Consider the following 283119-nt stretch of genomic DNA (forward strand, 5'->3'; position numbering starts at 1 on the left):
TCCATCTTGTGACTGCCATCATAGCAATATTTTCAGAAACGTGTACAGAAATGTGCACAAGGGTATCCTGCACTTCCAATTCTATTGAGGGAGTGAGAGGATCAAAGATAAAGGATGGGTGCAGGGCAAGAGTGACCCAGATTTCTCAAATGCAGAACGCAAGTGTGCTAGGAAGTTATTCACTGCACAGTTTGTGAACTTGCAGAGGTTCAGTCTCCTACATTTAATCTACAGTGCTGTGGTGGCACAGACCACAGGTTGGCTGAGTGGCTGGTTAAGGTAAACAAGCTCAAGAAGTTGTTTTGCAGACTTGGAAGTGCAGAGACAAGTGTGCAGGCAGATAAAATTATGATGTCGTTTGCCCTTCAGTTTAATTATGCCTGCTTCAACTCTCCATTGTTTTATATAAACACTGGGAGTTAAATTCTGTGGGCACAGAGCACTTTCACTGAGGCAGTTGAGTCTGGTTTCTTACAATCACTGATCTAGACAGGCTTGTGGGCAGTTCCACAGCAGTGGTAATTTCCATTTGCAGGCATGCATTAGAAAAGTAAAACTGTAATTGCTTTGGGAACAAACAATGTAGTAAATATATAGTGGAAATTAATTACCTCCATTTGAATGAATTAGGTAGTAAAGAGGAACCTTGTGCTTTCCACCAGCTCCTGAGGAGGTAATCATAAGCTTCTTAGATTCTCTGAAGTGTGTAATGGCCTGGAAAGGTCTGTGAACATTGAAGGATGCACAGTAAAGATGACTGATTACCCCACAAACATTTTTGTAATCTGTCTTTCCATTCATCCTTTGGAATGGCACTTAGCAAACCAGAGCATCCATTTGTCAAGAGTACTGCAAACCAGTGAACTGAGGCAGGAAATTGGGACTGTCAGTGTTTAGTAGGGATGGCAACAGTGGTGAAATTCTGTCTTTCATGTGTTCTAGAACAGGACAGAGCTCTTACCATTTTGATTCCTACCTGTCTGATTTTGCAGATCCCAGGAATGTCAGTCGTGACTTGCCACTGATGAATTGCCCTTCACAGCAGTTGATGATCTCACAGGAGTCAGTGCATTTCTGCACTTTTTGATGGACTTGTGCACAATGAGCTTCCAGGTAATGATCAAATGTTGGAAGCTAGGTTCATTTTATTGCCACAGAAGGGATGTAGAAGGAACCAGGAGCATTGTTCATGACTGATGCAAGGGACAAAAAAAAAGTTGAGATTAGTTTATTACCTTTTCTTTTTACCTTCTATCATGTGGCTTAACCCACATGAAATAAAATTTTCAGTAATGAAGACATAGACACACATATACACTATATTTAAATACAATTTGTATTAGCTAATTATGTAACAATAGAGCCTTGTTCAAATACACTGGATGGCACGTTGCATGTTTGTGGCCGTAATGGTTTGTTTGAAGACATATTTGATACCAGTCATTGTGGTGTCATGGGAAGTGTTGGCATGCTGGAGAAAGCCCTTTCAGAATTGAGAAGCACCGAAGAAAAACAGTTTGATGCTAAAAGCCTAATAGTAGACAGAATTTGAAACAATTCTGCATCTAGATACACAGGACTGATACAGGAGTTTAAAAAGCAGGGTATGAAAACCCTCTGTTTAAAAACATACCACTGTTACTGGCAGCTTCCTCAGAGGTACATCAATACTGGGCTTGTTAAGGGGTAAGTGTAGGTTGCTGCTAAAGTCTATGCTGATGCTGGAGAGCAAATCATTCAGTCTACTCTTTCATACTCTGAGAAAGAGAGAGGAAATCATGGAAATTTCCATTCTGTTCTTTGGAGTCTTTCCCACCCAACTGCAAATTGAAGCTTATCCCTTCTCACTCCCCCATCATTGCATTTTCTGTGTGAGCTCTCTGCCTCCTCTAGACAGCTAAAATTCTGTTCTTTGCAGAGAGAGAACAAAAACACACAAAACTTCCACAATGTTGCAGTCATCTGGTATGTTAACACAATAAAATGTAGTACACTTTGAAGTAACTTGTCATAAAATTTGTAATTATTTGAATCATTTATCCCCCCAAATGAAGGCTATTGCTATAAAAAATCAGGAAGGCCATTAATAATAATTTCAGGAGCAGAGCAGTTTGCTACGAAATGAAAGTCAGTCTCATTAGATCACTGTAGCAGGAACCCTAATAACATCCTGGCAGAAACAAGGTATCTCATTACAGAAGTTGTATTTTGTTTGAAATATTAGGTCATCATTAAATGAGCACTGAAATACACATAATATTGGATGACATAAATTATTCTCTTAAAAAACTGGCCTACAGAGATGTGTTAAATATTACAATGAGCTTAGTACACAAAGCTTAACATTTTCTGGTTTTTTCTAGATGGAAAAAACTTGATACTAGTTTGTTTTGCTGCTCCTTCTGGATACTGAGCCAGAGTGGCTTCCTAGAATTACAGAGAGTGCTGATTTCAGGTTGCAGCTCGGGAAACTACAGCTGGTAAGAGAGGTGTTTAATTTTCGTTGTAACATCTGAGGAAGGACTGAGTATCTGCCAGCTGGGACACACCAACATATTAGAAGGGAAAAGAGACGTTTCAAAGTACAGAAGTAAATATTGCTTTTATAGATACAGTAGTTGCTCTCCCTTTCCTTGTTGAGTTTGTAATGGGGAGAAGATAAATAACCTGCAATTGCGGGCACGGGGGGATGTTCCCAGCTCCTCCTCTTTCACCAAGTCCCCAACTCCTTGGAGTGCTGTGTGCTGCCATCTGCTGGACATTTCCAGGAGACCAGCAAATGTGTGGTCTGATACTTCAAGCTGTTTGACTTCTAAAAATGTATTTTAATTTTCTAAAGGGTGAAGGAAAATAAGAGGGATCAATGTCATAAATATTTGTGCTGAGTGTCTTAAAATTATTGATTAGTTGAAGCAGAGTTGTTATAGCATTTCACAGGGAAGATGAGTTGAGGATAGGTACCATTTGCAGTATATTAATACTAAATAAGAATACTTTGCTATTCTGATATTATTTTAGTCTGAAAACCCTAAGAGCCTTACCAGAATTATTTAATACTCACTACATCCTCAGAAGATTTCTTCTTTATGGTACCAGTTGTCACCCACTGTGAAGCAAAGGATTTTCAGCCTTTCCATATGTATTTGCCAAGGCAGGAAAAATAAGTGATTTCAAAATTGTATGTGTAAAAGTTTCCTTAATGTAGCTTATGCATTTCTTCCATATTTCTCATCCTTTCTGCAGACCTGTCTGCAGGTCATGCTTGTAAGTTCCTTTTAAAAACACCACTGCTGTGTGTTCTGAATAAATAGCTTAACCAAAATATGATTTGAGATGTAAAGATCAAGATGCAAATTAAATTCTAAAGGAAAAGCTTCACAAAAATAACAAGGTGTTTCCTCAAAGACTGTACATGTGCCCGTGTTCAGATAAAGAACTTTGAAGCCTGTATGTACAGCACCATCTGGTGACTTCTGCACAGCAGGATCCCACGCAGGGATTTATGCATCTTGCCACATCATAGACAGAGATATCCCCCAGGAGACCTACTCCTTATGGTCCCACTGGCAGATACAACATCCTCACAAAGGCAGAAACATGCTGCCATTCCTATTTCCAGGCTTTGGCAGCTGTGCAGAGGAGCAAGAGGATTTGCTGGTGCTTGTGGCCTCTGCCTCACCTCTTCCTCTGCAGGCATCCCCCCCTTCTGTCAGGGAAGGTTCCCCAGGTTCACAGTCCCAGTCTTGGTACTAGTCAGTAATGCCTGGAGAGCATTCACAGCCATACCACTGCCTTCTTTTGGCAGTTTGGAGATGTAGGAAAGATTGCAATCAGAAGTTTCTAGTTTAATTCAATCCCTTATTAATAAAATCTCTCTTTTCCTTCAAACTCAGCTTTGGGTTCTAAATCGTTTGTATTAAAAATCACATAGTGTCCATCCTTTGATTTAATTAATGTTGACTACTTTAGGCAGGTATTAGTGGATAATCTGATTACCAAACACACAGTGAGTTTAACAGGGAGTTTAACATCTAACAGGGAAAATTTGGAAGAGACCCAAAGGGGAAAAAAAAAAAAAGAATGCTGAAAAGGAGAGGAAGAAAGTTCCTTTCTTTTGAGAGGCTGTATAATCTTGTTATACTTGTTACTTTCTTGTTTAAGAAAATATTATGAAAATTAACAAAATGAATTTATAGTTCTATAAAAATCATTCTATGAGAGATTTAATTGATTGAGACTTACAAGTCATAGTTGGTAGTTGTGAGTCAGTGGTGAACAGCATTAAAGTAGAAATACTGTAGGAGATGGTTTAGTTGCATAGGTCATGGGTTCTTGCATACCTTCTCCTGTATCCTTGAACACATTCCTTTGCTGTACTGTCCTGTTCCTAAATCTGTGACAGAGAAATTATGCCATCCTTGTGAAGTGTTTTAGGATCAGGATAAATCTGACATTGTATTTTTACTTTACTTTTGGTGAGTGAAAAAAACCTTTTTAATTGTTGATAGATAACAAAAATTCTTTTACAAGTACAAATTCTTTAGATCAGACAGACAACTGTGTCCAAGAACTAGTCTTAGTTCATTATTTCCAAATGCTAATTTTCAGGAAGAAGTGATTAATCAGGAAGGGAAATGTGTTCAAGATTAGCATAAATTGTACAAGGTTGTAAAAGACTCCAGATGGATTGAATTATTTGAAAAAGCAGACAACAACAGCAAAGGAAATTCTGAGCTAGATAAGCACAGGCTAATTCCTAATAGAAAAATAAACTAAGCAGTCGAATGTGAAATCCAGAGTTTTCAAAAGTCAAGGCTCTAGGCATGGAGATGGCTGCCCAGGACAAGCCAATAGGCTGCTGATGGGCTGGAGATTAAGTATGTTCTGACATCTCTACAGCATCATGCCTCATTTCTAGTCCCTCAGTTTGTTGTCATATCACCTCAAACCCATGCAGACAAAAAATTGTATAACTCATGGTAATGAAGAGAGTAGTACAGGGTGCTGAAGTTTCTGTGGAAGACATTGAATCCTTCAAGGTGATGAGACACATGGGGAGAAATGCTTCATGCCACAGGGAAATTATCTGAGTGTTTACTGCTGCAAAGGAGTCAGTGATGATAGAGTCTGGGTTTTAAAAAGAAGTGGATGGCATTAAACCATTTATAACTACTTTATAACTAATGCCTTTTATAAGCAATACCATTAAAAACTTTCTCATCTGGTATCCTAGATCATCTGACATCCTGTTGTTGAGGTAGTGGCTGTGCATGGGCAGACTACTGGCCCATTTCTAAGAGTAACTTAATTTAAATTTAGTGCCCATGTAGGAACCAGGATAATTTTATTATCTTGATATAATTCTCCATTTTCTTTAGAAGAACACTTATGTACTTTTGCACTTTGGAGAGATGCAAAGTTAATAGCTTTGTTCTTGCAGATGAATTGCAGGGATTTTATGTTTTTTAAGGCTAATCTGCTGTTCACTGTAGTTAATCTGGACCTTTAAAGTGTCCAATGAAATCAGACAAAACCTAGCATCTGACACAAAATCAGTAACTGCTCTGCTGCTTGCAGGCACTGTTCCTGGGGCTGTCCTATGGTTCTGGACAGGGCACTATGGGCTCTCCCTCACCTAGGGTGCCAAGCCAGGTGCTTTGCATAATACCAGTGACATGGCACATCCCAGGACCATGCAATAGCTTGAGAAAGCAGCTTGCTATGGACTAGTGGCTGGTACCCAAAAGAACAGACATTGGTAAATACGTTTGCAATAAGCCTCCCCACCCCTATTCATTCCTCTTTTGGGGGAGATGTAATAGAGTTCTGTAGCATTACTTTAATGGCTGTCATTTAGATCCAGTGTCTGCTTCTGTGCACGTCCTGACTCTGCCAGCTGCAATGTGAGAAAATAACATCTTAATGACAGCAAAACAAGCAGGTGAGAGCAGGAGATTGCAATAGGAATTACACGTTCAGGAACTACAATTTTGAGATTTCTGACCCCACGGTCTCATTACCAGGCATTGACTTCAGTGCTCTTGTGAAAGTGTTGAACTGATAGCTAGAAGCCTTCATCCATCCTCCAAGTGGCTGGGCCAAGCACCAGGCTCTAGTGCTGCTTAGGGCCATCTACTGTAAGGTGAAAAACTTGATACAGACCTTCTTGCATCAGCTGAAACTTGACCTCACTGGTCTGACACGAGCTGAAATGAGAATGCCAGGCTGGCCTTTTAAGAACACCCACAAGCGAGTTGGCACGGACATAACTAAACTAATTTCAAACAGATTTTAGTTAAACGAGTATAATTAAAATGTCTTGATAATGTTTCAGTCTGGTTTTGCCTCTCTTTTCCCGCCAGAGTGGCAGGTACCACTGACAAATGGGATGCTCTGTTTAGCTAAGTCCATGCCACTTTATTGAAGTGAACAGGGATTATTCTGGCAAAGCCAAAGTTATCTGTCAGGCTGTTAACCCATGCTGCATATTTACAGAGACCTGTGATCAGTCAGCTTTGTATTTCTAAAAAAGATGAGGACAATAGCTTAAACTGGTTTTGACAGGCTTTGAAACAATGTCTGAGGAATAAATATGAAATGCCTTTGATGTAGACTAATTCTGATGACATTGAGGCTGATGACACCTGTGCAAGGCCACTGTAACTGTGGGATGAACTGAGCCTTGGGGTGCAGTGTGACTGTCATGCAGAAGCATAACGCTGCTTCCATGCACACAGTGTCCTCTGCTCTATGCTAATGTCTTCACATCTGCAGCTGCCATTGCTGAGTAGCAAATCTGTGTACGAAATGGAGCAGTTTGACCCCACTGCCACTGGGGTGGGTCTGCATGCCCACAGAAGATGGATGCTATCCCCATCTGCTGTTCACAGGTCTTCCTGCAGGCTCTGTGCCTCCGGGCAAAGGATCAGACAAAATGAATTCCACTGCAGATGACTGCCTTGGAGGCATCCTGCTTTGCCACAGCATATAAAAATCTGACTTAAGAGTCATCTTATTGCTGCACAGGCCATTGAAGCCCTGTCCACGCTCGGGAAGTTGTTAACTACCTCAGCTCCTTCAGGGGTAATGCTTGTCCCAGTGTGGCCATGTGGCTCTCTCCATTTTCATTAATGTGTCAAGCCCCTGATCTCCAAGAACACCTTACAAGGCCCTGGTTTAATCAACAGCAGCTGCTCGTGGACAGTTTAATTTTGGGCTGCTTCTGCCACTTGTCCAGATGGAGCTGAAATAGTGCCAGCCATGGTGAGACTTCTGGGGAAAACACCAGAGGGGGAGGTGGGGCAATGTCCCAAGCACTGGAATCTGGCAGCTGGGATTCCCCACCCCTGGTGGCATGGCTGGAGGTGCTGAGCATCAGTCTCATCAACTGAAGTTTCTATCTGCCACACTTCCACACTGCAAACCAGGCAGCTATTCTTGCAGCAAAACCTTTTGCTGGACATGCCACATGAATTTTCCTCAGGAGCACAGTTTCTCTAACTGCCTAGGGAAAGAGAAAAATGAGACAACTGCAAGTGTGATCCTTGAGTGTAATAAAACTACTTTATTTACACAGTAACATGAATGCCACAGAGTACACAGCAAAGTACCACAGCAAACCAGAGTGTAACTGCCCCTGATCACAAAGGAAGGCTTGAAGTTTATATATTTATTTATATAAAAATGTGTAAATATCAATATGAAGCACCAGATAAAACAATGCAACCAGGAATTCCAAATACAAATTACCCACAAGAATGGAGTTGAGATTAAAAAAAACCAAACAAACCCCTAGTCAAAGGACTTAAAGAAACCCCATTTATAAAAGTCCATCAATTCTGGAATCCTTAATTTAAAAAGAAGCTTACCCCTTTTATTAAAAACAACAACATATTCTTAAATGCTCAGCATAATTAGTTTTAAAAGAAAAAAACCCAAGGATTTCAACTGCAAAACCTTCTAATACCAACAAGCCCAAGGACAAAGAAACATAAGTTCTGAGTAACTTTTGAAGAGGTGTTATTTGTGAAATGACTATATTCAACTTTACACACTCTTAAATATATATTATATATACAATATATAATATATATATTTTCAAGCAAAAAGGGGCAAAAATACTTTCGATACAAAAATTAATATACATATATATTAAAACATGCCCACACGCCCTCATATATATATATATATATATGTGCATTTGTGTGTATATATATATATATATATATGAATGAATCTCTTCCATATAAAAAGGGTTTCAGCCTCTTCTAAATCCCCTAAATCTTCCCCTTGGATTCATGAAAAAAAAAATCTTTATAGTCTGAAGTACAAACCAAATTCTCAAAATCTGTAGAGTGGCAAAATGCTTGTGTCCAGATAAGATGGGCATTTAATTTTCCACTGGCAACTCTGTTTGATCTGAAAGCATTCTGTAGTTTCCAGCTAAATGCTAAGTGGAGCACCAATGCAAGAAGACTTACAGGAAAATTATTTAAATTACATTCTACATCTGTTCAAACTCTCCATCCTTCTAATACTACATCCAGGTGAATAATAAAACCCATAAAAATGTCTATTCTGCAATGCACCAGTGGGAAAAACTTGCTCTTCCTTTTGGAGTTGAAACCCTCCCCAGTATTTTTTTCTGAAAAGTAGTTTTTCTGTATTCCTCCCTTGAAGTCTTTGGAATTGAAATGATTGTTGACAATATTTCCACAGGTACCTTTTATAGAGATGGTTAAAATTTGGTTCTGCACTCCTTTGATGTTACCTTCCTGCATAACTGAATCATCATCACATCTCTCTCTAAAGGGCTGAAGGGCTCTAATTCTGCTCTAGGTTTTATGGGAGGTATGTTAGAACCAATACCACCTCTTCAAAATCAGAGTAAAATAGATGGCACAGTCCTGCAGGGAATAAGGGTCATGTAGTGTTTCCACAGAGAAGCAGCTCACTTCCTACTTGGGGCAAGGGGGGAAGGAAAGTGCATGAAAATATCTGATTCAGTTTCCATTACATCCCCCAGAAAAGTTAGTATTGAATTAAATAAAACCAGTACTATTTAACTTATATTTACAAATTAACTTAACTATTATAAAAAAAAAAAAAAAAAAATTAATTGGGGCATCTCAGCACAAGAACTGAGAAACAGATATATTTTATTTCAGCAGCAAAAGCTATTTCTACATGCTAAAGGACCTTCAATGTGAAGCTGCTGAATAAATTCTCCAAGTAGCTTAACCCTAACACATGTCATTATTTAAATAATGTATCTTTCTCTCTAGTGTGGGAATTCCCCTGTATGAAAATATCAGGGTGATCAGTTCATACCTTGTGGGTACTGCTGGGATGTGTGGAGCATAAAGGATTTAAGGAGGAACATCTTGTAAATGCTAAAGGCATTCTTGTCTGTAGGCCAGCAACACGATACATTACCTTACCTTAAGTTACTGATTTCATTGTGTCTGAATATTGAAGTGAGACCAGGCTTCTATATTTGACCATTCCAGAGGCTCTGGAATAAAATTCTGGATTCCCTCATTCTTAAAATTTTGTAGGCAAGTTTTCATTAGTAGGTTCTGTTTGTATACACCTGGTGATGTGTAGTGACTAGATCAGATCTCAGGTTTGAAAAATTTCCATTTAAGGAATAAAAAAAAAAAAAAAAAATTCTCCTTAACATCTCAGGAACAGTTCTTCAGAACTCCTGTCTTAGCAGAGGTTTGCAATTCACACTGTTGAGCACAGTGTGCAGCACATCCACTGCCCATGAGCAGCACATCTTAACCTTCCCTGCTTCTTCCAGACTAGTAAAATTCCTCATCTAGAAGCTGAGTGTCTGCAGTAGATTGTCAAAAGCAATAGGTTTCTTTTGATGCTGTGGTCTGTCTAGACCAAGTGACTTGTTAATCCACTATTAATCTCCCTGTGAAGATCCCAAATTTGAAAGCCCACGAGTTTGTTACTTCCTGTCTATGCTGGACTAGAAGCAACTTAAAGAAACTCATTCACATAAACTCCAAAAGCAAATCTAGACTCACTCAGTATCATACAAAGCACAACATTTGATTTTGTAGTCTTTTGCATCTCAGTGTGGGCAGTATTATTTCTAGGGCTATTTTGAAAAGAGTAAGGTTTCCACCAACTCACCAGCTACATTCTAGTTTTTTGACAAGGCACTAAACATTGTGAATCCAATCACTGTGCTCTCTCTGTAAGATTAGAGAGGGTTTTAATGGCTCTAACAGGATCAGAAACCACTCATCACAATTCTTCAAACAAGCATTCGATTTTTCCAGAAATTAGTTTCCACAGGAAAAATCTTTAATGTTAAAAATATTTGAATGACAGCTTTTTATTAATAGAAAAATATATATTTACAGTCAATACTGTTATCTTAGATTTGCAGCTCTTCCTAGGTCTTGAGCTCAACTGAAAGTGCGACATTGCTAAAAAAAAATAATTCAAGATATGTGCACGTATTGCAGTAGGTTATAACGTGCACAGCCAGGGGGTTTGCTCCTGTCATACACAGGATCCCAGTTACAGACAGAGCGGGTTTTTTTCCTTTTGCTTAGCAATTATGCTGTAGCATTCTTAGCAGTTGTTTACAATCAAGTTTAATGCATACATTCTCAGGTATTTATGTGGCACAATCTATTGCCAGGATGGAGAACCACCACAAACACAGTTACAATCATCAGTTATGGGCAAAAGTCAGCCTCAAGCTCCCCAAGGAATAGCTCAGGCCACCTTGTGTTCGACTATTTTTACCATTCATTCGTTTTCTAAAGAAAAGAAATACACAACATTACAAATTGCTAAAGTTTACCCAGTGCTGCACAAGAAAGAGATTGGTAATGAACATCCATGCTTGAGTACACTGCAGAACTAAAATGAGTTCATCACAGAAGATACAAACTGAAATGAAATAGCTAGAGATACAAAGGCTTTGGACCAGCTGCATTAAATACATATGGCTGTAAAACATTTAGAATTCAACTTTGCATGTGCATGTTGACATGAAAGTGACACTGAGAACACAAGTCCCTAAACACAGACACACCTACTGGCACCAGGAAACAACCCCCTGCAGCGGCCCAGGAGCTGCCTGTACAGCCCATGAGCTGGGTGAGAAGTTACCTGTGCACACGTGCAACAAAACAAACACAAAACCAGAGCACAGAGAACAAGAAGCCCTACCTGTACCTGTAGCTCAGCACACGGGGACTCACAGCTAGCAGGCAGCATGCCAGTGACTTGTCATGCTCGGTGGATTTAAGCAATGGGAGCTGTGCCCTCCTGTGTCCAGACAAAGCAGGGCTGCACTGAATGTGTGATTCTTGATAAGGGCTTCTCCTACGAGCTGGTCAGCAGTAGTGTAGACACTTTCTTTCCTGATGTAGTGGAAGTACCTCAACTACATACATTGCACTTGGGCTTTTAATGCACCATCCTATTTTTCTGCATCAATGCTGCCATCCTAACCTTTTTGCCAAAAAGAGAAAGAAAAAAATATATCACATTAAAATATATTATCCTTATCCTTGCCTGATCCTTCACTGATACAGGTGAATCAAACACAATAATAATAACCAGAATTTTTTAAAAAAAATCTTTAGAAAGGTCACAAAGACAGTCTATATACCATGGCACAATCACTGTAGGCTTCCACACACTGTTCAGCTTAGCTCTGATAGGTGCCAGCAAAGAATAATATAGACATTCCAACCCCTCCAAACATATGGTGTGGATCCAGAGCTGGTTTTGCTGACTTTAAGCCTGCAGGACTGTTTGTTATCTGGCCCAAGCATGCATATGCTGTATAAAGTGGCTATTTGTTTCAAGGCTGAAGTGAATTGATTCCTCACAGTTTTAACAATTAAACCAAAACATCAATCCATAAAAAGAACACATGGAAATCTGTGCATTTATGTGCCAGGAAAATAAAGGAAGGGGCTGCAGATCTAGCATCAGGTAAAGGCTGGTGTGTAAAGTGAACACTGTAATATACAGCTTTAAAAAATACATACAAGAATTGCACATAGATCCATAGAAGAGAAGCACAGGCTTGTAACTAGGGCTGTCTGCTTTCCATCACCCGGGTCAGAATCTCTGGTATCACATTTCCCTGCCTCCAGATCAATTCTTCCAAGTGATTCAGGAAACAAGTCAGAGCCCAGCAATATTGAGCAAAGATTCTGCCTGTACAACTGCAGAGGTTCCACTGGAAGGGAAAGAAGTCAGCAATGGCCTCCAAAAGTGAAAACCTCAAGTCCAAACCTCTGTCTGCGATGCTCTTCAAGCTGTTCTGACAACATTCCATCTGTAGGGTGTTGTCTATGGCAACATCAGAAAACATTCCTTACAGCAGACAAGATAAATGCAGCCAAGCACTGCTGTGGGAAAAAAGGATCATGATACTTTTAGTTATGGCTGCCAAACTTAACAGCTCCTTCAGTAATGAAACAACAGTGTTTTTGCCCCCTTGTTTTTATCCTTCAGAAAGCTGTGTCTGCAGTAAAACCATCTCCATGTGGCCTGTTAGCTACACACAGACAAGCTCTAAACATATCTGTCTCCTGCCAACAAAGCCAATTTCAGTCCCACTTTGCAATATGGCAGAAGTGACAAGAAAAACCAAAATAAAACAGATGGGGTGGCTGTTATTTTCTTCCCTGATTCAGAGCAGTGATTGTCAGCAAAGGTTATGAATGTCCTATCCATTTCAAATGGGGCTTAAGTTCCTTTTTTCAATGGAAGGGGAATTTCAATTGTCCACCATGTGTTGTATTGTCCTTGTATTTATGTCGTTGTAGCTACAGTGCATCAACAGTCCAGACTGCTGAATGCCATGTAGCAAATGGGATAGACAACGTGTGCATATTCTGCTTTTTAAGGCAGAGGTCTTAAATTAAGGGAAATGGCCTGATTAAGGCAGCACTGTTGACATTATGGATCTGTGGTGAGAAGGGATCTGGGCAGGCAGTGTGTCAGAGAAGCAGGGAAGAGGACTGAACACAGATGCTTACTGTCCACTGACACTTGGCACAGTCAGCAGCATAACCACATCTGGGGAAAGAAACAAGAACCCATAAAGAGTAACAGAAGGATCTGAATTGGTTTGGTTGACACCAAAGGAAACAGGAGCCCAGCTTGCCTCTGGGGGACTAAACTGAGAGAAAATTTTACTTGGTATGTAGAGTGTAAGCAAATGAATGTTTTGTGGCGTGGTGGATCATTCATCTCACGTTTACAAGTAATCCATCTCTGTTTGTGGTCACTGCTATTCACTAACCAATGCTACATTTGGAAATGACAGAAACTACCCAGAAGAGGAGGGCGATTTGTTTACTGCAGTGGTAGAAATAGTGGTATAAAGATTTGCTCTTCTTTTGAGCCAGATATTAATCAAGTTATATACTACTGTCTGACCCAAACGCAGTCATCCTGGTACAGGATGCAATTCCTCCTTTTAAATTTGCTCAGTGTTGCTGGCTTTGATATTTGTGCCACTTTCTAACACTTGTACAAAGTGTGAGCCCCAGGGCAGGCTGGGGGCAAGGGCTGAGGTGGAGGGTGCTTCATGAAAAGCAACAGGCTCTGCAAACTAGTGCTGCTGCATGATTCTCACAATGCGACGAAGTGAGTCTATAGTGGCAAAAGCCAGGTACTGACAACAAAGCCAGTCTTCCAGAAAAATCCCACAGTCCCTGTCGAAGGACTTCTCTGCAAACTTTATCATCAGCAGCGTCCTTTTTATATCCAGCCAGTTCTGAAGTACAGCATCTCTACGTGAAGGGTTGGAAGAGGTACTTAGAGCATGGAACAAGTCCTCACGTGGACCCCAAAGCAAACACTGAAGGACTCCCTTGGCTTCTGATATGAGGATCCTCTCTGAAGGATTGGGATTCAGCAGGCAGCTGGCAAGTTGTTGAAGCCCTTGAGAATAGAGGGAACGGCAAGGAATCTTGGGGAGATCAGCACGAGTGTACTCCTTCTCTTTCAGCTCTGGATTCTCATCAAAGGGATTGGGTAAGTGCAGCATTTCATAGATGAGGATACCAGTCTGGAACTCATCACACTTTTTGTACTGTGTTGCAGTGATGATTTCTGGAGCCAGGCGGGACTGATCACGCAGGACCTCAGGATCTACCATGTGACTCTTCTGCTTGGCCTGGGAGAAATTGCTCACTATTAATCTGGCTGGACAAGCACTGTTGGGACTGGGTTCCGTGGACTCGGAGCTCAGAGGGCTGCCTCCTGGTCTGGAATGGACCAGCAGCAGGTTCTCTAATCGCAGATCGCAGTGTGTGATATGATATGGTTTCAGGTGCTCCAGGCCCAAGCAGAGCTGTAAGAGGAGCAGACAGACCTGTCTCTCATACAGATCCGGGCTCTTTGCATGGCGGGGCACGGATTCTCGCACGAAATCGGCCACTGTTAAGTATGGGACCTCCCGTGTGATGACCACAACGCGGCTGCGTGGCTTGCTGATTGTCCCCTGGTTGCTTGAGCTGTCTTTCTGTGAAGCCTCTGTATTAGAAAGAGCATCTCTGTTCTTTTCTTCAGGCTCTTTCTCCTCATCTTCTTCCACCTCTGCTGCATCAGCATCCTCCCATGGAAGGAGACGAACAGGAACTTCAGCAAGGAAATGGCCACAGTCCTGCTGGATGTTAAAGTTGATAGCCAGACTCTGCCGGATGGAGAGGCTGTGATAATACTGCTGGGATTCCTTAGCTTTGCTCTTACAAATCTGGGGAAAAAAATTAAACAGATGAGGCATACTATAAATTTGTAAATTCTGTATTGTATTTTTAAAATGCTTTTTGTTGACAGATATCCACAGCCTAGCCCTGAACACAAGCACTGAATTTTTTTTTACTGAACTGAACTTGGCAGACTATCTTAAGACACAGGAACAGTTTCCACTAGACAGTAAGCAACTATGGGGCTGTTGGCTGGTGAGCAGCTCACCATGAGCCAACAATTTGCACTTGCATCCCAGAAAACCAACCACATCCTGGATGGATCAGAAGAAGTATCCAGCAGGTCGAGGGAGATGATTCTCCCCTTCTACTCCACTCTCATGAGCTCCACTCCCATGAGCTCCCACCTGAAGTACTGTGTCCATTTCTGGAGCCCCCAACACAAGAGGGATATGGAGCTGTTAGAGTGAGTCCAGAAGGGGCCATGAAGATGTGCTCCAGCCCTCTGATCTGATCCTCTGCCATGAAGACAGGCTGAGAAAGCTGGGGTTGCTCAGCCTGGAGAAGAGAAGGCTTTGGGGAGAGCTTGCAGTGGCCTTCCAGTACCTGAAGGGGCTACAGGAAAGCTGGGGAGGGATTTTTTTTCATGAGTGCACATAGCAATAGGACAAAGGGTGAGGGCTTTATAGATTTAGGTTAGACATTAGGAATAAATTCTTCAGTGTGAGGATGCTGAGACACTGGCACACGCTCTCGAGGGAAGTTGTGGCTGCCCTATCCCTGGAAGTGTTCAAGGCCCGGTTGGATGAGGCCTGGATCAACCTGGAGGTGTCCCTGGCCATGCAGGGGGGTGGAACTTGATGATCTTTAAGGTCCCAACCCAAACCATACTGTGATTCTGTGAAATGCAGCTCCCCTGCCATTATTCATTGGAAAATGAACGTTTCCAGTACTCAATGGAAAATGCAGTTCAGGCAGATTGCTTTTTAGTCAGAGGAGCAGCTGATATGTGCTAAACACACAGTGAGGCTTACTTTACAGTTAGCTGTTTATCAAAAAAAAAATTATTTTCTGTTTTCTTAGCTTTGTTATCAAGCTTAAACAAGATAAAAATAATCAATAGGAGATACAAAGAAATATGCATAAAATATTTGAGGATGTGATCAAATGCTTGCACACAACTGAGTAAGCATGACATAACAAGTTGCCATCTGTCAGCTGAGTTAAGTGATCAAATACATGGTCCTTGCCCCTGTCATTGGAAACTGCAATCTGAGCTGCTGCTGTCTCAAGTTCCACATCATGGCTGCAGTGAGAAGTGTCCACATGCAGGGCAGGGGCTGCTGGCAAGTGTACCTGCTGTGGCTTGTAATGAATGAAATGGAACATGATGAGGAATGGAAACTCATTAGAACATGGTACCTTAACTGCTTTCAGTCATTTCTCTGGATCATAATGATATGTTTTTATTTTCCCTTATAAAGCTGTCTTCAATTTCTGTCCAAAAATATCCTGTTGATAGGTACATTATCACCATAATAATTATCCTTATTAATTGTTTGCACTGCTGTAACAACTGGCAGCTCCAAGCCCCGTGCAACTGGACAACCTCTATTAGGCATCTAAGGCATTTACTGACTAAAATTACAGCCCTACAAAGACTGAGGTGCATTGACCTTTGCACAGTAACCTCAGTTCTGTTGGCTGCAGTCAGATGGTTCAAAGCATGTTTCAATCTTTATGAGATTAAAGCCTACGTGTTCAGTGGATATAATGCACCAACAGGTCTTAACTGCAAAGCTCAGAAAAAAAGGCATAGGAAGATATCTCTCTGCAGGTGAAATTACAGCTTCTCTTAGCTCATCTCCAAAAGCCAAGGAAAGCCAGATAACTAAGATTAGTAAAAGTCAGCACTAGTTCTACACAGTCATAACGACCAAGGATCCCAGCTCTCATACCTAGCCCTGAAGTTTTTTTATCTTTTATGTTCTTGTGGATAAGAAACATACAGTGTAACAGGAGAGTTTATCTTCTATGCTTGTGTCAGATACCCATGAGTAGACAGAAGCAGTAACAGCATTTTGATTGTCCTCCTGTCTCTGACACTATTTCCATACTTCATTAGCATTTCCATTTCCATATGTATCATGTAAGCTATAGCTTACACTGCCTGTTTTTAACTGCCATGCACACACAGAACTGATCTGAAAAATGCATTTTCTAGTCAATTTTATTTAAGAGAGGAAAGTTGTAATTTTCTGGAAATGTTTGTAGTTACCCTTTTTGTACCGTTGCTCTTGCCAATTTAAATCTTCAAATGTGTTTTATATTCTTAGAGGTGAAGTTAGTTATCAAAGGGACTAGCAGATCCTCTGCTTTTTTCAAGGGTTACAAACATGTAAACAAATACTATAAAAACGCAGCCTTAACCTTTGAACTCTATATGAAAAGAGAATGTCAGCTGATTGTCTTGAAGAATGCAGTCCTTAGATTTATTTAATTCTTTATACTGCACAGAAGACAGAAGTAGAAAAGGATTGTACAGAACCTACCAGTGTGTATTAAATTGAACAGCTATTAAGGAAAAAGAAAATAGTTTTGTCTTCTATGCCCTTCAAGCCTTTTTTCTAGTATGGCCAAGCCATGGGGATAATCAATTCCAACTGCAGGAAAGGTTCACTGTGTTGTAATCCAGTCTTCAGTCTTTAAAAACACCTAACTGACCCAACCCAAAATATACCCTCATTCTGAAAGAGTTTAATTTTCAGGTCAAGGTTACTTGCTGATAAGAAAAGTGCAAAAAAACACTTGCCTTTAACTATTGTACTGTTTGTCATGTTACCCACAGAGCATTTCTAATGCCACCTGCCAGCTAAGAATGCTGTTGTATTAGGAATATATAATTTACAAGAGTATTTGCTCTTAAAACAATAAACACTTCTCAGTTGGGGTGGATACAAAGCCTTTTAAAAAAGTTTATTGAAAGCATTTCTACTTATCAATAGAATAAGAATCTAGAATTATTCATAGTTTCTAATTTCAGTTCTTGGCAGCCTCTTTTTCCTACTTACTTCAGAAAAGGGCTCTCAAATCTATTGCTGGAATTTCAGCTAAAATAATAGGACATAGGCTTTGCACCTCTCAAAATCATCCTTGGTTCACTCATTCTAGAAAATACTGCAAATCCTAGAACTGTGATAGCAGAGCAGCACTTCCATGGGCCTCTGTGGATGTGGAAATGCTTCCTTCTGATTTAGAAATGCCTGGCTGTGCACCTCTGCATCGAAAGGCATTCAGCTACTAAGGCAGAGTATGCTGCCTCTTTTCCCTTTTCCTCAGAGCCAGCAGAACTGCTCTGCTGTATGATTCCAGCTGGACCACTTGTAAGAAAATGCCTTTCCAAACTACTAAAAACACTGCAAAAGAGACCTGTCCTCTGCTTTCTCCCTTCTCTTTCTTCTTGTTATTCAAACCTAAGTCTATTTAACTTTAAACTGACTGCCCTTCTCTTAGCTGGTATTAAAAAAAATATACTGATTTCCATCTATTCATATTACATCTTTACACCTGGAAAAATACAACTTTTCCCCTCTCCGTTGCTTTCCTTTAAAGAATAACAAGCCCTTGCTCCTCCTATCTTTATTCCTAAGGAACCTCCCTGGTTCTGTTTTTTTCTTCTTTTCTGAGTTATTCCCATTTATTCCATCTTTCTGAAGAGTGGCACCCTAAACTGATTACACTGAACAAGTCACATGGTTATCTCCATTGTTATGTGGTTCATTAAAACCTTCAGAGCAGTGTCTATTCTAAAGTCTAAAGCTGCAGCAGAGCCAAACTTTCCCCACTGTTGGCTCTTAAATACAGGTTTGTTTCAAACTCCTCTCTCCTAGCAACAAAACAGATGTTAAAGATGAAGTAGTATTATGATTAAAATAACTGCATTCTTGCCTCCTTATTCTGCATGCAGGATCTACAAAGACAAAATAACCAAGGTCTGATTAGAGATGTATTTTCTGCTTCTTGCCTTGCAAACAACATGAAGAGAGAAGTGGAAGAGGCAGCCTGGATATTTAAGGCTGATTAAATTGCTGACTTTACAAACACTAAAATTTGTACACTAGATGCTGTGCAATTGCCACAGGGAAAGCAGCACCCAAACCCTGGAGTGTGACGACAAAGCAGACACCAGTCTGAAGTCAGAAAACAGTTGCTGTAAGACAGAGCTGCAGAAATCTGATGCTTCTGCAAGCATTTGGCTCTTCTTCAGACTTTTGCTATGAAACACAGCTGCCTGAGTCAGACAAGTAGTGTGGTTTTACATGGCAGAGTTCACATTCTGATTTAGCAGTGTCTTATTAGAATGGGGACAATGTGTGGAAAGCAGTGGAGACAAACTAAGCTTAATAATGATCTTTTCAAAGGCAGTTTATAGAATTTTACTCACTTTTTGTATTATTTCATCATGTTCTGAGGTATTGCTTCAACTCAACTCTCTTTTATGTTGCCATTTTGAAACAGAGTAGTGAATGCTAGTGTTTAATGCTACTGATGGGTAACAATGCTCACTCTGTTGTTTTATATTGGAAATAACTCCATTATCACATAAAACAATCATCTGAATAACTCAGATTTAAGATTTTCCAAATTGCTTGAATTACAGTAAGTTACACCAAAGTCTACATTTGCATTGAATTTAGAGAATAAATAGTGAAATTACCAACTGTTTTGGACTGCTTCTGATGAACTGCTAAAGGAGTGGATAAGGAACTTTCTTTTGTGACAGTTAATGCTATGTCTAAACAGTGAGTAAATATACATCCCAGGGTTTTTTTGAAGCAAAAGCTATGAAAATTGTGCAGTTCTCTGTCCTTAAGAAAAAACATAAAAATCCTGTTGCCTTTTACATGCATAGTATGCTGAATTCCTGTTTGGGGCATAGGAAAGTAAAAAGGTGAAAATATTTTGTCTAGAACTATCAGAAAGCAAGATCAGTCATTTACCATTTGCTTTCATGAAATACAATCAGCTGAGCTATGAAGATATGGTATGTGATAACAGCTGAAAGAGGGGTGTTGATAAGGGCTTGGCAAAGCTTATTTCTAATGCTGATAAAGAGGTGGCTGTTCAAAAGATGAAGCACTGTTGGTAAAAAGCCCTTCCATATGATGCAAGAAAGCAATGAGAAAAAAAAAGAAAGATATGAGTAGGAAGGAAAAGCAAGTTTCCATCTTCCTTTTCCCTGGAATGCACTCCTATTTTTTATTCAATGCATCCACACCAATTACGTTTCCACCATATATATATATATATATATACACACACACATACATATATATATATATATATGGACAGGACAGATTTCTTTATATCCTCTCACTTCAATTTTCTCCATCCCTCCTGCCCCTATCCCCAAGAAGCAAGATTTTAATGTTTCAGAGCTTCTAAAATTTGTTCTGCATTAGCTTTTATTTTTCTTTTAATGGTCCAGTAGCCTACTGTGCCATCAGCTGAATTCCACTTTACCAGCAGGGAATCTAATTTCCACTCTGTCCTATGCATTTTACAGGGCATCAGTGAACTTAAAGCACGATGAGTATTATGGGAAATGAATTTACAAGTGCTGAAAATGAGAAACCCACAAGATCACAACGACTGCACCATCTGTGCTACTTTTTTGTGTTGCACAGAGGGACAACTGCAAATGAAATCCTCTGCAGAATGAAAGCTTGCTAATCCCAAACTGATAGCTTGTTCTTGGCACAACCTTGTTTTCCAAGGAGGCCAGTTTGATCTCTGATTGACCTCATTTCCTTGATCTAGCCTTAAAATAGAGCTTTGACTTTTTAACATTGCATCAAAATGCAGAATTCCATGGTGCTGTGACTGAACTCGGGGATGAAAGTTTATCATACATTGCTTTTTTCCTCATCTGTAGCATGAAGTTCTGGGATGACCTGTAATAACACTTCTGCCAGGAAATTCTACTAGAAAACTGAATTACCAAAAAACCCATCTCAGCATACTGTGACGAAATAAACATAACTAGAAATGATCAGCCACAACAAAACTTGTCAGCCAAAGTCAGCCCAATGCTATTAACATCTGCCTTGCTCGATTCATACCTGGGACAGGGATCTGAGCAAAAATCCCAAGTCTTTCCTGCTAGGGGAACTTCTGCTGCCCTGAAGCAATCAATGCAATAACTTGTGAGTGCTCTTTTTGAGCTGTTTGCACACCTGCAGGTCCTGTAATCCGAAGTGAACTGCATTGCTCCAGGTGCCTGTGGCCACAACAGCCACGCTGCTGCAGGCCAGAGCCCTGCTGGCTTTTCAGGTATGAACTGTGCTGTGCAGACCCTGAATCACAATTCTGTCTGTTGAGGACACTGAACAGTAATTTCCTTGAGAGTTTCATACTGAAAGTACAAGTAGTTTACGTCACTGCCACAGTAACTATCTTGTCTGACCAGTATTCACTTTATGAGTAACCTTTTCTTACAAGAAAAAACCCACCACTGTCACACGACTGCATTATTCAGTCTGTGTTAGGATACTAACAAATGGACTCATCCCATCCACTTTGTACAGAAAGCTGGTGCTCTCTGCTGCTTTTACTGCAGTGTAACCTTTCCACTACATACTTGGAATTACTGATAAGACTCTGGTTTCAGAGGAATGGTCATCCATATTTTCCCAGGTCTACCAGCTACTTAAAAGGTGGTATCTCACTTAGTAGAGTAAAAATACCTCAGGAACTGAAAATTTATGGAAACCTTTCTTGCAAGTGAATGCCTGTTTTTTTTCGTTTGGAAATGTAGTTTTCTGATCACATTTTTTTTACTGTTTTTATTTATAAAGTTTCAGTCAAAATAATTGCCACATGGCTTCCTGCAGTTTTTGCACAGGATGTTTACTAGCAGATTAGGTGAGTGAAGCAAGAAGCATAATAAAATGCTTTGGGACAACACATGCCTATAAAGAACATTTCCTCTAATACTGACACCAACAGAACGAGATGTACTTCCTCTCCACCAAACTTACCAGAGCATCTTTTGCTGGTGATGTCACCAGAATATAAAGGTGCATCATCTGCACAGAAGATTTATTATTCTAAATTTAATTCAGCAAGCAGTCAAATGGTTAAAGCTTAAGTTTTAACAGTTCTTTTCTAATTCTGCGTTTGGAGATGCAATATTAAAATGTAATTTTTTTTTTACTTATGCATTCAACTGCCCTTGGGGGGTGAATCTCTTGTTTTCTACAAAGAGAATAATAATTTAAAAACTCCTATTAACACATTTTTTCTCAAATGTAATAATATCACGGAATTTAAGAAGTGTTTGAATTGTTAACCAGTGTTACTTTGGTAGCTCTACAAAACACAAGAGAGCTACATAATTTACACGTTCCAATGATGTGACTCCATATACACTTTCAAAGTGTATTTCTAAGATGTAATAAAATATAACAGGAAGAATATATTATGTATTCAGTAGGCCCTCCAGTAATTCTCATCTCAAGATTTTTGCCATCTTGTTTTGGGGACAAGGGATTTCAAATGGGAGGAATAGCTTGTTTGTTGGAGGTAGACAATTTGGATCACACAAAAAAACCCCATGATAGTAAAGCTGGTGTATTTGTTGAAGTTAAATTCCCCAAATCTCTGTATAATGCAATAGCAATCTGTTACAAGATTTTGTACAAATCTGATCCTGGACTGATGACTTCTAAGTCAAAGATCAACTTGGGGCAATGTTAAGACTACACTGAAATTTACCATAACTGATTTTAGGATAAAGGAATTTAGTAACCACAGCTTAAACAATGCTGTAGAATTCAATATCTTAACATAGAGATTGCAGTAATAAAAATATGCACCAAAGGAAAAAAAAACTACTGAAGAGAAGCCAATGTAGCTAAATGGTTAGTACTTATGATATGTGGAAGGCAAAATGAAAAGACAGCTGTAGTCTCCTATGCTGGTCCTACCTGGCTGTTGAAGAAATCAGAGAATGTGTAGTGAGAGTATCTAGAAAACAACTGCACAGGTCTTGCCTGTCAGGGAATACTTGAAGGACATACCCATACTGTGCAAAGAGGAATCACATTAGTGATAACCCAAAACCTGTACAGGAAAATACCACTTTGGGTCACAGAGGCAACCATCTCTGTATCATTGTATGAACACCTGAAAGCCCCAAACTGAGTACTGCCAGGCTGGTTCCACTGGATGTGCCATCCACAAGACATCCATATTTCACTTCACATCTTTTCACAAAGAGGTCCTTGATAACTAACGAAATATAGTTATGCTTTAAGAAGACATCTTTTCATGTTTCAGAAGAACATATCAGGTTCATCAATCTAAACTTTTAATTTTTTCTGTCTTTCCTGCAAACAATCCTGTGGGAGTGGTAACAACATTTTGTTCCTGTAAAGCACCACTTTTCTGAGAATGTCAACATGTTCCATAATAAATAATCAATTATGCCTCATGCACCCGTGTCAGGTAATAAATACTTTTTTCCAGTTTCAGCAGGAGTCAGAAGTTCAGTGATTTATTCAAGTGAAGGTCACACAGGAAAACTGAAAGAGCTGTGAGTCTCAGCTGCCCTTTCTCACTATCATCCTACCAGGTAAGCACTGAGAACTGTAGAGACACAGGGCTCAGAAAGAGTAACCTACAGAAGTCCAGAAAATAACATCTAGTGTGTTAGCTGCCAAATATCAATACATCAGGCAGTTACACTGATATATCTTATTTTTTCATCTGTTAGTTTAATAAACTAGGCATGGATCAATTGTTTGGTAAAAGGCCACAAAATTAATACTGGCAAGTTCTACTTTTTTCACTTTTTTTTCTTTTTTTAGCATAGCTTACAAGGCACCTCTGGCACCCAGACAGCTTTTGAAAAGCTGGTAGTGAACTCTGGTGAAATGTAAGACCTTGTATGGGAGCAGAAAGATATATTAGCCTATAGCATGGCTCTGAAAATGGAGAACTTTAAAATCTTTCCTGACTAATAATGATGATACAGTTTCACATGCATCCAGAGGAACCAAGGGATTTTGTTATTTCAAGTTTCCAGAAAACTCCTGACAAACACTAAATATAACAAAATAAACAATCAGAAAAAAACCCCTAGCTTTTTCTTCAATATTTCATTAAACAATGACCAAGGTAAAGACTGAATGGCGATGATTGTTTTAATAATTTTGGAGCTGCAATAAAAACAGGTGAAACAGAAAAAACACAGGAATACCATCTGGGAAGAGCCCCTTTCCTGGGAATCTCACTTCTCCTACAGTGAAAAAGTGCCCTTATATTTGCAGGACCTATCACCACTGGGGGTGTTGCAGATTATGGTCACTGCCCCATGCTGTCACTCCTGTCTAAGGTTACCATTTTTCCATCCTCTTACCTTGACTGCATAATTGTTGAGAGGATCCTTAGCATAGGAAGCTGGGTAGTAGACTGCATCCCCTGCCTCGCAGCACGGCTTGTCACTGGTGAGTCGGAAATCTGACCAGCTGTCCACCCCGAATCGCAGCTGGTCCTTTTGCCCAGCCATGAACAAATCTTCACATTTAAGTGCCAGCTTCTTCAGAGAATCAGTGTGAAGGCTTCGGATTTTACCTACCACCTCTTCCCTGTTTTCAATTCCTCGATAAAGTGCTTGTCTCTGGGGCTTCTGGGCACCTTTGCCCTGCTTCGTTTGCAAGAGGCGTCTCCCTGTGAGTGACTCCATGCTGTTGGAGCAGCGATCCTTAATACTGATAGTGGTTAGGCTGGAAACACTGTTAGTTGCTGAGGTGGTTGCCCTTAGTTTTTCTGTAGGCCTGTCCAAGGAATCTCCCGACTCATTGTCCAGTATCTTGAGCTCCAGGCTGACGGAAGAGCAGGCACTGCTTGCTTCCCAGTTGGTGTCGATGTCGTAGGTGGGGTTGGCCACAATGCACAGGTTGCTCTCCAGAGCCTGCTTCTGGAGCTCTCTGGCAGTTGGCTCTGTGTTAGCTCTCAGAATAGTTTTCTTTGGCAGTGGAGGTGGTGTTGGCTGTAGGTTGCTCATTGTCTCCTGGTCTGCTAGTCCTCCAAAGGCAATGGCATCATCCAAAGCTCCCTTGGGTTGCCTTGGCTGTTTTGGAGGTATCATGGCTGCTCTAGACTGTCCTGTGTAACAAGAAGAGTAATGGAAGAGTAAAGAACTTTGCATCTGCTGCACATATTATCACTCTGAAAAGAAGTTTAAGGCATTAAAAAAAAAAAAAAAAAAAAAAAAAAGCCTAGGACCTTCCCCAACATTTAAAGAAAACCTAAATTCATATCTGAGAAGATGAACTAATTAGCAAACAGAATGATGAAATCAGCACCAAATACATATCTTTCCATTTAGCTTTCAGCCAATCTTTATTTAACTGGGGGGGCTTATACATTAAAACCAGTTTTCGTGCTAGCACTGCTGGCATTTTGCATCCCTTGGGATTAATGACAAAAAGTACAAGAAAACCTTAAAGTCAGCGGTGGCACTCAGGTCAAATTCCAGTTTCAGTAATTATACCTTGGCCTTCCATAATTCCTTCTGCTCTCAATCAATTATTATATTGGTCTTCATTACCTAATCAAATGTGCTAAAACTATGGGTGAGTGCTGGTAAGTGGCCTTCTGTACCATTTCTCTGAGATGTGCAGGTAAGGTGATCTTTTTTTGTATATCCTCATAATAGTCTGCAAAGCACTTGGGATCACTTGGATTTGGAATGTCCTAAAGAGGCTGAAATAATAATTTCAGAATGCAAACCAGAAAACTTCAGACACAAATAATGTAATTGTGGTACTTGGGCAGTCACATCAGAAAGTCAGGATTGCCCTAGAACCAGGTGAGAACAAGAAAGTAAAGCCTGTTTTCACTTAAGTTGACAAATGTTTCTTATTAAAACACGCCTTGTTTTCCACAGTTACTTTTACAAAATCTGTAACATTCTGTGTTAAAGATCACTTGCCTATTTTCTCATTCTTACCCTCTTCCCCACTACACTAAAGTAGTCTAACTGCTGGGATTTTGGGAAGGCTGCTGGTTCAGGAAGCAGTTTTCCAATGTGTTGCTTGTGTGACTTGCTAATCCAAGGAGTGCACAGATGCTGGAGGGAAACAGCAAGACAACAAATTAGAGCAAGATGCCCTCAAGCAGTAGCAGCAGAAGCCCTCTCAAAGAAAGGTAAGATTTATAGCAGAGTTTCTTCTTGAGTCTCTTATTTTTTGTCTATTTTTTGTCTGCTTTTATGGCCCTCTCCAAAAGCCATTCATACAGAAAAGAATGTTGCAACTGCAAGGGGTGGCTTTTGCTGGTCCTTGCTTTTGCAAAGCTGTTGAAACTGTGACATCATAACTGAAAACCTGTGACAATGGAACTGAAGGAAGTTCTCATAGCCAGAAGTTGTCTTTGCAGATGTTTGATGGGAGTGGCAGCATCCTGAAAAATGCATGAACAAGTCATGATATTGTTACTTTTACGTCTTCAAATATTCTCAGCTGAGGAAAACTGAGTTTGTAAAACATTACAATCTAGTTCCTCCCCACAAGAATACATTTTCCATACTGAAATCTGTTCTTTTGCATTGTGTGTTTATAACCTTTGTACCTGGACTGTCTTTATGCTGAGCTTTTAATGCTGTACATTTCTTCCAGGCCCACTGGGCCAGGTTTTCCAGCTCAGCTGTCCCCAAGCACGATGTGATACTGCATGTTCTACTTCTAAAATTCATTGCCTAGCAAGTAGAAGATTGTCTGAAATTTTGTCCCTGTCTTAGGTACAAGAATGTTTTGCATGAAAGTACTGGCAGAGCTTTTGTTTCTTTGTCTTGTCTATCATTTCCTTGTCCCTTTCCATGACTAAACCCCATCATTTCCTTACCTACTACACTCTCCACCATTACAAGGTTCAGCCTGAGTTACACTCTTAGAAGGCAAATGAAAAGGAGGAACAGACACAATAGTAGGTTAAACTCACAGAGATCTTTGAAGTGGCTTCCTGACTGCTCAAAGACAAAAGAAAAAAATTAATTCCTTATGGACAGCAGCTTTCTAGAGAGCTTTAAGAAACTCTGTAGTTTAATAACATCTTCCATTATGGATTCTGACTACACTATTTAAATACTCAAGTTTCTAGGCACCACGCAGAGGTCTGAAGCTCTAAATCAGCCCTAAAAAAAGCATTTAGTTTTTATTTTTCCAGATTATCAGTTTATCATCAGACTGCATCCTGCAACCTATTTATGTTAGTTCATGAAGCTATCATAAAAATATCAAATCTGAGCTCAGGTTTAATTCAAATTTGCATTTCATAAGAATGTTTTTCATAGAGTAATGATATGTTTAATTACTGTTGAGATTTCCTTACAGTCCATGTGTCCTTTTTGCTTAGACCCGATCAGTATACATTGTGAGGAACATCTCAGAACATGTGAAGGAAAATGCTTCTTCAATTGAGAAAACAGTTCATGGTGAATCAGGCAAACAAAGTGGGTGCCACGCTGTATGCTTCCATCCTTCCTTGAGCAGAACCATTCCTGAGATGCATATTGCTCTACAGTATGTAATGTATGTCAGTCCAGTGACAGCAGGCTGCTTCTGTACTTTTTCCTGACTCATTTCACTCTTGACATTCCCTTTTATTCTTCAAAGTGTTCTTCTGATTATATGTCTTTGCCAACTCTCATCCAAAGATAATATCCCTTGTGGGAAGATGTAAATTAGAAAACAGAGCTGTAAACAATACTCTGGTTTCACAGGAGTAACAAGGCTATTGCCAGGATCACTAACTCTGTTCTCAGGTTTAGTGACTGTTACAGCACTCCCTAATCCCTTAGTGCAAGGATTTAGATGAAATAACAGGACCAGTGGCTAAAATGGCCAAAATGAAACTGACCTCTGCCATGCAACAGCTTAACACAGCAGTTTGAAAAAAAATCACAATTTGAATTGCATTTTTAATACAGAGCCTAGAAAAGGTTTCTGTCTATAGGTGGCAGATCAATTATATTCATCTTTATTACCAGTGCAAAGGCCATCATTCCTTAAAGGTCCTGCCTCAACTGACAAAAATAAGGAAACCAGGAAAAAAAATCCACAGATTCATAAAAGTATCTCCCAGCCATTGCAAAAGCAACCAGCGTGCTTCACAGCCCCAGTTCTAACACATGCAGTACATGCAGAACACTCCTCTAAAATTTTTCAGTACAGATTTACACAAACATGATCATTAATCCTGTATTATTCTCAGCTGTTTACACATTTATCTCTACTTCAGTAGATAAAAATCTCACCAGAATGGTTACATCTACAGCAGAAAGAAAAGTTAAGCAACACTCATGAAGTAATTCCAATTTCTCACAATAGCTTGAGACTGTGCACTGCAGTACAGTAAGATGGGCTGCAAGTACCAGAGAAATGAAACTTCAGAACCAACAGCTTGTCTGCCTTGGTGACTTGTCAGGTCTTGTTACCTGCCCTCTATTACACCACAGTAAAGATATTACTTGTACTAATTACCTATATTATACAAAATGCAGACTGATCCTGTAATCACTGCCTGTTACTGGACTGTCAGTTTTAGTCAACACTGATTTCATTATCTTATTTTTAGCCTGGCAAAAGCACACTGCCCTGGTAATGACTGCTTACTGAGGCAACACTCCAGAGCAGATGCTGTGATTTGGGATTTTTTCCAATGTCAGCAATCATAAGATCTAGAAACTTAGTCTCCTTTTTTTCTTTTTTTAAGGGCAAAATAGCTGATAAAATAAACTTTTATTAATAATAGAAATACTATCCTGAGTATATTGAGAATATCTTAATCTCCTTATGGCACTGCACAAAGAAGTCAATTTCCCCAACAAATTCAGACAAAGACAGAAACATTTGTAAAGGAAGGGATTTTAATCTTCTCATCCATTGTCTTCCTTATCATAAGCTACAAGGCTTGCCTGAAGTAACTTCTGTTAGAATGAGTGCCTTAAAAAAAGACACATTCAGGCCTTACCTTACACTTTTGAACATTGGTTTCTGCATCTAGGTTGGACTGGCTGCTGGATCTTGTTAATCTGTGGTTTCTTGCTACCAAAGGTATGCCTCAGCACATGAGCATCCACACCATGATCTAGCCAGACTGTTTCTTTGATAAGCTAAACAGATTCAGCTGATTGAATTAGTCTGTATAAAGTGCCTGCCACAATACCAGGCATTCTCAAAGCTTTTCTTTGGAGCCTGTAGAATTTAATTTTTTAAAACATTGTTCTCCAATTGTGGGCATCAGGACTTTGTCCATGGAACTTGCAGGGTGAAAATGAGATATAACCCCCCTCTCTACTCCTACTGAAGCTTCTTTCTGTTTATACACCCAGGAACATAATGGGCTCTTCTATCCTATCATCATGGTAGGTCCTCATGTTCCTGAAAAGCCCCAAGCTTTGATGCGGAACCCAATTCCCAGAGGAGAATCCTCTACCTTGTAAAGCTTGCCTGCAATCTTTTTTTCAATTCCTAAGTGTATGATTTTCCATGTTAGATCAGTTAACAAATACAGCCTGTATTTTATACAGGAGCTAGTCTCAAATTTTGTCTTTTTGCCAAATTCACGAGCTTCGACAAGTACTTGACAAATACAACCTGGGGTTGTTCAGCCTGGAAGAGGTTCTGAGGTAATCCCATAGGAGCTTTCCCATATCTGAAAGGGGGCTACAAGAAAGCTGGGGAGGACTTTTTGCAGAGACATGTGAAATATGAGGACAAGAGGAAATGGTTTAAAACTCAAAGCAGGGAAATTTAGATTAGATATTAGGAGAAAAATTTTTACTATGAGGGTGGGTGAGACACTGCACAGGTTGCCCAGGGAAGCTGTGGCTGCCCCCTCCCTGGAAATGTTCAAGGCCAGGTTGGATGGGGCTTGGAGCAACCTGATCTAGTGGGAGGTGTCCCTGCCCATGGCAGGAGGGTTGGATCTTGGTGATATTTAAGGTCCCTTCCAACCCAAACCATTCTATGATTCTATGTGCTGGCACACTGCAGTTTTTGTGGGCAGGTTTGTAAACTGGTGATGGGACAATTCTTGTGGGAGCAGAAGACCAAAACAACATATATGTGAGGGGAGCACGTGATATAAACTACCAGACTGCAGATGGAAAGTTACCAAACTTGCCATTATTTCTGCTCATAAATTCACATGTCACTTGTCACAATGGAAGATGAGACAATTTTTAAAGTAATGATGTATTATTTGCTTTAAAAAAAAAACGACTATGTATTAGATTAGTACTTTAAAAATGCATTATGCTGCAAATAGCAATGTTCACATGATGCATTTTACAAACTACAAACTGCAGCACGCAGCTATAAAAAGGTAACTGCAGATACAATTGCAGCTGAGTCTAATGCAATGGAACTTCATTCTATTATATTACATATTCTTATATTACCTTTGATGTTACACACATCGTTCTACAAAATAATAAGTATTGCTGCTTAGGTGATGTAAGATGTGAAAACAAGCAAGAATTATTTTATATTCCTACTTAGTTCTCTCTCAATAACTGTCTGAATTAGAAAGTGAGGCTGCATAAGTAAACCAAAAAAAAGTTTGAGCATCAGCCAGAGAACTCAGTGCCATTTAGGGGAGAGTCTTTTAATAACAAGCAGCAAGCTTGCCAAGCCAGACCAAGTCTAGAAGTTAATTTAACTCTTTCAAGTTAATTTAACTCTTCAGATTTACTTTGGTGACAGCAAATCTGAAAATTAAGGAAGAATTAGAAGATTTTGAATGAAATGCTTACTTGCTCAGGCTTTTGATTGTTTAATCAAAACAAGGAGCATTAACATTAACATAGAGGAACAACACTGACAAAACCAGGGATGGATGGAAGTGATCAGAGAATCACATAAGCATTTAGGTTGGGAGGTATCTTGGGAGATAGTCAAGCCCAACCTTCCCTCTGTGGCAGTGTCAGGGGGAGCAGGTTATCCAGGATCATGTCCAAATGGGTTTTGTTCATCTCCAGAGATGGAGATTCTTCTGGGATTAAACAGTTCCAGTCTTTAATGGTATTTTATTACCTTTGCCATGAGTTTACTACTCCTAGTTTGTGAGATGTGGTGGGAAGGACAGATCTATGGACAGAAGCACAGATAACTATGATGAAGCAGCTATCATCAGATGTGACATCTTGTGTAAGAAAATTGAGCTGAATTGAGTAGACTTTAAGAGAAGATGCACAATATCATTACTTTGGCTATGAAATGCCAATAATCCCTGAACTGTATGAGCACACTGGCTAAAAAACAGTCTTACTATGAGGAGTAAGTGATACTTCATACATTAAATGATACCTCAGCTAGATCTTATGTCAGTCTGGTTAGGAACATCAATTAACTGTGCTAGAAATAGTTCTGATGTAGCTACATTTTCTGCCTGGATTCTGTGATGTAGCTATGTTCTAAATACAGAAAAGTTATAGGTACAGATATAAATGTGTATCTCCATGAACTTAAAATAATTCATTAGAACTTTAGTAATTCACCATAAAAATATCAATTTTAGTTTTCCCCCTTGAAGTTACAATTCCTTGGCAGATGGTAGTATCACATTTGGGCAGGATATTTTTCTTCTTTATGCTTTATAAATAATACCTAATTAATTTTTCATTACCAGAACACACTATTAAAAGTGTTTGGGTATTCTTGAACTATAGAGACTAATCTAGAAAACCTGGCTGTAGGTATTCCTAAATTTGCACTATTTAAATCAAAGTACTTTGGAAAATTAGAGTAATAATGTTGACACTATGTATTGGGATATGCTTGTTTGTCATGCTCACTTATCTTCCAAAGCAGCACTGCATACATTTATTTTTAATTTCAGTCACGATACAGAGAGCTAAACAGAAAACAGTTGAACAGACCACACAGCACCTTCTGGACATTCATATCTGAAACTATTCTGAAGCAGCAAAAGTAAACTTTCCAACTAAGATAAAGAAAGGTTTTAGTCAACAAAAAATGACTGCAAATATTTTAGCAATTAGTGATGATTTGAAATAAAATGTAATACGTTTTAAGTTTGGAAAAATATCCAGATCTTCTTATTGCTTCTAAAAAATAATAGGTAATTTACTCTGTAGTTTAAACCTCTGATTAAAAATTCCTCCAACTAGACAAAACAATTTCTTGTAAGTATTTGAGATGTTTATCACTAAGGGCAATTAAAAACTCTTCATTATCTCAGAATGAGACAAACTAAACTTATTTTCAATAAATTAATATTGAAAAAAACCTGGTCTTCAAAAAACTAACCTCATGGAAGAGCACTGAGCTGTTCAGAAGACAAGATTCTTCACAGCCTGGAAAGATATCCAAAATCTCATCTGATTTGAGTTTTCCTCTATGAGAAGGCACTTACCTAAATTGCTGTACGTAGCACTGCAAGGATTTAAGTCAGGAGAATTTGAAGCTTCTTCATTTTCTTCCTCCCCCTGTGGGACACGGACAGATGACACGGGGATGACAGAGGCACAGCCACCATTGTCCTGCTTCACAAACACAGCTCTGGGAACACGAGGGGACAACTCCTCCAGGGTGGTATCATCAGGCACTTGACTGAAACAAACAGAGCAAAGTTACCAGGAGAGCAAAGCTGGGTACTAGATCCTACTGGCAAAGTATCAGATTGGGTATTAAATATCTTCAGGAAAGGGAATGCACTGGTAAAACATCAAGCTCCTTTCACCCTTTATTTTTTAAGAACAAGTTTCTACTATTGATATTTTCCTTAAAAAGAAGACATAACTATTTGTCTGAAATAGTAACGTGCCTTCCATACAAAAGATTTTAAAAAATGTTCTACAGCTGATTACAATCAACATATGTAAACAAATAAATACGTAGACATGATTTTGCATCAAATGTGTAGGACTCGTAAGACAGCAGCAGAGTTTCAGGTGCTTTTTAACAATTAGAACAATTTTGTTTTAAGCAAAGATACCAAGGTATAGCATGGGGGCTGATAAGTCTTAATATATGCATAAAACTTTAATGGTACATTTTCAGATACTGGTAGGATTTTGGCAACTGACACTTTGGGAAACAAGCCAGTAGCTCATCTAAGCCAGTTTTCTATTTCCTATGTAAAATATGAGATTAAAACCCATCTACATTTGGCTAATTGCCAAGGCCATGAAGATATTCCTCTCTGCTTGCTCTTTGCTATTAAGTTTTAATCAAACTGTGATGACTTACAGCACGAAACTGCAAAAATAATGGATTCAGCTTGTTTCCATGGTTATATTTATTGCAGTATGATTGTAAAATTATGTGGTTTATATGTATATTTAAAAATTGTTCAGACTTATTAAAAAAACCCCAATCCTATAGAAAACACATCAGCAATTATCAATAATATGCCACACAAAAACATGTCAGCAAGAGTATTTCTGTGCCTTTCTGCCCTCTCACTCATGGAAACAAAACCATTACAGATCAAATCTCAGGAGCATATATTCTCATTTTTACAGTGTGATAAACAGAACAGTGGAATTTTAAGTACTTGTTACTTCCATAAGGGACAGCAGTAACACAGGTTTTTCAAAAGCTGATCACCATTTCATATATCTGTACAGATCCTTAATTTTTCTAGTAAAGATTTAAAAGTTCCTCAAGGAGTTAACATAAATTAGAGGCATAGGTCCCTCTATGCCAAAGCCAAAATACTGAAAATCGTGATACACAAGGTTCTAGCAATCCCAGACTACAAAGATTAAAACAAGCCAAGACTCCATGTATGGTGCAGAGCTAACATGCTGTTTCTGCTCAGACTCATGATCTTTTAACTGCAGGCTGCTACAAACAAAACTCATTAGAATTTGTTAGTAAAAGAGAAACAAATGCATAAAGTCAAAAAGTTGTACTCTTTAATCAGCATAACTTTTTTATTCATTTTTAGTACCATGCATAGGAGTGGTGTGAAGAAGATTTCATGTGCCATAAATATATCCACATTAAAGAGTTAACCTAATATAATTTTAAAGTAAAGCGTACGTGAAAATAAAAGCAGTAACACAGCTCTCAGGATGATGAGAAATCAAACTAAAGACTTGTGGTTGCAGTAAATCATATACATACCTGCATTCCTCAATAAGAATGTTTTCTTTGTGAAGAAATTGATTCTAATAGCATTATGCTTCTCACATTGCCACAAATCAGGAATTACCACAGCTCACAGTATTGTTTTTAGTATCGATTGGTGAGGTACAGAACATACTCATTCTCCAAACCAGACACATGCAAGCACATAACACTAAATAAACCTAAGCTCAGAAGCATTTTGCCAAAGTAAACCAGCAGCTAGAAAGGAAGAAAAGAAAAAAATACCAACTCACCCACTGTACTCACTCACACAATTCCCCATTAAAGGAAATTCTTTCAGGGCCTTCTTGAGTCTTTTAATCATGTCTTGAAACTCTGGCGAGCCATTGATTCCACAGTGTTCTGATGTGCTACAAGTTGTGCAAGCTGTAAGCAACAGGGCTGAACTCTGCACAGAGTGATACACCTACTGCACCTTAGTGTTTACCTTAGGGCGTTGGTCCCAAGGACTTGCCAAAGAGCCCCGGGAAACCAGTGAGTTACAGCCCTGCTGTCTTAACTCTTCCTCTGCCTTTGCAGATGAAAAACAGTTCGAGGTCTGCTACATCACTGTTTTGGTATGGCAACTATGGTCTTAGTCATGATAATTAGTTAAGGAAAAGCAGGTTCAAGTTTCATGAGGAGTTTTAAGAGCTTAAACTAACCTACTCTTAACACTAACATCTCCAACCTATTCTGACCAGTTTTAGTGTCTGAATTGGACACATTTTAAATCTCAGCAGTGTGACCTCAGGCTATCCGTGGGGAGCTGCTTCCCTATACCTTAACAGGAAAGCCGAGGGATCAGTGGCACATACCCACTGCAGGGACTGAACAAGCAAAGCACCAACCCCTAATCAGACCAAACAGAACTCAGGAGGAACAAAACAGGAAAACATCCTTATTCAGTAAGCTACAAGAACCAAATTCCCAATTACTTTTCTTCACAAAATAGTCTAAACAGTTAAAACCACTGCTTTTGTGAGGAAAGTTGAGCAGCTGAAAACAAGAAGTTCTCCGAGATGAGAGCCATTAGAGCCTGATTTTGTCTAACTTTGTATCTGCTGGTTGGTAGCAAGTGACACTAAAAGCTGTCTCCTTATTTGGGGTATTTATAGATACTTTGCCCGGATGGATTCTTTGATGCCTTTCATAAGAGCACATACTTAGCTTTTACCATAGTGGGTGCAGCCTCCTCTGTCCAAGCCTTTCTTTTTTCCGTTTTTTATTCCAAAACCAAACTTCAAAGAAAATTAATTACCTTGGATAATTCCACTCTTCAGGGACATGTGGCTGAAACTAAACAACTATTCAGTTAATGGAGCCTCCTGCACACAGAGAACGCGTTTGTTTCCATAAGAACCTGAGATGATGTGCAGCAAAAAAGCTTGCCAGAAAAATGATTGTCCTTCAGATAGCATCCCACTGAATTCACATCTTTGTCATTCACATGTGCCCGAGCTAAAAATGGTTTCAAAATTCTTTCTGTTCTGCAGGGCCAAATGCCTCTAACTCCTTCCCTCAGGGTCTCCTCCTTCAGAGTTTTTGAAGGGCAGACAAAAGATGATGTGGGCTAAAGTGCCTCAGTCTTTAGGGAATAGTGAGAATCTAGCAAGCAGCCTGTAGCATCTTAATTTTTGTAAGGACAGTGGCATCACAACTATTGTGTGATCTGTAGTTCCCCCTGTTCAGACCATGCCTTCTCAATTAGAGTGATTGATAAACACCAGGGAGATAAGTGAGGTATGTACAAGAAGTGGTTCTGAGAGCATCTTCCTGAAGGAAGGTCAGATCTAGATGTCAACCCAAGTAGCAAGAATTACTGACAGAAACACAGAGAAAAGCTGATGTAGCCTTGGACCCAGCAGACACTCTCATGTCCTCCTTGAGTGGACATCAGCAAATGGCAGTCACAGAGTTTGAGATGAGAGCCTGACATGGAAGATGACTTCAGTTTTACACCAATAAAAAAATCTGTGCAGTTTGTAGATACATTTAATTTCACAGAGATCCCTTTGAGATCCCCTCAGGCCCTACACTAAGCTAATAAAGCTAATATAAAGCCTAAATTGGCTGAACAATGCTCGAGGAAAAACACAGGAAGGTGAATGGCCAAAGGCCACCTTACACAGGAACTTCTACCCTGAACACAAACCACTTTATTTCTGCAAAAAACTGAGCAAAGATGATGGGTGCCCAGGCTGCAGAGTATATTGTGGGAACAGAAAACCCATTTTAATATCTCACACAGTTCAGTTCCTCATCACCACAATTAGCCAGAAACAGTCACTACAGAGGAAAGTAAAAGACACTTCTCAAATGACAATCTAAAGTAACTAAGCCATAACATTTATTCCTAGTTCCTACTACTTAGGAGTTGGCTTGGTCCTGAAGCACGAGATTTTATATATAAATATATATATTTATTTATTTTATATAATGTATAATGCAATGCTTGCATGGATAGAGGGAATAATTTGATAATCCAGAAAAGGCATCCTGCTAAGCTCTTTAGTGTCAGTGAAATGTAATAGCAATGAGTTCCACAGATTAACTTGGCATTACAAAAATGACATTTTTCTTTAACCTTTTTAAGTTCTCACTCTTTCCATTTTACAGACTGTATTGGAGGAGTTAAGAACAATACTACATGATGTACCATTTCTTGATTTCCAGTTCTTTTAGCATGGATATATTCTAGAGAAAAATCTCACAAAGGTTTTTCATTGAAGAAACAGGTTAAGATAGATGGGTAATTCTTTAAAAGCACAATTGCACACTAAGTAAAGTTAAATAAAACTTGCTGATATATAGGAAAAAAGCCTGAAACTAATCAAGATAGATTTCAGGAGAAAGAGTTGAGAGTTCCACCTGAACTGTACTGGTAAGAACTTCTCTCATTTCATTAGACTTGGTCAAGCAAGGATTTTCCTTTCAGCTGTAACATCCTTGAATTTTCCTCACCAGTTTATGCAAGCTGTGCTTCAGTTGCTTTGGATTCAGGTGAGAACCCTACCTTAAGACTTAGACAAGAGATCCTCTTTAGGGACTGGGAAGAACTTTGTTTTAAACAGTGCCCTGCTGTGATCTGAAAGATTTTGTTCCCTTCTCAAGTAGTTTCTGAAGCAGCTGTGGAATCTGCAAGATTGGATCAATGACAGGGAGAAAGTGGAATGTGGCAGTGGTGGTTATTCCTCCTGTCTCTGGATGTGATCCTGATGTGGCCACATTTTTGAAGAACAATGACTGCAGTTGTTTTCACTGAGTAATCTCTTACAACACTCATATTTCTCTAGACACACACAGCACTCAAGAGTAATTTCATGACTCCTGTCCCATTGAATCAAGAAAGCCTATGTGCAAGCTCCATTCCTTATTGCTGTTCAGGTTCTCCAGGTCCAGGCATGATGATGTGCACTGTGGCACACCCCTAGCCCCAGTCACATAATTTTTTTTCCCTAAATAAAAGTGGCAGAACAGAAATTACTAAAAAATCCACTGCAGAAATGACCCATTTGAGGCCTTCTAAGTCTTGGTGCTCTAAATCCCCTGGCTGGAACTGTCTTTCTCCATTGCCTGTACATGGAAATTGGATGCCCAACTCAAGTTTCTTCAAATCACATTTGACTTACTGTAATTTAAAGGAAAGAGTCATCAGCAACCTCAAGACAATGAGCACAGCAAAAGCATTTGAGAATCACTTCTACTACTGAGATGCATCTATGGCAAGCAGGAACTGTGCAAGTTTTTGGCCAATTTTCTAAGATTCTTACCCATCACTGACACTTAGGTTGTTTTTAGAGTAGCAATCTGTTGGAAGTTACTCAAGGTGGACTATCACCTCAAGGTACTGAGGCATAGCTCAAGGAACTGGAATAAGATTAGAAGGAGAACAAGAAAATTCCAAAAGCTTTGGTATCTATGACCTCTGATAAATGTAGGGCCCATGAAAGTGTCCAGCAAAATGCTCAGGGGCTCTTTTAACAAAAAACAGCCTTGAAAGGACACAAATTGGTGATGCAGTGTGTAACTGCTTTGGAAGAAAAATGTTTAATCCTCAGATTTAGAAGATGCACAAGTATTTCACTCCATTTGGAAACAAGACAGAACAACAGGATAGTGATCTTCTGTAGCTGTGGAACAACAGAACTCCTATCTATAGATAACAAGCTCAAATCCTTTTGATAAAATGAACATCATTTTAGGAATTAGTTTGGTAATCCCAACTTTAGCTGTGAAGAAATGCTTTCTTGTCTAAACCAGAATGGAATGAGTACACAGACCTCACTACTTAAAGAAAGTATTTCAGTAAACATAGTTTTATCTTTCGTTCATCCAAGTTGGGCCCAAAGATTATCTAAAGGAAACTTATGGCTGACATAGCTGTGGAAGGAAACTATGCAGTTTAATAAGTAACTTAAATGGAAATGGCTGTGCAGAAATCAGGTGTACCTTGGTTTACACAGCACTGCCATCTAAAACAGTGCTGAATGAGTTTTTGTTAGCTCTGATGTGGTTTGTGAAGAGCAAAGGAAGAATGAGAAGTCTGTGCTCCAGTTTTCTTTTAGGATAAGTCTCAATCTAAAAAGCTGCTATGGGGTATAAGCAGTGATTGCAATGAAGGAAAAGCAAAACCTTTACCTTGTGAAATTCCAAGAGCAACAGCCTGATCCACTAGATAAAATAGGACAGCTGCACCAATCAGTTTCTGGTAAACCCAAACTATGCTCACAAATCTACCTAAAAACTATTTTAACTAAAAACTACTTCCAGTTTTCTTGTATAGACAACTGAGAAAGAAAAACATACAGCACTGACATGATACATTTACAGACTCACACCTAGCTCAAACTTTACAGAATTTTTCATTTCCTACCACTAGGTTATTGTAGTAACTAATTAAATAATGCAACTTGGATGCTATTGTGGAATTGGTTTGTCCAGTAACGTTGGAAGACAAACTCTTAACACATTTGGATCTGTGGTCTGTACTCAGTGAAATGCATACACTGCTCACATGACTGCAACAAACATCTCCAGCCCTCTTAGCTTACACATTGCCATCAGCTGTAGGAACTCAGTGGCAGGTTGAAAATAATGCCTGTCTGGAAAGCACACAGCCCCCTGTGTTCAGAGACAAGTAAGAAGGCATGTGTGCCCTTGAAAAGGGACCAAACAGTCCTTGAAACTGATGGACAGACCTAAAATGTTCCACTACAATGAACTTACAGGAGTAAATAAATATCCAGACTGGCCAAATAATTCCAAAGGAATTGAAACCATGAATCATTTTAGTAAATTCTGATTGCAAATAATAATAAAAAAGTAATCACTGAACAAAGCTGTCAAGCAGAAGTGGAGCAACCAGCTCTACTGAATCCAATACTGTTTGAAGACAAAATATATTCATTGCCAAAGGCCTTGCAAAACTGAGACAGATTACTTATTGACAATATTCTATTAGTAGCTTTTTACATGGTTTATTTGGGGAATGCTGCAGTGATGTAGCAGCATAGCATCAACTTCATTAGCATCTCTTGTATTCCTGGGTATGTGAGATACAGTTAGTATACCACCTTCTATGAGTCAGGTCTTTTAATTTCTATTATACTCGTCAACAGTTGCTTTCTATTTCTGCAGAGAAATTCTTTAGTTTCCTATAGCATAAGAACACTTTCTTAAACTAGAAATTCAGGAAAATGCATCTGATTCAGTTAAACATGGCTAACGTGACATTAGTGAACCTGCAATACAAACTCCAAATACCAGGTTCTGTTTCTACTAAATTGTAAAAAATCATTTTCTGATGTCCAATGTAACACAAGGACGTTAAACATATATTTTAAATTACTTAAATAAATATACTTTTAGAAATGTATTTTAATGTAATAAAGCTCCTTAGTTCCTCTCCTTTTCAGCAGTACTTATATGACAGTTCACAACTGAGTAAGTACTAAAAAAGATGAGCAGGTTACCTGGGGATTTTCTTAGGCATCTGAGGTGGTGATGAATGGCTTGCTATTTTCTGCTCGGAGCTCTGTGGAGACTTTTCCTCTGTTTCTCCTTGGTCTTTTGCTAGTGCATCAGCAGCAGCAGCCTCTGCTCCACTCTTGTTTTGATAGTCAGCCTTTGGTTCATCTTGTGCCAGTTCACATCTGTACATGAAAACAATCGACGGCTTCTCACTGGAGTCTGACTTTGCCTCACTGAACCAGTGATGACGTTGAACCGGAGGAGGGGGGAGCATATGTATAACAGTTCCATCGAGACCCACCAATTTTCCTTTCTCTCTTTCTTTCTCTTTGTCTTCCTCATCATCAGCTTTCCTGCGACGGAAGAAGCTCTTAAAGGAGATCCAGCGCTTGGGTTTTGCATCAGCCGCTCGCCGACCTTCCGAGTGCAGGATGGACTCTGCCTCTGTTGACCTGGTGGGGCTGTTTGGTTTGGCCCAATTGCCAAAATGCCTTTGCAACAAGTTGCTGGCATGATAAGGGGAAGAAGTGGACCGTGGAGGAGGAAATGGCGGTGCTTGCTCTGTTTTGGGACTTGTGGTGTTTGGGGTGGCTCTCGCTGGCTTTGGAGAGGGAGTAGCAACTGGCTGGGAAAGTGACTCTTTCGGGATTTTAATAGCACAGTTTTCCACTGGCTTGGACGACTCCGTGTCAGACTGCGAGGTAAACAGAGATTTGGGTCGCACCAGGGTGTTGCTAGTAGAGTCTCCATCGGGGGGTAAGGAGTACAGTTCTTCTATGCTACAAGGCTTGGGTCCAGACTGAGGTGTTTCGGGAGGAGATTGTGGAGGCTGGATAGAAGCCACAATCTGGGAGAGCACAGTGCTTGCATTCTCCCGACCGCTGCTGCTGCCAACAGAAGCCTCTGGGGTTACATCTATTTTTGCTGCAGGCTCTTGTGTTGTCTTTTGAACTCTTGATGGGGAGCTGTGGTCTGAACTATGACTCCTCTGTGGAGATATCTGACTTTTACTGAGACAGCTATTAAACTCTTGGACCTTCTGAGCCACAGAACCCAGCCTGCATTCAGAGCTATTAGTCACCCCCTTCGCTTGGGAAAAATCTGTGGGTTGACTTCCTATGGCTTCAGCCATCTTGCTTTCTGTTTCTATTTCTTCATATGTGTGGCTTATTACACTTGTAGTCTTATCTTTGATGGAGAGCTCTCCGCTGGTCCCTAGAAAACTTTTATAGATAGCCAGGTTATCGTAAGCATTGGGGTTGATTACAATAGGAACTTTAATGGCGTTTTTGGAACTCTTAGCATAAGTGGGCTCATCATGAATGATAATTGGAAAAGGTGGCATGCCAGCATTGTTGTAGCTGTTGAATTTTATCTCTGATAAGTTGGGAGACTTAACTGGGATAGTTTTTGAAGAAACGTTGGTAGCTGTAGGTGAAGTCGGAGCTGATTTGTGGGTTGCCTTTCTGGGAGGAACAGAAGGTCCTGAGTTGCTGGAGATTAACTCCACCTTAGGTATCTTCTGTCTTGGACTAGTACTAGAAGTCCACACTTCTTGATATCTGATTGCACTGGATTTTTTCAGGTTTGCATTTACTCGTACAGGTGATGCTGCAGAGGTTGTAATAGGTGTGCCTGGAGTCACTGGTGAGCTTGGGTTAGATGATGTATTTTTGGTTTCTGAGGTTTCAGTCTGATTCTCCTTACATTCATTGGTCATGGCAGCTGATACATCTACTATGGTATATGGCTTGCAAACTGGTTGTTCCATGTTCACCACCCTGTAAGGTTTTGCTTGTTCTTCCACAGGCACCAAATTTATAGTTACAGCTTGACCCGCAACATCTGAAGAACTTTTATTCTCTTGCTTATCAGTCTGCACAGCAATTTTGCCATCCTTCTCTTCCAGTCGAAGTGCAAGGACTGTCTTGTGAGTTTCTAGACTTTTCGGAACATTTTTGGGAACTTTTGACACATCCTTCACTTCTTGGTTGTCACATAGGCTTTCATATTCTGGTTCAACCAATTTGAGGTCCTGAGGAGTACTGGGAGATAACCCTCCATTACAGAGCTTCTGTGAAGAACTGCTGGTTGTTCCAGAATGAGACTCTTCTGTCAAAGAAGAATCAGGTGACGTAGAATCAGAAGATACCATGCTCTGCATGCTCTCTTGCCCATAAAGAATCACAGCCTCTTCCCCATAACCATTTAAAATTTCATCGTAGCTGTCGTCATAATCCACTGCACAGATCCGCTGCAGAGACTTGTTGCGAAGGGGCACAGTGTTCCATTTTTTGTCGACGCAGAACTGAACAGGAGATAGGGTGTTAGCTCTAAAATTAGCAAAGCGAGGTTGGCCCCTCATACGAATTTCCATTGCTAGCAACTCTTCATCACTTTCGTCCCAGCTCTCATGCTCTTCTTGCATGCTGCCAAAAAACGTGTCATCCTCACTCTCATCTCCACTAGAGAACTCTGGATAACAGAAACGTCCACCTTCATTACTTATTACTTCAGTGCTTCCACTCAGAATAACATGCTTACCATGTGAATCCTTCATTCCACCCATCATGCAGCTTGGAGGGATCTTTCTCTCTAATGATCTTTTATAGCAATCGTTTATTCTGCCCAAGAAAGTTTCTCTTGAGTTCATTTCATTTCCAGTTAGCTGAGGTGTGGTATCCAAGCCCACAATCTCCTTCAAAACTTCTGTCAGTCCATTATTATTATTATTTGGTATCTTGCCTACACCATCCTTGTTGCCATAAGGCCTAGGAACATGGCTATAACCTTCAATCCCATCTTCATTATTATTATTATTGTTCAGTGGTTTTTTGTTCAAGACAGTTTTGTTTCGGTTCCAACCTGCAGGCACCGATTTATTCTCGAAACAATCCCGTGTGCTGATTTCTCCACACACAGCTTGCCCATCCACCACCATCATGGTGGGCTTCACAGCTATCGTGGGTTTCTTTGCCACAGGTGGTCGGAAATTCCCTGTATTTCTCCCCCGATGGCTGTTACTTTGGTTTGCATTGGATTTCAGCTCGCCATGTGCGAGGGGTTTTTTTTCAGACACTGGGTTTAACTGATGCAAGCTTTTGGGCTTGAAGCAGTTCTTACATTCACCAGGTTTCCAGACGTGTTCAGTGAAAGCGTTGCAAGCAGACATCTTCCCAGAGCTTTGCACTTGGTGCTGTGCTGTTCAGTGCATGGTAAAAATTTCATCCATATGTTTCTGCTCTGTTCACTTAGTGTGGCTGCTGGTTAGAGCAAGGATCATTCTGAAATGACAAAAGAGAATGAGGATAAGAACGGGGAAAAAACAAGTTGATCATTATATTTGTTTTCTACACTGGGAACAACTTGAATTAAGGAAGCAGTTTTTGGCTGATGCCTTAGCTCTTTTTACCTGAATTTATAAAACTATGTAACTGAGAGGCAAAAACAACAAAAAAAAAGCAATTATCATTCTTCTCATACATCAAGAACTAAAACCTCTGGCAGCTAAGCACTGTATTACTGAAAGCAGAGAAAGAGAGAGGGAGAAATGGCCATGACTGAAGATTTAGAATAATTTTCTTGGCTAGTGCAGGACCATTGACCTTTAATTTTCCCCAGTGAAATAAATGCCAGGAAGAGGATATAAAACCTAGGAGTAGTGCACTGCACTTTTCTTTCAACTTGACTACTTAAACATGAGACAGGAAAGTAAGAGCATGTTTACTGTCCTAAACGCAGAGATAAAGTGTTCTAGCTTCAAATGTGAATGAGCTGAGCTTAAGTGGCAAAATACACTCAAGCAATTCCCAGTTCTGCCAAAACTCTAAGATCCTGGTCTCCAAGACAGTAAAACATGGGTTTGATGGATGGATCACTCAGTGGATTAAGAACTGTCTTGATAGCAACAAAAAGGGGGTTGGACCTAGGTGATCTTTAAGGTCCCTCCCAACCCTAACAATTCTGATTTTAGCACTTTTTTCATCAGGGTAAAGTTACTGGAGACAGGTATTTTGTTTGAAGGGACAGGCTGGGCTGCTATCGTGTATCACATACAAATGCCAGAGAAAGTTTTCTAGAAAGCCACTATTTGTTCTCATGTAGCTTGCAATAGTGAAAATAAAGCATTTTCATATCACAGAATGCCTTAAAATATTCTCAAAAACCCCCCAAACCTATGGACTTCTAATTCCTGATCTGTTTCACATTTCTACTTAACCTCTCAAAAAAAAAAAAAAAAAATTGAAAAAGAACTGAAAATTAATTGAAAATCTCATTCAAAGAGAATATTTTTATTTCCTGAAGTGATTAGTTTTAAGTAAAAACCAAACACGAATCTGCTGTGTTTTATAGTCATCGGAGTATCCAGGATTTGAGTTTCATGAATTAATGCCTGAAGATTTTAAGCCTTCTAAGCCAAATCCACAAGTCTGTTCTCTTCATCACCATTGCATAACTCAAATCATTCGAGGCATTTTACTGAGGTGAAAGAATCTGTATGTTCACCACTAGTTCTGTAAACACAGGCATTGAAAATCAGTCATTTTATATTCTTACAGGCTTTGGGGAAAATACACTTGCTGATCACATAAGTAGAGTGAAAAGGTATTAATAAACCCATTCTGTAGCACTAATAAGCCCATTCAGGTAAAGATGCAGCTCTCGGTTAGTAGCAGCAGGACAGCTCTGCTGGAATTAACCATGGGCAGAAATGGTTTTCATCAGTGCAGCAAGCAAGAGAAACAATTGGTAAAACTGGCACGTGTATGAATTTGTCAGTCTTCTCATGTCCTGCTCTGCCTTTTGGCAAAGGGCTGTCCTGTATGCTGGAAAACTCCCACACAGCAAAGCTGTTCCAACACCAGATGGAGCTGAAGTCTAACTCTACTAGAGAATCCTCAGACACATTCACAGTACCAGTGCAATCATATTTCATATATTGACTAAATATATTTCCAGACAAAGCTTTTTGCCAAAACATCAATGCCAAAAGCTTTCTCCGTATGACCTAAGAGATAGAAAGTCTGCCAGAGAGTGGTCTGCTTAAACCTTCAGTCTTTTATACACACAGAGTAAAATGCCTTTTGTATCTTTTTTCTTTGCCAAGATTTGTTGCATCAACACTTTGTAAGCCCATATATTCTAAGCAGAAGAATTACATTAAGAAATAATTCTCTAAAATCAAAGAGACAGTGTGCACACAAACTACAATTTTATAGTCCTTCTTTTAATGTATTTAACAAACACCAATGGAAATCTAAACTTAATGTTTTATTGGAAAGCATATTTCTCCATTACATAAAGCCTCTGAACAAACAATTCATACAAAAGACTTAGTGTCTGTGTGTGCTCGTGTGGTTTTTAAGGCTAAACTGAGTGATACTATTTCTCTGAAAATGCATAAACTGCACTTGCTCTGAAATCCTATCAGAGACCAGACAGTTTTATGGCCTTCCAGGCTAAGCATTTTCTGCTTAGAAATGAGAAAGGACTCTGCACCCCTGTGACCAGTTTCATGGGTTACTACTGGCTGTTCTCACTCTCATTTGCTCAGATGCACTGGTGCTGTTACCAGCAGCTGTGACTTGGTAGAGGGCACCAGAGTCCACTGAAGGTGCCAAAAATGCACACAAATACCACAAGGGAAAAATACCCTGACATTGTTCATTTCTGGATTCTTACCCTACTGTCCAGTACAAAGAAGGTGAACAAGAGATCCAGGCAGTCACACGAGAGCCCTGCAGCTGATGGTGATTAGGTAGCTTTCATAACTTTCCTCCTCCCGTGTCAGCCAAGAAACAGGAGGGATCCTTCACTCAGCAGAGCTCCTGGCTCTCCTGAAATGATAGCTTGGATGAGAGAACTTATTTAAAGATGCTCAAAGTCTGCAAAATCGAGGCAGTAACAACCTCAGATGTTAAATACAAAACAGTATTACACTTCTGAGGAAACCATTTGCAGTAACTATGTAATACCAACGTTGTGTGTTTCACTCCTCTGTCTCTCAGGTTTCGTGTAAGCTGACAATCAGACCTATTCAAAATCTAACCAGGAAACACTGCAGTGCAGTGAGGTGAAGTAACAAGTGAGTCAATGACAGGAAGAAGGACAGACGGACAAGTTCTGCTCCTGATGTGGTGCTACAGCCACAGACAGCAGAGTGTGATAACTTCATTTACTGAACAGGCAAGTCAGCACACACAGATTATCAGTTTCAAAGGCCAAACCACTCTTTGTGCAAACGACAGTAGTGCTCCTCATTTCAGCAGATCCACAGCTGCACACAGGAGGGCTTGGTCTGACCCCGTTAAGCTGACTCTCAAACAAATGGAAACAAAAAGCTTTTTTCACTTTGCAGGTCAGAGGGAGAAGATCACAGAATCAAAGTTGCCATGCAAAGAGGACAAAGTTATCAGCTGAGATACCCTCATGTCAGGAAACTGAACCTTTAAGCATAGAAATGCTTAAATATTTTTGTAGCTCTTATTTCTTGACACCATTCTTTGTAGAATGCACAGAGGCAGTAATAAACATGCATTTCAGGAACTCTCCCTTTGTTCTAAGTAATTTCAGACTGGCAGGTCTCCTTTAGATGGATGCTGGCTGAATCACAATGAAGGTCTTCTCCAGCAATACTTTATACTAACATAATCCAACTAAAAGGAACTTAATTGGTGTGCAACATTCTCTACAATTTCAACATTTTAAAAATGAATAGTCTCAGTAAGTACCAGATGGTGACATGCACTAATTAATCAGGCCTGCTCTATGAATGAGCATATTAAAATGAATGCACCTATTAGACATGTGTTTTCAATGCTGCATGCTGCAAAAAGCTCCCCTTAAATGAATGCTTGCTATATTCCTGAGTAATGTGCACAACTGTGCATTTCATCATTTGTAATTGTAATGCTACCACTCTTTGATCTCTTCTTAGATCACTAGATGGTACAGATTCTCTTTTGTTTGTGCTCCTTCAGAGAAAAGGCATTTAGCTTCAGCGTTGCTATCCATGAAAAGTGGCCTGCAGTTCTTTATGCTGCAGAATAAATTGCATTGATCTGCCCACTTATCAGACAACAGTCCAATAAATTGCTGCTCAACAACCCCTGAACCTCTCACCATCGACAGGCACATCCTCAGACTGAACAGATCAGCAAGGGGAATCCAACCTGTGTGTCCTGTCTTAGAGTGCCCAAGCACCACAAAACCACCACGGCTTTGGTGGTTTTGTCAGAACCACTTACAGGGTCAGTCACTGAGCATCATAAATAAGTGTAAGTCTAACATAAGAATAAAATGATGGTTATTTTTTGCCAGTATTTGATTTCTGTCTCTTTTAAACTTTGACATAGTAGTAAACATTTTAAGAAACTTTTTGAGAAAGTGAAAGGCTTCACAGAGAGTCCTGCTGGGGTGGCTGTAGAGACACTCCATCTCCCGGAGAATGTCGAGACTTTGACTCAGGGCCATTGAGCCATCTGGCACAGGTAACTGGGACCACAAACAAATGTGACAATGGGCTAATTAGGGGCTTTTTTGTCCTTCATGCCATAAAAAATAAAATTCTTCTTAAATTTTACATCATTTGTTGAACTTCAAAAGAAAGCAAAACCCCAAGCGAAGCTAACTGACTTCTGTTAGATATATGAAGTGAAACACAAAGAGAGAGGAGCTTCACAGAGAAATTACAGTCCTGATTTGAAGGCACCTTAAGAAACACACTGGTATACATTCAGTACCTGGAAGCACCATGCTTTGAATAATCTTCCAGAGCTTAATAATGAAATACAAATAAAGCAAAAATACCCCACAATCAAACAAAACCCCAAAGCCCCAAAAGAAAAAGAAAAAAAGAAGAAAGAAAAAAAAAAAAAGGAAAAAATGCTCTATAGTAGAGCAGAGTGATTAAGAAACTTGAGTAGCATTCACATAGATCTTGCAGCACCTCACAGAGGTAAATGTGTTTTACAGTGCAGGTTTTTGTAGAGAGGAACAGCAACTCCCAGTCTGTGAGAGATCAAAGTTGACCTTGACTCCTGATGGCTCAGCTCAGTCCCAGCATTTATTTCACATTTATTTCACCAGCAAAAAAAGTGAACCTAAATAATGGCAAACTGCATCACAGACTGGCAAAATTTAATTTCTAAAGTGGAATAATATTCACCAAATACTAGATCAGTGTTTTCATGAGCCAGAACTGTGACTACAGCATTACCATTTCTCTTAAAAAGTTTTATCTCGGTGCAGCTAGTTGTTTGGGATTTTTTTGCTTCCAGTCAGAACCAATTGCCCTGGTAACTGTGTGAGGCTGCAGAGTGCCAGTTGTGCAGAAAACACAGAGAAGCTGCCATGGATACTGAGGAGGCAAAGCTCTAGATTAAGAACTTTCCAGCTTCCTTTAGAAGCCCTGTGCTGCTCAGATATAAGGGGTCTGCTGGATGTCCAGGACAACAGATTCCCTTCTACCTGAAGTACTGAAAAAAATCCTAGTTACACACTTGCTGCAAGGCACTATGAAACAATTAGGAGAACAACTTCAAACTATTTCTGTTTTTAACCTCTCACAATATATTTTCTCTCCTTTAAAAAGAGTTTAAATTACATAAATATTTCATAAAAGTATATGAGCAAAGGAAAACCTTGAGATTTTATGCTACCTGAAATCTATAATAATAAAACATGATAAAAATAACAAGTGAGCTGCAGCAAAAACCTGCCTAGGGCCAGACAATCTGCAATGCTTCAGAAGTAACCAGGCATTTCTTTACAGTTTACCCAACCCAAATAGATCATACCACAGAGCAGGGAAAAGGCAAGAAATATCCTCAGGATCTGCCCAGATAATCAGATTAGATTCTGCTCCATCACACTGAGAATGCAAAAAACAATAATGTCACATTAGGTGTTGATGCTCAGCAAACCAGCCAAGGCATGAGTTTGAACATAAACGAGTTCCAATAATAAGAGATTCTTAGCAGGAGAAAACTGTTAAAAAGATTTATCTTTCTTTTGGAAAAAATGATCATTCAGCATTACTAATAGCACTGTGCAGGCATACATAGGTCATCATAATGATCATTCAGACAGTGGTGCACAGTATATTCTTTAGGAATACTTTTCATTTGTAAAGAAAATTAGTTTTCTTTTTTTACTTACTAAAAAAACTCCACAATCCTGTAAGATAAACCAGACTTCCTGTTTGTTTGCCTTGCTTCCTAAAAAGGGCAGTGTGTAACATTCTACAGTCTAGCAGCAAATTAAGGGTAATCACATCAGTTGACAGAAACCAGCATGATAATGATAATTTTAAAAAGAAAATCAATGCATTTACGTTTGTCCCAGCCCTATTTAAGCAAAATTATGTGAATTAAGCCCTTCACAACATATTAAAAACACACTGGTATAACTGTACCTTGACCTAATCTAATTATCTTTGGCTTAACTTTCCTGGACTCCCTTGAAATCCATCCCTTTGACCTTTTTTGCCTGTTGCTTAAGCACATGAAAATATCTAGAAGAATAAACTTTACAAAACCTTTACTAAACCTCTCCAGAATCTATTAACAATAAACAAAATTGAATACCTGAAAAACATTCTACCTTTTCTATAAAACATTCATCACCTTTTCTATAGTTAGAAAACCCAATAATGGTTGGGGTTACCCTTCTGCTGAGCACAGCTTGAGAGTGAAACCAGTGTGCATCCTCCCTGTGTTATTGGATCTATCAATTCTGCAACTCCAATTTACTCAACACTCTCTCCCTTGGACTTACTGCAACCTCTGGCTCCAAAGATCTTTACACAGAAACCCTGATGCAGCAGAAACCACAACTGCCAGAAGGATTTCAATTTAAGTTTAGCAAAGTAGCTTGTGGCCAGCAAAATACAAAATAGTATTAGAAAGGATATGATTAAAAAGTTTCCCAAGACAAATAAAACACCGTAGTGTGAGGAGCAGGTAACTCTTGTGAGAATCAGGGGATTGCAGCCAGTGTGAGAGGACAGCTGCAAAAAAAAGAAGATAAAACAGATCATGGAGAAGCCAGATGATTACTCTCAATCAGTCTCAGCTCCCTCCTCAAGATCTTTACATTAAATAGACCTGAGAGAATTAAGTTTAAAGATAAATGGCTGATAAAGATATCAGCCATTGCTGATTTTATGAAATTATTAAAGATGAGATAAATATTAACAGCAACAGGACAGTGGGGCTGGGCTGTGAAAAGCCAAGAATTGCAGAGAAGTTTTGAAAAAGTTGCTGCCAATTAATCACTGTAGGACATGCAAATAGTGTAACACGTCACACAAGGAAACCAACAGAGTCTTTCAGTGTAAGAAAATCAATGACATGATTTACTGAATATTGTGTTCAGTTCTAGTTATGATATCTTGGGAAGAGACAAATAAAATATTATATTAAAAGATGCATCACAGAAAGAAGATAGCATGGGTGTTCCCATTTGGAGCCTATCTCAAACAGTATATTTAACTCAGTAAAAAGAAAATTATTCAATACAAAATGCTTTCTGAAAGCAGCTGGCACCAGGATCAAGAGGTCAACTGGATTCAGAGAAGGATTAGGTATTTACACAGATTATGAGACCACGACAGTTGTATTAGGTGCAGTAAACCCAAAGGTTCCAGTTACAGTGCTTAAACAGAGGATTAACTATTTGACTTGAGTAGAAAATTTGCTCATTAGCAGACGATTCCTTTCCTGTCTATTTAAGAAGCTTGGGCAGTGTGAAGGACAGAGTGGCTGCTGATGTCCAGCTGCCAGCTCACAGCCAGCCCCATCTCAGTGCACAGAGCTTCCCAGGGGAGGTGAGGAACCATCAGGCACCTCTTGGCAGTCTCCTCATGCTCACAGGTCCCCCTCTCCCTCTTCAGCAGATCTGGTGCATCAAAGCACCACAGAATACAAGACACTGTGCTAAAGATGCCTGTTCTGTAACTTGTCCATCCAACCTCCACTACACATACCTTCCACTGCATGGCACATCCCTTTGTTTAGGATTTTAACTACTTAACCCTTCCTTTGGCAAGGCCCTTCTCCAAATGAATCTCCATGAGAACATGATTCTGCTTTTTCCATTTTATTAGCTTCTCCTCTTTCTTTCAGTAGTTTTAATTTAAAAATGAAGCAAAATACCTAAATGGTAAAATAACACATTAACTCTCAATGTTAATGCCTTTCTCTTCTCCCACACTTAATTTTGTATCTCAGCCCTGGAAACTTTTTTTTTTTTTGAGTTTATATTGGGCAACTGGGTCTTCAGCCTATAATCTACTGGGACCAAGTGAGTGTATTACACTATGTATTACACATGTACTGCAACAAATCCATAGCAATGGGTAAGTAAGGTGGTGGTAATTACAAAGGTAGGGAAGCCACATGGGAGTATGGCTACAAAAGATTAGAAAAAGTCAGGGTAAGATGACAAAAGAATGATCTAACAGGGACTTTTCTTTACAACTAACCTAAACAATTTAACTTTGAGTCACAGATATTACTAAGTTAGAGTGGAAAACAGATAAAGATAAGTCACATATTGATATCTCTTTAATTACTTGGTGGAGCAAGTGAAAACTCCTTTGGCTTCCCATTCCACAGCAACCATCTCCACCCACTGCTTTGTACCCTGTGCCTTGTTCCTTGCATCTATGATCAAAGACATTCTAATGTGAGGATCTCTCTGATAATCTTGAGAAAGTAGCTACAGGTAATTTTTTGGCCATCAAAGCAAGTTCAAGCAGATTATTCTCACCCAAACTACTCTTCTAATTAGAACATCATTTTTTCATCATAATACACTACTTTACCAGGCATGATGAACACAAGCAATTCTGTAAATCTGTAGTCATAAGCCACAGCAATGAGATGAGTGATGAGATGGAGGTCAGAAAGTCAGAGCTACCATTGTTTATGAGTGGTGAAGTTAAAAAGAAAACAATGATGCTTTACAGCAAATATTCTTAGGTGCTCCATACGCCCTGCCTGGAATCCATCCCCACTCAAACAGGAAGCCACCACTGGTGAAAATGCTGTTAGGAATAAGAAGCACCATCACAGGTGAAATTTTGTTCAGAAAAGCAACTAGCAAATGCCCAAACTGCATGTTTCCAGCATTCATAATGAACAAGAATTGATTCCTTACTTATCCTGATGATGAAAGTGCTGTGTCTGACTGTCTTCTGGGATAGCACACCCCAAAAACCAGCTACTGTGCTATTACTGTGCTCACTGTAGGTTCTGTGTGCTACCCTGCACTGCTGCTTGTGTAGTGCCTCAGTAACTCAAAGAGAAACCAAGGCTTCCAGCTTCTTTCTGCTGCCCTGATGGAGTGTATCCACATGTTCTGAGAGTTTATTTTACTCCATCAAATCTGATTCCATACTTAAAAAGAATCCACACGTGGAGGAAGCTAGACAAGTGAAGGCATCATGAAATAAAATCAAGGACAGAATCAGAAAGGAAATGAAATATAAATCCCGTGTTAGTTTTATCTTTACATTTCAGTGACTGTTTTTTTCAGCTACAGAATTCCCTCCATTTATTTCTTAAAAGATTAAATAGTCTTAATTTTCAAAGACAGATATTTAAACCTGTCAAGCATGTAAACCACTATGATTTTTACCCCAGTGCTGTAAGAAGAAGAAATGCAAAGAAGGAAATGCTTCTGAGCAGACTGACTTCATGCAGGCAAAACCTACCCAAAGAACCAGGCTGCTCTATGGGCAGCAGGAGCATTCAGGCCCTGCTGGCCCTTCAACAACAGAGGCAGCTTATCTATCACCAAGAGCAACAGCATCCAGAGTTGAGCCTGGCACCCCCTACCAGCCCTCCTGCCAGCCCAGGAAGCTGCTCCTTCCACCTGTGCTGTCAGAGCACTTAGATACTAATTAAGAGGCTGCTGATCATACTTGAAAATAACAAGCTTGAAATCCAGCCAGTGCTGATTCCTGGGTCAGAACACAGTATGAAACAACACAGCTGAAGCAGTCCAAACATGGTCTAGCAAAGGAAGGAGAAAGAAAAATCAACAGGAAGGATTGTTTTCAGAACTGGTACTCTAAGCCTTTTAATTCTTCTTTATGGATGTAAATGTTTTCCTAATGGAGTTCACAGGCAAGCATAAATTTTGCTACATGTGCTTGGCAGAGTCCTAAAAATGCAAATCTTATTTTTATTCAGAAAAGCACAATGGGAATTTTCTATCCCTGTACTGCTAAGATGACTGAACACTAACCTACAGGGGTCTGCTGGTAAAAGCAGAATCACACTCATCTGAATTCCTTACCTGTCAAACCAGGTTTTTAGTGCAGTGTCCCTGGCAGCACACAGGACTGCTCTGAGTCCACCAGTGTACAGGAATGGATTTCACAGAAACACCCTAAGCCCAGTGCAATTACATTTGGTCTCTGCCAACAAGAACAAAAAATGAAAGGCTTCTATTACCTGCCTTCTTGGAGGGAAGTTCTACCCCTGCCATTCATAACATTTTAAACTAAACCATTTTAAACTAAACTGTTACCAATACTAAGAACCAGTGTAAGAGAAGTTGAGACCATGACCTACAAACTTTTCTTTCTGCTTTTTTCTGTAGAGAGTAAAATAATTTCCTGACTTTCATATGGATTGCAGGGAGAGAAAGGCTAAAGAGAAGAGTGGAAAGCCACACAAAAAGCTGCATTTTGCCAACTGCAACTGGGTACCAACTTCCTGTACTTCTGTTCCTGCAGAGAATCCTTCCAAGTCCAATATAATTTAATATGATTAAGAAAAAGAACAGTTTCACAATGTTAATTAGCATTGTGTAGCCAGAGGACAGACTGTAGGCCTGTATCTCTAATGTCCTATGTTAAATTTGTTCTCTAGACATAAAAGACTGGTACATTAACCATGTCTTATTTTCACACATTTGTCTTCTCTGAGAAGCCTGGATGAATTGTACTGCACACAGTCTGAAATACTCAGCAGATGATTTAGCTTAAATCTCAAGTAAGACAAATTAGAGAAGATCTTCACTCACTGCCTTGGGAGGTGTGGGCGATGTATTACATTTGGCAAGTAACAGCATTTGGAAAAATTCAGTTTTTGCTCTTCAGCCACTGTACTCTTTAATTACCTGCTAAAGGATGGAGAAACAAGAACTGGGAAGGAGAAGCTTCACAGAAATAATGAGCAGGCTGCTTGCTGAAGGTAGGCAACATCATCAATAATGTCTGCAGTGCTGACCTAAAGAAGGGAAAAAAGCAGAGTCCTCCTCCTGCCCATGTGTTCCCTGTGAGCAAAGGAGCAGTTCTGTAGGAACCAGATTTAAGTAAAATGTGATGCTCAAGCAGGAAGTTCACCACTCAACTGAGAGGTTTCATTTTGTAGGGAAGAATTAGTTGAAGCTATATAGAAAATAATGCAATAAATTCTGCCTTCAATCTCTATGAACCTTTAATATGCCAGGATCCACAGACAAACGGAAATCTCAGGAATCATGCTGCTTGGCATGGCTAGGCAGTTCCTGATGCACACTTTATTTTTACACTTCAAAAATAAAGCAGTAAGACATAAATTCAGAAGAGCTGTCAAATTATTTTTTCTAAAAGTCCGAATTCAATTTTTCCTGTGAAGAGCAGGATTCAAAAACTCTTATGGTTATTATTGTCCAAGGACTGTAATTTTTTTAAGCTGTGTGGCTGGGTTTGGTAAGTTAGCCCACAAGAACGTGCAGGATACCTTTGTTTTCTTGCAGATGCAAACATTGGGTTGCTATGCTAAGATTCAGCATTACTCCTGCTGCTCAATATACTGAAACAGAGCTCAGGCAAGTACAAGAGTTTCTTCCAGTGCTAACTGTAACTAAACATTTAATTGCACATGCCATTTATGACAGTTTCTTTATTTTAAGGATAAGAAGGAGAGAGGTTAGAATACAATGAAGTTATGAGCAAGGACTTCCAAACCCAGTCTAAAATTATCTGCAGCTTTGATAGATCAACAAACTCTATTCTATCCTCCCCTTCACTTCTGTATCTTTAGAAAGTCTTTCTTCTTTCTCCTCTCCTCAGACTGCTCATGTGCTTAATCTGATAAAAATTCTTTAAGGATGTCAAGGGGATAAATACTGCTATTAACAGCTGCAAGTTTCCATTTGCCTTTTAGAAATGAGGGGACTACACTTTGAGGCATTAGATTCACTGTTAGGTATTTGCAGGATGTGCTGTTATCAGGGCCAATAGCAGAGGAAGAAGTGGATCCTAAACCATTTTGGTACTAACAGAAGGACCCTCCAAATGGTTTGCAGAGTGTGTTCCAGAGGCATTGCTCAACAGTGTTCATATTTGACACAAAAGACATTCAACTCTGTTCCAAAACCAAAGCATAAAAGCAGGAAGTCCTATTTATCCACTCAAGGTAACTGATTTTAACCCACTAACTTTCTGCAACTTAACTCAAAATGATGCATGAAAAGAAGTATTCTTACCAAATATTAAACTGAAGCATTTTAACAGGAAAGAAGGGAACATACCAAGATTCTCAGTGTTTCCTTGTCACCAACAAGTGCAGCCTTAGAGCCCCAAGGAGCCTACAGTCCCTACCAAGCTGCAATCAAATTAATAAAGAGCAAGTACTGCTTCAAAGAAATGATGGGTACTTTATTATGAGCATTGATAAAGAGACAGCCATCAAACCCTGCCCTGCTTTATGTTATAAAAGTTCATATATTTATGTGCAGCACTTGTACTCTAAACATTTTTTCCCCCACAAAAAAGGAATGTGGAGAAGGGAGGAGGAAAAAAATTGTTTCTTCCGTCCCAAGGAGGTCAATGTACCAGGAAAGCCAAACTTGTGCACAAACAGGCCATAAAACAGACAACACCAAACCCAGAACTTTTAAGAGGGAACTTTTTCAGATAAGTTTTTTCTTTGAAAATTTCATCTGAAGTCTAAAAATAGTTTGCAGGTACTACTGATTTTTTGATCATTTGAATGACTTGAATTTGAATTATGATAATTTGAAGTCATTAGCTTTTAAAGATCAGGATGGATCTGTTGCTTCTGACATTGGTATGAAGGCAGGCTCAAAAGGCTGCACACTTTCAGCATTTTCAGAATCTTATAGTCACAGCACCAGAAAGCCATGGCTGCTTTGCCATGGTGAGGCATTGTGCAGCTTGGAAACTCAATCCATCTGTGCACAGCTGCTCTGAGCTAAAATACCAGGACTGAAAATCCTGCCATCACCCCTTGCAAGCACTGCATTTCTAGCTGTATTCTATGGCATGCAGCCTCTTGATTAAGCCTTTTTGACTTAGTCTATCAATACAACTGTGAATTAAAATAGATTATTGTAATGCAGGCTGACAATACAAAAGCCTGTTCACAAGCCTTAAAGAGAAATGATAGTGCAGAACAGCTTTGACATAAAATTACAAGCCTAATATAAAAGCTAAAAGATGTAGAGTAATAACAGCTGAACTCCTCAGAAATCACACAAGCAGAGACAGAAGTGAGGGCAGAGCAAACCTCCTGCCAAGGTAACTGACCCTCTGCCTCTGACATTTTTCACCCACCTTTTTGTACCAGGAATGCCACATCTTGTCTGAGAAAGACTCTGCACTATAGCTTTGGTTTGAAGATACCCAAAAGATACTTTGCAGTATGTATCTCTTCAAATAGTATGCTCTGGACATACTTCACCATTCAGATGCTATAGTTAGAGGGAAGAACAAAAATAATCTAAGGAAATGCTTATTAATATAGACCCAGCTCCTTCCCACATGCCTTAGCTGGCAAGTAGACCTAGTGCTGGCTGAACAGGGTGCTGAAGCAACATTAATAGTAAAAGAAGCTTATTGTTCTGGTTCCCTCTAGTACCAGTCAGGTCAGACTGCTGTCAGATGTACCTGACTGCTCTCAGGTGTATGGGACAAGTCTCAGTGGAGTCACTCCAAGCACACACCATGCTTTGAAATACAAGGCAAAATGAGAAGTGGTGCTGCCTTTCACTTCCCTCAGGAAAACTGCCTCTTGCAAACAGTTCTATAATTTTCATTATATCCTGCTTGATTTGCTTTACCATCTAGACTCCAACAATAGCTGACACATAATGGAAAAAGATTTTTCCACAGGCTGGTTCTAATTACATGAAATCTCATGTGAGATAGGACATTTAAATAAGGAACAACTGCAGAGTCCAAGATAATCACTACCAAGACACGAGGCTTTCTGAGAGCACTGGGAAAATGATGCAGTAAGCATTACAGAGCACTCCAGTCACGTTTCAACATGAAAGTAATTTCTTCTGTGGCAGAAGGAGGATTAGCAGCTATTGCAATCAATGTTCAACTCTGAACAATTATGAAATATTATCCCTTCAACTGGAAGTTTCCTAGATCTTTGTTAACTGCAAGATACATGCTTTAACTTCTGCACAGGGTTACTTGTCTGTTTACAGCTGGGGTTACTTATGTGTTCAGCTGTTTTTCCATGCTTGTCATAGTAAAGTCTGAAGAAAAAATTATTTAGATGCTAGGGATTAAGAGACTTTCAGTCACTAAACAGAATCTGTGATTCTAATTGCTAAAGTAGACAAGTAAAACATTGTTAAATAGTAAAGCATACATTAATTCTCTATTACAAATGTACTTGAGTACACCAGCAAATATTCAAAAATTTTATTTCAGCACAAAAAAAAATAGAATTTCTTTTCCCATGTGTGTATTCCAGACTCCACACTTGCTGCAATACAATGCACTAATTACCTGTGCTAGTCTAGTGAACAGTGCCACGACACTGTAGAATGATTGCTCACATACAGAAGTTGAGAAGTAGCAGCTACATGACCATGCTGCAAAAACATTTTCTAAATGCAGCTCAAGTTATCTGTGCAGCCACCTTGAAGAACCCTGTCTGAATAGATCTAAATCAGAAAAGAAAATGCTGAGAGATATGAAGGCTGTTGGTAAGAGAGCAATGCAATTATTACTACCTGTGAAAATATTTAATTTACATTTATTAAAGAAGAAGGAATTGAACTTGTACATCTTCATCAGTGATTGGTTTTGTTAGCTGTATTTAGGCCCTTATAACACAGTTGCAGGCTAAAACTGGTTGAAGATCCTCACCTTTATGTCCTCTCACCACTTCTTGTGGACTGGCTCTGCTGTTCTCCTGACACCTCTGAACAGACTCAGCTTGCAAACTCCAGGTAATCAACCTGTGGATGGGGAGGAAGAGTAGTTTTCTGCCAGTTCAGCAGGTCAAATGGGCTCATGAAGATAAGCAATGAGCACCAGATGTTCAGCCCCAGAGGGGACGATGCTGCATGGCTACGAGCAGCAGTGAGGCAGTTGTAGCTGTTATCCTCCACACCCCAAGAAGTGGTGGTCAGCAGAGATGTCAGCAGATGAAAAGTTTGCATCCTGGCATGACATACACTGTTCTGGAGCTTTGGCCTCATACTGACTTACTGTGCTGCACAAATTGTTCCATTCTGCTCAAGTAACTAGTAAGTGCAGCAGGAGTGGATCAAGGGTTGGACTTGATGATCTCTGAGGTCCCTTCCAACCCAGTCAATTCTGTAAGTATACTGTCAAAAGAATTCTTCAGTCATTTCAAATTACAGGAGGAACATGTTACAAACTCTACAGCAAGGGCCACGATGGCACCAGCAGATTCCCTATGGCCTCTTTGCCTTGGGAAGTATCAGTGGCTCAGACAGAAGACATGAACTGGTTTTACTGCTTCTTAGGATACTGACCAGTGTTCTTCACGTGGGGCTCTGGACTGGCATTATCCATTTGCAGATGCTCTTAAAATAACCATGTTAATTGCTTCCCTCCCCCCCCCCCTTTTTTTTTCCTCCTCCTTCCTTTTTTTCCACAATTCCTAACATATACCTTCTACATTGGATACTTCTGAAATACTAAGGTATAATTTTACATACAAACTAAACAAAAGACTGTTTCTTCCCCAAAGAGAGTAATATTTGAGAACTTGCTAGTCTTGATCATGAGCTGAAATAAAGGCTGATAACAACAGAGGCTGCACAGCACATAGGTCACAATGACTTCAGTACTGATAAGAGAAAGCAAGATGAGGAGTGGTTCCTGAAGCTAGGGCATCCATAAAAGCAAATGCCAGTACTGCAGTGCCAGTAATTCAGCAGTATAAGGACAGAAAAAAACAGGAGACTTCAACAAATTGGATGTGATAGCTCCCACTTCTAGTGCTGTATCCCATGGCTACTGAATTACTGAATCATCAGTGACTGTTTTATGTAACACTCCTGATTTGTTATCGAAGTTTCTTCCTACAGAGCCTGGTGGTCTCATTAAGACCAACATTTACAGAGCAAAGGTTTCAGATGTTACAGAACCCACTGTGCTTTCTAAGATCCACCTTTTCTTCTTATCAACTGAAATAACACTCCTTGGCCATGAATCCTCCCCCCTTTAATTTTTTTTTGAAATGTGCTTATTTCTCAGTCAGCTGTCTAAGGATTTTGGTAAGATTTATCCACAGTTTCTCTGAGTAGTTTTCCTGCCTTTAATTCTTTGAGATACAAGTACTTTTATGTTACAGGAAATGAGGACAACAGAAAGCTACAGATCCCATGAATGTAAAAGTTGTCTTGAAGGCATGAAACAATTCAGCCCTAATTACAGCCAGCTGGAGCCTGCTCTCTTTGCAGAGATATTTAGATAATTAACCAAATACTGATGGATGCAAGACTCAAGTATGACACTACCACTAAGACATTCGACACTAATTTTTGTATCCATCACCAAAAACAAGCTCACTGCATATTATCAGCCTAAGTTTTGAAAATCAGCAACTAAGATAATGATGATTTTTTCCTTCTTTAAGCCTGGTGCTATCTTTCTTTAGCTGCAGAAGAAATGTCTTTTCCATTAGAAATGCAAACTAACACATTTTTATTAATTTAATTTCCCTTTCAGACCTGTGGATTCACCCAGTCTGAAGCTTAAATATGCTGAAGCCTCAACACTGCTGTAATAGAACCAAAAATGTTCTGATTGGCGTTATTATAGTGACACACATCTATTTCTCACATTATGCCATCTTCATAGCTGAGGGTTCATTTCTTCCTAAGCAAGAGCCAAACAGTACCATGCCAGAAGTCCAATATCCTGCCAGTGCATATACTGTGAAACTATTGCAAAAGAGGATGGCAGACACAGTGCTGAAGAAATCTGAAGTATTTGGAAGGTGGAATCACAGATGTGTTCTCTCCTGCTTACAACAAAAGACATTTTTTAGCTGTTTCACAAGCCTGAAAGAGGAAGTCAATACAACAAGAGAAAGTTGCCCTCCCCAATTCTGTTTTAAGTAATCCTTTCCCTGAAAATATGAATTTACAGACAGACACAATCCCTATGACTGACAGCTAGTCAGTATTGCACAGATGAGGAGAAAACATCTTGTCTCTTTTTATCTCATGGCAGCAACTGTGACTTTTATTTCTAGTTAGCAACTCAGGAACTCTACTGTGAAAAATGTGAAATATTTAAGTCTGGTAAAGACGTTGTTATAAAAACAAATACACCCCTAGAAGTTGTTGGTAGAGACACAGTGCAATGAGAAACATAACTAATCAATAATTCTTAGATCTTGGGTAGGGTTACAAAGAAGACAAACTTCACGCCTCTCGGTAGCATACTTGCAGTGTTCTTAAAAAATCAGGGTGGGGAGGCAAGAATCTGAAGAATCTGGAATATTCTTTTAATTTTTTACTTTATTTGTTCCCACACTGTCTTATCTAGCACTGAAAAAGAAACAATCCCAGTTATGTTTGCACCCTGCCTAACGTACTCCTTCAGAAGGGAAAGCCAGAACTTTGCTCAGTATCTTTGGAATGCCACTGTAACACAAATCACAAAACATCACCACAACAATGCCACCAAGTTATACTTCAGCTGGCACTTTTTCTCTGGAAAATATACAGACTTGGAAAGCACAGAATAATAATAAAATCAAAGAAAAGAAACTTAGGAAAAAAATAGGTTTACTCATATAAAGAATGACATACATGATAGCTGACAAAGAAAGCAAGCCAGGTATTTTTGGAATATTTTTGAAGCCTATTAAAAACCCTACCTATTCACCTATGAGGCATTAAAAAAATAAATATATATATATATGCTCATGTTTGTATTTAAGATAATGATGATTGGCCTAAAAAAAAAATAAAAAAAATTCATGCTTTGTATAGAACAAATGAAGAAAGACTTCATCTTGTTTCATCTTGTTTCTGAAGGTGATTCAGAGAATTACACTGAAGAGAGTTAAGGAAATGCTGCATTGTGGATAAATTGCTAAGAAATCCTTTGCATCTGAGAAGCTTACAGATATTTCTGTTATTTAACTTTGACAGGCAAGAGATGTTGCAGAAGCAACCTCCTGCACGAGGTGGATGCTGCAGTGTAGAGGGGGAAGCTCTCTCTGCCCAGAACCTGGGGCACCGGGACCCTCTGAGCCAGCACCAGCACCTTCCAGAGTTTCAGATCCACAGCTCAGCGACTGCTGAAGGAACTGGCAGAGGTGCAGACATCCTCAGCAGGCACAGTGTGCAGCACTGCCATCTCGATTCTCTTGCTCAGGGTATTTTTAGATGTGGCTGCTCTCTGTTCTCTCCTTCCCTCACTCTGCCCTTAATACTACCCAACAGTCAGACCTGGGATATTTACATCATCACCAATATGCCGTTTCCTAACAGGGACAGAGCTAATGGAACAACTTTGATTTACAGGTTGCAGTCTACAGTATTAGTACTATTTTTTCTGCTATAACCCTTGAGTGTCTGGGCAGCACTTTAGAAAAATTAACTTTTTTATGGCAACTGCACAGGTAATCTTTTCCAGAGCAATAAAAAGTGATTCTGATTCACACAACAATTCTCCTTGCTTGCAGCAGGTTCAAATGTGTTGATTATCGTTTTCAACCCCAGAAGTTTATGATTTTCTTAATTAGGAGGATCTGAGATTTGTTCAGTTTTGGGTTTCTTTTTTTTTTTTTCCTTGAAGAATGAGCAGGTGTTTCTTTCCAAGACCACATCACATAACAAGCTAGAGAAGAATGAAAGGACCCAGCATGAACAACACAAATCTAATTATCACCAACCAAAAGGCTGATAAATGAAGTGACAGAAGTAAAATACACTATTTTTACATGATGGAGATTAAAGCAGGGTGAACTTGTTATGAAGACTGAACAAACGAAACTTGGAGACCTCACCATAAAAAAGTCTTTTGCCTCCCTTGCACTGAAAATTCACAACTCCCACAAAAAGCAATGCCACCACCACAAAAAGAGCCAGGAGATCTGATACCCAGCACTGGAGTTGTTTTGATGTAAAATACAGGAGCCTTTTGCAAATGAAGAGCAGTGCTGGTTTGGAGCTTTGCAAATTTATGAGATGATTTTTCCATTTTCCTTGTCCTGCTTATTTGAACTTTCCAGGGAGAGGCATCAAACAGCACGAATTTAACAAAAACAAGCATCACTCTCCCTTTATCAAATGAACTGACAAGAAAAATATTTTTAACATACCTGTGATGGAACAGGTTTCAATTATAAGCAAAAGTGAAAATGGAGCCTAATGCAAGCTGGTGAAAAATCAGAATAGCCCTTTTGTGCGTAGGGACTTTTAAGAAATACTTTAATGTTACTGTTGCTTACTTTGTCAGTGTTTCCATTTTGAATCATCGGCTTCAGACATTTAAACCTCAACTGAAAAAGCCTGGTTGGAACCTGAAAAACTAGCAAGTCAGGTCTCAGGGGAAGAAAAAAGCCCTTTCTTAAATCCCCCAACCCAAACACAGCCTGAATACAGTATCCTTAGCTAACTTTGAGACAAAGCTAAAAATCCTAGGGTAACATTTTCCTTTGAATTACATATATTTAAAAAATAAAAAATAAAAACTTCAAACCCCATCTCCCTGGTTTAGCTGTAGAATTCTGCAGTTCTCACAGTACTGATGGGGAAGGCAGCTGGCAGTACACAGAACACTGTGTCTCTGCTCCCACAGCTTTTTCAAACTGCAAGTACAGAGTAATTGATACAGCAGTTTAAGTTTGGCAAACTGCTCAGGAAAGCACTAAGAAAATGCAAAGAAATGTAAAATCATTACAATAATACTTCTGTGGTCATTGTCTTAAAAATATATTTAAGCTAACAGCCCCTCCCTGTCTTCTGCAGGCACCTGGCTTTACCTACAGGTATACATCAATCACACCAGACTCTACTTCAGTGCCAGGATGTTATGTTCCTTCCTTGCTCTATGTGCCAAACCAAAGCGAAGAAACAAAGGCTTGTGTTGTTCCTTGGGGGAAAAAACAAAAGTGTTCTGCAGGAATTGGTGGCCAGTTTCCTTTCATGCACACATAGGGCTGCACTCTATAAGAGGAGTTAACCTATGCAAACACATTGGGAGTGTATTGTCCCTTCAATGGGAACTGTCCCTACAGAAATGTGTGTGGGTACTGCATGAGGGAGAGGAGGCTCATAATGGTTTCAGAGAAGTTCTGATGGTAAATGACTGTGTGGCTGGAGAATGCAGCAGGCTGGTGGGCAGAGGTGTGTTCAGCTGCCCATAACCTTCCATTGTTATTGAGAAGGTGGTGACTTCCTTGTCATTGAATCTTTCCCACTATTTTGCTCTTCCTTCCTGATGATAAATGCACTTTTTATTATTCTAACCAATTCAACACTGCTTTTAGAAGTTTTATCACTCATTTAGATTTCACTTGGTGAGTCAAGTGGAAAAAATGTGTTCTCAAGCTGAGAGAAAACCCTCCCATTTGAAATCCCTGAGCCAAGAACACCTCCCATACAGCATCCTCCAGCTGTTCTCAGAGGCAGAAAGAATCTGTTCACGTGGCAGCCTCTGTCACTTCCCACTGAGGCCACTCCAGAGCTTCTCAGGCAGGAAAGAGATCTGCCCAAAAACCAACACCTGCCTCCTCCCAGGCCTCCTGCCCAGCTCACCCAGCACTTGCTCAAACTACACAAACCTCTTAATGTTCAGACTATTAATATCTTCCTGTGCAAGCAGAGAATCTGTCACATAGCACAGCTACGTGATAGCGCTGTTCAAGGGCCTCCAATTGTCACTTTTATCAGCTAAATAACAGTACTTTAAATATAGCTACAATTATGTGAACCTGGAGCCATTATTGCTGGAAGATTTACAGTTACTGCTGTTTTGACAGAGGCTGGATGCATAAAGAAAGTTGCTTTGCCAGGCAGCACTTTACAAGGTAACAAACAAAACATCACATTTCAGTTTTCTAAGAGTTTTTCCTCTAAAATGATGATATGATGTATCTTCTCCTAACCTGCTGAATAAAGACCTGCCAAGATGCTACATTATCTTTAGTAAGAATGAGTAAGAGTGTGTGATTTACCTCATGCTGCTAATATTTCTGAGATCTTAAGTGCCTTACAGAAATCTAAATGCATATTGAAGTGCCCCAGGTCCTCAGCTTTTGCAAAATAAAGACATGAGAACCATTTTCTTCTCCTGTTCCCATTAGACACATCAATGAATTAGGAAATATATGTGCAAGCATTCAAAGAGAAAAAGATCACAGAGGTAAGGAGAAGAACAAGGTAAAAAAACCTTAGAAAGAGTAAAGTGAATTTGAAATCTTGCAGGAAAAGCATCTTTCTCATAAGCAATGTTTGAGCTTCCATCCCCATTCAGATGACAGGAACCTGCAAGTCCTCCCTTCGTGGCAATATGATGGGAGAAATTGACACTATACAAACAACTCTGGTTACAAACCAGGAAGTAAAGATGGGAAACCAAGTAAGCCAGCAGATACTAAAATACCAACTTCTTGCTAAGAAATGAAATTCATATCCAATTGGATTCATCCAGTGTTTGGCTCTTTTAAGATTACACTATTTAAACTCAGGTAGAAGTAAACTGACACTCTCTATAACCCATGCAAATTATTTTACAATACGGTACTGAGGAAATAAAAAGATGTCAGAAAACTCAGTTACCACTTAAGTTTGAGGCTTTTCATCCATTCCAATGCCAATGGTTGACTTTGCAAAACTTTCCGCAGCCACTGGCAATAAATCTCACTGAAAAGTTGAGAAGTTCCTACTTTTCCAGACAAATTTGCTTCCTCCTCTCTTCATGACTTCAGGACAGCAACATTTTCTGTAAAAAGCAGACAGTTATGTTATTTTAAACAATTCCAGATGTGATTTATTGCTAATTTTTCTTCTTTAGTGATCATCTGATCTCTTAAATGCTTCAAGAGCCACATAGAAAGACACCTGAAATCCTGTCAGGATTCTGGCTGCATAGCTGGCGTGCCTCCTTAGCATTTAAATTCCTTTTCTGAACCCCAGGAGCATACTGCTGCAGTATCCTTTTAATCTTATCTGCCATATAGCCACACAACCAGCTTTGCAGTAAAAGCATGGGTTGGAGCACACACTGTGAAGAAGGGCCTGCAGAGCTAGCTAGGGTAACTGAGGACTTTTCCTAGGAAAAGGATCAATCTCAGCTATTTTCATGTTTTTAATTACAGTTTCCAGACAATACATAGAGAATGACCTAGGAAAAAAGAATGAACTAGACTAGCTGCATGTATTACATGTGTTAACAGAACAAAAGCACACAGGTTTGTGTCACTTATGTTTGCATATAAGCAGTTCATGGTGTTTAGACCTTCATACCAATAAGTTACTCACCTTAGCCCAGTGTAACTGAGCATTCTAGGCATGCTCATCTCCTAACAGAGGAGCAGAAAACATTTGTATTCTAACAGTGTCCAGGCTGTGCCTTTAACATTCTCAGAGGTCCCTTGAGTCACTCTAGGAGACAGCGCTGCCTGGTTCATTGTGGGTTTTGTTTGTGGGTTCATTTCTTTAGACCCTCCCTGCCCCTTCCCCCCAATTATTTGGCTACCATGACTTCAAATATGAACACACTGATGGATTACAAAGTTGCTAGGAAGAAAGTAAACATGAAGGTCCCCCCAAATTATTTGTATTATGAAAGCCAGAAGTAACATGGAGCAAAGTGCTTTATAACTTCTGGGAAAAGAAGTTACAGTCTGGTGGTGGTGATGAGCAGCACAAGCTAAACCATCAACTGCTGAGCAGCATCAGCAAAGCACCCTGACAGCTGTTATCACATCAAAATCATTGGGTTTGATATCTGAAAGGAAGACTTTGTAATAGCTTTGCAGAGGTGAGAACCAACAGGTGAGAAGATTAAGAGACATCATAACAGAAATCACAAGATGTGCTTAAAAATATAATTAATGAGCAAAGTAAATACTCTCCCAGTGAAGGCAGATAAAGGACTAGTCACTCATTTAGTCTTCAACTTCTGGCTCATCATCTAAGAAGATATTTGACATAAGTCTGGAGAGGATTTAATGTTTTGCTCCCAAGATGTCCAAGAGTTACCAACCCATTTGCTTCTGCAGGTGGGATTAGCCAGAAATGTGGCACAGGGGAGGAACAGAAAAGAGAACAGAGCTCTGCAAAATGGTAGAAAATAGTGAACATTGCAGCCTCATGGTTCCCAGGTCTGTTATTCCAGAAACTTATCCCAACTAAAACCAAAACTAACAAAATCTTACCAAGCCAGCCACACTCATATTTATAACTTGTGTTACTTCTTTAAATGTAGAGAAACTCGAATCCTACAATAAAATATCAACATCCATTTTCTAATTTCAGTGCACAAAGGCATTTTTACTTCTAAAATTCTGCAGATTTCACACAGCAGTAGTGAAGGAGTTTGCTTTGCCATTTGTACCTGAAGCAGGGAGGGAACTTCTATGAGGGCACACAGTGATATGATAAGGGGCAATGGCTTTAAACTGGAAGAGTTTAAACTGGGTTTAGGTTAGACATGAGGAAGAAATTCTTTTCTGTGGGGGTGTTAAGACACTGGCACAGGCTGGCCACAGAAACTGTGGATGCCCCATCCCTGGAAGTGTTCAAAGCCAGGCTGGATGGGGCTTGGAGCAACAACCTGGTCTAGAGGGAGGTATCCCTGCCCATGCAGGGGGGCTGGAACTGGATGGGCTTTCAGGTGTCTTCTAACACAACCCATTCTATGAATCTATGAACTGCAGAGCAGTATGTGCAGGCAGCAACCCTATGCACAGATCATTAAATGGAAAACACAGTTCAGGAGGTTGTCTTTTTAGTTAGAGTAGCAGCTGACACATGGTAAACACACAGTGAGGTTTACTAAATGATATCTAAGGTTCCTTCCAACCTAAACCATCCTTTATTCTAAGATTTGCTCTTTCTTGCAGAATTATACTCCAAGAGCTCTGGCACACCTGGAGATAATCTCTTGTGGTTCGTGAGGAACACTTAGGAGCTTTTTAAAAGCATGTTGCATATTAAAAGGTAGCGAAGTGAATGGGTGATATGGAAATCATATATACAAGTTATTATTGTACTTGCAAACAACACATTGACTTAAAAATGCAATTTAGTACTCAAAAAGAAGAATCAAATCATGGCACAAACCCTGACCACACTATATTTACTTCTAGTTCAGTACTATTCATTAATTTACAGCACTGTAAGTTAACTGACAAAGATTACATTAAATCCTTCCTTTTAGCTGTGGCTCTGTATTTATTGGACAATAAACATGGACAGAATAAATGAAGATGTAGATAAATCCCTCTCTCAATCTTTTCCCCTTGGCTTTTGACAGAGGCTGCAGGCAGTAGAAAAGAGCTGCCATGTGACTCAGTCCCACACAAGCTGTCCTCACAAAACAAAGAGTGAGGAATGCTAAACAAATGAATCACAAGCCATTTCTGCAAAACACCCATCCCTTCCTTTCTAGCAACTGCCAACGCTGGGAGCTATCGGCCCTGTCAATCTGAGTGACAGCCCATGAATAAAAGGGCATCTATTTGAAGCCCAGGGAACTATGGCTAACTGTGTAAAGAGGCAAAAACTGAAGCAAATCCACAAGGAAACAAAGCCCCGACTTGGGAAATATTTTTCCTATTGATGCTGACTGCAAGTGAACCCTTCAAGGGCTATGAATGAGTGGTGATACTTTGGCATTCTGTGCACTGCCTCATTTTTAGCATCAGAGCTACTCTTAGCTTTCAGCTGGCTATCAGATTTGCCAAGCTAGTAGGATTCTGGCAACATTGATGCTGTTTAGTAGATCAGCATATTGATATCTTGGACACAAACCCCTGTAAAAACACAATTATAAATCTGCATGTAATGTTATTCTCTTTGCATGATACAGCAGAGAGAAGGGAACCAGTTTTCTTCCACGCTGACTGCATGAGCACGGGGGTCAGTGAGCAGCTGCATGAGCACAGGGTCAATATCAACAACTCAAACATTTCAGCAGACCATGGGACTTCCATCAAGAAACCATCAGGGTCAATCTTGAAGGAGATGGAGAGAGGGAGTGAATCAGTAGAGGGAATGTGCTTTCCTTTACAGATATGCTTTTCATATAAATTCATAGATGTACAGGAGAGGAGACACGGGAAAAAAGGAGTCTAAAAGTAAAAATGTTGTTACTTTTAAAAACGTTAAATATAGAATTAATAGATTGTTTAAAATAGAACTTATTCATGGAGACAAAGGAAGTATTTAATGACTTGCTCATGCTTAAGAACTCTTAAAACCAAGTATCTGTTAGTCATGCATCTGAAGGATTTGCTGCTCCTGAGCTACTGATTTGAAAAGGTTTTAGCACTGCAAAATGAAGACACATCCCAGAGGGCTACTGCTCTGGCCAGTGTGCTATCAGAACACTATTCCTTTCATTGAAGAAAGGAAAAATTTCAAAAAGGAGGAAAAAAACCCCAGGGATTCATGGCTTTGGTTCTGGAAATGAGGTGGAAATAATGTCCTCTGCACCCAAGGACCACCAGCTATCTGTCTTGTAGGCTTCATCATCCATGATGTCAAAGCCCAACTCTGAACACACATCTACCATTCTGTGACCACATCCTGCTGACTCAGAAATACTAAATCTTAAAGCTGTAGTAGCCATTGGAAAAAGGTGGAAACTGAGTCTGCACAACACAAACCTAGCAATTGTGTCACAGGTATGTGCACTGGGAACATATTTTCTTTTACCAAGTAAAATATCTTGCTATGAGCTACCAAGACGAAAAATCAAGATCAAGATACTGGACAGGGCACATATGAACTGAAATGCTTAAAACTAAAAACCAGTTACCCTCATCCTTCCTCAAAAGAGCTACCAAGGACTATACAGCTGCAGCTGCAGCTTTCCTACTGCCATTTTTATTCATTAATTTTTGGCCTAATATTACAGATGTAACAGAGGGAAAAGTCAGCAAAAAAGACAGAAGGTACTACTAGCCATGAATCCTTATGAATTAATTATGTAGTTCAAACTTCTTACAGGTTAAAGAAACACATGGTTTATTAAAGCTTGGAAGAGAGTTTCAAGCTTAGCAGAAGGAATTAGTAACTTCACAAGGAGCTATGCACTGCTGTGAGGGAAGCTATGGGATAAAAGACAGGAAAAGGAGCAGCAACTGCCAACAAAGCAACACAAGTCTTTGTGTTTACTGCTCTTTGTTGTGACAGCAAGAAAAATTTCTACAGAAAACTTAGGCTCTTGCTGATATTTCACAGTCACAAAAATCTTAGGAATATCTTCATGTGGCCTCCTAGAGGAGGTCTCTTGGGACAGTGATAGAAGCTTCAGGTAGCAATATAGAATCATAGAATTGGCTGGGTTGGAAGGGACCTCAGAGATCATCAAGTCCAACCCTTGATCCACTCCCCCCGTGGTTCCCAGCCCATGGCACTCAGTGCCACATCCAGGCTCTTTGGAAAGATCTCCAGACACAGAGAATCCACTACTTCCCTGGGCAGCCCATTCCAATGCCTGATCACCCTCTCCAGAAAGAAATTCTTTCTCATCTCCAACCTAAACCTCCCCTATGGACACAGGGACACAGGAAAAAGAACAATCAGCAGCACTACAGCAACAGGAAGAAATGAAAGCAACAATTAAAACCCCACCCAACCCCAAGCACTCAAATGGCTGTTTATTCACAAACTAAACCCAAAACTTGCACTGGGATTACATTTTGACTCTCAATTCACTCCCCCCCCCCCCTCCACCACCACACTCCTTTGCTGTTTGCCGAGTTTTATTAGAACCATCTGTGAGATCCTCCTCTTCCAGTTTCTGATGTCTGGTAATCTGGCAGCTGCACTTCCTCATCCACTTAAAAAAATATCTTTGTTTCATAGTTGTCGAGACAGAAGGCCTTTGACAGGCTAAAAATTATCTCTAAAATCAACAAAGAAACCACATCCTATGCTGTGCTTTACAGATTAAAGGGAAAGAATGGAAGTTGGAGAACATACATATTTTTAATGGGAAAATAAATGAAGGTTTTAGGGATCAAGAAATTTTTTAACAATGCAATTTATCTGACAAAAATTACAATCTGCTGAAGTACAGCAAGATGCCAGTGCAGAACCAAGATTGTCATTATCATAGACTGATAGAAGCAAAAGAGATGCAGACAATTATTTCCCTACAGCATCTCACCTCATAAAATCCTTCTGCATAATGCTCCTAAAACATATTTATGCACTTGTAGGTAGAGATACACATATTGCAGCCAGGCAATTCTTCCTGACAAGGTAAGTTCTGCCCATAGTGTATGATTGGGCACGTTGGCACTGATGGAAAATGGCAAAAGTTGCTGTGGTTTAAGGTTGTCCTGGTATTTTTCTCCTTCAGAATGTTTCTGCAGAAGCACGTGCCTACCTGCACAAGAACTGCATAACCTTAACTTCTGGAGGAAGAGAATGGCTGAAAGACTTTTCCAGGTTTCACCAAATCATCTCAGACAACTTGGTTAAAAATAAAAATATGCACTTCAAGTGTGAACAAAAAACACTGCTTGAGATTTGGGGAACTTCTTGATATGAACATTTATGAACATTTACTTTGCTCTTCCCATGCTGTTGCTATTTGAAAGGTAACTAACAAATACAGGCAACATTAAACTGCTGTCAAATAATGTTTGTACCAGAGTAAATATGAAGCACATGAGAAATTAACTGGGCTGCTCAAAACTTCCCCTGAGCTACTTCATTACTGGAAATAACTTTCTCCACACATGGGAAAAAAAAAAAAAAAAGATTGCATACAACTATAAATCATGTCTATGAGCCTTGTTGTCTTTAGTCATGACCTTTCTGTTTTCCAGAGACTAGAGCCCATGCCTTCCCTGACGAAATTCTTAATTCCATGCTTAAATAAACAAGACCATTTGAAGTTTCTCAAGTATTCAGAGTTTGAGAAGACTTCTACAGCTTCATACATCAGCATTTGCCTATTTTCTTCCCACTCTTTCCTTTCAATCATAAAAGAACTCTCTTTGACTTTAAATAAATGTATTAAACAGTATTTCAAAATTGTCACGAAGAAATTGGCTCATCTCCTCCATAAAACACCAGACAAAGGAAAGATATTTTACTCACAACAAGCTCTGCAAAAAGGATGCAAACGTAATAATTTGAGCTGGAAGATGATGCAAGGGAGACTTTAAAGGTGGCTTCAGAAGCTCTAGAAACAGTACTGTTCATCTAACTTTATAGACCTCATATGCAATTAAAAATCAAGTACACATAAAAAGATCTACATTAAAAGTCATACATACATCTCAAATAATAATATCAAAAACTGTCCTAGAATCTCCCAGAACTAATGAAAACCACAGAGTGAGTGGATGATTAAGAGTTGCATATGTGTGTGATCAACTATGAGACATTTTGAATAAAATACTGAGCATTACTTCTGCTAGTAACAACATGTCACATTACTTCTGTTAGTACAGAAGTAACGTTCTTCACTGGCTTAGTATTTATGGTTAAAAAAAAAAAAAAAAAGTACCTTCCTAAAGTTGGAATTTAAACAGAACAGAAGTTTGAAAGAAAAAACTTTAAAGTTCTGTTCACTCCATCTTTTGTATTTGAAAAATATCATTTGGTTTAAATCACTCTTACAAACCTCTTCCCAGGTCACCTTTGATCTTTACAGAATACATGTATTTATATAAGCTAGCAATAACAACAACAAAAATGCAATTTTAAAAAAAGAACATTCGTCTTTCAAGGTATTATGAATATATTTATCCAAAATTGCAAACAAAAGAATGCTTGCAGCCATAAAAATAAAATTACCTTGGTCCAAATGCCATTTTTCTTGCTCTTGTATACATAATGTTGATTCCCTGGTTCCAATTCAACAAAGATAGCCATGAAATGCCCCTCTATTGCCTGATACAACTCCAGGGCTGCATCTCAACCAGAGTACCATCAACACCCAACCTCAGCCCATGGCTGCCAACACCCCCCCCACAGGGCCAAACACTCACAGATGTATCACAAACTTAACCAAAAATCTTCTGAACTGCGACATGGAGAGAAACTGGCAGGCTGAGCATGTCTGGCCTTCTCCTTATAAACTCCACTCATATAAAATGTCACAGAATGGATTTCCTGAGAGGAGGGATCTGTTTTAAGCCTGAACAGGTCATATCACATACAAAAAGCAAATGGTCAGTCCCCATCACCAGTGTGCTTGCAAAAATGTTCTGTACAGCTGCAACCTGAGCAGCAAAATCAACACAGTCTGAACTCCAACACCTCTTTCTTTCTTGGGCATATCACTTCCAAAAGGACAGGAGGTTAACACACAGTTTCCACATCCACTTGCACTCAAACTACCCCTCTCAGTGTGGGTTGCCACAGAGAGATTCAGCCCAGAAAACTGACTCAGCTTTAACACAAAACATCACTTGAGCCCAGAAAGCCAGAGCACCCTGGGAGAGAAGGGCTTGTGGCTGCAAGCAGCATCCTGGACAAAGCTGGAACATTCCAGAGATGTGTTGTACTCAGCTCTTCCCACAGCTATGGCCAGACAAAGGAAACTTAATTCAGCAGGAAGCTCTAGAGAAGAGCTTTAGCTGAATTTTTGCAATCACTGAAGTCAGGCACTCCATCTTTTACTTAAATGTTAAGCTGCAGACACGGGCCATTACTCAAAATTCCTTCTCTTTCTAATAGTTTTACCAGCATTGACATTTCAGAGCACTATTATTTAAAGTCTGGTCTGGACAAGACTTCACACTAATCTTCAAGAAAATTATTTTTGGAAGACTATGGTAAAATACCTCCCAGATATTGCTATCATTTGTCAAAGCTTTACCTAAAAGCAGGTATTAAGATAAATGAAATTGATCAGAAATGGAGTACTTCCAGGAACATAAATGATGGTTAAATTAAGTTTGTGACAAGGGCCAATGCACACATTTTGACTTCTCAAGGGATACTATCTGATCTTGCATCAAAAAAGGCACTAATATAATACATCAAAGCTAAAGCAAGAAACTACAGCAGAAAAGCAAATGGATTTGGTTGGAATAGACAGAAGAGAAAGAAATGCATCAAGTGCTCCTGGCATTGAATTATGAAGAATGTCAGAAAATGAACATCAGCTCAGTTAAAACGAGCACAACTTAAGGGTCAATCAAGAGTATAATTTACAGTGCTCTGAACAGAAAATCTAAATGAACACAGACAAATGTTCACAGAACTAGTAGTAGTGTTTGCTGAAAAGGCACCTTAAGACAAAACATTACTGGAAGTGAGAGTAAAACATACAGCAGACATCTGAGGGCATAAGAAAGAGGCTTTACAAGTTCTTGCTGTGCTATTTCTCTCCCCTCAAGTATTTTAAGGCACTTACTCTAGTTGTGACTGCAGTTTAAAATAATGCTGGAAATAAACCAGAGCTGTAAGAGGGAGCTGCAAGGACTACTCAGCCCTGAAATACGTTAAGATGTGCACTGGGCATTCAGGTAACACAGAATTCAACAAGTGTTCAATAGCTCAAGGTTTTTCCTTCAGAGTTATCTGACTGTTTCTTGCCTGTGATCTGCACTGTTCTGCCATGCTATTTGTGCAGTGTAAGATAACATTCCACTGTTTAAAACCAACTTTGCCACAGCATTTGAACCGAGCCCAACAGGGAAATTTAGAAGCATAATCCCTCCATCATCTCCATCTTTTCAAACACTGAAAAAAAGGCAAATAATTTCTTTTAACTCTTAAGAGAGTCAGGTTGGGCATAAAGTGGTTTTGGCAGCTACACAGACTAAAGTGTGTAAAACATTTGGGAGCACTTGGTACTGTGCAATATGGAAACAGTGGAAAGAGGCAAGGTCAGCAGACAACACACTGCCAGGATTGTTCTGGTTTGCCCTTAGACTAAACACAGCTTAGCAGCAGCATCACTCCATGCTTCTAAATAGGACATCATTTTCTCAAAAAAAAAGTATTAAAAGGATAATACTGAAGACTCATATCAAACAATGTTTAAGATTTATACATGTGTTGTTACAGAACTTGAATGAAAAGGAAGAATCTGAGAAGCTTTAATTCTAAATTCTATTGCCAAAGAAATTTTATTCTTTTCCTGAAGGTTTCAAATAAAAAAAAGATAAAATAAGGTTAAAAAAGTACTAAAAATCGAGTATGAATAAATATAAAAACATAGCTGAAAAGCCACACCTGAGAAGCAGCTCAGTGAGTATACACAAATGGGTAATAGTGATAAGGAAGGAATTCTGGGTCAAAAATAAGAACTGCTGCTGCACAGGAGCAGTTTGAGAGATTGGTGCAGAACACAGGGCCAAAGTGACATGGCAAAAATTAGCTAAAGAAATTACCCAGGCTGAAATGACCTCAGTGAATGTCATGCTTCCATAAAACAGTTAATAAAGCTGCAAAAAAAGCTGTTAAATTATCCTCTAGAAAATTATTTTATGTTATTTCAGCATACAGTTCCAAATTGGAAAAGCTGAAGTAACATGTTACTTTTTCAAACATTTATTTCTAAGCACAGATTTTGGGACAGAGAAGTGAATTGTCATGAATAAGTAAGAGTGCTCCACCTGGGCAGTGGAGTAAGTAAGTCTTACCTGACCATAACAGACTTCACCTAAGAAGGGATGATGTGATACAGGAGATGACATTTGGAATAACAGAGAAACTGCAGATTAAGCAAAGCTGTGAAATACCAAAGAGGTTGAAAGGAAGACCATTAGGGTCATAAATACCCCAAGAAAAGCCCCAGGGAGGAAAAAATTATTTACAAGATGGTAGCAGCCTAGCAGATCAGACCAAAAGTCCAATCTGCACATTAATCTGCTTCTGGCAGCAGCCCAGAGCATAAAGGCATCAACACCAACAACTTCTCCAAGCCCTTTTCCAATCTCCAGCAATTTGCAGTTCAGAGACTTCCTGAGAAAGTATCTTTGCACTTGATAGCCTCTCATGCAATTCTCCTTCATATATTCATCCACTCACCTTTTGGACCCATTTATAATTTCATATTCACAACATCCTGTGGAAGGACATTCCACAGCTGAACAGCTTTGTCTGATGTACCTTTGTGCCTTTGGTATGAGCTGCCAGGTTCTTGGGGGGAGGGGGGGGAAGGGCAGGAACAAATAAACTTCCTTTGTATCACCTCTATTTACTTCTTCCCGTGCCATTTGGTTTGTGATTCTTTTCCAGGCTTCCTTCAACTTGATTTCCAGTTTTAAGAACCCTTCTGTATGTGATCAGTCTGAGTGGATTCTGCTCCATGCCTCCAACTCTCCATCCTATGTTCTTTTTTTGTGTTCAAGTTAGACTGTATGTCACACTTAGATGCCTTTCAGAGGAAGGTAAAAGAATTTTAGAGTAATGAGAACAGAGGGGCATGTCTAAAGCTGGAGCAAGTATTTCAGTGGAAAACACACAGAGAAAACAAATGAAGGCTTAGTGTGATGCTAAGCAAGCAACAGAAAAGTCCAAGCACTATTGGAAGAAAATTTAAAATAGGGAAAAATCTTTTAAGTTTTGTATCTTTTAAGTCTTTTAATCTTTTAAGTTTTTGTATTCAAATAGTTTTTCTGTGCCTTCATGCTTTACAGATCTGAAGTAACTTGTGTGCTCTGTTTTCCCCTCAGATGAGCACTTCCCTGTGTTTTGTAAAGTTCTTCCCCATTCATAAAGAAATAACCATGCTCAGGGCAGTGCACTAATGATACTCTGGATTCTAATTCTATTCTTATTTATCAAGGGAGGAAATAAAATAATGGAAGTGAAATAGATTGCAAATAAATGGACAGTGGTAAAGAAGGATGAAGAAAGATAACTGGTCATCTTAGACAGTTTCAAGTGTAGTATCTGGAACTTACTTTTATTTTCCTGTATTACAACCCAACTGGGTTCTTAATCATTCACTTCCAAAAGTACAAGCTATTCAGAAAACACTGGAAAATTCATTTGCATCTAATACACTGGTCAGATTCTACAAACTGGCTCCCCATAGACCTGGAATGCCCCAAGGTCACCATTGCCTGCACCAAAATGACACTGAGCAACCTGACAAAGTTGCTTTTCTCAGCTTACTCTGACCTGATTGTACACTGGTGGTCCAGTAGGAACCAGCTTGTTGCATCTGGTTTTTAGCAAGAGTATTTAATGGATTCCAGCTGAGGTCAGGTAAGGTCACTTCAAGTACAGTCCTCCTAGGGTAAACATCTTGTATTAAGAAAATGCTTCAAAATATACTCACTGCAGGCTCTGCACATACATATTTAGTTTTCCTCTCTTTTGTAAGCTTCTGCAGAGGGTCAAGTGTAAGGGCAAGAGGCTTGGTGTTCCAGTGATTCAGATTGTTCATTTGCTGCTACAAAATGTGTTCTATTAGCATTTTTGAAGGAACTGCCCCCCTTTGAATCTCCAGTATCTCAGATGCCAAAGTCAACTATTAAAAAAAAAAAAAATCCCACAGGAGAGACGCATGGAACGGATTCCCTTCTATTGTATCCCTGGGTTATAGAACCTCACACAATCATTTTAGAGTGAATTTCTTCAAATCAAAAATATGCTCATAAATGTAAGCTGCATTAAAAATGCTGGTTCCTGTTATTTCATTAAAAAATACCTGCAGGTGTCATTCATAAAAGTATTTTATAATTCTTGTTGTCTGCCCAAGCAACATCTATTTGTTTGTTAAATCTCAGCAAGTATATTTCAGATTTTCCCAAGAACAAGACAGAGGGGGGGAAATAACTTTTTCCAGAGCTACCACATCACAATTGAGATTTCCTGGTAAGGATTTCACTTTAAAATCTAATTTTTGTGCTTGCAGAATTTTTTCCCACTTTCATAAAGCTCCTCTACTTTGACAGAGTTATATGGGTTTGAAAAATAATGCCCTTTTTTGCCTTTGCAGCAGACCATATGAAGTGTTGATAAAAATCCATCATTTACTAAATACACTTCAGGATGCTTGGAACTAGGGAAGGGGAATTTGCCCTAGAGCCAAGCAGGACAAAGCTGGAAGAAGCACTAGGTTTTCCACATATAACTGCAGTTGAAAATATGCACATAAATTGGAGAAAACCCAGTGATATTTGCAGACTATGTAGCACTTTAGGTGTGTTAAAACTTTTCATTGTTTGACTTCATAAGCTTAATACTGCTCTGAACAGCTACACTAGATTAGCAGGCAGTAGAAATAAAATGAGTGTATTGTGCTGGTGCTCAGCAACGTTTGCAGTGGGGAATTGTTCACATCTCTCTGCTCCCACTCTGCATAAATGTATCAAACATCTGAACTGCTGCTCTGCCACAATTTTCCTACTGTAATCTGCCACCTATTATTCTCTCAAACCCCATCTGCAGGTCATTTTTCTCCCAAATGAGCTGGTTAAAATTCCTTATGCTTTTTTCTTTTAAGCTTTTCAAATAGTCCAGCATTAACTGACATGAATTTATTTTAACCATTTATTTAAAATAACAATATTTCTGTATTGCTGCAGCTTATCAGCTCTGATTGACTGATTTCATGCAGTCTCCCATCACTTTATCTTTTTCAGATACATGTATTAACTTGCTGGGTGCTGAGAAGAATGGCTGGAAGAGTAATTTTCATTATTTTCTTTTAGACTCAGACCTGTTTCCACAATTTTGAGCATTACACAAAATGTATACAGACAGGAAAGCATGCACCAGTGTGAAAGTAACTACTTAGCAAGTAAAAATATTTAGAAATTTATCTGGAGGGAACTGTAATTTCTCCTTGTAATTTAAGAAATTTGGAGGTGATTTTCCCCTTTGTAAGGGAAGCAAACTGCTTATTCCTAATCTTTGAGGAAGACAGCTGTTAGGAGTTAAAACTCTGTATATCCATATTGAGCTGAAGTTCTTTTTTCCTCCAGAAGGTATCACTGAATAAAAGCATGACAATTGTCAGCATTTTCCTCCATGCCAAACGGTTGAGAGGGTCCTTGACCCAGACAGGATTGTTTCCTAAACTTTTCTTTTTACAATGCTCTAACAAGCCACTTGGTTTCATGTAGACTGCCTGGTTTCATACAAATGGCCTCACGTACTCAAGTTTTGAATTTATAAGAAGCTATTTAATCGATTTTTGTTGACTGCAGTCCAAGAACCTCTTTTGTAGGAAATTAACATCATAAAAACCAATGGAAAATTGTTGGATGTAACAAGACTTGCATCACATCTGCGTGTTATAGAACAGCACAAGACAGAAGCCACGACAGCTAACGCTGTCACAACATGCTCCCCAAAAGCACAGACCTCAGGAGCACAGTGCCAAGGCTACTTAATCAGAAGCACCAGGAATCTGTACTTCATCACCCACCAGAAACATTTATCTGTGAGTTTAAATTACAGTTAAACTAAAGGTTCATGCTTCACCATGAAAATCAACTCTGGAAAGTAACTGGAACATGCATTAGGGTCTTTCCTCCTTTTAACAAAAAGTCCTTCAGTTTTGTAAGCTAAAGGGAAATGATTTCTTCCTCTTTCAATTATGAAGTATGTAGTAGCTTAAAGTTCTGTTTCAGCCTGGCTACGCACCACGTACTTCTTGGGTAAACTGTGACAGGGAAAAACAAGGAGGAGGAAGACAACTAGGAATTACATTCAGCTCATTTGAAATCACAGCAGGAGTTCCCGGGCTGAGATCTGAGCACTAATAACATGGCTGGAAGCAAGGAGAGGCAGATGCATGAAGACCACTCCTGCACACAGAACAGTGAAAGATGCCAGACAATGGAGAAATCTCTGTCATGAATATTCTCTCATTGGTTTTATAGATATTTTAAACCAGACCCAGTTTCTTGATCTGTTTTACCACACAGTGAGAGCATCACCTGCTGTTCAGCAATTTGGACACTAATCATCTAATCCAAGAGTGCCTTGGAAGCCCTGTGAACCACCCAGACAGAAGGGCACCCTACCTAACATCCCTCCTGGGATGAGGCCTGGAACTCAGAAGTTACCTTGCTCTCCTTTCAAGCAGACACCAGTACCTATAAGGAACCTTCCTCCTCTCCTATACCTACTGAACAGTGAACTGAATTCTCCAACATGCACAATGAAGGTAAAAAACACCCTGCATAATCCCTCCTTACTAGATTCAGCTATTGAACAGAAACTTAAATTGAGCATCTGTGTTTTGGGTTTCACCAGTTATTCTGGATCAGAGTTTGCTAACATAACAGTATGCATCTTGGCTTGCTTTCTCCCTTCAGAAAAGTTGACTGCAACCTTAACTGAGTTCCTCCTTAGTGTAATGTATTTTCTAATAACACTTGAAAAGAAAAAAAATCACCATTAATTAAATTGCTTATTTCCATTAACTTTAGGACAGCTATCGGAATCTTTGTTGGTTTCAGTGTCATGGGTGGCACAGCACAGGAAACAGCTTTTGCAACACAAGATTTGTAGTTAGGTACCTTACAGGTCTGCAGTGTTAGGGGTATAAGCAATGCTATTTGCTGCCCTACCTGCACCATTCATGCTAGATCTGGGCAGTGTTGCTGTTACAGAGCTGGAAGATTAATTCTTTTCCCTACCTTTGCTGTCCAACACACCATTCTGCTGCTGCTTCTGTGCCCATTAACTCACACAGCAGAAAACTCTCTACTTTTGCCAGGTTCATGTTCTGCCGAGTGAGTTAAACCAGATGACCATGACCTGGGGTGGTAGCATCAGATGGGGGAAGAAGGGCAAGCATAACTTCTTTTTGACAGAGCTGCTGCATCTGTCTTAACTGTATCACTATTATCTGCAAGCCATGCAGCAGTACAGACAAACTGTGTGGTTGCAAGTTTTTTCTCTAGCATTAAATGGAAAATAAGTGGAAAAGTGAATACCTGAACCACAAGGAATCATTTTCCTGCTCTTTTACCCAGATGGACCCCACGCTGAGTCAGTGGAGCAATGTGCTCAAAAATACAGACACTGAAAGCCTGCTGGTGTGGTTCAGCTGGCTGTCCCTGGGATGCAAGGGCTGCACAGTGTTCAGCCTGTGCCTGACTGTCCTGGATTTCAAACACCAACTCCTGGACTGCTCCTGACAGAGGCTGCAACCTGCAAACCTGCTGGCTTACAGAAATCACATTAGAAAACCTTGCTGCAGTAAACTTCAGAAATCAAGTAGCTGGCCTGAGCCTCACCATCATGGCTCAGTATCATGGGTATGCTTTCTTTACTCAAAACCACTTTATTGATTTAACTTTGTAACTGACCTGGGCTAAATCAACACAAGGATTTGAAGCAAACAAGAATATGCAAAAATAAATGGCAACCATTTACAAATAAACCTGTTTATGTTTGTCTGGGGTTTTTTTTTCTGCCCTGAATTTACATATCACTTATTTTTAGGTAACACCTTAGTTGTCAGACTGTGGCTCAATTATGATTTTTTCCACCAGCACAGCAAACTTAAACAACTCCTACCTTTTCTCTCCCAGCTGATTGTTCCTATGCCATCCTAAACAACCAAAAAACCATTACTTCTATGCTGACAATTGGTCTTTTTGGCAGGGTTTTCCTTCTCCAGCTGAATCACTTCCCTGCTCTGGTTCACCAGATGGCTGCACAAAGAAGTGTGCTGGCACAGCACAGGAGACAGAGCTGAAGTGGAAATGAATGCCCAGGCAAGGATGGGAAGTCATCCTTTCCCCAGCTGCCCTGACACCATAGCTGTAATCCTACTTCTGGTTTGCTTTCTGTCCTCCACACAAGATAAACTAAAGAAACTAAAAATGGGTAAGACTCACATAGAACATATCAAGGATATGGCAATCATGAGTAGGAAGCAGATTTAGAGTAGAACTATTTAAATGGTTAAATATTAAGATGATAGCTTTTAAGCACTCCAAAAATCACTAAATTCTCAGGTCCAGAGGAAATTTAAATACATTTAACTTGCCAGTGCAAATATACTATTTGATATCAAAGTACTATTTGATATCCCAGCACCATGTAAACTTGCCCTAACTAATGTTTTACTGCTCAGTGTGAAAAACCCCAAACATTTCTGACCTTCAGCTCCCAAGTTTGGCTACATTCTCCTCTAAAATGTACAAAGAGAAAAATACCTTCTGTGCATCATATCTTTGCTGAGTGGCCTTATTCAGAAAATTTATAATAAGAAATATCAATATATTTAAACATTAGAGCTTAAGAAAATATATTAATTTAGATTAAAAAGTGGTTTTGGAAGAGGATGGAGATGGGTGTGGAATTCAGTATATTGCTTCTGAAGGCAATATGCTTTGTTGTTTGCAAGTAGGTTCCCAAGGATGCCAAACACCCTCCTTGATGAGTTCAGAAGAGCTCATCTGTCATCTGATGCTGTTACAGACCAGCAGGCAAAAAACTCTCATGAATGGAAGAAGGTGTTTCCAAGTCTCCAACAACTGCTGCAGTCCAGCAGGCAGGATGATGGGGACAACAAGCTTCCTGGGAGCCGACCTGTAGGATAACCCTTTCCACTCCTCAAAAGCCAGTTCAGAAGGTCAGGTTGGATGGAAGGCTGACACATCCATTCCCTGCTTCTGAGAAAGTCTGGGTGGCCAATTGCCACAGACCTTCACATGCATATACTTCAGTCAGCTAAAAAGCATTTTTTCTCCAGATTCTGATTTTATTTTAACTGTATCTGTGACAGTTCCACGCTCCACATTTTTACTGTTATTATTACACAGTGGATATAGAAAATCTATTTGATATAGCACATCATCTAAGCTATGCTGTTCAAAAAAGTGGTCCTAAACTATGGAGCTTCATACTAAATTTGATGACTAAACAAGGTCTTTTATTGCAACTAATTGGAAGTACAATGGACACAGTAGCTGATTACATGCTGGAAACTACAGTTATTCTGTTAACTAATCCACAGGATTTCAGCAGTTCTAATTTACCATGGAGGAAGGTCCCATGCTTATGACTCATGCTACAATTTTTCTCTCTCCTTTTGTTTTGCAAACTCTCTGCTTAATCTGAAATCCATTTCAGTTAGAAACTTCCAGGCTCAGCAGAAACTTGAAGGCAATATATTCCAAATGAGTGATGTTTCAACAGGGTGTGTATCTACATCATCTTAAATCAATCTAAATCTGGGCTGGCACAGCCCTGCCCATCTCCCTGGCTTCTGAGCTCCTGCCCCTTCCTGAATACCTACAGGGCTGCCTGCATGACCAACAAGAGCATGTTCAGGGACTGACTGACCTGGAAACCACCCAAGTGCCACCACAAGCAGCCAGATGGAGTGGGAACATGGCAGCAGGATGGAGAGCTGTGGCACTCCAGATTTAGATAGGCAAAAGTAGAGATAAAACTCCAAGAGCCATTAATCATCCCACATAAGCCACGTCTTGGCATTCAGAGGTCTGGGTTTCATTTTAAGGTATTGATTTCCTTTCATAAAACATTTTAAATCTGTACATTAGCAGAAAAGTTATCCAACATATATGAGTAATACATTATCTTAATGGGATACTTAATAATGGAATTCTGTCTCAATAGATCTTTAGGAACAGATTTAAACTTCAGGGATTATGAGTCAGAATAATGTCTGCTCTCTCTGCCTTGTGGCTGGCAAGAATACTTTGAAACTGGTTTTTAATAACATCTGGGATACTACAGCAGCCATGCTGAAATCTAGGACTCCTGCCTCACTGCTTTAGCTTTGCCTAGCAGCACATTTTTGTATGGTAAAACAGTGACAGAAATTACAATACATTGATAAGGAAATACTAAATAAAATTGTTTTGCTTTTACTGGAATATCCTTCAGATCATATCAGTGTTAAAATACCAACGCCATGGATTTGTAAGAAGGGTAAGACAGGTACAAGACTCAATCCACTTCCTAGTAATAACTATTCATGCAGAGTACCCCACAGCTGAGACTATCAAACAAACTCAGCTTCAGAAATAAATGCAAAAATGGGAAATCTTTTACCATCACCTTTTCATACAAAGTATTTCTATCAGTCTACCACCCTTTTTCAGAAGGGGAAATCCCCACCAAGTCATCAAAAACACCTACTAATAGGTAGATTTTAGATATTCAGAGAAATCTGGCTCAGCATTGCCTTTAATAATTTAAAAGGATCATTAATATTATCCCTAAGGACAAACAAACAGCATTGGATGACTACTCAGATTTCCAGACCAAATTAAGATACAGCATTTCAGAAGCCATTAGCTTCAGCCATATTGCTTCAGCAGCAATATCTATCAGTTAATAGACATTCTCAAAATTTTCTTCTGTGCAGCAACTTGTCAGCTGAAGAATTCTCCATCTTAAAAAGCCCATATTAGAGACAAAACATCAGGATCCTTAAGAAACTTCCATTATTAAAAATAAGAAAAAGGTTTGAAAATCATTCCATATGACAGATGCTAAAGACCTTTAAAATCTGTTATTTTAAGTAGACAACATGTAAGTCTACCTGGGTTGTGCAGAGATTAAAACACCATGACCTACAAATGTTGAGTGTGCCCAGATGTAGAATTCACATTCAGCATCACTATACACTGTGACAGTAAAACAGAAGCTAGGGATGGGAAGATAACAGCCCTACAGACTCAGCCTGGGACTAAAGGCTCAAGCTCTGTACTTGGCCATATGGATGATCCATTTTCCCATTAGGGATTAGTTACAAAGGGCAACACCAGCACAGTGAGTGGCTAATGTGGCACAGAAGAATTATTAACAACAGCTACTAGGCCTACTTGTTATGGCCAGAACTGCAGTGTATGTCTAAAAACCAACAAAACCAACCCTAGCACAAGCTGCTTTGGTTATTTTGGTGTCTCCTGCTACAAAAATACACCTTACTTTTAGGAAACTGCTTATTGCCCTGCATAGTCCTTAGTAATGCTAAGGTTTTATTTACACAGAAAAGTTAACTAGTTACACCTCTACTTGTATCTGGTTCCCATACTACTTTACAATATTGGTGTTTTTATGCTTTGAAGCCCTCCTAAATGAGGTGATCTCAGTGTTGGAGCAGCTGGCTGGAACACCCACTGGGAAAGGAGTGAGGTCCTTTGTTCTTCCACTGGTTTTAATCAGGCACAGGAACAAGAGATAGGGAGCTTTAGGTGCTCCACTTCATTTCTCACTCCATTTATATTTATCACATGCTCCAGATTCTGTGGGACTCAGGGAATTTTACCAAGTGTTGTATTTGAAATATTGCAACTTCCCTTCCTGATTTACATAACCAGCAAAGCTTCCCTTTCACCTGCAAAATCAATGGGCAGAATTACTATATGATATAGGAGAAAACCATTTTTTAAAAGATGTCTCTTACTGCCCATGCCTATTATATCCCTACAAAAAGCAGGATATTAGAACACCATCTTACTGTAGATCATTCTGAAATAGCAGCAATTATGGAACGTGCAATTTTCTTAATTGCAATTTCCTTTTTAAACAACACCCCTTTACAAGGATCAGTTGATATTACAAGCAGTGAACCACAGCACCCCACTGCCTTTTCAAAGCTAAATGTGTACGACACTTCTTTTACCACACTAACATTTACCTTCCACTTAAGGCTTATGAACAGTATGTCATAACACAAGGAGTGTTCAGCTGATCAGTCTATTTGATAACATTTTGGAGCTCCAAGGAAAAAAATGTCACAAAAAATTAGAAAAGAGAACATAAAGAACATGAAATAAAACAAGGAAGGGATGACTAAAAGCTCTTTATAATACCCAGTACTGATACAAATTATCATAAGAATAATGGTTATCTTCATACAAATAGACAGTTTTCACTGAGGTTTTGTATTGCATATCCTTCTGAAACAGGACACAAGTAATGAATAGGTAGCAACTTTGCAGATTTTCTTTTGCAAATAGAGTGTATCCACTTAAACCTAATTAAACTCTGACCAACTGATTCAAGGAAGGAAACTAAAAAGAGATTAAGAACAGTTTTTCCTTCTGGTTTCCATGAGGTTGTATCAAATTCACTATGTACACAGTCTTAAATGCTTCAAAATAAAAATCTGTATATAGTAATTTCTCTGTTTAACAAAACAATGTCTCACCATACAAATACCACTCCTTGACCAATGCAATTCTGGCCTTAAAAAATAGTTATTTTTACTGAAATTCCAATTATCAAGGGTTTCACCTAGAAATGCTCCTTTTTGTTTAGGCTACTCAGATGAGAGATGAGCTGCCTTTACCCATTTGTTTTTTCTACAGGTTGTTATATTTAAAGACCTGCAATGTGCAACTTAGAGATCACCTGTGTTAGCACTTTATTGATTCATATTTACACATATGAGAATCAAGCCATGTGCAAGCTATCCTGGGTTTTCTAGATAACTGTTTCCCAAAGTTTTAGGGATTTTCTACCTCAAAGTCTCAGTCTTCAGTAGTTTGGATGTGCACATGCTATTATAAAATTTCTGATTTAAAATCTCAATGACAACGTGGTCCTGACAGGCCATTCCTAACACAGTAATGGGCCATGTACATCAGCTTTTTACTGCTATGTGTGGTCAAGAAATACACTGTTCCATGTATATACATATGGCATGTGTATTTCTTGAGTACATATAGCACAGAATACCTGGTGTGTGTACCAGAGGATCTAACTTTCCATCTTCCCAGCCTGCATATTACTCAGAAGGGATTTGTGAAGTTACAAACTTTGTTTTCAGGTGTGTACCTCTCCTCATCTCAGATGATAAAAGCTGCAGAGTAACTTTCCTTCTACTCATAAAAGGTCAGAACATTTTAATTACAGACAAATAAACAGCTTGGGTATTTCAAAGGCTACTGTGATGCTGCTAAGTTACTTGAAAGTTAGAACACTAAGGCATTTAACTTGTGTTCCTAGAATACAAGTTACAGGCTATCTCCAGCTGGAGGAGTCCCATGGTTTCTTGTAGACAAGTGAGAAAGATTACACATACAAATTACTTTTTCAGCTGTCTTTCAGACCAGTACTTACTAACATTTCATTGGCTATTTCCAGCATTAGATTGTTGACAATCTTTATTTTCGTTTCCAACACTACATGGCTTTTTAGGCATCTTTTTTCCTTTTTTTTTTTTGTTTTAAACAAGGTAAGTACCTCCTGAGGGTCTTAAGTTACTTCATTACTACAGCTTGGTTTTATCTCGTTTTCCTCCACTATAACTCATTCCTCTGTCCAAGGAGAATTTCTCTGCCTCTGGTGAAAAACTGTAACAACAAAGTTAGAATGCTACACTTCCCTCAGTAGAACAGAGTAATATGTGAGATACTGGATCTTTTACACTGGAATTTTGAAGAGCATTTTGTGATATAATTTATGGCACAAAATCTTTAAAAAAGACACTTTCTACTTTTTATGATTTGAAGTTACTGTATGACACAAAGTCATTAAATGCAACATATTAAGAAAAGATTATGAAGTTCTCAATTTTAAAAATAACACAATGTAAAATCTACTGCAAGTACCAGTGTTCCTATTTATAGACACACAAACTGCTCTTTGTAGTGCTGCCTCTTCCTTCTGTTGAAGAAAGCCTTGATATCAAATAAGAAATGCTCTGAGGAACAACTGTTGAGGTGCTCTTGAGGGACATTTACAGTTTCTTTCTTATCACTGCAGCTTTCTATTTTGTTAATGAGGCAGCTGAATAAAAAGGATCTGGTACTACTTGTACATTTCATTTAAATGAGTCCCTGGAAAGAAATGCCTGGAGCCAAGAACATCCCTGTCTCCTGAATAAGCAAGAAAATCTCTGCACAAAGCTTAGAAACATCTTCCTTTTATAATGTCTTTAAGATCCTGAATCCCTGTTCTGCTCCAAAACAAGAACAAATATGAAGTTTTACAGAAAGTTTCCTAGTTAAATATGAAAACTAGTGCCTGAACTAAAAAAATTCTCCAGTCTCAGCTTCCCCTTCCAAGTCCCAGTATATTCATCTTCTCTCATTTTAGCTGTTCCAGTTCTTAACAATGTCTTTTCCTGAATTCAGATCTCCACAGATAAACCATAAAGCTAAATATCCCCTTAAGCAGGACATGCTTTTAAAACTGAGGTACACTGTCAGAATTCAGGATCATTTTCTTGGCACTTTCAGAATAAGAATCAAAAGCATTGCACCAGTCAACAACCAAAAGATCTTTGGAAACAAAACTACTGCCCTCTGCAGAGGACACTCTCCTGACAGCAGCCACTTATACATTATAAATGTATTTAATCTATGAAAGATGCTCAGTGTTGATCTTCCTGCTAGGTAGTTCCTTTCATGACTGGTATTCCTAATGAAGATGCTCGCTGGAGGCTAAGACCAAATGTGTAATGATTGAACCCATGCTCCTCTCTAGACATAGGCTGGAGTTTTTGTGTTAGATATTATCTAAAATGTGGTACCTGAAGTGTGACTTGCAGGATGTGGAAGATGGAAGTTGATAGCAATGAAGACTGTAGATGAGCATGGCCCAGATGGGACTTTTGACTAGAAGTGTCTCATAAATAGGGAAAAAATAAATCAACTTCAAGAGAAACTACTATGGGGAAAAATATATTAGACTTCTGAGGGAAAAATTTATTTCTCAATTACGTTCATGAAAACAAAATAATCACTATCACAGCTTTATAATCTACTTGAGACCCAGAAGATCTTTTTTTATTCTCCAGCCCCTTGAGAAAAAAGTATTATTAAATAAAGATGATTTACCAGTTGTAGGCTTAATATTAAAGAAATGTCTGTAGTAATCCCAAGTGAAAAACACTGAATGACATACAACAGGACAAGACAGTGGTTTTGTACACTGAAACTATGAAAGTTTTCATTGCACGTATGCAAGGAATTAAACAAGAAAGAAAATGACAAATTCTTTCAATGTTCTTTGTTTACTTTCTAAATCAGCCACATAGCAGCATTCATCCTGGTCTGCCCCAAAACATACCACTTGCTTGATGGAGCAAAGAGTCAGTAATCTCAATTACTTAGCAGAGCATGTCAGTCCTGAGAGCAGTGCCATCTAGCCAATGCAGCTCCTTCCTAAGGAATGAGCAACAGAAAGTAATGCAGTTAAAAAAAAATAACTTGAGAATATATAAACCAGGAAACATTATGGATCTTGGAATGGTGACACCAAAATCAGCATTTCATCACCTCTCTCCCCATGCCTGCTTTAATGTAAGTGCTTCAAGATGAACCTGAAAAATCAGCTGAAATGGAAGTGAAGAATCCAGAAATAAACTGGATCTTAAGACAGGATCTGACTTTAAAAACCTATGGAAGACTGAAATGAAAATGAGCTCAATCCACCATATCTCAGCTACTGTGTCACAGACATCTCAAATTCCTATTATCTTAGAAGCCAATGGGTTACAAACCAAAAATTGAGTGAAATTCAAGTAGTACAAACACAGCAGTGTAAAAACTCTTATGGGCTAGAGAGCCTTTTTTTAGCTCACAAAGTACAGAACACATTTACAGGGTTTTCTGCTCTAAAACAACCAAATTTATTCAGTTATTAAACTTACTTTCAGAATGGTCTGTTACTGCATGCTCCAGTATGTTTAAAGCAATGAGCTTTTCAATCTTTGTTTTTCTCTTCAAACAGAATGCAAGCAGCTGAGCCTGAGACCATCAACTTGCTAATAAAACGTTTCTTAAGGTGCAGATTTACAACCTGAGAAGACAAAGATCTGCACTTCTGGTCACAGGGACCATCCTGACCCTTCCACTTCTTTGACCTTGTGTTCCCAGCTGTAGCTGATGAAAGTGCTTGTGAGTTGTGTTCTCAGCTAGATAGATGTGGTTCCTAATCCAGCTGCAAACTCATCCTCCACACAAGAGAATTTCCTGGCAGATTAGGAATTCGACTCAGCTGCTCACATCTGCACAAGTGCTAATATAACCAAGACATCCCTTTCTTTAGCAACTGCTGAAGATCAGCTTAACACAGTCAAGAAACTCCATCTGCTGAACCACTGTTCATGCTTTTAATATCACATTTTTAATATTCACATCGTCATGATTTTAATATTACTCCACTTCAAGATTATGCAGAAGAGGCAACTCTAATTTGCCAGCATGTCATTTCATCTTTTCAGTAAGCTATTTCAAAGTTAAAAGAGTCAACAAAATAAATTTCACATCTTTGGGGGAAAAATATAATTGTGTAAAGCAGCTCAGGAAAAATAATGCAGTTTTGTGAATAATTTTGGTCATAAAACTGACATCTTTCACTGCAAAAACATCTACCCATCTTTTTCAAACATGAACAAATAGATATGTATTTCTACCCTAAGTCTTCTTTCCACCCCAACACTTATAATTTTCCAATGACCTTAAGTGCTTCCATTTCCCCACAAATCCCAAAAGGATAATCAACAACATAACAGCTCCATCTGACCAGATACCAGATCCATTACTGTATTGGGTATCTATATAATCCATTTGCCATCTGGTCCGTAACTATCGAATATTTATTTATATTTGGCACATGGAAATCAAACACAATCAAGTTCATGAGGCAATGTGGTGCAAGGACATGTCCTGCAAGAGTTACTCCAAGCTCTGTCAAGAAGCCAAGGAATGTTTTGAATCATCCCAGTTCACTTTAGAAAACCTGTTAAATTTACAGATCACACAGAATCACAGAAGGGATAGGAGAGACCTTAAAGATCATCAAGATCCAACTCCCCTGCATAGGCAGAGCTACCTCTCACTAGACCAGGTTGCTCAAGACCATTTGCAAGGATGGAGCAGCCACAAACCTTCCTGGGCAACCTCTGCCAGAGTTTCACCACCCTAAAAGTAAATAATTTTTTCCTAATGTCTAACCTAAATCTAGCCTTAAAATCATTGCCCCTTGTCCTACCACTACACACCCTTGGGAAAAGTCCCTCCACAGCTCTCTTCTAGGCCCCTTCTGATAGTGGAAGGCTGCTTAATAAGGTCTCCCCAAAGCTTTCTCCAGGCAGAACAAGCCCAACTATCTCAGTCTGTCTTCACACCAGAGATGCTCCAGCCCTCTGATCACTCCATCCTCTGTCCAACTCACTCCATGTCCTTCCTGTGTTGGAGATGCCAGAGCTGGACACAGTACTCCAGGTGGGGTCTCAAGAGCAGGAGGGGGGGAGAATCACCTCACTTAACCTGCTGGCCATGCAGCTTCTGATGCAGCCCAGGACATGGTTGGCTTTCTGGGCTGCAAGCACACATTCCCAGCTTACATTGAGCTTCTCATCAGCCAACACCCCCAAGTCCTCCTCAGGGCTGCTCTCAATCCATTCTCTGCCCAGCCTCTATTTCTGCTTGGGATTGCCTTGACCCAGGTGCCCACCTTTCAAGCCTGTTCAGGTCCCTCTGGGTGGCATGGCTTCCCTCCTGAGTGCCAACCACACTCCTCAGCTTGCTGTTGTCAGCAAACTTGCTGAGGGTGGACTCACACATACCCATGTCTCCAACAAAGATGTTAAACAGCACAGTCCCAGAACTAACCCTTGAGGAACTCAGCTTGTCACTGGTCTCCATTTGGGTATTGTTGACCTTTGAATGCAACTGCCCAGCCAATTCCTTATCCACCAAGTGGTCCATCCATCAAATCCATCTTCCCAATTTAGTAACCAGAATGTCATCAAATGCTTTTAACAAGTCCAGGTAGATGACATCAATTACTCTCCCCTTGTCCATCAGTGCTGTGACACCATCATAAAAGAACACCAAACTGGTGAGGTATTATTTTCCTTGTTGAAGCTGTGTTGGTTGCCACCAGCTACTTCCAAGTTTTCCATGCTCAATAAATACTTGCAGAAACACCTCATTAATTACCCCCTCCCACATACACAGAGGGAAAGTCAGAGAAGAGAATGTACATACTGTTTCAAAATTGGTCATTTCAGTTTTTGCTTTTTATCTTTTCAAAGTCATTTTCTCATCCTGGCAACAGCTTGTTTCTTGAACACACATTAATAGCTGGCTTTCAGTTTTGAAGATTGGGTTTGAGTAGTTATCCAAACAAAACCAAATAATCATCAGCTAGTACCCTAGTACCTGAACAAATTCTTTTCTTTTGGGGAGCTTTTTCTTGTTTTGTTTTTTGGTTTTTTTTAAGACTTTCATAAATAGGATGTAGTCATTGCAAGACAGAATTTCAGGCTGGTCATTTTTTATGTAGCTCTGTGTATGGACTGAGTCAATAGGATAACAAACACACAGAGCTCATCTTCCATATGAGTTAAGCTAAACTTGTGGGAAATGGCATGTAATTTAGCATCTGGAAAGAGGCAGTAACTAGAATTATCAATATATGGAGACAGGTAATCCAGTTTATTTTGTGCATATATTATAACCAAGAAGGAAAGAAAAATAATTGAAACTCCAAACACAACTGCTGCAATGCATTATGTCAACAGATACTTATTGTCAAGGCCGAGTTTATTTGGCAATATGTAGTTAACAGATTTGGCACACCAGAATGAAATCACTAAACAATTCTGCCAAAATGGGCTAGAGACAAAACTTCTACAAACCTAATGGTAAGCAAACAGCCTTTTTATTCTGATTTCCATGTATATTACAAAACTACAAACACTACCCATCAATGGCAACAAGTTACAACCCAGCTTGTGAAAAACAAACCATTCCAAATACTGTAAAGACAATAAAAATTATCTGAAGGACAATGCAGCCTAGAAAACAGGCTTTGAAGATAGGGATTTCAGTTTGACAAGTTGCACTTCTATTTCTATGAGGAAGATGACAAGTGAGAAGGTATCCCAACAACCAATTTTTCTGTTTATTAAAAAAAAAAATCTACAAATACTTTGTTATAATTCCATGAAGATGAAACTTCTAAAGTTTTGAATAACCAAAAGCAAAATAATTTCTCCAGAACTGCACCACCACTTGCAATATACTCAGAAGACAAATTTTGAGCATTATAAGCAGATGTTTTTTCTTGCATTAACAATGTGGTTAGAAAAAAAATTTAGCCTCTGTGAACATAATGGCTCCCTGAAGGCATAACTTTGAGGTATGAGGGATCTTAGTTTAACTTCTTTTTCAAATGCTGTGGAGAAGGATGACAGAAAGAAACAGCTTCCAGTTGTCATGCTCCTAATCAGTCTACTCTACAGATGGCTTTGCTCCAGACTTCTCTAATAAGTCCTATTAGATCACAACTCTTCACTGTCCTTATAATATGCACACTGCCATATGCATACTAGACTGTGTGGTCTAGTTAGACTAGATCAGGGAAAGCTTTCAGTTTTTACTTAAAAGGAAACAAAAAAAACCCCCAAAACTTGTCATTTAAAGTACCCACAGAAATCTCTTATTTCAAGTATTTTTATTATGCAGTGAAGGTATGCAGGATGTGGTGGGGAAATTTTGGGTTTGCATATCAGTTTATTTTGGGTAGAAGAAGAAGTTGCTAGTTTCCCACCAGTGTTTTTGATAGATTGTTTTACAAAACTGCCTATTGTATTGATAGCCCATTAAGATTTGTAATATTTAATCTGGAATTCATGGAGCAGAAATAAGACATAAGTGCAATTGGTCAACAGTGAAAATTACCCCAAGGAGGAACAAGTCTGTTGTTCAGGGTTGGAAAAATAATAAGTACCAAAGGTACATTTCAATAGAAAAACTACATTTGGGGAAAGGGACTGCATTCAAGTACATACAGGAGGAAAACCAGGGAGAGGCATAAAGGGGAGAGGAATGAACAGAATGAAGGCTGACTGGGTAACAAAACCCATGCTAAGTGGACCATCCTGATGAGAGCTGATCTAGCATGCTAGGAATTCTTTAGCAAAGCACAGATAACATTCAAAACAGTACACAGAACTTAAAATTCAATGCATGGTGTTTCACTGAGCCCAAGTCCTGCAAATAACCTTATTTTAACCATATCCTAGACTTCTTCATAAATGTTAAATGTATAAATGTTTCATTGCATTTTTAAACAACAAATTAGTCACTATATCTCCAGCTTTAAACTTTAGTTCAAATAAAAGCATCAGAAATGTACACAAACTGAGAATACAGATAAATAATATTTGTTTGTGGCAAACTCATCTTGGGAAAATCATCTCCCCACCCAGCTTTCTGAAATCCTGTTACTGCCATTTTGTAGACCTCCTGCTGTTACCATTCTTTAGTCCTGCCACTCCCTTGGGTCCACTGACACAAGCTGTAGTGAGGGGAAGCTGTAAAACAGGGTGATTGCACCCTTTGAACTGATCCCATCCCTACCTCTGACTTCCCATCCCAGCCACTATGCCCACAACATTTCCATGGCCTGCTTTCCAGTTTAATCCTTTAAATCTGTTTTCAGACTCAGATGAGGGGGCAAAAGTTAGTGATAAGCAGAAGGGAATGCCAAGACAGCTAAGCAGATGAACAAAACATGTAACAATTGACTCTTGGAGATGCTGACAGCCTTCTGCATGACCATGAGTTGAACTGATTAGGGTAAATAATATCTCTGCTAAATAAGCATCACTCATCTCATTCCCAGTTTTTCTGAGATCCATTTCTTGGATCTATAGCAGCTCATGTGCTAGCACAGCACAAAAGCAAGAGCCACAGGGCAGGAAGAATAGGGTAAACTTTAAAATGGCTCATGGACTATGACAACCAAAACAACCAGAGACTGAGAGAGTGGCTTTAAGTAACAATCAATGGATTACATGGCTAGTGACAACCAGAAACAATAGTGCCATTTTCTTCTCTTCTAACCCTGAAGGATGTTCTACTCCCTTTTCCTATGCTTCAGTCATACGTTCATCTTACTCAGATGAGCACTTTCAGGGATGCAAAGCAACAAATGTTTTAACAGAAGTTATGCTAGAGCAAAATTAACAGCTTGCTGTTATTGACAGAAATATTGCAAAGGTTTCTCTCCTTTACCAGGCTCCTGGTGCCATTCTGACTCTTTGCGTCTGTTCTGATGTTTATGAGCCAGTTTGAATAACAAATCTGCTACTAAAACCATGTTTTCTTCACTGGATTCATTTTGTTGCTTTAACAAGTAGAATCTAGTTCAGTGGAGGGCCCACAGGTGTGGGTGACAGGGGAAGAAGCAGAAGCATACAGCTGGGGAGAGGATGGAAGATGGAAGGAAGAACCAGGCTGCTATCTTTGGATTAATTTAGGTGCTGTTTCATCCTACAGCTGAGAGAAGGAAAAGAAATAAGATCTATAAAGAGAGAAGTAATGCTGCAGGGTAATTAAGACCCAAGAGTAAACATGCCAAATGGTGTTTGCCCCCTGACAACAAACAAATGTGAATCAGAATGTGAATCACTACTTGAGCAGAGGAAGGAATGTTTTTTCTACTATTCAGAAAGCACTTCATTTGTTTGGAAAGATGTGAGTCATTAACTCCCTCGAGTTCAAGTGAGACATCCAGAGCTATAGATACCTGACATACTTTAAGGACTCTTTGGAATGGATCTCTATATATACTTTTTCAAAACTACAGAAGCATGAAGCCATGCATCATTTCACATATTTTGCTTTGTTGTGTTTAGGCTCTTCTGAATGGCATTATCCAAGCATGACAAGCTATAACCCTGAAAGGGCACATTTTCTTGCTTCTCATCCTTTAGGCAGCAAAACAGTTATTTGGGATAAAAGATGAGAGGTGCACGACACTTGATGTGTGCTATTTTAATATGTCTGAATTTTCAGCCTCTCATAGCAACTGAAGGGAATTACCTTTCTGATGGCAACCATATCATACTGGCAACAGTATGTGTTGTCATGAAAACAAACTCCTTCCACCTCGTTTTCCTTGATTTTATGTCTGCTTGTAGGAGCTCAGCATCAAGGCTGTAAGAAAGCCTGACTGCAATTCTGCAACATTGATTCTTATGGTACCTGTAGGATTCTTTGGACTAAAACTCAAAGTCTTAATCTATTTACAATAGTTTTAAAATCTATTTTACTACCTTTTAAACATAGGTTAAAAGGCTGGTTGGACTTCAGAGGTTTTCATTCTCAGGTGAAACCCCCCACAGCATAACAGAACAGAGCATTAGGATTGTTGAGCACTGATACAGGGCTTGGCCAGTCTGGCTGCTTAGAGTCAAATATTGTTATAATAATCAAAGTATAGATTCTCTTCCTTCAGATATGCAGCTTAAAAAATTTTCCCTGCAAAAGTCATCAAATTGAAATGGTATTTTACTCCTACACAATCCTTTTAGAGAAAAATGTTTCCTCCATATGATATGCTCTCCCTAAAATTATTCTTGCAATGCCTTCTACCTTGGATAAGAGACTTAAAAAAAATACTGAGGCTATACAAGATCATGCTACAGGCACCTTCCAGAAGGGTATCATAGAATACACCAAGAGTTAGAGTTAACCCAGGTTCAGGGAGTAAAAGCACTGTGACTAAAACTCCTGGGAAAACTGACTGTGTAACAGGAAGAGGGCAAAACAGGGCTTAAGAGCTCGGATGCATGTGAGACACATTCATTTGCCCCTGTACCTAAATCTCACAATAGAAATACACAAGAGGAAGACAATAAATATGCTTGGCTTTGTGTAAGCACATGCAAAATAGGATTTTACAATTTCATAAGTATGTAATGACAGTACTATATCACTAGTGATATCCTTTCTCAATTAAATCTCCTTTAAAAATTCCTATTAAAAAAAAATCTCCTTAGTACAATACCTCTACTTCCCTTACTTCAATAAACAGACTTATGAAAGAAATATTTTATGAAGACAGCCCCCCACACTCTATTTAAGTTACTTTGTCTTTACAGGGATTGATCAGGTATCATTGCAAGCTACATAAAGTGATCTGTAAAATCTTCTGTTCCTTTCATGAAGAGGTTTTTGGAATGCAAAAGTCTCCTTGCCCAGAGTTTGGAACATTGCAGTCTGCATTTAACTACTGCTTCACCACACTTTTGAGATCAGTAGAATGTAAGTGGTATCCCTTCCTTTTTTTTGGTTATGCTCCAAATGTTGCATTACATCACTCAATGCAGGCTTTTAGCTCTTGCACTTCATGCTGCAGTCTTTTGAGAAAGTAACTTGCTATACATTCAACAAAAAATAAGGCTGTTTTAAAACCTAGGAGTCAGACAAACAGTCACACATATTGCTTCTGACCAAGTAAAGCAAGAAACACTTAGGAGCTCATCATCAAAAGTTTCAGCATGCCAGAGCCACCCAGACTGTAATGTGATAATGCAGAGAACCTCCTGACAACAGCTGAATTATCAGACTGATGTATTTGTACATACTCACTAGGGTAATGCTAACAACTTCTGTAATATAAGACCTTTAAAGAAGATTTAATTAGCTTGTACTGCACCACATATGAATCTTATCTCTCCTATAATCAAGCACAAGCAAACTGCTCCTGTATTGAGACCCGATGCAGTTGCCTCTGTGTAAGAAAGGCTTTAACAGAGTCCTGAGCTAAATCTGCAGCACATTTCATGCAGCAGCTCTCTAACATGGCAGCAATAAGAAAAATTACTTTGTCTCACTTTTCAGAAGCCTAAGGTAGTGATAGGGCTTTTCAATCTGGAATCACAAATCACTTAACACTGTGCAATTTAAAAAGAATTTAGAGGATGCAGGTTTTCCACAGCAGGGCCTCACCAGGCTTCTAAGCCAGCCAGCAATCTTCCATGATCTTCTTGAATGCACATTCTTGGACTAGAAGGCACCAAGTGGGAAAAAACTAAATACACAATGAAACACACATACATGTATAAACTCATCTAAATGTTCAAGAGAAATGCCTCTTAAGAAGTCCCAAATCAAATGATGGCAACAGACTTCAATGATTCTTAAAACAAACAACTGTAGGAAACCTACCAGTTCAGTGCATTTCTGGGTTTTGGCAGCAGAGGTACACTGCCAAACAAAGCAGGCACAGCCAGCTGCTGTTTGCTCAACCAAACAACTTTTGTCTTAAAGAAAGGGGTTGATGGATTTTCCTGCTGCATCCATGTATTGTTTTTTTTTCCACATAACCAGCCTTGGAAAGAATGGAAAAAATACATCATTTGAGAGTGGGCTGAAAGTATCAGTCAAGACATTAAAACTTTCTCTTGTGATTTACCAAGCTACTGTCTGTAATAATACAGTGAATGGCCATGCAAGCTCATTTCAGTGCAAAACAAAGCAAGTTAGGTTTAAGATGCTTAAAGCCTTAGCATCGATGTAGACTGATCTGCTTCACCCTGTACTGAAATCTATCAAGTGGTATTGCAGCACCACTCTGCATCTCACATGCAGAGGGAGTAAACCTGTAGTTGAGGGATGACTGACAGGTAAGGGACAAAAACCCTTTCATGGGTTCCAACTTGGTCTAGAAAGAATTTATCCATGTGCACCAACAGAGAGCAGAACTAAGCTGAGGGATAGTGGCTGTCAGGAGTAAGAACTTCACAAATATCTGAATTTAAAAAGTCTGAATGTATTTAATGTTTTTAAAATACTGATGATTATTTTTATGTCATTATGTACGAAATGGCCACAGTTTTAGAAATAGTAGTAATGAGGCACACACAATGGTCAGCATCCACAAGACTAGTTTTGGGAACACATCAGTGCTTCAGACTGCCAGCTTAGCCTCATTTTCTCTTTGATGTCAATAAGTTATTATTCTTCTTACTTCAAGCTTTATCTTTCAATCCAACTTTTGCAATATGTAATTTGGAAATTAGTTTCTTAGAGGGACTAGAGCTGTCAGATAGTAACCCACATCAGATCAACCCCAAACTGGTAACAGTTTAGGACAAGACAGAGCCAAAGCTGGAATTTCATAGTATATGTGCAAATTTTTTTTTTAAAAACTACAGTGTTGACATTACAAGCGAAGAAAAGAGAGGCAAGATTGTATCTTCCCAGCCCTTGATCAAATTACTTCATAATTCACCAACTAAACCTATCCCCTGTTGCCATAAGAGACAGCAATCTGAGACAGAACCAGCATGCAGCTTTTAGAGCATTAAGATTGAAAAGGGAACAAACTAAAATGTTGGGACTAAATCTCCAGAGGATATAGAAGCATTCAGTGGTACTTTAAATAACGAAGTAATTTTATTGATTTTTTTCCTGGTATAAAACAGAAGGTCAAATTGAAATTATCCACAGTCTATGTGCAAGATACACAAACTAGGAGCACAGAATTACACACTGTCTGAGATTTGCTATGGCTTCTCTCAGCAAAGTTTTTTGACAGCAATTGTCAGAGATATTAGATTCCAGTATTTCAAAGATGGTATCAGGTAGTTCTTAATTTATCCTGGCCTCACATCTCTGAAGCAATTCAGTTGCCTAACATGCTATAATTGTGTTTGTCCTTTTGTCCTTTAACGCTGATTTCTAAAAGATTCCCATCATTAACACATCTACAAAGAACAAACAACTTGCTGCCTTTCTGGGTCTTTTAGCTGAGATAATTATTAAAATTATTTTTCCTTTTATATTAAAAAAAGCTGAAAAACTGCTTTCAAATGCTCTTTTACAGAGAATTGTAGGCATGTACGTTTCTTTTGTCTGTAAGGGAGATATGCTTGCAAACTAATATGGTGCATAAGTTACTATTCACATTTTCTGCTACCAAAACCTGGCTATTTTTGGTCATATTTAAATTCTTATAGCTCCCTTTGTATATTTAGGAACTGCTACTCTTAGCTCAGAAATGTTACGCAGGGTTTCTAGAACTACTTACTAAGATTTTTAAACATTTTACTTGAGTTCACTTACCTTCCCTCTCTGTTCTTGAATAGAGTGTTCTTATTTTCTTATTGGGTAATGCATGATCTTTTCCTCCTTGGGGTATGGACATGCTAACACGTTTTTATTTGTAAAATGAAAAGCTGGCAAGTCCTCATCAAGATTAAAAAAACCCATGAAAACAAACTCACATCATTGAGCTATGCTTATTTCATGATACAGACTTCCTTCTAGCTCTGAAATTCTAAATAGTGTCCACAGCTGTGCAATTTATCCTTAGCTATTAAATGTCTCCACAATCTTACAACTTTTACAAGTGTCTGCATTGCCTACGAATGAGCTGCATTAATGTAAACAGCACATGAACAAAAGTCCTAGCTACACAACTTAGAAGTGTCACCTTCAGATTTTAAAAATAAAGAGCCTGTAGCTATTTTTGCCAAGAAAAGTTTCCAATATTTTTGATCCCACAATTTTGAACTTACACTAGTTTATACTCCTTGATTAAAAAAATTATACTGGTTTAAATTCCTTGTGAAAAGCAAGAGCTTGTTTGAAAGCATCCAGCCAACCACCTCCTCTGTATTCTGACTCAGTGTGCTTACATACTGGAAATACTTTGCATCCTGCTTCAAGTTTAAAAACTATCTGTTTTGATTGAAACACAAACACCCTTCTGATAAAAGAGATTATGAAAGGACCTGAAAAGTCTGACAGATTAAAACAAAGGATGTCTGACAACTAACACAATAATAAACTGAAGGGGTTCATTGTCTCAAGTTCTAAATAAACAGTTATTCAGATTATACTATTAAAAACCCCAACACACTTTACTTACAGCACTTTGCAGAGGAATAAGTGAGACTAAAATAAAATGGAGAGAAGATACAATGTACAGTTTAAGAATATGCAAGTTTCTTAACCTCTTTGTCTCAGTTTCCAAGGCTACAAGTGAGGCATGACAAAGGCAGGAAGAAAACCCAGATATTTTTTGGCTCCCAGACTGGTTGCTTTTCTTTTCCTTTCTACTGTTCAGTCATCTTCATAAAATGTTTTTTTATTATTATTTAAGCATATATTCATCTATGTGCAGTCTCTTTTAGGGGGATTCTAATTAGCTTTCTTTTGCAAACCTGGCCCAACAGTTGAGTGGTTCGAGTTGATCAACCCTTGCTTACATGCACTTGGAAATAATCAAGGAAACAATATCCTGACACAGTACTATCTGAGGAAAGGACACATTCCTACAAAATAAAGTTAAACAAAACTATTTTTAAGAATATGCAAATTATGTGAGAGAAGACAGGAAACCACATTTAAAGTGCAAATCAAATCCATTGTTTTGTAAAATTTCCAGAAAACCTTTGAAATATGAGTTTTTCTACTTTTCTCCCTCAAATTTTCTTTGCTCACTACAAAAGCATAAACAAAGCAAGAGGAAAATGAAGTGATGTCCCTCCTCCCAAGAAAAATAATTAAAGTCTCCTTCCCCTTCCAGTGGGGATCACAGTTTGCCAGCTTTGGCAGCCACCGTAGTATTTAAAATAGACATGAATCCCAAAATGTGATTTGGCAAACAAATGCTGAAATAATCAGTATGGCTGTTTTCCCTTCCCTCTTTTCCACTTCCTCTCTACCTTCCTAATAATACCTACAGAAGCTTTCAAACACCTTCAACACACATGTAGCTAACATCTAGACAAAGAGGCCCATGAACTTTAACACACAAGTCATGTATGAATCAGACAGACCTGTCTTTGTTAGGAGTGTGCTCCTTGTCTGGCCACTTCCCAGACTGCTGTGACATTTTTAACAGCTGTTCTTATTCTTATATCCAGCCCGAGTTTTAAGGGAGGCAGCCTGTGTACCTTCTGAACCCTGAAATTACCAGTTGTTTCCTCTCAGCTGATTTGGCATTAGTAAAAAGCCAACATTATCAAATTCTGTAACTGGTTTCATCCATTTTCCAGCACTCATAGGCAGGACTAAGATATCCACAGCACAAAAAGCTTTCACCTATACCAAGGTGAATCTGGCAGTCCAGAACACACGATATTTCATAGCTATTTCAGAAAAAGCATGCAGTGCCATGCTGAAAGAAAATATATGGGCAAAAGATGGTAGAGATCAGGAAGATCTGAACCCTTCACAGGGATATCCAAACACACTGCCAGATTTAAGCACGCTAGCTGGAGTAAGTTTGCAAGAAACTCCTCCCCTGACAACTGTTATTAAAAAAATTACTTAATATGAAACACAACTTGGCACAGGGTGGGGACAATAAGCCAGTTGTCACAGATGTTTGAAGCAACAACAGAAAGCTTACTTTACTAGAGGAGGTTAGAAAACAGACGTGAAGAAAACACAAGAGCTCAGCTTTAAACAAGCATTTCCAACATGAGGAACAAAGTATATGGCAAGTATAACCACTGTTTCATTGGCACTAAATCTTTAAATCCACCAACTTTTCACTAATTAAGAAGCACTGCATATAAATATCCCATTTTATGTTTTCACAGAATAAAAGCAGTATCTCCAAATCCACAAAACATTAGTTCTAATATGTAACTAGCCAGCCTGCAGATTGTTTGTATAGTAGGTTCTGTTTCTAGTATGGGCAAAGTGTCTTCAATATATTTATGCAATATTACATTACCAAAACATTCCTGTCCAGTATCTTGCAACATGCCTCCAGAATATTTCTCATTCAAAGAGCAGAGAAACTTTCCAAGCATTTTTAACCAATGTTTTTGTCTTCTATGTATTTAAAGTTTTAGAATGGGTATAATGCAATCCTGAGGCCTGGCAGCCACTTCTACTTTGCCATCCATGAAACTGCTCAAAGGCAGCACCAGGAAGACTCAAAGACTGATTTCACAGATCATTGGTCCAGGCAGTGTTTGTGAACCACTGACCCAAAACCAGGGAATGTTGCTAGGCTGTTATGGATCAAGAGAAGACTTGCTGCTTGCTAGACAATTTTAAATTATTTGAATCCTCAGGTTAGCCTGTCAGGTTGTCCTTAAAAAAACCCCAGACTTCTAAGAGAGTTGATTCTAAATGAGTCACATAGGCCCACACAAGCAAATCAGCACATTGTTCTGATTTCCACTCCCTCAAAACTATGTTCTCTCAGTACAACACTACTGCACAAATAATTCAGGACTTGGCAAAAGCTACCACCAAGCTCTAGTTACAGTAGTCCTATTCTGTAGATCCTTAAATCAAACAAAAAATAAATCAACCCACTAAAAACCAGCCAGCATTTCAAAATCTCCAATGCAGATTAACAAGTAAGTCTCTCATTAACCCAGTCAGACTGCTTCAGAACCTCAGTGCAGAAAGAGCCTCATTGTCTTGCTGCAAGATAAGACTGTGGGTCACTCATTAAACTGCTATGCAAAAGAAATGACAAAAAGCATCGATTAATTTCAGGAAGTTATTTTAGTGCAGATCATTATGGTTCAGACAATTTAATGGTATTTCCAGTTTGCCTTTTTGGCTGCTGTTTCCATGCTTAGAACTGAAATTTTTTAAAAACAAGCTGAAAAGTAAGCAACAAGCTAAGCATCACCAAATTTCCAAGTTTTTCTGGTTGCCAAATAACACAGAAATTAATTCCAAATATTTCTCGCAAATCAATCACATGCTAACAAAGTATTCACCCATGAGAAAAGTCAGTGCTCATCAGCAGGTCTGACTGCAAGCTTCTGATATGCAATGCACCTCTTCCAACTCAGAAATATTTAACTAGCAAAACATTCAGTTGTTTTTAACAGACCATAACACATGACCTGGCATGTGCTTTGACAGCAAGTTATACAAGAAAGATGACAATGCTAAGGAGTTACAAACCCAGAATATAACAGTGCCAGGATAAGCCTCCAGAAATACACTTTGTGATCATCTAAAGTCACAGTTCTTTACTCTGTGAACTAAAGAATTAAAGCTCTGGGAAGAGGTAGCCTAATTCAGCCTATCAGATGAGGTCAAAAGACAGACACATATTGTATTTTATTAACATACATATATAATTATATATGTAAAAATATATAAATATATATATGTATATTACTGCATATTGTTTTCAAAAGGCAGAGTAAGCAAAGTGATAAGACTATGAGAACATTCTGGGTTCCTTTTCAAAAACTGGAATAATTGATTTCAAACAAGTTTCTGTTAAATTAGTGAACTAGTTTTGGGTTTTGATTGGAAATTTATTACAAAAATGATTTCACCCTACTGCCTAACTACTTCCAACACAGAAGTATAAAAAGTATGAAGAGCACAAAAAGCCTACTTTTCAGTATGAATAGCAGAAAAAAGTTTCCTCTTTAAATGAAAGTTTGCAGGGTATATTTCTTCCCAGTAACACCAAAACAGTTGATTTTGGGATAGAATTCTTCACCTGGGGATTTCAGCACTACATAACGTAGAGCCACCATTTCTGACCACAATTTTAAGGGCCAAAATGGATTATCAATCTATTATCAATGGATATTATATACCTGAACTTTCACAAAAACTGATGAATTAACTGAAAATGGATGTTGTTTTCTACAAAACTGTAAATATTGGAATACAAGCAAGATATGAATTAGCAGAAGTTACTGCATGAAACTGCCAAAACTGACTAGCTTGCAGAGCCAAAAAACAAAAAAATTGTTTGTTCAGCTCAAGGAATTTCTTTCCCTGCCACAAGGCATATTAACCTTCCTAAGTCATCACCTTTTTGCCAGATTCCAAAGTAGGTCCTTCAGCCCCACATCTGCTTTGTCCACTTGCCTCTATCAAGCAAAAGAAGAAATAAAGGATAGAAAATTACTAATTTGAACAAAAATTTCAAAAACTAACATCTTCCACAGTTGGTGCCAATATTTTCTCTGGAAGTTGTAATTTCATACAGAGCAAGTTCCAATAATTTTGATTTGTGCAAGTACTAAATAGATTATTTTCTACTTAAAAGACAGCATGTCTAAGCCTCCATAGGAACTGTGCAGAACTACAGATGTACAAGATGAAAATAAAAACTTGAGGTCATACTTAGAATTGTAAAAACATTAACATTATGTAACAAAAAGTACAAAGACCAAGAGATGCTCATCTGAAAAATATGCAAACCCCCCAGCTTTCAAAAAGAAACATTTATTCCAACACATCTCAAGAGGCAGAAGACATTACATTCCCTGTTTTTCACTTTGTGTGTAGCTTTTCCAAAAGGAAATGCTCATCCCAGGTCCTAGTGAAGGTAGCTTAGGGTTACTCCAACTAGAAAAGCAGTATTTCAAGGGTTATCTTAATAATGAGAAGCCTTCAATTTCTCTCTCATGGGAAAAATAAAGAAGGCACACTTATATTAAATTTCCCTCCCCTTATAGTAAAGGCTAGATTTCTGATTTTACAGGTGTTGCTCAATTAGTTTCACGAATCTTATCCTTTTTGCTCTCTGCATATTTTCTGGCCTTAATTGGCACTGTCATGCATACCCAAGGATATGAAAGTCATGAGTTAATGTGATGAATAGTGTGTTTCTTATCAGCCTGAGAAAGGCGCCTTGTGAAGATACGATTGTCCATTCTCCTTGTACTTTTCAAGCTCTCAGAATACAAATTGAGATTTAGCTCATCTCTCAAACTACTAAGTACAGCTTCTTTTTTCTGGTATGACAGTCCTCCCTTCTAAGCTAGACCATAAAACCAGTGCCAAGAAGAAAAACAAAAAACCACAACTGTTAGAGGTACAAATTGATGACATCAAACATCCCCAAGAGACTGATCCATACTGATCAGTCCTGGAAGGATACAGAAGTTGTCCAGGCTTTTAACTTTTTAGAAATCTTAAGCTGATTAGGCAGACAGGGCAAATATTTCACCATGTATCATCCAATGAATGTCTACCCATCTACTCCATACACATTTATCTTCCCTAAAAAACAATTACTCCTGAAACTTCTGGGAGAGCTCATGGGAAAACAGTAATGAAAAAGCAGCCTTGAACCATGAGGCAAAACCAACTAAGTTAGAAGTAGCTGGGATCTACAAATTTAAAATATCTAACTCACAGACATTTCTAAACTGGCAGGAGAAAGTCAAATAAAAATTAGAACACTGTTGCCTTTTGTTCATAAAACAGAGAGAAATAAAGTTTGTAAATAATAAAAACTGTCCCCAAAGCACTTGAAATACAGGTTTGAATGGACAAGCATCTCACTCATAACAAGCAAGAGACAAAACTAAGAAGCCATTCTGCAGCAGAGGAACTTACTGACATACAACTGTGCTGATCAATGTTCTTCTAGAGAGTATACACTAAAACCACAACAATGCTATGATTTTTGGAAATGCAGAGCATACATCTGTTTAGAAACTGTTATGGATTTTCAATTATTTAATTTATTCAATAATTTACTTTTTTCCACAGCTCAGCTATTTGCATCCAGCATGATCCCTGCAACAACTGTAAACAAACATCAACTTTTTATATGTTTTCAATATATTTTCAAGCTTCTTTTGGTGACTGTTAATTGATGGAAGAAGTACACCAACTCCCTTAGCCAGCACAATATATAGATAACACACTGAATTTTTTTTTCACGGTACAAGTTCAGGAAGTCCTGGCTGAACTTACAAACTCCTCTCAGTAAGCAGTACGTGCCCTTGAATGCAACCTTATTCATTATATAGATTCCTATTCCCTTCTGCATTCTACAGATTTCATTTTGCTTGGATGTTCAACAACTTTTATACAAAGGCATCCAAAGTCAGCTTTCTGTGTACTAGACCATGGCTTAATATGCAAAGAAATACAGGCTCTCAACTCTAGAGGAAAAAAACCAAAAGCAGACCACACCACAATTACATAACACTTGTAACCCTAAGAAATCTAATGCCCACTTAACTTTAAATGCTGTTGCTTTGGTATTTTGCCTTTTTACCATTATTTCCCAAAGGAATTATTCACGTATGCATAAACCTTCCATCAAGTCCCCTGCCAGTTGTGTAGGAATGTTTCAGAACATACCATGACACAGCCTCTTCCATCATCTTCTCCAGGGGGTTGAGCAGAACCCCCGATAACCTGTGCTGGTTATCTTTTCAACATGTTTCCATACAACACTGTTTCTCAGTCTGCAAATCTGGCTTCAAAAGGTCTGCCTGCTGCTATCGGTGTTGTTGAGGAACAGCTCTGTTAATTTACACTGATAAACAAAGATAATGTACAACTATAAGCAATGAAGCCAACCTGCACAGGAAAGAGAAGGACAAAAAGCCTGCAATGTTATCACCATTATGTACTACAAAGAAAAATTATAGTCTTGGGGGAAAAAAAAAAAACAAAAAAACAAAAAAAGGGGGGGGGGGCAAAGGGGGCAAGAACTGGGATTTTCTTGCTATTTACATATCATGCAATCTAGGGTGATTCTGAATACTGTATTTAAGTAATGGATTTATTGAATACCATACTGATGCTGAGTGGCAATACCAATCAGAACAGAACCTGACTCAGCTGTTCTCTTTGAAAGCAACTGCACGAACAAGCAAAATAATCAAACATTTCTCACATTCCAACAAGCAGAAAAAGAGATAATTACAGGGAACGCAGGAGAACTCACCATGACTAAAACTCCAGTGCAGCAGAAGAATCTCGGTCTAACTGCTTTGCAACATCACCTTAAACCTGCAAAGCTGTTGCAGGAGGTTTTTCATGGCAACTGTTACTAACACTATTTTTCTATCAACTGCTAAAAACAGGTACTTGACATACCAGTGCAACATTCTCTCTGATGTAACAGTTCATGAACAACTTTACTGAAAGAGCCACCTTCGGAAGAGAATTGTTCCAGCTCTAGGAAAGGTAAGTGGATTAACTTGTGGGTTAACCATGAACCAGCACCTTACCTGCCAACAGGGTCATGAAGCAAGACGAGAATTCTGATAAGGCACCCAGAACCAACAGAGACTACAGTGTAAATAAAATGTACATTAAGCTCAGCTTGTCCTGACATTGTAGGCACGGGAGCACTCCAGGCTCCATCAAGCTTTGTTCTAACATGCCTTCATTTTCTGCACTTCCAAACAATCTTTTCTGGCCAGAGATAGTGACCTTTAAATACGAGTCTGCTTCATTTTAGAAGGCCTGCCATACTACTTGCAAAATTTTGTTCATATAATCGAAAGATACATTCCTGACAGCTTCACTAGCAGCAGAGCAGGTTTGGGTCTTTCTTGCCAGTCATAGAATCATAGAATTGGCTGGGTTGGAAGGGACCTCTCAGATCATCAAGTCCAACCCTTGATCCACTCCCCCTGTGGTTCCCAGCCCATGGCACTCAGTGCCACATCCAGGCTCTTTGGAAACATCTCCAGACACGGAGAATCCACTACTTCCCTGGGCAGCCCATTCCAATGCCTGATGACAGTCACCTGATACTGCATCCCTTTAAAGAACCAAATTTAAAATGAAAGCACCACAAGTAGAGAAAACACAATCTTACAGATATTAAGCTCTAAACTACTCAGCATTTATGCCCTGGATGCCGTTTAACACCAAGTTCAGTGTGTTGTTCCACAGACTACAACTGCCAGCTGTTCATCATCAAAGAAGATGTAGCTGATCATATTGAGAGTTTTCATGTGCTCTGCATTATCTGCATCACCACCATGAGCTTTCTCCCTGCTTCTAAAAATTGGCGATGTCTACGGTTTGCAGTACAAAAGTCACAAAATAAAATACCTACTCCAAGGATCACTCCAAACAGCAGGAGTCACACTCCCTAATCACCTAGCTACAGACTGTTACAAGCTGTTTTTAAGCAAAACCACCCTTTCTAGATGAGAGAGGCAGAGAAAGACAATTTTCAAGGCTTAAAGCAAATGGAAAACCAATTACACGACATGACTTACTCCTCCATGGAAAACCTCTATACTAAAATTTATTCTATCTGAGCTCGTATAAATTTGTGTTAAACTTCAAAGTTTATTAATGCAATTTTGATGTAATTCTAAGTGTTTACAGAGAAAATCAGTTATTTTAATGGGGCTCCAAACAGGCTCAGGTGTTACGCTGCAGGGAACTACTAGGGGTTAATACAAGGTAGAACCTGCCTGAGGAACAGAAGTCCTAAAAGACTTACACAAGGATGGTTTAAACTCACCAGCTATAGGAATTTGAGGTGTCCCCACTACTGTCAGACATGCATGGTTTTGAATTTGCTGACCAATTGAAAGGAGGGTGAGGGGGGGAATGAGGTTTATAATACTTTTTTAAACTCATCCTTCCTCTTGCCACATTAAAAGAACAGAGAGGACACCAACAAGTCTAAAAAGGGAAAACAATGTTTCTCACCAAGAGGCTATTTGGCAGCTGAGACAACAGCAAGTGCTACTGTGATATGTACAGACTCCTAGGAAAAATGACAATGCATGAAGTCAGCATAGCTGGATGTCTAGATTTGTTCATGTTTATGGTGTACATTTAAATGTCTTTTAACTGTATGAAGGTTTTCCTGACAGTGAGGGTCTGGATATAAATACACACATGCAGAATTAACAACTTCTGTATTATACACTGTCTTTCTCCTTTGGTGAGCTTTGTAGTAAGGCCTGTATAAACACAGGCATCTATCCAAGAAAGAAGAACACTTTAGGATTCAGATATGCACTTATTCAATGGTTTTACAAAAACATATAAGGATGAACAATGAATTAATTGCTAAATAGTTTCCTATAGAACCTCTATCAAATAATATAATAATGCAAATCTGCTTATATGCCAACGAGGTCGTGTTTGGCAAATGATGTACTAGCAGCAGTATTTTCTGCAATAGCACTAACTTCATGAAGTCCATGACCTTACTTTAGAGCACCACACACAACTGGTGTCTCAGACAACAGGTTACTAGCACTAGTATTGCTAGAAGGCTACAATGTTTAGCTTGGCAAGATTTTTATCCATATTTTAACTGTGATTTCAAAACCTTCACTAAAATTGTCTCCTTGGCAGCTGAGCATTTTTCAGCATCTATATGCTTTGTAGTGCATGTAAAACTTTTAAACTGAAACATTACTTTAAAGTAAAATATGACACAAAGTCAACAAACGGAAAGGTTTAAAAATGTCTCTCATAGGTAATATTTATTTTTTCACTTTGAAATTATAAAGTAATTTTTTCCCCATGTTGAGCGTTTTTTTTTATGGAGAAATTAAACATGCCTTTCTCTAAAAGCTGACAACTAAAAAGAATCCTAAGCGAGACCAACCATTAATTCTGAAGGCATTCTGAAGTATGGATAACAACTAATGCTATTAAATACTTTTTACACACCATATCAACACATATTTTAAACAAAGCCATAAGTAGGTATGAGTAGCAAGCCTACTATCAAGAGATTTTTTTAAGTACTCAAACAAAAAGGAAATTACTCAGGGAGATGAATCAAAGAAAAAAATAATCAGTTACAGACTGATAAATTACTTCTCCAAGTGGTGTGGTTTAACACTGATTCTGTTCAGTTTCTGCACAGAGATGTGATTACAGTGAGGAGAGCAGTAGTGCACTAGGCTCCAGAAGAGTTCTGAAATTGTTCTGTGTCAACTAAACAGACAAACCCAAAAACATTCGTGGTAAAGCTGTTTTGTAACTCAGTGAGTTAACATGGTAACTTTTGTAATAATAGCTGATGGGTCCCATAAGAAAACCAAGTTAAAGAGAGTAGAGTGAGCTCAGAACTACACCCACTGCATATTTTTCCTCTATCCATATTTTCAACAACCAGGCCATCCAACAACTCAGTCCACTTAAGAGATGTGGAGAAAGAACTTGCTTTACTGATGCAGCTGGTTATCTGTCTTAGGAAAAATGAAGACTGACAATTTCTCACATGGCTAATAATTCCTATTTATGATTTGGAAACCCCAAAAGGAAATACACTGCCTACAATACTAAACCACAATTTATTGAAGCTGCAGCTCAAATATTGGACAACTAATTAGAGTTGCTATCAAGTAAAACCAAGTAATTTATCCTTGTCACTAGCACTGTAGAAATACTAAAGCTCTCATGCATTCTTCTGTGGGTATACCATCTACTTGCTCTACTTTTCTTCAAAAAAGTGAAAGTCAACTAGCAAGTCTTACTCCACTTTGCAGTCTGTTTTTCCATTCTAAATTTAAAACTGTGTAGTAGTGTCAATTCTACATTATTGTGCTGATACATAAGAAACAATGAGAGCATTTCAGCCTTGGGAAATGTAAATCCCACTGCAATGCTTAGTCCTTAAACAGAGGTCACGTGTGGGAGCACAGAAGGGTGGGAGAACTGGTAATACCAACAAAAACTCTGCCTAAAAACCTCTGCAACAGCCTATCACTGGGAATGGAATCACAGAAAGCAGAACTGTGCTCCATCAACCCTTGCTGCTATAGGCCTGGAGAAGCCAAAGTCTCTTTCCCTTGGCTGTGCACCACATCCTCCAAAACCCATGTTACATTACACACAGAGTGGATTTTACCCCACTAGTGGTTTTTGGCTGCCACTCGCAGGCAATAAGCACTACATATTGCTTGCCAATAACTTGATGTTACTTTCCTGAACATTTTTAACAAATAAACCAACACATTTTGTGATTTTTGTATTGTAAGCTGGTCAAAACAAATTTGTCACACACTAATAGCAGAAAGGTAAAAAAATAGTTTGTTGTGGTTTTGTTTTTTTTTTCTTTTTCCTTTGTCAGGTATTTTCCTTACAAACTCTTTTCATGTTACAGGTACTCAATCCACAAGGCTCACATTACCAGCACTTTTCCCAAGTGCAACACCATCTCCTCATTACACCCATGCCATTTGCATTTCGATATTCTGCCCACACCCGACTGTCAGCTATGACACACTGACTACACGGGAGGGAGCAGCTCAGCAGGATTCCTTGGGAGCTGCAGCAGCACAGGAAGTGGGAACAGTGTGGAAGCTGGCAGAAGACAGACACCATCTCTGATCCGTACCTAGAAATCCTCAGTTTAGAAGTTTTGGGCTCTCTTTTCCAGAAAAAAAAGAGTCTAGCAAGACATATGTGTTAAAAAAAAAAAAAAAAAAAAAAAAAAAAAGAGTTAACACCATCTGAAATGCAATCTCACCAAAATGCCACTAGAACAAGAAAAGCAGTGACAGGAGTAAAGGCACAGATCCCTGCAGAGAAAAGGGGAAAGAAAACACAGGCAACTGGCAGGGATGGGAGGGTCTAGTTCTAAACTGGGATGAGGGGCAGCTCTGGGAAAAAGGGAAACCTAAAAGCAAAGACTAAACAGGAAAAATGAAAGTAGATAAATGGGAGTGCAAATTCAGGAAGGGATAGAGAAAACATGTTACAACTTGTTAACTCACAGTAGGCTTTTCACATATATACTTTTCCTAGCACAATACAGAAGGCTAACCGTGATTACCAATGTCTGTGACCCTAATAAAAAATTTAAAGAAGTTATCTTAATAGTTTTACTGTTTAGGCAAAAAAACATTTAGGAGCAACTCAGTCAAACGGCATCCCTCTCTCACTTCAGATGACTGGTTGCAACCCATTCCTTTGTTTGGCAAATAAATAGAAAAGAATCCATATTTAGGTAAACATGCTTGCAAGTAGAGTTTCTAAAGAACTAAGAGTCTGGAACACAAAAGACCTCAGAAGCTGAAATGGTATTTTTGCACATTTGCTTTCTCTTTCACTGAGCAACCTTGCTGATACGTAGGGAATAACTGTATATTTATTTACACAATTAGTGTATGTTCTAAAATAGAAGTAAATGTAAACCTGACACCCCTGAGTGAAGCTGGTTCCCTTATCACTTGCTCATTTCCACACGCATGCAGCTGGGTGGAAGTGCCTACTGGCAGGAAGGCCAGGCAGGAAAAGCTACTGAAAGAGAAATGCTCCTGGCTCTACAGCCAACACCTCCTGCCCAGAAGCAGGGGAATCACACCCTACCTGCTGATATGGTTCAGCTGAGGAACAGGCAACCAGAACAATCCAAGAAGGTCATTTAGGAAGTCTGTCAGCTGAGCTGTCTACAGGAGGTATTTTAACAATAAGGTAAGTCCATCACAGACTGAATACATAAGATTAATCATGGAAAGTTACTCATGGAAAAAATGGTAATTCACTTCTTGCATACTTCTACATTTTAGAGAAAATGAAGTTTTCCTAAAAACATACTGGAGCAGTACCTCTGCCAGGAAGATGCTTTATCTGGATAAATTATTTTAGCTCTTTCACAGGCTGAAATTTTTATGTAAGTGTGAAACTAGATGAGATCTACCTGGTCAAAATGACCAAATAAAATATCCAGAACTATTTTCTGCTTTGCTGTACCACTGGTATCAAACTGTCTTGGTGAAGTTTTAAGTCAGACAGAATTAAAACTCTCTACTTTTGTAACTTTCAACTGACCATTTTGTATAAGTTTAAGTAAACTTTCTAACTACAGAACCTAGTTATTGGAATTCCACAGTCTTGGCTCCTAAAACAACTGTGTGTTCTTTCCTTCCTGCCCATATATCTTGTGTATTATTTTTTCCCCAAGCATCCAAGAATAAAGTGCTTTATGCAGACAATGGACAGCCCTTAAGCCACAGCAAGTATGGCGAAAAACCTGGGAGCTCCTTAAGTGATTAAAGAAGAATGAAAGTCAAGCTCTACAAAATGAAATGGCAGAGATCTGAAGTAACAAAAAACTCTGTTTTCTGAGATGGGGCCCCCATTAAATTTGAGATCAGAGATCCACCAGGCAATAGTCCTTCTGGTGTTCACCTCTGAACAGCCTGGCCGTTCTGCTATTAAGTATCAGCTGATAAGGAGCAAACCACTGCAATGCATTTATCGTCCCGGTGCAAATCCCAGCCTTTCCAGTCCAGTCTCACCCTCAATAAAACAGGCAAACGGACCGACCCACCTAAACGCCCAAAATAACCTTCAAGAGAACAGGAAGTACCAAAGCCTTGAGAGGATGGAATGTAGCCGCACGCGTTTATAACTATCACGTAAAGCCTTTTATTAAAGGAATACAGAGTAATAAAGGGCAGAGCCCAGGCAGGGACAGCATCCACCTGGCACCTACAGCGGCTTTACCGTCGTGAAATTCCTAGAAGGTGTCCGCTCCGAAGGCGCCCAGCGCTCCCCAGCAAGCTCGGGCACGGTATATTTAGCGCAGGATCACAGCGCTAAACTTCCAGCCGAGGGGCAGCCAGAGGCACGGGCCCGGGGGCTGTCGGCGGCCACCCGGGGGACCCGGCGCTGCGGACGCGGACCCGGGAGCCGCACAGCCCAGCGGGGGGCCCCGAGGCAGCTGCCGGCACCAGCCAAGACCCCTACGGGCGCAGCGCCGACGGTCAGGGCCGGGGTGGGGCGGCGCCGACGGGACCCCCGGGGAGGAGCGGGCAGGCGGCAGCTGCCCCGGGCGCTCCCCCCGCACCGCCCCGGGCCCCCGCTCCCCCCGCCGGGGCCTCGCTGAGGAGACGCGAGACGACGGCGCGGGCAGCGCGCGAGACGGCGCTGGGGCACAGGACCGCCACCCCCCCCCCCACTCCACTCCGCCCCTCGGCCTCCCCTCACAGCCAGAGGGGCCGCCACCCCCCCTCACCTGGCAGGGGCTCCCCGGCACAGCGGCGCCTCCGGCGGGAAGGCAGCGAGGAAAAGGAGGCGGGCGTGACGAGGAAGCTCCGTCAGGGCCAGGGCCGGCGCCGGCTCCCGCACCCGCCGGGCCCCGCGGAGGAACGGACCGGCGGGACACGGGGCTGGGGCTGCCGCTGCCACCGCCGCGCCGCGCGCAACAACAACTCCCTCACGAGCCGCCAGCCGGGACACGGCACCGCCCCGCGCGCCGCCCCACACGCGCCCCAAGGGAGAGGGGCCCCGCCCAGCCCCGCAGCGAGGCCGCCGATTGGCTGAGGAGATGCGAGGGGGCGGAGCCCGGCCATGGGCGGCGCGAGGCCCGGTGGCGGCCGTGGAAGTCGCCGCGAGGCGGGAAGAGGGGGAGGGGCGAAGGGAGGGGGCAGGCTGCGGCGCGCGGCGCGCCTCGCGCCCGGCCCTTTAAACTCTGTCTCAGTGTCTGCGCGCGCAGCGAGATGGTGTGCTTCCGCCGGCGGGGTGAAAGTAGTCCCGGTGTGCTGCTTGAACTTCCCGCTCCGCGCCGGGTTCCGGGGTGAAGGTGAGCGTTGAGGAGAGGAGAAGGGGGGGGGATGCTCCTAGCTTGGCAGCAGCTTCTTCGTGGCGGGGAACGGGACGGGGAGGGGGACGCCGAAAGGATTCTCTGAGGGGACGCCCTGAGCTGAGAGGCGGAGAGATACGAGCGGGCTGAAGGCGCGGTGAGGAGGCCTGGAGCGTGAAGGAGGCGGCAGCGTTGAGGGGCGCGCGCTCCGCCGGCGCTGAGGGCGGGAGGGGGGAAGGAGCGCGCGGCAGCCGCGTCCTCAGGTCAGTGGCAGCGCCCGGGGCCCTCCCGTCCTCCCATCACCGCCCTTCTCATCTCCCTTCTTCTCGCCCGCGGCGGGGGAAGAGGATCGGCGGTCGCCTCGTTCGCGGCGAGTCGGGGAGCGGGTCCCCTGGGCTGCTGGCGGCGGCTCGGGGCCGGCCTTCCCCGGGGCTGGGCCTGCCAGGCTCTGCTGCCGCTCTGCCGCCCTGCCCGAGCCAGCCCCCGGGCTGCCCCTCTGCTGTGGCCCGGCCGGTGAGGGAGGAAGGGGCCGGGGATCCGCCAGAGCTCCCATTGGGCGAGGGGAAGAGCCCGGGAGGGTCTAAGCACTTGGCTCTCTGTATTCTTCCTTATAACCCTCATCTCTTCCCTCAGCTTCTGCAAAGGGGGAAGAGATGGTAACGTTAGAAGGGTCCTTAATCCTGTTTATTTGTTGTTTCATTACGTCCACTCGTGTCCTTGTCCAGCAGGTCATCTCTCACGGTACAGCTTTATGATACTTATTCTCATTAATAGGTTTTTCACATTCAGTTGCCTGTTCCTAAGGAACTTTAGGTTCTTGGGTTTTATTTTTCTTTTCCGTTGTGGTGGGGAAAAAAAAAAAAAAAAAAAAAAAAAAAAAAAAAAAAAGAAAAAGCCCCAAGCCTTGAATTGAAAACACTGGAGCCCCGTGCCTGGTGAGGTGCCATGCGTTCAGATCCTCTGAAATAGCCCGAGAGTGGAACTGGCCTGGTCCTGACTTCCTGGAGCAAAGTGGAACTCGTGTGTGTTGTTAGAAGAGAGCTAGGGAGTAGATCTGGACCTGGCTGTTGGAGATCTTCAAAGGAAGGAACCCCAAAATGGTCTTATTGGTGAGATTTGGTGCTCTCTTAGTGGCATCTATAAAGATGAGGGAAGGCAGGACAAATTCTGTTTTCACTCAGCAGGAAAAAAGGGGAATCCTGTTCACAAAAATGAGTTTCTGATTTCTGGAGGAGTAGCCTCCAGTGTTTCTGGGCTGCACATTCTTAAAATTTAAAAAAACCCAAATTTACAGCATGCACCCACAATATGCATTGACTTACCAGTTGTATACAGGTACTACTGTCCTATTATATACAAGATATATTCAAAAGTAGAACATAACACAGGACATAAACCCTATTTTAAATTAACATTCATCAGTGTTACAAAAAACATTTTCTTCCCCACATCTCACTGAGTTGTCTTGCATCTGTGACTCAATTTATAGATGATTGTTCAAGGACAGTTAGGTATAAAAATCTGTCTAAGCCTCCTCTGTTCCAGCCAAATAGTGGTGTACAGTCAGAATGAGGTACTCTGCATTCCTGTTTACCACTTGCTGACAAATGCTTTTTACTGACATTGCTTTTGAGTGCAGGGCATAGAGGGGAAGTGGTTAATTTTCTTTTGTTGTCCTTAGAACCTGGTGTCTCAAAATAGAAGTTGAGTTTGTGTATTTTAAGGTGATCTAGGCTTAGAAATGGTGGCTAATGCAGAGTATTCAGATTGGACTTAAAGTCCCTAAGTTAGCTTTTATATAGGGTACTAGCAACTTTCAGATTAGAAAAACAAGAGAATGTGAACTCAGTCCGTGGTCTTGGTTGTAAATGGGATTTATTGGTTTTTTCCTTTGGTTGCTCACACTGTTGGCACCAAGAAGAATTTGCACCTTTTATGGCTCAAAAAAGGGAGAAGAAAACCATGTTTCTTACAGTGATGTTTCTTGAGTACCTGAGAAAAGGGTAAAACTCCTCTCTGTACCTGATGTTAGGAGATGACTTTAACAAATTCTAGTACTTTGCAATAAGGTAACCAGGAGAAAAGAGATTCTTACTGCCTTCCATCTTCTGTTCTTGCAGGACACCTTCCCTCAGCAAGCCCAGGCTCCCTGTGTCTGATGGCCAGGGGTTTCACAGAAAACTGAGAAGATGTGCTGATTTCCCCATGCTCCTGCACTTCTGAATGCAAGTAGTGAGGGTGAGCTGTGTTTTCTCATGGGTGTGCAGTGAGAGGACAAGGGGAAGTGGTTTACAACTTGAAGAGGGGACATTTAGGTTGGACATTAGGAAAAAAATCCTTCCTGTCAGGGTGGTGAGGCCTTGGAACAAGTTGCCCAGGGAAGTTGTGGCTGCCCCTTTCTGTGGAAGTGCTGAAGGCCAGGCTGAGTGGGGCCTGCAGCAGCCTGGTCTAGTGGAAAATGTCACTGCCCATGCAGGAGGGTTGGAACTGGGGTATCTCTAAGGTTGAAAACTAAACAGTTTCTATGAACACCAGTGCATGTGTGGGATGGGCAAGTGTGGCTGGTTGTGAAGATGATTGGAAGCAACAAGATGTGGGCCTCTCAGGAGGGATATTGAGGTCCTGGAGTGGGTCTAAAGGAGGCAACCAGGCTGGTGAAGGGACTCGAGCACAGATCCTGTGAGGAGAGGCTGAGGGAGCTGGGGGTGTTGAGGCTGGAGAAGAGGAGGCTCAGGGGAGACCTCATCACTCTCTACAACTCCCTGAAAGGAGGTTGGAGCCAGGGGGGGGTTGGGCTCTTTTCCCAGGCAACTCTCAGCAAGACAAGAGGGCAGGGTCTCAAGTTGTGCCAGGGGAGGTTTAGGTTGGAGATGAGAAAGAATTTCTTTCTGGAGAGGGTGATCAGGCATTGGAATGGGCTGCCCAGGGAAGTAGTGGATTCTCCGTGTCTGGAGATATTTCCAAAGAGCCTGGATGTGGCACTGAGTGCCATGGGCTGGGAACCACGGGGGGAGTGGATCAAGGGTTGGACTTGATGATCTCTGAGGTCCCTTCCAACCCAGCCCATTCTATGATTCTGTAAGTGTAACCTAGAACCACTATGTACAAAATCAAGGGGATACTCAACCTTAGTTGTCTGGATCCACACTGATACAATAAAGGGTTACTGAAAGGACAGTTCTGTTCTTTTGCTGGCACTTACCTGATTATGCAGTTCAGGGGGTGTTACTGTCAGGAGAGGACATGACTTGGCTTCCCCTTTAGCCCCCTCAACCAGGGTGCTGCATTTGGTGCACAACTTCTGGCTCCTGGGAAGCAGACCTGTTTGTGGGAGGAGTGGGACAATCTCTTTAGGTGCCACTGGCTGTGGTAAGTTAAGTTCCACTGGATAAATGTGGAGCAACTGTTACCTGGTTTGTCCCCTTGAAGTGATAGATGTCCCAGTAAGTGAAGGGAATGATAGAGATCTGGGGATTTAAAAAAAAAATCCTACCAGCAAGCTTAATGGATGACCATGGAAGACTTTGTTATTATTGTGATGGAACCTAAAGATGGACATAAGCCTGCAGTACGTTTGCTTCCTTTACTTGGATGGGTTCTCACTCGTTACCAAATGGTGGTTAAAGCAGGTCTGACTTGGCTATGTTCTGTAGTTTCTTTTATTTCAGTTAAGTGGTATGACATGAATTAGCTGCTTTTTTTTGACTTGTTATTTAAGAAAGAAGCAACTGGTATCTCTTGGAATTCCCTTGACTGCTGTTTCAAAACCATGTAAGATGGTGGGTTGTTTTGGAATACTTTGCTGAAAACAAGTAGTTGACAGAACAAAAGTAATGCAAGTGGACTTTTTATTGGAAGAGTGGACTTTGTCGTTTGTGTAGGAATAGGCTAAATAATATTCTCAGTCTTATGACTCATAATTATGTATTGATCAAAGATGGAATTTCTGTTCCAGTGGAGTTTAGTGTCCTATACTTGTGTTCAAAATACATTATGTCTCCCAGTGTATGAAAAGTGTCAGTCTTCAGAGTTGGAAAAGCAGTGCAAAGCTGTGGCAAAACAAGTTCTGGTAATAGTATGAAAGTATACAACAGATCAACATCAAGTGAAGTACTGAAACAGTAAACTGTGAATCTTCTTTCACACTTTTAAATTTAGAGTTTTCTAACACCCTAAAACAGAGGGGTGGGGAGGAGTATTCCTAGTACAGGATAAATGGTGCACAAAGGTAATGAAGAAAACTTGGAGTATGCTTGAGTTTTAAAGGTTTTTTTACTAGCATGCTTAACCTTATCCCTTGTTGTGTTTTCACTTACCCAGTGGATTGACCAAGACATCTGATAAACTAAAGGATGTGTAGAAAGATACTAAATTTAAAGCTAACTTATCTTTAAATACACATGCATCTTGTTGGAATATCTCATTAATCACAAGTTTTATAGGATTTTTAGAGCAGATGAGCTGACCTGCAGGGTCTCCAATATGCAGGCATATTAGAATGCTCTTATTTCTCCATCAGGGTGTATTCCTTAATGAACAGGTTTTACAGTAGTTCTTGCTGCTCAGATCTGAATGTTTGTCTCAACAAAGGGGGGCTCTGTTAGCAGAATGAGTCCAACAGGTTATCTTTGGTGATTTGGGGTGGCTCATGTATCTTAATGTGACTCTGCTACGCCTGGAAGTGAGAAATACTCTGCTTTTTTTGCTTTGTTTTGATTAGTAAGCTCTAGTACTTGTTTGAGTCCTTGCAACTGTGTGAGCTGGTTGGAGATACAAAGCTTCCCCTGTTCCCTTGCGCTCAACCAAAAGGATGAGTTAGGGAGTTATAGCACGACTGTAGAAATCCAGTAAGTTGTGGACAGTGCTGTAGCTGGGAAAGGAGAAAGGGAAAAGACCTTTCCCTGTGTGCAGCAGCAATCTACTACTCTGTAACCTGTTCTTAAATGTAGATTCTATCAAAATATGCAGAATTTGAGGAAGAGACCTGAAAGCTGCATTACCTCTAAGGTAACCAAATCTGACTGTCAACACGCTCCACATCCCCCTGCAAAACAGAAGGAAAAAAAAAAAGTCATATTTGATTGTTGATCTGTTTATAATTTGGGTATAAAAAGCCATAGACTTAATAACTCCTTGTTAAATTCGGACTGTGAGACTTCATGTGAATTGTTTTGGTTGAGTAGTGATGTGAAAATCATCCTAATACAAAAAATACTTTCCTTTCTTGAGAAGCTTTTTCTATTAATATTAGTCTTTCTATTAATAGTCTTAACTGTATAAAACCTTAAGCTTCATTACAAGTATGGAAAAATGTGAACTCTGTTACAGATGGCTTAGTTGCATTTTCTTTAGAGAAAAATGCTTAAATGTTTGGGGTGTTGTTTAGGTAAGTTACTTCCATAATTTTAATGCCAGTTGTAAAAACATCTTCTGTTCCAATGTCATTTCAACATAGTATTTCTCAAGGAGGTCACAGGAAAGACTGTTTATCAGACCCTATTTATCAGAAGGGTTTGCAGAGCATGCAGAAAATAAGAGTACAAGAAATTTCCAAGCACTGTTTGTAAAACTTAAGTTATCACATTGCTGTTATGTTGAAGAGTATTGTTAACTACTGATATATTAATCACAAAGAGATAATATTTTTATTGTGGGGAAGAATGAGAAGACAGAAGCTTCCAATATTATTAAGAAAAAAAAGAACTTCAGCTTTCACCAGTGTTTATAGATCTCTGTTTAAGTTTAGGACAATATTTTTTTCTGTATTGATGCACAGTTCTTCATTCTCAAATCTGGGGTCAGTAATGTTTGTCAGATAAGGGTCTATAATTGACCTTTTATGGAAACATTTAAATGATGCTTTTTAAATGTAGGAACTTAATGGTCTGTATCTCTATTGCATGGTTGGGTTTCCTTCAGCTTCTGTGATGTGGATCAGTGTCTGAACTATAGGAGACTGGGCAGTGATGAGGCAGTATTGTGATGCAGCTTTGCAGTAATATATTAAGTGGAAGTTGTCATGATGAAGGTATACTAGTCTGTCATAAGCAGATAAAATTTACTCAGGTAAATTCAGTTTACAACAGGAAATGCTTCTGTCATAGCTCTGTTTTTGTCTCTGGTTCTGAACTTCTTGGTGGGCTCTCACTGCTGCAGGTGTATTTGTGTAACTTTGGGAATAGACATCTGAGTAATTGGAGGTTTTGCACACTGGGGAAACAAGTTTTCTGACATTTGCTGTGACTTTCTACTGCTAGATAAGTACTTAAAAGATAAATGAAGGCATTAGAATGGCAATTGATTTATGAATAAATGGGGAAGAAATGACAAATCAGTGAAGTAGTTGACAAATCAGCTGCTTTTTACATGTTTAATGTGTAGGAGGTGTTGCAAGTGTATTGTGCTAAATACTGCAGTGACAAACCATGATTTGTAAATGTCTAAAGAGATCCAGAGAGTAAGGGAGGCTTTTGGTAACCCATAAGGAGATGGTGCCACGTGGGAAAAAGGTGAGGGAGTTGAAAGAAATCGTATAGATGAAAGGATGCAGAGAGGTTGGTAAGAGGTAATTTATAAAGCCCTAATGAGAAAATAAGGCATCAGGTGTCACTTCTTAGAGTAAAAATGAATTTGTCTCTCTGTGATGTTCTCTTTACAATCACTAGCTGAAGCTAATGTGTCTCTAACCTTCCTTTTGGAATTAAGTGACCTCCTTCATGCTACATTATGGTCAAGCAGCTGATTCTTGAAGGAATCAAGAGACTTTAATATTCCCTGGGCTCTTTTATCCAGTGAGCTCTCTGGCAATTTTTTTTCACTTGTCTCTGCCTCTGATTTTTGTGACCCTTCTCTCATGCAGATAGACCTAACTTCAAACATAATAGCTCTCAGCCTCAGTGGTGGCAGCAGTCACCCTTAAGTCTGAACTGCTGTACTTGTAATGATGAGGAAATACTTGGTTATTCAGGTAGGGCACGCAGATCATTGTGAAGATGCTTGCGTGCTCCTGCTGCCATGAGTGTCAAGTTTGAGAATCTTAATATAGCTTTGGCACAGAATGTCTTTTCAATTTTTAATGTAGTGCAAATTCCATTTCTTTTCAGATTTAAACCCCTATTGTCATACAGATAATGGTATATCCTCTGTCAGGCCAGAAATGAGAACTTAGCTTTTTGCTTATGCACAAAGAAGGATTGATGTTCTAGTATCTTCTTGGTCTCTCAGCTGTCTGTCCCTATAATCCTTGTGGAAGTGTATGCAGTTCATTGTGCTGTGTCCTCCACTTGAAGGACAGAATATATTGAACAAGTGACTAATAAGTGGAGTGACAAGCAAAGCCCTCAAAGCTAAGCTTCTCATTTGAAGAAAAGAAAAAAAACCCGACTTGAAATGCTATTTAATAAAACCTACTTGAAATCATAGAAAGCTGGGTTCTGTGCAGTGAACCTAACACTTAAGTCCTCTCTGAAATGACAGCTTTGCATTGTTTTTTAAAATGCTGAAATGGCAGCCAGGCAAGGATTACTTTAAGGTTTACTTAAAGGTTCCTTCTGGAGTGGATATTTTATCATGAAAAACAAAGCTCACGTTAGTTATGAACTGAACCTGCAGGATTTGACTTAGTGAGCTTGCCATGTAGCTTTGGAATGCCATGGGCATGTTTTGTCTACAGTTAAACATAGATGACCCTTTCTATAGGTCAGAAAGCAGTTCCAGGGTGGGAATTAGCTGTTTTGGTAGACTTAAAGACCAGGAAAGCCAAGCTTCCAGTGCTGTAATTAATGTCCTGTCTCAGATTTTCAGAACCTTTTTAAACGAAAAGGAATGCTGGTGACTGAAAAGAGTGTTGTTTAGCTAAAAAGCCCATGAGGGCCTGTAGTGAGACAGGACCAGGTGCCCTGAGTTATTGATGAGTGGGTGTGGGTTCACCTGTGTCTGGCCTCCCTCCTGAGCATGTGCAGGAGCACGGGGCCAATAAGAGAGCAGCTGACACCCACAGAGACAGCTCTCACTCTTCAGTGAGGATGGAGAAGCCCACAGCTCAAGGAGCCCCAGGAGCAGGCAAGAAGGGGTAGATCCCGGAGCCCCAGGAACAGCCCTAGGACATCGTCCAGGAAAGGGCTAAGCCCCGAGGCCTCAGGATCAGCCCTAGGAGCAAGAAGGGCTCCTCCCGCTACAAGGGCCCATGAGAATTAAATGTGGTGATGAATCCTCAGGTAATCCATGTACCAGTAGACTGCTAGAGGTAACCAAGGAAAGTAAGTTTTCTGAATTTGCAGAATTGTAGAAAATACGTAGGTTCCACAAATCAGAGAAAGAGTGTTGCCTAAACTTGTCTTCCACAAGCTTGCCATGTCTCTTCCTCATCAGGACAAGATCCTCACATTATGAGGTTATACTGAGGTGAAATCTTATGCTGTAGCCCTTTTAAAAATACAGTTTTTTTCCCATTTTCCTACTACTTAATGCTGTGTAAACCAAAATGTCACTGACCTTTTTGTCAAGGCTTAGGTTCTTATTTCTTTTTGCATAACGTTTGCTTAATGCGTGTTTAAGTCAGATTCTCACAAATGCTTCGAGATGGCTGAAACCAGATAGTGACTAACACTCAGTTGAGATGTTCAAAATAAAAGGATTATGACTGGTAGCATTTTAAAGACTTTCTGAAGTTCAGTTGTATTCTTAGCTCTTAGAGATTTCCTGTAAGACCTTCTTTAAACCAGCTGTGCTTCTTTACCCATATATAGGGGTGTTGGGATAATATTTATGCTTTAGCTCAGAGGAACCATATTTACCTAACAAATATATATAGAAATGAAAGAATTAAAAGTACATGGAAAAGCAATAGAAATCTTTGCTGTTTGCTAAATACAGTAAATATTCAGACCTGAATGCCAAATATCTTTCAGAGCATTGGAAACTAAACATGAATCAGGGTTCTTTTAAAACATAATTGCTTGAGACTTAGTGTGTTATATGCAAGACCTCCATCCTCTTGTTTGTTCAGCCTTCAGCCTGTTTGAAAAAGATCTAAGTTTTCTTTTAAGACTAATTCTATTGTGTTTGCAGATCAACTCTATATTGCAGAGCTTAAGGACATCTCCCATCTGCAGTTCCATGTTTCCATCTGAGCAGCATCTGTGGAGGAAGGGAAGCTGGAAGAGCAGATTGTTGCAGGTCTTAGCCCCACTTTTCTCAGATAGGAGCTATCCTCTGCTCCAGGAGAGAGCATGCTTTGGTAGGATGATGCTGGCATTTCTATTTCTATTTCTTCTGTAATCATAGAATGGTTTGGATTGGAAGGGACCTTAAAGGTCATGTAGGTCCAACCCTCCTGCCATGAGGAGGGACACCTCCTGCTAGATCATATTGCTCCAAGCCCCATCTAGACTTCCAGGAAGAACACTTCCAGGAAGAGGAGGGGCATTCACAACTTCCCTGGGCAACCTGTGTCACTGTCTCGCCACCCTCACAGTAAAGAATTCTGTGCTAATACCTAATCTAAGTCTCCATTCTTCAAGTTTGAAACCATTGCCCCTTATCCTCTTGCTATATGCCTGTGTAAAAAGCCCTACCCCAGTTTTCTTGTAGGCTCTCTTCAGATACTGGAAAGCTGCTATAAGGTCACCTCAGAGCCTCCTCTTCTCTGTCTTAAAACCCCAGCTTCCTGAGCCTGTCTTCTCAGGGGATGTGCTCCAGCCCTCTGAGCATTTTAGTGGCTCTCCTCTGGACATATTCAGGGAGTTCTGTGTCCTTATGTTAGGATGTTCAGACACAGTGCTTCAGGTGTTGTGCTCCAGAAGAGCACAGGAAGAGAATCATCTCCCTCAACTGGCTGGCTATGCTTCTTTTGATGCAGCCCAGGACATGGTTGGCTTCCTGGGCTGCAAGAGCACACCAATGGCTTGTGTTAAGCTTCTGGTTCACCATCACCCCAAGTCCTTCTCCTCAGAGCTGCCCTCAGTCCTGTCTCCTTCCAAACTGTATTGGTGCATGGGATTGCCTCGACCCAGGTGCAGAGCCTTGCACTTGGCCTTGTTGAACTTCATGCAGTTTGCATGAGTCCACTTCTCAAGACTGTCAAGGTCCCTCTGGATGGCATCCCTTCCCTCCAGTGTGTTGACTTCACCACACAGTTTGGTGTCATCAGCAAACCTGGTGAGGATGCACTCCATTCCACTGCCCATGTTGCCAACAAAGATGTTAAACAGCACAGGTCCCAGTACTGACCCTTGAGGAACACCACTCTTCACATGTCTCATTTGGACACTGAGCCACTGATCACAACTCTTTGGGTGCCGGCATCCAGCCAGTTCCTTATCCAACGAGTGCTCCTTCCATCATATCCATATTGCTCCAGTTTAGAGACCAGAATGTCATGGAGGACAATGTCAAAGGCTTTGCACAGGTCCAAGGTAGATGGTGTCTGTTGCTCTGCCTTGGTCCACCAAAGCCTTGTAAAAGGCCACAAAATTAATCAAGCAGGACATGCCCTTTGAGAATCCATGTTGACTGTCACCAATCATCCCTGTGTTATCCATATACCTTAGCTGAGCCTTCAGGAAGATCTGCTTCATGATCTTGTCAGGCAGAGAGCTGAAGCTGACTGGCCTGGGGTGGTCTCTATTTTTTCTTTTTTTTTTTTTTTTTTTTTTTTTTCCTTTTTTGAAAATGGAAATGGCTTTTGTGTTGGGTAATGATGCCTGCGAGTCATTCTTCTAAGTATTTACTCAATCTCGCCTTGAGTATATTCTCACATCCAAAGTATTCAATCCCATATTCTGTAAAATTATCACTAATTACTTGTTTTGGTTGATATGTGCATGAGAAATCCCAGTCTGTATTCCTCTGTAGCAGCAGCCAAATTTCATCTCTTAGAACTTAAGCAACTTTTGTGATGAGTGAGGCTTTGAGAGAGAGTAAAAGTGCCAGCATTAAAACAACTTTTCAATCTCAGCAGATGCATCCGCACTTGAGTTATTTTATTTTAAATAGGTAACTTTTCATTTCAGTGGCCAGCCACTGTCAGGATTCCCCGACACCCAGAGTTGTCTTGTAAGTTCAGATTGCTTCTTGGGTATTTTAAATCAAAGTAGTCCTAAAGCATTAATTAATTCTGGTACATGTTTTATGGGCAAACACAATGAAAGACTTCAATCTGTTCTTTAACTTAATAAACTGCTAGTGGCACTTTTGTGTTTGCATTCTATGAAGAGTTAAAGGATTGAGTCTTACTGACAAATGATCAGAGGAACTGAACTTAAGTTTTGAAGAAAAGTAGCTGTTTACTTACAGATGGATCTGGTAATGTTTTGGATAACTTAAAATCAGGCATGGTTTAATAGCTTTAAATAACTTGTGGTTGGGGGAAGGGGAGGGGCTTATGTGGTATACCTTTTGCCTTGTTAATGTAAAAGTAACTATTAGAAAACTTTGTCCTGTAAAATACAAGGCCCTTAGATCCTAGAGAAATATTCAAATGACAGAGCCAGTGAAGAGGTAGAGTAAATTGCCTGTAGTAGCTGGAAAATCAGAGGAGGGTTTTATGGACTAATCACAAAAGCCAGTTCCATCCCTGGTACTCAAGTGCTGTACTGAGATGGAGTGGTTGAATAACCTAAGTTTAAAAATTGTCAAGGTTTATATTCATTGCTACTTTTTGTGATCTGAATGGCTCGTGTTTTCTCATTTGAGTTCTGTAACAAGAAAATTAGATTAATTTTACAGAGACAGTGGTATTTTTTTAAATGGTGACTGATACTCCCATTATCAAAGTTAATTCAGAATATACTGAACTATCCTGATCCATAGATGCTTGATACCTGCAACCTTCCCTCTCTCTCCCTGTATCACAGTTACTGATTTTAGCTGCCTGGGGGTGGATAGCACAGCTCTGAGATGAGTCAGCTCATCGTGGGGCTTTGTTTTTCCTTGGGTGATCTAAAAAGCTTGTTTGTCAGTGATACAAAATTTGTTCTATATAGTTGAAGGTAGAGGGAATTCAAAGTGGAGCTCTTCTTGCTTTTGTCTGCAGAGTTGAGTAGATACCTTTACTGTGTGAACAAGCACTTAAATTCCAGAAAACAGGATTTTTTTATATGTGAGATGCCCTGAATATGCCCTATCCTAATGCATTTATATACATAGGAATAGCATTAGAATTGAACAATTATCTATTTTTAAAATATACTTCTGCAGATGTTTGCAGCTGTTAGGAAGACTTGAGTATTTATAGCTTTAACATTTGCCACAAAGATCCAAATAAACCAGGCATAAAATTAAGCTTTATGTTTTCCCTCTCTTTTCTTAAGATGCATTTTTTTTCTTAAGCTGCTTGGAAATGCAATGGAACTGTGGAATTTTTTCCTGAAAGTCTTTATTTTGGTCTCCACTGTTTGTCTGTTTTTACTGGCAGGAAGTGAAAAATAAAAGCAGTTGGCTGTTCTCTGGTATGTATTTTCTGGTCTGACAGAAAAATCAGAAAAAGTCTTCCTACTAGGTTTGGCCTGCAGTTTTCCTCAAGTCACAAATACCTTTGTGTAATGACCTGTAGGGAAAAACTCAAATCTGATTTCTGCAGCCAAGGGTGTTGGGTAATACTCTTCTGCTCCAGTTTGATGGAAGGAAACACTGCTGTCCAGGGAGAATCTGAGGTTCCTCTGACAGTTCAAAAGGCACTGTGGTTTTAATTGGAGGTGTACTTTAGCTGTCTGGCTACATGTGGACAGGCAGAGGAAGTGAAATTGTGTTTCTCTCTAAGTAGATCATCTGAGTTTAAATTTACATTATGAAGTGCTTGGATTCTGATGCTTAGATAGGGAATACAGTGATCCTTCTGTGATGTAGCAGAAGATTATTTTTTAAAATCTATTACTCTCTGAATGTTAAGGTTTGGAGCTATTTCTTCTGGCAAAGAAGGGTGTCAGACATCAGGAATAGGAATTATAGGAGAAAAATTCTGCACTCAGCAGTAAGGTTTCAAAAGCTAGTGCTGGCAATCAGGTAATTGGACCACCCTCAGTGTTCTGTAATCAGGCTGTAAGTTGTATTTCTGATGCTGACTTCATATTTAAATGTGTCTAACTAATGAATATGTGTTTCTAACCTTACTTTTTAATTGGATGCCTAAAGAGCTTAGTAAGTCTTGCTTTGTTTGTTTTGGTTTTTTACTTGGGGTGTCTGAAAGGATGTAATAATTGAAACGACAATACTGCTGAAGAGTCTTTTCACCCTTTTCCAGTGTTCAGGGTCATCTCAAGATTCCGCGTGGCCTGGGGATGAGTAAGATTGAAGCTTCATTCTGTAAAATGTGACTTTCTGCACGACCAGACCTGTGCAGACATGGTAGAGTCCAGACTCATTTCACATCTGAATCACAAGTAAAGCAGGTTGCATTTTATGGAAGCAGTGGACATTTTGGAGGCTTTACAGTAATTGCTTTGGCCCTTGAAAAGATGTTTTTCTTCCTCTGAGGTGAGCCATGAGACAGCAACGCACAGCATTAGAGAAGAAGGGCTGTTTGTAGCTTTCATTTTTGTAATAATCTGGCCATGAAGGTGTTCTCCTCTTACTCTGGTCTCCTATGAAAAATGAAAATGCAGATGCACTACACTGAGCTGGGCTGCTACACAAAATGGTACATTTTAAATGGCATCTTTGCTGCTTGAGTAAAATTTTCTGATTCTTTGAAGAGAGAATTGACTGACAGCTTTTTACCTTTCATTTATTGAATGCATTAAAAGCTCTGAAAAAGACCTTGGGCTTTAGATTATGCATCACCCATGTGTTGAGGTCCTCTGGCCTATAATAGTACGGTTAGCAATGCAGCTGGAGTAATGATGTGTTGGAAAGGTCAGTCGTTTTGTCTAGCCCCTATCATGGATTGGTTTCTGTAGACTTTCAGTCTACTCAAAATACCACTCAGTTACTTCATCTTTCCTGCTAGAATAACAAATAATAAGGCATGGCCTACAGAATTCAGTGTGGGAAGAAATCAAGTTTAAACTACTGTTTTCAAAAGGTATTTTATTACATGCTGTTTGATTCTTCCCAGTGTCTTGATGCGTGTGGTAGCATGTAAAACTTTATGCTGTTAAAGTTCTTGTATTTTTCAAGTAATACCAACAAACCATGTTGGTAGCTGTGGTTTTAAATATGATCTCTCATTGCATTCAAAGGAAGTGTCCAGCTAAAAAATCTAACCTGAAAACGTAGCAATTGTTAACTCAAAAGAATTGCTACCTGATTGTATTGGTTTATTACCAGCAGAGTGGGAGCTGTGTCTGCTGCTGGCATTCTGAACAAGTGTCTTTGGTTAAGAAGTATTCTGCTTAAAATGGAAGCAGAATCTATGGAAACTCCAAGTAGTGGTAAGGTTGAGTATTACAGTGTTGATTGGGCTGTGGCTTTTGCTCCAGCCTACAAAAGGTGCAAAGGAAAAAGAAGTATATACTGAATCTCCTAGAACTGATCTATCCCAGGTAAATCATGGTTCTTCAAGCTCTATATCAAATGCTGCTGTTAATAAAGGAATCAATCTTTATCCCTGCTGAGCTCTCTGCTTCCTATAGCGAGTGCAGCTGGGTGGGTAGCAGTACTCTGAGCTCAGAGCTGCTCTGGTATGAATTGGTTTTGTTTGGAGGTGGTGCTTTCTTGCATTGAATCATAGTGCTTGCAAAGGTTTGACAGCAATTGGAGTTTTATTTTTGGGTTTGTGAAGATGTAGTTTAAAAATGAAAATAAGATATATTAGCCATTAAAGAAATGCTCATTGTTTTTTGTGACTTAAATTCAGTAAAATGTGTCAGCAAGAGCTTTAGCCATAGTTTAAATATACAAAGCTGCACAAATATTCAGAGCAAATCTAGATGGGACTTGCTAACTGCCCTTTTCAAGTCTTTTGAATTCTGTAAAGGCTCAATTTTGAGAAGCATCAGTTTCCCTTCCTTTCCTTACTCCTCTGTTTCTCAGGCTTTTGTTTTGCCCATTTTGTTATGTCCCTGAAATGAATATGTAATTCTTCATAGGGGTTGAAACTAGAGGGTAGTAGCTTTGGAGGAAAGGCAAGGGACAGTTATCTGTGAGAAATGTGACTTGGAGACTTGTGTAGGTTCCCATCTGTTCTTAGTGAGCTTTTCTTTTCCTGCTTTCTGGAACAGATTAGAAGCCATTGTAAAATCACTGATGTTGAGTTTTCTTTAGGACGTGGATCAGTATCAACTGAAAGAGTTAGTATCTAAAGCAGATGGGTTAAATAAAAAAAAGAATTAGGTTTGTGTTCTCCCAAATCCTTATGTTTGTGTTCTGCTTACAAGTTAATATGTTACATATTACATGTTAACCATCATAGAGTCGGTTTGGTTGGAAGAGACCTGTAAGATAATAGAATCCAACCATGAACCCAGCACTGCCAAATCCCCACTGAACCATTTTTCTCAGTACCACATTTCCATGGCTTTTCATTCCCTCAGAGCTGGTGATTCCATCACTGCTCTGGGCAGCCTGTACCAGGGCCTGACAACCCCTGTGAAGGATTTGTTCCCTGTCTGTCTCCCCACAGTCTGACAGCAAGCTGAGACTCTGCTGCTGGCCAGGTCCAGGTGTGAAGAGACATACCAGGGAAGGTGACAGGGGGCATGAGGGACACAAGTGTTTGGTAATGGTGTGTTCAGATGCAGAGGACATGTTTTCTTTTAAGGGAGAGTGCTTACTGCCAGCAGATTGACATGGTTAAGCTGAGAAGAAGTGCTAGACCCCAGGTAGGCTTCTGGAGGTGTCTGGACAAAAAAGAAAGTTATTTTGTTTTTTTTTTCAGGCTTGCATAAAGCTTTTTATATATAAGAATAGATTTGCATGGCTATAGTCTCATTGCTTAAACTTCCTTTTTTGAAAATACTAATTTAGGACTTTTGACTAACAGTACTAAAAGATTGTGTAACTAAAGCAAATCTGCAATATTCTCATTACAACTGCATGAAGCAATTCATGTTCTACAGTTAATGCTTTAGCAGTTTACTGGGCATCAGTGAAAAACTAATTTTTGAAATTGGTTGAATTTTCAGATTTTCTTGAAAAATGTAAAGCCCCAACCTCAATGTAGATGCTGTGTGTGAGGAAGTGTTCTTCGTGCTTCCTTTTTTAAGAATTAAAATCCTATATATGCCATCGTAGTATCTGGCCACTTTTCCTAAAAGCATTGTATTATTTGGCTTCTATTATTTTTGACTTTTCTTATTTGTGCAAAGCCAATGCAAGTTCTGTGAGCTGCATTCTACCTTTAGGCACCTCTAAGATTTGCCCTTAGGCTCCTCTGCCAGATTGAGCAAGCCCAGTTTCCTCAAGATCCCTTATCAGATCAGTTGCTTCGTGCCCCTGACCATCTTGGCAGCCCTTTGCTGCTCAGTTTCCAGCTTTGCCTCATCTCTCTTGAGGTTTAGGCCTCAAAACTATACTCAGCTCATGGTGTATAATGATAGAGCAGGAATTCTTTCCACTCAGCTACCTGCATGTGGAGACATTGTGAAATGTGTACAGAGAACTGCTGAATACAATCTTAATTTCAAAGTTTCTGCTTTCTTTTGGGATCAGTACAGGAACCTCTGTGGTACAGGTGCACAACTTAAGTTGAACAGGAAGGTGTAGATTGGAAAATTGGCATCTCCCTGCCAAATATGATGAGTGAAAATTTCCCTCAAGGAATAAAATAAAATGCTAAAGTATGCTTTCCAGCAGTGCCTGTGGCATTAGCACAGGGCTCAGTTGTAAGAGAAATTGTGAACTGAAGCATCACTTCTCATCTTTCTTCTCTGACCTTAAGCACAGCTGCCTGAGGCCAGCCAGCTGACTGGCTAATTGGCTTATGTGGTGAGATGTGGTGTTTAAACTGAAGTGCTGCTGAAAGGAAACAATGAGATAACCAACTCTTTTTTTTGTTTTAAGCAGAGATATGGAGAACCTGGTGTCTGGCTCCACCCTTCCTCCACTTTTTGCAGATGAAGAGGGACCTAAGGAAGGCAGTGAAATTACTGTCACTGGGTAAGCAGACTAGTTCTTTTGAACCTTCAGCTGGTAGATATTATCTCTAGACTTGCCAATGAAACTGTTTTAGTGAGAAGAGAGCATTCTAAGTGATTTTTTAATTTTAAAAAACAAACCCAAAAATGAATGCATCAAAAATTCCTTTGGACTCATTAGAACATCACATGACTAGGGCAAACCAGAACTCTTCAGAACTGGTGGAAGTGATGACAAACTTTTATTTCTCATCTCTTATTTTCAAAAGTTTGCTTCCCTAGGATTTTAGTCTTTAAGAGAGGTACAGACAACATGATGAGGGCAGAGAAGGAGGGTGTATCAATTTGCTGTAGCATTCCTGCTGGATAAATTATTAAACGTGTATTGTTCATCACTGATCTCTGAAAATCAATGAGAAACTGATGTCTTTCGTTTTTGTTGGACTTATTCTGCTTTTACAGACTGAAACAATGACCTCATAAAATCACAGTAGCAAAAGAAGTTCCATGTTAGGAATACATGAGGTTCTCACTCTGTGTTGATACTTGAAGTTTCTTTTCTGCTTTGTAAAGCTCCAAGCAATAACATTCAGACATTGTAGGCAGGTGAAGCCCTGTAAAAATGCATATGGACACACTCCTTCAAGCAGGTCTGAATTTGGGTTTCCATGCCAGGAACTTCAGACTTGCCAGTTCCAAAGAAGGTGCTTGTTCAAATTAGGTTTGTGTTTAAGAGGTATAAGTGTGTTGAATGAGCTTTTATCATTTTTCACTGCAAATAGATACATCACTTGGAAGTTTTTCCTATATATGTGTGTCTTCCCTGCTAAGGGAGTAATGAGTAGAAAAGCTGAAATCTTCTTCAGACCCTAATAGTGATTCTAAGAAACTGCATTGTTCTCTTTTCTTTTTGACACATGCCAAGTGTGATTAACCTACAGGAGTGTGTACACTTTGTTCTCTTTCTCACTCTAGAACTGATCTGACATTTGAAAGTCAGACATGTATCTCTCCAGCCCTTGTGTAATTATGCAGCAGTTGCTGATTATAGTGATGAAAATATGCTGTGCTCTCTGTTTGAAGACAGATTTTTCTGCAGACATTCAACAACTCTTGCTTCCTGTATCTCAGTTTTCTATAGCTGTATTCTACATTAACAGAAACAATAATTGTGAACATATAAATTTTGGCATACTGGTAATCAGCTGTAAATCTGAGTAAATGAACAAGGTATACTTAAAGCATATACTGCTATTAGAGTAATTTTTATGAAGGTAACTGGGTTATAGGCTAAGTAATCTTTAATTTGGCTCAAGAAGGGATTAGAACCCAAGATGAGTCCCAAGCCCTTGTGTTAATTTCCCAACTGTGCTCAGTGGTGAGAATGACTGGGGTAGTTGCCCCAAAATATGTGCTCATTTCTGCTTGCCTGCCTTCAGAAGTATTTCTGCATGCTTGCCTTTGGTGTCTTCTGCCTCCAGACAGCTTTTCCTTTCTTGGAGTAAGGTTGATGGATACAGCTTTTGCAGCAAAATTAAATAGTGGCCATTCAGGAACCTATTGGGAGCTAATCATGTCTGTGCTTTAAATGCCCTCATGTATTATGTTGAATTAAATTCAATCCAAAATCAGACTCAACCACAAACCTTTAAGTGTATTTGTGGAGGAGTACATTAAATGAACCCAAAAAAGTGTACATTGGGTGAAGATGAAACCATTCATCTCAAATTTCCTTACTGTATTTGTAAATGCAGATTCATGATTTATGTCTGATAGTAACATTTGCTTCTTTGACATTTGTTTGTGTAATCAAAGGGTTCACTAAAAATGAAACAAAAAAACCACCTTAAATATCAGTCTTTGAAAGTCCATTTAAACTACAGTAGTTATAGCAATTTCTTGGGTGGAACAGCCTGTTCTTCAAAAGTGACTCTTTACAATCCTATTTTCTTCCTGATAGTGTGAGAACGGGATATTTTTGCATGTTTTAGAAGATTAGGGAGGAAGTGATTTAGCAATATGATTATTAATTTTTATATTTTTTTTGCTATTATGTGCCTTTTCAGATTAGCTCATTCTGACAATTCATTCACTGGTGGAACTTCACAGCCTGTGAACAACCCGGATTTGGTGGAGGATTTGTCACAGGCTCAGCAGCTGCAAAATGAGGCCTCTAATACTGCTGAAAACACTGAGCAGAAGCCTGAGGAGGAGGTGAGATGAAATAATGGTGACTTCTCAATGAAGAAGAAACATGGATTTTGTCATTATAGTTTGACCTGCTGAGTCAGTTTTTTTTTTTTTAACTTGGGATCACAAATTTTTGTCCATTTGCCATTTTCATCTTTTGAGTCTCTTTGATTTTCTCCTGTGTTGCACAGCTGCATACGGGTGGCCAAGGAAAGCTGGCAGTGCAGAGAACAGCACATGTTTCTCTAGCTTAGCCAGCAGGGTCCACAGGCTGGTACTGCAGTCAGTCTCTTTATAAGACTCCATGTTCAACTGCCACAACTTACATCCTGTGAGTCAGGAAAGTGAAACTATGGGACTTGTTTGGGATTGACTGATATCTTTGAAATCATTTACTCTGTATATATTTGGTGCACCATCCTGTACTGATTTTTGGTGATCAAATCATGAAGGAACTTAAGTTTGACAAGACAGTGGTTTGGGGTGTTTTTTGAGAGAAGTATTTGATATTTCCCTCTGTAGTTTGTCTTCAGCTGTGAGATCCTTGTTTAAGGAAGTAGTAAAATTCCAAAAAGGAAATGGAAATGAACATGATGGAAGGAAGGTGTTAGTTTTTGGGAGAGGTACTGAAGTACTGACACACTTGTGTGTACATAGCATAAGAAAATAGTTCAGAGATTGCTATAGTAATAGGATGAAGCCAAGAGGTTAATTGTCATACCTTTGAGCTTTTAGTGTGTCACCGAGGCAAATCTTATACTGTTTCCTCCTTTGGAGTTTGTCCATCTCTCTGTTGGAGGCAATAAGTGGCAATGAGAAAGCCTACAGAATAGATTAGACTGGGAAAGCCTCTATACTGCCCTTCCACCCACATTTTGGGCACATAATTGACAAGGTGAAAGATTTGGAAGGGGCAAAATAATTAGTTAGCAGTTGTTAACTAGTGGACAGAATCTCTCTTCATGTGATACTGAGGTAAGTGATGGGGAAATTGAGAGACAGAAAATAATTCAAAACAAATTAACCAGATAATAACCAACTAACAGCAAAAAGTAATTCTGCAGATTGTATTTGCTAGGATGGTAATTTAATGGGTTATCAGTCCTCAGTTCCAATCAAAAGTCGATGCAAGTGTTATAGTTGTTGTCCCTGTGGACCAGGAGCTGCAACAAACAACTTTTCACAATGAGACTTCTTTGACTTTGCTCAGAGGAAAGTCAGGATTTCTCTGAAGTAAGATTTGAAATTGACATCAACGGAAAGGATGTGCTGCAGAAACACAGTCCTGATGAAAGTGTTAGAGACATGAGTGTTTATTCCTTCCAGAGGTGGTAGTTCTTTTCCTTTTTAATCAGAATTTTCTTCCATTTTCATTTTGCAGCAGCAAAGAACCAAGCGAGGAGGCTGGGCCAAAGGGAGAAAGAGGAAGAAACCCCTTAGGGACACGAATGCCCCCAAGTCCCCCCTCACAGGGTACGTGCGGTTCATGAATGAGCGGAGGGAGCAGCTGCGAGCCAAGAGGCCTGAAGTCCCTTTCCCAGAGATCACCAGGATGCTGGGCAATGAGTGGAGCAAACTGCCTCCTGAGGAGAAACGGGTACCAGGAAACTTCCTTTTCCTTGTTGGGTTACAATGACTGTTAAAGGGGAATGTTGTTGTTTAGTGAGGAAGTTAACATACCTGAAAGGAGGTTGGAGCCAGGGGGGGTTGGGCTCTTTTCCCAGATGACTTTCAACAAGACAAGAGGCCATGGTCTTAAGTTGTGCCAGGGGAGGTTTAGGTTGGATATTAGAAAGAATTTCTTTCTGGAGAGGGTGATCAGGCATTGGAATGGGCTGCCCAGGGAAGTAGTGGATTCTCCGTGTCTGGAGATCTTTCCAAAGAGCCTGGATGTGGCACTGAGTGCCATGGGCTGGGAACTGCAGTGGTGGTTCAATGGTTGGACTCAATGATCTCTGAGGTCCCTTCCAACCCAGCCCATTCTATGATTCTATGAGCTTTTGATTAAAGTTGTGTTTAGGAATGTATTTCATTTCAAGGGGTACACATCCTCTGGGGTTCAAATACTGAGCCCTGGTAGGGCTGTGGCATCTCATCCAGGTGCGACTTGAGATGAACTATCTCTAGCTCTAGATAGTGCAAGAATATATTCAGAACAGGGGGGAACACTAGAGTGAGACATCCCACAGTTCATGTGATTCATCTGTATGTAATTCTGTTGTATATAACTCAGATACAGCTGAGACCCACCACTTCCCAGGGCCAAAGACGCTGGAAATATGGGGCAGGCATTTGCTCACTGTGGCTGAGAAGCTGGTGGGATTTCAGAGCAGCTTGGAGGATTTTGCAGTTCTGTGTAATTTACAAACTCATCAATGTATATCAATATTTGGTGCTTTCAAGTAAGACAAGCAGGCTTGAAAAGACAGAGTACTGACAGAGATAATTAGCAGGAGTAAACTTTTAGACAGTATTTTAAAGTATTGCTAGCCCTTGAAAGTTGCCATCTCTACAAAGGGCAGGACAGTGAGTTATGTATTCTAGCTTCAACACATTACCTCAGGAGAAGGGGTTTTTACCTTTCAGTCAGAGTATGTCTTCTAATTGGGACCACTGGAATCTTTTTCATTGTCTGATGTGTGACTGAAGACCAAGACAGTGTTGGGTCTGGTTTTTTTTACCTCCTGGAGTGGACCTTGTGGGTGTCTTACCATCCACCTGACTGCCAGCTGGAGGTTACAGCAAAGCAGTAGTTTAATCACAGACCAACTTGATGCTATCTTAGGAATTTATTCAGGACACTGAAGCTTTCAAAAACCCCAGCCCAGAATGTTAGGTGCTTTCAGCAGGGTCAAAACAATGTTGCAGATGCATGGAATTGTGCAACCATCATGTGTAATGTTGTGATGACATAATGAATGTCAGAGGCTCCCAGGAGCCTTATTATTATCCCAATAATAAGTGTTGTGGGCACTCCTTAAATGTTTTTCAGATCCCCAAAAGAATTCTGTTATGACTGTTATGTACCTGTATGATATATCTTCAGGGTAGAAAAAAAATAACTACTTTAACCTCAGTGCAGATAGGTTAAATTGATAAAACCTTCCAAGCACTGTTCTTTGTTAGTCATTTCCATTAGCCATGATGTTTTGTTCACTTCTCAGATGGACAAGGTGTGTGGTTGCATTTTGCTGGTGGGGCATGAAAGCAATGGTGCATTTGAATCCCAGTGCTGCAGGTCTGACCCTTAAAGCATGATCTGCTCAGGTGTTCCTGTTGGGCAGCATTTGATCCCTGACACAGAAAGGCAATTCTTAAGTCATCAGTCTAATGTGTAGGTTATAACTCAGTTTTGCTGAGTAGCTTAATAGCAGGTTACATCTAGATCTAATTAAAAAGAGTTAACAGAATAGTGATTTGAATTTATTAAAAGAAACCAACCAACAAACACACAAACAAAAAAACCAAGACCCACACACAAGAAAAAGAGAAAAATGGACACGAGAATACAGTCATTTTATCCAGAATTCTTAACTCTTTGCATCCCAGGTACATTCTCATTGTTTCTTCACTCCTTTCCTGTGAACTGAGCTTTATCTGGCAATTTGGTTTTCTTCCCTTTCTTCTGGAGGGGAGGAAACTCTCTGAAATTCTTGGGCCTTTTTGTTTCAGCGATACCTTGATGAAGCAGATCGAGATAAGGAGCGTTACATGCGGGAGCTGGAGCAGTATCAGAAGACTGAAGCCTACAAAGTCTTTAGCAGGAAAGCACAGGACAGACAAAAAGGCAAATCACACAGACAAGGTACTGAATGGGACAAAAATGCATGCATAGGTAGAGCAATAGCAGATTTCCAGCTACTCATGTAGCCTGACACTCATTTAAAGGCTTGTTAAAAAGTGAGCGTGTTCTTTCTTTGACACTTGCATCAGCTGTGTCTAAAGTGATCAGTTTTATGTTTTTTTAGATTGTGCATTGAAAGCATCAAAGTTAGACAGAGCTTCTGTGTGGCTTACTAGGAAAGCTGCACAAGTTTTCTGTCTATAGTTGTGTAATTATGATTGTGTAACTGCTTAAATTCTTCAGTTCTTGTTGTTTTCTCAAATCTTACTTTGGGGAATTTCTTGGTTTTTTGTTTCAGATGGAGCAAGACAGACAGCCCACGATCACGAGGTAAACCTCTTCATTCTACTCTCACATCAGTAGATAGATAGTCTGATGATTAAAGTTTCTAGTGAGGTCAATAAAAAACAACTCATGCCAGTTGAAGACCCTAATCAGGGGTTTGGAGTATGAATTCTTTCTCTTCCTTGGCATTTCTGATCAATAGTTAGAAGCAATTGAGTCCTCTTATGCTTACGTTAGCTGAAAACTAAATTTAATAAGTCTTGGAGAGGTAAAATTATCTCAGATGAAGTGGGAGTGTTCAGTAAAGTTAAAATGCAGGTCTGCTTTGTAATGTTAAATAAATCAATGGATACAACCAGGTATAATTGAGCCTTTAGGAAACTGCGGTGCTAGAGGTTCAGCTTGTAAAATTTTTACTTATAAGTTTTTCAAAGCGGAGAATTTTAATGATTTGGTAAACATAAAGATAAATCTTAAAAATGGTGTGAGACCTAGATAAATATTCCACGTTAGCACATTTAGGTTGTTGTTTTGAGGTACTGATTTTATGCAGTAACACAAATGCTTGTGGCTTCCTTGATAAGAAGAAGGATAAAATAACCAAATCATTGGGAAATCTCTGGCTTAAACCCCCTCCTGTACCCCACCCTCTTTGCATATGTAAATACTAGAAAAGGGTAATGTGTGGAGATACCTGTGCATTAGTTGATGAGACGTATCACAAGTCTTGTGCATCTTGGCTTACAATGGTAGCTCCCCTTGAACTGCTGAAACTTTCTCCAGCCATATTACCTAGGGACACAGAGCTTCTGTCAAGGTTACCAATAAATTGCAAACAAAAAGCAATGAGAAATCTTGTTTATACACAGTCTATTCGCTTGTAAGCAATAGGCCTTTCTTGTGAGATGTTTTGCCTTGGGAAAGCAATCAAGTTGCTTTTTAATGTGTTCATTACAGCAGTGACAAGGATTTGCACTGCTGTGAGGCAGCTACTGGTCTTGTTGACTTTAAAGAAAGTAAGTTTCATTTCCAGGAAAGTGCTTTGGTAAAATGTTTTTTTTATATGTCTTTTTATTGACTCTCAAAGGAAGCACTCACAGCAAGATTAATCTTCAGAAATATGTGGTCCTCAGAATTTTTTATTCTATAGGTACAGAGTTCAATCTAACACATTAGTGAATGCTTCAAGTCCTAAAGTGACTGTGATGTTTACAGAATCACAGAATGATTTGGCTTTACATAAGTTCTAAATTATACAGGTGGCAGACTACTAATTCAGAGGCTTACCTCCCATCCTTCTAACTCAAACTACCTTTGCTGAAATCTCACATCATAAATGCAGTTAAAAAGGAGTCCTCTGTCCCTTATAGGGCTTTTGAGCTTCATCAGATAGTTATTACATAGTTGAGGTAGCTAGATGTTAGTCAGGCATTCTCTTCTGAAAGCCTGGTGCCTTTGAATGCTTAGCATTTTTCACCTTTATAATACAAAATTCCACGTGCTGAGCACTTGATATGCTTTCACATCTTTTCTGCAAGTCAAGTATTGTAATCCTGCATAGGCAAGGGACAAGCACAAGATGTTTAGATTGCTTTTAGAAGTGTATACTCAAGTCTTGCTGCACTGACTGTTACTACTGTGCTTGTGATTATTAGCACGTTCTGATTAAATTATTTCTTGAGAGAACATAATAAAATAAGGTCAAGAAAGCTTTTCCTTATCCCCTCACTCCACTTTAGGGTCATGATTTAGTTCCTGTGTATCAGAATTGAAATATTGTACATAGGGATGACCTCCAAAAAGTACTGCAATGAGTAATTCAGATACTAATTATAATAAAAATAACAAAAGCATAAGGCATTGGAAGGTGAGAGGAAGCTGTTAATACAGAGCTACAGCCATGCAAAACATGGAGACACTTCCTCAATGAGCTCATCTGTGAGCATAAAATAGAATGCTTTTCATCCTCCTGATCCTAGTTTAAAAAAATGATATAAAGCAATATGCACTAAAACTATGAACCACCATCAGCAGTGAACAAAACATTGTTGATTGTTCTTCACTGTCCCAAGTTATGTTTGAGACTTTAGAATTTTGGCAGGTCAGGTCCCAGTATACTACAAACTGGGGTGTTTGAGAGGTCTGAAAAGCTCTTGTTCTCCACAGAGACTCGCTCATGCTTAGCTTTGTTTCTGTATTAAGTAAGAGTTTGATTATAGCTGCTGCAGTTTATCAAACTAAATTTGCATTGACTTTGTCAATAGCAATGTGGGCTTTAAATCAAGCATTAATTCCTGTGGGCCTTGAAATGCAGGAATGGTGACTGAAGTACATTATGGTAGTTTTTTTTAACCTAACTTAGATCAGGTTATTTCTTTTCAGTTGTTTGTTCTTATGTTTTGTTTAATTTTGCTAACTGATAGCTTTTCCTGCTTTAAAAGTGCTTTATATATAGTCACAAGTCATACGTTGGCATCAAAGTGCTCTTACAGATTTTATTAGCTTCAGTTTCACATAGTCAAATTCATTATATCAAAAATCAAGTGAAGAGATCTGAAGGTTGACAAGAAACCCTTGACTACAGGCTTTACCTTAAGATGGCAAACTTCTCTGGTGTCTTAAAGTGAAGAAATTCTGCAGTACTTGGTTTTGCAGTCTGCAGGAGATGACAGTCCAGTTCTTACTGCATACCTGCCATAGTCAGGGTGAATGACTGCTTTCTATACATATCTCCCCATATTCTTCCAAGAGACACAGACTTTGTAAGCAGCTTTCCCCCACAGGCTCTTACAAATTCTGTTTATACACTTGCTTTTCAATAGTAACAGTATCCATCTAAGTGTTTCAAGAAAGATGTGGCTTGCTTTAGGCACTGTGCAGCTCCCATCTCTTTTGGAGCCCAAATGCACATACCTTCCAGTTTGGAACAGACATGTACAATTTGTACACTCTGGTGGAAAAAAGTTGCTTAGTTTTCTGTTAGCTGTTTCCTGGCTGTTTTCTTTTTATCTTTGGTAGTGAAAGGCAAAGAATTGGAACTTGCCCCGTGTTGTGTTCACTTTATCTCCTATCTCTTGATATTCTTGTAGAGACTGTTTCAGAATGTGTCAGTTGGTTGCTGGTGGAATGTTTTCCAGTGGAAAATATACATTAATTCAGATATCTTTAGAACTGAACAGAGCAGTCATTAGGACAAAAGGGTATATTTTAGTATGTTGTATTTCTTGATGATGGTATTTGCCCTTTACTAAACCTATGTCTTTAAAAGCTGGCATCTAATCCTTACTTGGTGCAAGCTGGTAGCATCTTCCATCTTCCATTAAGCCAGTTCTGGGACTCCCTTCCCTTTCTATTCTTTTGATGAAAAGAAATTCATGAATTCCTGAGAACATACTTAGCTATGTATTCTTTTTTCCTTTGTAGAAGGAAGCAGATACAAAGGAGAGATCTGTTTTTGATATTCCAATCTTCACAGAAGAGTTCCTGAATCACAGTAAAGGTAAGTTAAGCTTCTCTAGGGCTCCTTTGCTTTTCCAAGGCTTTTGACAGGTGCTGTCCAGCTGAAGAGTCCTTGTACCACCCCTACTCCTCCCATCTCAGCTCAGGTAATGATTTGGGATACAGTTGGTCAGTGTTTCTGATACTGACTTACTATTCTGAACATGGTGGCAGCAACAGCAGTTTTTCCTGGCTTTATCATCCAAAACTATCCTTTTTTGAGAATCTTTCTGATGTTTAAGCTCCACTTGCTGTTATTCCAGCCATTCTAAGCTGGATCAGCTGTTCTATAGAATTAAGAAGTAACAAGGATATAGGATGATGATGATCCAGGCTAGTTAGTTGATTTTTTTTTTCCCCTGGATATGTGGAAGATTCCACCAACACCTTTGCTGTGAGTTTACTTGGTTTTTGTAGCTTCATGTCCCAAGAGTTTAGGACTTTTTGACAGATTTCCTGAAGACTTTCTTGACTGAACAAACTTCAGATTCAGATACCTTTCCAGATTATTCATAGAAAAATACTTTTGTGTTTTGTAGCTTGTCTGTAGGCCTCTTATCACTGCTGCTAAGCTATATCATACTGAATGCATTCAGAATAATTTTTGCAGCCTTTCTTCCTAATCAGTTCCCTTATTTGCTTTCATTCTGAGGCTGTGAATGTCTTCTAATTTGTCTCTGCCTAGAAATTGCCTTTTTAAGTGGTATAAGCACTATCGATTCTTCACGAAACGATGCTTTTTAATCCATCAACCAAAACTACACCATTTTTAATCATCAGTTGAGTCCTCTAGAACATTCTGCTTCGTTGCCCACCGATCATAGATGCGCATTTTATAGTTTGGGGTTGTTTTACTACATGGGAACGGGTTGATATTCACAGCACGTGAGGCCGAGCTGCGGCAGCTGCGTAAATCCAACATGGAGTTTGAGGAGAGGAATGCAGCCCTGCAGAAACACGTGGAGAGCATGCGAACTGCAGTGGAAAAACTGGAGGTGGATGTGATCCAAGAGCGGAGCCGCAACACTGTGCTGCAGCAGCATTTGGAGACCTTACGCCAGGCACTCACAACCAGCTTTGCTGGAGTCCCACTACCAGGTCAGACTGTCTCCTATGTTGAATGCAACTTAATGTAATGGTCGTACAAGGTTGTGAATTTACAACTTGTGGATTGCTGTTGTAGTTCTGTGGTCTTGGCTGTTCTTGAATTTTTGTTCTGTTACATACTGAGATCTTAAAATGCACACAGAGGGGAAGCTGTGGTGCTAGGGCTGTAATTCAACATGACAGGCTTTTTCTTACTGCTCTTTAATAAAGGCAGACACTCACCCATCCCTTGCTCTCCTTCAGTTGTTTTGTGAAAATGTTACTGAAGAGAAGAGATGGGACTTCCAGGTTCCTTGATGAAGAGAAATGTACTGTCAGGTCCCAGGGGTTCCACATAGATGCTATGAATGCCCAGCTTGGAGAGTTCATTGCAATCAACTGTGAGGCCCAAATCAAAGAAGACCATGCCTTGTTAGTCCTGATAGCCTGGGAACCACTCACTTTGTGGAGACAGGCAGACCTTTTACACAGACTGTCACAAGAGGTGACGTGTGGCAGAATTGCCTCCTACATCAGTCTGTATGTTGGCACAAATCGCGCTCGGCATCGTCTGAACTTCAGAACTGCTGTGGTCACCTAAATATTGTGTGGCTCATCTTACTCTGTTAACTGCAGGTAGTGGGGAAACACCCACAATGGAAACCATTGATTCCTACATGAACAGACTGCACAGTATTATCATGGCCAACCCAGAGGAGAATGAGAACCTCATAGCCACAGTCCGAGATGTGGTAAACAGACTTGAACGCTAGTGACTGGGTAAGTGCTTTTGTTTGTCAGCTACTCTGTACTTCTGGCATTGTTCTTACATTGATTCTCTTGTTGACCAACATATTGTACAACCAAAATGATTTCTTCCTTGAAACCACAGGAGTGAGGTTGACTTGGTGGAAGTCAAATGGTGTTGAAAATATCCAGCAGCATTAACAGGTTCTGAGATTCCCTTAGCTCCAGTGTCTTTTATATACAGACACAAATAGCTGTTTGTCCTAGAACTCATTTGTGTTACGTGAATAAGAATGCTGACAGAGTAGTGTAGAGAAGGAACAGCTATTTACATTTTAGGGTGGCTGACTGAGAAGAAAGTTCCTTTCTTGAATGAAGCAAACCTGGAAAATTCTGCATTAAATGTAGAAACAGGTAGTCGGAGAAATTTTATTTGTCTCAAGGTTACAGGTGAACTCATCTGTGCCATAAAGTGAGAATATCCTGCTTAGGCAGGAGACAGATGAGTGGTTCAGGCCATGTGTAGTATATGCTGAGATTTTATTGATCATGTTATTTGTTAGATTATTACTGAGCTCATGACTCTGAATTATTGTTTCTGTTTAACAACTTAGAAAACTGTAACAAGGAACTGAACAGAAAGACAAATCAATGAAGAATTACTGGTTTTTCTGCATTACCAGGCTGCTTTGCATTTCCCACAGGATTTATTCCCACACTTCCCTTGTGATGCACAGCAGTAGAGAGCCTTTAGGAGTTTGCCTACTTCTGTTTTAACTATATACATACCTGCACTCTTTAGGCCTTTATTATGTAGACATCTACCCTACATGTCTTGAATAATGTTTAGAAATGCAAATAAAGCTGCTGTTGTGCCATCTGCAAATAGGACGACAGAGTTTTTCATCCTTGCTGATTCTGACCTTTTGTGATACTGTGTAGAACAGTTAATTACATGTTCCCCATTATAGTGTGGCTTAAGCTAAAAGATCATTGTCCTTCCAGAGGGTAGCCAGATGGAACGGACTACAGTTCTAAGAGATGACTGAGCTCCCAGCAGAATAAAGAAGTGCCTTTACTGCTGCTATTTATGAAGGGAACAGCTTGTCTGCCCAGGTCTGGGATTTTTTGGTAGCTCATCAGACTCTTCATTTTCGTATGCTGTTTCCAATTATCACTCTTAGACTCTGAAAGAAGATTGAGGATGAAGAGATTTTACAGACTGTGTAAGAAGGAAAGCAGTTTCTCATCAGTCATTTATTAGCAGGGCATGCCAGGCCCTGAAATGAGTTTGTCCTTTAAGCACATTGCCAGAAAAGTCATCTCAGAGCTACTAAAATCTGGACTTTGCTTTTCCTCTCAGTGGGATTTTTATTTTCTAAACCATGGATCTTTTCTGTGGTCCAAAAATTTGCAAATATTTTTCTCTTGGGTAAAATGGATTCAGCTGGGTATGATGATCAGGTAGTTCCTAGGACTATTACTTGCATTGATGTTCACTTGGCATGGATTATATTTTGTGACAAAATCGTAGAAGGGAGAAGGTTGGGCTTCATTGGATGCAGACCCAGAAAAAAGTGGCACTTCATAGAAAAGAAGGAAGCTTTGGATGGAAAGGTTCAGCTGGCATCCAATGAGCTGTATCAGCAAGCTCTCATCATTACTGTCCCTTTGTTAACATGTATATGAAGCATAGTAATTCTCCTCAGTGTGATCTTTTTCAGCCAAATTCTCTCTTTGAGGATGCAATACATTACAAATCAGTTCTGTAGAAATATCCATTCATTATGATACTCTTGAAAACCACTCTATTTCACAGAACTGTGGTGGTTTTTGGTTGCTTAGGGCATTGTACTGTAGTGACTATTTGACTGTACTGGTGAATGGTTTTGGTGTTCTCTACTGCATGGGAAAGGGAACTACTTTGTGCAAGTGGTGTGAGGGGTAGAGGAATTGTTTCATTATTTAGCACTCTGTCCTTTGGATGAAAGGAGGAATTTGGTTACAGTTCTGTTTCTTTGGGCTTTTTTGATCTGCTTCACAATAGTGTGTTTTCACAATATTAGGGTGTAAACCATCAAAAAAAATAATGTCAAGGTACCTCTTTAATCCTGTCAGCTTGTAGTCCTGTAACACCTCCTTTTCTGTTTTCTGCAGGTCTCGTGACCCAAGGATGCTTTACAAATGTTTTTTGGCCAGTGTGGAATAAGAAGCCATGAGGGAAAGGGGTGGGAGGCAGAATTGCAGGTTTGTCCTAGTCCCTGCTTCTGTGGTTTGTCAATCAGACAAACAGATCAATGCATTAAAAGGTCTTAAAAAGCCACAGACACCACCCAATAAACATTTGGAACTCTCTTCTGTGTAAACTTGTAAAAGCATGCAACTTCTGTGCAATCTTCAGTTTCCTATTAATTTTTGCTGGGTGTGAGGAGGGTGCATACATTCTGTGGACTGGCTGACTATGGAGATGATATTTCACAGTTCCTGAAATGAAGTCAGCCTTCATGGTGTAGTGATTACCTTGGTGTGTTATATGGCCTACTGTCTTGTAGTGTCTTTTACTTTGTTTTTCTGTTTACCTTGTGGGATTATCTTTCTCCACTTTAGTTTTCTTCTTTTGGTCTTTTTATTTGCAGTACTGGATCACAGTGCTTGTGTTCTCTGGTGTAACAGGCAGTGTTCCTTGGTGCACTGTCTTGTCCTACCCTGCCTGTCTTGTTTATATGAGCTTTTCTTATGCAGAATCCTGATTTTTGTGTTAACCTGCAACATGTACCATGTGAGCTTGCTCCCTGCCTGAGACTGGCTGTGGTTGATATTCTGTGACTTGATTCTCCTGTGAGAAAAATTTTTCTCCTCCCTCTCTTCAAACACCTCACACGTAGCATCTGGCTCTTCTCTGAAGGTCTCCTGTTAGCTCTTGAGAATGTTTGGTGGAGCATTTTACTACTGCACAGGTCAGTGGTAATTGAGATAGAACTCTTGCCCTTCCTCTGGGATGCTCAGTCTCATTTAATGTTACTGCCTTGTTTTTGAGAGAGTGATCTCATGGTGAGAGCTGTATCTATAAAAAGAGAAATGAGCAGAGAAATTGCATTTTTTTTCTGCCCTCCTGAAATTGCAGTGCTGGGAAGCAGTATGCCTGGAAGCAGCACATGTATTTTTTGCATGAGTTGTTAGAGCAGAGGAAGTTATTAGTAGCTGGGTCCATACAGCAGCTCACAGCATTCTACATTACAGCCTGTATGTGCTTTCACCTTTTGTCAAAGTGAAGTACAGCCTGTGAAGCCTGTAGCATTCAGCATCTTATGTTCCAGTGTGACCTAAATGGCCTTTTACTAACATCATGTGGAACTCTGCATGCTGAGCAGCACTGCATCTCCTGTCCAAGATGAAGGCACCTACTGTCTGCACCAGCTTACATGAACCGTTTGCTGCCCTTTGGTTCTTGTCAAATTGTCAATCTCAACTTTGGCTGAGCACTTGCTGGACATCTCTGGGCTTTATGGTAGCAGTTGAAGTGCTCTTTCTTCCATATGACAATCTCCATGCTCCTCTCTAAGAAATCTTCTAAGATTTCCTTGTTATGAACTGGAAACGGGTTTCGTGACTGGAACACATTGCAGTCAGCATCACTTTCATGTGTCTGTAACACAACTGTTTGAAGATTAAAAAGCAGTTTCTTCTTTTCCCACATGGTACACATGGACTTCATGCTTGCCTGAAGCCATCTCCAGGTGAACACCTTGTGTGTCAGGTCTCCACTTATTGCTGTAGCCAAGCAGCAAGGATTTCCATGTAAATTCAAGTCTTCCTTGAGGGAGGAAACTCCTTTCTCTTGTCTGCAGTCTCATCTTCAAGACTTCCCAGAAAGGAATCACAGTTTGCTGCACTGACCTCCTTTTTCCTCAGCATGGATGAGACCGACTGCTGTTGGCATGAACTTTTTTAGTGGATTCCATGACAAACACTGTGCAAAGAAAGATCTTACAGGTTAATAATAATAATAATAATAATGTCTCCAGAAGAACCACCGATACCTTCGTCTCCTGTGTGCATCTTTTTTTTTAGAATTGGTGATCTTTGACTTTCATTAAGTGGCCAAAATGCACTGCGTAGTCGAAGGTGACTTTAAAAATCCCAAAATTCAGCCTGTGGCATGTGACTTAATACCTGGTGTTGCATCTTGTCAAGACTCCAGAAATTGCTATGTAATATGATAGTAGGGTACAGTTCTGGGCTGAGACATGAAGTATGTGTGACTGCAGGCTGCCCCTGCTTTAATTTGGAGCAGCTACCAGCTCATGGCATACTGCTAATACATCATTGTGTTGGGTAACACACAAGTGTTATGGGCTAGGAAATTTGAGGTGGTGTTATTTGAGGGCTGACAAATCTCTTGCTTGTTCCCACAAGGAAAGACGGGGCTGGTTATGCCTATCCTTAAAGCATCTGGGAAAAGACTGAAGTTCTTGCTTACCAGTGATGTGACAGATGATGTTTGTCTCATTAAGAAGCTTCTTATTTATATTGATCTTAAAAAAATGGATTTTGACTTGTCAGTGTTTTCTGACTATCACTTCAGTTTATGTTTTCAGTGTTGGGTAACAAAAAAAAAGAAGTAAAAATGAAGTGGGAGTCAAAGAGAAGAGAGGGATAAAATGCTTTAGTCACTTAAAGAAATGCTAATAGAAATACATTAAAACAGAATCCATTTGCTGGATTAATGTGCTTGGAATTGTTGAGATGCCAACTTTTCTGTACAATGTTTTTGTAATTAAACTTCAGAGTTCCTTTGTTTTTAAGAAGTTGATGTACATGTTTGACACTTGCTTCATTAAAATTGTTCAAAACTGAATCCATTCTGATTGGATTTTAACTGCATCTTCATGAAAGAATTATTACTAGCATTGCTCTCCTGTCTGAGAGATTTTGGCAACTCCAAGATAATCTTCCTCTTAAAAAGCTAAAGGAAGTAGCTGTTACTCATGGCAGTGAAAACTTCAGAGATCATTGCTATTTGTTCTCAGGACCATTCTGTCATCTTTGTTCCCCAGCTTGAGTAACCTGAAAAAGAACTGGGTCTCTCTCCATCAACCCTCTTATGACATCCTTGCCTTCCTTTGTCCTCCTTAATTTCATACCACCACATTTATTTTCTCTTTTCATAAGAACCTTTTGTAACATTCTGCATATTGCCCCCAGCCTGGTTTTCTTTTACTGGATTGTAATAATTTATCTCCCCTTCTGCTTGCTGAGGATGGAGCCCAACTGTTGTCTTGTTACATTTGTACTGTGGATGTAGATCCTTTGTGGAGGAGTTTGGATGACTTCTGCCTGCACCAGTGCTCTTCCTGAGGTCACAATGATGTAAGCAACCATGTCTTTATGTTACTTCTGTGGTTGCATATTGTTATTTTGGTTGCCAAATTACTGACTGGTCTTTCTGTATACCAGCAGGCTTGGTTCAGCTACCATCTGCTGTCTGGGACAGACTGCACATTTAGATTTATACTGCTTGGGAGATTCTGTAAAACACTAATTATGAAATGCTGAAGGAGAAAAAAACCCAGAAGGAATATAGGGCCATGTCCTGCAGGAGGATTGCTGCCATGTGACACTGGCTAGTGCAGAACTGCAGAAAGTAATAGCAACACAGGTGCACACCTGGAGGAGAGCAAGGCAACAGTAAGTTCATTATAAGAGAAAGATCTAGTTCTGTTGTAGTCTGTGGTGCTGAACATGGCATCAGGAGCATATGGTGGTCAATCATGCTCAATTTAAGGCAATTTTGTGTAGTGTAGTATTTCCTGTTTTGTTTTGTTTTTTCTGTTTGATACCCCTCATTTACTCTGCTGGTCGATTGGTCCTATGATTAATAATCAGTTAAGGCATGTTAGAGGGATTTGAGGGTTTTAGGCTCTTTTAAGAGGAAAAAATTCACTTCCTCTTTCTTCAAGCAGGTGTCTCTGGGAAATGTATTTGGAAGCTGAAATTAACTCTTATTTTTTCATTGTTTTCTTGTGTTTGGTTGTAACCTTCAAAGTCAGAAATGCACCCAGGCCTGTCCTCTGCTCCTAGCAGAGTATTTTTCTGCTTATGAAGCATGAATAGTTTTGCTGCTCCTTTCTTCCTTGTTGCTCATAGTATTGGGGGATTAATAAAAACTTAAATTTTCTGAGTGTATTCAAGGTTTGCCATCTTAACTACAAAATCTCCTTGTTTTTTATGTATTGTACAATTTTGATGGGAAGATCTCCACACATCTAGTAATACAAGGATTAACATTTATACAAACTGATTTATGGGTTAAATTAATAATCCTGTAATTCTTATGCTGTGGAGGTTTGGATTTCATAGAATAATCCTAGAATAAATTGGGATGGAAGGGACCTCTGAAGGCCATCTAGTCCAACCTCCTCTGCAGTAAGCAGGGTCAACCTCCACTAGATCATGTTGCTCAGAGCATCCTCAAGTCTCATCTTGAATAGCTCCAGGGATGAGGCCTCAACCACCTCCCTGTTCCAGCTCCCTGATCATTTTCCTGGCCTCCTCTGGACCTGCTCCATCAGGACCATGTCCTTCTTCTACTGAGGGCTCCAGAGGTGGACGCAGCACTCCAGGTGAGGAGCAGAGCAAAGCGGCAGAACCACCTCTCTTGATCTGATGGCCATGATTTTAACATTTAATATGAAGGCACTCATTATTTAAGTATATGGAGATAAAATTAAATGGAGTTTCTGAAGGTGCTAAGCTTGAGTCTGTATTATTACCAGCATATGGAGACCTGGGCAATGCAAGATTTTGAACATTTGTATCAAAATGACAAGCAAGTGCAGCTAGGATACATCCAAGCACAACTGTGGAGGGCAGCAAGAAGGAATAGATGGCAGCACAAATCATACTAGACATGAAAATATGTGGCTTCCACCTTAGGAAAGAAAGGTGTAATGCTGATGGCAGGTATCACTGAACTGTGACCAGTGTGTGATTTCTGTTTCAAAATTATGTTAGGAAGGAGATGGGTTCAATGGTCTTCTGTTGTCTTATTTTCCATGTTTGACTTCTGCTTCACTCCAGGATGAGGACAAATGCAGCACAGCTTTATTGTGTTTATATCTATTTGTAGCCACAATAACAGTGTTCAGACAGCTGTGTAGCTTTGAAAAGCAGTGTTTATTTTGAACTGTCCAGATGTTACTTGCATGTGAATCCTAATAAGGGGAACTTAATGCTGAAATGCCATCAGTTCTGCTAATTACATGATGTCAAGTGCTGTGGTAATACTGGAAAAGATTATTTGTAGAGATGGAGAAGCAGAGAAACTATGTAGGAAAAAAGATTCCTTATTCAGCTGAGTGGAGACCTGGGTCGTGTGAAAATAGTTAAACTGAGGTTTTAGGTCTTGATCCTGAAGTGCTTAAACGTGGAGGTCGACTTTCTCTTTCTGAATGGTTCCACTGAGTTAAATAGAGTTACACTCACAAAAACTGTCTCCACAGATGCCTTGCCCCAGCAGTGCTAGAGAGCAGAAATAGAAAGAAAAAATAATGAAGCACATCTTCAAACCAAAATCCTGAAGGAAGTGTGTACTCTTCAAAAAGTATCTGTAAATACTGATTTAATGAGAAGACGTTTGAGGAAGTAGTGAAAACCAGAGTATCCAGTTAGCCCGTTAATGGGATTCAAAGCCATTTGATGTTGCTGAACAGGTATGTGGTTCTATTTAGGATGCTCCTTTTCCTTCATCACCTTTACGTTGTGTCTGTGTATTCAGGTTTTCATCAGAAATTAAGGCCCCATCCTCCTCAGTAAGTATATGTGAATAATTCACTGGGATCAGAAACTGTGCTGTGTAGCAAAACCTTTCCCTTAGCTTGCATGTTTTAGGGGAAGATAATGAATTCTCTTTCTAACTTGATAAATAGAACAGTGGGATTCTGAAGGGGCCAGCTATTGGGCTCAAGCACTTCATAATAGTGATGTGGGACAAATTATTTTGGCAATACTAAAAGTAAAGTTGTTTTACATTGGGGAGGTGCAAAGTTTTCCAAGAAAATGCAGGCTTTGGTGCATTTTGTAAACTTGCTTGGAAGGGTTCTTGTGGCATGTGGAGAGGAAGTTTTGGTTAAAGAGTTGAGAAAACCTTGAGTTATCTGTTGATAACTGGAAAAGATTCCATCTCTTTGCAAGCATTACTGTTCATAAGCTTTAGGAGAACTGGGTGAAAGGAATTGTGAAGAACATAATCAGGATTTCTTACAGACTTACTAATACACGTATGTTTTAATTTGAATATTGTAGGCATAAATATTTAAGGAGTATGTTAGAAATCATTTCATAAGTATATGTCATGCAGGCAAGAGGACTGATTTACCCTGGCCCCACAGCTGACCTTGCACTTAGGCTTGTACAGTGTGGTTGCAAAATGGTGGTCTTGATGCTATTAAACAATAATGGTGAATATGTTATTGAATGCAAGGTATTACAGCATCAGAGGATTCTGAGGTCCTCTGATTTTTATTTCCTGTTGATGAGATGGTTCATCTCCTGAAGTTAAATACTTTACAAGTTTCTAACTTCCCTCACTCATGCTCTGGATGGTGAAAGGCTTTGTCACTTTTCCTTAGAAGTGGGTCTGTATATTGAAGTCCATCTGATTATTTTTTTTTTAAATAAAATTGGATTCTAATTGCTTAAATATAAAGAATAGAAGGACTGAGTAGAAGAATGATGCTCACATCAACTGAATACCTGGCTGACTGGGAGCTGACTAGAGGTCTAATTTTCATCCTGGAGTAGTAGTTCCATGGGATATCTCTTTCTGTCTCATATGGGCAGTTTTAGTTTTATTAAATCTGTTCCAGTGTTAGTCAAGAGAGAATTCCCTCATCTAGTTTAAGGCAATATTGCTTAAGCCCAGGACACTTGCAGAGAAATCCCAAACTGAATTTGGGGCCTGTAAACATACTGTTTCAACCCTTTACCCTTTAAAATTGATGTTAATAACTGTATTAGTATGCTGTTTCTTCTCAAAGGAAGTTTTTTTCCACACTATGACACTTGAAATTCCTGCCCAAGTTGTTTTTGTTTCTTTAATTATTGGAGGAAGAGAAGTAAACTGTTTGGACTGGGGAAGAGGTGCAGGAAGTTTACGAGAAGTACAAGCCAGCAGAATGGCTGAGTCCAGCAGAGTGAAAACCTCTGGAACATTAATCTAATGCCTTCCCCCGAAAGGACTATGGCTTTTTTGGCAGGAATGTTGTATATGCTCTGAGGAAACAGCCTACATGCTGCTTTCCTTGTGTGTAAGTGTAGATTATGGAGTATGTTCACCTTGTCCTCAGAAGATTTCAGTTCTCTTAAAACAGCTCTGCAGAAGTGTAAAGCATCTGCTCCTTTAGAAGAAATGTAGCTGTATGCTGGCACGTGGCTTCCAAGCATATGCTATAAAAATGAGATGTAGGAGGGAAAGGTGCCATTTTTCTTTTGCTTACTGGTATTAACAATGAGAGGCCCTGGCACATGTAAATGCAGAGTCAAATTCTGTTTACAACCCGGTTTTTTTCCTCGAAAAAAGGTAAGAGTTACTTTCTACCCTCACCCCATTAAATACCTGTTAAAGGGACTTTGTATAAGGACAGCAGGAATAAGATGATACAAGAGTAGAATTTGTGTTTATTCCTGAGGTTAATGTTCACCTCCTGCCAGTGCAGAAACTTGTGTTTTTAGCCTCAGTAAGTTTGTATTTAGACCTGCAGTTCAGCCATCCTTGAAGTGTTTCAGTGCAGGAAAAAGTAGCAAATATGAAAATGGACTTGCAGCTTCACCCTAATTTCAGGACACACACACAGTTGTGTGGTAAATGTGCATTTCCAGATGTCTGAAGGTATCTGTCCATTTAAGGAGAACCCAGTTTCTACTGGGGGAAGCAGTGCCCTCTAATGATAAATCTTCATATGTCAGGATGAAAGTGGAAAAGCCTTTTAGTGGGAGCCAGAGCCAAAGAGCTTCTGGTAGATGGTGCTTTCTGGGGTTTTGTGTTGGTTTTTTGTTTGTTTGTTTGGGGTTTGGTTTTTTTGTTTGTTTGTTTTTTACTAATTACTTTATTTCTTTGAGCAAATACACTGTCCTTTTTTTTTTCTGTGCTTTGAGGGCTGGTCAGGGTGGAAGCAGTACAGCAAGCATTCTTGTGTTACAAGAAAATGCAGGCATGGAAAATAAAACAGGAGCTCAGTTTGCACATCTTTGAAATTGTTCTGCCAGCAAGGAAAGGTTTTGATAAAAGTTTCTGGTTGGCTAAAGCTGATTCTGTGTGTTGACTGATACGTAAAATGAGCACAGCTGATTACTTCTCTAGCTTCCTAACTAGCAGGAGCTGTGAATGCATGACTCCATGTAATGGAAGCTTTGCAACTGTTAGACACTGTTGTACTGTGTTTTTGCAGAGCTGGTTTTCATTTTGGGAGCCTGCAATATCTTCACACTTTAACAGCACTGCCAGCTCTCTGGAGCTGGGGCATATACAGCAAGGTGGTAGCTGGGTCACTATGATCTAATTCCAGCCAAGAGCATCCCTGCCCAACTGTGAGCTTCACTATCTCATCAAAATAGTACAAAACTACCCAGCTTTTCTCTTGCTGAAAGTTTTTTCTCTCTTTTGTGAGTTGGCTGCCCTCACGCAGAGGTCTGGCAAGCACTGGGGTTTGTGCAAAGTAAGCAGAGAATCAGGAGAGAAGGGAAGCATGGGGACTCCTTTCTGGAGGTATCTTGCTTGCATTTTGCCTCACCATTTCATGAGATTATGTGGGAGCAGAGACTGTAGAGACTCCATCCCCTTTGCAGCATCTCAAGTTGTCAGCAAGTACATGGTAGGCTAAATCTAACTCCTGACTTCATGCTCTTGACCTTATCTGTGTATCTTCCTGTCCTGCCTTTCTTTTCCTCTCTTGCCCTCTTCCTTTGTACTAAGCTCTTCCAGCTTAAAACCAGCTAAAATTAACTGCCTACATCTGCCTACAGAGGTTTTCCTGTAGAGAAAGTTTTTTCCCCACAAATTTCACCAGGGAGTGATGAATTTGGAATCGACCCACAGCTACTGCAATTGGAGTCTTTAGAAAAGGGAAAACTATGGAAATTAAGTGTTTTAATTGTCTGGTCTTCTGTGAAATGGGGCAGCAAATCAACCCAGCAATAGTGTCCTTCCCTTTGGTGCCAATTTCCAAGCCAAAACAAACTCAATGTATTAAATCAAGACTACTTAATGAGAGAGGAATGGGTGGTGAGCAAGATCCTCGAATCACAGAGTTGTCAGAGTTGGAAGGGACCTCCAGAGATCATGTAGACCAACTCTCCCTCTATAGCAGGGTCACTGGGAGCACATTACACAGGACTGCATCCAGGTGGGTTTTGAACATCAGAGAAGGGGCTCCACACCCTCCCCTGGCTGCAGGCTGTTCAGTGCCTCAGCACCCTCATAGTAAAGAAGTTTCTTCTCATATCTAAATGGAGCTTCCTATGTTCCAGCTTGTGCCCATTGCCCTTCATCCTGTCACTGGGAACTACTGGGAAGGTTTAGCTACATCCTCCTTGCACCCACTCTGTAGATACCTGTAGACAGTGATAAGGTCTCCCCTCAGCCTACTGCCTCCTGGCTGAAGAGTCCCAGCTCTCTCAGCCTTTCCTCTTCAAGAGGGATGCTCCAGTCCCTCCGTCATGTTTGTCGCCCTCTGCTGGACTCTCTGGTTACTGATGGAAAAAAGGACACGAGATGACAAGTTCCTGCTTTCTCCCTCGGGGCTTCTGTTCAACTGCAGGAAGAATGCTCATGGAAGAATTATGTTGTGCTGCTTAAGCATGCTTCAAAGAACATACCCCTTCTTACCCTGTAGAAATTCCTCCTTGTGGAATTCATCCCCAAGCATCTTTCTTTTTTTCTTTTTTCTTTTTTTTCTTTTCTTTTTTCTTTTATCTTTTCTTTTCTTTTTTCTCTTTCTTTCCCTTTCTTTCTCTTTCTTCTCTCTTTCTTCTCTCTTTCTTTTCTCTTTTTTCTCTCTTTTTCTCTCTTTTTCTCTCTTTTTTCTCTCTTTTTTCTCTCTTTTTTCTCTCTTTTTCTCTCTTTTTTCTCTCTTTTTCTCTCTTTTCTCCTTTTCTCCTTTTCTCCTTTTCTCCTTTTCTCCTTTTCTCCTTTTCTCCTTTTCTCCTTTTCTCCTTTTCTCCTTTTCTCCTTTTCTCCTTTTCTCCTTTTCTCCTTTCTCCTTTCTCCTTTTCTCCTTTTCTCCTTTCTCCTTTTCTCCTTTTCTCCTTTTCTCCTTTTCTCCTTTTCTCCTTTTCTCCTTTTCTCCTTTTCTCCTTTTCTTCTTTTCTCCTTTTCTCTTCTTCTACCAGAAGTCAGTAGCACTGATGGATATTACCCATGGGCCAACTTGTACAGAGGTAGCTTAATCTAGGCACGTCCTTACATTGAATTGAAAGTCTCTTGTATTTAATGGGGTGTTAACTCAGTTTATTCTCTGGGATTTGTGCAGTAATTTTATTGCCTGCAAAAGGAACAGTTTGAATTCAGATGAAGTGTAGGTATGCTCAGTAACATACCTGCTGAGCTTGGCAATGATGCCTCAACATGCTTTATTCTGGTGTTTGTATTTTCTCATCACATCTCTTGCATCTCTCTTTCTGGTAGTCCTGCTTTGAGTTTGAGGTTTGTCTCCCTTCTTCCTCATAGTAGATATGGATGTACTGCATCTGGTCTGCTTTCAAATCTAATATCCCATCTTGAGCTAATGCAGCCCTTTGATTTCTACAGGTTTTCATGGGCATAACCACAGGCAGGATTTGGTCTTTACATCTTTCTTGATATGTTCCAACTCTGACTTAATCTTTGTCCCTTCTCACCTTGAGTCCTGGCCTCTCCTGTGACTCTTCACTGATTAATTTTGCTCTTTGGCTTGCATGGAGTCATTAATTTGATGCTTTCTCCATCTTTCTAAATCTTTCTGATACTGTGTAAACTTCCTTTTCTCATATAAGTGACTGCAGAAGGAATTCCAAGATGCTTCTTAGGAAGTGACTGTTAACACAGATGCACTTTTACTTTGGTACCAATCAATACTGAGTGTCAGATGGTGTTTCATGGAAAATTGCTGCCTAGGCCTTCAATTTTTAGTTAAACTATGCTGTCAACTACCATCTACCAAAGCTTATCACACTCCTTGTTTTTCTTACCTTGTCCTGATTCAGTCCCATACAACAAGAAAAGATGTGTCCAATATTGTTGTCAGTGTAGACAAGCATAAGAATGATGGTGGATTCTGAAGACAGTTTTTACTAATAAGGCTTTTTGCTAGTTGAGTTCAATGATGCAGAAGAACCTACAGTGGATTGCAGGGCAAGTCAATGGTAACATGAAACAAACGGTTCCTCTAAAGCTGAGGCACCAGCAGAACAGAGACAGAGGAGAAATCAAAGGCAAAGAACAGAAATCAGCTTCAAGTTGACTGACTGTGCAGCATGCCAGACTTTTATAGACACTTCTCAGAAGCAACTGTTCTGTGGGGGAGAATGGCCTCGAATCAGCATCCATGCCTTAGGACACAAAGCTGAATTGTTCAGTGCTCTTACACAGGTGGTCTTACAGCTTCCTCATGATAAGAGCACAGACAACACTTTCATGAACATTAAAACCATTTGAATGTTGCTAAATTATTGGGACAGGCAGCACAAGCTTCATCAGAAACTCTTCTAGAGAGCTTCTGTGCCCTAAACTACTTAAGAAATATGAGGTTTATTCGTCTCAGTTCAGTTTGGTGTCTTCTGGTTTTGGCTTTTTTTTTATATATAGTAGTAGATAATCCACAAGTAGGTCAGCTGTGTTTTATAGAGCCAAAGCTTCATAAGAATGTTTTGGCCCCCTTGGAAGTAATGACAATGAATTTGTTGGATCCAGGAGTTCATCTGCAGTCTTCAGCAATTATATATGTGGTTATGGATTATCCATCTGTAGGGAAGCTGAAACTGGCTTTTCTGGACTCATCCTGTACCTCCAGTCTGGCAATACAGCTTAACAGAGGAATCTGCATGGGGTCTCTCCTGCTGTTGAAAAAAAAATAAAATCTAAGAGGAACTCCTGCAATCTGGTACAAGACTGGAAAAGCATCCATTTCTCCAGCTAAAACAGCAATGTTCTTTCATGTATCATGGGGTCACTGTTTCTCTGAGGAGTTTCTCATACCATTGATACTTACCAGCTGGGTTCCAATTCGGTGATAAAATGTCAGCACTTCAAAATCCCAGCAATGTGAGGGTTTCAAATGATAAAAACGTCAGTCCTGTCATGTAAAGAAACACTCCTGTTACTTTCCACCACTGCTGCTACTTTTTCTTAATGACAGGAAATTTCACTTCAGCTCTGAAGTTCTCTAGAAGTAAATCCCCAATATCCTGTATTTTACTATTCAGAGCCAGTCCTTTTTCACATCTGTTGAGAAGAAGATGTCCTCAGGGTGAGGTGCATCTTGAAAAGTTCAGTTTCCAGCCTCTGAGACAGACCTTGTGTCTGTGACAGATACTATTCCTGTCTCATGGTCTGGTCAGCTTGATGGTTGTGGAAGATACTCATATGCATCAGAGATGACAGTGATAAAAGAACTGATGTAGGCAGAGGTCTTGGGCAGGTCATTTGTTTTTCTCTGCTTTAGTTCTTCATTGTGCAAATGAAAAGAATGAATATCACCCATTTAGACAGAGAGCTGCCTGAAAAAGGGTCTGTGTCTTGGTCTGTGTTTCAACACTGTCCAAGAAATATCACTGTGATCTCAATAGGAATATGTGGACATTGTTCTGTTCAATCATCTACCTCCAATGATAGTTTTGCACTTGGTTAAGAGAATTAGAGATTGGAAATATAATTTCTTGTTAGCTTTATTATTATTATTGTTATTATTATTATTCTATGTAAGGTAGACTTGCAATAACTTTCTGTTTGAGAATGTGCTGCCTAAAATAGTACAAGTATTGCAGTTGAATCTTATTTTCATTATTCTTTCTCAAGCTCTAGCCTTCAAGAATGGAAGCAGAAATGATATCTATACAAGGAAGTGGCAAAGGTCTTATGTAGTCTTCTGAAAATGTCCTGTTTTGTTTGCATGGTATAGCAGTTAGGAAATGCATCAGGAATGTATAGTGGAAAAAAAAGAGAATGAATGGCATGGCAGAGTTCAGGAGCCAAAAATAGCCTTTTGATGGGGCTTGTCTGTGCTAATTGTCTGCAGAGACTGCATAGTAAATAACAGCAATACAGAAAATCTGTTTCTTAGGAACCTAGATTCACCACTCTCTACAATTTGTATCTTCTCTTCACTGAACTACTTAGTGTTTTCTGAGTTTCAGTCTTGGAAGTGCCCTTCCACTGCTTTTTTTAGTACTTGGAACACATCCTGGAGAAGTGGGCCCAGGTGAACCTCATGAGGTTTAACAAGTCCAAGTGCAGGGTCCTGCACCCACACTATCAGTACAGGCTTGGGGATGAGGTTTTAGAAAGCAGCCCTGCAGAAAAGGACTTGGTTGTGCTGGTGGATGAAAAGCTGGACAGGAGCCAACAGTGTGTGCTTACAACTGAGAAGACCAATAGCCTCCTGGGCTGCATTGAAAGAAGCATGGCCATCAGATCAAGAGAGGTGGTTCTGCCACTTTGCTCTGCTCTGCTCCTCACCTGGAGTGCTGCATCCACCTCTGGAGCCCTCAGTAGAAGAAGGACATGGTCCTGATGGAGCAGGTCCAGAGGGGGCCAGGAAAATGATCAGGGGGCTGGAACAGCTCTCTGACAAGGACAGGCTGAGGGAGCTGGGGGTGTTCAGTCTGGAGAAAAGAAGGCTTGGGGGGGGCCTAATAGAGACCTTCCAGTATCTGAAGGGGCCCCTTCTGAAGGAAGGCTGGAGAGGGACTGTTTGCAAGGGCCTGGAGTGGTAGGATGAGGGGAAATGGTTTTAAGTTAAAGAAAAGCAGAGTTAGATTGGATGTTAGGAAAAAATTCTTTACCGTGAGAGTAGTGGAAAAATGGAAGAGGTTGCCCAGGGAGGTGGTTGAGGCCTCATCCCTGGAGCTATTCAAGATGAGACTTGAGGGTGCTCTGAGCAACCTGATCTAGTGGAGTTTGGCCCTGCTTACTGCAGAGGGGGTTGGACTAGATGGCCTTCAGAGGTCCCTTCCATCCCAAATTATTCTAGGATTATTGTACAAATGTCAGTCTACCCCTACAAGGGGTTCATCTGGGGAGGTATGAATACTGAGTTCTGTTTCAGCTGAGGAAAGAGTGACAGTGTCAGGAAACTTGCATGTTAGTTAGGAGCTGGTCATCATGCTGAGTGGGTAGATCTGTGTACAGAAAAAACCCTGGTCAATCATAATGACCTTTTCCCACCTTTTCTGCACGAGGGGGAAGGCACAGAAAAACCTTGGTTTATTAACAGCTGGGAGAAGAGGACAGGATAAATCAGATCAGATTTAGGCTTCACTAGAGCTGGCTTAGTTGCTGCCAACGTGGGAAAAGCTTCTGTCAGCTTGAGATTTCCCAAGAGACATTGTTTGCTGAGCTGCTGTGATGAGAAGGTTCAGAGCTAGTGTCAGTCTGCATGGTTCATTAGTTTAAATGTCTGGGCTGGGGAGGTATGTTCTCAAGCAAAGGCTTCTAAATATAAAATAGTCCTGTGAAGTTTTCATCTTATGAATATTCACTTGTTGAATTTACATTTTGTTTTTCGTCTCTGAGCTTCTAGAACAGAACCTGACAGAGAGGACAACCCTCCCATCTGTCTGAATCAACTCTCTGACAGAAAGATTTTGCAGAAAAAGTACCTTCTGGTTTAAAATGTCCATACTGTCTAGTTAGTGTTGTTTAGAACACTTGAAGAGCCAGCCATTGTCACTTGCTAACTCTAGTACAGTAGGACTTGAGAAGACTTCTGATCTCCTGTGTGCCCTTGAGTGTGTCCACTGAAGTGGTGGAGGTGCAGGTGGGATCAGTAATATGATTTTGCTTTGGGAGAGTAAGGTTATTTGGGTAGCTGTTCTCATCACAGAGGAACTTGGGAGAGAACAAACACATCTGACACATCCTTGTTGAGCATCTGGACTGGATGCTTTGGTACTATCAGGAGCACTATCTGCTTGGATGGAAGGTTATCTCTAGAGCTTGCAGAGACACCTGCCTGCTCAGTCTGGCTGTGCACTCTATGGGTCATGGCCTCATCTGAGACCATCAGATGTTGCTGTCAGTCCTCTGCTTTCACATGCACTGCAATCATTCAGAAAAGAAATATGTAATTAAGGGTGAGTTCTTCACACCTCCATTCACAATACTTTTCCATGCTCGATTGCTTCTAGGCAGAGGGGGTTGTTACACTGTTCTCATTTACTTTCTTTTTTCAGCTGTGGATCAAGTTATTTCCTAATCTGGCTTCATATGGTGGCTAATGGAACAGAATTGATGCAGTTACACCAAAAAAAGGCTTTTAGCCTATAGATTCTACTTAAAGCAACCCTTTTTTTTTTTTTTTTTTAATTATCCCAGAGAAGGGGGAAAAAATCCCTCAAAGAGCCCACTTTCTTCGTATCAGATGAATCTATATGCAGTAAATTGCCAGCCTGGTGGAGTCAGAAGTTGAACTATGCTTGAAGCAGTTATATCCAACCATATGTACATGCTGGCACTACCTGCAGCTTTTTTATCCCACAAGGTGATATTTCTACCATGTAATCTTGCTGCTTCCTGCTGTAGGCTGTATTAGGGAGAACTGTCAGAAAATTTGTCAACGTGCCTTTCTGTCAGAAGATTTCATTTTGGTTATGCCCGTGGGGAAAAAAATACAAAGATGTAGTTGAAAACTCCTAGTTCTTGGGTTTGATGAGCTTGAGTTTTAGGGCCAAGTCCGTATGCCCAATTTCAGAATCACTTGCACATACAAACCCTACCCTCAGGTTCTTCAGGGAGATGGTTCCTTTGATCTTCTCTGCTTCTGCCATGTTCTTCGTTGCTCAAGTGGAGGCAGGAGAGGAGCTTTGCCCAGTAGAGCTCTGCATCCAGGAAAGCAAAGCCCCAACACCTATAAGCATTATTTTTGAAACAAACCAGTTAAATGTCACATGTGTGGTAGGTCTGCAGTGACCAAAGCACCGAGCCATGGTGAAAACAGTGGGAAGGGACCTAGGCTGTAGATCAGGAGCTGTACTGCCAGGATGAGGCAGGGACTGCTTGTACTGCATCTGATCCAGTGTGGGGGGGAATTTCCCTGTCTCTAAACCTCATCTCCCTTTCAAATCCACCTCTAATGTCAGACTGAGAAATCAGGGCTTAGAAGAACAAAGAATCATTGAAAATGCAGCTTCCACTCCAAGTGCCAGCAGCATTTTGTGTTTTTTTTTTTCCAACTTCCTCCTCTCTCAGTCAATCTGCTTAACCAGCCTTAACCAAGGTAGCTCATTACCTGACTGACAGACATCCCCAAGGGTGATGGAATGAATGAACTGCAGCCAGAATACTAGCCCCTAGACTTGGTGAAAAGACATGATGAAGAACTGTGCTGGAGGCTCAGTACGTGAGAATCTGTGATTATTTTTTTTTTCCCCCTATAACTGTCCCTGTGCTTCAGGCCAGCTCTTCCCTTACTGTCCTAAAGACAGCCTATTGCTCCCTACAGAGACCATTACGTTATTTTCCTGAAAATCCTACCTGTCCAGCATTCCCTGCCTAAAATGATAATAACAATAATAATAATATAGAATTTCATTTTTCTGTCTTTTCCTTTCTCCCTGGTCCTGCACACCTGAGCTGGCTGTCTCTGTGAAGCTCCAAAGCCTGCGAGTGATGCTGTTTGCCTCTGAGTCAGAGAGGCTTTTAAATCTGAGTGTAAAATGAGACTCCTACAGCAGTAAACAGAATGATCACATACCTCCTTTGAAGTTACAATTTAAATAACCTCCAGGGCTTTAATAATGTGGGAAGTGAGCAAGAGGAAATAATTCCCTGCTTCTCCCCCCCCGCCCCTCTCTGAAGCAGGCAAAGTGAATTCCCTGGCAGAGGAGAGACATTGGTTTGCAGGGTATTGCAGAAGAGATGAACAGCTCTCACTTGCAGCTTAGTTAATGAGTCGGCACATAGTCATTCATGGACCCAATTTATTAACCCATAAACACTGCAGATAATGGTGTTATCACTGTGATAAAGTAATTTTAATTTGCTCTATAATTTATAAGGTAGCTGTTGTATCAGAGGGAAGCCTGTGTCTGTTCATGTGTCCAGGTCCTGCCTTGGTGCTAGGCAGGGAAGAGAGGATCAGGGAAATGAAGAGGATGGGGTCCTAGCTGGACTAAAGGAGCAGACCTGGTTGCAGAGCTTTTGTTACTGGTTCCCCATCTTGTAGGTTGTTCCTGGTGCTGCAAATTCATGAAAAGGTAAATGTGTGTTTTCAGGCCTTCATCTCTATGTCTGAATTGATGCTTGGAGTTTTCCTGAAGGCAGACAGACATACAGGAAAAAGGCAAGTGAGTGTGCACGACATCTGAGAGCTCTGGTGTTTTATGTTCAGGGATGTGCTGGAAAGGAGGTCATCCATGCTGAATGGGATACTGGGATGTTGGGTGGCAGCATCATATGCTCTTGGGATTACTGCAGGGTCTTCTCAGCAGCCTGCTGGCATATGGCTGCCACATAGGAGTGTAGTGTAGCCTTCTGAGATCTTTGTGGTTAGTGAGTGCTGCACTGGTATAATGGGACAGCTTTCCAGTGAGATAGCAGCTTTACACAGTGCTGGAGGGACTGGGCATGGAGGCACCTGGAGACACTCATAGTTACCTGGATATTACTTGCTTGCCAGATAGTTTAACTAGTCAATAGTTAGCTTCTTTGTTAAGTGATTTAGTAAACAGTAAGATTTATTCATATAATTTGATAGATTTTATTAGTATAGGAAGTGCCCTAAAGACATCTTAATATAAGTCTGAAGCTTACCAAGCTGCCTGAGGTCAGTTTCTCCTGGGATCAAAGATGCAGTGCTCATGGGTTCCTGTCTTTTCAGACTGCTCATAATCAAGTGTTTGGGGCTTGTCTTTCCTAAGGATAAATATGTGCTTGCCTGAACATGTTGCTAGCCAGCCTTTGGCCTGATGGAAAATGTGGTGAGTTTCCAAGGCAATTATACCTGCACTAATCATAATTTGTTCCTTAATCTAGAAGTATTGGTCTCTGTGTCTGTTTAGGTTATGTTACTGAACAATTTGATTAGGTTCTTTGAATAAACTGTAATTCTGCCATGGATATTCCTGATCCACATGCTGTTTTCATTATCTAAGTTATCACTGCCCATTCTTGCAGTGCTGTAACACTTAGAGACACCTATTAGAACTGGAGCTCCGTTGTGCTGGATGCTGTACAGACACACAGGGAGCTGCAGGCTCTGCCCTGGGGAGGTTACAGCTCTGCTAATACCACACCCCATTACAGCATCCCTGTAGACATCAGTGCCCCAAGTGGTTCCACAGTGGAGATGGATGGTGTCACACACTTCCTAACCTGTGAAGGCAGCGGTGTTTCCAAGTTCACTTTTGTCCATGTGTGTGCAGCTTGATCAGTGTTGAGGCTTGCTGGACAGGATTTCAGGAAATGATAGTTTCAAATGTGCTTGGAACTGGCCACTTTTGCTTTCTCAGAAAGGCTTCCTGAGGCTGGAGGACCAGAGCCAGGCTCTCCTCTTTCACATCTGCAGCATGGGTTTCTGTTTTGTCAAATACATTTTATTGCAAGCTGAATTCTTTCCCATCTTTTTTTTGTACTTTGCCAGATTCCCTTGACCTCCTGCCAGTCAGTGATGAATTGTGCAAGTCCCCATTGAAAGCACTGCAGAAGCCAGAGGAATGCCAGCCTTACTGTGTAGTACATTAAGTTAAAATACTTTAAGCTTAAGACTGATGGGTATGATTCTTTTATTACAATCTGCTCCTTCAGATGAAAAAGCTGCTAAAAGCTTCATCTTTTCTTGATACATCTGCTGCTTCATGACCAGTGAATGGCATGTCCTGGACCTGGAGGCTGTGGGTAGGAGGATGCTATTTTGTGATAAATTGTGTCTGATGGTGTTTTATGTTCAGAAGGTTTTTAAAAAGCCTTCTATGGCAACTGATCAATCTGCAAGATAGCTGAAACAGCATCTAGCATGCCTTTGACTTTGAGGAACAAATGAAGTCTGAAAAGCCCATAGACCTCTAACATCTGCAAAGTCACTTTTTGCTTATGCCTCTCCCTTGCTTTCCCCTCTGCTGTGCTGTTACTGTGTTAGATTGGCTGTAACTGCAGGATAGCATTCTGTAATATGTTATGTATCAGATCTCTCATTAATTCTGTAACACTTTTTACAGTTTTCTGGCTGTGTGATTACATCTGCAAATCACTTCTGTGAAAAACTATAAAATAACAGATATATTGTTATTTTTCACTTGCCCTGCTCTCAGTTTTCAGTGTCAAAGGTTCAATGAGCCAGATCATGGGGTGATGGGAATTGGTGGTGGTGGAGTTGATTGATTGGAATTTAATTATATGAGAATATGAAGTAAACTAGAAGACTGGAAACATGCTCAAAGACATAGCTGGTAGAGCCAGTCTGTAAAACCTTTGAAATAATGAAAAAGCATAAATATGAGGCTTCTTCCTGTCAGACTACTGAGATCTGTCACAGCACCAGTGGTAGACAGAGGAGAGATGCAGAGGCTACAAAAGGCAACTCATATTTCTGGAAATGACTCCTGGGATTTAGAACTGGTTTTAGCTCACATGAAATTTTGGGACTGAGGCCAAGCACTGTTTCCGGAGGTTGCGGTTGAACCCTGGCTGGGATTAAGGGCTTGAATTTGACTCAGTTTAAATCTGAGGCTGAACTTGGTTGACATGTGCTAGTCGGGATTCTAGGAAATTGAAGGAAGCTTCATTGGCTGACATGAAATTCAGTTTTCCAATGCAGGTGGGGAATCAAATACCATTGAGCCATGTTCCAACAACAAAACAAGAACCCAGACTGGTGATCCTTAGATCTGACCTCATTTCTCCTGTGATTTGGAAGCAAGGTAGGGGAAAGAGAGAGGAAAAAGATGTCCAGCAAATAGGTTCAGTTGGTCTAATATAGAGACTGTTTTGCTGCATCCAACTGGAGTCTCTTGTTAAGAGTGCAATGGCACTTCTAAACAGGGAGAGCTGCTCCCTTGGTGGGGGCAATCTCCAATCATATGCCAACATTGCTTTTGACATATTTATGACTCCAATAAAATCTCCCATCTGGTATATTTTAAAATAAAATTGGAAATTTATCACTTTCCTTTAGTTGGTTTGTCGTTCTTCCTGAGAGAAGATAGCCAGGCTGAGATTACTGCATCGGCAGCCTGTCAGCTGAGGTTAGGCTGAGGAGTGATTTAAATTTCAATACTTTCTACATTACAGCTGTCTAGGGTGGGGAAATCACAAGGAGAAAAGTAGAGATTCTGTTATTTTTATTCATTAGTCTCTCCTGATTTGTTTTGTTTTGTTTTGCTTAGGTCTACTCACCATGCAGGGTACCTGGGGAAAAAAAGATGTTCCCCATTTTTCTGGATTTACACAAGGTAGTTTTGGTCAGAGGCACTTGGGGCAGAAACTGAGTGTCACTCTCCCTTTGCCCTACCATTAGGCTGTGAGATCCTTCAGGAAGAGATCCCTCTGTGCAAGCTGCTAGCATTTGCAGAGCCTGTCCTAAAGTGACTGAAACTTTTGGCTGAGGAGAACTAAGGAAGCAATGTTGATTCCCACTTCCCTGACAAAGGACCCAGGGAGGGATGTGAGTGGCATTTCGTGTCCCTTAACTGGACAGCTGTATCCAAGTCTGGGTTTCCTCACCACAGAGAGACATGGACATTACTGGAGGCAGGAGCAAACACATTGTGGCTGTACCTGGCTGTTTCTAAGCCTCATCATGATGAAATTTAGGCCAGGGACTTTTAAACAGTCTGCAACAGGTTGAGTTGTCTGCCACAGGGTTTCTTAGTATGCCCATAGCTGAATGGGGTCTGGAACTTGAAGCAGCTGAAGCTGTGTCCAGTGTTCTTAGCTGCAGGCTGGAATCTGATCCCCAGTGGATCATTGTGATTCAGCATTTAGTGGACAGAAACCATGGAGTAGGGGTGACACCTTATTCAAGTGCTTCCCTGCAAAATTGTATGCAATCCTTTCTGAAAGGGAATGCTGTCTCCAAACATTATGGGACCCAGTCATGCAGCAGTGTGTTCTGCCTTACACTTCTGATTAATGCTGGAGTCATGCCTGGCTGGCTGGTCTGGAATTGCCCACTGATGCGTTTGATTAGATGCATTTGTTTCTGTTTAGATACTTGATCATCTGACTGTAAAATTATCAGGGGTCTTATCTGGGCAATGTAGGGGAGTAAAATGCCTTTATCCTTCATCTCCTGCAATTGCTTCATTGCTCAGACTGTGACTCGAGCTCCAATGGAACTTACGACTGATGCCCTCTACTGTCATGTAGATAAGTAGGGTGGGAGAGCGTGGTGACAGGGAAGATAGTTTATCCCCCCCTAAGCTCAAATCCTGGGTCCCCTGGTCTGGGGGGAAGGAATGGGAGAATTACAAATGAATCTCCAGACGATCTCTGGGCTGGTGCAGCAGCTTGGCAGTCCTGACACCGTGGCACAAATAGTTACAGGTTAGCTCTGGGGAATATCATCTACCAGTGCTAACTTGGTGGCCTTTTACAATGGGGTTGATGGGGTCACAGCCTCAGTGAACACAAGCAAAGCAACAGACACCATCTGCCTTGGACCTGTGCAAAGCCTTTGACATTGTCCTCCATGACATTCTGGTCTCTAAACTGGAGCAATATGGATTTGATGGATGGAGCACTCATTGTAGAAGGAACTGGCTGGATGTTGGCACCCAAAGAGTTGTGATCAGTGGCTCAGTGTCCAAATGAGACATGTGAAGAGTGGTGTTCCTCAAGGGTCAGTACTGGGACCTGTGCTGTTTAACATCTTTGTTGGCAACATGGGCAGTGGAATGGAGTGCATCCTCACCAGGTTTGCTGATGACACCAAACTGTGTGGTGAAGTCAACACACTGGAGGGAAGGGATGCCATCCAGAGGGACCTTGATAGTCTTGAGAAGTGGACTCATGCAAACTGCATGAAGTTCAACAAGGCCAAGTGCAAGGCTCTGCACCTGGGTCGAGGCAATCCCATGCACCAATACAGTTTGGGAGGAGACAGGACTGAGGGCAGCTCTGAGGAGAAGGACTTGGGGTGATGGTGAACCAGAAGCTTAACACAAGCCATTGGTGTGCTCTTGCAGCCCAGGAAGCCAACCATGTCCTGGGCTACATCAAAAGAAGTATTGCCAGCTGCTATAAGAGTAGAGACTCTGTTCTTCTGAGACCCTACCTGGAGTTCTGTGCCCAGTTCTGGAGTCCCCAGCATGAGAAGGACATAGAGCTGCTGAACATGGCCAGAGGAGAGTCACTAAAACACTCAGAGGGTTGGAGCAGCTCCCCTGTGAAGACAGGCTAAAGAAGTTGGGGTTGTTCAGCATGGAGGAGGCTCTGAGGTGACCTTAGAGCAACCTTCCAGTATCTGAAGAGGGCCTACAGGAAAGCTGGGGTAGGGCTTTTGATGTGGGTGTGTAGTGGGAGGACAAGGGGAAATGGTTTTGAACTTGGAAGATTTAGGTCAGGCATTAGGAAGAAATTCTTTATTTTGGGAGTGGTGAGATCCTGGCCCACATTGCCCAGAGAAGCTGTGGCTGCCCCCTCCCTGGCAGTGTCTCAGCCCAGGCTGGATGGGGCCTTGAGCAACCTGGGCTGGTGGGAGGTGTCCCTGCCCATGCAGGGGGGTTGGAACTGGACGAGCTTTAAGGTCCTTTCCAACCCAAACCATTCTGTGATTCTATGCAGGTGCTTATGCTGGGGGAAGATGAAATCCAAGGCACAGCTTGTGAACTCTAAGGTGCTGATTCTGTGTGGGGCCAGCTGGGAGCTCAGCCCCACTGGTCTGGACTGCAGGGTAAAATGTAACCCCCAGTGCTTTAGGCTCATTAAGTGGAGCCTTCGTTTAAGACATATGAATTATTCTCTTATGAAGTGCACATAAAAAACCAATGCATGATGGGGGTAATTGTGTAGTGTGTTTCTCTTTTCAAAAGTGTGCATTTAGGCCTCCTTATTGTGTGCAGTGGGCTTCTGTTCTTACATATATATATATTTGTGTGGGTATGCATATAGTTAAGGATGTGCCTGTGTGCATTTGAGCACAACATTAGAATGTGGATATGTCTCTTTGGAGCACTGTGTTTGTTTATGATGTTGTGCTTTCACTACAGTGCATTTTATAAACACCCAGTGCATATGTGTGTGTCATTTCATCTAATTGTTCTGTTTGCCTGTATTCTGGGCTGGACAATTAAGGGAGTTTTCTGAATGCATCAAATATATTATTCCCTTTCACAGCAATTGTACGTTTGCTGATGTCAGATTTATTCTAAATTGATACACAAGTGCAGTGCTGGATTTGGTAGCCCTAAATCCTTGCTACATAGAATGAATGGATATTTGGTATACTCCCTCAGTACCCATGCTTTTGTTGTCTGTAGAACATTGACAATAACCTGTGCCTTATGTGGCCAAATGCATGTCTGTGAGGCTTAGAGCATGGCTGTGCTCAGTGGACAGTAAAAGAGTGGTTTATTTCTAAAAATCAGTGTGCTCAGTTTCATATTTGTGCAGTGTAAGCACATGCTTTCTTGCATTTTCTGGCAGAGTTACAGAAACGTTGAGTCTTCATATTGTTAAAATAACAGAATAGTTGTCCACATATTTTCTAATTTTTTAAAATGTCCTCCAGCTCCCATGGTTTAAATTTCTAAGTGTCTGTCCAAGTGATATATGTCAAAACATCAGGAAGGATATTTAAGCAGTTATGTCAGTGGAATGGAACAAAGTCATGAGTTAATGCTTTTCTGATGCTGTGTAAAAGGGAAAATGGTGAAGAAGAGCCACAAGTAAAATAGAAAATGAACAAGATCAGCCAAGGTAACATCAGGAGATTTGTTCTTAAATTGGAAACACCCTCCAGCAGGAGAATTCACGTTGCTATATTTTTATTTTATACCATCCTGTGATCATATCATCCTGTCCGAGACCTCACACCCTCTTGGGTCAGTCCCCAGGAACCAGGAAGGATGATGTAGCCCTTCTAACCTTGTTGCTTCCTCTTGGCTGTCCTGCCAGGTGCTTTGAAAGTGAGTCAAGGCCTTCATTATCCCACCATTTCTTTTCAGTGACATTCTAAAAGACCTGACATACAGTAGGAACGATTGAAGCGCTTGCTGCTTTTCTCTGTAATTATCCAGTTTCCTTGTTGGGCCTGAAATTACTGCCCTGCAAGAGTGCAACATCCACATTGCCACGTACGAGCTAGCCAGACACAAACCTGCTTGCCTGCACCTGGCACCGTGCCATGGATTCAGACATAATCGTGATTTTTCCTTGGTTACTGGGCTCTGTTGTGGAATACGTGACCCAAACTGGAGTGGTGGAGCTGGAGGGAAGGTGTCAAGTGGAGGGGGTGGGTGGGCAGTGTGCTTTGATGCTGGGAAAAGGAGAAGGAGATGGATAGAGGGGATAAAGGAGAGGAGATGGATAAAAGGGGATGGATAGAGAATGGGGGTGGCAGGAAACAAGCAGTGTCAAAGGATGGGACAATGGGACAAGGATTGGAGGGACACAGGGAAGCTTTGGGAACAGGGAGCCGTGAAGAACTCTGCTGGGAGAATGGGTGCATGTGAGGGCTCTGCTGGGATGGCTGTGTCAGAGCAGGCTTGGGGAGGGCTCTGACCCTGTGTGCAAGGTCAGTGCATACATCTGAGCAACAGTGAGCACCATGCTATGGATGCTAAGGTGGTGGGGTGCTAGGAGGTGGTTACAAGTGGCTTACCTTCTGGGGGTTTTTTCTGCATGTCTGCTTCAATGTAGTAGTCATGTAGCAGTAGCACACCAATGAGGCAATCTGGTCACTGGGTTGTAATTAGTCCTCAACCAGCCTTTGCTATGGATTGTGCAAGTGAAGGCCTTCAGCCTGTGGTGGGAATAGGAGAACATAGGTGGAAAAATGACCAAATACAGGAGAAATGAAGAATGGGTTGAAGTCAGACTAACGAAACAATCGTTGAGGAAAAGTCTCCCTCAGTTACAGAGTGCCTTCTGCAGCATTTGTTTTTTAGAAGGAGTCCAAGGAGTGTCTGCAGCCACTGGCAAGGGGAACGAGATCTGGAGATTTGAGGAAACACAAAAGCTGGGAACAGTTGAAGCTTTCTCTGCACACTCACAGGCAGGAGTGTGCCAGGGCTGTGTGAGACACCAGAGGGAGCTGACAGGGATTCCTGTAGGTATTTGTTGCCCAGCTGCTATTTTGTCATCAAATCCTGAAGAGTCAACAAATAACTAGCCCTGATGCTCAAGGACTGTCCCTCTGCAGTCTGTCGAGTTCTGTATCTCCACCTGGAGTGTAAATTCACCTCCAGGATGGATGCTGAAGTGTTAGAAGATGTGCATGGTGAGAGAAGGGGGAAAGAAAGGGAGGATTAGGCTGAAAGATCAATGCAGCAAATGACTTTCACACTAAGAGAGGCTTGCAAGCTCTCTATTATAAGGAAGAAGGCAAAAAAAAAGACCCTGCCTAGCCTCTGAGATGTGTGGTTAAACCCTGCCTCAGGCTCTGGGGTTTGCCCAGAGCTGGTTTCACCCCTTCCCTTGGCAACACTCCCGGCCTCTCCCCTGCCTCCTCTCCCTCCAGCTCCTTGTGACAGGCTTACAAATCCTGGAACCCCTGATGCTGGAATGGCATTTTGGCCCAGCTGGAATTGTTTATAAGCACAGAGCTTTGATGCTGTCTCCAAAGCCTCTAGAGAGCTAAAAAGAGCTATTTTTCGTGCGATGCTTTTGGAGAATGCTATGGGAAAAGGTCAAGGGACAGAGTGGGAACGAGTAGGTCACATACTCATTGGTTTAGGGCACCACGACAACATCAGTTCTTTAAGATCTCAGAGCCTGCTTTGTAAAAATAAGCACCTCTCACTGAGCTGCCTGGGAAAGAACAGGGACACGCCTCCTGCAAGCGGATGTTCGCTGCGTTCCTCTGGGTTTGTTCTCTGGCCTTGGCAATTGCTGCATCTCAGCATCCCTGTGAACCAGACGGATCCCTCAAACACTGTGCAGCATTTTAAAAAGCCTCTTTGCCTACCACTTTGACCTTTGTAATACAAGGAGAAATTCTGTAAGAGTGGAGGCTAGCCTTATGTACCTGACCCAGATGGCTGGCTTTTAGTGGGGTCCAGGAGCAGTGCTGCAGGATTCCTCAGTCCATCCCTATGTCAGCACACTGGGGATGTGGGCAGAAAGGGCTCTGGCCTGAACAGCTGTTTGACCTTTGGTTTTTGCACGTTATCTTTGCTCATTTAAATTGGGATCATCCTTTTTCCTTTTTTCCCCCCTGATGCATGCATATTACAGCTGTCAGCTGGAGTGTGTGAAGGAATGGGAAGCAGAGGGGCGAGGTGGCAAGTCATTTACATTGGAAATAGAAGCTGAATGTGCATTTCCCTTCCCTGCTGCCATCAATCACTTAGATTTCCTGTACTCTATGGAATAGAGAAGTGGAGTTTGCTTGCTTCCCACTTCCCTCGGGAATGGAAACACTCATTTGTTTCACTGCCTAGAAATGCTGATCACTCAAAACATTTATTGTTTCAGAGACTCATGCAGCTCTGAAGCTGCTTTCCAGCTTCCTCTTATCTGGTCTTCAGAAATGTATTTTGATGTCCTGCAGACCTGGAAAATTACTCTGCTGGTGCTCCAGCTCTCTTAGAGGTGTTAAGGTGCTGCTGCAGAAAAGCCCATGGCCAGTTGAGCTGATGCTTTACAGCACTGACACCTTCCCTCTGTTCCCCATCAAACCAGTTGCCTTATCTCCTTCACGTGATCCAACACCTGATCCAACCTGAGGTGAGGTTCTGAGAGACCTGTGTCCCTGCTTGGCACTGGAAACATTTTAGTGACTGTTTTGTGGGGCTAACTTTGAGAGAAGGCTCTAGTGAGGTATTAGGTGGAGCAGGCAGATGAGTGTGTGTTTCCTGTTCAGCTGTATTGGGAGGGATGGGGACAGCAGCAGAAAGGGAGCATGGGACTGGGAAAGGAATAGAAAAACAGAATAAAGAAGTAGGACAAACAGGAAAGTGAATGAAAAGTCCATCTCTTTCTATAGCAAAGAGCAGAAATGAAGGAAGTATGGAAGGATTTGGATACCCTTGCCTATGGAAGGGGCACAATAGAAAATGCCCAGCTGTGTACTTACTGCCTCGTGATAATGCTATGGTCTGGCATACTTCTGCAGTTTTTAGATAGTACCTGGCTTCTGATTGAGAAATATCTTCTCATTTAACTATCTCCTGTTAGCCAAATTCTCCTGAAGAGGAAGTGCTGACTTAATTCTTACATGGGGGCACTCAGGCTACAGACATTTTGGGACTCATGGCTAACCAAAGGGATGGGGCTCTATACAACTGCTGTGTGACTTCTGCAGCCTTTGCTACAGGATGGCAAGGCATCTCTGAAGCTTCTCTGACATGGCTGGGACTGGGATTACTGGGACACTGTTGTTCATATTCAGTTCAGGTGCTGTAATAAAGAGGCACTGTGTCCTTGGAGCATGGTCATGGCCAGGAAACTTCTCCCAGCTGCAGGGAACCAGAGCCCCACTCCCCTGGGATGTGAGCTCAGCAGCTTTTATGAGTTCAGCCACTCTGGGTCTGGGCAGTAACTCTCTGGGGAGACCTGTCGGGAAAACCCAGGGCCTGGAAGGAAATGCTGCTGCTGACTCAATAGGCAGAGCTCTTCCCTCTATTGATGTTGGAGCTGTGCCAGACAGACACATCCCTCCATAATTACCTCCTGGTTACTTATAGTTCATGTTTTGTAACTACTGGCCTTCTCCTTTGTTGTCCAGGCATCCAGACCTGCCAGGCTAGGATCCATCCCATGAAATCTGGGATTGCAGCCCCTGAGCAGCAAGGGTGTGTTGGCCTCTACAGTGAGGCAAGTTGGGTCCCTGTACAGGTCTGAGACACGTATGGATGTGATGACCATGCAGACAGATCATGGACAGTGTTCATTGCTGCAGCTCCAGCTGTGTCCCACTTGCCCAGGAAAGGTTGCACGTGAGGTTGTATGCAGAGAGAACCCCAGACAGATGTGTTCTGAACCACTCAGGTCCAGGCTGGTGTGAGGAGATGATGTGAGGTGTTAGTGGCTTGGTCTGCTGGGGAACTGTGGCAGGGTTAGGTGGCATGGACGAGGGGAGGGATGAATTTGGATGACAAGACATGATGACAGCAGGGGGGAAAAAAATCTCTCCTGAGGCCCAGATTAAACAAGAGAGACCCTTAGTGGTCACCCAGGGAAAAAACAGTGGTGCTGTGCTCAGTGTGGGGGAGTGATTTGCTTTTTTTTCCATTTGCTCATTTCAGACAAAGTCATGTAGTAACTCTAGAAATAAGGAAAGCTTCTGTTTCAAGTGGATTAACTGCAGTGAATAGTTTCACCTTTTTTTTTTTTTCCCTGATGATCCACTTTGAAATGAGGAGGTGTTTTGTAAAACTGACACATTTTCAAAACATATCGATTGCCACATGATATTGGTGTGTTTCATTGAGATTTCTGCCTTATTCTGAGAAGTTATTAATTCAAATCTTTTTATAAATCTATTTCACCCGTTCCTGTACTTGCATCCAGCCACACCAGCAGCCTCTCCTTCCTGGCTCCCCACCAGCCTGGTGTCTCAGTCTAACTGAATTTGGTGAATATTTTTAGCTGGCCTGATTCTGCAACACCCTTATCCACCTTGCTAGCCAAACACACAGGTAATCTGCTTGCTCCTGTAGAAATTATTTCAATGTCATTAGTCTCTGCTGTCACTGGTAGTGGGATCAGCTCTCCCATGCAGTAGATACCTTCTGGCTCTGCAGCAGCACTGCCTTCCTGTCCCAGCAGAGATGCTGATGCATGTGGTCTGCTCCTGAGCTTTTGCCTCTGATGGCTGTGAGAACAGCAGCCTCTCCAGAATTTACTCAGGTAACCACCAGCAGCAGGAAAATCACCCCAGCTCCTGTCTTCTTCATAAGCTTTGCTCACCATCATCTCAGTGGTCAGAGACTGTTGCCTTCCAGGGGATCTGTTGTTATAGCTCAATAAATGACAGGCTGTGAACTGGAAAAGATGGGTGGGACATCTGGAGGGGAGGCTCATTTTGGTTAAGTCACGTTAGGTAAATCACGTGGAGATGTGCAAAAAGAGGGTAAGAGTCTGGCTCACCTTTGCAAAGAGCATAAAGAACTCAGCTGAAAAGTGCTGTGAAAGAGCTCTGCTCTGTTACAGTGACAGTGCCTTTTTCTGTCACCTCTGAAGTCTGGCAAAGTCCAGCACTGACAGACTCCCAGGCCTCTGCCAGCAGGATTTCTACTGGTCTAGTAGGGTACACAGCAATGTATTGCAGGCTCTTCCTTATTCTCCTGCCTCTTCCAGTGGCATTCAGCTGTGGTATGCAAGCTACCACAAAACCATCATTGCCATCATTAGGTTGCTGTGTGTAATCACTGCTCAGTGTGTTCACTGAGTCAGCTCTTTCCTGGTTTCTACAAGTAGAGCTGACTGATCAAAACAAAAATGCTCCTGCAAAAAATCGAGAAAGCTGAGATTTCATTTCAGCCCCAATTCCCTTCTGCATTGTTCATATTGTTGTTTATCAGTGCTATAATTAGTAAATTTTCTGAAGGCATGAGCTGCTACTGCATCAAGAGAAGCTGCAAATGATGCTGCATACAAATAAGTGATGGACAGATGGGCTTAGAAGAACCATGGGATTCCAGGCAACTTCTCTGCTGCTGAATAAAAGATTCCAGTAGTGAGCAGACATTAAAGTTAGTGTCTTGATCACTGTTAGACCTCAATATGTGTAAAGCAAATGGTGGTTGTTTCTTTAAGGTCCCTCTCTGCTGCTCCTCTCCATATTCCTGCTGCTCAGTCTCAGTGTACCTGCTCATCTAAGCTTGGCTGCACAGGGTTTGCTCAAGCTGAGCGTGTGTATGACAACAGAAGCAGCATCCAAATGCATATTACTCAGCTGAGAGGAGTCATTACTATACAAAATGAAGCCTGGCTGAAGCAGCTCCACAGGTGACCCACACAAACCACTCACTAAGATCTGTGCCTTTAGTTAAAGGTCAAGTCAACTGACATAGAGAGTTGGTAGTTGAACCAGAGGCTTTCCTCTCATCTAGGTATTCAGTCTGCCTGTGTATCATTATTATCATCTTATATACTCAGGATGAACCTGCCTGTCTACCTACATGTGCTTAAGGTGTTGCACTCAGGTTCAAAATCCCAGAAGACAAGCTGCTTTGAAATGGGAATTACCACGTTGTGTTCTACTTGAGCCTCCAGGACAAGCTGCCTTGGCTTCACTGCTGCTTTGACTGAACTGACTTAGGTTAATCAGCCTGCATTATAGCATTTTCTTTTCTGTTCTTTTTAGCCCATTTCTGTGTAGACAGAAAGACATAAAGATGAGTTGGGAGACCTTTAGGGTCAAGTTTCAGGAAGCTGGAGTGTGCTAGGTGGGAACTGTTTAGAGGGAGCTGTGTAGGAATCTGGCAAATGGATGGAGAAGCCTGAGAATATTGGGGCAGCAGTGTCCACTGAGTCTGTGCATGCCTCAGCCTGGTGTAGCTGTGATGAAGAGCAGACATGTGAAGTGTTCCTGTGGTAGCTTGTTATGCCATGCTGCACACCTGGAGAAGGGAGTTACTTGGTCAGAAGGGCAGGTACAGATGAATTTATATCCAGCTTTTGAAGCATAGATATGATCCCTGCCAGGATCTTCTTCCTTCTAGCTTTCTGTGTGTCTCAATTTCCCAAAATGCACTGTCTGGCACACAGCTGATACCATTCTGTGTTCTTGGCTGTTCCCCATGGCTTAAGGGGCTATAGCCCAGTCCCTAATCTTCCCTGGTGCCCTTTTACAAGCAGGGCTTAAGAGGCTTGGGCATGGCCAATGTGATGCAAGAAAAAAAATGAAGTGATGCCCAGACCTTGTGAACTAACAAAATAACTGTGATGAGGTTCAAAATCATATTGCAGAGAAGGCAGGGCTCCTTGGAGGCTGGATGGGGGTTAATCAATGTATATTCATCATTAATTTATGCATATAAGGGGGTTTTGGAGTAGAGCTGCCATGCTGGTTTTGATAATGCCAACTCTATCCAAGCTGCCAGCTGCTGCAGTGTGGGGGTAGTTTGTGTTGCTGCATGCAGAATTATGGTGCTTTTGTGGGAATATTATGTTCCCTGAATAGAGCCCCACAGAGCAATTTGCTTCATCCTTACAAATCCATCCGAATAACTGGCAGTGTCTTACAAATACAAAACAATTGAGAAAATAAATGTATTATACTGTACATCTGCGACGAAACAATGCTTTCATGTGCAAAGAGAGAAATGTGTTTGTTTAACTTATGGTCTCCCATTTGGAAATAAATGTATTCATTTAAATCAAAATGGGATGTTCTTCACTTTTACAGTATTTTGCATGGCAGCTGTAAGAAATACGCTGCTTGAAGAGCAGACTAAAAACTTGGAGTGGTTGATATTCCTCAAAGCATCCATGTGCTGGCTTCTTCTCAGCACTCCCTCTCTTCTTGCAGGGCATCCTGTATGCTGGAGTAGGGAACCTCCTGGCTTTGCACGGGAGGGATCTGTGTATGTAAGGTTTGGGAACGTGCTTTCCCCTTTGTGTGGCAGTCTGGTGTCCTGTGCAGGGGCTTTTCACCTGGGTTGTGTTCAGAAGGGAGTGCCATCAGCTGTCATGCATCAGGACTTTGCATTGCCATGACCCTGAGGCAGATGGGTTCCCTGCAAGAGTTGCCAAAGATTTTTGATCATTTCCAGTTTTTGAGTTAAAGAAACGTTGGTTTCGTTTATATTCAGCAGTACAAGTGTTAGATGGGGAAAACACAAGCAATAAAGTACAGGTTGAATGTTCCAATATTTGTTTTTCCAAAATGTGCCCCGTCTTGTGTTTTTCATCCTTTTAAATGGTTGAGCTCTTGTAATGAAAGTCTGCTGCATTTCAGTTTACACATAAGCTTAACATCATCAGCCAAGTTTGTTCTGGGAGTTAACATTTGCATTTTTGAAAGTGGCAACCTAATCCAGAGCAAAACCAGATGAGAATGTCCTTTAATACAGCATGTTACCAGCTGCCTGCTGGTAGGTGTGAGCATACTGAAAAAGGTGCTGAAATTTGATTTGGGTAGTTTTCTAAGACTCTGCAAACTTAATTGAACAAAACTGGAGATCACTGCTGCCAGCAGTAGGAGTTGTAAACTGGAATTACACTGTGACATGGCTGCTAGAAGGAAAAATAGCAGGAAAAAGATATGGCTCCAAGCTTCTCTGCTCTCATTTTTAAATAATAGCTATAATGTTCAGACTGTCCTCTTGGCTCATTATTCTTCCTTAATTGAAATAACTTCTCATATTGTAGCTGAGCAGAAACAGAGTTAGGAGTTTTACCCTTGTGCCAGCCCTGGCTGGCACACACTGTCATGCAGCCATATTTTTTATGTGCAGTATCAGGTCTGTGCAAGCATGTGATTGTATTTGTCCTCTGGTAGCTGGAGGGCCACAAGTGATGAGAATCACAATTCAGCAAGTCCTGCATTCATAAATAATCTTTAGTTTGGTTTGAAAGCATCACAGCCTGCATCTTCCCCATCTGAAGTGCTATATCCATCTTGTTATATCCAGCTAGCCAGAGGACTTGTTATGTTGTACCCAGCAAGAAATGTGTCACATTTCTGAAAGCCAGGACCTAAGTATTGACTGGTTGACCAGCCAAGCTATGCAGCAAGGGTAGTTTGGCCTGGCTCTGTTTTTTCTCTGGATTGATTAATCAAATACTTCAAATAATTGCTGTAGTTGTGATTAATGTCAGCTGCATAGCCGATTACCCAGGAGATTAAAATGACTCTGTTTTAAAAGCCCCCAACAGTTATGAGTTAATTATTTACTTTCCTCACCTCTGTAACCTTGCTGTGCTTGTGAATGAATAGAAATATTGATCCTGGAACTGATTTGGGTATTACCCATCTTATAACTGGGACTTTCTGCTTAACCCTGTTTGCTCCTTCTGACCAAGCACCCTTCCTTTCTGCTTTGCTTGTGTAAACTCTGAATTTGGGGCTGAGAGGGACCCTTGGGTATAACTGACCTCTGGGATTTGTAGGACTACCCTGTGTTAGCACCAGTGCTGCTTTATCTAAACCTCTGTTGGCTTCTTTCAGCAGTGCCTTCTTGACCATGTCTCTTGGTAGCAGACTCTACCACCCAGTGGCTGTTCCTGTTAAGACAATCCTCTGCTTCCTCAGTGAGCTGTTTCCTTCCATTACCTTCAAGTCACATCTTGTTTTTCCACATCCTCAGCCTGCCAGATTGTTTTCCCCCACGCATACACAAACTACATTTTCATTACACCCCTGGTTACTGTGACAGGTTTCCTCACCATGACAGCCCAACCTCAGAACACTGCACATTTCCTCAGAGAGATGCCAGCTGTATTCCCCACCCTGGGACAAAGACCTGAATGCCATCCCAAGGTAGATGGTTCAGCTAGGGCTTGTGTGCCCCATGACTTTTCCCCTCCCAAACAGCAAGGCCTTGTGAGTTCCTAGCAAAATGTGGGCTTCCTGTCAAACAGACAAAAGGATGCCAATTTTAGGAACATTATCAAGAATGTGTCACTTACTGAAGGGACAGCAACCCAGAAAGCTCCTCTGCTCAATGTAAGATTGTGTAGATAAAAGTAAAAGAAGCTTTAAGGCCAGGTGCTATTTGAGGTCAAGTCAATGCCTCGTGCTTTCATTTCCTTGCAGTTTGATTCCAGAGTTTCCAGGAAAAGGCTGGATATCTCATCTTCTGGAATAGCTGTTTCAGACACTGCCAGCCTCAGGTCTTTGTCCAGCTCTAACAGACTCCCTGCTGTGTGTGGCCATCAGGATGCTTTGGTGAAGCTGTGTCTGCCTTGCTGGTAGACATCAACATCTCTTCCAGAGCTCTGCTAGAAACTGCTCCCATTTTCTGCCTGCCTTCACAGCAGACAGATGCAAAGAAGATGGCCATGTTTTTTCCTCTGTGTCAGGGAGTTTTTATGTAGCATACTGGTTTTATTTTTTCCCTTTTGTTTTCAGCCCAGTGAGGATGTGAGTCAGACATTCTCCTCAGCTCTGGACCCATACTGCTCCTGTCAAGCTGTAAACTCATATTTGCCCTCCAAGCTGTCCTGTGGCTCATGGAATGCTAAAGTGGTGGCTGCCACATTTCCTTTCTGATTTCCCCTTTGTTTCCTGCAACTGAAGTTTTGAAAAGAAACCATGGCCATGTGGCCAGCAAACAGGATCTGTGCTTCGTGTGGCTTGGCTCAGCTCTCTCTGTGATGCAAGCTGATGGCCTTTGAACAGGTTGGACTGTGGCTGTCAGGAATAGCCTTTCAGAAATGCATTAACAGCCCTCAAATACTAAACCATCTGTCATGGTCAAATTAATGTAACCTTCTCCCTGCCATCAGTGAGAGCTGGGACAGTATAATGGCAGCCAGTGCTTGGTCCAGTAGGACTGGATCTATTCACATGGCTTTCTCATGTACTTGGGTCTGTTCCACTGACTGCTTTGTGGCAGGCTCCATTCTAAGTCCCTGCCCAGACAGGAACAGTGTGAGCTGGTGCTGAGAGATCCAAAGTTTGAAATTTTGAAATTTTTAAAATTTTTAATTTTTTTTTTTTTCCCAGCAGGAGGCTCAATTATATACGCAGCCTCAGGGCTATAGGGGCCTGATACAGGCATGGCTGGTGCTACAGAGATCCAAAGCAAGAAACAATTTTGCTGCAGGACTCAGTGGCTTTGTAGTACTCAGTGCCATAACTTCTTAAGTCATGTGCTGAGTGCCTGGCTGGAGCTAATGAAGTTTGTATTGCCCAGGAACATGCCAGCTGCCAGGTTGGGTGTGGAAGACCTGTTGCTGGAAGGGCAAGTGGTTGTTCTCTGAAAACCCAGTTCTGATGTGGTGAGTGCCAGCTGCCATCATGGGAAGTTGGCTGCAGCTCAGTTGTTTGAAAGTTGGTATGTTCTCTTGTAGCTTTTGAGTGTGGCTGTTTTTCTGGCAGCTGGAGAAAACGGCTTTGAAAAATAATAGCAGCTTTTAAGTCAAAGTGGTGTCAACATTCAGGCTGCTAGAAGCTAATCAGTTTAAGATCCTACTTGGGAAATGAAATTTCTGCCTTGCTGGCCTCTCTCTGCAGCCCAGTTCTTGTAACTGCTACTTGTTTTTCACTCTCTTTCTTTCCTTCTTATGTGTTTGGTTGCTGAGGTGTAGGATCTGGTGTGTTTTTAAAGGTACCCGTGCTTGAGCCTCTTTTTTCATTGGATCAAAGGAGAAAAAAAAAGGCAAAAGTTGGTGAAACTAGCACCTACCTTGAGCAGCTGATGAAAACCACCAAGCACTGCCCTCAGCAAAGCACCTGGTTCCAACCATCATGCTTGGACCAAGACAGGTGGGTGATGAGGACCCATGGGTGAGCCATGGAGGGCTGTTCCACCTCAACAGAAAAAGGAAAGAAGAAAAGCTCTGAATCAGGAGAGCAAGAGCTTGATGGGCTGATGAAATAATGCTGACTTTAACAGTGAGTAGGTAACCACATCACAGGAGGTATTCAAGGCAGCCATTCTGGGGGTTAGGATGAAGGTTAATGGTTATATTTAGGATTAGGAAAACCAGAACCCCTAAGGGGAATAGTCAGTGAATGCTAAAGGTAAAGATACAGGCAAAACCAAGTATGTCTGGAGTTACATCTAGTAGTTAGCTATATAATGTCTATGTGTATGTCCTACTTTCATCTTCTGTGCTAGCACCACCTATGGAGAAGGTTTCTGTTACATGTACACGTACCACCTGCATTATGCATGTTATTAGCAGATGAGATGTTACAGCACATGCAGGCTATTTCCTCATGTTTATGGGTGTGTTAGGAGTCCCTGTGCCAGGAAAAAGGTTTCCTCGGGCAACTCCTTGCAGCAGCTCCCGTGTGACATCCGCTGACACGGGCTGCTGGGAGGGACTGGCTGGGAGCTCAGCCTCTGCTGAGCCCCGAGGTGCAGGGGATGGAGCTCCTCTGCTTGGAAGGGGAGCAGCTCAGGCTGTGTGAGCACACAACACAGATGCTGGCTAATGAATAAAGTGGAAAAGGAAGAAAGAGGGAGCCTGTCTTGCTCACTGATTGCAGAAAGCAGAGGAAGGCATTAGCAGCCTCCAGAGGGAGTTTCTCTTCTCAGCTGGTGTCTAGGCATGGGGAACTGATGCCTCAGGGAATCTCTTGACGTATGAGCCTGTTTTGCTCAGTTCTGTCACAATCCTTCAGAGGGCATTTGTTTCCTCTTTGGTTTTAAAAGGTTGGATTTACTGCATGCTGATTTTGTATGGGGACATCAAACCTTGCAGAGGAACCAATGCACCAGAGCAAACCTCTGCTGGGAGTCTGTACCAGCACTCTGCATCCCAGCCCTGGGCTCTGCAGGGGGGGCTCCAGTAGTGACCCTCCTGCTCAGGTTTGAATCTGATCAGCTTTGACTACAGAGCCACCTTTGTGGTGTGGGGACCACATAACACAGTCCTTCCTTCCCTCTTTTAGACCTGAATCAGGTCTGCTGTGTAAAGGTTGACTGAGTTGTTTTGTAAATCTCAGCAATAAAAACGTGTCCACAATCACCCAAATAATGGAAGGGAAAGAAGATAGCATAAAATCATTCTGCTGGTGAAAGAAAAGAAGACCAGCAGAGTCTGAAAGAGAGGCAGGCAGGTGAGCAATGGGCCTTCTGAAGCAGAACAAAATGCTTTATTATTTTTAATGGAAATTCAAAAAAAGGCTTTGTAGATGTGCTGGGCTGAGGATGGATAGAGAAATTGCTAATTCTGTTTCATAAAGGCAATGGGAGTGAAACTGGCACTGTTCCACTGCTTGGGCAAATGGATGAGGAATCTGGAAAGGACTTTCTGGCAAGGGATGGGAGGAATCTCACACGGGGATTGCACTTTGCACCTGCCAGTTTTTCTTCCTGTTTGTGCCCCAGACCTCTGTTGTGCTGGCCTGAAGCTCTGGGCTCCCTGTAGAGGGAAGGAGATGGCTTAGAAATTTCAGTGAGATGCTAATGCCAGGCTTCTCACTGCCCTTCTGCCTTGAGGCTCAAACCTGGCCACCCCATGTGTTTCTGTGAGCTTATTTAGTCCCTAAGCAACTGTTCTGGCCTAGGCCATCCTCCATCTAGCATCCTGCCTGGATGCTTGAGGCTTTCTGCCTGTGGAATTTGCAATAAACATAATGGGATCTTTGGAAACAGTAAGATGAACCATTAATAACATTTGCTGTGAGATCTTTAAGGGAGGAATTGCTGCATAGCAGTTGCCATCAGACCCAAATCTGCATGGAGAATCTACACAGCAGGTTAACCAATTCTTCCACATTACAGGTTGCTAAAGCTGTGCTTAGCTTTATTCTCAGAACTCACTGGGAAGGATCTCTTTGTTCATTCTGCTGTCACCACCATGGAGCAGAAGTCCTGAGATTTTCACAGACCCTGAGGTCCTCTCCTCCTTTCTTCTGGGTTGGGTGTCCAAAGCCCAGTTTCACAAATTACAGTTATCTGGCTAGGATATATGATGGTGGTGTCATAAAAGACATTCCCGTTGTGTTCAGTGCTTCTTAAAAGATGCTCCCTATCTCCCATTCCAGAGACTGCTAGAGAATGTGGCCTAGATTTAAAAAAAAAAAAAATAAAAAAATTAGTCTGTGTCCATGGGGAGAGCATTCCCAAGAAAAGCCTTTGCTGAGAAAGAGCATTTACTCTGCTTCAGGCAGAATCAGAAGTAATTAAACATTCCTAGTGAAGCACTGGGAGTGGGCATGCTTTGGGGAAGAGGCTGATTTCTCAGAAGAACCTCAAACCTGAGAATAAACTGTTCCAAGAGAGGTGCTTGGTGAGATCTCATTGAAGGCACTGGAAGTACTTTTACCCTCTTGCTTGCCTGCAACAGGGGAGAAGTGGAACTGCTGCTGCTGGTGGAGTAGATCCTTTCTGTCCAACCAAAGCACTTTCAGGCTCATTCTGTGTGAAAAGTAATTCAGTTCTCAGCAGCCTCACTGGAGCCCAGCTACATCCAGGTGGGATGACTCTGGGCCTTTGGCCAGATGTGTTGTAAGGTGAAGCAGGAACTATCAAGTCCTTTGAACCTGAGGCACTGAGCTCCTTCTCCAGTCCTGGCATCTGTCCCGTCTGAGACCTTGAGAGATCCCAGGGATCTGGAGAAGGTGCTGTGCTGGGTGTGCTGGGAGCTGTGCTAACTCCTTCTTGGATTTGCAGGGAAGAAAGCTTGAACATGGGACACTTGAGGCAGTGAGGTATTCAGACCATCAGCAAAGAGTCAATTAAGGAGTCAGAGAAACGCCAGACATATCTGGAAAGAGGCTGGTATGGGCAGGAAGGAGCTGCCCCATCTCTGGACATGTCCTCAGTTTGAACTAAGTCTGGGTGGTTGAAGGAAGCTCCGTGCCATGGGATGGGCAAAGGGGTGCAGGGCTAAATATTTGGAAATAATCAGAATATTTGGAAAGAGGGAGGAGGAGACGAAATGTATATGGACAGACTTTGAGCAGAATAATATACCTCAGGGTGCACCTGATGACTTGTGTCAAGTCTGCTTTTACTGAGATGTTCCTGTGCCAAGATGGGCTGGACAGTCTATTGGGCTACATATTCTCCTCCTGGCTGAGAGAAATATTCCCTGCTCATGCCTGAGTAGCCCAGATCCTGGGCATCCAGCCTGACCTTTGTCTGGAGTTTCAAGGGACAATCTGAACAGTGCCAGAGAGAAGCTCTCTGCCTTGGTCCAATAATAGAACCGTTTGCTTTTCATACACAGCTGGAGCTGGATCTTGAGATGACAGGGCCAGGCTCACCTCCCCTCCAGCCCCCAAACATTAAGCATTTCCTTTGTCATAGCCACTGCCCAAGGCCTGATTTCAATGCAGGGTCTGTAGGGAGGGGGAAGCAAGAACAAAAAGAGAAAGAGGTTTTAGGGTTTGCTTTCTCAATGGCCGTTCATTCTGATCCTTTGTGCATGTGCTTGCTGAGTGCAGGGATGGAAGGGATGCCACTGCTTCATTCAGTGCTCCAGAAGACTAATGGACCTTGACAACTGCAGCACAACATGGAAACTATTAAAAAGGGAGGACTGATTAAAGCCCCAACCATCCCAGCATTCCCCTGGGCTCTTAACCCTGTGTTGGAGCTGAGCAGCCCAGCAATGCCTCCTCCCAGTCTGTACAATTAACATCTCTTGTCACTAATTGATTCCTGTGGTGCTCACAGGACAATTAGAATTTAAATTGTCTTTTACAAAGGTCATGAAAACACGATAAAAGGCGAATCTATTAAGAAGGATCACTCGAGTCTCTCTCCTTTTCCATAGCACTGGCTGGTGGTTATCAGACATGAGTGAGGGGAGTTAGGAGAGCAGCTCATGCCTTGAGTTCATTTCTTCTTGATTGTAGTTCATGGTAGAGGCTCAGCTCTTCGTGACTTGTGCATATTCTTCCACTGAAGATGGCATTTAGTTTTTTGACTGCCCCTTTTAGAAGGGTTTTGTGTCTGTGTGTGTTATCCCTTGTCTGTCTTTTCTGATAAACATTGCATTAGCTGTTTTGGCATTTGAATATTTAATTCACTGAGGGGAGAGGAGGAACTTGTTTGCAGTGGAGGGTGGAAGATTTGCCTTCACAGGACAAAGCTGTCCTAGCACCAGGCTGTCTTTATTCTCAGAGGGCAGAGTAATGGATTTAAACTTGACACGATTCCCCGGAAAGCAAAGGTTGTGAGGGAAAGGGCAGCTGGAGATCTTCCTGCATGAGGATGTGTATGGGGACCTGAGAACATGGTTCAACAGTACTGTCACTCCAGCTTTCTGTAAAATAGTTCTAAAGGGCTTCTAGAAGAGAATGCAAAAATAAAAGTGTGTGAAAACGTCACTCCTAAACCCGTGCTTGCAGCTTTCCCCATCTATAGCTGATACTTCTAGGAACAGCATTATGACATTAGAAACCTATGAAACTCATGGCATCACACCTGAGTGTAGTGAAATGAGGCAACCAGGTGCCACTAATTGCCAGGCAGTGGCCATGAGCTTGTTAAGCCCACCTGTGCCTAATTAGGGTGGGCCCCAACTGCACATGAGCAGGATTAGGGGGCCAATAAAAGGTGAGGCTCAAACCCACAGGCTCAGCTCAGTCCTGAGCAAGCCAGCAGGGAGGTTAGCTGCTCTCAGAGCAATAGCATCAGTCCAGGCTGGTCAACCCTGAGGGCTATAGGCTCAGAGCACTGTTTGTGGGTCTCTGCTGGAACACCTGGTTGGACCTTGGAGCATCGTACCCTAAGAGAGGTTTGTCTGAGTGCAAATCCTGGATACAAGAACCTGTGGCATCACAGCTCGGTAAGCTATCTGAGTTCTGCCTCCAGAGTAGATTATGTTAGTTTGGGGTGTGCTTAGATGAGGAGCTGGTGTTTTCCTAGCAAACAGGAAATTTATGCCAGCACTCCCCTTTGTCACCTCAAACCTCAATAATGGGGCAAGATTTAAAGGTCTGTGTGTCAGAGTTTAAGGCAAAGTCTTGTAGTTGCAGCAAATCAGCCCAGAATGGATCTTGGCAGGTTACTTGATTCATCTGCCTTCTCCAAGCCAGGATCAGCTCTACCTGTATCCCTAATCTGTTATCCAGGAAACCTTTCACACAGGTGTCTTGTGCTGCAGTGAGGATTGGGATGGGGGGGTTGCAGATTTGTAGAGGTGGACTAGATGGTCTCCAGAAGTCCCTTCCAACCCCTACCATGCTCTGATTCCATGATGAGCACACCTTGTTCTGATGCACCTGGTCCTGCCTCAGACACAGCATTCTGGCTTAGCTGTATTTCAGGTCTGGATGCAGTCTTAAATCCTACAGTTTGGTTGTTTCTTTTCAGTCGTGTCTGCCCCAAGGATGGGGGGGGGTGTTTGACAGGGAAAACAAAGTTGGAGAGCCACTACTGTGGTCCTGAACCAGTCTCGTGTAGCTATAGCAATATTGCTTGCTGAGAGAGAAAATCTAGCCAGAACATCCAATTGCCTGTCCCATCCTATCCCAGTGGCATTCCCATTATAAAGAAAGCTGTCTGGCTATTTGAGAAACTCGTGTCCTTTCCAAGTCCTGCCTTTGACTTCTTGCTATTCTGGTTATTGAAATTGATTTTGCACTCCAGGCATGGGATTTTCCATTGCCAAGTTTAATGTCGGAGATAATAGAAATTATGTTTCCACTCACACATAAATCTCAGGGCTGTTTGTGCTCAGATGACTGGACAGTAAGTACAGGTGAAATTGCTCCTGTGATTGTTTCAGTAAAAGTGTATTATTGTTGTAAGGTTTTATAAAGTGTGTTTAACTGGTTTAAACCAATTTCCAGCGGTCACTGGGTAGCTTTTTGGGGGGCATTAAAATTTTTATTGAAATACGTACAAACCCCAAAGCAAGGCATCTCTTCCTGACAGCATGGTAAATCAGCTGGCTTTGGAAGCAGTCCAAAGAGTGAGCAGCAAGACCACCTGGCAGGATCCAGGTGCAGGACCCCTCCACTGTGCTTGCCCTGCAGGTTTACTCTTGGAGAAGCCAACCTGTGCAAAAGATCCCAAGGATCTTTCTGCTTTTGCACACCTCCTCATGCCCAGTTTATTCTGCACTACATCTTCACATCACTACTTGGTGTGCATCATTACTGGCTTATGGGCTTGGGGAAGAATCAGCAAAGGTGAATCTCTTGAGCTTTAAAAGCAAAGGAGTCTGAGAAGGTTTCTTCAGCTCCTAAGAGCTAACAGAGATAATAGTGCTAGTGGCAGGTCCACAAGGCTCAGTTACTGGGTTGTGGTCTGAGGCAGTGTAGCCTTTGGGGTCCCCATGTTCTAACCTGGCAGCTTTTCATGCTCCCAGAACTTGTTGTTCCTCTTCAGAGCGTAAGAGATCATCTCACACTTTACAAGGAGAAAAGAGGGAAGGGCAGGGAAAGGAAAAAGAAAGGAAAAGGAAAGGAGAAGGAAAAGACTCTGAAGTGATGGGGAGCCCAGAGCCTACTTCAGGTATGGGCTCCTTGGTTAGATGTGAAGCTGTGTTAGGTGAAGTTCTGCAGTGCTCACCTGGGCCACATTCTCATGATTTGAAGGCCTTGACCAGCTTCCCAAACAGCTCTGGGTAACCCAGCCAGCTGGCTGCCAACCAGCCCTGCTGCCATCTGCTGCCCTGTGCCTCTGTTGTGTTGGGCCCTGGATGCCAAAGATGCTGCTGTAGTCCTTTCCTGAGGGAAGCCCAGACCCTGATAATTCAGGTGTTCTTCAGACAATATTCTTTCTGCAGTCAAGTGCCACCCTCAGACAGCCAAGACATGCTGTGTGCTGATCAAAGGACTGGAATGTATGCCAGACATTTCATATGTGGCCTCCTTCCTGCCCTGACCCCCATATTCTTGTGTCGTGGGCTCAAGGAACATCATTAGTGTGTGTCAGGTAGTGCCCAGCACAGTGAAGCCCCAGCATGGATTGGTGTTTTAGCTAATGCTAAACAGTTAAAATTTAGGCATTTACCTGATCTTTGGCTATGTTGCATTGCTGTGTGACTTTGCTTCCCTCCTGGAGACTGTAGCTTTGCCTGGGAGAAAAGGGGGGCTCCATGTGTCTCTTCTCACCTCACAGGAGTTTTGTGAGGCTCAGCTAGCAAAAACTTGTAAACTGCGTGGGGATCATTAGAGGAAAAGTGCTGAAGAAGAGCAGAGTATTATTTATTAATGTGCTTCTGTTTTCCAGTGTCATAAATATCAAGGTTTTAATTGTGCAGACTTGTAATCTGAGTAACTTCCTGGATCTTTTATTTATTTTTCTCCCTTACCTTGGTAAATAATTTCATGGAGCAGAGCAGTCACAAAGCAAAACAGGAGTGGTGTTTGGTCTGCCAGGAGTTAAAGGCAATGGGATGCCACAGTGCAGCTTTCCTTTGGCTGCTCTAATCTCTACTGCCTGTCTTACCCTCTGCATCTAAACTTGCTTTTCCTCTGCCCTTTAGTTTAAAGTATCACCTCTGCTTGGGAGAAGAGTGTGTGAAACAGTATTAAAACAATGAACAGAGACATCCTGCATTGCAATGGGCTCTGGATCACTTCATCAGCAGTATGCAACCATTAATAAACTCCAGCTGTGCCTGAAAATTTACATTATACTCACTTCTGGGCAGGACATGAACAATGAAGCTGAAAGGCAGAGGAGGGGGAAAATCCTTCCCTTTCTGCCAGCAGGCTCATGGGGCTTAAGCAAGGTGTGAACAGAATGTAGCTACTCCAGGAGGAGTCTGACCAGTCCAGATGCAGTTAAGAAAAGTGCTGAAGTCAGCTTTTTTGTTTGCCTCTGAGAGCTGTTTCCAGGCAGGTGATGTTAGGGGCATATCAGCTTTCCCCTGGGATTGGGCTGGGATCTTTCAGATCTGAGGGGGTGAAATCTGCTGGAGCAGAGGGATCTGCAGAGATTGATGTCAGATGCTGTGCCCGAAGGGATGGGATCAAGTGATCCACAAAGAATGATGTCAAATACTTTAAAATTGAATCTCTTCTAATGTGCAATGAGGAAATTCCTTCCCTGTTTGTCTCTCTCTGCCCGTTTTATTTTTAATTGCCTTAAAACCATGGCAAGGCTCAGCTTGCTCCTGTTTTCCCCAGTGGATGGGCAGCCAGCTGCTTGCTCGTGCATTTCTAAGCTCTGGGATAGGCTGTTCTAATACATTGTTCACAGGCCTCCGAGACTGTACCATTTCATACAAAATTCAGCAAAAGCAGAAGCAATTGTGTGTGTGGTTTTGTTCCTTTCCAGCTCTGGCAGATCAACACCAGATTTAAAACGTTTGCATTGGCCATCAGGGAAATAAAGAACTGATCTGAAGACTTTCCTTTCTTCTGGAGTGCAAGATATGAGTAGCACAGTGCTCTCCCTTCCATGTCTTGCTTGCTGAAGGATTCTGAAGGGTGCAACAAAACTCTCTCCTATAAAACTCCAGGTGATAAAATCTCATATATATCAGCACTGCAAGGAAACCTTCAGGTAGGGTGATGAGCATGGCTCCAAACAGCCATAGGGTATTGTATCTCAGATGTGGTGATCAGACAGTTTCTCTGTGGTCATAGCAAAGGCAGAAGAAAAGAATATCTACTGTTGTGACCTTCACACTGGGACCATCACTGAAATCCCTTGTCTGCAAGGAATGGGCTTTCAGTTGGCAGCAGAACTTAAAGCTGCATCTGACTTGTCCCTGAGCTGTAACCATCTGCCTTTTTCCCTGCCTCAGACAGGCTCACTTCCCATTCAGTTAGCAGCATTCCCAAGGGACTCAATTATGCCACCTGAGACAGAAGAAGGGGAACAAAAAGTCCCCTGTGCTTCAAGGGAGAAACAGGAGTGTCAAGTCCTACTTGAAGCCCAGTGGCAGACTGGCCCTTCCACGTGGGATAGCACTCACTCTTTCTAAGAGAGGAAATCTCTCATACCTGCTGCTGCTGAGACAAGCAGGGCTTACAGAACCTCCATGAGGAAACGTGGATGCATCTGCAAATGCTAAGGGGCACGGAATGTGCACCAGGGGAAGATCTCCAGTAATGATTGCCCATTACAGGAGTGGGTAATATCAATCAGGAGAAGTCCTGGTGCCTTTAGCTGTGTCAGCATTTCTCAGTGCCAGAGATTCATACACTTTTTTTTTTTTTTTTTCAGATATGTGGTCGATATTGAAAAGATGCATTTTAAACATAAGAGCTGTACTTATGCTCACAGAAAGGGGATCTGTGTTTCAGAGGTGTAGATGACATGACATCAAAGTAAAAAAGTAAGAAATCAACATATTTCTTGACTCTGTGAAGATGTGAGGAGCACAAGATCTAAAGAAACTTTTTGCAATGGGAAACATGCTTTCCTTGGACATACTGGCTGAGATTTCCCAATTTGCAGCATGACCACAAGCTGGAGCTTGGGGAGATAGTGGTGGTGGATGGTGTAAGAGCAACAGCAGTTACAGTGCTGCTTAGTTTGCTGGGCAAGTTTTGGTGTTACTGGAGAAAGGTGAAGCATGAGGGTTGCAGAGGGAGCTGGTGTCACAAGAATGCCCTCAGGAGCATCTAGGGTAGGGCTTTTTTGAAAAGGTGTCTAAGTTCAAGAGGTGACTGAATTAACAAACCCTGATTAACACTCAAGATCCTCATCCAAGGGAGTGATCTCTGTGCCTTACAAGTGTGTCATGGTTTCTGATGCCTTTGAGTCTGGAGATGGAGACTGGCTGTGCTATATGCTAAGGACCATGCTCATGCAGTGCTTGATGAAGTTGTAGATTTATTGCCTCATAGGAGAGCTGGTGTAGACTGGTCAGTAGTGATCCCACCCTGTCCTTCCCAGCCCAGCTCTGAGCAGACATGGGGTCTCAACAATGTCAGTGTGATCAAGCTTAAGACTCCTGCTTCCTCTGCTCCCTGACCTTCAGCTGATCCTTACAAGCTTATGCTTTTACTGACCATCTTAGTAGGTACTTACTTTTTTAAGGTAAGGGTGAACTGCATGCTGAAGCCTACCAGGAGTGCTCTTATGGCCATTTATGAGCACAGCTGGTGCTCAGAAGTCAAGAGGCAGTAATTTTATCTAGGTTCTTGGTAAAAATATTAATACCATCAGCACATTGTTGCACGTGGCTATTATTATTGTTGTTGGCAGAACACCAGTGGGCAGGCTGAGGAGCCTGGTGGTACAGCCATGCCATTTGGATTTAAGAGTTTACCAGCATTCAAACTGTGGCTGAACTCAATTCCAGCCCCTTGAGTATGGCTCAGCTTGAGCCTCCCAGCCAGGTCAGTACTGCAGGAATGCTCGTGTTCCTGATTGGAATTAATTACTTTTAGATCAAAGAGCAGATGGACTAAGATGAGAGGGAGAAAAAGGAGGGGCTGTGGTACAGAGCTGGTTCTCCCAGCTTGGAGAGAGAATCCCATGTGGCTGCTGCTGCTCAGCTGTGTGCATGCTGCAGCAGAAGGCAGCAGTGAAGTGGTTAAGGTGCATTGGCCAGGCTGCTTTAGAAATCCAGTAGGGGAATAACAGGGGCTCTTAAGACTGAGACTAAATTGTAATGACAAGCTTATGTGGACAAAGCCAGTGGGAGACTTTAATTTCACCAGTGCTCAGGAATGGAAAAGAAATGAAAGCTGGCACATGATTCTGTTTCCACTTATGAAGCACCCATCTGCCTTTTTAAAATTCAATTTATGGGAATGGTGAGTAAGGCTGGGCCAGCTCTTTGCTATTAGATCCATGCCATTAACAGTCTCAGCTGCTTCACTGTATCAATAGCATGCACTGAGCAAGGAACATCTCTCATGCAGGACTGGCAGAAATTGATATTAATAAATGGATCTGATATTCTTAAATTTGTATTCCTTCCCCAGACTCGCAGCGACCCCAAAGGGCAGAAGAAATAATAAGTAAAGGCCTGATTCATTATATATAACGAGGCAAACCAGGGATGTAACTCGGGGAGATTACCTGGATAATCCAGCATTAGCATCTTGTTTCAGAGATCTTTATTACGAGTCAGGAAAGGCTCCTGGGAGAGTGAAGACAGTGTAGTAAATTCATATTCTAGCCTTTGACCTTGCCTAGTGCCCTGGCCTTATAATTTACTTTGGGATGTGTGTGTGCTTAGTGGAAAGATAAACACTGTTGGGTGAAGAGAGAAGAAAGGAGGCTGAAGAAGGGGCAGTACTGCTTTAGGCTGCTTGGAGTGGATTTCAGAGTCATCAGCACAGCTGTCTTTGCAGTCATGAGCCACCAACAGTGCTCAGCTGCTCTCTTGCTTGGTTTATGGGGCCAAATAATTTTTCTCCTCAGTGTTTTAGAATGTGTTTTCCAGAATGGGAAGAATATCACATCCTAGAGATCAGGCTCATAAGGTTAGTGCTGATGTGATGCTTTGAGGATAAAACACATCAGTTCTTGTATTGCTTTGTTTTGTTGTACTCTTCCTCAATGTGAGGACAGCCTGTAGGCCTTTTGAAAGGAAAATTATTACCTTACTGTCCTGTCCCTTGTTGCTTTTCTGTATTGTATGTGGATGATTTTGCAGAAGGAGGAGAGCAATTGCTGAGCTGCAGGTTGAAAAATATTGTCATCACTGGGTTTTTTCTTGATTTTTTTTTTTTATTTATTATTCCTGTAGAGGTTTAGAATGGTCTCAGATTGCAGAAATGTAAACAGCTAAAAGGTCACAAAGGATTTTTTTGCAGGATGATGTAGAAGAGAGTACCGTGGGGCAGACAGGGAGAACCTTCTGAGGTTCCAGCTCAGTTTTGTAGATGCAAAATGTTTGAATAAGTTGTGGGAAAGGAATTTAATGCATGCTTAGTCCCAGTAATGCCTTCAGCTCTTTATGCTTTGCAGAGCAGTTCTTTATTGCATGGATTTGCTTTTGTCTACTGATAGCAAGGAGATGGGAGATACAGTTCTTGGAAAATCCGTGGGAATTCCCCTCTAGGTGGCTTTCTGATTGGGACTGTTACTCATCTTAATTCTTTGCACTCATTGTTGGTTCAGATCCGTGGGCAGGCAGCTGAAACAGGAGCAGGGCAGACTGTCAACAGTTAATGGAGTAGCAGTGCAAGTACTTTGCATTTATATTGTACCTTCTTCCCTCAGAGGATCTCAAAGTGTTTCCAAATATTATCTAATCCCCACTAGACACCTGCCAGGTAGGTACAGTCAATAATAAGCCCATTTTAGATGAGGAAGGCTGAAGTAGTGAAGTTCAGTAGTTCTGCAACAGATCAGTGTCAGTGCTGGGAGTAAAGCCCAGGACTCCCAGATGCCAGTCCCTGGCTCTGATGTGCTCCCTTTTGCTTCTTTTTCATTGGAATGGATTTCCCCATCCCTAACACAAAGCAGATCAGATCACCTGTACCATGTCTGCATACACAAATTTCCCTTAAACACTAGCTGTCAGTGGGCCCTTTCATGAAATTACACGCAGAGGAAAGAAAGAATATATTACCATCTGGAATATCTTATCAGCACTTCTAGAGATATTTGGTACAGGATGTATCCAATTATAAATGTGCTAAAAGCTTACAGTCTGACAAAAGCAGGTGGAACCTTATCAGCAGCAATGAACACTTTAGGAAAGGAGAGTTAGCAGGATTATTAACCCTCATGAAATAGATTATGCCTTCCAAAAGAGAAAATAATAATGTCCATAACTGAAATAATTAACAGAAAAACAATTTGCAACACATACTTAATTAAACGAAAAAGAATATGCTAATGCAGAGTTAAGGCTGCACAAAGGCTTCTACTGCATTGCATGCTAAGTATGCAATTTTCATATGCTCATAACTTTGTTAAATCAAAACCAAATTTCTTCCAATTTAGGAAGGCACAGACTTCTCATTGAGACTCCCTGTGCCAGGCTTCAGGCACCAGCCATGCTTTCTGGCTAGAAGACTTCTGGGTTTTGTTTTCTTTTTTTTTTTCCCCCCCATAGTGTGCTTTTCATCATCATTCTGTTACTCACAAGCAGCTTAAGTGATTTTTCTGAGGTGATTCGAAAGACTCTTCAGCTCTGGAGAAATATTAGATTGTGAAGTACTTTTTCAAAAGTGTGTTGAAATGGACTGGGAAGAAGAGTCTCTCTCCTCTCTGTACCTGCTGAGGGTGCTGGCAGCTCTGCCTGCTGTAAGCTTATCATGATGGGGATTGCATTATGACTACAAATTGTGCCTGGAAGCAGTGGGCACTATGCTGCTGCCAGAGCCATACTGTTATTCTGGATATCCCTGCTACCAAATGCTTCCTAAATTACTAGGTCTTGATATTGTTATAGTACCAGCCCTGTGCCACTCTCTCTGGCCCAGCTGTCCCACCTGCTGGTGCAGCTGGAAGGAAAGAAAAAGCAAGTCCTTTCCCAGCAAGGGTTTATGTATGTGCTAAGAGGAGGAATGAAGTCTAAGAGTGTTCTGGGGGGGCTGCAGGGTGGTCCATGTGCTAGCTCTGTGCCTGAAGTGTACTAAAGGAGTGAGGGCTGCAAACAAGCTGGTTCTGCCCTGTTCTGCTGGTGTGTGGCTGTTTGCCAAGGAGCCAACTCTGTCGTAGGAGAGTGGTCAGTTCAGTGGCTTTAGGGATGTTCCACAACGTGCCTGTGCAATTCCTGAAATGGAATTGGGGTAGAGTCTGAGAGGTGCTGCGGATCTCATGCCTGAGAAGTGCAGGAAGAGGTGCTGCTTGTCTTTCAGTGTGAAGTGCCTTGTCTTCTAAAAGCTGAAGGAGAACATTTTAAAGCTCCTTTTGGTGTCTTCTCCTCTGGCTTCCCTCCCCTCAAACACAGGTAGGTTTCTGAAGGGGCTGGTGTTGGGTGGCCTTGTGCATTTTCTGGTGCCAACCTACAAACATTACCAAGTGACACATAAATGTCCTCAGAGTCTTCACTGGACAGTGTGAATTTTTGGCATCTGTTTGCTTTAGTATGAGAACTCTAAGGGGTTTAGATTTGCTTTCCCAGTGGTGAGGAGCTGCCACTCACCACAGGACAATTTCCAAACAAATACAACCTCTGTTGCAGAAGTGTGCCCTATTCTGGGTTACTACTTGAAGCTGAACATTCCTCCTTCCATTAACTGTGAGTGGAGCTAAATAGCATACATGATAGCAACAACATTTTCCCAGAAAATGCTTTTAAATACATCCCAGGAAACCACATTCTGGACACATCAATATTGCTTTGGGAGAGGGCTCAGACCTTTTAAACTGATTCCTGACATTGCAGATTTTTTTTCTGGGAGCCCCAGTGACATTCCTTATATCTGTTGTCCTTTTATGCCACTGAACAACGAGTTCTAGGGTTGGGATGTGTGAGGATAGGAAGATATGGTTAGGAAGGGTGGATTGGGCTGAAGAGCAGATGAGCAGAGGGCTGGTGACTTTCCAGGATGAACATGAGCCTCTCCTCTTCCTCATCTGCTGTTCACAACACACAGCCTGACTGTGAGAAGATTTACAAGAGTGTGGGAAGAGAAGTGTATGCATCTTGTTCTTTCTTTGCTGTGCTCTGTGCTCCCATTTTTTTTTTTTTTTTCTTATGAGAAGGATGGGAAAGAAATTCCTGCTGAAGTCCCTGGCGTGGGCATTTTAAGGGAAGAGTGCAGCAAGAAGAAACATCTCAGAATGGGTTTTAGCAACTCATTTGAGTCAACATGACCCAAAACAGAAGGCTCTGGCTCTTACACAGAAGGACTTACTCCCATGCTGCCAAAATGCACACTTTTGTGTACTCTATCTACTGCTTCATGGCTCTTTTAAGACTGAAATGATAGAAAATTCTCTCCCATGGTATATGATTGGTGGAGCTGCAGGCTGTTTGGTTGGTCTAACATACCATAAGTGCAGGTGCTTAGGTAAATATTGCCTCTTCCTTGTCTGAATCAATACCCGTGCTGATCACTTTGTGAACTGATGTGCTTTGATGGGAGACAAGGGTGCAGTATGCTGTTTTGCAGTCATTCTGGAACATCTTTTTCTTCAGATTGTTTTGATTTTATGGGACTCTCTTCCATATTCTGCAAATAACCCTGAAATTTTAAATAGTTAAATATAGTTGGCCAAATTCTTCCCTTGGAGATACCCATGTAGTTCCCATGGCATTGCTGACAACCCAGAACACATTTCTGAGGACAAGCTTAAGCCCAACAGAGCCATTTCACTCCAGGCATAACACTGCTCCATGTCAATGGAAGCATGATTTGAGCACATTGTGTTCATATTTTTACAAGTGTTTTTCTATATTCCTTTATTGCCAGGCTAGAGTCCAACAATGTGAATGCCAGGCAGAAAATCACTGTTTTCTTCTTAACCCTCATTTTCAGGGAGCTATTTGGAGAGTGACGGGATGTCATGGTGGCAAGGTGGAGGTGTGCTCAGGACACTCAAGCTGAAAAGAGCCAAAGGTAGGAGAATAAGCTTGGAGTTTTAGAGGTGTTAAGGTTGCCTTGATTTGCACACACTTAAGCTTGCTTATAACATTGGCCTCCACAGTGGCAGAATGAAGCTGGAGTGGAGTGCCTGGGAAAAATCTCATTACTCCCCCCAAAAAAGGTCAGTTTATCAGTAGCTAAAATAATTTTCCTCCAAGGTTAACCATCTGAGGTCAAGTCCAAGTGCTGGGAGCCCCGTTCACTTGGCTTAAATGACCAACTGCCTGGCTTTCACAAGGTCTCACACACAGTTAGCAAGATTGACATGACACAGATCAGAATTTCTTTGAGGTGAGACACAGGCTCATTCTTGTGTCTCCATCCCAGTTGGCCTGAGAGACAGCTGGGCTGGGTCAACTTGTCTGTGGTAGCATCCCACACCCTGCAGATTCTACCTGCATCTCCAAATCTTCCCTGTTTGGTCCCACTTGCTGTCTGTACTCAGGAGGTTTTTTTGCATGATTCTGTGTGCTGAGATGCTGTGGGAGCTTTTTATGGCCAGTTGTAGGACATTGTGTCTCTCAAGGGAAACCAAGAAAAAAGCTTTGGAAGGCTACCAAGATGGGAATGGTTTGGATGTCTGAGAGGAGGCAGTATATGACATCTGATCTTTACTCACACTCACAACAAAAACATGTCCAGACTTGGGCTTGGAGCTGTCTGGGCAGACTTTGGGGCATTTTATGCTAAATCCTGGGTCAGAGGGAGTCCAGTGTGCACTGTGTATGTGCTTTTATTGCACGGCTCTCTTGACACCACTTCGATAGATTTGGGAAATGATGTAGCACCAGTGTGGTTCTGTTGTGAGCAGTGTAAGATGAGCAAGTCCAAGGTAGTCAGTGCAGCTGGGCTTGTACAGAGTGTCTGGGCATGTGCAGCAAATCCTGTTCTTGGACATAAGAAAATACTCTTGGCAAATTCAGCTGTCTCCCCAGCAACTGGCAGGGTGACAGGAAAATTGTCCAGGAAGATTTCCAACAGGCTTGGTAGCAACCCTGATTTAAGATGGCTATTTTCTGTCAGATTTATTTAGAAGCTAGAAATACCCACTTCCTGGTCTCTCCTCATCCACTTCTCACTGTTTTGCTGCCTGCTTCTCACCCTCCTGTTTTCTGTCCATTTAAGGTTGGCTGGAGTGAGTGTCACCTGCAGGTACACAAGACATGAAAGCACCTTGCTCAGCATTCTGCACTCAGACTGCTTCACCTAGGGAAGGCTCATGCTTTGGGGACAGCTCTATTCCCTGTCCATGGAACTTTTTTTGGGGGGTTGCTCTTGTCCACCTCTCAGTGTGCAGTTTCTGGTGGGGACCTTGACACTTTGGAGTGGCAGTAGTGGTGGTGAGCAGAGCAGTGAGCACCTGGGGACAGTCACCCTTGGGAGCTGGCACAGAGTGCTGCTGTGCTGTAGAGAAGTGCTCTGGGTGCAGAGACCTGGGGTCCCTGGTAGCACTGTTTTGTCAAGTCACTGAAGTGTGAGCATTTCAAACCTGTGATAACTGTGTGTGGAGAGAGAGAGAGAAATTAAGCCAGTTCTGCTGGAGATAAGTGGCTGTTGAGCTCTCTTGGGTCCTTTAGATGCTCTTCCCATCCAAGCTGTGCTCTGGAAGATCTCTTCAGGTAGAGAGGATTTTGGTGCAGGATGTGCCCCCAAACCAGGCTCCCTTTCTGCCTCTGCTGCAGCAGTGGGGTGCTGAGGCAGGGAGAGGCAGCACCAGGGGAGCCCCAGAGCCTCCCAAGCAGCAGCAGCAGCAGCTTAGCCCCAACTCTGTGCAGCCCTTTGCCACTCCTCTGCCCAGTGCTGCTGCAGACAGAGCTGCTGGGGTCCCAGAAATACACCTGGGTGCTGTGAATTTTGGGGAAGAATCCCCCCTGTGTCCTGCTGCATTGAGTCTCCACTGTCCTTTGTCCCTTGTGGGGTCACTCTGGGCTTTTCCTTCATGTTGCTACTGTACCTGAAGGAGGAGCTGCCCCCTTCACCTTTGTGCAGCTGGAGAAACTCGAGATAACTGTGAACTCAGGGCTTGATATTGCAGCTTTCTTCTCTGGAGAACTCAGGAGGGCTATTGCTTTGAGCCAGGCTTTTGTCATGGACATTTGTTTTGGACATCATTGGAGACTGTGCTTACCTGGGGACTAACACAGAAAAAACAGGAAGCAGAAGTTTTGTAGCTCAGCTTCTGAAGGTGCAGCTTTGCAGTAGCCAAACCTTGCTCCATGTGGCCCCATGGGTGTGTGGGTCTCACTGCATCCCCAGGGTGCACACAGGGGACTCACAGCCTGTGCTAATAATGCTCCTGCAGGAGGGGGAGGCACTGAGATTGTCCTCCTCAAGCACCTTCACGTTTTTGATCTGTACACCTCAAGGGGTTTCCTAAGTGAGGTGCAGATTGCTGCAAAATGGGTTTTTGACTTGCAACAGTGGGCCTGCTAATCCAGTTCAAAATTAGTCCCTGGGATCCTGGGGATGTGGGGGGCATGGGCTGAACCCCATTTCTGTAAGGTGGTCTGGAAGGAGGTGTTGTCCAGAAGCCAGAAAACTGTGGAGCTTGGCATGCCCAGTTGCCTTGTAGTTCAGCCTAAAGGCCTTCAGGAAAATACCAGAGACACTCCGCTTGCCCTCCTTGCAGTAACATCCCAGAGCTCTACAGTCTGATATTAATTACAGTGAAGCTCTATATTAATGCAGAGATTTGCCAAGTTACCATAGGGGTTTCAAGGCTTGGTTCACATTAATTTAAAGCAGAGCTAGATACTCCCTCAAGCAGCTTTGAAAATCTCACAAGCACAGGAAGATGGGAACTTTGCTGAGTATGCCCTGTTTAGCCAGGGAGCTATCATGTGGTCATCCATGTAGACATCAAAGGGCTGCCCATATTGCTTAGTATTTGCTTTGTCCCTTGCTTTCTCCCTTGTGCTCTCCACGTTTGGGCCCAGCTATGTTGCCTTTAGCTCTGTTGCTTTATAGAGACCCTAAAAAATTGTGATACCTCCACGTGCAGAGCCTGATTCTCTCTCATTTGGCTTAGTCCAGTGGCTCATGCTGCTGTCCTGCAGCAGTCCTCTTCCACTTGGATCTCTAAGGTAACTTCTTGGCTTCTGTAGCTTGGGAGGATCTGGCAGTCAGTCTCATGGAACTGGATAACCCATGTCTAAGCACAGTGTGGCTTTGTAAGGCTCGCCCTGGCATAGAACTGAGCTCAGGATGCTTCTGCATCTGGGACATGAGGGAGCTGCAAATGGGAGCAGTGGATCACAGGGGTGCTTCTCATGCTGTGAGCTGCCTGTCCTGTCTACACCAAAGAGGAAAGTTGCCTCAAGTCAGGGCAGTGCTGGCCAGGGATCTCAGGGGGGCTTGGAGGAAGGGACTGGCAGGGGGAACCCTGTTTTATGTGAGCAGATTGGATTTCCTGCCTCTTGCCAGTGATTATAATTTGTATTTTTAGTTTCCCTTTTCTTCCCTTCTGTCATCTTCTCTTCCTCCTTTAGCACCTCCTATCTCTTGCAGGTTCAGCTGCTCTGGAAGCAAGGAGTATCCTCAAGCAGCCATGTTCCCTTTGGAAAAGCCCTAGAATCACAGAATGGTGTGGGTTGGAAGGGACCATAAAGATCATCAATATTCAACCCCCATGCATGGGCAGGGGCATCCCCCTGAGCAGGCAGCAGTCTCTTGGAAGGCAGAGGCTGTTTCCTGCACTCCCAGGCTGCACGGTGCTGGTGGCCATCCCAAGCAGCACTAAATTCCATCTCACGTATATCTTCAAGAGCTGATGCAGTCAAATAAAGCTGTTGTGACAGCAGCATTTAATAGCCTTGCTGTCTGCAAAGCCCTGGGTTCCTCTGCTCACTGACAATGAATGTGTGTTTGCAGAAAGCTGAATTTACTGTCTGAGAACTAGATTTGCAACCTAGCCATCTGCTGAGTACCTCTGTACCTACATACCAGACAGTGAAGGGGAGAAGGGAGCAGGGGGGTGTTGAGTGCTCAAACAGACCAACAGCTTTTGTGAATCTCTGCGTACCAAACTGCAGCTGCTCAGCTCCTCCATCCTGGTTTCTCCCCTCTAATTTTAGGGAAGTTGTGACAGGAAAGAATTTTTGGTGCTCTGTTTTTCACTTCTTCCTTATGGCCTTGTGTGGTACAGCCATTCTCATTTCTGCCTTAATAGATTAGGTGCTGTCACTGCACACAGTTGTGTCCCATCCCGGGGGTGATTGCATTTTGGTGATTCATACTAGCCCAGAGGAGTGCCTGCTTCTTATTCCATCAATTTGATGGAAAGAGTCAGTTGAACTTGCTCATACAATTACTAGAATGCCTGTATGGCAGAAAGCTGCGTTTGTAATTAATATCTGTACAAATGGCCTAACAGTTAGTCATCTTTCATTACTGGATGGGGATTCTCTCTTCTACAGATTTGATGCCTGGACTCTTCCTTGATGATGTGGCTTATGGCTGCTCAGTGGTCAGAGGTAGTGAACTCTCCTGAGGACCTTTCAGTGCCAGCAGAAATGGTTTAAATGTGCTGCATGGCAAGAGAGGCATCGTAGCACTCCTCTTTTTGCTTCATATCTAAATGAAACTTCCAATCAACACTTCAAGTAGGGTGCTAGAGACAGGTTCTAGCTAACCCAGCTGAGGCAAGGGATTTTTTCCTGGTGTTTTTCCTAGGAGTATCTCCTAGCCACTTTGTGAGCAAAGTTGGTGGGGTAAAAACTGCTCTGCTGGGATTTCAGGGGTGCTCAGCAAAGTGGAGGCAGATCTGGGAGTGAAGCAACTTGGTGACTGGTGGGAAATTCTGTAGTTGAGGGACTGGTGGTGCTTGGAGGCCTCGTGTGGAGTTCTGGGGCAAATCCTCCATGGGAATTGCCTTAAAACTGAAAAAGCAAGCACAGTCCAATTTTGTCTAGGGCTGGGTGGCAGTTCTGCAACCAATCTACAAGAAGCTTCACCTGGTAGGTCTCAGACACCCTGCCATTCTCACCCAGTCCACCCATATTGGCTTTCCCTTCTCCTGCTCCTCTCCATTTACTGTGAGTGCTTTGGGACAGTAACCTCATCTTCCTCTGTGTTTTGGAAACTTTTAATACGAACTTGGTGCTCAGTAGATTCCTGCTATTATTATTGTTGTTGTTATTATTATTATAATATTATATTAATTAGCTTAGGGGCCCCCTGCATGCACAAGACCAGATCATTGTCTCAGTTTGTTTATAGTGCCATGGCATCCCAACCTAGGGCTCTCAAGCAATGCTCTGGGGTTGTGGACGGGCAGGAGAGGTCTGGACTGAGCCTGGCTGGGGAAGGGCTGGCTGCAGGGTGTCCTCCAGCCCCCTCAGCTGCTGTCTGGTGCCTGATGCATAGCAGCTCTCACTCTGCTTTGGTGTGCACTAAACCAGTCTGCCTCAGCCCCCCCAGAGCTGGGCAGTCCTCCTTGAAGGACTCCTCGTTGGATGGGGCATGTTTTCCACCTTCATTGCAGCAAGCACTGGTCAACTCAACCAAAGCAAAGCCACTGGTGACCTGAGTGAACTTTTTCCTTTCTGCAGTGTTCCTTGACTTCCCCCTCATCCTTCACAGCTGGCTCAGCAGACAGTGCACACAAAGTGACTGAATGAATTGTTTGGCCTAAAGGGTTGGTGTGACTTGCCCAAGACAACACATTAGTCAGGAGTAAACCCAGGGACTTTTGCTGCCCAGTCGCGTGTCTCAACCACTCTGTTCCGCTCCCCAGGACTCTTGGATCCTGTTAGAAGCACAGCAGATGGAGCCAGGCTGCAGGTCCATCTCCAGCTGGCTGGCAGGGAAAGGGCAAAGCAGCAGCCCCAGTGACCTTGCTGATTTATTCATTAGGCAGTGCTTAGAAGACGGGGAGGATTGATTTGTCTGTCAAATGCAACACCAAACCATGCGGCCAGCAAGGGGAGGACTAATTGTGCTGCTGACATGGAAGCCAGCACTGACTCACACAGTCAAGCACCTTTTCATTATATTTTCCTGCTAGTCAGCCCTTCTTCTTCTCATCTAGCCTATTATTTTGGGCAATATGTTGATGCACAGTCAAATTTAAGTGGTTATTTTCCTTGCAAAATGAAGGGAAAAATGTCTAAACTGAATTCAGTGAGGTGTTGGATCAGTTTCTGTGTTATGGTTATTTGGAACCAGTTTGAAGCTCTCCCAGCCCCAGTAGCACCTCTATGGGAGCAAAATGTCTTCAAGAGGCTGTCTCTTGTTCAAAAGCACTTTGTGGGCTCTTAGAAAATGTCCCAAGGCATTCAGGATGTAGGTTCTTATATCCAATAGATTCTCAAAAGCACCAATCTCCCTGCCTGCCTTTGAAGTCAGTGCCAGAGCTCCTTTCTCATGAGCTTTTTTTTTTTTTTTTTTTAAATAAAAGTAAGCTTGCTGTGAGTACAGTGTGATCACTCTGAGGCTGCCACTCTTGAAGACAGGCAAGGGCCAAATTTAAATTGGCTGCTTCGTGTGCTGGTAGTGGTAGTGCTGGGGTAGCTCTCTGCTAGCAGCACAAATGGGCTCTGCCTTATTTTTGAGCTGCTCAGGCACTGTCAGGTCTAAATTTCCACGGTGCTGTGTTAACATCTGCCTGGCTGGGTTACATCATGGGGCAAACATAAGCTCATGGCCTGTGATCCATCATAACTGCCTCCACCACTGCCCCTCTGAATTGCCAAGCACGTTGCTCTTCATCGTTCAAGAAAGATGCAGCATTATCCTCCCTAAAGATTAATGACCAGTCACGAAGTTCATGAGGTCAGCATTCTTTTTTCAAACTGTTTCTTACCTTGTTTGGCAGCTTCTCTTGCATTCCAGCAGAAGGCTTTTGGCCTGTTCCCCACAGAGCTGAAGAGATCCCAGTTCATGTGAGATACTTTCTGAGAATTCAGAGTTGGTTCAGTGCTGGGTGTCTCCTGCCCTGGGTTCCTAACCCAGGCCTGGCTGGCAGCCTCTCAGGGTCAGCACAGTCATTGGGAAGATTTCCAATGACTGCCATGAGTTGAACCTGCACCCAGGATGCAGGGGAGAATGTGTCCTCTTTACTAACTTGATTCTCAGATCCTCCCCCACTCCTCTGCTAAAGGGAACTCACCCTGAGCTTGAAGCAAGCACTATGCAGAAATTTACACTCCTACAGGAATCGAATAGCTCCTCCTTTCACTTCCAAGCCTGTCCTCTCCTTGCAATTTCTGTTCCTCCTCCACATTTTTTGGAGGCCATTCATCATCTGGTTTCACGTGTGCCTTCCCGTCCCCTAGTTCAGCTCCTTGCTGTCATTAGGCTATTGAACCTGATTTTGTCCTGTGTTGTAAAAATAATAACTTTTTAATTAATGTAAAGGAAAAGGGGAGAGGGGGGGCTGTAAAAATCCTTCAGAACCCAGCATCTGAGTCCTGCTGCAAAACAAAAGCAACATGAGCCTGGCAGCTTCTGTGTTCCCAGTGAGCTGTTCCTTTAAGCCCCATATTATACCCACCACTGGTGTTTAGTCATGAATGAAAATGCCTGCTGAGAGATTCCTGGGCTGTTTTGAAAGGAAAGAGGGATTAATCTGAGCAAGAATTGAATGCCTTCCTCCCAGCTCCTTTCATCCTCATGGAGATAAATAAGGGATACTCTTAGTGTGAGGGCAACATGGTTGGAAAGCCAAGTGTTCTGCAGAGTGTTTTCAGAAAATCTTGTGGATTTGGCAGGGATGACATCAGTGAAAGAAGCTACCTCCCAAAGGGTAAATCCCCCCTGCATCAGAGAAATGCTACTTGTGGTTTGATTTGGTACTTTCTGTCTTGCTATGGTGCTTTTAGGACTTCACAGGGAGTAATGAATCAAGGGACTCAACTTGCTCATTCTGAAGACTCCCTTTTTTGTTGTGATGCCACTGTGAAGCAATAAGAACAAGGGCCTGTGAGAGTTCCATTAATGTCTCTCATTCATACTGCCTGGTTTACAGATAGTCACTAAATCAGATGCTTACTAATAGATGTCATCTGATGTCTTTTTTTCTCTTCCAGTTCTTCTTCTTCTTCCTTCATAGCTCCTACCCAAATCAGCTATAGAAGAGTAACAATCTGCATTTGTCTAACACCTAGCAGTTGCAGGGTGGCTCTGCCATGGGACTCTGACCCTCTCCTGTGTCTCAAGGGCTGAGTTACTGAGTTCTTGTACAGGCTTTTTTGCCCTCCTCAAGCATTTCCCTCTACCAATGGGCACGAGATATGACCTCTTGAGATGTACTGTAATATTAACAGACCAAGGGGCAGCTGCTATGTATTTTTTTATAGATGAGAAAATCTTGTTGCCTGAGACCTTCAGGTAATTTAGGGGTAGATGTAATGGCAGATCTGGGATCTCCAGTTGCTGGGTCATGTGCATTATCCTAGATCACTCTTTCTGTTGGAAGGTTGAGAGGGAGAAACTCCAGGCTTGGCCACTTGCCTGGATTTCTGTGAGTGAGTGCTCAAAGGGGAAAGCCTGCATGAACACTGATTATCCTAACTCACTGCACCTGAGCTGTGATGAAGCTGAAAAGGCTACAACTTTCCTGCCAACGTCCTGGGGAAGCTGGTGTGGGAAGGCCCAGGTAAGCCTGAAAAACAGACAGGCTTGGCAGAAAACAATGAGCAAACTTGAGCTTTTGGCATGAAGGATGGGTGAAAGTGAAAGGAAGGTGGGATGGTGAGGGACAGGCAGGAGGAATCTGAAGATTTCTATCCGAGCTCTGTAGCTACCTTGAAAGGCAAACTTGGATCAGGGTTTTCAGTGTGCCTTGCCTCAGTTTCCTGTTTGTAAAACATGGGGAATCATTCTGAGCTATCACACAGCTGCAATTATACCTGTGAGGACCAGTATCTGCAGGGTGTTGTCATCCTTAGTGTGAAAGAAGAGCAACATCCTTTGCATTGTACCAGTCAGCAAACAGCTGTGCTCAAATCTGAGAGTCCTCCTACCACAGGAAAGGCCCATGATTAAAACCTTGTCCACCATCCTGTGGATAAGAGGACCCTGGAGGGCAGGCAGTATCTTTTCCCAGTGGAGCCACGTGCCCTGAGCCCGTGTTAGCAATTCATTTCCATATCACAGACTGCTGCAGGCCTTGCTGCAAGCCTGAGAATCAGTCAGGGCAGTGATGCATTCAGCTGTCGTGCTGGGATTCAAATCCTTTACAAGTCAGTTCATCTCTTGATCTTGAAAAGACAAAAGTAATGAACCTCTCAAAAGAAGGTTACTGTTTGTCCTGTTGTACTACCACATTGTTTGGACACAACTTAGAGGAGGCTGGAGTCAGAGCAGAAAAAGAAAAAATGTTGAATGAATAAATCGGCTTAGAGAGCTTTGTAGTGATTTATTCTGCTCTTTGGTCCTTTGGGCTCTGTGCAGCTCATAAACGAGCTGATTATTCTATCGTGATTCATAGCTTTGTGGTGGAAGCAGAGGGTATGTGTGCAGCCAGGGAAGGCAGAGGGGCTGGAGATGGAGTGTTTGGAGATCAGGCAGGGGTCATGCTCGAATGTGGCAGAAGAGGGAGAAGCAGAGGCTGTCCCTGCAGCCAGCAAGCAGGTGATGGGGCTGAGGGAGGGATCTCTGTGTGCAAGAGATCACCCTCCATCACCAAGGCTTCATTTTCCCACTGCTCTTTGGCGTTCATTGCAGAGATTTTGGAGATCTCCCAGGGACATGCTTCCTTTTTATGCAGGGAAAATGCTTTATAGATCCCCTACTGATAGGAAGCTTAGTGGTGAGTTACATACAGGCTGTCTTGAGGGAGGCTTCAACCCTTCCATTTGCATCCTGGGACATCTCTATTCACCTTCCCTCTTGACAACTTCATCAATTGCCTCTTGGCAATTTCATCCTTTCTTCACATCAGTGGCAGTTTCTTACGGGGATGTTCTGCCCTAGCAGACACCGAGGCACCTCAGAAGTCCCTTGTGCTCCCCTTAGCATACATGACAGGGTGTCCTACTTAGAGTGCTGCACAGCTGGTTTATGCACGTGGGGGGCCCCTCTGTCACTGGAGATTAATGCTGCAAACAGAAACCAGCAGGTGGCTTGAGATGGGGCTTCAAGATGTCCCAGCCCATCATCCATGTGTCTGACCTAATCTGTCAGTCAGTCTCCTCGGCAAGGGAGCAGCAGCAGCACGAGCCAGGCTGCTCAGCCAGATGCTGTGGTTATGTTTGGTGTTTCAGAGCTGTCAAGGAAGAAGCTCCGGCCTTTAGCACCTCCCTTTCTTGTTCCAGCTTGAGGCTGAGCTGCATCTGAAGGGATGGAGCACAGCTCTGCGTGCAGGGGACGAGCAGCTGAGCTTTCTTTTCGGGGCTCAGGTCAGAGGAGCCCAATGCAAGCTGCCCGTATCCAGTTCCTGGCTGAGCCATGCCCATTGGTTTCGCAGAGACCTCATTAGCAAAGGCACCTCCACAGAGCCTGACATCTGCTGGTGCAGCTGTGGATGTGTTGTCTCTACCACGACCTCGGGAGGCCTCCACAGCACAACCTTCTCTCTAGAATCACCGTGGAACTCAGGTCTTGTTTGCTTTTCCTTTGGCCAAATGCAGGTGTTACTCTGCTGAGGTTATTTGCCTGCAGTGGCACAAGACACAGCCCTTCTTATAATGTCCACAGAGATGCTGTCTTCTGATTCCTCCAAAACATCTATCAGTAAAGACTCAGAGTCTGGCAAGACACGACTTTGTTGTACTGGGCAATGAGGTGCTGATTCTGTTCTCTACATGTATGTTGGTGAAGTTAGAATCATAGTCATAGAATGTCGGGGGTTAGAAGGGACCTCTGGAATCATTGAGTCCAACCCCCCTTCCACAGCAGGATCCCCCAGGGCAGGACACACAGAACACATCCAGGGGGGTTTGGAAAGTCCAGAGAAGGAGACTCCACAACCTCTCTGGGCAGCCTGGGCCAGGGCTCCATCTCCCTCCCAGTCAAGAATTTTCTCCTCGTGTTGAGGTGGAGCTTCTTATGTTCTAGCTCCAACCCATTATTCCTTGTCCTGTGACTGGGCACCACTGAAAAGAGATTGGCCCCTTCCTCTTGACACCCACCCCTCAGATATTGATAGACACTCATCCCCTCTCAGCCGAGTTTGGAATTCAACCCCTCCAAAGTGAGGAATGCAAACAAACTGCCAGGGCAGTCCTGTGTCCTGGTGATAGCATCAGTCAGGTAGCACACAGGCACTGAACTCAAGGAGAGAAAGAAATCAGCTTATCTTAGGCCACTCACCTTCTAGCCATACCCTTCTCTCTTGCTGGTGGTAAAATGAGCCTGGAACAACTATTTTCCTGCATGCTCTTTGGTGTTTAAGGTAGTAGAGGTAAATGTAGGTCTCTGACCCTATTTAGGATCATGTTCAGAATTGTATCAAGGGGCAAATCATTTGTCATAGCTCCTGGTAGGGTGGAGTGTTGGGTGTGCACAGTGGACAGACCTGTAAGGGTTTGTGCAAGTGGTTTAGAGATAAAGGTGAATTTGAGACTGCTTTGTTTGCCTTAGGCCACATCTGCACTGTCCACCCAGCCACGTTTTCTTTCTCCTGTGGTGGTAAAGAGTGGATGTCTGAGGAAGAATGTGAGAACAGGGCAAGCATGTACTGACACCTCCCTAATACACTCTCTCTACCTCCAGAGATTTATGACTATCCTAGGCAAATGTAATTTCATTGCATTCAGTAGCTCTACGTGGAGTTTCTTCCCCTGAATTTGTACAGTGGCTTTTTTCATCTTCCAAGAGCACATAACACCCAGCCCCTGAAGCAAGGAGTTCCTCTGCTCAAATCCTGGTGGTGTCCAAAACACAAGATTTCATGTTGGCTTCACTAGTAAAGCAAACCTAATAACTCAAAGAGCTTGAGGTCCCTGGGTAGATATCATTGATGCTTCTGAAAACTGAATGGGTTTCAGTGGAAATGTGAGTCAGCACAGTGTTGCCTGTAGCTTAGAAATATTTTCAAGACTCCTGGCACAAATATTTCTGGTAAAAACAAGGCTCTGGTTTGTATCTGCCTGTGCTCCAGGACTCTGTGAGTTCCCTGGAGATGGATCTGCAGGCACAGGTTTCTTCAGATCATCTGTGAATCAGTGAGGGTAGGAAAGAGAACGTTTTCTCCTTCACGTGGGGTTACAGTTACATGCAGCAGTGAAATTGCAGGTGCCAGGTATGGACTCTGTTCCACAGCCTCCACTGCCCATATAGTACAAAACTGGTGTAGAAAAGCCCGATGTTGGTTGTGTGTTTGACAGGCTCCCTTTGCCAGATGGGCAGGAGAGAGCAGTATTTTTGCTGAGCAGGGACTCTGGATGGGAGAACCTTGCAATGGGACATCAGCAAGGGAGAGGAGAGAGTGATTTGGTGGTGGTGAGAAATGAAAACAAAGGTTCTGCTGATAACACAAGGGCACTCAGCAGCCTCATCAACCCCTCTGAGCCACAGTGCTAACACCCAAGATGGAGAGAGCACATTTATGTTTTGAAGAGAGGTAGAAGGTGTATAGGATGAGGCAGCTTATTTATTTGGTGATCCTAGGAGTAGGTGAAGGAGGCCAAGAACCACCTCCTTTTCTCCTGCACATCAGTCACATGTGCAAACCATGAGACTGAGCTTTCAGAAATGGTTGGGAGCAAGTGGCCTCAGTCAGGGAGACAACTCCAATTCAGGGTGCACAGAGATTGATGTCACTTTGTCAGAGCTGCACCTGCTTATGCCAGCTCTGAGGGTGGCTGAGGGCCAGACAGCACTTGGGTAATCAGATGGGAAATAAGGAAGTGACTTTGATTAAAGCTGAGAGACAACATGTGGGGGAACAGTGGGAGGAACCACTCTGAGCCAGTGGAAGGGAAATCTACTGGAAAAAACGATGGGGAAGGATTTCTGTTGTTTGAATGGGTGAAGTAATAGGAAAAGAAAGGCTCAAATATGGCTGCAGGTCTTTGGGAGATGTGATGGTTTGGGACAGCAGCAGGAGAACAGCCAAGTTCTCCTGTCATCATAGTTCAGACCCACTATGGGCAAGTGGCACGGAGGCCACTTGGGAAGAATAGCAGAATATTAAAACCCAAAGGCTTTTCCTGACACCATGTTGCTGCTGAGGGGAAAATGGAGAATAAATGATCCTGGGATGTGCTGACCACCTTCTCTTGTATACCACAAGTCCCCCTGAGCCAGGAGTTCAGTATTTGGCCCTCTACTGTAGAGTGTACACTGTGAAAAGCTTATTCTGGGTCATCAATGGGGTCGAATCTCTGCTCCCTCTGGGATCCTGCAGGGAGCTGGCAGCAAAGGGACTCAGAGGGGATGGTGGCATCGCACGAGAACTGGAGGCAGAGCTGATGAGGAACACTGTGGTGGTGTCCACACAGCAGCTCGGTCTCTGGGATCATGAAGTCTCTGAACCTGTGAATTTGTTCCACAAGGCTGCCTCACACTGTTTCAGGACACAAGTGGGAGGTGGTGCTTGCTTCAGTGGCTCAATCAGAAGATGCTGCAGGATCATGTTCACTGACAAGGCTCCTCTCCAGCAGCTCCAGAACAACATGAACAGCTTGTGTGATGTGAAACTGGTGGGATCAGGAGAGCACTGTGGGCTTTACTGTACCCCATCACCAGTTTTCTCTTAGCTTTGCTGCATAGCCTCCTGAAAGGAAAACACTTTGGGTTTTTAAAGGCTAATTGACCATAAATTTTACATCCCCAAACCAAATGTGCTTGTTCTTTTAGTGAAGCCAAAGTGAACCCTCTGGTTCCTGAGGTGTGTGTAAGATGGCAGATGAGCAGTCAGTGAAGGAGGAAACTGTGTACAGAGAGAAAAATCACCTAACCTTCCCCTTGTCCTGAGGGTGCAACTTGTTAAAGCCATTAAATTTAGACAGAAGGAAAAACAGAGGGTGGATGTGGGGAGCTGGGAGGAGCACAAACTGCATTAGAGCTTTAAACAAACCATCTGAGACCCCATACGATTGAGTCACTCTGAAGGGAGGTAAAGTCTGTCACACATTCCCACTGTAATGAGTATGAACAAACCCAGAACAGCTGGCTGTAGCATATGGAGCATCCAGAAGGGAGCAAACCTGAAATAATTCCCTTTCCTCTGCTCTTTGCTTATCCTGGCCCTGATTCAGGAGCGCAATGGGGACTGTGCTCATCTTTAGGTCTGCATTTTAGGTCCCAGTGATTTCCATGGTAATGAGATTCAATTTTACTATTGACTTAATGAGTATTCTGTGCAGGTAAGCACCTGCCTGGATGCAGTTGGGGTACAGCTTCCCTTAATCTCAGCCTCCATAAGGGCTCTGGCTCCCCAGTGACCAGCACTGGCTCCTCTGTGGAGTTCAGGTGGGGGTCCAGCACATGGCCTTGCTCCTGGATAGGAGCTGGGGCTCTAGAGGGGTCTTCATGAAAAGACACAGAATGAAGTCATCTTGTCACAGTTAGCTAATATACCCCTTTCTGGGCTGTGGTGTTTTAACATTACCTTTTGACATTGACTTTGAAGGCAAATTGTTTCCTTCATCTGCATGTTACAGGTGTGGGGTCCCCAGAGGTAAGAGGTTTGCTTGAGTCTCCCAAGGGAATTCAGTGGACCTTTTCTACCTTTTCTCCTTTTTTTCTATTTTCCAACAGAAGATGGAGGCACAGAAGGGCACAGGCAGATAATCGTGTCCCATTGCCAGTATTTCTGTAGCAGAGCAGTGACAGAATGAATGAATTCTGGTCTAAGTAACATATATGTGTGTACTGAAAGATGGGAATGTGGCACGAGTGATCTTGCCCGTTATTTCTGGATCTTAATGCCCAAGAGAGGATAATTATCAGCTGCTCTTGCACAGGGATGCAATGGTGGAATCCAAGAGAGTCTGTCAGAAAGCAGTGAGAAGAACAGAGGAGGGCTGCTCACACCTTGTTAAAGATCCCTCTGTGTGTGTGCACGGGTTTTGCACTTGCATCAGTGTTTTTGGGCGGGCTCTGAAGCAAATTTCCTAAGCTGTCTGCATCTCCTGCTATGCAAAAGCTGGCCTGAACATTTGTTAGCTTAGTAAAAGGCATTTTTCTGTGGTACCTTTTAAGCAACTGCCTCATTTAAGATAAAAATCTATCTGTGATATCTAGGGCTTTTCCAATTTATTGGTTCTTCTGATATCCTAAACCTATTAGTTTCTCAACCCATCCACAGAAATCTTCCAGAGGGATAGCATCAGCAAGACTTGAATATCTAATTGAAACAAAGCAAAACACAATAAAGCAAACAACAAAGAGGGATGAAAACAATCAAATCAAATTAAACCAAAAGCCAGCCCAAAGGTCTCAGGCTCTTTGCGTGCCAGAAGAAGGGGATATAGAAACGCAGCTGTGTTTGTTGGTTGTTCTGTTTGCTTGTTTGGTTTTTTCCTTTTCTTCTGCCCCTCCCTTTTTAACAGAGCATACCCAGTCTCTCCAGCTCCTGAATGAGGGTTGGAACCTGTAGGCAGCTCCTGAACCCATGGGGCAGCAGTGACTGGAAAAGCCATTGAGTTAGAGCAGCTGCTTTTTGGGACACTGTAGCCTCTGGCTCTCTTTGTGCTTTTGGTGAACAAAGGCCAAAAGAGATAAGAAGAAATGGAGAACCTGGAACAGCAAACCCCAGCATTGACATTCCAATGTATTTCTCAGCTCCTAGGCAGAAGCAAAGCCTTGTTTTTACCTGCTGTTCTCAAAGGTGCATTTCATCTCTATTCAAACAGTCATTCTACAGCAGTTTTTCCTTTTAATACAGTCTCCAGAAGACTTTAATGTTAGCATTAAAAAGATAATGGAAACAGGCAAACAGACAAATCGTGATGCCCAGTGCTCTGCTTCCTCATTGATAAAACATGAGAGCAGCTCCCTCCCTGCAAGATTTTGACTTTCCAGACTGCTAGTCATTTATGGTGTTATTTATGAAAAGGAGAAAAAATGAGTTTCCATCACAGTACCTAAGCATAATGGAAAGGGAAAGCTTTCATGCCTTCTGCATGGGGCTGTGCCATCAGGCTGCACATGTGGGTAATAACACAATTTCCTTTGTTACAGCACCAAACCTGCCTTCAGGTTTGATTACAGAGCTCCAAAATATGTTTGCATTCGATAACACCTCTGTTCCACTCAACCACAACTTGCTGCTTTCTGCTTTTTTCCCTTTTCCAGTGCTTTTGGGGTAGCACAGCCCTGTCCTACTCTGTGCAGCAATTACCCGTGTTGCAGTGGTTCCTGAGGCCCCAGCTGTTCAAGGCTCAGTTCATGTAAGAGACAATCTCTGCCTGAAGAGCTTAAGGTCTAAATAGGCAAGGCAGATAGTGCAAGTGTTATCAGTCTTATTTTTACAGAGAGCTTAAATGACCTGCTGAAGGTCACATGAGGAGTCCGTGGTGGCATCACGTCTGGAATACAGATTTTCCAGGTCTTATTTAAGCATTTAACCCATGTTCCTAGTGAAGAAAGGCAGTTGTGAGATTGGCTGTCTGTGTATGTAGGAGTCTGGGTGCAATTCTGGGTTGTGTGCTGGATTTACATATGCCCCCTTGGTCCAAGCATGCCTGTGAGGAGTTTCAGGAGCTCAAATAAATGCAGAGTAGCAAACAGCAGCTGCAGGATGGATGCTCACCTGGAGTGCACATCCCTAAGTAGTTCAAGGACAGAGCACAGTCTTGTGGCTGCTTTGCCTAGTTGTATGGGCCCTTATGTTCAGAAGCAGGTTAGCTGAGAACCTCAGCAAGAAAGACAACATTTTAAAGTGTATTTACAACATATTTGTAGTGTTCCAACAAAATACATGCTTCAAAAAAAAAAAAAAGACAGGCTCACATGTGGTGGGAACCCATGAGTACTCAAAGTAGCATCCACCTAGAAATGCAGCTGTCCTACAGACCTTCCTTCTGCCAGAATGGTCTGTGAAGGACTGGAGAAAACAGTGATCCTCCTCATTCCTTTTTGCTGAGACAGGAAAGTTCCCTGAACTGTTTCTCTGCTGTATCTCAGGCAGTGGAAAGGCTTTAGCTGAAAACCTGTGCTGTGTAGATGTCCTCTGTCTGGGTTAGGCTGAAGGGATGCCAGGCCAATCTGACTCCCATTTCTGGGACTACATTTCTGTATCTGACTCCCAGGTACAGGTAGAAGTCCAGTATCACAGCATTAGCAGAGCCAGCTTTCTTAGCTAATTGTTTTACATGACATTTTAAAGAACTGCTATTTTCCTTAACATTCCTAGTGTACTTTCTTCCATTGCCTGCAAGGATGAAATTCAATTTTCTTAAGGGTCAATTATTATCTAAAATATAATGCTTATTAGCAGTTTCAATGCATTTCAGTGCATCTTTGTTTTTAATTTAGGTTTGTTTTTTTTTTTTCACAAAACTCTTTACAGGTATAATTGAAATTGACTTTAATTTGAAACTCAGCCTTAACAGAGTCAGAGTTTCTCTTATCTGTCTTAGCTTGTTCCTCAAGGAAAATGTGATTTCTATTGCTGCAAAGGGAGGGAAGGGATGTAGTGTCCCTAAAAGAGTTAGGAGGCTCAAGCCCCAGTGTTCATAGAGCTCTGGCCTGCAGTTGTGCCTGCAGGGTTTCTGAAGCCTGCACACACATGATCAGCTCTCTCCAAACGTGCTGTAGTCAGGGGGCAGCTCCACGTTTTGAGAAGTGTTGGCCTTTGAGTAATATTCGTGGTTTCCTCAGAAGTCAACAGTTCTTTTCAGTGGCTGAATTGGATTCAGGCAGTTTAGTTAATTGAAATGGGGAGCCAGACATCTGAGAGCTAATTCATATTGCTGAATGCAATTCCTTCCCTCTGTTGTTTTTTTTTTTTTCTAGACACAATGTGTTCTTAGATTAAAGTTGCGTTTATGGCCAAATGGTTTCATTTCAGCTCCCTTTTGTAACTTACCTTTCAATTAATGTGTTTTGCCGTTGTTTTAATTTTAAAACTCTACCATTAAAAAGCTTTTAGCACTCTGAAAGGACCCTAAGTGGCATGAAGTACTGGAAGGGCCTCCCTGTGTTTGTTAGCCTGAAAGAGCTTAAAGATTACTACTGAATAATCTGAACCTCTTCCCCAGCACTTTCAGTAGCTTAAGTACACTTTAAAAAAAAAAAAATCTTTTCAAATGTAGTGCATAGAAATGCCTGGTGGGAACACTGGAACACCTTGAGAGATGAGTAAAAACTATTTTAAACTTGTCAACATAGGCTCCTGGATCAAAGGATGATAGATCCATAGGATACGTGCTATATGATATATGATTATAGCCCCTTAGCCTTAGAAAAGGTAACTCCATATACAAATGAACAAGAATATTACCAATTACAAGTGGAATTACCGATTACCAATATTCAAGTAATCTCATTGTAGTAAATCTTTAACTTTTAAAAATATTCCAGATGAAATTTCAGTGCTGATTTCAAAGTAATCAAGAAGCCAACGAGTTGCTTCCTTTTCAGCTTTGTAGCTCTAAATGATTATTGGAAGTATTTTTGTATTTCCAAAGGTTGTAGCATCAGAGACAGCAAATAAAATTGGCCCTCTCCAGGATGTCTTTATTTCCTGTACTGAAAAAGAACTTCATATATTTTTGTCAATAAACAAGGATTTTTGCCTTATGAAGATGCAGCATTTTAGCCACAGATTAATATTGCAGAAACAATGTTATTTAATTTGCAGCTTCATTCAAGAGATCTGTGCAAACAGCTAAGTAGTGTTTTTATGTGCCTATGTGGTTTCACAAGAGCTGCTTGGTTACTTTCTGGATCTGCAGCCAATAACCCTTTTCAGAAATGCTGATGCTCAGAGCTGTCCTGTAGTGACCTGTGCACTTTGTTTGCCTCCTGTCTGGCATCTGACACTTCACCCTGAGCAACTGGGAAACATCTTCTACAAAACCCATCGTGAGTCCACTGACAATTACAGTTATCTTCAGTGATTCATGCAAAATCATTTCCCCACTCATCTTGGAAAATACTAAATCTTCAGGGGAGATGCCTTGAGTTATTGCTGTAGTGCTGCCAGTGCCATTGGGGTTGTCACCTGACCAAGAAAAAATAAGTTAATAACTCTTGGGCTCCTTTCGTTGTTTCTTGGTTTCTGGGTGGGTTTCTGTATCGTTCTGGTCTGTGGGCCAGCAACCCTTCAGATAGTGGGACCTAGGATTTAGTATGGAAGGGGAAAAATCTTTAGAGCTCAACAAACTCACCCAGGTGAGCTCAGCTCAGACAGCTCAGGTGAAATTCTCTTCTAAAAATAGCTGTTGTCTGCCCACATCCCTTTTGGATCCTAGTGACAGCTGGAACCATTTCTGTATCAAGTTTGTAAAGACATTTAGGGTCTTCAAGATGCTACACAAATACAAACCACTGCTGTTTGAGATCACTTACCCAGCACTCGATCTCAAATAACAAAATAGTCTGGGGAAATGAAGCAGCCTTTGCTTGATAGCCTGAGTCACTCCAGGCTGTCTCTGGGGCAGTGAGAATTTGAAGTACCTTTCTGAGTCAATTTTAGTCCTTCAACTCCTACTCCCTGTCGAGCTCCTGTTTTGCACATGGTAGCATTAAATCTTTGCAGTAAAATGAAAATTCTCACTGTGGCAGTTGTTTGCTTTTCGTATTACCTTAGTAAACTCCTGCAGAATTGTTCTTCCTGGCCTTTCTTTCCCTTAACTGGATTATAAAGCCCAGAACAGAGCTCTGGGGTCATACCTGTCAAAGCCACCTTCATGGTTTGCATTTCTGGTCTGCAGTCTGGAGCAGGCTTCCTACAGCAATTGAAAACATCTTCCTTTTTCTCAGTGGAAACATATAGATAATTTTTGTCAGAAGTTTGGGTTTGTTTAAATTGAACTCTCAATTGAAACAGGGTTTAATGCTGCTTAGTGACTCTTTTTGTCAGTATCTTCTTTGACTAGATTTTCTCCTTTCTCTACTGATAAACGGGTGAAAAAAGGATGTTTCCTAGAAAAAGGGATGCTGGGCTGCTCTTTGTGTCAGAATTAGGTGGAAGCAGTGAAACTGTGCCCCATGGCATCTGTAAATTTCTATGATATTGGAAAAATGGATCAAATGTGCTCTGGATTTCAAAGTATTGCAATTCAGGCAAACATCCATATGTCCAAATGTGCTATTATTAAAAACAAAACAAAACAAAAACCATAACAGTACAAACAACCCTATAAAGTAAAAGGAAATGTAGGCTGGGATCTTAGGCTTTGGAAATGTCCAAAGGGAAGTAGTTTAAAACCTGTTTTGGGAGGTCTGGAATGGTAAAATTCAGAATTTTTTTATCATTCAGTCACTTCCAGCTTAAACAATATTCTGAGGAAGAATCGGTCACTCAGACACATCTGTGTAAGGAATATGGTCCTGTTATACAGCTGGACTTCAGCCCACCAGAAGTTGGACTCCTGAGGGGCTTTGTTCGTTTGTCTTGTGAAGATGCTGGAAATCTGCAGCTTCTACTGAATTTGATGGGTCTTGAATGAGGTCCCTGGCGGGCTGACAAAAGAGGACGAGGTTAGCTGAAATGTTTCCCATCTCAGCCTTGCCTAAGGCTCTGGTTCTGGAGCGTGTAGGTGTTTGTCAGATTTCTGTCTTATTGGCAGCATTTAAAATGGACACCCAGACCTGGAGCAGCTGCTGCAAGTCAGAAGTCTGGGAGAGAGGGATTCATCACCAAAGCTTCTTTTTGTCTGGCTCTGGTCCCTCACAAGTATTAAAAGTTAACCAAACTTACCTCACAACGGAAAGATGATAAAGAGCCAAGATTTCCCCTCAATTATGGGCTGGTTGCAATGGAAAGCAGATGTGCAAAGCCTTTCCAGAGCAAAGGGCTGCCAGTGGGCACCCACTGGAATGCTAAGTGGGAAAGATAGGACAATTTTCTTGCTGATGAAATGCTGCTTTGCTCAAGGGACCATATTATTGCTGTTATTTATTATTTATGCACTGCCGAAGGTGTGCACAGTGCTTTATAGCTCATTAAAAAAAATGAGTGTCCAGTCCCTGGGGGTGAGGTGCTGCTGCTGGAGTCTGGCAAAGGGGCAGGATGGAGGGGATGATGCTTCCTCAGCGAGGGTGCAGAGGTTTGGGATTGTTATAGGGTGTCCTCTTCCCACCACTTGGCTGGGGATGTTGGAGGGGCACAGCTGCCTGGGGTCCTGTTTGAAAGGGCACATAACCTGTTTGATATGTGTTCAGAGTCTGGTGGCAGTGGGAATGAGTGAACAATAAAAGTGCTGCTGTCTCAGCCCCAGGTTTTTTTTTTATTTTCACAGATTCCCAGCCATCTGCTGCCTTGCCAGCTGCTCACAGTGCAGCACACAACTTATCACCATTTAGGAGCTCGGACCCTCAAGGAGGGCAGGAGCAATGGGCTTGAAGGTGCACTGACCTCCTTGTGCACTTTCTGCAGGACACAGGCTCAGACCTGGTCCCAAACTCCAGGGAGACAGGGAGTAAATTCAGGGGAAGGGTAAAAGAAATTAACTTCAAACATGTGGTAGATTTCTTGTTCACCCCTTACAAAATACTGTCTGCAGAGATGTGCTGGCCTGGGAAGCAGTGGGAGGGAGGTTGTGGCCCTGAGGAGACCACAGGAGATGGTTCAGCCCCAGGTTTGACACCTTCTTTAGGCATCAGTAGGTTGCCAGGAACAAGGAGAAGGCATTCTTCCAAGGGCATGGAGAGGTTTGGGCTCTCTCACTGTTGTGTTGCTGCCAGCTCTTTGCCTTCAGTTTTGCTGTGGAAAGGGAGCCAAACCCAGAGGTGAAGGTAACGGGAGGCAGTGGGGAGAAAGGAGCAGGATCTGCTGTAGGGCAGCTCAGCAGCTACCAGTGTGTACCTGGGAGAAGAGACAGAGAAACAGCTCTTGGAGATCTGCAGGGCCAGAGGGCCCACAAGCTCCTTCTGCCAAGGAAGTGGCATGTGTTGTCACTTGCTGCCTTTGAGGCATCTAGATGGGAATTTCTCTATTTCATTTAATCTTATTTTTCTTATCCCCTTGCCAGACAACTGACCCGAATGCTCTCTAAACCCATCCCTCAATCCCTCCTGTGCCTGCTTCCCAGAAGTTGAGGTGATGCTGGAGCAGGTGAGGGAAGACAAGGCAGGCTGGCCACAGGAGTCAGGAAGGGGTGACCAGGTTCTCTCCACCATTCCCAGAGAACCCCTCTGCTTTTTGCCTGCCACTTCAGACCACTCAGAGCACCCTCCTCCCTCCTCATGCTTTTATGCATTTTCCAATTAAATTTCCTCCACAAGAAGGAGAGAGGCACTCTGAATCCATTAGCATTAGTAATTATGCAAATGCTTCAGGGAGCTGACTGCCCATCATTACATATAATTAATGTTTCTGGTTATGAATGGAGGGTTTGTTCCTCTTTCTCCCCCCCCTTTTGTGCTGGAATGGGGTGGGGTAGAGGTGCAGAGAGGGTGATGTTGCTGTGTTTAATTTGCATAAGCAGGAGGCCCAATTGGGTATGCAGGAGGGTAGGGGTGGGAGAACCTTCTCCAGTGTGCACTCCATTAAGCTGGCAGCAAATCTCAGGAGTGAGATGCAGAATGTAAAGTGAGGGTGAGTGCAGCACTGTGACAGCAGACTCAGATTTCGGTAGCACCTCCAGCACAAAGCAGGAGAAGAGATGCTCTTGGACTGATACGGCTATGTCCAGGTGTCCTATACCTGCACATGCTTATCCTCTCCTTTTCCTTGTCTTGCCTGCTGGAAATCATGTAGAGATTTTCCTGTCTTTTCTCTTGGGCAGCGTGCTGAGTCCACAGTTTGCAACCTCCAAGTTGTAGATATATTGCAGAGCTGGACCCCAGACACCCCAGTGGGGAAACAGGTTTGGAACTGGCAGCAAGACTCAGCACAGCCTCCTCTTGTGCCCCCTTTCTTAAAGCTGTGCCCAGAGATGAGGATCCAAGTATCCCAGCAGGAATGCTGCCCTCCAGAGGGATTGTGGACTGCAGGAGCTGTGGATGCTCAGCACTTCTGGAAAGTGAGGGGCTAGGTGGGGAGGTGTAGCTGGATGGGCTTGGCATGTCCAAAGCAGCTGGGGCAGAGAGTGAAGCTGTAAAGCTTTAGGTCAGGGCTGTGCCTCTCAGGAGGAAGAGTCAGACTTGACCTTGTGTTCCAAAAGGTACAAGATCTTGGGGGTGGGAAGTTTCGTCTGCATCTTGTAGCTATGATGAATGCCCTGGGAAACCTTCCTGGAGACCTCTCTGCTTCATGATACACATGGAAAAAATGCTTTCTAACCACTGTAAAACTTCTTCATGTTTTTCCCATTCCATGGTCTTTTAACTCTGTGTCTCTTTGTTTCTCAGTTTCATTTCCCAAGAACTCCCATTTTCCTTGGTCTCCATCTCAAGGCTACTGTGTATATCCCTGGATGTTGGCAGTCCATCACTGCCTCCAGCCTTCCTTGGTTTTTGAATTACTACCATGGTGTTTCCTGACACCCTCACATGAGGCTTATGACTCTTGGTTTTGGTTGATTAAGGAGTTACAGAAACAGATATCCAGGGAAGGGGATCTGGAGGAGGAGCAGAAGATGCAATGTATGCTCAATGGGACGATGTCCCTGGGAGGGCACTGAAAGAACCCAAGCAAGGGAGAACACAGAGATTCTCAAAACTGGGAGAGATGAACCTAAAGGGCACTGTGGAGATGAGTAAAGCTTCCATGCACCAGAGATCAGACTGGCCAGAGAGCATTTCAATCGAAAAAGAAAGAGGCCTAGGTGGAGTCGGGAGGTCCCATGCTGTCTGGAGTATTCCATCCTCCTACTCAGTGGCTATCACTCTTTTCTCTCTTGACTAGATCCCCTTGTTTGCAATATAGACACTGGAAACTGGAAGAAATTGTTCTGTTGGAATCTGCCTGTTTGGTCCCTAGGGGCAAAGTGTGACCTCTCCCCACTGGTGCAAACATTTTCAGAAGCTCAGCAGAGGTTTCCAGAACAGGCAGGGAGAAAATTGGCTTTGTTTCCACCCCTGTTACCTCCACAGCACGTAGAAATGTGAGACAGAGTTCTAACCCAAGTTCCAGTAAACCTTAGAAGAGGTGAGGAGCAGGGCACAAATAGAAGAAAGAAACAGAAAAAGTAATGTTCTATGTATGTCTTCATACATGTGTGTGTGTTTTTGGAGCAGAAGAGTCAGTATGTGTGTTTGTTGGTATGTTTTTTAAGGAACAAAAAGAAGTGGGGAAAACTTTCATGTTTAAACTTTTATAAAACCCCCCTCTGAGTCTTGAGAGTGGGGATTTATGAGAGAATGCCAGTTCTATAGGTTGAAGCAGTACTGTATTCTGTTCTTGTCAAGGTTTTGTTTTCTCTGCCTTGAAGCTGCTTTGGAGATTTGCAGTTCTGAGGTTCATGTTTAGTATTTTGTAAAGCATTTGTACATTTGGCCTGCTGCTGGGGAAAACCACTGGGGAAGACTTACACCATGTAGAAGCACCTGCAAAATCTCCAATGTACACAAAATAAAGAGATCTGATTTGCTTAGATTGAGAACTAATCTTAGGGATGAGAAAGGTCCTTGTGCTAATAGAACCGTAGAAACATAGAACAGCTCAGGTTAGAAAAGAACTGTAAGATCATCCAGCTCAACCTTTAACATAACTCTACTAACCCAGCTCTACCAACCTGCTGCTAAACCACGTCCCTCAGCACCGTGTTGGTATGATTTTAAAACACATCCCTTTGTCACTGTGTTTCCTCCTGCATCCAAAAATGATGAAGATTGTCCCTGGTCCTCCTTTTGTTGTTAATAGATTTTTAGAAACAGTTTTTGTTACCTTTCACCACAGTGGTGAAGCAGTATTCTAGTGTGGCTTTGGCACTTGTAATTTTCCCCCTGCATAGCTTCAGTACCTCTCTGTAGTCCTCAGAAGCTGCCTGCCCCCTTTTCCAAAGGCCATAAAATTGCCTTTTTTTTCTGAATTCCAGTCTGTCTTCAGCCAGGTTGGTTGTCTGCCCCGTTGGCTCATCTTTCAGCACATGGCTGAAGGTTCCTGTGCCTTTAAGACTCCCACCTTGAAATATGAGCAGCCTTTCAGCCTTTCTGGGCTCCTTTTTCCTTCAAGACTTGTCCTTGATCAGAAGGCACCTGCTAGAAGTTGAGTGGAGGTCTTGGGGGAGTTATGTGACAAATAACTGCTGTAAGGTCATAGCAGTAAATGATGGCGCTTCCCTATGGGGTAGGGAGGAAGCTTTCTGGCTTTCTGGGAAGATGTCAATAGCTCTGCTCTGTTTTTCCTTTCTGTGACATAAATCTCAAAAGAAAATATGCCACTGAGCCACCAGGACAGCAATGATAGGCAGCCCTACTGACAAGGGGAAGGAGGAGCTGTCTAGAAAGTAATCACCCATGGGAAACATGGTGAGCCCAGCCTCTTGAGTTGGTCACAAAACCACAGAATCACAGAATGTTTACGTCGGAAGAGACCTCCAAGATCATCCAGTCCAACCTTTGACCAACACCATAATCTAACTGCTACACCTTGTCCTTAAGGACCAGGTCTAAATGCTTCCAGGGATGGTGACTCCACCTCTGTCCTGGGCCGTTCCAGTGCCTGAGGCCCATGGATCCAAATCTACATTTATGTTCCCTAAAGTCGAATCTGCTAAGTGTGCCATGCCAGACAAAACTGTACTGTGTCCTCAGAGGAGGTGAGGTGAAGACCTTGCTGTTCCCCAGAGCCACTACTGAGGTCAGGAGAACTAAAAGAGAGGAAGAGGAGAAGAATCATTAAAGCAGGAAAGAGTCTGTGATGAGAACAGGGTCAGCCTGGAGTCAAAATGAGGGAAGGAAGAGGAAGATGATGGCAAGTTGCATGGTAACACCACAGCTGCACACTGTGTCTCATCACCAGGAGGATGCTGGATGTGAACATGCTGTAGCCCTGGACCAGGGGCCACGAAGTGTGTGAGCAGAGCTTCCAGTACACATCCTCCTGCAACAGACTGCTCAGTATTCAGTGGAGTTAACAGATGATGGATCAATTGAAGATATCACTGTTGCAAAGGGCAAAGAGCAAGGTCCCCTCTGAACTGTGCTCAGTAGCAGCTCCACCAGGTTCACGTTGCTGCTTTCTGTGGTTATGGCAGTTTCTGTCTTTCCCTTTCTTTTTCTCTTTGGTTTTTAATGTGGGGTCAGGCTGTGTGTTTTTAATGGATGGGTCAGGCCGTGTATGTGCAGCAAGGGCAAACACAGAAACACATGTGGATTCCTGCATGCATGCACAGACACTTGAGACTGCTAAAGGCATAAGTTAAATCCCACATCAAAGCAAGGAGCTATTGGAGCAGCACTGTTCAAAGGCACCAGCTTCCTTCCTGAGAAAGACAGATTGTCACTTTGATTAAGAGATTTTTAACAAGAGAAGAAAAACAGAGGGAATGAAAGAATGGAGAAGAGAAAAGAGGTTTCATTTATACCTTTTTTCCCCCTTGGCTATCCAAATAAGGTTTTAGTTTGATGAAAAAAAAAAAAAAAAACCCCAATTTAAAATAAGTTTAATGTAACAATGAATTATTTAAGGGAGAAGAAAATACAAGCTGCTGCTTAAAAAAAATAGAAAAAGCTATTATTGAAATGTCAGAACAAATACCCAGCTTGATCTGCATTAATATGATAAATACTAATATATTCATTTCCCCTGGTGCTTCTGGGCTTGCAGAGGTACATCTGCAGTGTGTTGCTTATGGTAATCAGGTCACAGCTTCAAAGGGAGACATGCAAGGTAGGCCGGGTGATGTTGGCCAAGCTGCTGTTAGAAACCTTGTGGATCATCTTGTAGAGTTTCGAGCTGATCAGAGGTCTCCTGAAAGATCTCAGATTGCTGGAGGAAACTGAGAATCTTGACATATTCTTTGGTGGACTTCGAGTTGTGGGACAACACTGGTGTATGGTTGTCAACTTCAATGTTGCTTTTTTACTTTAGACAAAGCAGGGAGAGGGAAAAAAAGACTGAGATGGAGAAACCAAATGAGATTCCCACTTTCTGTCTCCACAGCCTAATTCCCAGCGTATCTCTGGTTGGGAACAGATGCCATGGGCAGGCTGTAGAGTGCAGCTGTAAGTCAACCACCATTTCAGTTTTCACTTCCAAAGTCTCACAGTAAAGTTCCCATGAACAATTTAGTGGAGCTGATAGTTTGAACCTTCAAGAAGCTTCACACAAACATCTTGCAAGTTTTTTTGGTTTTGGCAGGGACAAGCACCACCTTCTACAAGGTGTTGCCTCTGCTTACCCCATCCTGCTCATCTGTTGGGCAGAAAGTTCTGTTGTAAGGTCTATCAGGTTTATGGGCACCACCAGCTGTGCCCTTGAAAGACTCACCTGGTGATCAGACCTTTTATGGATCCTCTTTCTTTCTTATAGCCAGGGACTGAATTTAGACAACTATGGTGCAACCAGGTCTCAACAGGCCCCAGTAGCTCAGAATTAAGAGAGCTTATTTGGGAGTGATGTGGTGGTACAGAAGGTACCACAAAATTGTTGTTTCCTAACATTAGATCTGACAGCTGAATGACAGCTTGGGAACGTGGTAAATTAGGATGCAAATGAACTGATCTGGTCTTCTGGTTGGTAGAATGAGGAGAAAATGTTGGAGAGAAGCAAGGGAGGGATGATTTCAGCTGAGAAGATTGGAGCAGAGAGAAGCTTAAGGTTGGGGGAGAAAGGTGAGGAATGTGTTTGGATGGAGATGGATGAATATAGCTACCTAATGTGCACCTATCAACGTGGCAAGGTATTTTGAGATAACACCAGAACACATTCAGTGGGCTTTTGACTTTCTTGGTCGTGGTTTCTTATTGAGCATCATTTCAACTGAGGTAGCTTGAACATAATGAATGCAGAGCTAACCTGCCCTGAATTCCTTTCCTGGTAAAACTCTTGTTGGGTTCCACAATTCAGTTGTTATCACATGAGACATTGAGCTCTTCCTAACAGTGACATCTAGATCATAGGCTGATCTGGCTGTGAGCTGGACATGTGCCCACCCCAAGGAAGGAGGAATTTATGTGGCTGTAGTGCCTGGAGTTCCCAGGTAGATACAAGAAGTGTGCCTAATGCCTGGATGAGGCTGTCAGAGACCTGCAGAAACTGCCTGGGAGGCTGCTGCTATCATCTGAGCTCACTTGAGAAGCTCCTCTGCTGTGTGTGTGTTCCTCCATGAAATGCTCTGGTTTCCAAGAATCACTAATGTGCTTTTCTGGTAGATTTTACTCACAAATTCAGCAAGTCATAGTCCATCTGCTTCTGTCCCTCTCTCCTTGCCTAAATTTGAATGTATAATGTCTGCTTTTGGGCACAAGTGTGCTGTGCCCAAGCTACACACCAGTTTCTCAATTAAAAGAGGAACAAGCTTTATTATTTATACTATTATTTTGTATATTTTTCCCCTCCTGAGATGCTTCACAGGGTCTGTAGTTTGCTAGAAACCCCAGAAGTCTGTAGTTTGCTGGCTTTTGACTTCTGAAGGTGAACTCTCACAGTGACCATTTTCAGTCCATTCACTGGAAATATGTGATCACTTCTTATGTATGGAAGTTAAGTATTCCTGCCTCTAGCCACTGTGCCATTAAAGTAAAATGTTCAGCATTTAACACGATGAAAGCAGAGACGTGAGGCTAAAGAATTCACTGCATAACATCTTTATGGGGTTGTAAACAGACATCCAGGATGTTTTCAGATGTTTTGCTGTCAGTCAGGCTGAGGTCCCCCCTCTGCCAGGCAGCCTGCCCCAGGTCTCCATGGGCATCAGCCAAGACCATGTCAACACCACCATGGCCTTCATAGAGAAAGGGGCCTGGGGAACATAAAACAAACTTGGCTTGCTTGCCAAGACTGCCCTCAGCCATGCTTGGTGGTTGTTGCTGCGTTGGTGCAGATCTGGAGGGTAAATACAGGCTGTGACTGCTTCAGAGCTGCTTTCTTCAATATCGGTCTCAGATAAACACAGCTTAAGAGAAAATCAGTTCAGAGTGCATTTTGTCAGCTTCAAAAAGAGATTCATCCCTGGTGCTGTCAGTCACAGGAGACTGATGGCTGAGATTACTGAGGAAAGCAAGGCCTGCAGGCATTAAAACAGATACTGTTTACTGGAACTCGGGGTTTAAATATGAGATTTCATCTGGAGTGTGGACTTGCACAAAATCCCTTTCCCTTCCAACTTTGCACTCTGAAGGCCTGGTTCCCATGGCCTCTGGCTCATCATTTGCATTTATTGCCTTTCTGATAAACATAAAAATCCCTTCCTTACCTCCTGTGTGTACTGGACACCAAGTGCCTGTGGTGGTGTGACTGGGATGTGGCCTCAGGAAAATGCTCAACCAAATGAGTACCTCTTGTCCCCGAGGAGAGCAGCTGGGTACCATGGAACCTGTGCCACTGCTCAGCAGAAAATGGACCAATGCCTTGGGGCACTGTGGAACCATGAAAACCAGTTGTGCCACCCAAAGTGACTTGTTGGGGTACTCCATGCCACTATTAGACAGCTCTATGAGGTCTGTTATGGTTCATGGTAAATGTGGAGACAAAGCTGAGACCCAGGCTCTCGGTATCTTTATTGCTTTAATAAAAAGCTGTAGAAGGCATTTAAATAGCCTCCTGGGAAGCATTGAAAGAGTGTAATTCCCACAAAGTGAAGTCAAAGGCCACAATTCCATATTTTATGATACAGAATACAACTGGTCGTGTTTGTGCTGCAGGGAGGTTAGCACAACACTGACTGACCTTCCCCAGTCCTTCTCTGCCAGGCGTAGAGGCTCAATGACAAACCAGGGAGAGTTTCTCCCAGGGGCTCATCTTATTTTTGATTGTGCCAAAACTGTGTCCTTAAACTGGGAGGGGTGTATCCCTGGGAACATTTGGCAAGCTTTGCTCTTGGTAGAAACCACAATGTGCCCTTTGGGATTGCCCCTGCCTATCTGCAGTAAAGAGATCAGGACAGCTTTACAACTTTGCCCTCCCCTTGATCGCTTTGGATGCTTTTCTGCTACAATTGTCCCTGTCCCACAGCCGTGCCTCCTCTTCCTCCACCCCTTCCTCCATTCAGGAAGTCTCTCTTGCCTCTACCATATGGTGGGAGCATATTCTCAGCAATGCTGACACTTCTGCTTCTTCACTTCAGCAGCCGCCTGAGCTGTTGAACGGGAAATCTGTCATTTAACTCAGCCGTTTGCAGTCACCAAAGAGAAGTAATTACAGTGGCTTTAATTGGCTGACTGCAGAGCCACTGCCCAAGTAGTAATAAACAGAGGAAGCTTAGGAGCTGGATGAGGTGTAACCACACAGGGTTTCTCCAACTCTTCTTACAGCAGTCCTGACTCCAGCTCGCTCTGGAGGCTAACAAGGATGTCAGGACGCTGCCTTGAAGTTCCAACCCTCCTGCAGAAAAGATGCTGGTCAGCTGGAGTACCAAAGGTCTCTCCTGAAACTCTTCCAAAGGATCCTGGCAGGGCAGGCTCCTGGCAGCTTTGGTTCTGCCTGTGTTCCCTGCCTTCCCTTTCTCCCACTAGTGCCAGTGTGGCCTTTTTTTTTCATTAGCAGTGATGCAGCCAGAGCAGGGCCAATTACTCACTGCTTTATACTTGCTGGAAAACCCACCCAGGACTGGTAATAGCCATTAAGTGAGGGTGCAGCTTTAACTACGTGCCATTACATTAAGTTTCAAGTTGATATATGGCCAGAGCAAATTGAATTCCTGCTGCTATCCCGTCTGACATTTGCTACATTACAGTGCCTGCTCTTTTGTTTTTGAGTCAATAGCTGCTGCTTTCGAGAAATATGGATTATTAGAATTTATAGCCCCTCCTACGTGTCTTTTCAAACACTCATATCCTTTTATCATTTCGTTTTGTTGTTATTCTGCCCAGCACAGTTTGTATTTCTTCAGGTTTTAGCACCTATGACTCTTGATACTTGTGCTAAATCAATACTCTTTGTCCTCATTGCTTTAATATACACAACCATTTGTGTGATGCATGAATTGCAGTGGGTTTTCTGCCTGCAGTAGTCATTTACTCCTCCTGCTCAAGCATTCCTTCCACTGTCTTCCTGCGGGTCGTGCTTTTGCAGTAAATATCACACATCTACATTTAAATTCCTTTATTTGACGATTGCCAGGCACCTGGCTGCACAGAGGAAGGTGAGTTTCCTGACTCCTTAGCAGGAGGGTATCACAGGTCTGACAGTGACTCCTGGGAAGTGCTGGTGTGCCGAGTTTAAAGAAAAAATGGACCTTTTGCTCTTATGTGGGGCTCACGTCTTCAAAATCTGTGCTTTAATGCAGCCACCCCTTTTCATAAAGCAGATGTGAGGAATCTCAAGATCTATTAAGTGAGTGAAAAAAAGGCCTTTGAACTTTTGTTCAGATGGCTTCAGGTCAGTGGCAACTGAAGTCACTCATCAGCTGGCAGTTCTGGAGACTTGTGGCAGAGGAATTGCTCTGATAACACTCCCACAGACCATTGTGTGTCTGTCACCAGAGTGGAGAGACCCAAGCTGGTGACTTGTGTCCAACCCTCCAGCTCAGAGAGGTTTTTACAGCAAGAGTAGAGCAGCACAGCCTGTGCTGTACCTGCCAGCTCCTTCCTGATCCTCACCATCTCCCTCACCATCCTGGGAACTCTCTGTCCTTCAAGTCCTTGCTTGACCTGAGCCTCTTGGCTTCACACCACCATGTTTCAAGCCCCTCTGCTGCTCCTCCACGCTGGTGCCAGGCTGCCCCAGCCCTGTGACCTCCCTGCCACCATCCCATGGTCCTGCAGTCCTCCTGCCACCTGGGCTGTCCAGCTCCTCTGCAGAGCACAGCCCTGTGTCTGCCTTCGTGCTTGAGAGGTGACGATTTATCCAAGTGTGATTTCCCAGAATGATGAGTGTGATTTTGGATGTCTCACTGGAACACAGGGCAAATCTTTCATCACCAAAGGGAAATGTGTTAAATGCTGCTTTGGAATGAATCTATGGAGCATGAATCACCCTCACTGTGGGGGGGAGAGGCACCAGCATCCTCTTTTCAATTTGTGTTCATGGCAGTCTCCTGGTTTATCTCTTCTATTCTTTGTTTTCTTGCAGGCTTGTCCTGCTTGTGAAAAATGAGATGCCAGCTTCCTTCAGGGCATGGGTATTCCTGGTATTTTCCATGTGAATATATGGAAGTGATTTACCTGTTGGTTACGTAGAGGCAGAGAGCAGCAGAAAAAGGGGGGACTAGGTCCTTTGCTAGACAGACACCCTGATGCTGCCCTCTGCTCCTGAGAGGCTGAGGTTTGGGCATAGCTGTGGTCATCTCCCCTGAGTGTCAGAGCTGCCTTCCTCCAGATCTCTAGCAACACCTCAAGGAGAAGAATCCAACCTCCTTCACTTCAGGGAGCAGATGAGCCAACCCAGCATCTGACCTTGACAGAAGGGTTTTCCTTGGGTTTCAAGTCCTCTCCTAAATCCCTTTATAATCCCAGTGCAGCCTCATCCATCAAATGGTGGTTTTAGACCTTCAGGGGAAGCACCTGTGTCACAGACCCAGGAGGCAGAGCCCAGCAGGGATATCAGAAGGTCCTTCAGAAATCTGTTGGGGCAGGTGGCACATGCCTGTGTGTTCCTTAAAGCGTAAATGCTCTCAAATATAAAGATTATTTACGTTCCCAAACAAAGCTGCCAAACACTTAAAATGCACTCATGGTGCCTCTCTCTTTCTGCTGCACTTGCTAATAAAGGGCTATAAACAAGTTTGACACATTTATAATAACCTTACTCCCCTCCCTCTACCCCGTTCTCTCTCCTCTTCCTCTCTTGCAGGCTGCATTGGGTACTTCTTTTTTTTATTCTACTGCCATTAGTTGGAATATATTGTTTGATAGGGGGAAATAAAATATCTAATTTCTTTTTCTTTTGCTTTTATTTTCTTGTTTTAGCAGCAGCTGCTTCAAATGCCAACAGTGGATGTTTGGTTTTAAAATTTTGTTTCCCCAATCTTTTTTTTTTTTTCTTTTCCTCTTTTTTTTTCTTCCCTTTTCCTATGTCTCACTTCCAAAAGGTCATCTTAAATGATGCAAAGGTACATGCTCTTGCAGGTTGTTTTTATCACTTATCAGCCTGTTCCAAAGGCCATTTAGTTTTCCAGGCAAAGGTTGTAGCTTTCAGCCTCCACTTCTCCTTTACAAAGGAAAAATGGATGCTACGTTTCTAGGTCTATAAATTGGGTATAGATATAAACCAAACTGCTAACCCATCCCCAAAAAAGAGATCATTGTAATTTCTTTGTCTCCAGTCTGGAGAGGTCTCAGGTTCACCTTTTTTCACATCACCTGTTCCCCTCAGAGATATTGATGGAAGTGCCACATCTAACGATTCCTCCTCCATCCTGTATTGATGGTGCTGTAGAAAGGTCCGTTTGCTGGAGATGAAAGGCACTGGTGAGCTGGCTGGGTACAAACAGTTCCATTGGGACTGCTTTTAAGGTGGGTGTTTTTTTGGTTTTTTTTGTTCATTAACTTGTGCAGTGGCCACGGGGCCCACAGACTTGGACGTATGCATTGCTGAAGCCATCAGGCTGCCTTTCCAGTTTTGTACTGGAGACTTGTGGCAGAGGAATTGCTCTGATAACACTCCCCCAGACCACTGTGTGTGACCAGAGTGGAGAGCCCCAAGCCCTGATAAAGCACAGACTTCTTTCACCTTCCCTTGAAGTGCTGGCTGGAGGGAGAGGAAGGGATGTGGTAGACCTGGCCTGGGAGTGTTCATCATCCCTTGGAAGCAAATGAAGCCCCAGTGGGCTGAGCTCAGCCACTGACACTGGGTTAACCTTGCCCAGGGCACTGCAGCCCAGAAAATCTGGCAAAGGTGCAGCAGCCAAGCAGCTGTATATGAAAACAGTACCCGAGACGTGATTAAGATGAGGTGAAAGTCTCTTTCATCTCTCTCCACTTTGTCTTACTTCTATGGTATGTATTTCAGTGCAAGGAGTGTCTATATGAGTATGTGTATAGCTCCTGGTACTGTCAGGGCAGTAATCATGGTGTACAGACCTTAGATGGAGTCACTTTCAGCTCTGAAGCCTTTCAGATCAAAGTTAAGGAAAAGGAGGGTTTGTGATTATTACATTAGAATTGTTGCTTTTTCTTTTCACTTGGCACATTCTGTTGTATGTGCTCTATAAATCTGCAGAGACATGGTTGTGCTTATGGAAATCACACAATGGAAACATTAAATGGCCTAATTTTGAAGTATATTATCTTCACCACTGCACTCCTCAGCTATTCTACTGCTCTTCATAGAGGAGGTCAGTAATTATTAAAAGATGGCACAAACTTGTGCTCAGGAGGTGAATCCAGCCAAGCCCAAATTTGAGGAACTGAACAACCCAGTAAGCCCTATGTCTTTGACATAGTCAGAGACTGAAAAATTGGAGGGGGGGATGATGATACACAAAAGATGGATCATGAGTTGTTTGTGGAACAAAGAAAGTTGGGACCATTTTAACTGTGGTGCCACCCTGACCCTCTAAATCTGTTCTGTGAGCCTCAGCTCTGCATTGGATTTGGGCATTTCACCTCTGTGGTCCTGGCTGGAGTTCTGTCAAAATAAGCCTCTGCTCGGTACCCTGGGGCTTGTGTCAGGACTGGGGGCTGATGCTGTCTAAAAAATGAGGAAAGAATGAAGTGCCCTCTCTAATATGACACAAAACTCTCATCACCCGAGCCACTTTCCAGCATATTAATATTCATTTTGCACAAATGCAGGTTGAATACATTTCAGTGTTGGGCCAGAGCACATTCGTCATTTTTATGTCATACTCACAGAATGCATCAGAGTGATATATTGTGTATTTTACCATAATAGTAGACAATACAGCTCAGTATTTCATTTCGACAAGTAGCAAGTAAGAGACAAGGAGACAGCCACTGCTGGACAAGGGGTGAGCTCTGGAAAACAAAAATAAATTAAAACATATTAGTCTGGAGTGAAAAAGTCATTTCTCCAGTAAACCAAAAGCAATAGCCTTCACCTCTCGTTGAGTTACTCTGTTAGGATGCTTTAGAAAGGCTTGGCCAGGAGCTTCTTCTGGATGTGACTTCAAGTGTTGGAAATTTGGCCACCTCAGCCGTGCAGATGGCAGTGACCTCTGCAGAGGGCAGCACCCAAGGATGGCAGTGCCTGGGGGAGGCACAGGGCTGGAAGATCTGAGATGGTGCCAGGTGGACTCAGTACCTACTGCCAGATACGAGCTGAGAGGTACCATCTTGGCTGCTTTCAGAGCACAGCTGGGGTAGGGTGAGGTTTCCCTGTGCTGGGAGGGAGGGGAGGAGGGGGACGGCTTCCAGGAGGATGCCCGCAGAGGGAAGGAGGGAGATGGGGCTCAAAAGTGGCCAGTGAAGTCCTGGCTACTGAATGGGCTTTTCCCTGTTGCTTTATTTGTTGCCATGGTTTGCCTTGGGCACAGATGTTCAGTAATTTAGACCAAAGGGATCTAAAGAGTTGCCGTAAAGGGGAGTTCAAAAATCAATGGATGTTAGAAAGGGTCAAATGATGCCATAAAGAGATTAACAGCAGCATGGAGAGATAATATTCCCTTGACTGCAGAGCTGGCCCTGAGAGTTTTATGACAGGGAAAGAAAAGAGCAGAGGCAGCCTGGTACCTCTTTCCTTGCTTGACTACTCCCCCTCCTGAAAGCTCAGGACTGTTTGGGTAGAAGGGAGGCAGGACTGATGGGGGCAGCAAGCAGGGAATGGCAGTGGAGACAGGAACGAGAGGAGACAGGCAGGTGGGCTGATGAATTCTTCTTCTAATCCAGACAAACTGCAGCTCCACCAGCAGTCCCTGCTAAATCACCCAGGAGGAAGTGGCTTACTCAGCAATCAGCCACAGGTTTATAGCACTAAGGTTGGATTTTTATGAGGGTCTCCTGGAAATGCACAGGGGAAAGGCAGTGGGGCTGTGTGTCCCTTTCCTGGCATTGGACCTAAAGCCAGGGCAGGCAGAATGCTAGTAAAGGAACAGATCCAGCCAGAGAAGCCTTTCCCCAGCTACTTTCTCCCAAACTCATCTGTATGACCTCCTCACTGAACTAGGGAATAACAGGAGGAGCACAGCCCAAAGGATCAGAGAGCTGAGAAAGGGATGACGTTTGGTGATCAACTGAATGCCCTTGTCAGGACCAGGAAAACTTCTCTCTGGGGGTTTGCTTTTTGCATCTTTTCCAACCACTCTTTGGTTCCATGGCATGTTCTCAGCACTGACAATAGCCCCATGTAGGAAGACAATTAAATGGCTCTGTTTTCTCCTGCCTCTTTCCCAGGGCACTGCTCCCCTCTGTGGGGACAGCCAGGATGAGGGTTGGAAGCTTTCACACAGAAAGCACTCCCAATGCACATGGGTCTGCTCACAGTGTATGGAAGGGCCACTCCAAGTTTGCAGTTGGCAAGATGAGGCCTTGAGGAAGCAAAGACACCAAAATTCACCATGTTCATCCTGGGAAATCTCAGCCCAACCATCCCAGGAAGATCTTCCCCTTGGAGAGAAGCCAGAAGCAGCTTCCCCATGGCCCAGGTGGTGCTTGGAGACCCTGGCAGGAGCCAGTGAGTTGCATGCAGGGGTCTTTGTTTCAAAGCATTCACAGTCCTCCCAGGTACAGCAACCTGAGCCTGGAGGTGCTGACAGTTACAGCAGGGTAAAACAAGGTCAAGCAATTTAACAGCATTGTTTTCCTGGCATGGCACTGTAGATCTTAGTGTTGCAGGAAATTAAAAATCACACCCAGAGGTACTTGATGTTTCCTGGATGAAGGGTCCTTCCTCCTGGGTGCTGCAGATGGCAGGCCTGGCTGGAGCCCAAGGGGGTGGGGGCTCGGTGGCAGGTGCCTTTGGGGTCTGGTAGGAGACTTTCCAGGGTGGGAAAAACACAGGAAAAATGGGGTTACATGTGGTGCTGCACTTAAGTGAATCAATATGTGAATCAGTGTGTCTGGAAGAGATGTGCTGAAGAGTCAGCAGACTGATACACCATATTAGCAAGCCTGAAGGAGCAGAAAGAGATGGCTGACCCTTGGGAAAAGATGACCTTGATCCACTGCCCTTTACAGCCTTTACAGCATCTGTTTGCTGGAAGAGACAGCTGCCATTTTATGTGGGAGCATTTGAGTCAACATGTGCTAAGAGGACTGCACATGCTGAGCTCTTTCTGCTGCTGTGTTTGGGCAGCTTTCAGGCAGTGTCAGCTCAAAGCTCTGCCCCAAGAGGAACCTGCTGTGATTCTCTTGCCCTTGTTCAGAGGGACATTCTTCCCTGCCACTTCCTTGCTGAATGTAGCAGAGAGACCATCAGGACCCCTTGTCCCTCCCAGAGGAGCTTTGTCCCCGCTGGGAGCACAGCAGAGAATCCAAATTGCTCCAACTGTTCCTGCACCCCGGGGCAGAGGAGAGGACAGCCCTGGGCAGGGCTTCCAGACCCTGGGGTTGACCAGCAGTTCAACCTTTGGTCAGTCTCCAAGGGAAGCAGTATTTAAACTTACCCGAAGGCTGGCTTTGCTTTATGCCATGTTATCTCTTTCCTCCCTCACTCTGTTCCTTGTTACTACCCTGCCATTTTATCTTGCTCTTTCTCTATGCATTTCTTCTTCTTCAGAAGCTTTCCTTCTGATTCTCTCCCCTTCCCAGTTTTTTTTTTTCCCTCTGCCATGTCCTGCTGGCCCTGACCTTGCTCACCTCATAGCCAGCAGCTCCCAGCCTGGCCCTCTTCAAGACTTCTGTTTTCTTGCCTCACACCCAAGTGACAGCAGAGGAGAGGGCAGGATGCTGCCACGAGATTTCTGTGCTGGCTTCCATCAGTGCTTCCTGCAGAGCCTGGGCGATGATTATCTCTGTAAACGACTGAAAGAAGTCTGGAGATAAAAGGATTAAGCCAGAGACATATTTTGTTTTATTTATTTATATCTCGCTGCTCATCCTCCCATCCCTCTCAACAGAGCTGTGGAGCCAGGGGAGAGCAGGGACATGGGGACAATGCAGAGGTCTGGAGCAGGCAGAGGACACAGATGGATGCTTGGGGCTAAAGCACAAGAGTGAGGGACCCTTTGCAGAAGAGGGGGTGTAGTCAGGCCAGCTTGATCTCTGTCCCTGCCAAGAGTCTCCAGTCAGACCCTCTTTCCAAGACAGGAGGAGAGAGCCCACAGAAATGGGGCTGAACCCAGGGCTGTTCAGACTTGGTGGGTGGGTCACAGGCCAGAAAGGCAGCCAGAGTGTCTCTGGGCAGGAATTGTTGTAAGGACACACTACAAATTGCTGCTTGCCTAGGGCTCCCCAGGCCACACCATGGTGGCACAGCACCCTGCCCATGAGCAGCTCTCACCACCCCATTCCTGCAGCAGATCCCTACAGATGCAGCTTCCAGAAGCAGCCTGTTCCCAGCTGAAGTTTCAGGTCTCTGTGTGTGTCTGCTAAATAGCCTGTAACCCTACAGACAAGGTACCCATAGAATCAGACAGGGACTGGAAGGGACCTCGAAAGACCATTAGTTCAACCCCCCCTGCCAGAGCAGGGTCACCTATAGCAGGTCATACAGGGACACATCCAGATGGGCTTTGAATGTCTCCAGGGAAGGAGAGTCCACAACCTCCCTGGGCAGCCTGGGCCAGTGCCCTGACACCCTCACAGTGAAAAATGCTTTGTTATATTTATACAGAACCTCCTATGCTCCAGTTTTTAACCATTGCCCCTTGTCCTGTTGTTAGTCACCCCTGAGAAAAGGTTTACTCCGTCCTCCTGGCACTCTTACATGTTTATAAACATTGATGAGCTCACCCCTCATTATCCTCCAAGCTGCAGAGCCCCAGCTCCCTCAGCCTTTCCTCATAAGGGAGATGTTCCACTCCCTTCATCATCTTGGTTGCTCTGTGCCGAACTCTTTCAAGCACTTCCTGGTCCTTCTGGAACTGAGGGGCCTAGAACTGGACACAATATTCCAGAAATATATTCCAGTAGTCCTTCCTGGGAACTCCAGAGCCCTGCCTGCATCTGTGGCCTCCCTGATTTCCATTACAAGGGCTCCCTTGGCCAAGAGTCAGGGTGACTTCTGGCCCTGCTGGTGGCATCAGAGTCGGATGGGGCTTAAACCAAGACAGAGGTGCAGAGTTATACAAAGCAGTTTACTCTGAATATTCAGGTTTTGATATTGCACTCCCTTCTCAGATCTTTGTCACTAAGGGAACAGTACATGATTGCAAACTCTTCCTGGATTGAGCCCTGGAGGAACACAGCTAGAGATTATATTCCTGGTGAAGACTCCTCCCTAAAGCTCATTTGTACCAAGGCTGTATCTGTTCTAGTATATATAACCACCCAGGATCCAGTCTCTGGTCCTGTGAGGATGGGATGTGCCATGGTTTGTGCTGATACAACCAAACTTTGGCCTCTCCCATGCATCTCACTGGTGAGAATCCCTGGCTCATCCCATTCCCTGACCTGTTTCCAGGATGGGCTGGGAGGCTCCTGGGTACTGCACGCCAGGGGAACATGTGAACCAGCTTGGATGACCATAAAGCTGTGTCTGAAGCGTTTACCCTGGCCATGCTTTAGCTGACAGTACAAATGTCTCCTGAGAAGCTTTGGCAGGGGAGAAGGAGTTTCAGAGCCCCTCAGGTTGGTGCCAGGGTCCCCAGGGCAGGGAGCAGGAGGAAGGCTGAGGCTGGAAGAGAGTGGGGGAATTGGGATGGAGAGGACAGTGCTTTCTGGCAGGCTGGGGAGCCTCAGCAAGCAGGAGAGGGGGCAGAAGGACACTCTCAGTCTTCTCCCTGTAGTCTCTGTGCTGGCATGATTGTATTGCCACTGCCTGTGTCAATGACTGTGCTGCTGCTGCCTGTGTCAACGGGAAGGACTTGGCACCCTCCAGCTCATTGAGTGCTGCATGGAGGCAAATCAGCTCTGCATTTGCATGACTAAAGAGACCCAGGAGCACAATCATTCAGAAAGTGAACCAAAACGCTGTGCCTGGGCCAATACCTTCTGCAGGCTTAGGGATATGGGAGCTCTTCAGGCAGGTGAGGGAGCAGCTAAAAGCATCCAAATTAATTGCATATTCCTCATGACCCCTGGGGCTCTGAACCAGCCCTGAGAGGGCAACAGATACTCTGTGGTATTCCCTTAGGAGTCCCATCCCTGAGGTGGCTTTTGCCTGGCAAGTGTATGGTGGCAGCAGCACCCCTAAAGCCCTGCTCTTTGTTCTGCCTTGTGCTGTGACTGGGAAGCAGCAGATGTTTGCTGGGCTGCCTGTGCTTCAGGACCTCCTTCAGCCTCCATCACTAAACCAAGAGTTAAAGGAGATCTCTTTGGGTTTATGGTCAGCAACAGAGGCTGTAGGTGTAACAGGACCCACAGGCTGTCACCTCCAAGAGGCAGCTGAGGGGCTGGAGAGCAGTTTGAGTGTGCTGCCTTCACAGCCCAAGGCCAGACCCATAGGTCTAAGCAGAAGCAACAAGTTTGTCCTCAAGCAAGGCGTTTGGGAGATGAAGCTACATCAGAAAGGTCCTTAGTGCAGTCCTGTTGATCCCTAGAGAATATAATCCAGGTGAGCTGGGCAGCCACCGCTGGAAGGTCACCTGGTGGATAGACATCTCCTCAAAACCTGACACAATTCCACCTGAAGTCAGAGTGATTTCCCTGAGCTGGCTCTTGCCATGGTGACTTCTCCCCACAGGACCCTCCAGGCATTTTGTTTTCCTTGCCTTTCTCTGCTCCACCATTTCTACTTTCGCTTCCACCAGTGCTCACAGTGAGCAGAGCAATCCAGCATGGCCCACTTTAATATTCCACAGATCCTCCCAGGCTGATAAATGAGAACAAGAGAGGGAAGAGGGGGGTGGGAGCCTGGTGCATGGGGGGATATAAAGCCCTGAGCCTGTATTCAGAGCGGCAGAGATAACAATAAGCGAGAATAATAGTCTAACAAGTCGGAAATGTCACACACGATCTGGTGCCATTAACACAACATGGATCTGAAATATCACGTAATTAGTTTTGTGCCTGTTATTCTGATTTGGAGAGAAAAAAAAAATATTAAAGGGAAGAGATTTGGGGGGGCAGAGAGGATAGTGCCAGCAAAGTGAACGCATAAAAGGGCGAAGCCTCCAGCGTCTAATGTTTTTGGAATAGTATAATAAAGCTCTATCTCCTTACCCATGTTTGAAGCAGAGATTTTTATCTGGCAGTATGGGATAAAAAGAAATGAGAACTTGAAAAGGGTAGATAAAATTGCGATTGATCTCTCTAGGACTGCCTTGCCTCCTTGCAGGGAACCCTGTGGGACTCATGAATTGCTCCACCAGTGAGACACATGATTCCCATCCCTTCCCATGCCACCTCGCTGAAAGATGAAAAAATTCCTGATGTTTTCAAGGCTTTTTTGCCCATATGCTCTTTATAACTCAGCACACAAACCCCATGTTTGAAGGCTGTGAAGTGATCAGAAGTTGTTCCCTGACAGCAAGCCTAATGCAGGAGTGGTTTGGGGGCTTCCATTATATGAGTCCCTGTGCCTTCAACCAGGCTGCTCTGAACATTTATTTGGCCCTGCAGGCTGGTGTGTGCTGCCAGCTGCTGAGGGTGAAGGTCCTTCCTCTGCCTGCAGAGCTCCCATCTCCCAGGGGGAATTCTGGGGGTCTCAGAGGGATCTTGGTGGGATTGGCACTCATTGGGGATTCATAGAGTCACAGAACTTGAGGGGTTGGAAGGGACTTTAGGACATCATCCAGTCCAACCCTCTGCCACAGCAGGATTACACAAGACAGGCCACACAGGAACACATCCAGGGGGGTTTGGGAAGTCTGCAGAGAAGGAGACTCCACAACCTCTCTGGGCAGCCTGGGCCAGGGCTCCCTCAGCCCCACAGTAAAGAAGTTTCTCCTCATGTTGAGGTGGAGTTTCCTATGTTCCAGCTTCAAGCCATTATTCCTTGTCCTGTTATTGGGTACCACTGAGAAGAGACTGGTCTCTTCCTCTTGACACCCACCCCTCAGGTATTGGTAGACATTCGTAAGATCCTCTCTCAGCCTTCTCTTCTCATGGCTAAACATCCACAGTTCTCTCAGTCTCATCTCAGAAGAGATGCTCAACTCCCTTAACCATCCTCTACCTTGGACTCTCTCTGGTAGCTCCCTGTCTCCCTTGAACTGGAGAGCCCAAAACTGGATCCAGGTGTGGTCTCAGCAGGACAGAGTAGAGGGGGAGGAGAACCTCCCTTGATCTTCTGGACACGCTTTACTTAATGCACCCCAGGATACCATTGGCCCTCTTGGCCACAAGGGCATATTGCTGACCTATGGAGTCAATATTCCATGGATTGAAAGAGGACTCTTCCTTTGGTCGAAGATGTTAGGGAACAAAACAGTTGGAGATTTTAACTGAGACGAACACTGACAGCCCTTTCCTACCCTGCAGCCCTTTGGGGTGTGGGTAACCTGGTGTCCCTGCACAACCCCTGTGACACTTTGTGGTTGTGTCACCTCTGCACCTGACTGTATCTGGGTGGGATTAAAAGCACAATTTTAAATTGTGATCAAAACCCTGCAGGCTGGTTGGGCACTCCTCAGTTTCTGGCTGGAGCTTCCCCTTTTTGCAGAGCCCACAGGTACCTCTAAAACACACTTATTGAGACAAGAGCTCTTGAAACAGGAGTATTGCACTCTTACCCATCCCTCTGTACTGGAGCAGCTTCCTATTTTCATGATCAATAAGGTCATGACAGGGATGGTGAGGGATTATTTATGCATGCTGCATGTTTAGAGTTGCTCTTTCCACCTGCTTTTTCCAAAAAAGCCCTTTAACCCTGGTGCTCACTGGGATGTGATACTGAACCCTTTGCCTCTTTCTCCAGTGAGAAACTTGGAGCTGTTTGTACTGACTCATGGATTTCATTCCCTCCTCTGGCAAAGAGGTCCCCTTTTCCCTCTCCTGGCTCTTTGGTGGGCTGGGGTAGGTTGATGGGTGCCTCAGTCCTGCTTATGTGCCCAGGCACTAAGCACCCATCAGTGCAGTTCCAGGCAACGTTAGCAGGGAGACCGAAGGGCCACGTGGTGCACAGAAACCAGAGCTGCGTTTGCCAGGTTGTTCCAGGGACTGTTTTTCAGGGGGAAGATGGGAAGGACATTTGCTGCTTGACAGGTCAGCACAGAGCAGCTTCTCAGGCATCCAGGCCCACATTTCCCTTTTCCTTGATCTTTCCAAGTGTGGGTGAATGAAGAGTGAAGGAGATGTGCTCAGCGCATTCTGTCATTTATTCTTTTTTTTTTTTTTTCTGTGCCAATTACTAATTATTTTTTAACATATTCTGGGAAAGAGGTGCTTTCAAATGAAAGTGGTACTCCCCTGCCAAAGGCACGGATTGCTGTGTCCAGCTCCTGTCTCCAGACAATGCCTGTACCTGTAGGATTGGGATTCAATTAACTCAGTCCCAGCGGAGTCATCGCTTTGCCCGCTCACGGCCGGGTACTGACAGCGACTGCGACAGGAAGGTTGATCTATTGCTGCTGCTCTGGCCAGTCCTGACAGGAGGCTGCTGTCACTGTCAGGCTGTCACCTCCAGAGCCAAAGCCTTTTGCACATGGGATGGGGGATTTGCAGGGAGCTGAGGTGCAGCTGCCTCCGGGGTGGAGGGCAGCAGCCGTGGAACAGAAATCCGCTCTCTGCCTGTGCCTGGGGGGTGCAAAGCATTTCTGCATGTTATTAACACTGAACAGAAGTGTGAAATGTTAACACTGGTGAAGAAGTGAGTTTTGATTTTGACCAGAAAGTCTGTATTGTCAGTTTTTCCTTAGATTCTGAACTGAATATTAAAAGTTCTGATGAAGCAGATGTTCTCCAAAACTAAACGTTTCATTTCTATTTCAGCCTTTACAGCTTGCCAGTATTTTTAAAATACAAACCCAATGATTTTGTTTGGAAAAGTCATTTTGAACAAGGCTGAGACTTATCAAAACGCTTTGCTTCATTTTTAAAGATTGAAAGGCCATTGAATAGCCTATGTGACACAAACCTTTGCTGAAATCTGTTGATTTAAATGAAAAATTGATGAATTTGTTGTTGTGTTTCTTTTTATGGTGGAAAAGGACTGTGAGTGGTTTGAACAGGAAGAGCTCAGAGTCTGAAGGTGTGCTTTCCTGGATGTGTTTTGGTTGGTGGCTGTGGCTGGAGAAGAAGCTGGCTCTTCCAGCCCTCAGCCCTTCTCTGTCCCAAAGCTGTCACCTAGGCTTGTGGTAGAGGTGTGAGTTACCCCCACCCTGTGAGCAGGGGCAGGCTGGTGGGTGCCCTGGCCTCAAGGAAGTCTCTGCCTGTACCTGGCTTGAGAGGACAGAGAAAACCAACCAGATATTTCCTTAGGAATGGCCCCCAAATTGTGCAAGTCAAAGAATAAACAGAAGAAAAAAAAAAAGAAAAAAAAAAAGTGAGCTTGTTCCACAGGCAGTGCAAAGCAAAAGTCTCTACTAAAATGGTATTTTGGGAACTCATTTTTAAAAATATCAAAAGGGTGGGTGTCTAGAAGAAGGGAACAGTCTCTTTTCAGTGCTGCCCTGTGATAGGACACAGGGACAGTAAACACCAACTGGAACACGGGAAGTTCCACCTCAACATGAGGAAGAGCTGGAACAGACTGCTCAGAAAGGTTGTGGAGTCTTCTCTAGAGACTTTCAAAATCTGTCTGGATGTGTTCTTGTGTGACCTCCCCTAGGTGATCCTGCTGTGGCTGCGGGGCTGAAATTGGTCTTCTCCAGAGGTCCCTTTCAACCCCTAATGTTCTGTGATTCCATCTCGCTTGCAGCTCTTTGAGGACCTGATCTTCCTCCCCTACAGCCATGAGGATTAGAGGCATCCCATCTTCTTCAGTTGGTCCAGAAAGCAAAGTTAAGTGCAGTGCCTAAGAACCTGAGGTTGTGCAGTTCCCTGAACTTGTAAATTCATGACTTGGCAAAGCCTCGTTTGCTGCAGAGCTGTTCCTGCTCTTGGCATGTGTTTCTCATAAGCCAATTAGGTGGTTTCCAGGGCAGGCAATAATGGCTGGGCATGCTCTTTTGAACCAATAATGTAGGTGGCTGGAGCGGACAAGTGGCCTGCTGATGAAGGAATGGCTGCCTGCTGGTGATGCAGAGCTAATGACCCCTCTCCCCAGCAGGACATGGCCAGGAGGAACAAAAAAATCTGTTTCCAGCAAGTGCTTCATTACCATCTACTTCTACTCAGATGAACAGCTCTCTTTGGTGGTGAGAGAGGTAAGGACAAGGTGCCTGGGATGTGGCTGTTTGGGGTAGTATGGTTTCACTGGGGAAGCCTGTCACAAAATCACAGAATCATCCGGGTTGGAAAGGACCTCTGAGATCATCAAGTCCAACCCTTGATCCACTACCACTGTGGTTCCCAGACCATGGCACTCAGTGCCACATCAGTCTTCTTAAAAACCTCCAGGGACAGAGAATCCAGCTCTAGGCAGCCCATTCCAATGCCTCTCTGTAAACCTCTCTCACCCTCTCTGTAAAGAATTTTTTCCTAATATCCAACCTAAACCTCCCCTGGCAGAGCTTAAGCCCAGGCCCTCTTGTCTTACTGAGAGCTGCCTGGGAGAAGAGACTGAACCCCCCTGGCTCCAACCTCCTTTCAGGGAGTTGGAGAGAGTGATGAGGTCTCCCCTGAGCCTCCTCTTCTCCAGCCTCAACACCCCCAGCTCCCTCAGCCCTTCCTCACAGGAATTCTGCTGGATCCCTTCACAGCCTCCTTGCTCTTCTCTGGACCTGCTCCAGCACCTCAATCTCCTTCCTGAGCTGAGGGGCCCAGAACTGGACACAGGACTCAAGCTGTGGCCTCACCAGAGCTGAGCACAGGGGCAGAATCCCTTCCCTGGACCTGCTGGCCACGCTGTTCCTGAGCCAGCCCAGGATGCCATTGGCCTTCTTGGCCACCTGGGCACACTGCTGGCTCATGTTCAGCTTCCTGGCAATCCAGACTCCCAGGTCCCTTTCTGCCTGGCTGCTCTCCAGCCACTCTGTGCCCAGCCTGTGTCTGGGTGCTGCTGGTCTTTCCCCTGCCTGCCTTTGCAATAGTGCTGTTCTGAGGATATTGTTGGGTCTGAGAAGGGTGGTGACACATGCTGCAGGTTATGGTGGAGAAAAGGAGGGCCAAGATCAAGAGGTTTTAGTGCCATGGTTTGTAGATGTCTTCCTGGTCAGTGTCTTTAGCTCAAACCTCTTCTGAGTTTGATGAGGAGGCTCTGGGAAGCAGGTGAGTCCCAAGATGAAAGGTTTGTAGTCCCTGTGAGATACAGGTTTCTCTAGGGTTGGTCCTTGTCTGTTGAAACCAGCATCAAAGATGCAGGCAATCTTGGGCTGGGCTTTGCTGCAGCTCTGCACTGGGCAAAGAGCAGCAGGGAGGAGTGTGCAGCTCCGGATGATCTAGTGCAGCACAGAGGGTGATTGGTGGCACGGGTGTAGGCACCCAGGTTCCCAATCCCTGTATGCCAAAGCTCAGGGGTGTGAGAGGCTGTGCCACCTTCTGTGGAAGGGCTGAGGCTTGCTGGGTGCTCCTCAGTTTCCTGATGTGAGATAGCAGGGAGGGGGTTAGGTGGGGAGGGTTGAATCAAGTCTGCTGAAAGATTTTGTCCTTTCAACAGATAAAACTCTTCTTGCAGAGCCCCTGTGTACCTCCCCTCCCACTTGAAATTATAAATACATTTTTCAGTCAGCTAGTGAAAAATTGAAGCTTTCTTCTGTAAAGACCCCATCTTCTAACCAGGCCCTGTGAGATTTATGTGCCAGTTGATTTAGCCTCATTGGACTGTTGTGGTTGGCAAAATGTATTGAGACGCCTCCAAGATGCTAAAGAAATATAAGTAATTGCTGTTAGGCTAATTTACTACTATTTAGCAGAGAACAAATACATTTTTAAGGGGATAATGGCAAATTAAAAATCCTATTAAGCATATTTGCTTACTTAGTAACAACTTGGGCTTAGATCCCACAGTTGCTTAAATGCATGCATGACCTTACTCAAGCATGCAGGCCCAAGAAATCTTAAATCTCTGTGGAATAAAGAACAAGGATAATAAACGTAAAATAGTTAAAAATAGAAAATCCCCACCAACTGAGTTTTTTGCTGTTGGCACCAGTCATCATCTCCTAATTCCCTCTCTGCCTTTGGAAAACAAAATTCACTGAAGTCTGTCTCACTCCTGCTCCTCATCAACTCTGGCCTCAACATGGAGATGGTTTTGCAGGAGCATTGATCCTGCCTCTGATCCACAGCCCTTGGCAGCTGCCGGCAGTGCCTGTGCTGTGGGACCAGGGGGATGCACTCCCTCTCCCATGGGACCCGCAGGATGTGGTGCTGTGCCCCCTGCTCCGTGAGGAGCCTGTGGGCTGGGTGGGTTTGGAGAGCTGGCTGCTGCTCTGCAGTGTTATTCTGGAAATTCATTTTCTTGGGCTGCTGGATGGGTGCAGTTGACCTTCTTCAGGTGTTTAACTTCCTCTCATTACTTCTGCAGCAGCAACAGCTCATGGGGTGCTCTGCTCTGTGCAGTTCCCACCCCACCTTTGAATGAAGTGCAGCCATCCAGTTAAGGCGGCTCCAGGGAGTAGAAATCAGTCTTGCTTTCCTTCAGCAGCTAGTTTGTATCCAAGCATGAATATTTCTGCACTCTTGGGTCAGAGACTGGCATTGGTTTATTTTGTTAGCTGCAGGTTTTCATGCATCCCTGGTGCAGATAGCAGGATGCTCTCTTACCGTTCTGGCTTGTGAATTTAGTTGCATGCAGGCTGCTGCTTGGCACAGGGTAAAGGTCATGGAGGTGGCCCTGGCTGCAAAGGACCAGTGTGGGTGAGGTGCATTGTGGCAGGGAGAAGCACCAGAAGTCTGCCACGGTGCTTCCATGCAACTCTGTGCAGCACTGCAAAGCCAGAATGGACCCTGAGTTCATCACCTGCAGTACTGCTGGAGTTGGTAACCCTGCAGCAGAGAGCCCACACCGAAGTGTTCTGAGCAGGATGTATGCCTGTAGTGGTTTGTTGTGAAGATGGCTTTGAGAAAGTCCTCTGTGGCTCCCTTGGTTACACCAAGTAGAGCTGTTTATGAGTCTTTGCATTTCATCACTGAGACAGTCAGGTTGTATGGCACAGCTCCCAGTGCTGTACCAGCAGGTCGTGAGCCATGGGGTTTGGGCAGGAGTGAGCTGCTGGGGTTGAAAACATTGGTTGTGGGGAAAAGCTTAGCAGTCTTTGCATGGCCCAAAGTGGTGTGCTGTGGACCTGTGCCCTGGGATTTCTACTCCATGGTTGGCAAGAGCTGACATCTGCTGAGACCCAGCTTTCAGGTGAGCCCTAGCCTGAAAATAAAAGGTGCGGAGCCGTCCTGATTTCCATCACTCAGAAAATGCAATTGTGCCAGCAGTGCAAATAAACTCCCACCCAAACCAGTCATCTAGCACAGGCTGGGCTCTTGTGGTGGTGGCCAGCACTTTGGTTTTCCTTGCACAAGCTTCATCCCTGGCAGATCTCAGCAGCTGTGAAGCCTTCCCTCTCCTGGTCTCACCACATCCACCAAGCTAGGTGATGGCAGTCAGCAGCAAGGCCTGCCCTGCCCATCCAGCCACTGGGGTCTGGTCCCCTCAGACCAGTCCTTACCAGCTCATCATTAGCAGCTGACTTGCTGTGGAAGGCTCACGGGGAGGCCAGAGGCAATTTTTGCTCCAGTCATCCCCTGGTTTGTGCCTGCTCTGTCCATATTTCAGATCTGAGATGTTAGTGAGTCCTCTGCGTGGTCTTGTTGGAAATGACATGTGCTATAATTCCTGGAGCAAAAATATACTTGTGAATGTGTTCCTACAGAGAAGTGGTGAGTTCAAATGATGGCTTTTAGAAATCCTTCCTCTCTGTTTGCACAATGGCTTCTATTTATGTGGAAGTACAGCTTCTGTGAGTACCTGAAATTTGAGCTGAGTTTGGTAAAGAGCTTTGGGGGTTTTTTTCAGCTGAAAAATGAAATTTTGATAATCAAAACACTTTTTTGGATGGACAAAGCAGTTTTAAATTACTTCTTTGACCAGATCTCCCTGGAACTAATTCTTTCTCTTGAATATGACATACTTTAGACCAACACTTGTATCCTTTGATACAAACCCAATCTTTAGCTGTCAGAGGGAGCTTAAAGCAGTTTTGGGAAGGGAATTGGATTTATTCAACAGTCAAAGACTCAGACAGCTGTGCCTGCACCTCTCCTGGATGCCATCTGGCCATGGTCTTCCAGTTCTATAGCAATGGTCATCAGGCAGGGAAAAGAAACCACATGAAATGACCCACTGCAGAGTGTGAGTAACTACTGAAAAACAAGGGTATTGACCCCAGTTTCCACAATGTGGTTCTTACCTAACTGCAAGGATGCTGGGTGGTAGCTCATGGCCATGGTCTGACTGTACCCTAAGTTGCAAGGCACTGTGATTGAATTCTATAAAAATCAAACCAGGAGCTATTTTGATATGAAAGTAACACGTTCCAATGAAAAGGGACCTCTCCATTTTCAGTGCTACTGCAAGCCTCTTGGTGGCTCGTGGAACTCCTTTCTAATGGTAGATCCACTGGGCAGATAGTCTTCAAAACAGGCTTTTTATCTTCTCTGCCACAGGCAGGTGTTAGGCTCAGTTTTCAGGAGAGCAGAGAGAACTCTTGTGGGGAAGGTGGGAGTCTGCTGGTGTCTTGGTGTCCTCGCAGAACATGGAGTGGGTTGTTCTGCAAGATGCAGGAGCAGAGTGGGTGTGGACCATGCCTTGCCCCTGTCATTCCCTGGTTTCCTGAGCTGCACTTGCTCCTTCTCTCTGAGCACAGTATGTGGCTGGCTTTATTTGGAATGTTACAAGCATCCCTGTCTGAGTTAATTGACCAAGACAAATTTTGTTTAAAAACCTTGACATTAATAATGAGAAAGAAGAGCTGGGAGGTAAAACACATGCTCTCTAGTCATGAATTAGCAGTACCCCCACCCTTCCAGGCTCCTCCTGAGGTAGTATGGCAGAGAGCTTAGATCAGTTAGTTTTAAAATTAACTTCTAGTCCTCAAGGCAACCTTTAAATAGAGTATTTGAGCTGTGACAATCGCTGGCCTTTTTCTACTGTGTAAGGATGTGAGTCAAGGAGAGATGGGAGAGCACAGACCCAGAGAAATCTATAACTGCTGGTGACTGGTGTCACAACTGATCCTGGGCAGAGCCTTCACCTGAAACTCCCCAGGCCCTGCAAAAAGGGCAGGGATATGGTGCAGTAGTTAGCACCAGGAGTGGGGATACTCCTGTCCTCCAGCAGAGTTTCCATGTGCTGCTGGCCTGCCCTTGGCAGCCCTAGTCTTTCAAGGTCTTGCTGTGATAATGCAACCCAAATGGACACTGTGCCTGCCTCTCTCACACCAGCGTGCTGATGTAGCTGTGCACAAAACTTGGCCTTGTGTGTGTGGGGAGGGATTGGCTGGTGTTGCTTTGGGCACCAAACAGGCACTGAGAAACCACATTGGTCCATCTGTGAGGGACAGAGCTGTTCCCTTCTCTTGAACAGTGGCTTGAGCCCAGGAGATACACAGATTCCTTGCACAAAGGCAAGAGATAATTTTAAGGGGGTGAAGTTCCTCAGATTAAAAAATAAAAAGCCCCAGACACCCTCCAAGCCTGGTAGGAAAGGTGAGGCTGTTGGAGAAACACCTTCTTGGCTAGTGTGGTGACGTGACAGTCTGAGCTGCAGGGACAGAGTGTTGCCCATGTCAAAGCATGGCAATGTTAATAATGTGCTTCTTCACCTTCCCTTCGCTGTCAGTGGGGAGGAGTCTCCACCAGGGCTATGACTTGTGCTGTGAATCACATAATATATTTCTCCAAAGCAGTGACATTATCCTTCCAGAACCAGCTAGAAGTTATCGATGGAAAGATGCTCCTGAGGGCAACAGGACAGAAGCAAAAAGAAATATCTTCATTTGCTTCTGGAAACAAAGGCAGAAGCTCAGCTCTGGGGATGGCTCCTGTCCAAAGTCCCATCCTGGTTTCTCTTGGGACGCTGTGCTCCCCTTCCTTCCCCCCTCTGACTTGGGTTTTGCAGGCCATCCATCAGCCCTCTTCTTTTCTGAGGTGGCAGGACTGCAGCTGTACATGTCTGATCGATACCACCCAACCTTGACATGGAATCAGTCACTCATAGCCAGCTCATTACTGCTGGCTAACCCTTTGCCTGCAGCAGCCCAGTCACAGCAGCAGTGTTCAGCAGTCTTATTTCCATGCAGTGTTTCACCAGAGCCTCCCTCCCCTTGCTCACAGCTTGCCATCTGCTTCAGAGCCTGGGAGGAGAGGGAGGTTGTGAAGCAGGGACAGGAGCATCGTGCCTGTGAGTTGTCTCTATGGTGACTGAGTGCCCTTCATCCTGGTGGTTGGAGGGGGGAGGCTAGTCCTAGGTCTGCCCATTTGAGGCCTTCTCTGCTAAAATCCTTTTTTTTTTTCCCAAAGATTTTGCCATTGTGCTTTGCTGTTATTCATGCTTTGAAGCTAATTTTAGATACAGCAATTTTAATCCACTGTGAGTTTCAGTCATCTCATCCTAGAGTTTGCATTCTCCAAGGGGTGGGGAAGGTTCAGGATGTTCTTCCTAGAGAGCAGCTTTAAAATGGCTATTTATAATTTATAAATTGAGGGATGGATGAGGTCTGGGAATGGAGTTCCTACGAGTCTATTAGCTGGGCAGGTTGTGCCCTGTGCCACTGAAAAGATGCTTTTATTTATATCAGCAACAAAATCTTAGACTTGACTCCTGACCTTGGTCATGAGCCATTAATTGTCTCTGAAGGAAGCAATACACTGACATATGCACACTGGGGGATATTTGGTACATCTGCTGGTATTCCATTGATTTACATGAGCAAACTCAGAGTACAGTTGTGGTTTTTTTTAATGGCTTTTACTTAAACTGAAGTCCAAGTTTCAGCCTTGGCCTCTGATTTTCATAGGAAGTATGGAAGCAAGGATGCTTATGATGGCAAGGGGTGATGTGTGTGTGCAGGCAGCAGGGCTGGAGGAGCATATGACCTGGACAGCCAGATCTGAAGGATGGAGGATGGGAAAAGGCAGAGACACTAGAAATGAGAAGAGGTGGCATTTGAGACAAGTGTTGGTTATGTGGCACTACCAGGCACCTCTCCTCCTCACGCAGTCACTTCCAGGGCAGTGTCACAGGCATAGACAGCACAGTGTTGTGGCAGAAGACCCAGGCAGAGCAGCATCTGAGTGTTTGTTGCTTTCCTGACTTCTGAGATATTTCTGGTGCTCGTTTGGGTAAAGAAACCCCATGCTCAGGCACTGCAGTTGCCCAAAAACAGAGATGCAGCCCTGCCCTCAAACTCCCAGCACGAGTGCTTAGAGTCAGACAGATGTAAATGCCATCCCTGCTGAATCAAAGTAATGTTTTGTGGATCCAAACCAGTTCACTAAATTACTTCAAGTGATTATTAGGGAAAATCTTGTTTAAATACATAGAAGGTGAGACTTTATTCTTAGATGTCAGGGGGAGGAACCAGCTGTGCTGTATAAGGAATTGTGCTACAGTTATCTTTACTCTGCTGTGAAAGGTGGGGAAGCTTGCTCCAGGATGCCTATGGCAAGGAATGTTTACCAACCTTGTGTCTAGAATCACTGTTTTAGGGCCTCAGTTTTCAGTGGTGAGAAAGAGATGGGTGCTTTGGAATAAGAAAATGAGTGCAAACAGTGTTTTGAGGTGCATTGGCCACTGCATTTAATGCCAGTGAGGGAAAGGCTCTTGGCCTACAGCTTGAGCTGGGTGGAGATTTGAAATGGGAGGAAGCTACATGGTTTTCTTGTTATCAGAGTCTGTGGTCAAGCAGCTGTCAAACTCTGGGAGCTTGACCTTCATAAAGGATCAGGAGTAGACATCCAAAGACTTCTTGTCCCTTGTAGTGTGAGACAGCCCTTGCTATCAGGACATCTGCACTGCGCTCTGTGTCAGCACCATGGGCAAGAGGTATCTGCATCAATGAATGGAGATTTTCATGCCCAGGCCTTTCCACACAGAGGTTCCTGGGAAAAGTGGGTCTCCTGGCATGCTTGAAAGAATGCTGCCATGCTCCTGGGACAGGGGTGAACCTTACTGCTTGTCTCAGACCTGAGAGGAAGCTTGCAGAGGTGCAGTGAAGTTATTAATGCTCCCACCACGGGAGAGGCTGCAGAGTGGAGCTGCCCTGTGTTAGCTGACAGGATTGCAGAGGATGGTTATGGAAGAGAGATTCTGAATGCTGAAGTTCTGGGAGCAATTTAGGAGTCAACATTTGTGCCATGGTGGTCGTTGAAGGATGAGGCACAGTAGAGGTGAGGCTCAGCACAGTGCTGTGCACATGCCTTGGTCCTCTTCTGAAGCTTGTCTTCCATGGCTCTTCCAGTTCATCTGGGGCTGTCTTCACATCAGTTGCTAACAAAGGAGGGGTTTGTCTGCCAGGATCAAATCTGTGGGCCTCTGCTGCTTCTCTGGATTTCAGGAGCTGAAGAGGGGGTTTCACAGCAGAGGACATTGTGCTAGATTCTCTTGAGTACAAAGGCAGCTCCAGAGACTTGGGAGGACAAAGCCTGAAATGGCTTTGCAAGCCAACTTTGATGCACAAAGACTGTCTGCAATGCAACCAGAGTTCCCCCTTCTCCTCTGAATTGGAATTAAACAGCAGATTAGGTCCTTTATGAGGGAAGAGTTGGAGCGTCTCTGTGGGGTGAAGTACAAATAGATCTTCTTGTTGCATAATTTCCTGGATTTTGTTTCCCTTGGAAAAGCTGTTGGGAAAATAAAACACTCCTTGGCTGGATGGCTGGCATGAAGATGAGGGAACTGGGATGGGTGGAAAGAAAGCCAGGCTAACAAATTGTCTCTCTGCCTAGGAGGACAGCTGAATGTTGGTGTTTTCTGGGAATACCAATCCTGGTCAGTGGGAGTGCAGTGGGTGAAGGGGGTAGGAGTGTATATTTTTTATTCCAGAGTCAGAAAACTGAGCTGTCAGGTTTTCTATCTTTGGGATGGTACATATTACCTGCAGTCTGGGTGCTCTGGAGTGAGTAGGGCTATACCACCAGAGATAACATAGCACGGGATATAGTGTCCATCTTCTGTCTGGGACTGGGAAGAGCTGTGCAGTCCTGGTAGTGCAGGGTGACACATGACAGCAAGGTCTGGTCCATCTTCTCCTCAGCCAGTCCCCTCCACTGCAGTAATCCAGATGCAATCAATCTGACACTTTCAAATATTTATGAATCATTGATGGATTTTTTTTTTTTTTTTTAATTTGAAGTTGTAGCTTTCATGGAAATTTGGCTTGATTATCTGGGGAGTCAATATTTTCACTGTGCTGTGTCCAAGCTGCATTAATTTCAGCTCAGGCAGCAGCAATAACAGCACTGCAGTGCTGATGGCTCTCTGGAATGGCTGACATTTAGGTGGTCTGGGATGAGCCTGGAGCATGCATATCCTCCTTAGAAAGAGGAAAATAAAGCAGCACAGCTCATGGTGACAATTGGCAGAGTCAGGTAAAGGAAAGGCCTATAGCAAGGTTTGGAAATCTGGAAGGTGGAGCACTGAGGATGCCCTTCTTGACAAGTCATCTCTTTCAGAATATCCAGACAGGGTGGATTGCTTTTAACCACAGCTCCCATCAACTTAAAAGAATAAGGCACCTTCAGCAGAATGAATCAGAACCTCATGGGACCAGACCTTTATTCTTTTTAGCTGATGCAAATGGAAATTGATAGGTGAGCAAAGTTAGCCTTGCCTTTACAGGTGAGGGAGCTAAACCACAGGGGAATTGTATGAGCTCAGCAGAGGCACAAACACCATCTCTTTCTGTCACTTCATGCCATGATAGTCATTGCTTGCACTGGAGAGCCCACTTCTCCTGTTCATGCCTGTAATATCTGCCCTGTTCCAAAGAAACTGTTCCCTTCCTGTTCCCAAGGAACCAAACAACTTCTGTGCTGATTTGATGTGGCTGAACAGGCTGAGTGAGAGCTTAGAAGCTCTCCACCAGGAGTGTAGGCTGTAGACAGAGGTTCCTGTGCTCTGAGGATATATATCAGCATCTTGGAGTTGTGCCTTATGGTGAATGTCCTTGCATCTGGCAGGGTCTTGTTCTTTCAGTGTCATCCCAGTGTTTAAGTGCCTGCAGTGGGAAGTCATATTATAGGGTATTTCCTTTAAAGCCACACATCAGGGTGTATTTCTGTCAGACCAGGTAGCCCAAAGAAACCCAGTTGTTTGCAGCAGGAAATGTTTATGATTACCTGTGCTCCCTGGGCAGAGGCAGCTCAGCAGGAGCTGAGGAGGTTGTCTGCTGTGGATGGATGAGCTCAGGCCTTGTGAGGCTCAGTGGAGCTCTGTGATGATCAAATGTACAGGGCCCAGGGCTCCATCCTGAGAGGCAGCCTTAGTGCTGCTGCTGGGACCACAGGGATGGACATTTCTCCTGGATCTGTGCAACTGGGAGCCAGGGGACCAGCCTGGTGTGGCTGCAGCAGTGGGATTACAGAGCACTGTGGAATGCGGAGTAGATTTCAGCTCGAGCTTCTTGCATGCTGCAGGGCTCTTGTCTTGCTGTGATCTAGTTGAGAGGTGATGAAAGGCATGAAGCATTGTGGCTGTGGCTCTGTTCTCAGGCTGGGATGGGCTGAGGTCCTGGCATTAATAGTGTGGATCACGGATGCCCTGACGTGGTAGCTTATAGACAGCGTAGGACGTAAGGAAATACCAGCTAAAAACTGCCTTGGCTATGCCAGCAGCAGCACCCACCCTGTACCCAGTGTTCCAGTACCTAAAGTGCAAATTTTGTGGTGAATTTACACAGCCTTTAACTTCCATTCAGCTCCCAGTGTGGTCCCTTAGTTGTGAGCCGGACGTGTCTAAGTTCTCTCTGGTGGCACTGGTGTCTGTGTGAACAACTGGAGAGGTGAGAATCCTGTTTTAAATGAGCTTTTCATCGGGGTTAGGTGTGTAGTAATGATGCCCAAGCTCTCCTGAAGGAGGAAACACAATGTCAGGCTGCAGAGCCTTGCCCAGCTGCTCCAACATTCTCAGATGCTGTGAGGCTCCTAATGTGAGGGTAACACACACAGCCCATCCTTCAGAGGAGAACCTGCAATAAGTCCTGGTGAGAGAGACAGCAGATCCTCATGGATTTATGCTGATCACAGAGGTGCTAATGTCTTGCCTTTATGGCTTGATCTTGCTGGTGTCTTTTGTAGTGGCTAATAAATACAAGCCAGTTCATCTGCTTCTGCTCTTCCTATGACCTTTCTTTAAATTTGGTCAAGTTCTTGATGCATGAATCGTCTTGCCCCTTCCCATGAAGAGTCCTGCCCTAGGATGACCCTGAGTCTCCCTATAATTTCTTCTGCAACACTTTATTTCAGACTTTATTCTGGAGGGATGAGGCTGCATTCAATCACGCTCCACAGGGTGCTAAAAGCCCGTGGTCTGGGTGATGCTCTGTGTAATCTGCCTTGTCAATACCCATCACTCACATCCAAAGTGTTGAAGAGGGCTTTGCCAGCTGACTGGGTGCTTCTAAATGTGGAGGGTGATGCTGACTTTCCCTCCCTAGCCTGGCTTACCTGCTTTCATTATAAGCCTTTGCATCCCATTCTAGGTTCTTGGAGCATTTGGCAAAAATGTACTTTATTCACCCCAGGAGATGCACACATGGGGAGTGTGGTACAAGGATTCCTCTGTTACAGGCAAGGGAAGTCTCTCTCTACAAAGGCAGCTGTGGGGGGCACTGCCATCTAGCCTTCTGCCTTAGCTGTTGGATCATGTTCCCATTAGTCACCTCCATAGGAGCCAAATCAATCCATTGCCACTTCATAGTCTTCCCTGCAACTGGCTGCCAAAAGCAACACTTTTAAGGAAATGTCACTTATTTGGAAACTCTGCTTTCTTATTCTGGCAGTGAATGAACTCACCTGGAACATCAGAGTTCCCAGGGGTGCAAGGTACAGTTCCCTACCAGCTCACATAGAGATAAACCAAATGCAAGGTCAGAGCAGAAAGCCCAAAGATGGGGAGAGTAGCTGCAAGTGACTCTTCCCTGGAGGCTAGAAATGGAGCTTATTGCAGGGGCTTGCCCATACCTTCTATAAAAAGTGCCAGATTTGGGTGTGCTAGCTCATTATTTTTGCAGGGCATTTGTGTTTTGTTTGCTTCCAGTGGCAAACTCCACCGGAGATGGAAAGTCCTTGTCTTGCAGAGTCTAGAGGTTAAAATTGTTTGGGATGTAGCAGGGAAAGAAAAAGATCACTTGACAGCAGAATCAGATGCAGCTGGTTATGGGGAGGGCTTCAGAAGGCAGTTGGGACAACTCAATGAAACATGTATGGGGAGCACAGCAAGCAGGTCTGGTGTGCACTTGGCTGTCATCATCAGCATGATGTGCTGCTGGCACGGGAAGCCCTTCCCTGCTGAAAGCAGTTCCTGGAAGAGACAGGGAATGTGCCAGTTGAAACGAGATGACAGCGATGCAGTAGATAAAGAGCAGCCTAGGAGTGGGAATTCATGGGTTTTGATCCTGTGCAGAGCCCTTTGAGCTTGATATTGATTCTGTTTGCAAGCTCCTTGGGGAGGGATGCCATGGGTACACGCCAGCCTAAAATAACGTGCTGCTAGTCTGCCTGGCACCTGAGACACTGTGGTCACAGGGTCAAGAAGAGGCCCCAGATTCTGCAGTATCAGTAGCCCTTGATATGGAAGAGTAGTGAAGAAATAGTCCTTGAAAAATTTTTCTTTGTATTTGGACGCTGGTTCTTGGATGGCTGATTATTCCTGCTTGACAGAAAAACCTGGCACTTGTATGTGCCTGAGGAAAAAAGCAAAAAAGGATGTTTTCTTGAGATACCAAGATCTTCTAATCCTGTCTTCTAAAAGTACTTGCAATTCTTCCCACCTTCATGCTACTTGTAAGCAGTTTCCTTTTTACTCTATCATCCAGGTCAGCAGCAAAAACCCTGAAGAGCACCAGTCCATGAGAGGCTCCTACAAAATCCCTTTTCCCAACGTGTTCTTCCTTTGTAGCAGAGGAGACCACTGGCATCTGCCCTCTGCCCTCCCCATATGGCAGTTTTAGACCTGCCCTGTCGTAATTTCTCTTAAGACCATTCTGCCCTTGTTGGTGGGAGGGGCAGGCAAGACAATGTCAGAAGCCTGACTAGAGCTGAGATGTCTGATGGGTTGGGAGGGCTGCTGAGAGCCTGGGAGGCTGTTACAGGAGGGAGATAGAGTGGCTTGCTGTGATTTGCTCTTGACAAAATCCATATTGGCTGCAACTCATCTCCTTGTTATCGCATTGATTTTTGGAGAGCTTGGAATTGTGTCCTTGGGGAGCAGGGCAGTTCATCTGGAGAGAGGTAGAGGAGCTCCCTATCTGCAGTGCATACACTGTTATGGAAGTGCCTCTCTCCTGGACCCCCAGTTGCTTGTTGTTCCTTGGCATCAGAATGGCCATGTGGTGACTCTGTGTGCCCTGATGGTTTGTCACACCCTAGTGGCTAGATGGCCCAGTGGCCATGGATGTGCTGATGTTGTGGGCTCCAGGGGACTCACTTTTCACCCCTCCTTTGGAAGCTTTTGTCCTAAGATCAGGCAGCCTGGCATTTGGCCCCTCCTTGCAGGCCCTAACAACATCCAACCCCACATCTTCCCACTGCTCAGCAGCCCTTGGGGTACTGCACTGGGTGGAGGGTGACTTTGTGCTTCTGTAGCACTATTTCTTTTTTCCCACATGGAAAATGATGATGTCTTTTTTTCCTTTCCCTCATTAAGAGGCTTGGCTATGGAAAGGCAGAATGAGATGTGGTTTCTCCTGTCAAAGAAGTGAGTCACATTCTGGCATTGCAATGTCAACGCCAGCAAAAAATGGCTTGGTGGAGCCAGCACCCATTCCTACCACCTTGGCAGAAGGTTTGACTAGGATAGGTTATGTGCTTACTCTTCTGTGGCCACTATGGGATCATTGGTGTTCAGCATCTTCACTGATGGGTCTTGTGGTCAGCAGGTGGCTGGTGGTACAACATGCAGACACCAAAGCTGGGGCAGAGGGAGCTTGTGACATACCTCCATACCTCCCTTACATGTCCTGCAGGTCTAAGGCCAGACTGGTTTGTAGCTTGAGCCCATTCCCTTCTGTCTTAGGGGAAATGAATGGAGGGGGGTAACCATCATCCTGAAGAAGACACATCCTGCTGTGGGTGCAAGCTGAGATGCTCCAACCCCCCAGCAGACACAAATACTTTGTCACAAGCTCCTTGCTGGCTGTTTATCTTCTGGAGCTCCCTGAGCTGTGGGGGGTGAGGACAGATTGTTCTTTGTGGTGTCGGGGTTCTGGTGAGCACTGGTGGATCAGCTGTGAGGCTGCTTGTGCACTCTGAGTCATCAGGTCTGAAATCTTAGGGCTGCTGAGGCATCAGTGCTGGCCTCGAGCTGCCTCAGTGGGAATGCTGAGCTGTTGGAAACCTTTGTCCTTCTTGTGAGGCAAAATAAAAGTTTGTACAGCCAACCACACTTGGGTCTCCTGGCTACTAGTCCCATCCCTGTCCCGTGAGGATATTCTGCTGCCCTGAGAGCAGGTGTCTGGCTGCCTGTAGTCAGGCTTGCAAGAGGCAGGAGCTATTCTTGGGCCTTTAAAATCCAGAAATAACTGGTGCTGTGAAAAGTCTGCTTCAAATTCCCATCAACCTACCGGAGGAAAACTGCTGAGTTTGTGCCCTTCCCCGTATAGAAGCAGTGAGCCTGTTTCCTGCTTACAGATGTTAAGGAAGTCGATGCTGCTGCCATCCCATGTTGTCTTCCTTGCAGAGCTTTTCTCTTACCTTTGCCTTGTGTAAGGGATGCAGTTGAATTCTGATTTCCTGCTAATGGGACTCCTGTGCCCTTGCCTTTCTCCTCCTCCTGCTCTTGCTTTGATCCAGGTAACTTTAAATATCTGTTTCCAAAGTGTCTGAGTAGCATCTGGGCGGATATTTGAACCCAAAAGTTAAAGACAGGTTTTTCTCAGCAGTCTCTTTGCTTGTTCACAAGGCATGCTTGGTGAAATTCTTGTGTGGTGCTGGGTGAAGTTCCCATGGAAAGGATCTGCTGAAGGCTTGAGAGTCTGAACATGACACCTGGAGCTGGCTTAGGAGTATTGTGGGGAGAGGTTGGAGGGCATGGGGACATTTGCAAGTGACACCAACGACAGCTACTGAGTGGTACCTCGTGGTGGCTGTGCCATACTCATCATCTGGCTGTGTTCTACCCAGATGGCCTCTCCAGGTCCCTGAGCAGCATAGGGATGGACTGTCAGCTTCCTCATAAGGGTGCTGATAGCAGGAGGTGCTGGGGAGCAGCAGGGCCCTTCTCTGAGAGCTGGAAGTGACTGTATCCAGGGTGATGGGGGCAGCAGGAGGAGAAGGTCATTCCCTCTGTTCTTTAGAGCCTCAGCGATGCAGCTGAATCTGATGCAAAACATCTGGGCTGTCCTTACATTGTCCTTATGAAATAAATCGTGCTTCTGAGTCAGGTGGAAACTCAAGGTCCTGGCCTTTCCATAGTCTCCAGGCTCTGGCAGTTCAGGTTCCCCAGGAGATGGCTGAGGGGGCCCAGTGAACTTGCTCTGCAGTGGTTCAGAAAAGAAATGCCAGCAGCTTCAGGGTCACTGACGCTTCCTGCTGCTCACTGTGGGGTACAAGAGGCCTTGGTGGATGCTCAGCTGCTGGGCCTGCTCTGCTGGCACACTCTGGGTTTTCCTCTCCTCCTCACCCCCCGGAGGGCAGGCAGGGATCCCACAATTATCAGCCACCAGGGAAGGAAAGCAATGGAATAATTAAAAAGCAATTAATGTTTGCAGTGCTGGATCTGCATTGCTCTCTCCAGTCGCATCCTTTGCCTCTGGCCCCCTCTCCTCCTGCTTTGCTTTGTGGGTTTCCTTTTATCAGCTGCTTTTCATTTTCGTTCGAGCTGCCTGGGAGAGCTGAAGTAGAAGTTCAGATTGAGTTGCAGCCAAGATCTGCTTTGCTGGGGGGATTATGAAGTTGGCTGTGATGGGTTAACTGCACAGGTTTGCTGGAGCAAAACCTTTTAGCAGGCTGTGAGCAGACAAAAGCCTCTGGTTTCCAGGGCTGAAAATGCTGTTAGGCTGCAGTCTGCACTGGTGTAACCAATACCCACTTCCTGCATGGAACTGGTTGATCCAACCTAAACAGGACAGCTCTGGGGGGAACTGGAGCTTCTAGGATAACCCTGTGGAGCTTCATCATTGGTGAGGGTTCAGGAAGCACCTGGAGAAAAGTCTGCTCCTGCTGATGCATTTTAGTCTGATGTGGGTCCTCGGTGTAGTAGAGAGACAAACAGGAGCTTTGAGATGCATCTCAGCATTTTTAATTGTTTGAGTGAGCTTCATTTCTGTAATTGCTTCGTCCAGGAAGCTTCCTGGCCGTGTCTGTTGTGCGTGGTGGGGAGATGCATCACCTGAGGATTAAAATGCAACTGCAGTAAGGTAGGAGGCAGAACAGGCCAGGGCCAGCAGCTGCTGTGGAGGCAGGGGTAGGGGACCAACAAATGTACATGAACAGACTCTCTACTGAGTTGAAATAACCAACACTGAGTGGATGTTTCTTTCAAAATGTTAAAAATATCCCAGATTCTCCATGGATCCAAGAGATGCAGCTGCAGTTGCCTAGCACAAGTGTGGATGACTGTGGTGCCTCAGAGCTCTGGTGGGAGCTGTAATGTTCGCACTGAGTTGATATTTCAAGGACCATTGCAGAGTAAATTGCCTCAATCTTTAGTCTGGCAGCTGGGCTGACCCAGCTGGGATGTAAGCCAGTGGTTCAGGGTCATCTGCTCCTTCCAGTGACTGAGCATGAACTGACCTCCCATTCACTGCTTTCACAGGGGGGCAGAAGTTCTGGATGGCTTGACTTATGTCTGTGTATGACTGAGAGTAAAGATTTGGAGGAGACTGCCAGGTTTCCCAAAGAGCCCTCCAGAGCTGTGAGCCTTCCCCACCCCAGAGTGGCAGGACCCTGCTCTCAGGTTGAAGGACATTCCCTTCCCCTCTCTGGAATTAGTCAGCCTGCAGTGTTGCCCTGCTTCAGGCACTGGGGTCGTGGTGCTGTGTAGCAAAAGAACATGGACAGCACATCAATGCTGGACCCTCACTCTGTCCTTAGTGGACACCTTTTCATTGCAGGCTGCTGCCAGGGGTTGCTGGCATCCTCTTCCTCCATGGATGGAAGACAGATTTCCACCCTGCCACCTCCAGGCCTGCCTTTCCTCCCTGTTCTCCCTTCCCTGAGTTACTCCAGGGAAGGAAGGCTGCTGTTGCTGGATGGGATGCCATCTCCAGAGCTATCATCTCCCTACCCCACCTTTTCCTGTTCCAAGCTCCCAGGGTCACAGGCTCAGCCTTGCTCACCGTACACTCTAGGACACAGACAGCAGAAAGGCTGCTCAGCTTAGCAAGGACCAAGATCTCTAAAAACATCTCTGTGCTGTAGAGATAGCACTTATCTGTTGTGAGGGAGCAAAGGGGAGAGCAGCCCTGACCTCCAGAGCACTAATGAGACTAAAACCTCCTGCCTGAATCTCTCAGATCTCACTCCACTCACAAAAACACGAAAAAAACCACCCCTAAGAACTGTAAATACCTTCTAGCAAGGTGCTAGAAGACCCTTGGTGAAACTGTCCTAATGGAGAGCAGTAAGGGGGGGTGGGGTGGTACTTGCAGCCGTGAAGTATGCTAGAAATTGGGTCTTGCGTGATGCTGAGCCACTGTGGCAACATATGGCAGCCAATGTGGGTTGTAAAGTCTGAGCCCCTCACAGATGCCTGCTGCCACCCAGAATGGCTCAAAGCCATCTGCTGTGACTACCCCTCTCCCACCTCCTCCTGTAGTCATGGCCTAAGCATGTATTTCCTGCTCTGTAGCCTTTGTAAATTCTTCTCCCAGCAGACTTTGGAAAGCTACAAACCCAAATGTTTCAAGTAAACCTTAATGTCAACAGCATATTAATGTGCTGGAGGTGTTGCAGATGCTTCTTGCCTTCCTGTTTGTTCCTACTGAAAGGGGCCAGGGGTGCTGCAAAAGCAGCAGTCTCAAGAGTTCAGGTCCAGGCTGAAATTCCTAAGACAAGGGACAATGAATGCTTGTTTAAAATTCTCTTCCATCTAATCTCCACAGATGCAAGTGAGATAACAACATTTTTTTGCAGGGTTACTCAGCAACAAAAAAAAATATTTGGGTCAAGTTGAGCTGTGTACATTCATCTTGGCTTATCCATCTTGTGGGGAATGAAACAAGTTTCTTGTTAAGCTTTTTCCCCCTCATTTTATTTTTACCTCAGTGCTTTATATAAAAGTCTTCCATGTGAATCATGGATATTATGATTCCAGTCATGATGAAGGCCTTGTGACATCCCTCTGCTGTGGTGGTACATGAGGAGTGAACAAACTGGGTTCAGTGCAGATAGATCCAGCTTGTGGCTTTCTCCTGCACTGCCTTGGCCTTCTGGATTTGAATGGAGCAGCCCCAGTTTGTGAACTGGTGATGGTAATAGGACTAAATTTATACTCTTGTCTTTCATACACTTTTCACTTTCTGATTCTAAGTGAAGGTGCCAACAACGATGTCTTTTAAAAGTCAGTTTCTGCTTTTTGTGTGATGGCAAAGTCCTTATAAAGAAACTGAACAATTGGTTGTGCTGGCCTCAGTCTTGTGGGAAGATGAGTGGTGTCTGTGAGGATTCATCTGTCTTGATTGAAGATTGTCCTGTAGCTTTAGAGAAATGCCCCACACCCATGCCAGTATATTTGCCTCTTTGATTTGGGATTCGTGTCCTCGGGTTTGTTGGTCTTGTTTAATTAAAATGGTGGAGGCTGGAAAGCTGGAACTTACCAGCCATGACTAAAGGAGAGCATCTTGTTTTTAGCCCCCCGTGCTCACCAGCCAGGGGAAGCTGCTCCCTTTGGACCTCCTTGGAAGTGCTACCACTTGAAAAGGATGGAGAAAAAGCCCTGAAGGAACAGGCTGGAGACAGATGAAGCTGCACCAGATCCAAGGAAATGCCAGGCTTGTCTGAATAATCCAAAAGCCTTCTCTGTCAGTAAAGTCTAGGATGTTATCCTTGTACCCAGGGGTCTGTCCCCTGCACGGAGCTCCTGGTGTTGCCACAGGGCTCTGTGCAAGGTGTGGATGGCTGCTTCCAGGAATACCTGGGGCTGCTGTGGCAGACAAATGTGTTGCAGGCACATGAATAAAAAGTAGGTCAGCACTGGGGAGCAGGTCTCTGTGGGCATCAGCATGCCTGCCTTGTCTGGCAAACTCAGGGAATAAAAACAAAACCAAAGCCTGTTTTTTTTTTGTTTTTTTTTAATCCTCTCCTTCCCAATGTGTGCTGTGGAGGGAGGAAGGAGTCTTCAGGGACAGCAGGACAGACCCCTCTGCAGAGCACATCTTTGTGGCTCTGCTGATTTAGTTGGCAGTTCACTGATTAATACCAGTTGAGAATCCAGGCTGGAGTGTTTTGTGTGCTTGTAAATAATTGAACACCATGTGAATACAATGATGTAAAGGAGGATGGGAATAAAGCAGGGACTCTGAAAAAAATTAAGGTTTTTGCAATGAGGCTTTTATGTGGAAACACATTGGCATCTTGGCTGAGAGGCACTATGGTTGAGTGTGAGGTTTTTTCATCATAATTATAAGGGCTAGAGCTGGAGAGCTGACGAAACTGCAGAAAATGGCAAGTACATGTCAGATGGGGAGAGGGAGACTGCTGCCAGCCACCTCCCCCTCCCCACTGCCTGACTAGGTTTGATAAATACACATTATTTTTTAAACACACAAAAAATGAGTCCTAGTTCTGGCAAGGTGCTAAATTGACAAACCTGGAGATTAAAAACCGGGAGATTAAAGCTCTCATCATCCAGGGTGAAGCAGCAACAGCACAAGTGCCGAGGGACCCAGCTAATGCTCCCCTGCTTTGGTGAAGGCCAAGAGATGTGACTTCTGGAGATGGCTTTTTGTGGTGTGGAATACAGGCTCCTTTCACACTCTGGCTGCCAAATCCCTGCTTGTAAAAGATGGCTTTTGGGAGTAGGGGTTGGTGGGAGCTGTAGTTGACTTGTCTCTTCCCACTGGGCTGGGAGCAGATCGAGGGGTCCCCAGTGCCCACCTCTGCCATCCATCCCAGGTCTGTGACTGCTCCAGCCCCTGCTTACAGACAGATGTGAAGTTAGGAAACAATTTGTTGTGTTTAAACCCACCTGTGTGTGATTTAGGAGGCAAGGCAGTGCTCTGGAGCTGGTGGCTGCCCTCAGCTGGATGGCAGGAGCTCCAGGGAGCCTGGGTTGATGGAGAGTGCTGGAATGTGGGCACACACTTCAGAGACTGGAGGATTCCCAGGAGCAGCTCCTATGGGGGGTGATGAAGCTGTAGGGTCTGGAAATGGGCCTGCAGGTCATGGATGGGGGTCCTAGAGCTCTGAGTCATGTGTGAGCTGGTAGCCCAGCAAAGAGGAGTGGTGCCTGGATTGTGTCTCCTCCCAAACCAGGAAGAGGAAAACTGAGAATACTTGGAGGGAGCTACTGTTCTTGTGCCCATGTTCCAGAAAGATTCAGGTTTGGTTAGAGCCTGTGAGTTGTTTGTTTTGCCCATCACAGAGAATAAATGTAATAAGGGCTTAAGGAGCTGACTTTGCCTGCTTGCAGGAGCAGCTGCTATATTGTGTCTGGCTCTGGTTAGGCTCTACTGGAATTGCTGTGCTGAGCCTCTCCCCAAGACTTCAGATTCTTCTGCTCTTGGCTGCTGCCTTTAACCTGAAAGGGAAGTCAGTCAGAAACAACTCTCAGTCTGAACAGCTTTCTGCTGGGTGTGGGGCAAGGTGAGAGCAGCTGCAGGTGCCCTCCATTTCTTGGACCATGGGCACAGCTTTACACCACAAGCCATTTTTATCCAGGGCTTGGACTTTACTCCCTGTGGGATTTATCAGTCAGCTGTTTACGACATTGCAAATCCCTTTCTGCTGCGAGGGACTTTGTGTGATGCCAGATCTCTGCTCTGCTGGCACCCAGGTCAGGCTCCAGCATTCTGCATGGACCAAGTTTGGTCCCATTTGTGGCCCTCAGCCCTTGCACAGGTGGGAATGGAATAGGAGGGAGTGCTGAATGTCAAGATTAAGATGTCTTGAGTGACAGATACAGCCAGAAATCACATGGATAAATGCCTTTAGGACAGTGCCACAGCAGATGACAGGAGGAGGAGGGATGGTGCTCCTGCTCCAAAGCCCCAGGCGTGGTATGCAGTGCTGCTGGAGGTGAGGTGACAATCACAGAATCTGCCAGGTTGGAAAGCACCTCTGAGATCATCAAGTCCAACCCTTGATCCACTACCACCGTGGTTCCCAGGCCATGGCACTGAGTGCCACATTCAGTCTCTTAAAAACCTCGGGGTTTTTAAGGACAAAGAATCCACCCCCTCCCTGGGCAGCCTGTTCCAATGCCTGATCACCCTCTCTGTAAAGAATAACATGATGACACTTTGCCACTGCTCCCTGTGACAGCAGAGCAGGTATGGGACAGGAGGGTGTAAAGCAGCCCTGCTGTCCCACCCAGGCAGGTGGCAGGAAGGATTTAGGGGGCTGCAATCTGCTCCCAGCTCAGCAGAGGTGATCTGACCTGGAGCTTGTCTGAACACTGCCTGCAAGAAGCAAACCCGTGGGGAAATGTCAAACAGCAATTGTTACAGAACATGGTGCTGGAAAAAATTCCAACCCCCACCCCACAAAGTCATTCTAAAACATATATTAAAGGTTACCCAGACGACCTTAATACTTCCAGCAGTGTGACCTTGAGAACCACCTAGAGAGCAAGAAACTTGCAGGCAATCTCAGCTGCTGGCCACCAACAGTGCCCACAGAGCGATGTGCTCTGTTCCTCACCTTGATTGCACTCAGCTGTGGTTGCTGTCACCTGGGGCTCCACTGGCATCAGGTGTGGCTCAGAGACTTCATTGCCTCTAGAGGGGCTGTGAGAGGGGATCTGCTGAGGTATCTGGGCAGCACTGTAATATTTATTTCATAATCAGCCCCCAGGGAATCTGAATTTCAAAACAAGCCTGGGGAGGTGTGCTCCTGAAAGGACATCTGAAGCAGATGCTGAGCTCACTGAAAAGCTTTTTATTTCTTTTTTATTTCACTGGGGCCCAGGGTGCAAAGCTGTTCATTGCAGGAGTGGCCTTTTTCTTGTGGAGGGCAACAGCTAGACCCTGGGCCAGAGGGTTGCAATCTAATTTAAATATATGCAGATGGATTGGGTAACTAAGTCATCCCCATGATACTCCTCAAACGACCAGACCTGATTTTTTTTTTTTCTAGGGACCAGAGCAAAACAGCAGTGGGATCTCTCTGCCTGAAATGTTAGTGTTAGAACATTGGCAGGAAAGGAAAACAGTAAAAACCCCACTAATATACCAAGACAATCCCAGCTTTCAAACCCTTTTCAAACCCTTTTGTTTCATTTGCCTCAAGCTTCCCAGGGATCTGCCCTGCTCCATGTGCTCCCCTGGGGAACATCAGCTGTCACCAGCCAAGGCTGGGGACAGGGAGACAGAAGCCAAGAGCCTGGTGTGTGACCCACACAACCTGCTGCTCGTGGCCTCTCTTAGGGGCTTGATAAAGAAACTCATTCTGAGTCCCTGGGATCAGTCCCAGGTTGATGGAAGTGCAGTGGATGGCCTGGGGTCTGTCTCCTCCATCCCCTGCACATCTCTGAGGCTGCATTAGTCCATTCAGAAGGGTTTGCTTGCTGCTGAGAAGTGGTGAATAGAGTTGGGAGCTGCAAAACAGGCCCAAAATATTCAAATGGGGACTTTTTCATACCTTTGTGTGGAAGAGGCACTTGTAAGAGCACTGTTTAAAAAAAAAAAATCAAGTGAGATTTCTAATCTATTATTCATTCAGGAAAAATAATTTCAGAGTAAAATAAAATATTTTCCTTCTCCACCTCATTCTCATATACTGTCTTCTCTCCTTCACCCTCCTTCTACCCTGCAGGGCTCCAGGGAACAGTATGTATGAAATTATTTTGTAAAATCCAATAAAAATTTTAATCAGGTCAACGTCATTACAGGAGAGGAAAGTGGTGGAGCCTTCCTGATGCATTAAAAAGGGTAAAAGAAAAAACGTGAAGAGAAAAAAGCAGTGTAAAGATTGAGTTGTAGAAAGAGGGGCTGCATGCCTGGCCACCATGCAGTGCCTCCTCCTCCTGTCTCCATGGAACAGTCTCACAGCCATCCACAGGCCAAAGCCAGGGCTGATTTCTTTGCTGACACAGCCAGGAGCCTGCACATACACCAGACAGACTCCAAAGTAGGGAAATGCAGGCAGATGTCTTTGGCTAGCACCTTTTAGGAGAGCACCTACTTCTGCCTGGAGACCTTTACAGGGCCTTGGGGCAGTTATTTTGTAGAATCATAGAATGACAGAATGTCAGGTTGGAAGGGACCTCAAGGATCACCTGGTCCTGCCCTGGTACTATTATTGTTTGTATGAGCTGCCTCAGCACCCCATCGAGCTGAGACAAAACTTTCCAAAGTTCCCCCACTTCCCCCTGGGGACCATTCCAGTGTCTCACTGACCTCATGGGGAAAAATCTTCCTCGTGTTCAATTGGAATCTCTCCAACTTGTGCCCATGGCCCCTCCTCTTTTCCATGGGACTTCTTGTAAATAGGGAGTCTCCATCTTCTTTGTAGCTGCCCTATAAGTACTGGAACACCATAATAAGGTCTCCCCTAAGCCTTCTCTTAGAAAGGATGAACAAATCAAGTTTTCTCAGCCTCCTCTCATATGGCAGGCAGATGCTTCAGTCCTCTGGTCATCCTTGTGGCTCTTCTCTGGACCCTCTCTGGTCCACATCCTTTTTGGACAACAGGGACCAAAACTGGATGCAATACTCGAGGTGTGGTCTGACAAGCACCAAGTAGAGCAGGATGGTGACTTCTTTGTCTCTGCTGGTGATGCCCTTGGTGATGCAGCCCAGCATCCTGTTGGCTTTCTTTGCTGCTGCAGCTCTCTGTTGGCTCACGTTGAGCCTGATGTTCACCAGGACCCCCTTTCTCTAGCCAAGTGGATCCCAGCCTGAACTGCACTCCTGGGTTATGTGTTTATGTCTTCCCAGGTACAAGTCCTTACACTTCTCTACATTGAACTTCCTGCTAGCCCACTTCTCCTGTCTGGTTAAGTCATCCTGGAGAGGTGCTCTCCCTTCTGGGGTGTCAGCATCTCTACTCGTTGTGGTGTCATCAGCAAACTTCATCAGTGTGCTCTTGATCTAAACATCCAGGTCACTTATGAAGGTGTTAAACAGCATTGTCTTTAAACAGTGGTTAGTAAAGAAGAGGGACTACCTAGCTCTGTGGCAGCTCCTTTTTTTTTTTTTTTTTTTTAATCCTTGTCTCTCCAATAACCACGGAGGGGAATAAAAAGCCCTGGCAACACACGGTCATGCTCTGAGGATTTGCATAGTGTATTAAAGCTTGCTCAGATCTCATTCCTGTCCTGACATTTACAGAAACTGCAGCTGGTGAAGCCCCTCTCCATCTTCCCTCTTTCAGATTAAATGTGAACTTCTAAAATCTGCCAGGAGGGGCAAAGAAAGGGCTGAGGAATGCAGATGTCTCAGGCTCACCTCAGTTCATTGCCACCATCAGAAACATAGAGCTAGGCCAAACTATAGGAGTGATGGATATCCGTGCAGGTCCTAACCCCTGTGGGAGAGGAGCAGTCATACCAACCCCTAAAAGTAATATACTGTTGACTTCAAGGGATTTGCAAAAGCCTCTAGGAATGAGGCAGTCGGTGCTTGGAATAATGTACTGTTGCTGTTGGGTTCCTTGTGAGAGTGCTGGAGGGGCTGGTTCCCTATCACACCCTTCCCCATCAAGGTCAAGGTGGTGATTGTGGCTGACAGTGGCAGCTCTGGAGATGAGCACCAGACTCTGAGAAGCCCACCCATGTACTGGGAAATGTAACCCCTCAGAGCAACACAATCTGCTGGTTGAGATGCCCATCTCTGCTCTGTTAGGAATGCTGCCTTGAGGAGGCAGGGACCAATGGAGCAACCACAGGCCCTTGTGCTTTTCTGACTCTGGTGGGACACAAAATTGTCCTGATGGACTGGGGATGTTTTTTTGTTGCAGTTCAAAGAAACTGATATGGGGAATTTCTCTCTAGGGGATGGGGATGCCTTGTGTGTTTTCAAGCTGGAGACAACTGAGGTTGGGTGGTGGTTGAGCTTACTGAGCTGGTGGCATCAGTAGGAGTAGAGAAGGGCCAAGAGCTGTCCTACCTATGGCCAAATCCTACCCTAGGGCAGGACATGTGTGCCCAGCCAGGGTCCATCACTGGTTTTTTTTCTGGGGACAGCAATGACTTAGACCAGGGTCGGAGTGTTTTGCAGTTTGTCACCTCAGGTGTCCCCTTGGTGGTGGTGCCTCTATGCACAGAGGTGCCCCATGCTGTGAGAACGTGTGGCTGAGCCTAAGAGCTTGGACCTCTTCTCACTGCTGGCAGATGTTGCAAATAGGAGTTGAAAAAATCAGATCTTCTGGAAAGAAAAAACCTCCCAGGCAAGTGCCAACTGCAGCAACCATTTTGGCAAAGTTTGGTTGTGCCAGGGGGTGGGGGTCACAGCCTCATGGTCAGTGGGGACATCCCCAGCCTGAGCTGCCTGCCCTGACACCCCCCTGCAGCCCACCCAGCAGTGTCCAGGCTGGAGCCTTTGGCTCCCCCAGCTGCAGGCAGGGGTGGGCTGAGCTCAGGGGCAGGCAGAGGGCACCCTGCCCATGGGACATGGGCTGACACCTCTCCTCCTCCCCGGGGATGTTTCCTTGCACACACACATCCTAAAGCTCTGACGTTATTCTCCTTGGGTTGATATGAAGGATTCAAAAATGTCCATTTTAGGGTTTTTATATTTTGGGAGCCAGACTGAAAAATCTTTTCATGGTCAGTGACAAGCCACTTATGGGAAACAGATGAACCATACTCCCAGGAATTCCTCTTATTGCTGCCTGTGTTTAAAATCTAAAGTTAGAAAGGGAAGGGGGGAAAGAAAAATAAAGTTTTGCAGGCTGAATTCCAGTTGAGTGCTCTGAGACAGTCTCTGCAGCTCTCCCTTTATGGGTACAGAGCTCAGATGGTAGAAGTGGGCATGGAAAGCTTTGGTACAGATCTGATTTGGACAGAGGCCCTTCTTTCCTGATGTGAAACTGCTGATCCTCTCCAAGGGTTTGGTCTTTCCTGGAGTCTGGAAGGAAATGGGAAGTGCTTCCAGATGCCAACCTGCACTTGGTGGCTCTTTGCAGAGGACACGGTGCTCCTCTGGTCCTTCCCACCACGGAGAAGTGATTTGCTTCCAGGCAGCACAACTTGGGGACCTCCCTCAGCCCCCACTGGTGTCTGCAGCAGGGTTGGTCTGCCTGGCTGTCACCTTTCCTGGTGTCACAGACGTGGCTGTGTAGGTCCTGAGGGATGAGTGCCTGGACCTGCCTGGTTCTGGCTGCTGGATCTCTTGTCTGAGGCTCACGTTGCTGCCTGTAGGGCTGTGTCTGTAGGCAGAAGCCATGCCTGAAGCTGGGAAGGGAGAGCTGCAGCTCCCTGTAATAGATGGCAAGAGGGACTGATGGGCCAAATGGTAAATAAATCTAGTGGGCTGAGTGATATAATAAAGCACTTGACCTTTGCTCTGGTGGTTTATTTTGTAATCAGTGCCCAGCAATTGATTTACAGGATAATCAATCTCTCCCTCTCTCCCTTCCTCTGGCCTTGGCGTTGCCTGCACCATTGGTCCTTGCCTCTGAATGATGACTCCAGGTTACAAACAGTGCCCAGGGACCAGGCTGCCTACCCCGGCCCCCTTCTCTCCCTCATTCCCAGCTCAGGACTGGACATGCTATTTACAGCCTCATCTGCCCAATAAATGTTTGTTAGGTAGCTCCCATCCCTCTTGCAGGGGCATCCCTCTCCACCTTGCCAACCCGCAGTGCTTCTGGCCTGGCTGTTGGCTTCCCAGCACTTTGGTTTATAACTCCTACAACAAATTGCCCTGAATGAAAGGCTTTCATGCCTTGTGATGGATTCCCCTCACATAAATTGAGGCTGTGAGCACCCTTGCTCTTCCCAGGGATGCTCTGCAGCTGGAGCAGAATTCATGCCCAGGAGAGGCACAGCTCTGCTGTGTGTTCATAGTGTGGCTGCCAGTCCCCAGGGCTTCAGGCAAAGGGCAAAGCAAAGAGCTGCTCAGTAATGTGTGAGTAACTTCCTCCCTGGCTATAATGCACCATTTTTCATCTCTGTAGCTGTTATTCTCTTTGGTCTTGCACTGCCTTGTGTCTTCTCTGCTCAGCTCTCTGCTGCCTGACAGCTGGATGCAGCTGCCATGGGGATGGGGGGCAGGGAACAGCAAGGGCTGCCTGGTAAATCTGCTCTTCTGGGTCCTGGTTTGCTTTCCCCCCCCTGCCCAAGAGCCTGATGGAATCCTTGCTGCTCTGATAGTTGTTGTGTGGCCAAAGCTGCCCAGCAATCGATAGAGACCTTGGAGGGATCTCATAAATGTGGTACCATTAGGAATGAAAAAAGAACAAGCAAAGGAGCTCAGTGTGTAGCAGCTCCCTGTTGGGGAGAGGGTTCACTCACTCAGAGATAGCTTGAGGAGGGTGTTTAAGTGCCAATTCCAACCAGGTGGCATTTGTGATGAGCCAGTGAGACAGGAGCAAAGGGGGAAAGGCCTGAATCTCACTAAGCTGGGGGAGAGGCATCAGGTCTGAGGCCCTGAGTCTCTGAAAGGCTCCAGAAAATACTTCCCAGCTTAAATAGCATTAAATTCAGGCCTGGATTTCTATCACAGACCCATCCTAGCCATGCAAGCATAGCAAAACCTCTGTGATTTCTACCCATCCCAAGGATATGATATCATGTATCCTGCTATGAGCAGCTGTAGTGAAATGGTGGCACCAGGAGAGCTGCCTGCATTGATGGAGACCCATGGAAGGACTGAGGGGTGTAAAGCATTCTGAGCAGGAGCCTGCTCAGAAGAGAGAGCCCCAACCCTATGGCATGTAGGGCACTGCTCCACGTGTGAGGGACACCATAATCCTGAGGTGTGATGGTGTGTGGGATGTGGGGCTGGGCCGACTGTGATCCTTCCTAATCATGGCACCTTTTCATACCCATCATCTTCCTATGGGAAGTCTTCCCTCACTTCTAGTCTGATCTTGCCCTTCTCTTATTTAAGGCTATTCCTTCTTGTAATGCATCATCCTTGGTCAGCCTTAAAGGTTGGCAAAGCCTGAGGGAAGAATGGAAAGAGTTATAATGTCTGAGAGACTAACGGTTTGATTTGGATGCAGCCACATTTATTCAGCAGCAAATTACATCTTCAATCAAACCAATGCAAATCAGGCTCCCACTTCAGTCTGTTTGGACTTAGTGAGTGTGTGGGGATTCATTATTTCTTGTTCTTCCTTCCATCTTGCTGAGTTTATGTGCGCATGTACGGGCCCCTGTGCACTTGTCTGTAAAACCCTCCTCCCCCCAAAGCTGTCGTCCTGTTGGGAATAGGTACATGATGATCTCTGGGTGTGAGTAGAGCCTGTGTCCCTTGGGAAAGCAGCAAGAAAACAGCAGTTTCTTCCCAGGATGGTACCGTGCAAAGGAAGGAAAGGGTACCTCAGAGCTGCAATTAGAGCTCTCTTGAATAATTCAGTTTTTCGGTGTAGTGTCTGAAGTAGAATAGTTTAAAAATGTCTCTGGGAGACTGACAGTGATCCCTTTCCACTCACACACATCCCGAGGAAGAAACAAACCATGAAAATCCATTTCATTTGTTTGGGGTCAATTCATTTTGCTTCTTGTTTGTGCATGCTGCCTTGCTTCTTAGGTAAAAAGTGCTCTGTTTCAGAAATGTCCAGGAAAAAAAAAAAAAAAATCAGGTCTGAAATGTTCATTTTCACTTCTTTTTCTGAAGTTCATCTCCAAATTTGACCTATATGTCTCTGGGCTGATACAAAGCCTGCGTTTTATGAGGGACAAGGGAAAGGTAAATCCATTGTTTTTATGAACAATTTCCCTTGCCTTCCTCCCAGGCTGCCCTGGAAGGCTACGTGTCTGTCCTTTCCTGACACCCCTGTAAATCTTTCTCCTGCACTTAGTGCCCTTACAAGAGGATCAGGGATTTGTCCAAGCCTTGTGTCATGCCATGGGCAGAGCCACCCAACCCATCACCCACCCCATGCTGCACGCCGGCTTGGGGCATGCTGGCTCCCTAAAAACAGCCTAAAAACAACAGCAGAACTCTGATTTCTCCCAGGCAGAGGGAGGCTTCTTCCCTTGTAACCATCCTTTGTTTCTGGAATAGCCATGAGAAGAACCTGCTTGTGTGGTTTTGTCTTCCAGCTGTGCCACTGTGGCACACTGAGGCAGGGATGGTGAGTGGGTGCACATCGTGTCCTGCAGAGCTGCCTGCCTGCTTGTGCCCCTTGCACACCAGGGTCCTGGTCCTGCACAGCTTCACATGTGGGTTTAGTTCTTTGAGCTGTCAAATTCAACAGAACCTGACCAATAAAGCTCTGGAGATGTTTGCAAGGTCTGGATTTACAGTCATAAGGTCTTTGAGGCTGGAAGTGTCTTTATGTATTGCGTGGGGGTTTTGCTCCTATTTGCACACTCTTGTTACCTCTGCATACCAAGTCCAACCTGGATTCCCCACACAGAACATTATCAGATGAAAACAGCTCACAGCACCTCCTGAAAGTGGTAGGAAAAAGTTGCATGCTGAGGCTAATGAGTGGTCAGTGCAGAGGAGAGACACAGCGGGAGCTCCTCTCTCCTAGATAGTTGCCCTCAGCCTGAATTTCAGTGCCACAAAAACCTCTGGGGATTTAGTACATGGTTCTGGCTTTGTTGGTTGTTTTCAGTTCCAAATCAGGTAAAAAAAAATTGCCTTTTTTTCATGGATCCCAAATTGTGCATGATTTTCTTTCAGACACAGAGCAGCTGCCCTGCACCCAGTGCTCCCCCAGCTGCCAGGGGGTGGCTGGGAAGGGGACCTTCCCCCTGCTTACATTTTGGGGAGCAGTTCCTTGGAATTGGTGTTATCTGGTAGCACTTCATCTCTTGGTCTCTATGCCAAGCAGCCAAGAAGTTGTTTCATTTATCTTTTATAGATTCTGTGCCCTGTAAATATTTCCTTGTAAAGCCAAAGTTACAGACAGTGTTGTTTGCATGGAGGAAATGGGTATTTGGCTGTTCCACTTTGTTATTGCCCATGGTATTTTCTGAAGGCTGGACCCCTTTTTATAGGGCAGCTACTGCTGGTACCAGGATTGCTGAGCTGGCAGCTTTAGGGCTTTGCTCCCTAATGCCTCTCACCTTTCCTCGAGGGAGGCCTGGATGAGCTTGTAGTGACATTCTCCTTGCACCGTCATTCCTTGCCTCTTTCTCCTTTGATCATCCCTTCCCAGACAGGTCTGCTTTTCTCTCCTTCTACCTTACACCCCATCAACTCTCCCTCACCCCTTTTTCCTCCCCAGCTCCCATAGCTTTTTGAACGTGCTGTCACTGACTGCTGGCTGGTTCTGCTCCTGTGGTTCCAGCACAGGGCTGGCACCATGCCCTGCTTTCCCCAGTGCTGATAAGCTCTCCCTGGCAACAGCTCCACACTGGCAGAACGATTCCCCCCTCCTGATCCTGCATCCTGCAGACCTCTCAAAGACCTCTCCTCCCTTTGCAACCCAGTGTGTCCTCCCTGGTTTGCTGTTTGTTTCTCTCTCTCATCTGTCTGAAGATCCTCATCATGTCACAGCAGACTCCTTGGTTCAGAATCAGCTCCCCAGTGCCTATCCTGGGTTGTGATCACCTCCTGCACTGTGTGGACCAAATCTCAGCATCTGTGTGCAAACCATGTGTGTGTAACTGAGGGTTACCCTGGCCCTGACCCGAGGGCCATCTCTGTGCTGCCTGGGGGTGAGGTGGCTGTGCTCACCCTGCCTTGCTCCTTCGTGTCAGGTTGCTAAGGTACAGCTAAAACTCTCATCTGGAGTGTCATCATCTCACAGCTCAGTTCCTGCAACATCCTTTTCTCTGGCCCTGACAAATGCAATCTTCTCCTGCTCCTGCCTGTTCCGAGCTCTGCTGCAAGGATCATTTTCCTCACCTGTCACTTTGCTCATGTCACCCATACTTTCCTTACTTCTGCTGGTTCCTGCTGGCACACAGCAGTTACCTGTCTCTGCTCTCCCAGTCTTTCACAGCTTTTTTTCTTGTTAACCTTGTAGTTCCTCTCCACACAGGGTTTCTCACTGTCATCCAGCATCTGGTGGCAGTCGCTGCCAGCCCTGGCTGTGCCTCCCAGCACAGCTCTCTGCTTTCCACCCCAGTACCTCTTGCTTGAAGAGGAGCTCCTGGATCCACCCTGCAAGAAGGTTCTCCCTGCCCTTCACCCCTCCTTCACCAGCTTCTGTCCCAAACTGGAGACAGTATCTCGGGTGCAAGGGTGGGAACCACCTTTCTGCCAGACAGTGACCCTGTTTTCTCCTTCTGGTTCTTCTCATCTTCTGCTTAGGATGAAGACCTTTGAGGCAGAGCATTTTCTAGCAGTGGTTGCCTAAAGAAAGCATCCTCCTGCCTCTGTGCACATGTAGTGTGTCTGTCCTGCTGCAATGCTTTATAGAAGCAGTGGTGGAAGCTCCATCCTGCCAGGCAGCTGGCCCAGGGGAAAATTCCCCAGCCCTGAACCTCACTGATGGCTGAGGGACACCCCAGGGCAACATTTGCTGCTGAAGACAGAGTTTAGCCCCAGTCACCACCTGCCTGGGCTAATCTGGAGCACAGGTAGGGTCACCAATGATCCTGAGCAGCACGTGGAGCCCCTCTCTGTACCACAAGTGCAGGAGGGAGATAAAAACGCATCAGTGCCTTCATCTGCCCTTATGGATTTTTCCACCGTATTTTATAAGCGTTCATTTTTATTTATGTGAGGTTAAAGTCAGTCCAATTTGGAAATCAACTTGTCTAAGGAGCTCCCCTCAGATCTTATTAGCTTCATGTGGTATTTCTATTATTTATTTATTTTTTCTCCTGTTTTTTTGCTAATGCCATCATCGGGCTGGCTGGGGTGAGGGCTGCAGGAGGTGGTAACCCCCTCCTTGCCAGGCTGCTGGGACTGGGATCCCAGTGGCTGTGGGAGAAGCAAGACCCATCCAGTCAGTGAGGAGCTGGGGCTTCCACCTTTTCAGTGGCAGGAAGGGGAGGAGAAGGGCAGTACCTGATGTCTGCTCCTGCAGCCTCCTCCCTTTGCTGCAACCACTGCCACCTGCAGCCCACCTATGGCTGCAGGCACTGAGGGCAACAGAGCTGCCAGGGCTGGAAACACTGGGGACTGGTTTGGACAGAGAACAGTTAAAAAGTGCTCTGGTTATCCTTGTAATTAGAGAAATTCCTGGAAGGGGGAAAAAAAAATAATTAAATAATAGAAAAATCCATTGAGGGCTTTTAAAGGAGAGAGAGAAAGAGGGAGAGAGAGAGAGGGAGAGGGAGGGAGGATGCCTGACTCAGGAAATCCTTCAGCCTCAGATTGCCGGCGGCTGGAGGAGTGTCCTGGGGAAGTATCAGCGCATGCTTGGCTGGTTTTTACACCTATTCCCTGGTGTTTCCTGATGGCCTCGGCCAGAGGATTCCGGCAGGCTGGACCTTTGCTCTGGAGCTGGCACACCCGGCAGCATCCCTTCCCAAGGAGCTGCTTTGGTGGGGGTCAGGTGGCAGCCCCAAGCACGGGGGGAACACGGTGGCTGCCAGAAAGGGATCTGTGCTCTCCCTCTGTACCCCCCTCGCTGTGTCCCCCACTGTGCTCCCCCTCCATCCCTCCTCGAGCCAGTAGCACCCATCTCCTGAAGCATCACGGCTGCCCCGTCTCTCCCCTGCCTTTGATTATTTATTGAAGTGGTTTGATACGGGGTGACTGTAATTAAAAGAAGAAAAATACACACAATAAAATGATTTCTAAAATGGCAACATGCTGGATGCAGTGAAGCAGGGAATGTATTAAATATTTATTGCCACTGGTCTGCTGGGGGGAAAAAATTAAAATTTTTTAGCCTCGGAAAAACATGTTAATTATTTAATTTAAGGGGAAACCTCCCCCACAGCCCTCCTTAGTACTTAGCCCCAGACAAATGGCAGCATTATTCAAGGTTTGATTAAAAACTGAAGGGAACAAAGGCCTGGAGATTGGAACGTGGGATGGGGAACCACGTGGCCATCATCCAAGCCTGAGGTACCCCTGCTCTGCCACAGCAACTCTGGGCACAGCAACTCTTCCACCTTCCAGGGGTAATTCTGCCTCTCCAGGGGTGGTTCCTGCTTGGCAGCAGTTATCCAAGGATTTGCTCAGCACTAGGGCTCAGGACAGGTGTTGCTGGGTGTAGGAAATTGGAGGAAGTTAGTGACCCATCATTGGCAGCATCAGCTCTCTGGATCTGTGGGTTGTTCTGAAGAGTTCCAAGTGGGCAGGAGTTTTGGTGCCTCTGCCCCAGCAGCTCAGCTCCACCAGGCAGGCTCTGGGAGGCTCACCGGGCATTGATCTCATGCGTGGGGTGGGGTCCATGCTGTGTAAAGGTGCCAGGGGGCTGTTGGAACCCCCCTGTCTCGGGGTGTTCTGTCCTGAACGCCTCTGCAGGAGCGGGGATGGGGCTGGAGGCTGGAGCTGAGGATCTTCCAGCCGTGTATCTGAGATTAAGCAGTACAAAGCGTGGGGTCTGGCAGCAGCTGATTGTCTTCTGTGAGAGCAGGGGCTGTGAATTTTTTTCCCCCTTGTGTCTCCAGATTGACAGTCTCTCATTATTAGCCCCCTGGAAACAGGCACTTTGACTGAAAGAGCCATCCCAGCCTTCACTGTAACAATCAAAGCGGCTCAAGAATAAACATGGCTTGGCAAGAATAAACACAAATTGCACTGCTTGCTGTGAACAGTGATATCCAAGGGAGCAAACATCAAATGAAGGATTATCTCTGTTTGCAAGGAAGCTCTTCTAGCAAGAGATTGAATAAGGACCATCTGCAGCCCAGAGCAAAGGGGCTACCTGTAGAACCTCCTTGTGCCATCAGGAGCTCGCCTGTTTGAAGCTCACATGGTCTCCTTTAGGTACTCTCTGGTTTTCCTTCTTATGCTCTGTTGGCTTCTGGAGCCCAGAGCTCTTTGCAGCAGCCTTCAGGTTTCTGGCAAGCCCAGAAAGCCCCTGGGAAGGAGTTGTCAGGGAGGAAGGTTCAAGAAGACAAAGAGAGCTTCCCTGGTCTGGACAAGTATTGGACCTGGCTGGGGCAGCTGGTAGTGAAAACACTGGGCTCCTGCAGTATCTGGAGGAAGATCACATCAAACAACTCGTGTGGGAAGCTCTGCTCTCTGCTCCTGACACTAATGCTGCCACTCTTAGGGCAGGAGCCCTAAAGGCAGCTCTTAGCCAGCAGCCATACCCATGGGCAGGGAGCATGAGCAAGCCCTCCTCCCCAGACCTTCACCAAGAGATAGCCCACACGACATAAATCAGATTCGGAGGCAGAGGGGTTCCATAAACAAGCTGATTTTTTGAAGCCAGGTCCCATTATGTTATCTGTCACTTTATTGGGGTTTCTGAACCATTTATTTTTATGTATATGCATCGGAGCTGGTGAGGCAGTGTTGGCTCGAGAGCATAAAGCTGACAAGACACGGTGGCAGCGTGTGAAACCTGTCAGCAGAGCAGTCGCCTGTGAAATGAACACCAGAGCTGATGCTGATGATTTTATTTATGGGGACTCTCGGGTAGCGTGAGCCAGAGCGCCCGGAGCTGCTGGGCAGGTCCTGGCTGTGCCACCCCCTGCTGCTGGTCCTCAGCCCTCCAAGAGGGACTGGTACCAGACCCATCATGGGCAGGGGCAAGGTCTTGAGGCACCTGGAAATGAGGTTTTTTTCTTTAAGTGCATTTTCAGCTGCTGAAATGCTTTGGTCACACAAAATCTGTGTAAATGGAGAAATTTGGGGGGGGGGGGAGGTTATTTATATAGTTCTGGAACAATTTGGCTTTCTGGTTGTGAACTTTTTGGGAATTGTTCTCTTCACATTTTGTTCGTTTGTATTGAGGAGAAACTCAGATTTCTTCTGAGTGGGAAGAAAATGGGAAAACTGGAATTTCCTTACCCAAAAAAAAAAAAAAAAACAAGTGGGGCTTTTAAATGGTCTGGAAACTTTTTTCCAGTTATTTTATTCCTCGAGCAACATTTTGTCAAACTCAATAGTCTTTACGAAAGCCTAAATGAATAATTGCTTCTGTCATGTTCTAGGAGAAAAGTATGTAGATCAGCGTTTTTTCCTCTCAGTTGGAGCAAACATTTCAGATGTGAGGTAGCTTTATGGGTCACTGAAACCCCTAGAGAATCATGGAGATTGTTATCGGGGCGATGGTACAAAACACAGACCCCACTCTTCCCCTCTAGTGACCTTGCTGGAAGTCCTCTGGTTTCCCACAGAGAGGATGTTGCCATCGTGTTCTGGTCCTTCAGCAGCTGGAAAGATCTCGGGTGCACACACCTTGCTTTGGAGAGGCAGTGGTAGGTTCAGGTGTCACCCTGGCTGGAGCTGGCAAGGGGATGTCCTAGCTTGTGCTGGGCAGGGGAAGGGCTCAGCAGGAGGGGATGATGTCTCTGATGCACAAAACCTGGTCAGGTTCTGTCCAGCAGGAATAACACTGAACATTTTAATCTTTCCTCCTGTCTTCCTGGTTCACAAGCAGTAGTGATGTGTCATCTTCCCAGAGCCATTCAGGAAAATGCATCTGGAGAAGGTGCATGTTTCATGGGTGCTCCTCAGAGAGGTGAAGGCCATGGCTTAGATGGTGGAATTTTTCCTCCTCAAAGCAGCAAGCCTTGACCTGTTGGTTGGAAGTTTCCTGGTACTGCTCTGCTGCCTGCTTAAAAGTGAGTGGTGTCATTTTAATGTTCAGCTTTCTCTCTGGCTTGTGTGAGGAGCAGGTTTCCTCTCCTGGTTTGCCTTGCAGGCTCACCCCCCAGTGTGCCCAGATGTGCTCTGCACACACTGCCAGAGGGGCCTCTTCTCCCTTCTTCTCCATGAGCAAGAGCTGCTCCTGATGGATCTGCTACCTTCCAGCCTGGATCATTCCTCTGCAAGTCTGTCTCTCACCTGCCCTGGCACAGCTGAATCTTCCCTGGAAGGAACAGCAAGTTGTCAAGTGAAATTGGAAGGTCTGAGTCTCGTGTTCCCCGAGGTCACTTAGCAGGGTTCTGGCTGCTCTCAGGACACTTGCTTTTCTGTGCCCATGTGGCATGAGTGAGAATGAAGGCAACGAAGCTTTTCCTTCTCCATGTCAGTGTTGGTGTTCAAGCCCTCATGCAGTTTGTCTGTCCCTGTCGCCTACCCCCCAGCCTCAGAAGGTCTCACAGGTTTACTCTCCATGGAGCAATGTCTGTGGTCCCTGTGCCATCCCCTCGTTCTGTCGTGCTTCTCTGCACCAAGCCACTCACTGACTGGGAACGTAATTGTGCTGCATCATGTCTAATTGGTTTCCTCTGTCGCTCTCCATTTGCTTTCTCTGCCTGCATGCTCCCTGCTCCCCTCTGGAAACGTGCCGAGCTGTGAGCCTGAGCAGGGCACAAGGCCACAGTCCTGATTGCTGCAGGGAAAAAAAAAAAAAAAAAGACACCCCACTTCTTCCTTTCTTCTCCTAAATTCAAATGACAAGAAACAGAGGAAAACAATTTTGCGAACCTTTGGCAGAGGGCCAGCTCTGATAAAGAGCCGTAATTAATCTCCCCAGCTTTATTAGAATATCATTACAATTAACTCAGCAATCTTCTGTTGATCAAAGCCATTGTTCCCTGCAGAGCAGAGGAAGCCAGCGTGAGCCTGGATGGTGTGGTGCTCAGAAACCCCTGGTGCTGGATGCCTCCTGCCAGCCCAGCAGCGGCCGCTCCCTCCCTCCGTGGGGCTGCCAGCACCAGGACCTGCAGAGGGGTGGGCAGGAGGATGCTGCTGGCACAGACCCCTGTGCTCACCTTGAGCCATTGCAGCTTTCAGTTTCTTGGTTGATCAGTTATAGCCCAGCTCCCTGGTGGGCGCCGAGGTGTCTCTCATTCCTGAAGCAGATGCTTTTAGGTTTGGCCTTTGAAGCCCCATGGAGGTTCCTTTGTGTGTGTTCATGCAGCTCTTTCCACGCCTGCTTCCCGGTGTCTGCTGCAGGAACAGAGCAAACAGCAGCAGAGAGGGGAGAGGAAGCCGGGCAAACATGTGGACACCACGTTTGCAAGACAGGAGAGTTGTCAGAATGAAGCTTCAGAAGCCTCAGTGATCTAGCCCAAGATGCATGCTAGAGGAAAGCAGAGAAAATGAGCACCGTTAAACTATCCCCTTCCTCCTTTTCAATCTGTTCTTTTCATATCGGGTATTTATCTGTAATTTAAGCCTGTTATTAGTTTTATCAAAGAGATAGTTCTGAGGCAGAGATCTATACAATGATTAGGTGTGTGCTTGAAAGGCAAGAGCAGCTCCACTGGTGCTGCAGCATCAAGATGGATCTGTCTGCTGCCTTCAGCATCCACCTTGTGCCAGAAGGAACCTCCTGGTTCCACAGATCCCGACCCACCCCACGCTTTTGGGGCACTGCACATTGCCCTTTGAAGGTGCCAGCCCCTGATCCTCTTGTAACTGGCTCAGGGAGTTTGTCTGAGGTGATTCTGTGTCTCTTCTTCCTCATCCACACTTACTCTTTGGAGAATACTCTCAAATACAGTGTTTGCCACTAGGATTCTGACAAGGACCCAGACTGACCAATAGCTCAGGAGACACCTGGGGTGTGGAGACATTTGGCTTTAAGAGCATCCCATCAGAGAGGCTTGCTGGGGAGGGGGCTGGAGAACCTACAGCCCCTTTCCTCTCTGTTTCTGTATGGTGGCAACCTCTGCCGGGCTGGAGCAGTACCCAGGGCCTCTTCTGCTCTCTGGTTCCTGGTGCAGAACCAAGGAGCTTTGCTCTGGGGCCCTGCCTCTGCTTTCGGTCTGCTGTGAGATGGTGCAGGTGAAGATATTCTCCCTAACGTGGCTCTGCCACAAAGGGTTTCTTGTGTTGTGAGCAGACACGGTGAGTTTGGAACTGTGCTACCTGGTTACACAAAGAAAGAGAGGCAGGGGAAGTGAAAAAACTCTGTGTGTCTTCTCCCGTGGTTTCTGGAGCAGGTGACAATGGGCAGGTGAGTGGTGGTGGAAAAGGTGATGCTAAGGTGCCTCACCAGGGAAGGTTTGCTTGAGCAAGGTGTTTGAACCCCTCACTCCTGCTTTTTGTCCTGAATTCTCATGTTGAAATTGTCAACACTTGTGAGCCACGGGAAAAAGAAAAGAGAAAGAAAAGGTAGGTCCAGGGCTGGGTCTAGTCGACCTTGGCATTGTCCCTTTAAGCAGCCACTGTGGAGAAGGGAGCAGCTGCTCCAGCCCATTTGCTGGTGCAGATACAGCCATAGCAGGCAGCTGTGCTTAGCTTCACCTGCAAGTCCTTAACCCTTCAGAGGTGGGGAAAAAAAGGAGCAGGTGTTTGCAGCATCGATTTCAAAAGGACAATGCAGGGTGTTCTGAGTGAAGGCACCTTGCTTGTGGCACCAAGCACCCAGGAGGATCTGGGGGTGGCACCCACTGTACAGCTACTGCACTGAAAAATGCAGTCAGATGATTTCAAGAAAGAAAGGTTTGTTAAGAAGAATGAAGAAAATGGTGCAGGGAGGTGGCTCAGAAGATTTTAACCTTGGGTTGCCTAAGACTGGGAGGAGTTGGACAGGAAGAGGGTTACTGGGGTTAGTCTGCACTCCCCTTGCTCTCCCTTCTGCCTGTGGCCCTCAGGGGATGCACTCCTGAGGGACACAGCCCTGGTGCTGGTTCAGCATGGCCTTTGCAGTGTGCAGACCTTCCCTCCTCCTTGAACACTTGTACAAGGGAAAGCTCAGCTTGTTTGGAGGTTCTAGCAGGGGAGCATGGCTACTGGGTACCCTTGAGCCATGAACAGTCAGAACGTCTCTATGGAGGAAGTCACCCTCTGTGTCTCAGCATGCAGCTTCAGGGGGGAGGGAGGGGACACCTGCCTAGCTGGAGAGATCAGCAAAATCAACCCTGGCCATCAGTGAGGTGACAGATCTCAAAGCTCATGTGATCACCCTCATGTGACAGGCATAAACCTGAACATAAGAAGTTCCATCTAAACATGAGGAAGAAATTCTTTACTTTGAGGGTAGCAGAGCCCTGGAATAAGCTGCCCAGAGAGGTGGTGAAATCTCCCTTGGAGCTCCGGGGAAGAGCTGGTTTTAGGGCCAGGGAGATCAGCTGAAAAGCCAGAAGGCACCTGTCTGAGGGGTGAGATGGAGGCAGAGGCATCTCTGGTGACAGTGCTTGGAGCGGGAGCCAAGGGATGGTGAGTCCTGTAATCATCTGCTTGAAGCAATCCCAGGCTGCTGGTGGAGTGGAGAGGCACTTGCTGGCGTTTATTTAAGGCGAGATGCCCTAGTTTTTGCTTTTAGTGGAGTCCCTAATTATTCCTCAGTCTTTGTAGTGAGCTAATTAGTTTTGCAGCACTCGAGGCTCTCTAGGCTGGGGAACACTGACAGGCTTGGTAGGCACAAGCTGGAGGGATGAGGAGGAGGAGGGGGAGGAGATGGGGAGAGCTGGTGGGAGATGGCTGCCTGCAAGTTGGGAATGCCTGAGAGAGGGGCAGAGTATGGCGAGCTGATGGATGATGGTCTGGGAAGGATGATGGAGGAGAGAGGAGCCATAACTTCATATCAGGCAAGGTGCTGGAGTGGAAAAGTAAGGGGAACAGTGATGAAGTGGCAGGGGATAACTGAGGAGGATGGTGAGGTGGGGAGGGAGTGGGAGGTCCAGCTGTCCATGGGACAGCAGCCACAGGGCCCAGTGCAGGGCTCAGGGGTGGGATCCTGCATGGAGGGGCACCCAGCAGCACCCAGGACCAAGCAACACCAGGGTGCTTCCTTGGACTTGCAAGAATGACAGCATTTCCCAACTGTCCCATCTCTTTTCTAGCTTCGTGGTGACGCTGAGAAGCTATGTTGGGAAATGCCAGCCCACACCACATGGAGCTGGGTTCTCATCTTCCCACCCAATCAGAACCAGTTCTTTTGGAGAAAGCCACCACAGATAAGGTAACCCACACTGGTAACTGGGTCCACAATGTTCATCCCTGTCTGGTCTGTGTGTGTGGATGTCTCACTGCTCTGACATGGGGTTGTACTCCTTAAATCTACCCCACAAGCCTGAGGAGCACAAAGGTCTCATTTGCCTGGTCTTGCTGTCATTGGGAAGCTCCCAGAGGCCACCAAGTGCAGCATGTGAAAACTCTGAAGTGCCCAGGTGGCCGTGGATTTATTGGAGTATTATCCCACTACTGAGGCAAATGGTGTCATCTGTCTTCTAAACTTTGCACTTTATTTCAGGGACAGAATTTAGTATATCCAGGCAATATCCTGTAGTTTCAGCGTATGATAAAGCTGTGCTTGGAAGTGTAGTTTTATTGATTTTGTTATTAAAGTGCCACTGGAATAAATTTGCTCATTTGAATGAAATGTCTTATTACCTGGGTCATAACAGGCACATGATGAAATCTCCGGAGGGGCTGGAGCTACCTGCTGCCTGGTGATGGGGAGCTGAGATGGAGCAGCTGATAAGGACCCATTACTGCCACCCTGCTCATCCCAGACTGGGTCCCCCTGAGACCCTCAGCACCCACTGGAGCCTGCTGGAAAACTCTGCTTGGAAACCTCAGGAGGGAACAAACTGCAGTGGCAGGGGGCACTGTGTTTTAAGTGTGGTTCATGCTGTTCCTCTGGTCCTTGGCTCAGGTAAGTACATTGTTTTAAAGGGAATTGAGAAAAAATCTCTGTCTCGGGGCAATATTTTTTTAGTACCACCAGTAATGGGGATAGATCAGGAAATTAACTGTTTCCTATTACACCAGGACCTGACTGCACAGCCCGTGTTTTCCAGTTAAAATTTGATTGCCTTGAATCCTGCAGATTGTGGAAAATGAGAAAAAAGACCTAGTAAAATTTATGTGTTTTAATCATAAACTGATAGAATCCCAGTAAATCTATCATGCACGGACCCAGAAAAAAAAGAGGAAAGCAGTAGGCCTGTTTTTTCCTGGAGGAACTGCATGAACCCATGGCAGGGCCAAGGAGATGGGGAGCAGGGCTGCTTGCCAAACCATCTCCTCTGGGGTGTTGAGCCACCTCAAAGCCTTCCTCCTCTGCTGTGTCCTGCAAAACCATGGTGGTAGGGACAGCACTGCAACACAATCACAGAATTTCTTTGGTTGGAAGAGAGCTTCAAGATCATCCAGTCCAACCTCTGACCAACCCTGTAAGCTCATCACTAAACCATGTCCCTAAGGACCAGGTCCACACACTGTTTAAATACCTCCAGGGATGCTGACTCCATCACTGGGCAGACAGTGTTTGACAATCCTTTCAGGGAAAAAATGTTTCCTAACACCCATGCCCTGTCTCATGGCAAAGCAGTCAGAGGGACTGGAGAGCAGCAAGAGTGAGGAGATGGGAAAAGGGGAAGAAGTCAAAGATGTGGAGGAGAAATGTGTGTGCAGAGAGGGGACCATTGGAAGCAAGGATGTGGCAGGGAGAGCAGAGTGCCTGATGGAGAGAAATGGCAGGAATGAGCATGAGAGAAATGCACAGAAGGCAGAAAGTACTTTAAAAAAAAAAAAAAAAGCACAAGCGATAAAGATG

At 43.1% G+C, this 283119-nt stretch overlaps 2 protein-coding genes across 10 annotated transcripts; one reads left to right on the forward strand and one right to left on the reverse strand.

Annotated features, from left to right (window-relative positions):
• Positions 1–7544: 7544 nt before the first annotated feature.
• Positions 7545–113779, reverse strand: PEAK1 (pseudopodium enriched atypical kinase 1). Of its 2 annotated transcripts, XM_030456963.1 has the most exons (7): positions 113621–113779; positions 64886–65048; positions 39850–43131; positions 34129–34245; positions 32154–32350; positions 24130–24878; positions 7545–14755 (listed from the first exon to the last, which is right to left on the reverse strand). In XM_030456963.1, exons 3-7 carry the CDS (start codon positions 43017–43019, stop codon positions 13610–13612), a joined length of 5379 nt encoding a protein of 1792 aa, XP_030312823.1. In that variant the 5' UTR covers positions 43020–43131; positions 64886–65048; positions 113621–113779; the 3' UTR covers positions 7545–13609. The 2 variants fall into 2 exon arrangements, with proteins under 2 accessions (XP_030312823.1, XP_030312824.1); XM_030456964.1 differs by lacking the exon at positions 34129–34245.
• A 235-nt stretch (positions 113780–114014) lies between these two features.
• Positions 114015–147702, forward strand: HMG20A (high mobility group 20A). 8 transcript variants are annotated; one of them, XM_030457007.1, is made up of 12 exons: positions 114109–114187; positions 116308–116425; positions 129747–129848; positions 131129–131221; positions 133266–133413; positions 134771–134986; positions 137062–137194; positions 137532–137563; positions 140942–141017; positions 141899–142114; positions 142739–142882; positions 145007–147692. In XM_030457007.1, the coding sequence occupies exons 4-11, from the start codon at positions 131133–131135 to the stop codon at positions 142873–142875; spliced, it is 1047 nt and encodes a 348-aa protein (XP_030312867.1). In that variant the 5' UTR covers positions 114109–114187; positions 116308–116425; positions 129747–129848; positions 131129–131132; the 3' UTR covers positions 142876–142882; positions 145007–147692. The 8 variants fall into 8 exon arrangements, with proteins under 8 accessions (XP_030312864.1, XP_030312867.1, XP_030312866.1 ...); XM_030457004.1 differs by lacking the exon at positions 129747–129848 and having other exon boundaries at positions 114015–114187; positions 145007–147702; XM_030457006.1 differs by lacking the exon at positions 129747–129848 and having other exon boundaries at positions 131126–131221.
• The last annotated feature ends 135417 nt before the right edge of the window (positions 147703–283119 follow it).

This window comes from Calypte anna, chromosome 10, assembly GCF_003957555.1.
Source record: "Calypte anna isolate BGI_N300 chromosome 10, bCalAnn1_v1.p, whole genome shotgun sequence".
Lineage (NCBI taxonomy): Eukaryota > Metazoa > Chordata > Aves > Apodiformes > Trochilidae > Calypte > Calypte anna.

Bases quoted from the DNA above. Each gene is read 5' to 3' on its own strand.
- PEAK1 (XM_030456963.1), bottom strand. From the start codon at position 43,019: ATGTCTGCTTGCAACGCTTTCACTGAACACGTCTGGAAACCTGGTGAA. The intron at 32,351-34,128 runs GTGAGTTGGTAT...TGTTTGTTTCAG, and splicing joins TGTGTGAGTGAGTACAGTGG to TCAAGTGCCTGATGATACCA. The intron at 14,756-24,129 runs GTAAGAGGATGG...TTTTTTCCCCAG, and splicing joins TCAACAATTATGCAGTCAAG to ATTTGTAAGAGCAAAGCTAA.
- HMG20A (XM_030457002.1), top strand. The intron at 131,222-133,265 runs GTAAGCAGACTA...GTGCCTTTTCAG, and splicing joins AGTGAAATTACTGTCACTGG to ATTAGCTCATTCTGACAATT. The intron at 137,564-140,941 runs GTAAACCTCTTC...TTTCCTTTGTAG, and splicing joins AGACAGCCCACGATCACGAG to AAGGAAGCAGATACAAAGGA.